The 288,358-nt window shown below is 40.2% G+C and overlaps 10 protein-coding genes and 2 long non-coding RNA genes across 15 annotated transcripts; 5 read left to right on the top strand and 7 right to left on the bottom strand.

Moving 5' to 3' along the window:
- Positions 1–1,040: 1,040 nt before the first annotated feature.
- Positions 1,041–21,611, bottom strand: SHISAL2A (shisa like 2A). Its single transcript, XM_082483709.1, has 4 exons — positions 21,409–21,611; positions 12,903–13,042; positions 6,465–6,544; positions 1,041–1,556 (listed from the first exon to the last, which is right to left on the bottom strand). The coding sequence occupies exons 1-3, from the start codon at positions 21,588–21,590 to the stop codon at positions 6,513–6,515; spliced, it is 354 nt and encodes a 117-aa protein (XP_082339835.1). The 5' UTR covers positions 21,591–21,611; the 3' UTR covers positions 1,041–1,556; positions 6,465–6,512.
- A 20,083-nt stretch (positions 21,612–41,694) lies between these two features.
- On the bottom strand, positions 41,695–53,185 carry GPX7 (glutathione peroxidase 7; the record flags this gene model as incomplete). Its single annotated transcript, XM_082484183.1, has 3 exons — positions 41,695–42,709; positions 44,590–44,851; positions 52,979–53,185. 3 exons carry the CDS (start codon positions 53,183–53,185, stop codon positions 42,546–42,548), a joined length of 633 nt encoding a protein of 210 aa, XP_082340309.1. The 3' UTR covers positions 41,695–42,545.
- Positions 53,186–65,723: 12,538 nt separating this feature from the next.
- On the top strand, positions 65,724–105,385 carry TUT4 (terminal uridylyl transferase 4; the record flags this gene model as incomplete). The annotated part of the gene is made up of 29 exons (XM_082483354.1): positions 65,724–66,285; positions 68,005–68,168; positions 71,689–71,805; positions 73,937–74,114; positions 77,254–77,342; positions 78,540–78,591; positions 79,381–79,450; positions 80,430–80,556; positions 81,600–81,719; positions 82,103–82,324; positions 82,467–82,641; positions 84,523–85,265; positions 85,796–85,946; positions 86,536–86,622; positions 88,017–88,120; positions 88,495–88,552; positions 88,647–88,750; positions 89,387–89,476; positions 91,126–91,239; positions 92,364–92,441; positions 92,828–93,005; positions 93,370–93,417; positions 93,508–93,590; positions 94,931–95,046; positions 96,712–96,872; positions 97,793–97,890; positions 100,495–101,020; positions 103,649–103,822; positions 104,857–105,385. 29 exons carry the CDS (start codon positions 65,724–65,726, stop codon positions 104,946–104,948), a joined length of 4,881 nt encoding a protein of 1,626 aa, XP_082339480.1. The 3' UTR covers positions 104,949–105,385.
- Positions 105,386–109,238: 3,853 nt separating this feature from the next.
- PRPF38A (pre-mRNA processing factor 38A) lies at positions 109,239–113,632 on the bottom strand. Its single transcript, XM_082483350.1, has 10 exons — positions 113,464–113,632; positions 113,198–113,357; positions 112,544–112,665; positions 111,952–112,037; positions 111,638–111,748; positions 110,964–111,076; positions 110,397–110,423; positions 110,219–110,316; positions 109,843–109,891; positions 109,239–109,586 (listed from the first exon to the last, which is right to left on the bottom strand). The coding sequence occupies exons 1-10, from the start codon at positions 113,591–113,593 to the stop codon at positions 109,544–109,546; spliced, it is 939 nt and encodes a 312-aa protein (XP_082339476.1). The 5' UTR covers positions 113,594–113,632; the 3' UTR covers positions 109,239–109,543.
- Positions 113,633–113,740: 108 nt separating this feature from the next.
- ORC1 (origin recognition complex subunit 1) lies at positions 113,741–134,917 on the top strand. Its single transcript, XM_082483797.1, has 17 exons — positions 113,741–113,903; positions 114,663–114,767; positions 115,185–115,312; positions 116,682–116,851; positions 117,267–117,642; positions 118,291–118,588; positions 120,360–120,473; positions 120,838–121,039; positions 122,132–122,238; positions 123,057–123,158; positions 123,647–123,818; positions 127,419–127,526; positions 128,295–128,444; positions 129,691–129,810; positions 131,343–131,509; positions 132,683–132,770; positions 134,132–134,917. Exons 2-17 carry the CDS (start codon positions 114,679–114,681, stop codon positions 134,324–134,326), a joined length of 2,586 nt encoding a protein of 861 aa, XP_082339923.1. The 5' UTR covers positions 113,741–113,903; positions 114,663–114,678; the 3' UTR covers positions 134,327–134,917.
- An 806-nt stretch (positions 134,918–135,723) lies between these two features.
- Positions 135,724–171,981, top strand: CC2D1B (coiled-coil and C2 domain containing 1B; the record flags this gene model as incomplete). Its single annotated transcript, XM_082484182.1, has 24 exons — positions 135,724–135,789; positions 138,765–138,906; positions 143,326–143,441; positions 144,233–144,352; positions 145,465–145,602; positions 147,604–147,877; positions 148,287–148,411; positions 148,551–148,626; positions 149,764–149,874; positions 150,199–150,329; positions 150,615–150,687; positions 152,885–152,997; positions 153,804–153,996; positions 156,263–156,435; positions 157,100–157,225; positions 157,764–157,822; positions 158,087–158,203; positions 158,696–158,769; positions 159,413–159,471; positions 161,314–161,365; positions 162,647–162,746; positions 166,537–166,627; positions 167,368–167,498; positions 169,250–171,981. 23 exons carry the CDS (start codon positions 135,724–135,726, stop codon positions 167,485–167,487), a joined length of 2,649 nt encoding a protein of 882 aa, XP_082340308.1. The 3' UTR covers positions 167,488–167,498; positions 169,250–171,981.
- Positions 171,982–172,643: 662 nt separating this feature from the next.
- ZFYVE9 (zinc finger FYVE-type containing 9) lies at positions 172,644–212,397 on the bottom strand (the record flags this gene model as incomplete). Its single annotated transcript, XM_082483419.1, has 17 exons — positions 172,644–172,892; positions 173,728–173,904; positions 174,930–175,035; positions 176,184–176,346; positions 177,713–177,793; positions 179,258–179,408; positions 182,095–182,199; positions 182,934–183,016; positions 185,441–185,665; positions 194,710–194,865; positions 196,116–196,238; positions 197,972–198,095; positions 198,855–199,024; positions 199,343–199,519; positions 204,324–204,423; positions 209,466–211,546; positions 212,328–212,397. The coding sequence occupies 17 exons, from the start codon at positions 212,395–212,397 to the stop codon at positions 172,731–172,733; spliced, it is 4,254 nt and encodes a 1,417-aa protein (XP_082339545.1). The 3' UTR covers positions 172,644–172,730.
- Positions 212,398–212,404: 7 nt separating this feature from the next.
- Positions 212,405–235,841, bottom strand: LOC309672019. Its single transcript, XR_014269208.1, has 3 exons — positions 235,722–235,841; positions 219,379–219,483; positions 212,405–212,432 (listed from the first exon to the last, which is right to left on the bottom strand). It is a non-coding gene; the product is annotated as an uncharacterized lncRNA (long non-coding RNA).
- A 14,102-nt stretch (positions 235,842–249,943) lies between these two features.
- LOC309672251 lies at positions 249,944–254,743 on the bottom strand. Of its 2 annotated transcripts, XR_014269225.1 has the most exons (4): positions 254,672–254,743; positions 254,222–254,344; positions 253,363–253,519; positions 249,944–250,209 (listed from the first exon to the last, which is right to left on the bottom strand). It is a non-coding gene; the product is annotated as an uncharacterized lncRNA (long non-coding RNA). The 2 variants fall into 2 exon arrangements; XR_014269226.1 differs by lacking the exon at positions 254,672–254,743 and having other exon boundaries at positions 254,269–254,280.
- A 32-nt stretch (positions 254,744–254,775) lies between these two features.
- On the bottom strand, positions 254,776–266,717 carry BTF3L4 (basic transcription factor 3 like 4). 2 transcript variants are annotated; one of them, XR_014269202.1, is made up of 7 exons: positions 266,621–266,717; positions 265,303–265,366; positions 264,265–264,378; positions 261,051–261,252; positions 259,253–259,312; positions 258,198–258,341; positions 254,776–254,851 (listed from the first exon to the last, which is right to left on the bottom strand). XR_014269202.1 is itself a non-coding variant. In XM_082483219.1 (6 exons), exons 2-6 carry the CDS (start codon positions 265,354–265,356, stop codon positions 258,295–258,297), a joined length of 477 nt encoding a protein of 158 aa, XP_082339345.1. In that variant the 5' UTR covers positions 265,357–265,366; positions 266,621–266,717; the 3' UTR covers positions 255,879–258,294. The 2 variants fall into 2 exon arrangements, 1 of the variants encoding a protein (XP_082339345.1); XM_082483219.1 differs by lacking the exon at positions 254,776–254,851 and having other exon boundaries at positions 255,879–258,341.
- Positions 266,718–267,204: 487 nt separating this feature from the next.
- TXNDC12 (thioredoxin domain containing 12) lies at positions 267,205–279,421 on the top strand. Of its 2 annotated transcripts, XM_082483217.1 has the most exons (8): positions 267,205–267,512; positions 269,452–269,512; positions 275,812–275,864; positions 276,537–276,610; positions 277,175–277,244; positions 277,334–277,417; positions 277,864–277,902; positions 279,020–279,421. In XM_082483217.1, the coding sequence occupies exons 1-8, from the start codon at positions 267,422–267,424 to the stop codon at positions 279,340–279,342; spliced, it is 795 nt and encodes a 264-aa protein (XP_082339343.1). In that variant the 5' UTR covers positions 267,205–267,421; the 3' UTR covers positions 279,343–279,421. The 2 variants fall into 2 exon arrangements, with proteins under 2 accessions (XP_082339343.1, XP_082339344.1); XM_082483218.1 differs by lacking the exon at positions 279,020–279,421 and having other exon boundaries at positions 277,864–278,684.
- KTI12 (KTI12 chromatin associated homolog) lies at positions 271,357–273,272 on the top strand. The gene has a single exon (XM_082483530.1). The coding sequence runs from the start codon at positions 271,374–271,376 to the stop codon at positions 272,094–272,096; it is 723 nt and encodes a 240-aa protein (XP_082339656.1). The 5' UTR covers positions 271,357–271,373; the 3' UTR covers positions 272,097–273,272.
- Positions 279,422–288,358: the final 8,937 nt, after the last annotated feature.

Here is a 288,358-nt window from a genome sequence, read left to right as displayed (position 1 = left end):
CTCAAAGGAAGTCAGATGGCAAAAATAAATCTTCCCTTTTGCTCTTTGATAGTTCCAGACAAGAAAGATATGAGGCTGGAAGATCAGGTTTATGTTCTAATGTTATGAAAATATTTTCTTCATGCAACCAATGTAGTTTTAATTTTCTAGAAGTCCATAGTAGCAAATGCCAGTTTAGTGAGATAGTATATGCAAAATTATAGAAAGAACATATACCACATTCTCTATTTCTTTCAGATGCACTGCTGTGTTATTTCACAGAAGTAATGTGACTTAAGAGTAGCTTAGACTGGAAACAACTGAGGGGTTTTGATGCATAACACCAGATAGCTGTGAAGAAGTTTAAATTTCAAGCACTACCACACAGAAAGATGTCACTCCCAAACAGCAGACGAGGATCTGGTCTTAAAAAGTTGAAGTATAACCAGAGTCAAAGCTGACATGGTAGGTAAAGGTTTCAGGCTTCATCTGCAAATGGAAAATAGAAATCTGTCTACTGCCTTTACATAAACAGCATGGTTAAATACTTTAGAATATCTTTTGATCACTGATCTTAAAGAACCCTCACAAGATGAAAAGAAATCATTATCATTAATGTTCACGATTTGGAGCCTGAAAGCTTGAAAGACATGAAAGCTCAAATATGACAGTTAAGACTATGTTGGTTGTTCCTAAGTCTTCTGGAGAAATAAAATGTGCGATTAGAGCTCTTTGGTTACCTGAAGGATGTTCAGCACTTCACAAATTAGTGCTCCAACCTGGAACGCTACCGGAAAATTTTTAAAAGTTTGCTTCAAAATAAATATTCAAGCATATTTTGATGTAGAATCCGCAAAACATTTGTGGATGTTTATTTCAATTCATTTCAGTGTTTACTGTTTTCTATGAAAACAGCTATTGAAATGAAAACTTCCCTACAAAAATTCACTTCTTACTAACTTCACTTTTTTGTTGGAAAAGTCTCCCATCAAATTAATTTTAAGATCTGTGAGAATCTTCTGAGGAAACAAAGGTGGGGGGAAATGATAAATTAAGAAAAATACAACACAAACAAATGCCAGATTTTATTGAGGTACTGTGTTCACATATGTTTGTGCACTGAACAATCACATTTGGCTAAAGGCAACCATATTCATGACATGAAGACACCACATTAAGATGGCACACAGCGAAAGCTTAAAATAAAGCTTGGTCTAACATGGTGTGCCAAATTCTGCTCTGCTTGACAACTGTGTTATCTCACTGGAATTGCACAGGGTAAAGACAACAATTTGCATGAAAATGACTAGAAGCGGTAGCTGGTATGTGGAACTCAAAATACACTACTTCTCAGTACAGTAACCATACACAAATACATAACCCTGGCACAGCTTCAGGTTGGCCTCTGGTTATCAACAGTGGTTGTAATAGCCAGGAAACACCTCTGGAAGAGTGAGTCTGGTTCTCGGGGCTCACAGTCACAGTTCATCCTCGTGGCTCAGGAAATCTCATGAAGCCACTTGGCTTTGTCAACAGCTTGTTTCAATGAGGGCCTTGTGAAGGATGCAGCTCTGTATCTGCAAAATACCAATCACAGTTAAGAAACAGACTGAAAAGGGGAAGGTTTTTTTTTTTCCTCTGTTGCGCAGCAGAGTTGATAAAGAGATCCTACAAACAAATCCAGAACAAACCATACAGCTCAATCCATTTCACTGGGATTACCTCCTTCCAAGCATCACATTATATTCCTAATCTTTATCATGTGAAGAATCACAACTCTGAAGGGCATCACTACATCTATGAAACACTAAATGCCTCCTCTGGGGATGTATGTGGATGGGTAGATCTGCTGTTGCTCCTCTGCTGTGCAAATGAGGATTTCAAGGCACAATGGTGCTAAAACAAAAAAAAAAGGTTTAGCAGATAAAGACAGTCTTTAATCTAACATTTCTATGCAATGCCTCTTGGAAAATGCACCACTAATATCTACATTATGCATTTCATTTTTTTAATGATAGACATGCTCACAATGTGTGCCTTTAATCCTGATGGATACAAAAAATATATTACAAACTACACTCGAAGCATTTCTATACAAAGAAATCACTCTACTGCTCATTAAAACAGGATTGCTTCTTAGGTGAAGCACAACAGCTGTTGGTACAGATGAGTTTAGAAGCAGATGTTTGTCTGAATATGCAAAAAAGCAATGGACATGCACTGAAATCTGGCCAGAAAATCTCAGCTAATTCAGCTACTGACAGAAGTCCTGAAGTGTGAAATCTTGGATTTCAAGGCAGATGGCAACTAGCAGCAAAGAGCATCCTAACCAGCAAAGAACATCGCTTCAGTACTCATTCATTGAGAGGAATGACGCTTATCTGAGTTCTCAGTGACACTTCTTGTAGATTCTAGATTTTTTCTGCTTAAGGCTCTGAGGATGATTATATACTCCTGACCAACTTAAATCAAAGCATACAGGGCATACATATAAACTTAGATTTGTACCATCCCCCAGTATTGACATCTGGTTGAGAGCAGGCTCAATATGAGTCAGCAGTGTGCCCGGGCAGACAAGAGAGTGAACTGCTTCCTGGGGTGCATTAAATACAGCATAACCAGCTGGTCAAAAGAGATGATTATCCCGCTGTATTTAGCGTTGGTGTGGCCTCACCTTGAGTACTGTGTGCAGTTGGGCCCCACAATTTAAGAAGGATATTAAGGTACTTGAATGTGTCCAGAGGGCAACAAAGCTGATGAAAGGGCTGAAAGGAATGTCCTATGAGGAGTGGCTAAGGACTTTGGGCTTAGCTAGTTTGGAGAAAAGGAGGCTGAGGAGCAACCTCATTGCTCTCTACAGCTTTCTCAGGAGGGGAGAGGGAGGTGCTGATCTTTTTTCCCTATCATCATCCCATCATCATGATAGGATTCACAGGAATGGTTCAAAGCTGTGCCAAGGGAGGTTCAGACTGGACACAAGGAAGCATTTCTTTACCAAAAGGGTGGTCAAACACTGGAACATGCTTTCTAGAGAGGTGGTCAATGCCCCAAGCCTGGCAGTGTTTAAGAGGCATTTGGACAATGCCCTTAATAATTTGCTTTAACTTGTGGTCAGCCCATAATTGGTGAGGTAGTTGGACTAAATGCTTGTTGTAGGTCCCTTCCAACTGAAATAGTCTGTTCTATTTTACCTCCACATACAGCGTTTCTGATTAAATACCAGATCAGAAGGGAGGTCAGATGTTCCTATTATGGCCATCACTTTTTCTCCAGACTTGGGGCAGACCCACATAGAGTCTGACACAGCACCCAAGACTGTCTCTACTCAGAGCAGCTTGACAGACTTTTCTTCCCAGACTTGGACACAGTCTACCAAAAGCCAGGGGCTGCTGGTGTGGCCTAAGGGATGCCTGGGACTAAGACACAGCCCCCCAACACACTAAGGCTGTAGAGATCCTTCATCAATCTCACTTTTGACAAGTGTGAGTCTAGCCTATTCAGGATGCCCTTTGAAGAAAGTCCCACAAGGTGCCTCGTTGGCTGGTCCAGTACTACTTCTACCCTTACAGTTTGGAAGATTTTCTATTATTAAATCTGGATGTACTTCAATGTGAAATTCAGCACAATACTTAACCTGCCTGCTACAGACATGGAAAATAATCACTGTCCTCTATTCCACATAACTGAACATTGTCACTCATCTTTTCTTTTCTAGACTTAAGCCAGCTTAAGCCTGTCCTGCTGTTCCAAAAATCTTCAAAATTTTCTCAGTTTTCTCTCCTCAGCAGTATACCAAAGAGCATTACTGTAACAGAGGTACTGCCAGTGCTAACTGGAGCAAATTATTACCTTACATCCTATATACAGTTCCCCTCTTTAGTATGTCAGACTAAAAGAAGAGCCCAGAACATCAATACTCTGTTTACAGCATACTGTAAATCCCCAGATATTTTTTTCCCCACATCACTTAGTTATCATCCCTTAGTTATCCTCCCTTAGCTATAATTGAGGATTTGATTTCTTGCTTTTAAGTACAGTATTCGCTTTCTGAAAGGTAGTTTTATCCCCCAGAGTTTTGCAAGACTTCCCAGGGTGGTGTCATCCATAAATTTTATATATATGGCCTTTAGTCCTTCAGACAAGCTCTTACTACTCAACTGGGACAGAGTACTGCGACATCCTTCCCTCCAAAAATGTGTTTAAGAACGAGACACATAAACTTCTCTTTGACTGCATTTTCATAAAGACCTGTAAGTCATAGCCACTTGTTCCTACTTATCTGACATGCAAAATTACCTTCACAAAGATATAAATTAGACTTGTCATGATTTGTCTTCATGAAATCTGTGTCAAATTTTTCTTTTGCGTAACTCGATTGTTTAATAATTTGCTATCTTATCACTACAAGTTAGAAGTGATGCTTCTAGCCTCTTAGGTCTTCCCCTTTCCCTTTTTAAAGCAAAGAGCTGTGTTTGCCATTTTGCTGGAAAAGAGCATGCAAACAAGCTTGAATGGTATGCTCAACTACATCAGTTCCAATGGTGTAGAACCATAGAATCATAGTAGGGTGTCCTGTTCCTAATTAAAACCCAGTGAATTTGGCAGAGGAAGTATGCACGCTAAATCAAATCTAATTGCTACATGTAGCTTTCTCACAGCAGTGAGAGGTTTACAGCCGCTGATGGACACTCTGGCTTATCACTGCACTGTGAAGTGTCTCCCCATAACAGGTGAGGGCATGAAATCCGCAACAAGCAGAAAAGCAGAGGACAAAAAACAATTAGAGACCTGGAATTTCTACCAACACTTAACCAGATTATCTGTTGAAGTTCAGAAAAGATCCCTGCCTCCCTCCCTTTCCATTTCCACAGAAAGCTCCCAGCTGCTCTGTTCTGCATCTGGAAGCAAAAGGGCTCGCAGGCTAAGGGCATAGTTTTCCTGGGTTTAGCCCAAGAAGAGGTCTCAAGTATTTTGACTCTTCATTATAATGCCAGCCTCACTGTACCAAGAAAAAATTGGATAATTCTTCCACAAAAAAAGCTTTTCAATTTTTTGGTCTTTATGTAATGCATGCATTCAAATCCTACAAAGAAGTCCTTTGTAGCTGGCCTTTCAATTCTCTCCCTCTGTTTCTCTTCCTGTAAGCAATAGTGGTTAGCAGGCTACACTTCAGGGCACTCCATAAACATGAGTCTCTGTAACATGGTGGAAAGCAGGCAAACTGAAGCACAAGGAAATGAGAGACTCATGGCCAGAAAGCAATGCCATATTCACAGACCTGAACTGAGGTCTCATCTCAGTACTTAACGCCTGCCACAGATATTTTTGGATTTTCTCACTACAGACGGCTTTCTGACTGCAGGATCCTTTTTAGTCTTCCCATGGCATTTCTCTCCCACAAGCCATTTCATTCGCAACAGAAAAAAAAAAAAAAAAAGTGTGGAGGTGGTTAAGAGTTTCAGAATGAGTTTTTTTACACTTAAGTATTTTCATGAGGACAAGCAGCCCAAACCAGTCTGTTACGCTGATAATAAAAAGTGCTGAAAAAAACACACTTGCACTTATGATGCACAGTGTGGCTTTTTAAGTGTACAAGAGAAAATGCATGAAGCAGGGAACTCAGACACATTTACTTTCCTGCTTTTCTAAGAACAACTGCTAAGAAAACAGGCCCACTTTTTTTTTTCCTGTGACAGACATTGCCAATCTATGGCTATTCTCACATACTGTGGCTGTTTAGCCATGAGCTTTCACCCCCTACAGAAAGTAAAATGCATGTTTCATGCCATCTGAAGTCTTTTGCATTATTCATAAATTCCTCTTAAGTCTGAAGTACATACAAAATGTACGCCAGTACAGATGAATTTGTCTGTGCCATAGGCAGTTTGACCCTTAAACAAGATTTCAGCATAAAAATCAAGTCAGCATATAAAACTTCACTTTTTGCAAGATAATTCTCTTCAGTTCTCTATCAGACTCGACTCACCATTTGTAGGCAGCATCCCCAAGAAGCAGAATATGACTAAACTATCCACCAGATACTTCACTGCCCTTTGTCACACAGGAGCCTTTCTGGCAGTTCATTGCTAAAGAATTTCTTTTGAATGCTAAGTTACAACGGCTGCCTCCTTAGTAAGCTCTGGTGCATCCTGGACAGCATCAGGGCAAGGACAAAGACAGCATAAGGGGAATGTGACCTTCTCTGGCACAAAATCATGAAGGAGTACTCATGTACAAGTAAATCAAGAAGAGATTTCTCTGTGGAAGGACTCTGTTCAAGTCTCTGCAGATGCTTCCTGGCGCAAGGACAGCATCAGAGCAATATAGAAGCAAACCAAACAGACAGTTCGCTAGTGCTTTTCAGAAAGCTTTCACATAAAGAATCATGGCATTTTGAAATGCTTATCATATCTGCATCACCGCATATAAAACAGAGCAGAGGATATATAAATACAAGAGAGTATGATGAAGTGTTCTCACTGTACCTATTTTCATTACAGCATTGGTAGAATCCATCCAGTGCCTCTGTTTTTTTAACATATCGAACTCCCTCTAGTCTCACTGTCTGTAAAACAAAAGCATTTTTAGTAAAACTAACAGCATTATTCTTCCTTTAGTTGCAAGTAGTAATACATGGATGCGCCCAATGCACTAGAAAAAACACAGTTCCTGGAATCTTCCTCTACAATCTTTAGAGGATGGGATAGACCACAGCCATTCCACTTTCCATTCCAGTTAATTTGTGTTAAAAAAGAATAAACATCAAGATGAAAAGCAGTTTAAGGTAGCAGCACTGTGATATAAGTATGACTTATAGCAGGAAATCAGAGTGTCCTAAAAGGAACGGCAGAAAAAATCCCATATTCAAGAAAACACATCAGAAATCTCAAACTATCACCCCTCTCCAAACATGATCAGTCACTATTTCCTTCACTGCACCTTTCATCCAGTGATCCCAAAGCACTGCATGGGGGGACGCTCACAATACTTCTTTGCATGAAAGAAGCGTCACCCTTGTTTTACAGAAAGATTGAAGGGATGACAGGAACAAATAAAGCAATTTTTAGTTAGGCATTTCACCAGTTGCCCAGAAAATCTTCAGTTCTGGCATCTCCCATGTTTTGACTGTTTGGTCATATAGTAGTTTTTGAATATTGTCTTTTTCAGAACACAACTTCATATGTTAAAATAAATAAGAGTTCATTAAAATTCCACCAGGTAACTGATACAGACACCTGCTTGGAGCAGAAGAGCTGGAATCTTTAGATTCAGTGCAGACAACTTGAGTTTGCCCAACTGATCAGAATAACCAAAGCAAAAGCAGTCTGCAGTGAGTCACTGTCAGGAAGGGAGAATAGAGATACTCTGTCTGTCATTTTCACTGATACCTGCTGACATCAGAGAAAGCAAAGCTCCATAAGCAAAGACTTTTCTGACCATACTTTGAACTTCATTTCATTTCATTCTTACCTTATATTCATGCTTTCATTCCCTTCCTGCTTTCCTTACTCTGTCTCCAGTCATAATTTTCTGCTACTATGCTTCCCATGCTAGTCCCCGTCTCCATGAACAACCACCTCAGTTCACACTTTGGGTCCCTCCTATCTCTTTTCTCTGCCCTAAATCTCTGGCTGTTCCAACGCTGTGCATGCTTCCCATCTGCAAGGCTCCCTCTTCATATATCTCCCCAAGCACCTCACCTCTGCTCTCCAGCCCACCCACAGCCACTGTTCTACTCCCTGGCCCTCTCAGGAGTTTCCCCATCCCCACCGGCATCGTGCCCTCCCTGGTCTGCTGCTCTCAACCCCATTAGCCCTGTCCCTCTTCCACATGCTCCCAAGGCACACCCAGATCCTATTGTTCTGTTGTGGTTTCTCCTTTATCTACCGGCTCTAAAATGTCTCCCTGCTCCCTTTCTCACCTAAGTCTCCTTATGGAGCTCATCAGTCTTCCTGAGTTTCCCTCTATTTCTCATTAGCCTCTGGCCAACACTGCCTTTGACCCCATTTTCCACTTTCCCACTACTTGGGCCCACACAGACAACAAAGAGAAAAGAAAAGATAAGCATAAGGGCACTTCTGTTCAAGGAAGTGTGTGGGGAAGGAATTTAAAAAGGCTCCCCGTATCCAATCAGGATGAAAAGTTGAGAATTCTAATATTTTCATTTACAAAAACTGAAACAAAGGAAATTGGGCAAACGATTTTTTAAGTGTCTTGAAAGTTGCATTTTATTGTTTGAATTGAAAAACCTGCAGTTTGGTTTCAAAATATCAAAATGAGATTTGATAGTTTGACATTTCAAAATATCTGTACAATAATATTCAAGCCAAGATCTTAGTTGAAACCAACCAGTGACTTACTTCAGCTGTGATCAAAAAAAACAAACCCCAAAAGTAAAAAAAAAATCATTATCAGTTATAGAGGAAGGCACCCTGTTTTTGAAGCCTGTCTAGATTTCATATCTAAAGCAGCTTACAGCACCTACAGTTAACTTTGCAGTAAAAAAAAAAACCCAAACACTTATCTTAACGAGTTGCAAAAAACTCACTGCTATAAGAAAGTCTGGGAAATTTAAAAGCGAAGGAGTCCAATTTAAACATTTCCAAATTTAATCCTTCCTAGTGATGTAACTTTGAGCTAATACTACCCCTTCCACTATATCTGAATTCCCAGCTCCAAAATAGGAAATTTCTTCATTTTCTAAAGAAAAAAAAATATGGCGTGTTTTGGTCTTTTTTAATAATTAAGCCCATTTGGCTGATCTTTCCCATATACAAATACCTGAGGCAGATGGCTGGCAACGAGAAAAGTAGCCTAACCTGGGAAAATTGAAGGCTAGCTGCAGAAAGACCACACAGTGGAAATTATTGATAAACCTAGAAAGCAAAGCAATCAATGCATACTCCAACAACCAAGTGCAGTGTCTCTGAATTCAGACAGCAGCTATCTGGTTTTAGAACCAATAGTCAGAGAACTCTGCGGAGGTAAGGAGAAGAAAGTGTAAGTTTGCTGCTTTTTCATCAAAATAGCTGAATATTTTGTATATTTGAATAGTGTCCCACGAGGAATCTTTAATTAAGGAGAGAAAGGGGCAGGAAGGTCATCTGGCTATTCTTCAAGCTGAGTTTTTCCTTATTATAAAATGAAACCATAAACTTTTGCATACTACGATGTCACTGCTTTGTAAGAACAAAGAATTAATCTCTTCTAATAAAGAACATTTTTCCCAGCAATTATGAGTAATTTACAAGGCCACAAGTACTCCAACCTTTTGTACAGAGAAGTTTTAATGGTTAGGCAGAGAACAAAGCATATGACCAAATTCCCTTTTATCTTGAGAAAATCTGTAACATTTGCATTCTTGGGGCTTGGATTTCTTTGGGGCCTTTGTTTACCAAGAAAAAACACTTTCATAGTTCTCCAGCCTTCAAATGGGAGAAATAGAAACACCTACAATGAGTTGAGTGAAAAATCCTTTCTCTCAGAAAGAGCTTACTGAGCAACATGTTAAAACATGTTAAACATGTTAAAAAGCAAGTTCACTATGCTAAGAAAAATTATGCTACAATAAGTTGAATATTCACCTTGGTCTCAAAAAGGATGGCTCAGTTCTCTGCACCACAGAACTCCTGTGTCAAGCTAGTCTTAGAGCCATGTTTTTAGAGGTATCATAAGCAAAAGGACAAAGGTCTTCTGGTTAGTCACGTCCTTTCAAAATTCCACTGGACATTAATGTCTAGACTGACACACAAAGCGTTAAAAATATAACACTTCCCTGCAGTTCTGTCTCCTTGTAAGATGGGGCTAATAGCACCTCCCTACTTCAGAAAGGCAGCTGTGAGGATACATAGAGGAAAAACTGTGAAGCACTTTGATGCTTCAGTAAGGCAGACCATTAACCCACACGCCAAATCCTAGGTGAACCTTGCATTCTGAGGCACAGCACAAACAATAAGAAAGCAATGTAGAGCTGAGATGTTGACTGTAAAAGCAGAAGATTTCACTGAAAGAGGTAAATAAAGCACGTTGCTGCTTTTTATTGAGAAATACTAGATCTGATAAGAAACTAGATGCTAAGCCCCTTGAGATATGGGATCTTCTCATTTGCCTGTACACACTGTCTTGCATATAAAGAATCTGCCCTGCACTCTACAATATGATACTACCAAATAGGAATTAGTAACAACAGTTTACATCAGTATCATTCCATTAACATTTAAGTAGCTACTCCTGGTCTACACCACTGACTGAACTAATTTTTCCTAAAATTCGGTTCTCAGATTACAATGTTAATTTTTGCTAGGGCTAACAACAGGCTTCAGTAACTCAGGAACCCCATATGTAATATCTGTATTGATGCTATTGCAGACCATTTGTTCAAGACTAAATATAGGCAAATTCCAGCTGATCCACCTTTTGCAGAATCAGAAACTTTAACAAAGGCTACACATCCAGTTATTTGTTAGATTTATGATTGATCTTGCAATTATTTCTGTAAACATTCAACAGTTCCACTTCTATATTTAGGAGATCTTGTATGAGCTCACAGAACAATGACCAACTTTGACTATTACATGAGGTAGGAAAGGCATACAATAATCAATTGTATGCTTAATGAAACATAAAACTCCAACTGAGCTGATATACCATGGGTGAAACTGAATATAATAAAAAAATATTGATTTCATAAATGAGTGCTCTCTGAATGCTCCAGAGGTACAGACATCGTACAACACCTAATGTGTGACACAGCCTTCACCTAAAGGCAAGATTAGGCTGGTTCAGAAAAAGCAGGGCTGAACTGAGTTCACAGTAAAAACTCAGTCCTCTGGCCCAAAATATTTTGAAGCTTCTAAAAACCATTTTAAGTTTTTAAATTCATTTTTATTGCCTATACATGATTATGCTCAAATCTCAGAAGAACTGAAAGAGGAGGAGAGGCTGCTTTTATTGTTCCTCAGGCCTGAAAGCAGCTAACCAGCCATCTCATAAGATACTCGGACCTTGCATGACTTCCATGAGAAAGAAACCCCAGTATGATGAAGATAAGCACTCAGGCTTGTCAATGAAATCCTTCAACATTTTCAAAGATCTCTCAACCTTGGCAAAGTAACTGGCTTTCAATTTCTGGCAGTCCACCTCATCAACAGCTAAAGCTATCAGAATTTAGATGTGAAATAATTGTCATTCAGAGCAGCCTAAAAAGCAGAATAATAAAAGCGAAAGACACAGGATGAGAGCAAAATCAGAACAGTGTAATGCAGTCTGAATAAAGCTCAAAACAACACAGGAGATGGTTAGGAAAAAGCAAAGATCTCTCAGCTTCCTGGAGTCCTAACACCTGGAATCATGAGGCAGGATGCCTATGTGAACACTGGGTCATCAGTTGGGAACAGCATCTTGGGATACTGTTCACCCCATGATAGGAAGAAAGGAAGGATCTCTAATACCAAAGCAAGATGTGGTTTTGCAGCAGGGTTTGAGTCTGTAGAGAAAGACGGAAACACTCAGCAGCAGCAGTGCAATAGCACCTGCCTCCGTCCCAGCTCCCCATATGCCTAACAGGTCTGGCACAAAATACAAAGCATGAGAAAAACCAGCACTGCTGTCCTGGCAATGGATTAAGAGCTGATGCCATTGCAGGGAAACCTGAGGGAAGAAGTTAAACAGCAACAGGTTCAAAAGCATAATGCCAGTTTATAATTAGAACACAACCATCCTGTAAAAGATCAGTAGGCATTTTGTTAATCCCACCCAAGAGACTATTTAGGCTGATCTAGGTAGCAGGTCTTATTTCTTCTCTCTCCAGGACAGGTGTGAAGTTTTCAATTTGCAGATTAGTAGCAATTTGCTGAATGTGTGACTTTCACTTTGGCAGCTTGCTGTAGCTCCAAAGGGAGGGTTTGCACTTCCTGACAGCCCTATAAACAACTTTTAGACCAAAGTTTGCACTGTCTGGAGAATAAAACAAGACACAGGAAGTTTGGTATGAAGTGGCCCATGTTAGCTAGACACTCAGAAGAGGGCTTACTGCTGTATAACAGGCTGTAATTACAATAACTCAGGGTCATTTATTGCCATGCAGGTATAGAAGCATTTTAAAAACAATTAAAAAAAAAAAAAAGAAAAGAATTTGAGGTGAGGGGACTTTTTCCCCAAGAATTATTCCCCCTTTTCAACTTGTTTAACTTCCAAGGCCTAAATAAGAACAACGTTCTCTTTACTGGCTGAACCACTGAAGCCATATTTAAACATTTAGGAAGTCCAAGACAAAGGGTGAAACTTATCACACCCCATCCCACTATCAAAACTTGCAGTCAGATTTCACAAGTGCGAAATGGAGCAGCAGCCGCAGGTTTTTCCATGCCAACGTGCTAGCGCTGGCTACACGCACTGCTCCTGCAGGCATCCGCCAACGCAGTTTAGGCACAAAGGTATAGACTACTGGGACTGATGCAAAGAGTTTTAAATTTCAAAGACTGGATCTTATGTTAGGAAGAAAGAAAAAAAAGAATGATCTCTCCCTGTCACAAGAAAATAGACTTAAAATCTCTTTTGAGATTCTTATTCCTAGAATGAAATCACTACCATATGTTTATGTACTCTTGACAGGAAATCCGGAGCAACTAACTGATTAAGCCTCTTCCTGATAAAGGGACTTGTTTGTTTCACCCTTAGTCAGTATTGAGAAGTTTTACACTCTTCCTACTACTAAAATACACTGAGCTTGTGTTAATTTTTTTTTCATTTGATTTTGGTACAGATTTCATTCAGAAAGTAAAACAGTAGTATAGCTTGACTACATCTTGAGGGCCCCCTCAGAAAGCAAATACACACTGTTGGATTCCTCCACGTCCATTTAAAGACAGAATAAGGCTTTTCCTCTGCAGGAGATAATGTATGTCAATAACAACTGGTCTTACCTGCCATCTGTAAGCTTAAACCAGTGTCTAGTTTGCTGCGTGGCTTCGTGCTGATAAACAAATAACAGAGAACACACACAGTGATGATAAAAGCAAAGAGGACCACTGCTGCTATCGACAGGCCCACGAGTGCTCCAACACTAAGAAGAGAGAAAAACAAAGAAATTCAGTATACAAACAGCCTGGAATACCCATTAAAGCAATGGTCAGGATGCTGTCTGGAGGTTACCTGTACTCAGGTGGGGGAGTGATAGTATATTTTTACTGTAAACAAAAGTTCAGAGCTCAAATACTTCAAGTCGCATAAACTGGAATTATTTCATTACCCTCATCAGGGTCAATGTCATCACACAGCAGTTGAACATCTGGCCCTCAGTGACATTTCATGTTACCTATGCGTACTACTCCTGAGTCTGATTTAAACTGTGTTTGTGACAATCAAAAATAACTTCATGCAGTAACTGGCATCAGTGAGATCAAAAAACTTCTCCAATGCATATTCCCAGATAAGCATAATATCACATAAATATCACATGCACACACAAAGAGGGATTCCAGCAGTCCAGGCAGCCCATGCAAACTCATTTTTCCTCAAATAACACCACTATTAGAGCTATATTTTTCAGTCTGAAAGAAAGTACATGTTTGTCAGACTTCTCAACAAGGATGACATGCCCATAAAAAATGGATAAAAAACAGGCAAGCCATGTTACTCAATTCTGTTAGCAGCTCTGTAGAGCAGGGCGGAATACTGTGATCACTGTTGTGCCTTTGTGTTGATGCAGTAAATCTCCAATCAAGATTGGAGAAGTTTTTCCATGATCTTTGCCAAGGCAAAAGGAAAACTACATATTAACTCATTTACACACAGTATCAAAGGCATCAAAGCCTTTGTACAGCAGTACATGTAGATTTTATCAAGATAATACTTCTGCAGACAGAAGCTACTTTATACTGCTTCCATAGACAATCCGTGAGACAGTATGTGTATATACAGTTTCCTTATTTCCATCCTTCTTTTCAAGTCTTTTCCTAATAAATAATTCTCATGATGAAATAGCGAGCCAATTGCAATACCATCTAGATATCATTTGCTATCCTCTCCTGGGCCGTTTGATGCCCTCAGCATTCCAGTCCACTGTTCAACAGCCCAAGCCAAAGAAACTGACTTCTGGTGAAATTAAACAGTGATCTCTTAGTAACAGATGAAGAGAGTCCAAGAATCAAGAATCTTTATATTACTACTCTGGTGCATTTACAATTTTGACAGGTGTAGGAAGGACAGATGAGAGATGAATGTCTTAAATTCTACAAACTCCATCCTCTAGTGATAAAAATGCCTTTATATATCACCGCTATCAGTGAAAAGTCACTTCTACTGTGGCCTTGCAGGGAGATGAGAAGAATTGTGCCTCAGGATGTTTTTAAGAATTTTACATTCAAGCTACTGCAAAACTTCTCTACAAGCTCCCAGTAGACCCGTAACACCAGTAGACAGATATGTCCATAGCAGAAACTCTTAAGATCAGCAGGATGAGAACAGCATATATCAGTATGACTTTAAGATGCAGTTCTCATTAGTTACTAGTCAGATCCATTAATGAAGTTTGCACACTCCACACACACAAGTAAAATCATTCATTATCAGCAAAATTATTTGTTCTGGAAAGAACAGCTTTGCCCCGATGAGTATTTTTCATGGTATTTATCATCCGCATGAACTAGAGTGTCCTTATATGTTTGCGTATATATGCACATATTAAGCAAATTTTTCCTTGTCATTTTTTGGCTCAAACAAAACTTACAGGCCAATGATATTCTGCTTAATATGGAATTTGAATATGTCCCTACAGTCGGAGGTCTCACCTGGGTTCTAGCCTCATTTTTGCTTTTTAACTTGGAACACCTTGACCCAAATGGACAAAACAGAAGAAATGCGCTACAGGAAGCTGAGGTGAACAGCCATGAAACTAAGAATGATCTCCACAGCTGAATCTATTTGAGGAAGTAATACAAACCCAAAGGCTCTTCAGAAACAGGTATTTGTGCTTTTTTGTCATGTCAGTATTAGCCCTATCTTAAGATTGCTTTTAAATAACAGTCTGCAGTGCCAGACAAAAGAGGTTGCTCACCATTATCCAAACATTAAGCAGTCAGCTGTCCTAAAGCTGAATAGATCAAATACATATTAATGATTATATTTTTTTCTGTTCGGGCATCTATTACTTCTCAGTTGTAGCTCTCCTCCATGCAGTTGTAGATGACATTAACAATACAGTTGTGTATTGTACAACACAATGCATCTTCAGTATCACTACTTAACTTGTATAAGATGCTTTGTGAGTTACAAATGGCAAAGGTAAGAAAAGCAGTTCCTAGGGAACTCTCCAGTATTTCCTACAACAGGTCAAAGACATATAGGTTATATGCCACTAAAAATGTTTGTCATGCTCCAGCAGCAACATGAAAAGATCTCACCCAAAACATGGAGATCAGCATCAGAAAACCAAATAGACACCCTGGACTCCACAATCAATCAGAAATTAAGATTCAGTTTGTACATACTCTTTTTAAACATAGTGTTTCAATACCAGATTGTTCTCAATGTGCTGAAGCCATCAACCGTCTTAGAATGTATTATAATTTCTTTAAGGTTAATTTTGAGTTAAAGTTCAGAGGTAGAGGGTTGTTTCTTAATTTATGGAATTAATTCAGAAGAATTTAGTATGCCTTCCACAGCTCTGAACTCTGAAGTGTCTTAACCAGAGCACAATCTTTTCTTTCTTTTTTTTTATAGTGAAAACAGTTATCAGAAACAAAACACCAAAATAACTATGACCATTGATCATTTTAACGATCACCCTCCTCTGAAAATAAAGACAGCCCTTCAGCATGTCCCCTAGATTCTACAGCAATTACTGTGGTGCTGCATATCCACCTAAAAAAGCCCTTTCAAAAAACATTTTGCCATGTTCCTAGCTTTACCTTAAACACTAGGTGTTTAAAGTCCGCATGGTAACAGTCTACAGGCCTCACGGTGTGTCTTCAAGATCAGTCTTCTGACAGCAGAGAAATTAAACAAGAAAAGTAAAAAGTCACTCTTGCCCACTGCTATGGCCTTATTAGTAAGTCAAAACCTCAGCATTAACCACCCACTCCCAAAACAATGATCTAACGTAAAAAAGGCAATGAAGGCCTAGGGGTAATCCTGACAGCATTTACACAATTTTTTGATCGTAAGCAACACTAAGTTTGATAGAAGATCATAGAATGGTTTGGGTTGGAAGGGACCTTAAAGATCGTTGAGTTCCAACCCCCCTGCCGTGGGCAGGGACACCTCCCACTAGACCAGGTTGCTCAGAGACCCATCCAACCCGCCCTTGAATGCCTCCAGGGATGGGGCATTCACAACTTCTCCGGGTGACTTGTTCCAGTGCCTCACCACCCTCAGAGTGAAGGAACACCACTGACCAAACAAAACTCTCCCAAGTTACTTTCTACATACGATAAAGGTACAGCTATACCACACATTTCACTGACGCTCCTACTGCTATTACACCAAGTGCCACACACACACTTGCAGCACTGCCACATGTCTCTGTGCAGCCAAAGGCTTTACTGAGCAGCAGACTGCCCAGGGCTCCCCATGCTGCTGTCCAGAGAGCTGCTTAGTGGGTCATCGGCATTTCTGTCAGAGGATGCTCAGCACCACGCACCTGCAGTTATTTTTAGACCATAAAATTAGTCCGCTCACACCAAAAACAGCTAGGAAAAATTTAAATATTGGTTAAGCAGATGCAGTATGTCCACTGATAAATTAAAAGGAAGCTCATGAGTCATTTGGATCGGAGTGAATCAAATGTTCCTAATGCCATTGCTGCAGTGATATGTGGTACGTAGGATTTGCAAAGCAAACAGATAAATATTCCCGGAAGACTGGAAGAATGAGCATACAGGAACAAAAGACTTGCTATTTTGGAAAGCCAAAACAGACTCCTGAAGATCCATACAGCTAAGCAAAGCTTAGCTACAGCATTAGGTCACCATGGTTCTATGGGTATTAATTAATAAAGCATTTTGAATAAAATCTATACTTTACCTGCCCGAGTTTTAATCAGATACATATTACATGAAACTTAAAAGGTACAGATTTGGAATGGACACAGTAATTCTATTTGATATTGAAAGAAGCTATTCAACTGGCAAAATAAAATCTAATTGAACAGAGACAAAAATAATTCTAAGATATTCTGAAACAAAAAGGTGCTGACTGAACCTGACTGCATCACAATTCAGTACAAATACTACACGCTCAGCATTTCTCCCCTTCCACTCAGTTTTGGAGGTAAAGTAGATGTCACGATGACTGCATATACATGCACAGCACATGACTCTGAAGGGTGAGCTATTCAGTGTTTTGCTCACTAGTGTATTATAGCATCTTGTTTTGTGGTTTCAAAAACTGCATAACCTTCTGATGAACACTCCTGCCTTTTACTGATGTTCCCTTCCTTGTTCCATGGGCTCCTGGACTGCTATGAGATAGAAAAAAAACCACATCCTTCACTCTTCTTTGTTGAGGTCACGTTTTCAAGAAATGTGAAAAAAGAGCTTAGGCTGCTCTAACAAAAAAAAAAAAAAAAAGATACTATACTATTTGATTTTAAGTACCAGCAAAAAAAGAAAAGATAAGTGAGAAATTAATAATGTTAATTACAGATAATAAATTCCAGGGAAAGTATGAAATGTGTCAGTTGCTCAAAGGTCCATTATTTATGATTGTCCAGCAGCTCCTAGTACAGCAGGTGGTAGGATGCACCTGTCTAATACTGCCATTTTTGCAGTAGTGGGAAGGGGAAAAATGGTTCCATTTTGCTAAAGGATAGTGCAGTGTATAGTGCTAAACATAGTACAGGCAGTAGTGATTTGGCAGAAAAAGAACAGCATAGGCCTGCAAGTGACTATTGCTTCAGGCTGCTGTTTTGTCCATGAAATGCTTCTGTAAGAGCTGGCTGCCAAGTGGTCTGGCAACACGTCTCCTACAGTAGGAAAAACACAAGAGAAATATGCAGTGGCTTCCTGAAATTCTACCTGGTGTGCCACCAAACAGAAGTAAACCCTGAGATACCACCAACCACTTGGTGGTGCATTCAGTAACTGCTTTCAAATTAATTGGGGGCGGAGTCAAGAAAACGAAGATTTAGGATGAGAATCTTAAAGCTCTGGAGTAAAGCAAAACCTGCAACGATTTCCCCATCAGAGCTTCCAACTCCTTTCACTTCCTCAGTATGTGCAATCTCCTGATTTACCTTGGCTGGTTTGGCTAACTCTTGAATAGTTTTATGTCTTAAGAGTTTCAAGTCTTAAAAGTGTCCTCAAAAGCTGTAAGAAGCATTTGAAGGATTGTTTTAACATATGGTTGTTATATACTGATATAAGTAACACTCTGAGACAAACGAGACAGTAATCACCAAAACGTTCCAAGAGACAAAAAATGTTATTTTTATTTTTTCTTTAAACTCCTAATGGAACTATCATGTGCAAATATATACAGTTTTCAAAGTGTTGCAATACCTTAGGGTTTCCAGTGTGTCAGTAACTAAAAATTGTGATCTGATTTGTTACTGGAAAACACTTTTGAAAACAGAAATTTCAATTCTAATCACTCAGTAACTTTGCTTAGATACCTAAGTTGTATTTATTCATCTCTTCTCTACAATGGATATAGACAGTTATGGCAGAAGTTAAGCACAAGCAAAACCCCACCAACTGCAATTTCCTCAGATCCATTCAGTTACTTAGGGCCATCATAGAGGGGCAAAAGAAAAGAAAAGAAAAAATCATGACGTTTCAAAGTTTTGGCACAGGTTTCTGATGCAGCTGGAGGCTAAGCAGTCACATTTCTCAAACACTAGAAAATCTTTGTAAAGGAAGATCCTTCAGAGAGGTGCTTCATCAAGGTGCTTTCTGAAAAGCGCAAGCTTTAACAGTCTTCATCACAACATCTCATGCAGATGCAAGAGCAAAACTTTATCTTAATCTTTCAGGAATTTGGCCATCTTCAGAAGGCTTCCTGTGACTGAAACAGTCAAAGACTATGCAAAAAAGATCATATAACATTAAAACAGTATGGGTATTCGATGAGAAAAGTGTAAAAAAGAACACTTGGGGGTGTCTTCTCATATCACAGAAGCTGAGTAATTCTGTACCAGTCACAGCTGTGGATGGCTAGGAGATTCCCAGATTCAAGCCACTATTTGTGCCAGACAAATTAGATTTTAAATAATTATACACTAAATATTAGACAAGATATATTAAATGAGAGTAAGCCCACAGCACTGGATAGCATACACCCAAGAGCTCTGAAGGAATTCATATATGAAACTGCAAAACTGCTGGCCAAGGCGTGCAAACTGTCATTACACAAGGCCAATCTGAAGAGGACTGGCAGCCTGGGAGTTTAACTCCAACCCAAAACAGGGCTCTAGAGGGAAACCCAGGAACTACAGACTAGTAAATCTGACCTCCACCCCTGGCAAGACAGAAATGTCTGTAGAAAAAGGAATAATATTGCTAAGCCAAGAGATAAACACAATGTCAGGGTGCTGAGTGCGTCTGGGTTGCATCTGACCCTGGCTATTATTGCTGAGCCACAATGCCCAGGCTTGCCCCACTCACCTTACCTGGATACGAGGGACAAGTCCTTTGATGGTGAAGCCACTACCCCGATCCACCTCGCTACCATGGTCTGCCCTCAGGAAACTGCTGGCACTTGCTGCTTCCTGACATAAAATCTTTCATTAAAGAGTCAGCATTACTGTGAGGGGAAAATAGTGCCTTGTTAACCTGCTGGAGTCTATGAAGTGTCAATAAGCAGATGGATAAAGCAACGCAGTGGACAGAGTTAGATTTTTCAAAAAGCATTTGACAAAGCCCCGTGCTGAAGGTGGGACTAAGAAGACTGAACTGACACAGGATTAGGGAAAAGGTTCTGTTACAGATTCAAGGCTGCTTAAAAGAATAAGGAGCAAAGCACAGGGCTAAGCAGTCCCTTTTCAGTACAAGGAAAAGTTGCAGAGATCATTGCTGAGGCTGATTTTATTCAGCGTCTTCACCTATGACCTGGAGAAGAATGAAATGAGTTTCTGATGATCCTAAGCCTCTATGAGTAATCAAATGCTATGCAGGCAAGGAATGCTAGAAGACTTGCGGAAAACTAAGTAAGCAGGCAAAAGCGATGTAGAAGAGCTTCAGTGTACATAATGCAATGTATAAATAAAGAAAAGCAAGCCTACATGACAATGAACCTCAGAACTGGCAGTTCTGAACTCAACGAAAGTTTTAGAGTCATCAGTGACAGCTCACTGAAATCAGAGAGTCAACGTGCAGTGCCAGCCAAAGACATCAACAAAACATTAGCCGCCATCAGGAAAGTTTTTGAGAGAAAGACTGAAGGCAGCATTTTGCCAGTGTAAAACCTTGCCATACCCACATCTTGAGCATGCAGCTCCAGATTATGCACCTCTAAGAGCAACACTGTGGAGTGAAAAACAGTGTGGATGAGAGGCAACTAAAATGATCAGTGGGACATAGCATCTGCTACAATGATAACCCAGAAGGACTGAGGCTGTTCCGTTTGGAGAGGTGAAAGCCGAGAGCTGATGCAACCACTTACCAAATTTTAAACACTCTGCATAAACTGAACGTGCAATTGTTGTTCGCCAAACGTCACAATATTAATACTAGAAGGCACTCCAGAAAACTAGTAGGAAACAGTATAAAGCAGATAAAAGGATGTATCTTCAAACAGCAGGTAGTGACTGCTGCCACCGGGTCTGCAGCAGCAAAGAACAGGAGCAAGTCCAGAAAGGGATTCGACAAAATCAGGGATAACAAGTCCAGAAAAAAGACAGCGAAAGCACCATGCAGAAGCATACGAACACCCTGACCCAGCCAGCACGGATGCCGAAGGGACCGAGGGGCACCGGGCGCAGACAGCGGCCGGGCTGGCTGTGCGCAGACGGAGCCAGAGGGACCCCGGCGCTGACCCAGGAGAGCACAACCCTCATTATCCACCATCTTCCTAGTGGAAAGTTATGCTTGATCTGACTACACGGAAAAGTTCAAATCGTCGGGAACTTTACGCATGCAGCATCTTACACCCTCAGGCCCCCAAACCGCCGTTCCCCTCACGCCAAACGGAGGGAGGGACACTCTGGATGCTCTGCACACCGGCACCGAGCGCTTCCCAGTGCTTCCTCGCAAAGCCCACGAGTTATTTCTTTCAGAAACCACCCTGGCACAAGCAGAAGTCTCTCTGGGCAGCAGATGCAGCTCTCCCGCTACTCTCGGCGGGACAAAGACAGCCCGAAAGCGCCCGGTTTACGAGTACCTCAGAAACACAAACCCGCCGGCAAGCTGTGGCCAAGGCGGGTCTCCCTCCCCCCCGCCCGGAGCCTCCCCGCCGCCCGCCATGCGGGACCGGGTGGCACCGCCGTGCCCCTACCTGAGCCACCACATGTAGCTGTGCTCGTAGGGGAAGAAGCTGTGGGGGTCATCGCAGCAGTACTTGACGTCCTGGAAGCCGCAGCAGTACACAGCGCGGGCGTCGCCGCCCGTCCGCGGGCAGCTGAACCCGCTCACCAGCACCTTGTCGGCGTTGAGGTAGCTGCTGCACTCGGCGCTCATGGTGTGGCGGCCGCCCGCCGGGCTGCCCGGCGCCTCGGCTCCGGCGGTAACCCGGCGGGAGGTGGGCCGGCGAGCGGGCGGAGCTCGGGGCGGACGAGGGGGCTGCGCTGGCGGCGGTGAGTGGGGCAGGCGGCGGGCGAGGCTAGCTGCGGGCGGGAACCACCGTGTCCCCTCACCCCCGGGGTCGCCGCCAGGCGGGGAGCGGCGGGAGACGCCCGCGCCCTGAGGTGGGGGAGAGAGCGGAGCGCCTCCCGCTCTTCGCGTGGGGGAAGAGGAGGGCCATGGGGGGCTGACCGCCCCCGGGGTTGCTCACCTCTAAAGGCAGCACCCCAGCGTGTCTCGCTGGGGCTCGGTTTTCCCCTCAGTGGTCGGTCCCGCGTCGAGGAGAGACTTCGGGGGTCTTTCCTCACCCATCGGCCTCGGTGGGGCCTCAGCAAAGCCAAAGCGAGGAGGTAATTGAGAGGGACTACACCTCAGCTGGGCTCTGGACCCCTTGGTTTTATGAGGGGTAAAAACTCCACATAATATGCAGTGTTTCCGAGAGGCCAGTCTCCTACTCTTTTCAGAGGGCATTTCCTTTTAGTATTTTAGATCACTTTATTTTAAAACAAGTGGGGCCCAGGCATTCTGCTGTCTGTATGAAAGAACCTCTCCTGAGGGAAAGGTGTGTAGATCACACCTCAAGATATCATCAACGCACATTGTGTGCACCTCTGCATGTGATTTGGAAAGAAAGATAATAAAAAACCTGCAGGAGAGCAATAGGTAGATGCTACCCCATCCAAAAACCTGGTCCTCTGTCAGTCTCCTCTCGAGATTACAAGAGAGCGTGGATCAAGTGCTTTGCCACACAAGTGACCTCCTCATGGAAAAGTTCAGGTTTTAGAGAGAAAGGGAAGTTGTGCAATAGCAATAGAGGTTGACTTGAATTAGTAAGACCACATTAATTCAACTAACACTTTACATTTTAATTTCAGGTCTTGCCTTGAAATGAACTCCAGGCAAGTGGGAGTTTCATGTCTTGTAGGTAACCGTCAGGTAACAGCAAGAGCCAGGAGCGATGGCAGTTTAGGAAGGGGCAGTGTCCTGCTCACTGACCAGGGCGCAGTCCTACAGGATCAGCACACAGCCAGGCTGGTGACAGTGACAGGCGCCATCTGCAGTCCCAGGCAAGTTAAGATACTGAGTCAAGTCCAGGGTCCATCCAGGCGACAGGATGGGAGGCAAGTTACCTACAGAATAGGTCTAAAGTTCATCCAGGAGGACCAGCAAGCAAGCAATCTAAGCCAGAAGGAGACAGGAATGAGCACAAGCATACCTCTAGTATAGCTTAGGGAAGGTCAGACTGCCCTGACATGAGCTTAAATGTGGCTCCTGGACCAATGAGCAGAGGGTGTGGGTGTGGTGAGGACCCAGGTGATGCTGGTCAGGGCCTGTTAGTGGTCACCTACAGCCCTGACACTGATATCTTCCAGTACTACGTATAGCCCCCCTACATTAGGGTGTTTGACTGTACTTGCTAAAAAGTATAAATATTCTTCAGTTGCTTGGCTGATTTTATTTTGTGAAATCAACCCTGACTTAGCACCAACTGAAATGAATGCAGACATTCAGTCAGAGCCTGTCTGCTGAATTACAGATTTGCCTTCTGTATATTTAGAGGTATATGTGAATATCCAGGGAAGATTCAAATTATTGAACTGTTAGGTGCCTTAAGCTTGAGCAGTTTGAGAATTTTACTTCAGGGATCTCAAAACCAGGCTCAATACTTGATGTGATGCTACACAAAGTGGGAGGATGAATGACTGATGTGGCTGGAGCAAAAAACAGAAAAGGGGAGACCAGGAAGAATCAGTGGATATTGACCATTAACAAAGCAAAAGGCCAGATTACTATGAGATTTTATGAAAGTTGTAGTTTTATCACCTGTGTTGTTCACATGAAATCAGATTTAATCAGTTCAATTGTTTTATGATAAAAATGAGGATTAACTTATTCAGAATATACACAGGAAAATGGTTACCAAAAACTAGAAGGCAGCCTTTTTAGCTCAGTTATGTCAATGGTGTCACTATGTGTTAGGATTTAATCATGACTCCTGTGATACTTGAGGTCTTTTTTAGAGACCAATCTCCTGGTCATTTGATTCAGAGCAAGTTTCATTTTAATGCAGTAGCTTAGTCTTTCAAAGACATGAGGACTGTGTTTCTGTGATTGAGGAAGGAGTCTCTAGTGAGGGAAAGATGGGTGAATCTCAGCTCAAAAGTCATCAGTTGGTTGGCCAAATAGAGTGTATGCATCAGTCAGCTAATCAACATGTGACATGGTTGAAACCCAGCAGTGTATTCAAAGTCTATTACTGAAGAATTGACAGACCCACAGAAAGCATAGCTGTATAGACCTTGCTCTCTAAGTTAGGTTTAAGCAGAAGACATGCAAGAAAAAAATCAACAGCAAAACAAACCAAATACAGTGATAAATATCATGGTTTTGGAGACTGATTCAAGACTTTGTGAGGTTGTCAATATGGTGTTTAAAAGGGAGACCTCCTGTAAGTCCTACAACTAGCCAGGAAGGAGGAACTTCTAATTTTAGTCTAATAGGCATTTGTTTTTTTTTCAAATGTCTTTATGCACCTGTTATGTTGCTAATAACTGTTTTCTTCCCAAACCTGAATTCCCATCCTTGTTTTTCTTTCTTACTCTCTCTATACCCCTAGGGTTTTTTTTTCCCCATCTTATCCTTTCTCTGTCTGTTTCCATTGAGGTTCTGTTCATACCGGGATTCAACAATCATGGCAAAAAGACATTTGTCAGAGAATTGACTCCAGGAGTGGTTCAATTCACCTTTTCAACTGAGTATTCCCAAATTAAGTGTTCCAGAGATGTTTGGGAATATAGAATAATCTTAGTTATTTTTGTATTTCATATTGGTTTTTTTACCTTTGCAGATTTTTCTCTTATTATTCAGAATTCAGAACAATTTTCTACTCAGAAATGTTACTACACAGATTTGGAACAAAGAAAATTATTTGTCACAGTTTTATACTCAGTCTTACACAATCTTCCACTCTTACTTTCTGAGTATAAGGCAGATCAGAGTTGGAGTTGGGATGAGGGTAGATTCTTTCTCCAAACCTAGTGAATTTTGCCTTCAAAGAAGGCTGAAATGTTATGAAGTGGTAGAATCTTCTTTTTATCAATCAGAAAACTCATTTATATCATGCAATTAATTTGTACTTGCCATGATTCTTGAGTGATAATAATTAGCACACTCAGTTGTTCCAATTATTTGGAATGGTTTATATGAAACATTAGAAATGAACTTTATCTACCCAAGTGACTGAATTAACTATGTAATTGCTGGAGGATTGAAATTAAAAAAACAAAACGAAACATTCTCTTTTGATGAGACATTCAGGAACAGGACTTGAAGTGGGAGTGGAAGGCTCTTCACTGACCAGTGCATCATGTGCATAGTCTTTTATGTCAGAAGAAAACCATGACATCTTGTTTTCCCATTCCAATTACAAATCACAGACCTCTTCTTCCAGTGAGAGCTAGTGGTTTGGACCTCATAAAATATGTTGCCCTCTCTTTCTCTACTGTTGCCAATACCAATTTGAGTTACTACACAGATGCCTGCAACAGTTCTCTCTGATGAGTGAGGAGTGAGTTTCAACCTAAGAATGAGGTCATTCAGCTTTTAGAAAAAAAAACACAGTTCAAAGACCTTTACAGTCTAAATAATAGACAAATTATCTAGGTAACTCAGGAGCAGCTTTTAGAACTGTATCCAAATCAGGATACTTCTATTCTCTGACTGCTGAACTATCATCCTTGTGAATATGAGTTTCTTCTGCATGAAGCTCTAGCTCTACCAAGTCTGGTAAAACCTGCCAACTTCCTCAGATGCTGGCAACCCAGACTCTTCTGCAAAATTTTAACTGACTTAGTGGTACTCACTGGCTTCCAAGAGATTGTTTTGGTTGTACTTAAATCCCTTTTCAAAATACTTGGTGCCATGGAATTGCATATTTGCCTTTCTATTTCTTATAACTGTTTTCAAGCCTTCCCAGTGAAGTCATAAATGGAAATATACATATGCAATATGCATATAATATACATATTGCATATTATTATATGTATTAATTAGGACATTAACAATTCTTGTAATCATTAAAAATAATTGTAATCTTCATCAAAACTACAATTAATTGAAAAGCATTCAGTCTCTTATTTAATTATATTGACTCCACAATATACTGGCTAGCAGAACTGGGCTTGTTTAATTTTCCAGCAACTAAAAAGAGTTCCTCTGACTGAATACAACTGAGAGCAAAGGGCCCTTGAGGATGAAGCTAAACCTTCTGATTTAGACATTCGGTTTGAAGACAACTCAAAGTGAATTGTACCTCTGCACCTACCGCTACTTAAGAGGTGAGAACTAACATTTGTATTAACAGTTGTGGGACACATTTCTACCAGCCAAGCTTCTAAGAAACATAAAATTGATTATGAGGTACCATTAGAGCTGTCTTGATCAGCATCAACCCTGAGACCTACATGGAATGTTTTTCCTTGAGAGCACTCAAGAACACTTGAGAGCACAATAGGCAAACACTTGTGTAAATTACCTTCAAAAGTAATCTGGTGGCAAATTTTGCAATTAAACAAAAATTTTCATGCCAAGATGGTGTAGCTAGCCCTGATTAGGAGTAACAGCTCAAACTGACATCTGGGTTAGTACAGTCAACATGTTTTATCATACACAAGTAGTACGCACTTCAGGAAGACAGATGACAGCATAAGGTTTGAAACTGAAAGGGGAACAGAAATTTAAGGGGTGCATACTTGCAGTACAGTGTCACTCAGAGGACTAAAAATGAAGGACTGATGCTAGGAATATTATAAAGAGGAGTATCTGCTTTGGCAGTGTGTTATTTGACTCATGTATTACTGAAGGACTGAAATCTGTCAAGAGGTTATGATACATTTTGGGTTCTGCTCTCAATTCACCTGGTGTACAGCTGTAAGCAAATTGCTTTCCCAGCGAGTGCTTCAGTTTAACTGTAAATTTGTGGTAATGATGGAGTTGTCTGACACTTCTTTGCAAAAGTGTTCTTACTTTGAGATCCTCTCTGTGAAAGCGAACTCGTGTATAAAGTATTGTTATGATTTTTTCATGTCACCCTAGAGCCAACCAATTTTTCATCATTTGAACTATCTTTCATACATATTATTCTTTAATTTAATTCCCCCAGTCAATATATAGTATAGATTTTGCCTTTATACTGTCTCTGCTTTAGAGACCTAAATAACGAAAGAGAAAGTAATTTTGAGCATCAGGAAGTAAGAAGTTTCAGTCAAAATTTAAAGTAAGAGGGAGAATCAGTGAAACAGAGTGAAGTAAGAAGATTTATTTTAAGTGTAGACACTTGTAATTTTGAGGTGAGGATGGAGCTGTGATAAGTAGTTTGTATTTGTATGTGTCATGGCCTCAGTATCTACAGCTTTTTACTTGCTGTTATTGGTAAATATTTCAGAATAATGACTCACTTAAGCAAATTTTACACTTTTACACTTACTCCTCTATCTAGAAATAGAATAATAAGATGAATAATATAGTTTCCAACAATGAATCTAGCCAAATAGTCTTGACTGCAGTTTGTCTTTGTGGAGTAGTTTTAATTTCTTTTTCCTTTTCAGAGGGCAAAATTCTTTTTACTCAGCTGAGTTGTAGGCACAGAAATGGCATGCTCCTTACTTATCAAAAAATTGTAATTTCACTGGCTCAGTCATTTACCTTTGCTTTTCTTTACCCTGCTTGTAAAATATGATTTTTTGTCATTTTAGAGATACAATTATATGTTGTAATGCAATTTCTACTTGAATGGGAGGATACAAATTTTAAAGGATTCTAGTAAGTATGTAGTTTCTGCATGGAGGGGATGATTACAGAGATAATTCTGAAATGGAGTTACCCAATTGCAAGGAAGTTAGAAATGATGGGCCTGTTATTTCAGGCCATTTAAGCAAGATATTCATCAGAGATGGCACTTGTAAAACATATAAGTTGTTCGATCTTTTCAGCATCGAATTGTTACTTTCTATCAGAGTTTGAATTTACCCTGTCTGAAACTGAAGATTAAAGAAAAAGACCTTAAAAAAAGATAGATATCAGTGAACAAATATTACCATAAAACATCTTCCCACCATTTTCACTGTAAACTTGAACTGAAGCGTATTAATTTTCTTCATTTGGTTCAATGTCTTACACCAATAATTTTTATTTAGTCCTATTAAGAGTATTTTTTTTAAATCAAGTACGGATTTGTTATACAATTATATAAATATTTTTTACATATTTTTGTGCACCTTGGCTCAAAGTCCTTTCTCTCACATCATAGAGAACTTTCATTCTAGTTTATAATTCAAAGAGGTTCAGATATTAATAGCAGCAGTAACTCTTCCCTCTTTAACCCTCCCACACAACTGTCTTTATATTTTGGGTGTAGGGAGAAGTATGTTAAAGTTCTGCAGCAACAGAGAGGCTTTTTACAGGAGCCTGTTTATAATCCCTTCTTATTTTACCAAGCTTTTTTGTTGGGACTGAAGTTTTCTATCCTGTGTTTCTGTCTCCTGCTAACTGGCTTTTTTTAAGTGTCATTCAGGGGTATGTTGTGTGGCTAGGAGTCATGGGAGGGAGACTGAGACTGAGACTGAATGAGAAGTCCAAAAAGAGAAACAGGGACACCGGTTGAAGGGCTGATGGAAGGGAGCTGAGAACAAAGATGTGGAATGGAGGTCTGAAGGCTGCAGTGGAGGACTAACAGATTACCCAATAAGACAGGAATTGAGTGAAAGATGTTAAGGCCCAGTTTGGGATCGGGAACAGGAACTGGGATGAGAAACGTAAGGATCAGGGGCTGGGATTTGGTAAAGATAACAGGGCTAGGATGAAGAGATAGGAGTAGGAAAGAGTGAGCAGAGGCTGACTGAAATGACAAGGCAAAGAGGACCAGGCTTTGGAGTAACAGGAAGAAGTCTGTGCTCACCAGAGCACATTTATTCATTTACTTATGAAGCTTAGAAAAGAACCCAAGTTTCCTGCTTGTCCCCCTTCCTTTTCTGTCAGCAAATATGTTTAAATCCTGTGGAAAAACGTGCACTTCACTTAGTTCTCTTTCACACGTATGATTAACAGTGACTGTTATTTATTTCATGAATCCATGTGGCAAAGTTCTGTATGATAGTTCGAAATATTTCATATGACTCATGTGGTTGCCAATGTGAAATTCTGCTCTTGTTTTCTCTATTTGTTTTCAAACATAAGAAATTACATATACAAAATTACATTAAAAGAATATTAGGTTACTCAGAATTTAGAAATGCCAGACTTACAGGTAATAATATGATCACATGCTGGTTTTTAAGACATTCCATCTCATTTGGCAACGGAGTTCTTAAGGATTTTATTTTCTTACTCTTTTCTAATGCATGGTCAAAAGTTTATCTACTACATGTTAACCATACGTACTGTTAATACAGAATTATTTCAGCTGTGTTTTTTTGGTAATAGTTATGACAGCTTCACAGATACTATTTCATTTTTCCAGTGCCCTGTGAGATGGGGAGATGGGATATTTATCTATTTTGCAGTTACAATATTTTGTTACATTCATGTCTCTCATGTCTGACTACAGAGGCACAGGTGTCTGTTGCACGTCTCAATAGTTTTTCTTCTGGTAGGAGAGTTGAGGAGACATACTTATTATTTGTAAAATGCATGAGATCTTTGTGAAGAAAATTATAGAAAAGTTCAAAGTGTTGCTTCTAGTTACTACAACAACATTTTATTAACATGCAAAAACACTATTACTAACCCTGGAAAGGGGACTGTCTCTCTCCTGGCTGACAGCTGGAGTGCATTTTTCCCCTGCGTTTAAAAATGCATTTTAAAAATATTCTCATTTAAAAAAAAAAAGTCAAGATACTGCAAAATTCCATAAGCGATCAGAATCATAATAGAAGTGCCAGTCCAACCTTATTATTGATGGCAGTGCTCTAAATTTGATAGGGAAGAAGTGACATAGTGTATTTCTTCTTGGTTCATGTATTACATGTATTTACAGGAAAATGGGAATTTGGACTTTTCACTACTGATGTTGTTCTGTTAACCACAAACAGTGACATGCCTTTCTTAACAATTGTTTTCTTGACAGAGCTTCAGTTTTCTTTTTTAGCTGCAGAAGCTAATTTTTATTCCTCTCTTCTGGTGCTGAAGCTGACTTTGTTTTCCACCTTTGGAACACTACTTGATTTGGGGATGCTGTAAAGAGGATCGGTTTCCATAGCCCTTCTGCCTTTGGCTGAAGTTAGAAACCCTTATTCAGTTTCAAATCCCTTTTCACTTCAGCATCAGAGACAAGAAGCAGTTGTCCAACATAAACTGATAATCCAAAGGAAAGATAAAAAGTATATTCTTATTATGAACACCTAATATAACCTATGATTTAATCAGATGGTTCATAACATTAAATAAATATAGGCTACTAATAATAACTAGTGCTTAAATGGTTTTGTATGTTTTCAAGATGCTACAGGTCTTTCAACTCAATTACGTTTACACAATAGTTACTGAATTCCAACTGAGGCATGTGATTGTTATCTGTTAATCTTATGTGTCCCTCATGATCAGAGCACTTGATTACCACAGTCTGTAATGGATGGAATTAGTGAGAGAGTAGACCTTTTGAAATTGGACCAGGTGAGCTATTGGTCAGGTCTCCACCTCGTCAGTCCTGCTTTGGTGTAATGGACACCAGTTACATCTCAGACAAATGATTCATTTGATCTGTGTTAGTCTTAGTCAGTACTCAGATGTTCTCTTAGAAATTGGATGAAGCAAGAAGATCTATTATATCTGTTCATTGTAACCATCTTCTAGATACTACTGTCCACTTGAAACAGTTGACAGAACAGCCTGAGCGTGCTTCAGCACTCAGTACACAGCTTGCCCTCTTAATTCAAATAGCTGAAGGAGGCTTTTTAAAATGTCAGGTGGGTTTATGTTGGTTTGGATGAGGAAAGCTCACATGCCTTTTCTCTGGGGAAGAAAAGAAATAAGCTGTAACAACTTCTTAAGCTGCTCCACTTTGATTCATATTTGCTGCCTGATCACACTTAATCACTAAAGCAAAATATTGGTGACACAGAATGAGCACTAAGTAAATATTTGAGCTTCATAGATGATGTATTCAGTCACACCAGATGCTTCCAAACTGAATTGGTTTCAGTATCTCACTGGTTGTCTGGGAACCACTTCCCATTTTGGTTCTCTTGGGAGTGCTTGTATATAGACATCAAAGATGTCATGTGCCAAAAGCTTAAAACTCATTTTCTCCAAGTCTTGGCTGAGGTCTGTTGGAAGGATAATTGGAAGGAACCATTCATACTATCCTGCTCTGAAGGCACATCAAACTTCAGTTTTCAAGAATTTTAGGTTGGTGTGTCCTTGTCAGATTTTTCAAGGCACTGATTAAAATGAGCATCCACAGTCCAGACAACACCACTTACCAAGAAGTATTGTGTGCGTGAGAAGCCAGTCTTGATTTCTGTCTTGACATCTGTCAGATGTCCTCTGGGGATCTAGGGGCTCCCTGGAATCTTTGGCTGTCTGATGTCTTCTGCTTGTTACCTTCAAGTGGTGTCCTTGTTTTGAACGTTTGACCATCAATTTTATTTTGGGGGGGGGGGGGTGTTGGTGGTGTTTTGGGGTTATTTTTTGCAGGGGAATTTCTCTAGTTGCTCCTGAGTGAAGTACTTCTGTCTACTTTTCTCCACCTCTTGTGTAGAAAAAAGATCTCCAATGTCTTCCTTCACACAGTCCTTTTATTTTGTATCTTGTGCTCCCTTATTTCATTCCTGATTGTCTACTTCATATACCTCAGCTATGGCAGATGTGTGGCTCAAGAACAGACAAGAAATTGCTTTTTCAACAGAACACTTCTTAATCAAATTTTATCACCTATCTGTTTGTCATCCATTTTGGTCAGCACCTGGAAGAAGTTGATGAGCAAGTGCCAAATTCCAACATACACTTCTGCCTTTAGTTGCCCATATTCTTTCCTGGCCAGCCTGAGATATCAAAGGGACAGGGAACTTCCATATTCCATGAGGTCTTGTCTGCTTTCCTGGAATTAAAAAAAAAAAATCAGCAATACATACTGCCAGTTTTTTTGCAGGAAGTGCTTTTTAACTTGAGGAAAAAAGACACTTAAACACTTCTGTTTCAGATGAAGTGAGAAGGTGAATAGTTTGGGAAAGGTCCAAAGCCTGAAAAGGAATGTAGGGCATGTCTTTGTAACTCTTTTATTGGAGTTAGGCATCACAGAAGGTGTGTTATCCATTAGCGAGGAGTAAGATACAGTTTAGCGTGTCCACTAATATGATAACAGATGTAGTTTTTCTTCCAGCCAAAACTAAGCCAATACACCTCTAATGAAGCCTATGACATTCATCATTTTTCCATACCTGGAATTTACACCAGGGATTTTGACAGGAATTGTTTCTGTATTGCTACTGAAGTGGAATGTATCAGTGCAGCTCACTGTCACAGACATGATGAACATCTCAACAGAAGTAGTCAAAGTAGAATCAAGATGAATTATCCTTATTTACAGTAGCATTGCTGTTTGTCTTATGGAAGGGAATTGTAATTACTTCATTTGTCTGTTGCCTTTTATTTGTCACTTTAACTGCTGTCAAATCAATCAGCTTTTACATGACATAACTTGCTTTCTCTTGTTTGGTTAACTAAAGGTGATAGATATATCTGTACAAACTTGGAAGCAGAAAATTAAGTTCTGTTCTTTGTTTTTCATTCACGTGTTACATGCTTTTGGGAAAATGATGTCACCCACGTGCTTAGTTGCTTCATCTATAAGATCAATATAAAGCCCTTTTACTTGATGTTGCGAGGTTTTTATGAGTCTCAGTAACAGAATAGAGCCATTATCATCCTTGACTAAAAATGTTGCGCTTCACTATTCCTTATTAATACTATAGTTCCTCTCTCAGTAACAAACATACTTGTTGTTTTTCATCTCCCTAAAAATACTCCTCTGTTTTGAACCTCATTACAATTCAATACGGAATAAATTTATAGTAAGGCACATACCATTTCTCAAAAAAAATTGAAAAAACTGTGTGCTAAAATTAAAAAGGACAACTGTTTGGGTTGGGGTTTTTTGTGTTTTATTTGCCATAACTGGGGATGGATTTGAAGGTTAACAAAAAGATCTGCTGAGAAATTGCTTTTCTATTAGCATAAGTAAGAATCCATCCTACTGGACTAAGACTCAAGTCTTAATTGTTCACGGAATAACTGTCCAAGTAGTGTAAATTTGTGAAGGCAAGGCAGCCAAGGCCTGGTTGGTGTTAAACAATAATTACTTAATCTGAATTGTAAAGGATAAAGGATCCTCAGGTGAGGACAAGACTGCAAGACTTGTCTTGAGCTGCAAATTCTGGACTGAGTCATAAAATCCAGAGCCTATGTGCAGTTGTTTATAGCCAATTAAGTTACATAGTCAGTGGAAAATGGTTACAAAGAAGGCTGACATCACCATATCACTTTTGATCATGGATGTTTGCCAGCAGTCCATGTTGATTTGCTTCATATTATCAAGTTCTCTAAAGCAGTACACAGATGTTTAGTTATTGGGAAATGCTTCCATCATGCATATATACAGTTTTGTAAACATGTATATAAACAAAGCCTCTTTGCTTCAGAGCCAGTGCAATAACTGTTAGCTGTGAGTGCACGTATATGAATGTGATGAAATCATGCAGTTTGAGTGATTCTGCGTGCTTCTTTTTACTTTTTACTTTAAATCAGCATGTGTACCAAAGTAAAGAAAGATAAGAATAAAAGAGGGTGGAATTTCAATTTTGTTTTTATTTGCTTCACTGGTTGCTATTTTACAATTGAATTGCATTTTAAATTTCATATTCAAAAGCTCAGACTGAGACACAAACACTGATCTCTCTATTCCAAAGGAAATTTGCATTTTTATCTCATCATAGGTCTAAAATTCAGAATTCTGATGACACTAGACATTTTTATATCAGAAGTTCCCACTCTAAATTCTAATCTAATTTCTGCTTCAGAATAATGCCTATAGGAAATCTCTAATGTTTTTATATTATTGCAGTTTGCTCTCATAAGGTCTGAGAACTTCTTGTTTAAAAAAAGGAAAAAAAAGGACACGCAAGAGTTGTGGTTGTATAAACAATTAAAACCAGAATCTGATATAAGGCCAAATATGAATGGTAATCCTCCCAACCTTTAAGGCTTTCCACATTATCTCTTGGGTGTAGAAATTTTGAAAGCCTAACTATACTACAAAAGTAGCCCTTATCTCTGGAAATTCTCCAGGGTTCGGGGCAGAATGTGAATGAGATCATATCAGCAGTATGGAAATAAATGCTTTGAAGTGCTAAAGAACTTTGTGGGCTTTCTTTCAAAATAATGCAGTGTCATTTTATTGCTTGTATTTAAGTCTTGCACCAATTATCATAATAACTTTAAAACTAGTCATCTTCCACATGAGAATGTAAAAGGAAGAGAAATAACAAGTGTACTCGTTCACTGCTGCAAGCCTATGCTAAAAGCAAACCTGGCCTGACAGTTAAAAGAGTGCTGAGCATTCATTACTTTTCTGGAAATAATGGATGTTTTACTGCTGCCAGTCTGTTCCTTTTAGAAAATAAGGCATTCAGCTCATAAATAAAGAGCTGAAATTTATTTAGAATAGTGGTAACAAAGTCAGTCCTCCACCATGAAGTCAGTGTTTGATGAGTCACCATCTAGTCCCAGAGATGTCATCCTACTATTCACATCAGGTAATTAATGCAAACAGGAAAGGGGACCAGAAAGTGTAATACTAATTATAAGCGTTTGTGTATATGTTGAGGGTTTTTAAACTTATTTTGAAAACTATTAAAGTATACAAAATAAGATTGCTAACCAAACTATATTGATAGTGAGGTGCTAGAAGCACAACTATCTGTTTTTTCAAACGTATTCTATTTCATTATTCCCCAGTTGCTGTGGCCCCAGATGATTTTGTTTCCTGAGAACAGCTGATTTACTGCATTTCTGCCACTCAAGCTGATAGAGAGCTGCAAGAAAGTGAGTTTATAACTGGCTGTTAGTGATGTAATACACAAAAAAGGCCAAATCTTTATAGATGCTAGGCACTCAGCCCTTCCAACACATCTATGTAGCTATTGCTAGTATGCAGCTTTGTTTGTTTCTTGGTTTATGACTTCTGTTCATATTATGTTGTATATTTTGACTACCAACCTCCATGTAGGATGCTATTTCAGAACTCATTAATTAAGTCACAAATATTTTGCATAGTATTATTGACTCTATTAAATGAGAGGAAAATGAGATTATAGACTGATTAATTCACATGCTTAGTATCAGAAAAGAAACGTTTACAATGCAAGAAGCAAAATCCAACATTGATAGTACCTGGTCTGGACATCACATGATGCAGAAATCTGCAGCAGCTTTTTCACATGCAGTGCTTTAGTGCATACATAATGCTTTGAGAAGGAAGAAGAAAATTATGTGTGTCTGACAAAGCATCAAGTCTCCAACAAGGAGCTCAGAGTATAGCTTATTTGGAAGGACCAGGTGCATTTCAACCTAGTAGATATTATTTTAAACAAGGATTTTTCAGGGGGATTTTCAATAAATATTGAAGTGCTTAGAAATGACATTTTGAAGGATATGAAATTAAGAGAGACGAGTATTTACTGTAAGATTGGAATGCACAGTAAACTCAGGTCATTTATGTTTGTTGATGTCATCAGTAGCAGTTATGGAGCTCATGTATCTGGTACAGAACTTAAGGAAGAGCATATCTTAGGACAGACTCATGAGAAATTTTTTTACTTTGATCCTGGCCAACTGAATTTCAGCTACATCAGTGGAATGTTTTTTTTAGCGGAATCAGAGACGGAGGTGGAAGCATGGCCAGAGCATTCTTTGAGAGCCAAGTCAGAATGACTCCACCAAGTAAGAGTAGTCCATTGTGCTAAAATCTAATTACCGCTACTTCTGGAACCAAACTAGAATAATCCTCTTCCATCCTGTATGAAGACAGGATTCTCCCTTCAAAACATTGCCAACAGATGCATTTCAAACATCTCTTTATCCTCTGTTGTCCTACTGTTCATAGAGAAATGGAGAAAATCAACACTGATTATGAACTAAACCAGAAGAAAGAGAAACTAGAAATGGCTTCAAATTACTACACCTTCCATAGGACCTCTTTTCCTCCTTTCATCAATTGTATTTTTACCTACTAACAGATGTTTTAAGAGTACATTTTAATAGGTATGGTGATACTTTGTAGAGTGAGGCTTTCAACTTATGATAGAAAGAGACATCAAGAAAAGAATTGAAAGAAATGGCTGGAGGTGAAAGGGTAGAAAAGCAATGAACTTTTAAAATTGACAGTTAGAATTGAGAGAGAACTAAATCATACCAGATTAGGTAGTCACAGGGCAGAGAAATTTCCTGATAGATGTCATCACAAATGGTACACCCACTTGCCATGCTTGCAGTGATACAGCTTTTTATTAGTAATTAATAACAAAAGAATGCCTCTGCTCTGTAATCTTCCTCTGGCATTGAAATCATTTACCCTGAACTTCCCATCTGCACAAGCAATGATACTTTTTCATTACATACAACTTCACACCTAAAACTTCGGAAAAGTTTATCACTAATCAGTTGGCTGTGTATTAGTGTTCTCTTAACTCCTTAAATCTTAAAAAACAAATCTGTATTATGTGTTTTTTTTCTATTTCAGTTATTAAAATTATATTGATTACATGTTTATTGCATGGATTATTCACTTTACATTAATTTTTATGTCAGTTCTATGAAATATTTTGGTTTTCTGAAACTGTTTCAATGAACTCTTGGTTACCAGTTTCTTAATCTTGTGCTTGATAAACACATTTACTGTGCATGCAGTTAACAACTAGAAGTGGTGTCTGCAATTCCTGATATTCAGTAAGACTAAATGATTCATATAATTCAGAGAATTGATCTTGTAGTTTTACTCCCTGATATATTCCTTTGAGTTCAGTATAGCTATGTGCAAAAGCCTCTGAAGTTAGCAAGACTTTTGAAAAAAAACATTTTGTTATTAGGAATTGTCAAATTTTTAACCAAACTGTTCTGTAAGCTGAAACTTGTAGAAAAATATGTTTTGACAAAATTCACAGTATCAATTTTTAAGTTTTAAAATCACCAAAGCTTTCTATATTGTCACTTAGAGTCTATTTCTTGGTTTGAGATTATTTTCACTTTTAATATTTTATTGATATTTTTAAAGTTTTAAAATTTGAATATCAACTTTAAAATATTTCTCATCAATTGTATCCAAACAAAATGTTTCAGCTTAACCAAACTTAAAATATTTATACTTTGGCTGGATTTGGAAGAGGAGACTTCAAATGTAAAATGCTTATATGACAGAAAAACATTTCCCTATCTATCTCTAGTGGTTAGTGGTCTCTGCAGAGGACAGTAAAGTACCAGTAATAAAATAACTCATATTTTGAATATAGTAGTAGTGACAAATCAGAATAAGTGGTGTGACTCTAATTAAGGGTTAGAGAAGCTGATTTGTAATTTAAACTGGAAATTAAGCAAGCTCTTTAATTACAAGGACAGTTTTACTATTTTGCCCCTTTTTTAAAGGATGGCTGATCAATCTGTGGGTTATGGACATTTGCCTCTGCAGCTGTCCTTTATTTATCATTATCAGATTTATTTGCTTGCTAAATGGTTTATATATATAATATAATGGTTTATCATATAATTCAGAGGAAGACAATTATGGTGAAACAGCAATGCCTTTAGGGAAAGGGGGATGAAAAGACAGAGGACTATTTATATAACACAGTAATAGCTTTCTTACTGTGTCCTTCACTTAAGGAAACTAAAACTACAGCTCCCTGAAGTTAGAATCTCTGTAATTTCTGTCTAATGGGGAAGTGTTCCACAGAACTGCATTTGTAGATCAGGTGTTACAGAAGTTTGTTCTTCAAGAAATTGTAAATCAATCATTTTTATTGTTCTAGAATACTATTATTTCCTTTTACTATCATTGCTCCATCGGTTAGTGCTTAGGAAAGAATCTGTCCCTGACTCTGGATGCTGTTATTTCTGTTTGAGTGAGGGAAAAGAATCTACATAAGCAGAATTGTCTCAAAAACCTCCATGTCTGTGCTTACTTTCCAGAATAGAAGTCTGTTTACATAAAATGCAATGATCCTTCAACTGTTCTCATTTTCTGGAATTAGTTTAGGAGATCTTGTTGAGCAGGTCTTGTGCAATGCTTTGAGATAAGACAGCATGCCTTATCTCTTAGGCCTGTAGATTGACAGCTCGGATCAGGTTTTCTAGGCTAAGAATGGAAAGTTACTCAAGGGGCTGAGTTCAGCTCCTGTGTAGAGACAGCGGGAAAAGGTCAGCCATTATCACTAGACAGGCCGCCACTGTTGCCTATGTCTAACTGCTACAGAGTTGGCATAAAAGATGTAGCTGAGTTTTGAGGTTTCTCATCCTATATTGTGGGCATCACTATGTTTGTGAGCTCACTAGGTGAGTTGGCTGTGTAGCATTAGATGAGAGTCACCTCTGTGATGGTGTTCAGGTACAGCTCAGTTATTTCCTTCTGCCCTGTGTACGTCTCTGCTATGGAACTTTAATATGGTTCAGAATTAGTTCTCAAATCTCTTGCTGCTTTCAGTATCTTATCCATCAAAGGGTTTGTAAACTCCTTTGTGTTTTGTCACTGATGTTTTTACTCCACGATCTGTTAATCATGTCACAGGGAATACCTGAATTCTCTGCTTACTCGACTCTCTGAATGAATCAGAGGTAAGCTTGTTAAATGTCATTGGCTCTCTGAGTAGCTGCAGTATAAATTTACATCTGTATAGGACGTATTTCGTTGATCCAATAATTGAAGGTAGCATAAATTTTTTTTTGCTTAATCAAAGGGATGTCCAGTCATCTGAAAGTACTGACTATGGTCAGCTATTTATTGAACCAGATGCTGATGTGTTTGAAACAATAAACTGGGTACCATGCAGCAGAGAGAAATTGTGTCTGGTTCACTGCTGAGGTTTCAGACCAGAATCACGATAGAAAATTAAGTGAAATGTCCCTAGCATATAACTAAAATTCCAGAGGTGACTGTCAGGATAACTAGGCTAGTTGGTTTTGTTCTCATTACAATGCAAAAAAAAAGGGGGGTTAAACCCCTCTCTATTGCTCCATTCAATTGCTCTATTTCAATGTAGCATATTCCGTTTCAAAACAGAGCATTGGATATATGTAGGTCTGACTTTACATTCTTTATGAGACAAAATTTTGAAAGATTAAAAGTGTCCTGTCTAATTTTAAACTTATAATTAGGCTTTAAAATTATTTCTTTTTCCTCTGGCATTCCACAGGGGGCACATGTGTCTAGGAGCTTAGTTTAGCGTTTAAATCAACATGCCAAGAGTTTATACCTTCAAAGTTGCAAACTGTAAGAGATCAACTCTTAGATGATTATCATTCTCCATGCATAAATGTGCTCATTTGTTAATGCACACTAAAATTTTCTCTGCAAATTAGACAAGCTGCAAAGAAAATAGTCTCATGCTATATATTCAGACCTGTTTTACAGTTTTCAGGACTTGCTGTAGGGAAGATCTCTGTCAGATTAAAACATTGATGGAACTCATGAGCCAGAAAAGTAATTTCTGATCTCTGCATGCCCTCTATATAGCCTCAACAGACAAATTCAACCCAGTGCAATTTGCTTTGCAATTTTCTGAGCAGGAAATCATGAAGTACTTATAGCATGACTAGATATGAATTAATTTACAACCAAGAATGTTTACTTTTACTCTGTAACTTTGATTAAAAGACCAAAGTATTTGTTCTACAAACTGATTCCAATGGAAAAAAGATGGAATATATGCCACATGCTTAACTTAATCATGAAAATATTTCTTAACTTCAGAGAGAATGGTTATGTGTTTAAAATCATGTGCCTGTTCAAATTTGTTGTTGTTTCAAAGCTTGCATATGTAATACTTACCTTAGTTCCCTTTAAATTGCCAAACTGGTAAGAACACCAGCTCTAACAGTCATCGCTATTAAGTTATTCATAGCACTCAGGCATCTGCTCAGACTTCAGACTGCAGAACTTCTTAGCTCATACTAAAATAATAACACTAGCAATTACAGCTTCATTGTTCTTTGACAGAAATCCTTTGAAAATCTTGTCAGCAAGAACTCTTTTTATTTCAACAAAAACACATTGTACACGTCCTTTGCGCTTAACCCTGGGTTGCTTTAAGAAGAATCTAGTCTCATCCAATTGCAGCATTATTGACGTGTGAAAGCTTTTCTGTGCTTTGTAATGCCTTTAAAAGCAGCACAAACAATATTTGTCCATATAGTATGAACCCTTTCCAACCGATCATTGCCATTATATCTCTTTAGACCTCTAGAATTTGTGTAATAGAGAATGCAAGGTCATATCTATGTAAATCCAGAGTTCTGTTTGAAGTTGGACACCCAAACTTGACATAGAGAGGATTTAAAACATTCTTCAAAGCATGATCTGGGCTCATCCAGGCTTCAGTTATAAAATACAAACATACTTTCTAAGGAGAAAATTTTAAGACCTGCAGCACATGCTAACAGCATGCTGGGGCGTTGTATTAGTATCAATGGGCAGAGAAAAGAGAAACCATCTATGGAGTAATAAAGGACCTCCTTTTCTAGTAGTTGAATTCTCTGTCCTAGCACAGTATCAGCTGGCCCTGATTTTCCATTCTTTATAAAATTGTCTTAGAGTGATTCACATAAGAATAGAATAAATGACTGAATGGAATGTAGAGTTCACTTTTCTCACCATCAGAGGAGGAAGATACAGGCATATTCACTGCCACGAGCACCCATTTACCGCACCCTTAAGTTACACTCCAAGTGACAAGCAGCTGGTATGTCTTGGAACGTACTCATTAGTATCATTATGACCTGAACGTTTCCATGCCCTGTTTGTCCCAAAGATTCTTTGGCTGCAAACTGTCTTTTCATATCCTTCTCATTTCTCCCTTTTTACTTGATATCTCTTTTTGCTTTTGTACTTCTGTTACTTCTTCCTTTTATTCTCTCTTCCACCACCCACCCCACCCCACACTTTTTTTTTTTACAAAAAACTGGAAAACCTTGCTCTCAGCTTCTTTCAGGCAAATTGAGTTTATTCTGAGCAGTACAATCTCTGCCCTTCAGAGTCTTTCTGCAAATCCTAAAGTACCTCTAGCTCTTACTTCCAGAGACCACTCCATAGAATGAGTCCAAGACTTCAAGAGACAGCAGCTGTTCAAGCATGGGAACTGTAATGTACTCTAGGATCAACCCTTTTATTTCCAATAGTTCTTCGGTACTCTTCTTTCCCCTCTTGTTCTGCAAGCCACTGCATGCCATACTCGCCTTTGATTTCAACTGCAGCATGTTTGGACACTGAAGAGCTATAATGGCAGTGATGAGTTGGAAAAAGTTCTTACTGTGGTCAGGTCAATTACAACTTATTTGTACACTTGGGTGCTGACAACTATATGGACAAAAATAGTTTGTACTGCTTTAAAAAGCATTACAAGGCAAAAAAAAAAGCTTTGACTCGTCAATAATACTGCAATTGGACAAGACTAGATTCTTCTTAAAGCTTCCTGGGGTTAAGAGCAGGGGACCTGTACATTGTGTTTTTGTTGAGATAAAAAGAGTTCTTGCTGACAAGATTTTCAAAGGGTTTCTGTCAAAGAACAATTAGGCTGTAATTGTTTGTGGTGTTATTTTAGTATGAGCTAAGAAGTTCTGAAGTCTGAACAGATGTCTGAGTGCTACATTTTAAAAAGGTGCCATTAAACATTTGTAACATTAATGTGGTATTAAACAACGTAACATTATGCAAAAATTAAACATTTGAAAAATTATTTCCATGGAAAAATGTTAATTCTTTAATGTTTGTCTGTATATGCAGCAAAATCAGATGGTGTTATAAATTGAAAAATAAATTTAACATCAATTGTATAAGGCAAGAATAATTCTTCTAAGGCAAAATGGTAATAGAAGAAAGAAATAGCCATTTCATATAGGCTGTGGTCCTACAGATGTTCAAATGATTATTAACTATCATAGGATAATCTTTACTGGGTGAAACAATGCGGAAATTCTTCTCATAGCTTTTGGAGAATTTTTACAGAGACTTTGTCTTCACATTTCTTTAATTTAAGTTTTATAGATGTCTTTTCCCCATGCCCTTCTTAACTGACTTTCTAGGCAGATGAAATCAAATCTATTTGGCCTTGGTAACTAGAAAGATATACATCTATCTAAGTCTGCCCGCTTTGAAGGTATCTGTTTTGGCCCTCTTCCTAGCACATACCTTAACTAAATCATGCACTTTTTATTTTTTCATTCAGTTCGCGATCAAAATATAACAGAATTGTAGATGTCAGTGAGATCCAAATCTGGAAATTCTTGTTATCGTGATCCTACTTGCTAGAGGTACATGAACTGATTTTCTATAATTTGAATAATAATTTGAATTGGGAAAGAAACAATTGCTGATGACTTCTTCTTTCCCAGAAAGGTCAAATTGAATTCAGCTGGAGAAAAAATTTAAATTACTTTTACCACCCTAACTTGCTGTTTTCTACATTCTTAGGATGATGAATTTAGATTCCTCTGGTCATGATTTCCCTTCCTGATATACTCTGCTTTGGAATGTGAAAAGACAAAGTTCAGCCCTAATTCTCAATAAAGATGTAATCAGAATGCTGGGATTTTTGAAAGTCATAATTCATCTTTCTTCTTCAGGATGATTTTCCTTACAAGTTCTGTAACATAAGGTCTTATTTCTTCAACAGAGACAGTAGAGTCCCAGGCCTTTACTACTTTCCCATTGGGGTCTACCAGGTATTTCCAGAAGTTCCAGGTTGGTTCTTCTCCTGTAGAATCTACAGCCAAAAAAAAAGTGGAAACTTAGAATAGAAAACCACGTTAGCCAGTTCCTAACATTTGTTCATGTCAATTTGATGATTACTGTCTCAGAGGAAGAAGGAATGTAAAATTAAGGGGGAGTTCAGACTGAATAATTATATGAATTTTCTGACAGACAAGGAGCTTTAACTAGACTGTAGCCCCCTGGAGACTAATGGAAACAGTCAAGCTTCAGACAGACAGACAGGAGAAAGCACTATAATCAGTGTTAAAGTGTGTGCATGCATGTGTGTGCGTGTCTGTGCTATATAGATAAATCTGTAACACTTGAACATTGATAGGAAAATGGAATTTGGCCTAACAATATAGCTGTACCAGGACTGATTATTTGCTTGCTTATCTAGAATTTTTCCTCCAAAAGCACCCAGTGTCATGTGTTTCAGGTTTCAAGAAATGCTACATGAAGAAATAACAAAGTTGTTCCAAGAGGTTTCCTCCTCATCCTCATCTACTACAGTTTCTCCCGCCATGACCACATACTCATTTTATGAGTCACATTCTTGTCCTTTACTATTCTGCTACACGACTAACAACATTTTCAGGATTTTCAATCAGACCAGGAGCTTCATCCCACTAATAGCACAAGTACAGACGCTACAGAAAATCAGCATCTTTTTCCGTTGATTATATGTTGGGCAAAATCTTATACAGAATCAAAAGATATTTCCAAGTATCATCAAGACACAGCCAGACCTACACTGTTTACTATCTTGTCATTATGCTGCATAAAAATACTGCCTCCAGCAGCCTCCCTTTGCATGTGGACCAACAGAGAAACAGAAGTTTTGCAAGTTTCATGTGACACGTCTGCAGTAAAGACCCCACTGGGCAAAACAGAAATTGAATGATGGGAAGAGGATTAAAGGGAAGTTTGGCGAGCAGAAGGATCCATTACAGACACCTGGAAGGAGGTGTGCTTGGGGTAGTAAAAAATAATACTACCAACAATCCTTTAAATTCAGTGGTATGTGGGAGAACACTGTGGTGCTGGAGAGAAGCAGCAGCGATATGGTCCTTGCAGAATGTAGCTCAGGTGATACCATGTGATACTGGGCTTTATTATATGTCATTGCTGGAAGACATTTCCTTCACATTGGATAAAGACTGACATTTTAGTTTAGCATTTAAATAGAGTTTAGGGCATTTGTTCAGTGCAAGAAAGGTAGCGCTTTGATAGAGAATATCCCACTTTACAGTGTATTTTGTCAGCTTTCTGCTAAGAACCAGCAAAACCTCTTCAGGTCTCAGTGCTAGCTACACTGAAGATTAGAACTGGAGGAAATGTACAGTGTGGTTATCCCAATGCTTGGCAAGGAATGAGGAAGGGAGTATTCAAGGTCATCTCTTAGTGCCTGGTTTCACTTTTTGATTGTTGAAGTAAATTATGTAGACGCTTTGCTTCCACTTATCCTACAGCTCTTGAGATGAATCTTATAAATCCAACCTGCAGCAGTCATGTCACAGGAGAAGCACTTATGGGACTCTAAAGTGGAAGAAGGAAGATCAGGTGTTGCATGCATACAGGAGAATATTTCAAGACCTGTATTCCATGTAGAAGTTTATTAGACTGGCTTTTATGAGGCATTTATTATCGTAGTCTCTTCATCCCTGGAGATCTTTTTAGAAGGTTAGACAAAGGTGTCAGGGGTGACATGGAGAGAAGTACTGCCTTGTGGAGGAGGACAGACTGCATGACTTCTGACCTCTTTGAGCCTGACAATTCTGAACCATGATTCTGTGAACACAGTCATAGACATCTTTCTTCTGTTGGATGGTATTTTGTGTCAGAGGAACTCTACACTGGGGAAACAACTCTCCAACGTTCCAGATTACTCACCAATTAAGTACTTGAAGGCAGGAATTGCACCGGCTCCGCTGACTGCAATTTTGCTGAACATAGGAAAGGAGGCACCATAAGTCTTTCGCGCAAAACTCTCGATTTCTTTGTTAGTGTCTGGTTCTTGCTGCCCAAACTGATTGCACGGGAATGCCAGCACATTGAAATGATAAGGGCCAAGATCTCTCTGTAACTGTTGTAAGGCCTTGTAGTGGCTATCTGTATACCCACACTCACTTGCAACGTTGACAACTAGCGACACCTGAAGAACAAGAGAGATTAAAAAATGTGCTGCACATGTCAGTTTTCCAACAGGTAGAGAGGGATGCAGATTATTTGCAAAAAAATGAGACTGTCTAGAGAACTGTGACTGAACACTTATGCGTGAAACTAACATTTTCTGTTCACAATAGGAAGATTTAGTATTTCTTTTATGTATTCCCATTTGGGAACCACAAAGATAATCAGTAGTCTGGAAAAAAGAAGACTGAGGGGGGATCTTATCAATACTTATAAATACTTAAAGGGAGGGTGTCAGGGGGATGGGAACAATATTTTTTCAGTGGTGCTCAGTGATAGAACAAGAGGGAACTGGCACAAACTTGAACATAGGAAGTTTCATCTTAACATGAGGAGGAACTTCTTTACTTTGAGGGTGGCAGAGCACTGGTGCAGGCTGCCCAGAGGGGTTGTGGGGTTTCCCACTCTGGAGACATTCAAAACCCGCTTGGACACCATCCTGTGCAACCTGCTGTGGGTGACCCTGTTCTGGCAGGGGGGTTGGACTAGATGATCTCCAGAGGTCCCTTCCAACCCTGACCATTCTGTGATTCTGTGATTCTGTAATAAACTGCTAAACTATCTTAAATCTCAGTTTACAGAGATAGTTTCTAAGCATATTTAAGAAATATCCATCCAGCTAAGGTATACCAAGGTGCTTGAAAGAAACTTGCAAATTAATTATTTTTGGTAATCCATTTATCTGTAGTGAGACATCTGTTCTGCAGCATCTGCCCTGTACCGAATTTAGTACTCATGTAGAAATTGCTGATCCATTTATCATTGCTAGTGATTCTTGACCTGGAAGTTAACAGAAGCAATTACAGGATTTTGGGTTGGTCTATGCAGTATGGACTGTAAAATTTCCCACCATGTCTAGAGTAAGTCTGCTTAGTTGTGACAAAATGACAACAGATTTTGCATAAAGGTTTACTGCCTCAATTAAAGATTCCAAGAAGTGAAGACTGTGCCCACTATCCGTTAACGAGTTATTCCTGTACCTGGTCATCTTTGCTATTGTGCGCATTGTGTCATGCGGACATTACCACCTGGTATGTACCTGCCTGCGCAGATCCAGCAGAAAGGAAGATGCCAAACATAGATGAGCACTACAGGAAGATAGAGGCACGTGTAAGCAGAATACATGATGGAACAGATTCTACCAAGAATTGGTGGGGGAAATTAAGTGACCTAACCCTGAGCTGACACATAGTACACAGCTTCTCAAGGCCATGAAGAACTTTCCATTGTTTTTTGAGATATTTTATCCTTAAATAACCTCCAGAATGTGTTTTTAGAGTCACAGTTTTTATTATTATTAGAAATTTTGTAAGTGTGAATTGCCATTCATTCCACATAAATTGAGTCCATTCTAATGCTTTCTTGAGAGTGGATTAAAGCTGAATGTAATGGATTTTTAGATACAATATGATTTTATTAATAAAAATAGCATTATGCACTTTACAGTAATGATTCTTTTACATATAACTACATTCTATTCCTTTTTTCAGAACAATCTGTAAGAGTCACAAGGCAATATAAATATTATAATACTAAAAATGTTTCTACTCACCTAGATTAAAATCAGGCATAGTACAGAAAATACATGATTCGGGAACCAAAATTCTACCTGGTTTACTCTGAATCTAGTGGGTTTCTATGGATTATACATCAGCCCAGAAGCTGGTCCTTCATTCTCAAATTGCAGAAAAGATTTTAATTCAATCAAAGTAGCCAACACACTCCCCAGTGCTACTACAACAACAGTAGCTGTTTACATTGGATCATTCTACAAGAGTTTGGAAGTTTCAGAGAAGCTGGCGTGTTGGTTGCATTATGTCAGTGTGAGACAGCAGTGTTGAATAGCCCAGTCAGGCAAGAGGAAAGCCTGAAGCTTGAACACATTAACTGACCTGATCAAATTACACAGCAAGTAGCTGCAAGGCAAGAAAAAGAGAGTAAAAAATCCTGACTCCAGATCTCAGACTCTTCTGTCTGTGGCCACTGGCTTTGCTCAATTTAAACTTTGGATTCTTATGTTACTATTGTTCCAAATTCCTATGTGTATGTTTCTATACAAAATATAAAAGTATATGAGAAATATGAATACAGTGCATCAAATAAATTATAATATATGAAAAATAAAATACTATGTGCGTATAGTGTTTTTAAGGCCAGAAAACAAACTGACATATAAAAGCCCGTAATCTGGGTAAGGTATGGAATCATAAGATGAAATCCCTAGAAGGGGTAGGAATGAGTAAAGAAAAAGCTAAGGTGATGTTGGTGTTTATAATTTCTTACATTAAATGTTAACACTTACTTTGTGTATTTTGTATCTTGTATAGGTATATGGCTATATTTAAAGTGGTTTCAGAGAAGCACTGTTTCCCCTGGAAGACAGGTAATCTTATAAAGCAGAAATTGATGTAATCTTTGTGGTGTAGTGTGTCAACAGAATACAATGTAAGCAATCCCTGTACAGTTGCATATGAAATATGATCTGGAGCCATCTAGCTAACTTCCAAAGCATCACATTCGTTCAGACTACATTTACATGCTCTACCTGAAATTTTAAATTCAGTCTCTTAAAACATCCAAAGATATGGCGTATATTTGTATTTTTCTTTTTCAGAGAAGAGGTAATAATTTTACGATGCATTCCTTTTGCAGGCTGTAAGCATTTAAAATAGAACTTACACATTGGACATAAAAAAAAACTATTGACAGTTCTGTTCTTTTAAAATTATCTGTATTTACCAAGCATAGTGACAACTGTAGTTTAGTATGATTGAAGTAAAGATAAATTGTAACACTAAGAGTTGAAGTCACATGTAGTGCTTTCATATAAAATTTTAGAGGGTTTTTCAAATATAGTTTAAGTCTCAGCATTCTCACAATGCAGAAGTATTCATACACCTTACGGTATTCATATCTATTGGTACTTTTCCCAAATACACTGGTAATGTAAGAATTTATCATTGGAGATTTGGGGGAAATAAGGTTGTGTAAGTATTATGTTCATATTGTAATAGATATGAAGGATGACTTGCCAATGAAAACAATCAAGCTTTTATAACTTTTACTTGATTTTGAAGTTAGGAGGGCTTGAAAGAGTTCACTCAAAAAGAAACAACTTTAATTTACAGCTGTTTAAAAATAGTGATTACTCAGCATGGTGGTGAAAGGCATGAGAGCTCAATGCTGCCAATGGTGCAAACTTCCAAATGTTCTCCCACAAAATAAGAGGAAACTACACACAGCATTTCTTAGAATGGCAGACATATTATGCTTCTCTTTTTTTCTTTAATAAATGCATTCTATTACTGAACTCCGTAATGTAATAGTGCAAACCTCCTGAAAGTATAACTAACACATAATAAAAAACTGTCAGGATTTATTAGTATTTCATAAGGAATGTTTAAAATGATTGTTTAAAAATCTTTTACCAAATTGTCTTTTAAGTGTCTGATAGCACAACTTATTAAATTAAAAGCTGACCTGCGGCCAGCAGGTCGAGGGGGCAGATTCTGTCCCTCTACTGTGCTCTGGTGAGACCCCACCTGGAGTACTGTGTCCAGCTCTGGAGCCCTCAGCACAGGAAAGACATGGACCTGTTGGAGTGGATCCACAGGACGGCCACAAAAATGATCAGAGGGCTGGAGCACCTCTCCTATGAGGACAGGCTGAGAGAGTTGGGGTTGTTCAGCCTGGAGAAGAGAAGGCTCTGGGGAGACCTTATTGTAGTTTTTCTGTACTTAAAGGTGGCCTACAGGAAAGATGGGGACAAACTTTTTAGCAGGGCTTGTTGTGATAGGACAAGGGGTGACGGTTTTAAACTAAAAGAGGATAGATTTAAACTAGATATAAGGAAGAAATGTTTTACAATGACTGTGGTGAAACACAGGCACAGGTTGCCCAGAGAGGTGGTAGATGCCCCACTCCTGGAAACATTCAAAGTCAGGTTGGATGGGGCTCTGAGCAATCTGATCTAGTTGAAGATGTCCCTGCTCACGGCAGGGGAGGGTGGACTAGGTGACTTTTAAAGGTCCCTTCCAACCCAAACTATTCTATGATTCTAGGAGTCTATGAAATGTGGTGATTTTTTTTCTTTATTTTATTTTTAATAAATAAGTCACTCTTTTTGTTGTCATGAAGAGGCTGTACTTTGACTTCTTATAAATACTAATTATTTAAATTAAGTTCAATATGCCTCTTGACTGACTTTAGACTCTAAGAGTGCAAGTCAAGTACACCACCTAGTGTGCAGTGCAAACAATTCATCCTGGACCTTACAAAAATTATTTAATTTAAGATGAATTCTGTATTAGCTGTTGTCTGTCCTCTTAGTACTATCCTTTCCTTCCCTTTGCTTAGAAAACCCATGCATTCTAGTAATGAACTCATTTATTTAACATTGCAAAAATATTTATTGGTTTACTTAATGTTTACACCAGTGTACCTCCTTGAGGAAAAGATCCCTGGAGAGATTTAGTAATCTGCTATCAGCTTCAAGTAACCCTTGGTGGATCTGTTAGCAGAGACAGTAGATTCTTAGGTTTTTAGATCAGGAGATTCTTAACTGGCTCCATCTGACTGATGGAAGAACCAGCCTCAAGTGCCAGATTACAGCAATTCAGAGAGCCGTTACCTTCATGGAAAAAAATAGCAATACTTTGTACAGGAATTAAGTAGCTATACCCTGTATTTATACATATTCAGTAATACTACATTCTTGGATTGCAGAGAGCTGTGATGCAAAGTGCCTAGCATTACTTTCAATAGTAAAATAATACTTTGCATTGTTATACCGACTAATGCATTTACATTATTATAGTAACTTTGGTTCAAGATTTTCAAAGCGCTGCACTAAAACTGCTTAATTACACCTCAGCACACTGCACTTAGCTGTGTGGTAGGCAGGCAGGTAGGTAATATTAAATCTACATAGGTATAAACACAGAAGGGAACGGTTGATGCTTGGGAATTTGGACTCCCAAATAGATACTATTTTTGGTAAGAATACTGCCTCTTACAGCATATCTGACAGAGATCATAAAACAAAATGTAAGCTTTCCTGAATTAGATAGGTAGATAGATTAGATAGAAAACTAATCTCATTTGGATCCTGTTGATTCTTTTCCAGCCACACATCACTGCCCTTCATTCTTAACGGGTCAACATCAGGCAGCCTGGAAGAAAGGTAGGAGGAGAGCCTTCATGTGCAACACAGTAGAACAGACAGCCTTTTGATCCGTTTCACTTGTGGTACTCTTTCTTTTGAGTCATAATAGTCTTCCCTTTCTCTGCTTTCAGGTAGATGTAATATCATACCTGATTTTGTAGCATGTATGCCAAATTTTTTGCATTCCGGCAATAGAATTTCTTATGCCCCCATAAAAAGGGAGTACTCCCTCACATATTTTTGATATTTTTATTAAAGTGGCGGGTAGTTTCTGTTTGTGCACATTTATTTCAGAGAAAAAAAAAATCTGTTCCTTAATTTTTTTCATTGTTGTTATTTCAGAATTGTTAGTACACTTCTTATTTGCTATAAAACAGACAGTACTTGTGATTTGTATCAAGATGCACTTGAATGGAAAATGAAAGAATATCAATCGGTTGTACTTTTTTCTTACTAAGAAAAATTATCTCAATGATCTCAATACACAATAGCTTATATTAATAACAGATATTGAAGAAAGATTCTGCAAATCATGAATTGCACTGATTGTTTCTACTTAGCATGGCTCTTGCATTTTTAGAATTAGCAGACTTTTTTTACATACTCTGTAAGCTTTTGGATTTTTTCAATTCCGATTTAGTTTCTGGACTACAAATTAAGTAGTTATTTAACTAAATTAATTGAGTGACTGAATCAAAGCAAATGTTTTCTCTACATCTGCCAGAAAGCTTAAGGCTGTAAAAGCTGGTTTAGCAATTAGCAGACTATTGTTCCAGGGGCTAACTAGTGACTCACTTTCTTTAAAACACCAGCAGCACATACGTAGTTCTTACACATTATTTGCTTTAATAGCTTTAAAATATTATGATAAACCTACATCTTAACATTACTTATCTAATTTAAGATTTAAACAGGTTTATTTTAAGAAGTAAATGGGAGTTTTAATTAACCTTTGTCTACCTTGATATAGAGTTCTGACAACATAAAGACAGAAAGGGATGTTTTACTGCTATAATTCTCTTTAAAATTGTGCACGTGCATTCTCGAACAGCAGCTAGCCTGAACATTAATAGGGTCTCTGAATGCAAATCTTTTTGTTCCATGCAGAAGCTGGTCATCACTTTTTTGGAATAAACTATTCCAAATGGCCTACCAGAGACCAAGGAGTACCATTCACCGATGGTGTTACCTTTTCCAAGGTATGTCTCTAGAGCTCTCCGTTATGAGACCAGTCATGCCTCGAGGATGGCCCAGTATCATAGCACCCCTGGAGATTCACACACACACCCCTAACCTTGTGTGGTCAGGAGATACCGGGGCAGGCCCTGCAGCTTGTTCGGGAGGGGATGAACACCCTCAGCTCTCTGCAGGGTGGCTGTAAGGAATTCCTCTGAGTTCTCCCTTTACTCCTTTCCATGTGGGTTCTGGCCTTGAGGTAGAGAAGCTACAAGTGGTATTTGCTTATTCAGACAGATTTGCAGATGACCTGCAGACAAAGCACGCCCCAGTAACAGGATTTATTGACAGAGCCTTTGGAAGGAACTCCTAAAATAAGAGCAAATATTGCTTAATATTAAATAGGTTCTGTGCTTTTTCCAGTGCATTGGACCGATTCTGCTCTATCTGAATTGTGAACGGGGAGGGGAGGAGGACTTTGACCAGGTAAGAGTCAGACCTCTTATTTGGTCCAAATCCACCAGTGTCCCTTTTCTGATGAGCTCAGGAAAATGTGCATCTTCTCCTGTGGGCCTGCTCTGTCTTCCTGCCAATGTTTGAGTGACCTGCTTCTGCAGACCAGTGACCTCAGACACCTCAGGGAAGTACCTGAGGAGAGGGAAAAGGAAGGTGGAAACACAAAGCTGGAGACTAAGGGTGAAAGCAAGACGTGGTGCCTGCCTTTCTGGGCAGCGGCCAAGCTGTTGGGCTGCCTGGCTGTACCACAGAAGATGGGTCACTCGAGTGCTAAGGGCTATGGTTGTGAGCTTCATGTTGATTTTAGCTTCTGTAATTTGTGAGTGCGACGGTGAGAGCTTATAGTATTATGCACCCCATCTGCTAACTTCCCTTTTCACTCTTCCACAGGCACTATCTTTCCTAGATGGTCAAACTACTGAAAAAAAAAAAAAATCAGGTTACATGCAAGAATATTGTTCTTAAAATGGGAAGGAAAGCTCTTCATATAATATGTAAAAGAAATTTAAAGGACATCATAAAATTATATTTGTGTTTACATGCTCTTCTTCATATTGCTCAGCCACACTAAAAAGTGACGAGGTGAGTAGCATGATGTTGCTACAATTTCACTATACACTGATATTAAAAAAATTACTTTATCATGTCTCTTGCCTTTTTACTGATGATAGTGAAAACTGTTAAATCCATTAGGTGCTGATTAAATCTCATCTTTTTTTTTTAAAAGCAGATCACTAAAATGGAACGGGATTTAGGCAAAAAATAATTCACTAAAAGTCATGCAGTTAAAAGGCAGAAATAAGCTCCAAAAGTAAGTTATACAAAGGTGCAAACTTCCTGAGCTTCAAATTGAACAGCTGCAACCTGGTGCAGCTCGTCCTGCTGAATGAAAGGCAGGCAGGGAACAGGCAGGGAAGAAACGGGCATCCCCTGCCTGCCACGTCTGCAGGCAGCAGCCCGCAGCAGGAGAAGAGGCGACGTGCACACAGTTTCCCACGCAGACTGCAAACGCTTTATTGAAGAGAGCGGAGCCCCGCGGAGGAGCGCTATCGCAGGCAGCATGCAGGCGAGGCTCCAGACCAGTGCCAGAGGAGTCGGAACCCCACATGCATCTGCATGCGGCCACCGAGTTAATGTACAACCGCCTCTCCGCCCCACTCGGGCTCCGCAGACATGCACGGACCGGCCGGTTAGCGAGCCAGGGCGAGCGCCGCCCGTCCCGCGCGGACTTACCGAGCCCCTGTACTTCTCCAGAGAGACTAGTTTGCCCCTGATGTTTACAACTTTGAAAGTGTAAAAATCAGGCTCTTTCTGCTGCGTAGCGGAAAAGGCTAAGAGCAGGAGCGCTGTAATTGCAAGGAGCATGGCTAGAGGGATGAGGAGAACTTTGGGGAAGGAAGAGGAAGGCTGATGCTCCACACTGCCCTCAGGATCCAGCATGCTGCACGGCCGCGCCGCACAGGCACTTGCCACGATAGGAAAGCGCTGCCGCAAAGAAAAGACTGCTGCAAACGCAGCTTTTGCAACAGTCTGCCTACTGCAGAGGGCCGGGAGCTGTGGCCGTACCAGACCTCAGGAGGATGTATTTCTGGAGGACTCAGATACTCCAAAACTGAGTGTTTCGTGGCGGTAGTGGTGTATTAAGGAAGGCCATTTATGGGTACAAGACAGATGAAAGTGCCAGTTTGCTCTAGAATGGTAATACTGTGTGTGTCTGTGGGGTACCAGTCAGATTTAGAGATCTGGTTTAACCATGTCCTAGGAAAATAAGGGATAGAGTTATTGTGATTTTTGATGGGTTTGCCAGTGCCTTTTTTTCGTATGCTAACTACCGCATCGAGTAACTACATTGTAATGTCAAAGGAGACCAGTGGCTTGGTTGCTAGTGGTTACTGATGTAAGTGCTCCGAACAAGACTCACAGCATACAGTCAGCAAAAACAGAATTACAAACATACCATCCGCCATATCATGTGAAACGGAGCACCATTAGCCAGGCCTTCCAGAAATTCTTCTTGCCTGGTTGGCGAGAAGTGAGTGAGCAGACCACTGGTCTTGACAGTGTGATCTGGGAGAAACCACATTACCAAAGGGTTTTTAAGCAAGAAAGAGGCATTAAGCATCAGGAACTGAATTTGGTACCAAAGCTTTCAGATACCCAGAGCCAAACCACTGCTTCACTCCACTGATGCCATTCCTGGATTGTCTGCAAGAAAAAATAGCCTTTTGCACTATTTGCTGCTATGCCTGCTGGAAGAAAAGGATTTGGATATATAAAGTAACAACAATAGAAAGCATTTGATGCTCATTGATTTCTTCTTGGACTGAAAAACTGGTCCTCCATGCCTACGATTCTGATAATTCTTGGCAAAGAAAAGCAAAATGTAGTGATTTACAGAAAACAATTAAGTAGCACATCCAAGACATATTGGAAATCTATCCTTTGAAGAGCAAATTACATTTTGTAATCTCACTTAGCGATTTTTTTTTAACTGAGTTTTGGTAGATCTTTGACATCTTGATTAAATTTGGTTTGGTAATTCAAGCATAAGTGGCATTACTGTAAGTAAAGAAACCATGTATCACTAGCTGAAAGAATTTAGGTTTTAAACATTTCAGATTTTTCATTGGTTTATGTATTTCAGCTTAAGTAGACATCCAGCATCAAGAAATAATGCAATATGCAAGAAAAATATATAGATGGAAAATCTTCTACCGTGCTGTCTATGGGGAAGATACACTGTGCTAAGTATCTGAAGTTCTCATCTTCACAGGTAAGTGCTGTCTTTCTATGTACTTTCCTGGCTGTAGCATTGACCAAGAAGCTTTCCTTTAGATGACAGTCAAGTATGATTTCCTCCTTTTATAAATAAATTATCTAAGAAGTTTTAGAGTTTCTTCAGACACAGCTGGAGACAGAATTGGGCTTTAATATAGCATACACATTTAAATAAATTTTTAAAACTTACTGAATCCTAAAAATAATTTTTTAAAATTCATTCCAACAATGAAAATAATTCAACATAAGCATAATGTTATAGTAGTTTGGGCATGGGATGAAAATGAGGCATCATACTGGAACATGAGACAAGCAAGGTTTTGCTCTGGAAATGGACTTTCTAAACTACAGCTTTAAGATTATTGTCTCTGATTTCTAAATAAAATTTAGCGGCTTTCAAAATTATATTTTCTCCTACGCACTGAGCCCAGAATCTGAAAGTTTTTGACCACTGGCACTGAATTGGGAATTCTTTAAATAATGGCCAGCTGGCAGTAGAATTCAGCTTCCTCTTTTACTGCTGTGTTTCTATATTGCTCCCTGCAATAAAACATTCTTTAACATCGACAAAGAAGGGAGAATTGTTCCTGAATACACACAGAGACTGTGTCAAAGACTGTTGGCTTTATAATGATTCGAGTTTTCAGAGTCAAACTGCACAAACATTTCATATTAAAATCTATCCAATTATTTGAACTAAATGTGATATATTCTAATAAATTTTAGCCTGCAGGAAAAATGCCAGTCAGGTTTGCAAACTGGTATGTGTTTGCTTGCTAGCATGTCTAAATGTTGATCTAGGAGGACTGTATCCAGTAGCAAGTATAATTTAGTTACTTTTGCAATTTTCTCTTTGGCCTACTAAACCTAATAAAAATCTTTGTCCAATAGGACTGGACTGAAACCACCACCCCGCTCACCTCAGCTGTCCCCAAACAGCATTGCAGCACTGCAGTTTCTGTCACTGCTGACCTGGACTGGACTGGCCCGCGTTCCTAAAGGTGACAGCTCTGCACTACACCTCATTAGCAACACCCTGAGCTACCCAATCCTCATTTCACAAAATGTGAACTTCAAAGGGAACCACAAAAGAGCAGATTAGCTCTAAGGATTGCACTGACTTTGCAATACATTCAGAAGTACATCTTGACAGTATTTATAGAATCCAATAATACAGATTTCGCAACTTTTGTTTACCTACATGGACTTTCTGAGGTAGTGTTTCCAGCACCTCTATTCACATTATTTTTAATACTTTCCTTCGAACCCCTTTTGTAGTTCAATATTGATCTTTTATGTGCCTTGTTTTTCTGGAAAGGCCTTCCTAGCCTGGGCTGGGAAGTGCCAACAACATGACATTTCACTGCCAAGAAGGGGTAGTGCTGTACTGGATCACAGAGAGATTTGCCTTACGCAAGCACTTGCCAATTTCTTTAGGTCACCCTCCAGCACTGCCAAGAGCCAGCCGGGCTGGCTCTTCTCCCCCGAGACCTGCAAAACAGCCAGCAGACACGCTGGCCAAGATGCTGTCTCTAGCTGCAGCCGGGGCCGGCTTCACAGCCAAGGTCAGGGAGCCAGGAGCCATTTCCCCCCAGCGTCCCTGTTTACCGTGGGCTGCTTTGTGTGGAGCACACCCACCCTTCTCCACCAAACGGAGCAGAGGAAAGCCGGGGGGAAAGCCCTGAGAAAAGGGGAAGTCCTGAGGAAGGGGGGGAGGCCCCGAGGAAGGAGGAAAAGCCCCGAGGAAGGGGTGGGGGGGAGCCCTGAGGGCTGAACAAGGCCCAAGCTGCAGCATGGGGCAGACCCTCCAGACGGGCCCTAACCCTGCTCCACAGGGCCCGGGGCCTAGCGTGCAGTGGGGAGAGGCCCGGCACGAAAAGGGGGGGGGTGGTGGTGGAAAAACCTGGGGTGGCTGGGGGGAAAAACGGAGGTGCTTACTCCCACATCCCCGTTTCCTGCTGTGGCCCTGAGGGAGGGAGGCCCTGAAGGCCGGGGGAGATGGGGGGGCGGCCCCCCGCCAGCGGAGGGGCCGTTGTAAGGCGCAGGGGGAGCTCCCCCGGCGCCCGGGTCCCACCTGGGCCGGGCCGGGCCAGGCATCGCCCGCCACCGCCGCCCCTCGCCCGCCCTCGAGGCTCTCCCTCCCTCCCTCCTTCCCTCCCGCCCTCGCCCCACAATGCATCGCGCGGCGCGGCTGACATGGCGGCCGGGCCGGACTGAGCCGCTGGCGTTGGGGCCTCCAGCAGCTGGAGCCGGGCATGGCGGGGGCGCAGCCCCGGCACCCCTAGCGCCGCAGCCAGGTACTGGGCTCCAGAGGCCCGGGGGGGCCCCGCCCGGCTTCGTGTGCCTCCCCCGAGGGGTGGGGGTGGCTGGGCGCGCTCTGCCCTCTCCCTCTGAGCGGGGCGGGGGGAGGCGGGCTCGGGGGGGGGTGAGGTGGGCTGTCTGCGCCGGCGCCCCCCGCCTCGGCCCGCGGCGCCCCAGCTCCGCCCTGCCCTCGGCCCTGCTGCCCGCGCCCCGCCTCGGCGGCCCATCGCGGCCTCCCGACCCCGCGCCCGGGCAGGGTGGCGGCGCCGGGGCTGCCCCGCATCCCCGGCCGCGGGCGCCGGTCGTGGCCCGAGGGGGGCTGGGTTGGCGGGGGAGCGGCCCCAAGGTCAGCGGGGAACCGGGGCCGGCCTCACGGCTGCATCCAGACGGGCGGGCGGAGGGCAGTGCCCGGCTGCGCGCCCGCCGGGATCTGCCAGGCAGGAGCTGCGTGCGTGCAGCTCGTTGTTCTCGTGTCCTGTGGAATTAAATATTGGGGGGGGGGCGGGGAGAGACCATTGCAATTGGTGAGACGCCCCCTCCCCCCCCCCCGGGGAAGTGCGCCCCTCTCCTGGGCCGTCCTCAGGAGCTGTGCCCCACTCCCCTGTTTCTTGCCAAAGCAGGAGGTTCTCCTTTCTGTGGGTTACGGTGTGCCTGAAATGACACAGAGGCATCCCTTCGCCTATGTGTTTGTGCTCTTTTGTTGGCTTACCTTGTATACAAATACAGCTGAACGGCTTTCCTGCTTTTGCAATATGTTGCAATTTGCCAGTTGGCTGAATGTGTCATATTACCTGAGGCCTTATTGCTTTTAAGGTTGTTTCTGGGTATATCAAAGGAGGACGAGCTGGTAACACACAGAGAAGCAATATAATCAGGTTTAGGCTAAGGTGGGGATTAGTACATTAAAATAATAGTTGTATCTAAGTATGGATCTAATATTTTTTTTTATATTCATGCCACCTCCACGTCACTTGGCTTCCTGAGCACTGTGTCCTGGATTCCAGAGTCATTGCATTTGCTTGAAAATAGAGGATACGCGTTGTTTCTGGTTTTGCTTGACTTGTGCTCCCAGTTTCAGTAGGTGCTGTTTGGATAGTCTGATCCCAGATAGTTACGACATAATTATTTCCGTGACGAGAAAATTAAACGAGTCATGGAAGTATGACTTAATTACAGTATCTGGCAGAAGATGCTATGCTGGGAGTGAGAAGTCTCCTTTACAAACAACAGTTTTGCAGTGAGATTTTTTTAAATAATTTTGCTACTTAACTTTAGTGAAAGTACTTTAATAAAATTAATTTTGGGATGAAATTACCGTTTGCCGGAACATATGTGTTGAGATATGTTCCCAGAAGATACAAACGGAGGGATCAGAAAGTTCCTTCTGTGTACTGTTCTTGCAGAGAAGACAGCTGGGACTTTTCTCTTATACCTCAACTAGCAGAGGAAAAGAAACTGCCGTATGCCATGGGACACCTGCACGGTGCGGGGCATTTACTTTGTTCCTCCTCTGAAGGGAATTGCTGCTACGGGGAGAAAGAGAAAGGGGAGCAGGATTTCCCTGTGTCCTACTTGAAAGCAAGATATCCCCGGGGAGCTCCTCTTAAATGTCTTGCGGATCAGCTTGTCAGAGTAATGGTTTTGGATTGTGTATTCATACTGATACCATAAGGCAGTTCAAAATTTTGCCCAGCTAAGAGTGTATCCTATTTGCTAGTCATAATGCTTGCTTTTGAAATTTTACAAAGCGTTTTGATTAAATGTTCCTGTCTTAATGAAATAATGTAACACTGGTACTGACTTGTACTGAGAACTTGTAGAAAGGAGGATCCTACAATTTGCTTAGTGGATTAATTTGCAGAATAAAAGCAAGCCAGGGGAATTCAACATTTCTGATGCTTTTGGCACATTAAGACTATATTGTATATTGTTTGATAAATTGTTTAATTGCACACAAATGATAGATTGGTAACTCTTTTAACTTAGAAGTACTAAAAACTTATTACCGAGATTCAGTAACAAGACATATGAATCTAATTTTTACTTTTTTTTTTTTTATCAGAGATGCATATATATGTACTTATACTGTATCCTTCGTCTATAATTTTGGTTCTAATGTTTGAGCAAATCTTTGGAAAAAAACACCGTTGTTCCAGATGTTCTTAAATTTTATCTTTTATTTCTGTTGATGTATGAAATAATATTTTCAGGAAGAAGTAACTTTTAGATTTTAGTTTGTGGTGTCAGCAAAGCTTGACTCGGGAGTCTGAAATCAGTTTTGTGTTACAAACTTGTGACTCAGTTTGTGTGCCAACTACATGGATGTATTCTTGACAACTTCTCTAAAGGAGTAGTTTTCAGCATATATCTTTTAGTATTGAAAGTGCTGGATCCTGGTAAAGCAGACATAAGGATACTGGTAGAAGATCCGTTTGCTTTAGCTGTAGTTAGTGAACTAGTTTGCGACTGGTATGAAGTAGTTCAAAGGCTGTCCCTGCCTCAAGGATTAGAGTTTTGGTGAAGGGATCACTATTGCTTAAATGCAAGATCCAGATAAACTTCTGTGTCACAAATACATACTGCTGTATTTTTATTTAGCATAAGTGCCAAGTATAAATGGAAGTTTAAGAATAAGATGACTAAATTGAGTGTAAATGCATAGCTGCCATTTAAGCTAGTTTCATTATCAGTTCAGGCCTCTGGAAGCTAGTTTAGCCTCTGAAAGGCTTTAAACCTGTGCAGTGCTGTACTGTGTTTTTCCAGCCTCTTCACCTGTATTGGCGTACAAATGTTGTGCGGGTTCATTTTTAAAGTTAGAGCTACCTTGGATCAGTTTCCTGATCTGGTTACAGCCTGTATCATACAGCATACAGCAACATTGGAAGCAGGTGGTACCCCCTCTTCTGGCTTCAGTTGACTGAAATGTTTAAAGGACTATTACAGTAAAACACAGGATCAGAACCAAAACATACTAATGCATTAGAAATCTTTATATGAAATACGGGAAGCCATTGTAACTTAGTTACACAGCTGGTGTGACTGGGAGAAGGTGGCTTTCCTGAGTTTGGAATGGGAGTCATCAGCAGTAGTAGGTTCAGAAAGTGGTAGGTCTTGGCGCTTGGTGACGTGCCTCTTTCTTACCTTCTCAGTGAGTCATACCACGTTGTAGAAGACAGCGGGTGTCAATGCAAAGAGAGAATAATCTGTAACAAGCACATCTTATGTGGATCTCCAGCGTATGCTGCTCATTTCATAATTTAATTGTAAGATATTTGCACTTATGTATGTTACTAAGTTTTGTATTAAGCAAAGCCTTTCCTGTTACTTCACATGCTCAGCGGTACTTTTGTAATTCAGATGTAATCCTGTTACAGTTACATATTTATATACTTGTTTATCTAATGATCACTCCCTTAGAAGTTTTCAATCCTCCACATTGTAAATACAGCATCAGAGCTTCCTACTAAGTTACGTATCTTCACAAAGCCCAGAGTGCTAGTTTTGTTGCATCTATGTTTTGTGTGTTAAATTTTGTGTGCACCACACTGGCTTTCTTCTAGATAGATTTTGGTAGTATTATACTTACTAGTCTAAATTCTATAGCCTGTAGAAACAGGAAGATCTGAAACACTGCATAACACTTATGTCTGTTACTAAGAATACCGATGGGTTTATTGCTGGTGGAGCTTGAGGCGCTTTAGCGGCCAGTAATCTCTGGTAGTTTTAAGTAGTTTGGAAAAACATCAAGAATTGATAATAGCTTGTACTAAGTTATGTCTAGTTCATCATAAAACAAATAGAAATGTGTAATTTTTTTTTAAGCTATTGGCATAGAACATGGGAGAAGCTTGAACGATTTGTAGAAGTTTTCAGGCACAAAAATGGGCCTAAGGCTGTAAACAGTCCAGAAAAGAGGGACACCCCACCAGTGCTTTAGGGCTGTCTCTAGACATTACCTGTGCTGCAATCTGAGCAGAGTGCAGAAGACAACCTTTCCTTCTGTTCCTGTCTGTGGCTGTAACCTTTGTTTGCTGAATTTTCTTTTATTTTTGATGAGGAAGTTCAGCTGGGCTATATTGGTAATCAGCGGGGGGGGAATGAGGTTAATCACCCCACTTACTGTTGGAAGGCTGGCTGGGGAGATTTGAGCTTAAGGGACAGTCATAATGGGACAGATAAAAAGCAGGTCTCAGATAAAATACAAGTCTCTCTATCTCGAAGGAGGGAATGCTTTGTAGAAACAGGCTGATAACAATTATGTTTGTAGTACTTTCGCTGTTTATATTTAATCTAGTACTCCCTGGGGAAGCGAAACTTACGAGACCGTTCTCTTTCCCTTTAGTTGTTCTTCTACACTTGTCCTTACTTTTGGGCATTTCAGCCAGTTGGGACCAAATTTTAGAACAAATTTGAAGTAATGACAAAAGATCATTGAGTTTCTGTATGTTTTCTGGAAAAATCATGCCTCCGTAGAGGGCTGAGGGGAAAGGAGGAGGAAGTTACGTTTCTTCTTAGGGAGTAGCTCAGAACCAGTCAGCATGTGTGTTCCTTCAGTGACATGTCTCCTCTGCTTGCCCAATGGGCTGCAATCGAGAGTGTGACAGAGGAACACAAAATGAATGTATAGGAAACCAGGTTTATTCAGTTCTGCTGTTGATGAAATGATTAAAAAAGAAATGCTTTTCAAAAGAGCAACTCAGAATGCAAGAGCTCACAGTTTATCTTGGCCTTCGGCTTGGAGGAGGCCCTGTTATGGCAAAGTCTGACCCAAAATGCATGCTTTTGAAGGAATTACATAGAGTTGAATAACTGGTGACCTGGTGGAGGAAGGAGTGGAAGGGCAAGTGGATAGAAATATCTTCTTGAAAGTGTTGTGGTTTTTTTCCTGTTTGGAAGTAAGCGTTACTGTGAATTTTTTAATTCAAATGCAGGATTCTCTAATGCTAGTCTGAGAGAAGGAGGAAACAAAAGAAACTGGCAGAAAAGAAAGTGAAACAATCGTGTTCCTTCATTCCGTGAGCCTAAAATTAGAATTCTACAGTAGTGAAACTGAAGTTGATTTTGAACATTTTTAATTTGATTGTTGTAGATATGTATAGGCTTAATAATTTTCTAGAGTTTGAGGTCAGATGGTATCTTGTCTGTCCTCAAGCTGTTGTATTGCAGCCAGATTATTTTTCTACAAAGTGCCAGAACTTGAGCTAGATTTCAGAGAGCAGGGGAAACCAAGTCCCCTGTAACAACAGGGTATTGAAACAATGAAATAGGCTGCAATTATTTAAACAGGTGAATCATACCCCAGTTTGCAGATGCAGGTGAAAAACTCTGTTTTTGTTGCCAGCCTGCCTGGAAGAAAATTCTTCTTTGATGCCAGGTCTGGCAATTTGGTATGAGCCTGAGCTTGTGAATAAGACATGCCATCCAGGTTTCTAGAAAGGTGCCACCTCAGCACTGATTCACTCCACTCTTGTGTTTTGTTTCAGACCCTGTTCTTTTCGGAGGCGCTCCTTTCCCTCCTCCCATTCCCCTCCCTGCCTTCTCTTGCATGTAGATAGTCAACATCTGACAGAGGAGGAAGGATCTTCTTGAGACTGTCTCCAGTTTAGTAGTGGTCTCTTTTTTTTTTTTTCTTTTTTTTTTTTTTTTTTTTACATGTTAAGTTTCATTGGTTGGTTTACTTTGCAGTTCTTTGTGAGATGGCTAGCTTGGTTACTATTGAGTATTGTACAGCAGTTTAGGTTATTTTTTGTTTGCTAAATCATTTCAGTATTAAAGAGCAAAAGAAAGAAAAAAGAAAAAAAAATCCCAAAGTACAACAACATTATTACTGCACTTGCATTTCAGATTCTGAATTTCATTGTGGAGCTCTTAGCTTTTTTTGTGCAAAATATTCTTGTCTTAGGAAATTTCATGACCTGCCTTTATTCATATTTCTCAGGAATAAATAATATATCTGTGCTTGAATATATCTGTGGTTTTTAACCTTAACTACTTGCATTTGATTACCCTCACTATCTTAATATGTAACATTATCACAGTACTCAATTTATTAGCTGGGTTATAAAGATAGTTTTTATTAGCAGTTTCCTTAGTTGTTTTTTCCCCATCTCATTTGTACATTTGATTAGAGCTTATATATTCTCTTTGAATATATAACTGTGTATTTTATTGAACGGATAAGATAAAATAATTTCAGCCTACAGTAAAATTTTTGTGGATTTTCTTAAAAACCTTTCTGCAAAATATGAATCTAACAATTTGACAGTTAGAAAAAGCAGAGCAAAATGAAGCCTCACTTTTCCTCCAATGCGGGAGTTTCATGGTAGCTTTAAGCTGGAAGTGGTGCCAAGAGAAGTTGTCCCCACCCTACTAGTTGTTTTTTATTACTAGCTCCTGTTCCTCCTCCTCCCTTGTGCCAGCTTTATGTTAAACTGGATTGGTTTTCCGGTTTTGTTCACCGGAGAACTGCACAAGGGAGGGAGCAGCCCGAGGAGTGGGAGTAAGTACCCAGCGTTGGAGAGAGGGTGTGATTGCCCTCTGTCAGAGTTGGTGCTGACTTACACTGCTTTTCAGTGAACGTGGAAGTGTGGCCTCGGTGTGCCACAGAGTTGTGGCAGAGTGTGTCCAGAGTTGAAGAAGGGTGGTGTGGATGTCAGGAACGAACCAGAAATGAAAGTGGAACTGATGTGTGCTGGTGTTTGGGTTTTTTGTTGTTGGTTTTTTTTGTTGTTGTTGTTGGTTGGGTTGTTTTTTGTTGTTGTGTTGATTTTTGTTTGTTTGTTTGTTTTGTTCCCCTCCTCCTCTCCCCCATCAGGTTGAGCATCTAAAACATAAGGAATAGTTTAGAACTTGAAAAATCCTACTCTCCTTTCTCTTCTGGTTACATAAAAAAAGCCTTCTCAGTAGAGTACAGTTTAAAGATAGCGCCATCCTGTACATAGCAATGACATCTCACCAGTCTGTAGAGCAGTGCTTTATACCGGTGGTCAGACACTAGAACAATTTAGCGAACTTGTGGGGACCCCGGGCTCTCCTTACCACACTGAAGCTTGCGCAACACTCGTGCAGGTGGGCAGGAGTTCCTGCTGCCGAGCTAATAAGAATTGATATGGAAAAGACAGTGGCTACAATCCAAAGGCAAATACTATTTAATCTTTTTGATTTTTGATCTTTGACTTTTGGTCTAGAAATAAGAGCCAGGTGTAATCAGTGTTTAAGAGAAAATAGTTGTAATATTAACTAAATATATTTGTGAGATAAAATACTTAGCTGTTGGAATCAATTTATTAATACAGGTTTTTTTTTCTTTTATATTTTACTGAAGACCAATGCTGACATTAACTTAATGAAAGTTCTTGTGGGTTTTGTTTGGTTTGGTTGTTTTAATTTTTGAAAGACAATATGTATTTTCAATGATGTCAATAGAGGCTTAATATAACCATTAAGTATTAATACATTAAGTATGTGCTTTGTGTCTTGAAGTGTTTTCTGATTTGTGTCTCTTTGAAGTAAGAGAGAGATAGTAACTACATTATATAGCCTGGAAAAAAAACACAACTGTCCTTTATACTGATAATATTAAGATTTTTTTTTTTAACCAGACATTTTAATCTGATCCTTCCTTCTGTTTCTTATTATTTAAGTACGAAGTACATTGTGATACTTCTAATAGTTGTAATTCATTGACTTTTCTATTATTCCTTTTCTTCACTGAATAATAAGCTACTTATTTTGATCGGTTCTCTAAAACCCAGAAATTCCCATGGATTATGCTTTTACCTGCCAAATATGTAGGTAGACGGGAAAGAAAGAAACTGTTATCCAAACTCTTGTATCTTGCTGTAGTTTTATAAAATTTATTTTCTTCTATGTCTAATACTTCATTTGCATAATTTTTAATTGCTATCTCAAGGTTATTTAAAAAAAATAATCCAAGGTCTTGTTACAGATTCCGCCTTCATTTTCTATTTTAGTAAGAGTAACTTCTTACAAACAGACCCGCTTATTCATGCTTAGCTCCCATTGGAAAAATAATCTTTGAGTTGTCTCCAACCTAAAGCTCAGATGATTTACCACCTAGAGGACTCAGGTTTAGATAAGTAAAGTTAATCTGCAGCTGAACAAAATGTTTACTATTTGTGGGTTTTTTTGGCTAAGCAAAATCTTATTTAAGTGATGGCACTTAACTTATGAGAATTGTATGTGTCAGAAATATGCTTAAGTATCTATGGATACAGGTGATAGGTGAGGTTTATTATTAATGCGTTGAGCTATATCTCTAAATACCTTTTTTTTTAAAATCAGTTAATAAAATGGAGCTTACTTGCTGGTAACTGAATTAGTTTTCTCTAGTGGCTAATTTGAGTGGTATGCTTATTGAGTGGTATTTTTTAGATGTGTTAAATTTTTTCTTTTTTTATTTTTTTTCCAGTGTAGTTGCAGACATCTTGGTTCTTGTTTTTTCAGAATGCCAAAAATAGGAAGGGAAGAAAAAGCAAGCTGTTGGCAGGTTTATCACTGAGTGTTTTTTACCATGTTCTCCCATTTTTCATCTCTTCATATCTCCTCCTCTTTTAAATAGAAGTCAAGATGATAAAAGTTTTCATGAGTTATACTTTAATACAGAATGTATTATGAAAACTCAGTTATGCCTGTGGGGAGAACATCCTTCCTATAATAATTTGTAGTTACACTTTTCTTTAGAGAGGTTTATTTTAATGCGTTATCTACATAGAGCATTGATATTTTTCCTTCAGTATAAAAATGTCTATCATTATTTCTTCAGTAGACAATCAGCTACGATCCTTGCCTGCACAGTGGATTTAAAATCAACTGCAAATTGCTGAGGAATTGCACTTCAAGTGGTCTCAAGAGACAGGAGAAGCAGGTCTTCACTATAATGGAAGAGGCCAAGAGCTCAAAGAATGGAAATCATGACCCAAGGAAGTCTGTCCGTCTTGTCTGTGAGGAAGGCAAAGCAGTCAAAGTTACAAATAATCAAAATTATAAACATAATAGAAATGACAAATCTGTGAAGGATGTTGGGAGAAGTTCTCCAAGTGGGAATAGCAGCAAAAAAAGTAAACAAAATGATGTTTCTTCTGAAAAACAAGGAGAAAATAAATCATGCAAAGTAAATAGTTGTATTCCTGGAACTAAAGATATGGGGTCAAATGTTCAGGATCGAAGTCATGGAAAAGCAAAAAAATTTTCTAATTTATCAGCAGCGGCGGAAAACCTGAAACAGGCAAAAACTCAGCCAGTGGGAGAAAACTTTCCAGGCTCCCATGTTTCAGGGAATGGGGTCAGTACGGAAATCTTAACAGCTACACAGAAAGGGAAACTGGTGTTGGAAAATGCACTGGGAGTTCATACTTTGAAGACTAGTGTTGATCAGACTGGTGATCCTGGTAGGACTGCTTCAGATCAAAGAAAAATGGAACATAAGTCTGATGACTTCAGTGAGTATTATTCAACACTACTTTATTCATTTTTGTTCTGGTAAAACTGTTAATAATCTGAAATGGGTTTTGAAATGTTCCTGTTTGCATATTTTTTTCACATATAGTAAGTTGCTGATTGCATTTAGAGAGAACGTACTATTAATACAAGCATATTACTTAGAGAATAAGAGACTATGATAATAGCTGTCTTTTTTTCTCATGCCTAAGACCTAAACATCTTTGCAAGATACTTAGTGTGCGTGGGTTTCAGGCAATTTTGTGAATATAGTGTCTTGGAAGGGAAGAACCCTTCGTAATAACATTGCCGCTTATGGAAATGCCAGCTATTACTGCTTTTCAGAAAGATCAGAGGAAAAATCTGCAAGAAAAGTTGTTTTTTTTTATAGGTAGGGGGAAAACATTTACCTTTTTTTCTGTGATTGTCATGCTCTTTTTGTTACTAAAAACGTTTAAAGTATGTTTTGGCAGATGGCTTTTCACTTTAGGGAGCTCTGGAATACATACCATCCATCAGTGGTTACCCTTATGAGTGTTCAATTCTTATACGTATTTTTCAATTTCAGGATTAAATATATGGATCAGGCTTTGTCTCACTTCAGGCTAACTCCTTAGTTCAGGATTTGTGACACTTTCTCAAAATGCAGTTGTTTCTAATAAAAATGCTATCTTAAGACAGCATGCCAGTGCAGACCTTCTATTTGAAGTATTTCCCACTGTTACAACAGCTACAGCAGTTGCTTGTATGGAAATACTAGGAAAATATTAAAGTACATATTTTCTAACTTATCTTAACAAAATTTAACAGGAAAAACAATTTGAAATGGCAGCATCCTGTGATCAGTCAGCTCTTTGTAGACCACCATCATGTACTGTAGGGACCATCTGTCACTGAGAAACCAGGACTTGAAAACTTGCTCCGTTTTGATTCCTAGCTAATCTGGGGGCACAGATCTCATTTGAAAGGAAAGAAAAAAAGAAAGAAACCAACAGAAATAACCCTCACTTTTGCTGATGTAAAGACTAGTGGAATAATTTAAGATGTAGATGATGTTTGTACAAATTAGTGACTATGAACAATTCATAGGCATCTGGAGGAACTGGCCTTTTGGAATTGACCTACATGTTAGTGAGTAGCAGCGTTCCAGAGCTCCGTGGTAGCTAGTCGTGGGCGGCAAGGTGTTGCAGTGTGTTCAGATGCAGCTCCAGCAGCCTTCTAAATCAAGGGCTTGAAATGCCTGGTGCCTGGCTCTATAACATCGTTTGGGTGAATGTCTTTAAGGCAGTTCTATGACTATTTCCTTAACAAAAGGTACTGTGTGAAAAATTTTAAGCCTAATATTTCTTATTTCTGTTATAGTAGAGCATCAGGATCTCACGGACTCTGTTCTGCATAACAAAAACACCCCTTTCTTGCCTTGAATAACTTAACAGAGACTGAAGTTAAGACTGAAACACAAAATTAATTTACCTTTTTTTTCCCCTCTTCTTAGTAACACTCTTAGTAGCAGACTAGTCTCTGAAGTCTCTCCAAAATACTGGTTAACGTACTGAAAAGATTCTAACATCTAAGGTGATTTTGGCCAGCCTTTGGACAAAAAACTGGAGCGTAGCTCTAACTTGTGTCCGGCTCCTTAGTGAGATGCTCTTAACTGCTCTATACTTTTACTTTTCCTCTCCTTGAGTTACTCTGAAGAAAATAACTATTTCTTTCTCTAGGTAAAATAAAGAACTCTGAATCAACTAAAGAACATGCTTTGGAAGCTGATTATTTAGAAAACACTGCTGTTATTGATGAATCTAATCTGACAGCTGAACAGCAACTAGGATTGAAACAAGCTGAAGAACGTCTGGAAAGAGATTATATCTCCCGACTTGAAAAAGTAGGTTGATCAGATAAAAAAGAAAATGGGTGTCTTCTTTCATTATCTTTACCATATTTCTGGTTGGGTGGTATTTCTCCTAGAGCCTGCTGCCTCTGTTTCTTTCTTCTTTATAATGAAATACTAGAGTGATGTAAGATATTATTCCTAGTAGTTGACTAGTTGTCCATCATGGCAGATGAGGTGGATTGAAAACTTAGTGTTCCTTTTGTGGCACATGTAGCCTTTGTAGAACAGTATTTTTTAATTCTACACACCTAAGGGTTTACAGGTCCATTACTTACCTAAGATTTTCTAGAAAGTCTGGTTACCTGGAAACTCAGAATACAGGATCAAAAGGAACCTCGCGCTATCTTCAATATATTAGCCTTCCACCAGTCTGAGTCACCTATGTTGAAGATGATTCCTTAAAAATGTTCTTCTAAACTGTTCTTAATATTACCTCCAGTGAAACAAATTTCAAAGCCAGTATAGGTAACCCAGAAGCTATTCTTAATGTCTAATGTAAGTGTCTCTTGCAACATTTTAATCCCTCATATGTTGTCCTAGGAAAATAAACATAAGTTTATTACTTTTTTTTCAGCAACTTTCTACACGTTTGAATATCATTACCATTCCTGAAGCCTTATCTTTCTTAGATTCAGTCTTTGTTCTTCAGCATTAGGGGGTTTTTAGTCACTGGTTCATTCTTGTTGCTTTTATGTAGGCATCCACCATGTAACTGGTATCCAAAATTGGACATGCAATTTCAGCAGAGGTCTTACGTATAAAGAGGAAAGCTGGCTTCATCTGTCTGAAATACAGCATTTGTGTTTAGGATATCTGCTTTTTTAGCAGCAGTAGGATGTTGCCTTGTAGTTTGACCAGCAGTGTTGCCCATATTCTTTTCTTAAGAAATACCCGATCAGATGTTCCCAGCCCTGTATTTTTTGCAGTTGATAATACCTAAGGAGGAATGATACTTTGCTTTGATATTACTTGATTGCAGCTTATTTATTCCATTTCTCTAATTTTTGTCACTGAATTTTTGTCATTTTACGTCTTCTGTAACCTCTCCCAACTTGGTATCTTTCGTATTTGTAGTCAGCATTGCATTTCTATTGCATTTCCTAAATCTTCAATGAAAATATGAATGTTTTTGACTCCAGAAGGACCCCTGTTGAAAAATACTCAGCACATGCTTTTAAACTGGTTAGTCTAGGTATGTGTGCTCTGAGGACAGTTTTCTGAGCAGTTTTGCTCCCATCTTAGTTCTTTATTTAGATAGTATTTGTGGTCTCCTTTTGAGACTGATACTGTGACAAGTGACAAAAACTTAAAGATGCAACATCTGCTGTTGCTTCTTCAAGCCCTATGATTTTGTCTTTAAAAAAGGAACCTTAAAATCATTTTAGTGCAATTTGCTTAGAGCAGATCAGTTTGTTACCTATGACCTGGTTTTATGTGCTTATTAATATCTTAATTTGTTACAACATTTTTCTGGGTGTTAATTCTGACTGGTCTCTAATTCCTTGGCTCATCCTCTTTAGCCTTTTAAAGATATTCTTAAGTTTCTCTTTCCTAGTGATCTAGAACCTTCCCATTCTCTGTGAGTTTTTTAAAATACAACCGGCTCTGAGATGGATTAGCTCCCTGAATATCCAAGTACAAATTTCATGAGGCCTGGCTTGTTTGGATGCATCTGTCTTACTCAAGTAGTAGTCTGTAGCTTTTGTTGGTCTTGCTATTTTGAGTTCTTGCAACTTTCGTTGGTGTTAACTATAACTAGATGATTAAAAAAGACTTTACAATAAAGGCAAAATAAAAGGCAGTACATGATTCAAGCTTTCTGGCAACATCTGTTGACATAATACTGCAGATCAGTATTGTAAAGCAATACCCAATTTTTAAAAATATTATCATTGCTGCTATTCATTCAGTTTTAGACGAGTGGTAAAATATTTTTGATCTACATCTATCATCAGGTATCAAATACTTGAATCTTCCAAGCTAGCCATGTGTAACTGTCTGTAAGTTGTTTACCGTAAGTGTGTTTAATTTCATCTTACTAGGTATCTGTCTCACAGGAAATAAGGATGAAGAGTATGACTAATAAAAGCATAATAACCATGTTATTTTAAAGTTATATTTACCCTACAGTTGGAGGGTATCACACTTTTTTTTTTTTTCCAAAAGCAAAAGGTAAGACTCAGTAAGTGGAAAAACTCGCCCAAATTTAGCAGTGGTTTAGGTTTCCATATAGTAAGTCAAATTTGTTTAACTGATCTATAGTCCACCTTAGTGTCTTAAAATGGTGTTGTCTGTTCATTCATTGTTATGTCACTGTTTAAACATCTGGTGTTTTCAGTATACCTTTCGGTTTTAGTAAATATAGATGTATTAGAATTAGGATGAAAATGTTAAGTAGGTTTTTTTCTCTCCCAGTTATAACTGATAGTAGTTATTGAAAAAATGCTGACAAGTCTGGAGGAAAACTAAGCCTTTTTGTTGGGGTCCTTTTGTCTTTGCAGTGAGCATATATATCAAAAGGTTTCCAATCTCTATAGCTGTGTTTTGTTAGAGCAAAAAAATACAACTTCAGGATAAGACAGATTAAAATGGAGTATTTGCAAACAACCCCGCATCTTTGCAGAGGTGGTCCTTTCTGCCTTTTAGTCTAGTAGTTCTTGGTGGTTTCCTGGTTGAATAAACTCCACAGTATCGTCTCTCGGACCCTAGGAAAATAGTGATTTCCATCCCCCATCATCTCCTGAGGATTGGCTGCTTCTTTCAGACTCTCAGGGGTCTCCCAGGTGGCAGCTCTCCATTTGTGTACTCCATCTCCCAATTTTGTACATCTCTCTCTACAAAAAGGTGCTTGTTACGCATACTTCTCCAATTCTGGGCATCCCAAATTATTCATGAAAATGGAATAATTTTACCCGTTGTCAGGGGATCCCACCTTATTCGGCATACAGTCAGTCATTAGTAAGTCAGAAACCAGCTATCTTCCTCCTTGTTGGCCAGCCGCACCCTTTTTAATAGAACAAAAAATGCGGTACTTGCACAGTACACTGTGAATATGCTAGCCAAACAACAACACCATCTGTCATAACGTGTATAGTAGATAATATGATGAATACTTCCCATTTTCTCATCAGAGAAAGGAGGATAGATGCTGAGATTTAATAAATCCATAGTTATTAAAAGCTTGAGCTGACAAAGGAATGGCTTACTGGCCTTTAGGTCAGCCTTAAGAGGCATAAACTCTTCAGTCTTAATCTTGCCTCACTAAAATTTACTGAGAAGTGTAATATTAAAGTCATCTCACTTCCTTTCTTCGCTTTCCCTACTTTTCATATGGGTAGAAATCCATTTCGACTGTGTTTTTTTTTTTGAAGATTACTTAATGTTTGCAAAGCACCTTGACAATTACAAGTGTTACATAATTGCTAAATACAAGTTATTATCCAAAGAATTGAGTTTTTTAGACACTATTGGCAGAAACATTTTCTTTTAATCTATGGCCATTTTTCCTCAGCGCTCCCCGGAATACACCAACTGTCAGTATCTATGCAAGCTCTGCTTAGTTCACATTGAAAATATCCAGGGAGCTCACAAGCATATTAAAGAAAAACGTCATAAGAAAAATATAATGGTAAGTTAACAAATACAATTTTGACTGATTTTTTTTTTTCCTTTTTTATTTTTTTTAAGATTTTTTTTGTTATGTGGTATGTTTTCTTTCACCATCTTCATTTAGGTGAAAGTTTGTGTGCTGAGCAGAGATCCACAAATTTCTGTTGCTCATTTTCTGCTTGAGAGGAAGGGCTTGATGATCTGTCCAGGCAGAGAGGAAAGAATGTTTTGCTTTTGAATTAGTGTCTCTGAGTAGTGGGCAGTTCATCATACTTTTAGTAACAGAATGGAAGGTAACTTAGGTGAGAAACATATTTAGTTTTTCTGTTTCTTCCAAAAAGAATATCGTTGGTAGCAGGGACGGGAAGTGGAGTTGGGGATATTGTTTTTTTTCTATTTTTTCTCTTTTGTCTGACTTTTGAAGTTTTTATCTACATCCTTTCTGCGATGGCTGAATGGAGTGGATAGCATGTCTAGACTGAAAAAAGAGAGTTAAAGTAGAGAGTAATTCAGTTCCTGAGTCATTCATCATCTCCCTGGGTTTATGTATGTGTTTAATATGAAAAAAAAAGTTTTAAGGCTTTCAAAGAGATAAACCATTTCCTTATCAGATACCGTGGTGTTACTGTTTGCTTTAATTTAAAGGACTGTTACAAGCATGAAATCCAATAAAAGGTGCACAGATTTTTCTTGTGAACCCTTTTTGTAAATGCTGATGAAGAGTTACAAATTCCCCAGTATGTAGGGTTTTGTGATTCAGATGGTTAAAATTACTCCTCCTACAACCATTCCCCAAAACTCCGTCGATTACTTACTCCTGTTTCCATGTATTTCTTACCATACTTCTGTTTGTAATTAATGCTTTAATTCTATCATATATGCAAGCCATCTCCTGGAAAACTCTGAATGTTCTAAATCCATTACATCTCAGAAAGTAACATTTTTGTATTATGTTCAGTTATTATTTGTAAAGGATTCTGGTTCTCTTGCTGTCTGCTAAATTGCATCATGGAACAAAAATATAATAAAACGGCAACAAACCAGCCCCATGTTTGATAGGCAAAGGCTTTTGTACCGTGCTTTTCATCTGGGCATGGAGATAAGAATTGAGGAGTGAGGTTTCTTTACCACTGAGTCAAAATGCTGGAGGGCAGGGAGTGGTTTCAGTTTTTAACACTTGTCTTCAAATAGCTTTATGTTGTGTGCCACGTTACAGTGATAAGAGGTATGTAACTGTCTAAACGTTACTTCATAAATATACCTACTTACAGCTCTGTGAGATACATGACTATCAAATTAGCAGCAGCTGTGGCTTCCCCTCAAGAAAAACCTTTTAGCAGTGACATCAAAACACCCCACTGCCCTTGAAAATGCATATACTTTTTCTTATGCTAAATATCTTCAAATAAGAATGGAAGAGCTGAGAGATGCAGCCTAGAACTAACCAAACATTTTTATACGGGACTCTGTTTTCTTAGTGTATAATTATTTTCTGGTTATTTATTTCTGTTGTCAGTCACATATTACATTTAGTTGATGTCACTTGTGAAACAAGTGATCGTTGTACTTACTCCCAAATGACTTGATGCATCTAATATATTTCTTGCTGTTGGATTAAATTGATTATAATTTGATGCACTAAAAATAGCATTTTCTGGCACCAGCTGTTTAGGCAGCAGTGGGACTCAACTTCCCAAAACTTCTTGGAGCAAGGAATACTTTTTTCTGCCTCTCATATCTTTCGTTCAAGTACAATCCACTCTAAAAAATGTGTGACTCTCAGCTCAGTTACTTTTATTATGTAGGGACAATTACAGCTTTTCATTCCCTTGGATGAATTCTGTTTCAGAACTGTCAGAAAATGTGGTTCAGGAATGTAAGACAGCAGATTTCCTCCCCAGTTGCCAGCTGTGAAACAACGTGTTCTCTTTTAAACACTGAGCCCCTACTGTCATTTCTGTGGACCACACTAGTACATTTGCCAGTTAGACCGGACAGAGTTCCTACCTTTGAAAGTGGTTGGTCAGGAAACCATGTAAATAGAGGAACACAAACAGTAAACAATACGTTCTGATATCATGCAATAGTATGAGATAACCTTTTTCTCTTAAGATATTAGTTTTTACTTTTATCATCCAACAATTATTCAGGAAAAACAAGAAGAAAATGAGCTGCGTGCCCTTCCACCCCCCTCTTCTGCACAGTTGGCTGCTCTGAGTTTTACACTCATTGAGGCAGCAAATGAACAAGGCATATCAGATGATGACTTCAGAATTCGTCAAGAAATTGTAAACGAGATGGAGAAAATTATTCAACAGCCCTTACCAGGTATTCATAGTAATTCTCCATTTTCTTTAGGTGAAAATTTTTCGTTTTTGCAAAGATTTTGATACCTTTACTAATGGTGAATTAATGCATTTGGGGTTACATTATATTATACAAAATTAATACGTACAGGCATTTTAATACAGACTAGCAGTTGATTTAAAAGAAACTAACAAACCTACAAAAAGAGGAAAATATGATTGTGCTTATTTTTGCTTCTTTCTGGTATGTGTTTATTGAAGCTCTTGGTCCTCTTTAAAGTGATGATTTATGATGAAGATTGGAAATTTCCAGGGCATGAAATATTTCCTTCCTTGTCGTGTTTAAAGCCTCAGCCACTGAGGATCTCCCTCAGGGTCTAGTCCTACAAACCCATTCCACCTATACCTTACCTAGCATTACTGAGTATCTGGGGCTGTTACAGTAGAGATTTTCTTTTTTTCTTCCAACTACACTTAATTAAACTAATATAAATATAGCAGGAGGGAAAATGAGAAGGAGTTTGAAATGTATTTTTTTTCCTACCGGTCCTTCAGTTGTTTATAACATCTTCCAGGGCAGATAAAAGTTGCATGAGGCAATGTTTTTAAAGCATAGTTTTGGGGGGGGGGGAATTAGACCTCAGCTATGAGTGATTTTCGTAAGAATATGAGACATTTTCAGTACTTAATTGTGATCTGAAATGTCTGCAGGTACTAATCAGTAACTGTTCATTAAAACAAGTCATTAAAATCAACAACTGTTATTGTTTAACAGGTATTTCTTCTCATTTGTATTATGGTTAATGGGTCCCAAAGTGGGGAGAGGTGTACTTGGAGAGCAACTATAACTTCCCAAAGTCTCTTGAATTGTCTTAAACAGGTCTAAACATTTAATTTACTAAACCACGTATAAATATCATACCTTATCTGCCACCTTCTTGATTGAATGCTTTATGTTGATTAAAAATAAGAATAATTAAAAAAAAGGTCTGAGTAAGTTAAATGATTAGTCCTGGGTTTTTTTGCTTCAGTGGGTCAATAAAGTTCAGTGCATTAATAAAGTTTGTAAAAATTGTCTGGATAAGTTGAATGGTAGTCTTCACCCTCCTCCCTCTTCAGAAGTACAGTATGGTACTTCAATAGGACATGTTAAACGTTCACATCCAATTTATATTACTGTTGGAAAATATATAAGATAATCTTTAGCATTTGCTTCTTTGCATTGATTTCCCATCATCTCCTATAGTTAGTATACTGGGAATTTGAAAGCTGATTTTTGGAGCTATGGTAATGTTGATATGTTAACCATGGTTTGTTTTTCAGTGAATCTGAACAGAACAAAGTAGTATTGACAAAAAATGAGTTTTTCATCTTTTTATTTCATCTGTATTCAAACTGGGTTGATATTCTGTACTGCCCTTTTATTTTAGAAATACCTTCTTTTTTCTCTTTGCTCTATAAAAATACAGTAATAAGAAAGATTTTTTTTTTTTTTTGTTTGCTGCAGGATGATCAGCTTCAGTTTTAGGAGCTATATTAAATATATGCTTAAACATAAGGTGCTGAATAGAACAGGGGCTTGTAGGGGGGAGGTTTGCTAATCTGTTTGCTCTATAATATTGCCATATGTCTCCTAGTGCAAACTTCTGTTCTGACATGCTATTGAGTTTTCCACTGATAGTATATTAGCATAAGACAAAGCAAAGGAAATTACTACTTTTACATAAAGATTCATGAAAATTACTATGTTAGTGTTACTTGGCTGGCTGACTTGTTTGGACTGATGAGCTGATGTGGAGGTGTTGTAGTAGTGGAGGGGGAGCCTGTAGTAGTAAATGACAATTTGTTATTCCCCTTTTCAAAGCCTGCTATGTTTCAGTGAATGTGTTTTCCTAAGTTGTAAATTAGGAAAAAATTAATTCATGCACAGTGTAGAAAACATGGGATGTTCTGGCATGATTTTTTCTTGAGCTGTGAGCTTGAGAATTCCTAGTACTATGGAAAGCCATTGGAAGTAACTACTACTACTACTACTACTACTATTATGATTATGATTATTATTATTATTTACCATACAGAAATTCATTTTGAGAGGGCTAGTTTCTAAGTAGTGAAAAATAGAGAAAGGTTTGTTTGGAGCTGTGTATGCGTAAGACTTATTTTCTCTTGTAAGAATTATTTTGTTGTCATTCTGTTTGAGAGAGTTTGGTCAGAACACAAATAGAAGTACTATGAAAAATACGAGAAAAGCCCTCTTCACTGTGAGGCTGATTGAACACTGGCACAGGTTGCCTAGAGAGGTTGTGGAATCTCCATTCTTGAAGATTTTCCAGACTCAGCTAGACACAGTTCTGGGCAACCTGCTGTAGGTGACCCTGCTTGAGCAGGGTGTTGGATTTGGAAGGAACTGGGAATAGTCTCAGTTTTCGGCTGACATAAATATGTCAGAGCCCTATTATATATTACAAAAAAGTTTTCATCTACAAAAATTGTATCATGAAGTGGGTTAAATTACTGTTTAGGGAGTGGAATGACATTTCTCATGTTATTGCTGAATAGTTACTTTCTAATTAGTTTAGATCTGTTGTACATCTTTGCAGGTAAGCAACTGTATTAACTATGAAAATACTTACTAAATAGGTAATATACTTTGTGTCTCATTATATTGAAGTTAAGTATTAAATGCATGTTTCGTAGTGCTTAGGAACTTGCTAATGTAATTAACAGATTGTAGCACATAAATTTTTGTGACAAAAGTGTATGAGGCAACACAGAATTTTATAATTGGCTAACTGCAATGAAATCAAGCTGTTTAACAAAAGATGTTAATTAAAACCCTGCACTGAGATGGTGACAGTTATTAATATTCTATATTTAATTTTATATTAAGAACAAACAAAACTAATGCTGCATTGCAAAAATACTTTAAAACACCTTGAAAAAGTTTGACTATTTGGTAATTACACTTTTGAATTATCTGTTTTCTTATGATGCTGTGTTATGGAAGTGAGTAGTCTTCACAGGAGTGAGAAAGTTGTTCTATATTCATTAATCTGGGGGTACCATTTGGGAGGTACAGCATCTAAAGCAAGGTATGTGTTGTCCATTGAAGAATAATTTATTTACTAGCTGTTAAATAATTACACTTCTCTCTCTTCCAGACTGTTCACTGAGGATGTATGGCTCCTGTTTAACTAGATTTGCTTTTAAGACCAGCGATGTTAACATTGATATAAAATTCCCCCCTAAGGTGCGTAGATATCTTGTGTTAACTAAGAATGTTTTTTAAATCAAGTCCATCAACGTTTATTTCTACTGCATTGCCTTTGTCTTCAATTGGTGCATATGGTGTTAGAATAGTACAAAGCGTATAATCTTTGATGTTGTGTCAGATGTACTATGAATCAAGTGGATAAAGTTTTCATTGCTTATTAGATAATTTTAATTCTGTTTATTTGGACAATCTTATGCTAGCCTTTTTTTATTATTATTGTTTGAGTAAGCATTGCAGCAATATGAAAATAGTGGGGTCTGGATAAGTGTGCTTTTATGTGTTTGTGATTCAGACAGTAAAATCTTGTAGGTCTTTGTTTCTCCCCCCCAAAGGTGGGGCTAAAAGCAACAATTTTCCTTTTATGTTTTAGTCACTTGCAAGTAGATGTCACATTCCAGTTTACTGTGGTACAAAATTCCTGCAGAGCAGTATAATTTACCTTTAAAGGTTGAAGTTGTTGGTTCATGTTTAGTATGTGGTACTAGCAGCATGTTCTTGTTAGAGGCACAACTGCTGAACTTGCTCTTTTTTGGACTGTATGTGTTCCAGTGGAATTCAGGGTACCTGTTTTGGGTACATACTTACACATAACATTTTGAAACAATACTGCAGTTAGGAAGCAAAACTGAGCTATTTCTCAAACAATTGCATGTGGAGTGTACCATGTCACTTTTTCACAAAGGCTCAAAGGTGGTGCTAATTTTTAGCTTTTCTTTGAACTATTTACACCTTATCTTTGAAACACCACTTAAATTGATTTCTGGGGAGAAAAGGAAACACATGTAAAAATTATAATCTTTAAAAACCCTTGGGAAAGTACTGACATGAAATCCACATCAGTAAAGAATTTATAGTGGCATATGTTGGCGTTTAAATTGTTGAATATATGGCAAGTATTTTGTTTTAACTTTATGGAGTATGTTAATATGGAACTAGAACAGAAGTATTAACTAAACAAGCTGTAGGCTAAAAGAAAGCTGGCTAATAAGTTTGCTAGTACCTGTTTTCATGGTGCGGACAGGTAACAGTTAACTTTTTCATTAAAACTGACGATTTCACTTTTATGAAAGAACATAGTTTTACTAGTTGTGCAACCTAAGTAGTTTTAAACAAACTGTAAAATAAAATAGGTTAGTCTGAATAACGTAACCTGCTCTAATTCTGTCGTTTTAGATGAGTCAACCAGATGTTCTGATACAGGTGCTTGAAATCTTGAAGAACAGTGGTGAGTTTTAGTTGCATCTCATCTCTATTTAATTAACATTCCAACAGCTATTCAATTGTTTTTGTGCTTAGTTTTTCTGTAAACTTACAAAAAATGGATTAGTTTTCAACTGAAGTATCTGATCTGGTTTTATGCATGTGATTTTTATGAATACCAGTGCTTGTGTAATTGAGAGGTGAGAACCTGCAGCAGGAGAATGGCAGCCCAGGTAGTCCAGTTCAGATCACCAGAATTTATGGTAATAGTGTTAGATACCAGGTCAAAAAGTATTTAACTCTGTAGGAGAAATTCTGAGCAGCAAACCCAGCAGCCACTTTTCCACTTGCATATGAACATCAGTGAGAACTATTACAAGACTAGCTTCCTTGATCTTTCAGGCAGCTAACCCTGTAACCCACACATTGTGAACCAAGTGATGCAAGTAGCGTTGCATTTTTGATCCTTTGGGAAATTTTGATAGGTCAGCTCCATAAGTGGTTCTCAGACTACGCTGATAGTTTGTCAGAGATTCAACCTTGTGTCTTTTAAGTGTTGTAAGACAAAAAGTTTCTAGAAGAAATGTCAGCCCAGTTTCCTGACAGGGATTTTGCCTTTTTTTTTTCCCGCTGGCTGTGTGATACTGGTGGTGAGCAGCAAAAGGAGCCAGAAAATATTGCTTAGTGGTTAGCTACGTAGCACTTAATTTGAATTGTTCTGTAAAAGCGTGGTATAAATGTAATGGTTTTAAAGACACAATTGGGAAAACTGTAAAAGGTGTTCATATGTAATGTTTTTTTCCTCCTTGCTTAGCTGTCTACTCAGATGTGGAGTCAGATTTCCATGCCAAAGTTCCTGTTGTCTTTTGCAAAGATATTAAAAGGTACGTCATTAAAAAGCATTTTTTAATGAGATACCGATTTCTACTATGCTTGTTCATAACAGCTGCTTGCCTGCACTCCTGACAAGAAGTATTACTGTAACATTTATCTAACATTCATGTTAAATGGGAATTGCTTATACACGAAAATACAATCTAGAAAGAAAGCTTAGCTTTGTTTTTGTGCTTCATAGAGCTCATTAGTTGTAGGAGTCTGAAAATAACAGTTCTACTTTTAGTTAAATAGGGGAAAAGTGGAATGGTTTTCAGTTGATTTAAAAATTTCTGCCAGCAGTTTAATCCAAGGCTTTAAAAACATTTTATAAGATACACATTAGCAGTTAGGACACATCATCTGACAGTTTGGGTAAATTCCTAAGAAGCAGCAATCTCCAAAATGAAACAGGCTTGTTGTGTGATGCCCACACTGCTTTGACTGGCTACAGGTATGCAATTGAAACTCCGGGGAAGTAAATGCAGCAAGGGTGGGCATATCTTTTCCTGTATTTGTAGGTTATGCAAATACAAGTACTAAGATAATAGAAATAATTATTCTGAGAAGCAAATGGAAAATTTTAGAGAAGCTGTTTTGTGGACTTACCAGCTCTAATATGCAGCAGGCCTGGGGGGGGTATTTATTTGTTTGTTTATTTGGTATGTGGAAGATGTACATGGTGTTTGAGTTGTGTAAGGTTGCACAATTAAGTAATGGCAGAACTTAGAGCAAATTCTTAATGCTGATTTATATTTTTAGCTGCAATGAACTTCTGTAAGTTCTAGATCCAACTGATGAGTTAATAGTAAAGAAAATGTGATTATATTCTGTAGCCTTTGTTTAAAAAGTTCCAGTTCCTACATAGGGAGACACTGATGCATGTTTTTATTATGGTGGATGTGATGCCCCACCTCCCCCCTGCCCCAAGCCTCATCTGTGTACACAATGCGATAACTCTTTTTATCTGTTTTACATTTGTAATTACAGTGGTTTGACATGTAAAGTAAGTGCTAGAAATGATGTGGCTTGCCTTACAACTGACCTGCTGGCTGCACTTGGTAAACTGGAGCCTGTCCTTATTCCCTTGGTTTTGGCTTTCCGCTACTGGGCTAGAGTAAGTTTATAAATATTGAGGATAATTAAATATGTTTACTTCCTCTTTTTAAGTACTGCATACAATATAATGTGTAATACACCATGGATATGTTTGTTGAAAAGAACTTCGTGCCACTAGTTCACTTCTTACCTGAAGAGACCAGAATGAGACTGAAGATTTTGGTGTGAAACTGTAGATACATATGAAGCTTCCACTGTTTTGTTAGTAAGCTGTAATGGTAGTTCCTTAAAAATAGTTAATTGATCCTTGAAAACCAGCTCAATAGAGCAATTGGGTCTTGCTAACTTTCTGCTATTGAGGTCACATTGGAAAAAGTTAACTTGCTCAAAAAAGGGTCTGTCGTCATACCCTGCTGTACTTCTTACCTATGTCAATGGTGATCACAGGAACCAAGTTAGAGTGTTCACAAGCAGCGTTTAACTGGCTCTTAATTCAGTCCTGAAATTGCTGCCAGCCCATACTTGAATTACAATGTCTTGGCTTTATTGAAAAATAAGTTGCATGGTATTATTATTGTTGCTTGATTTAGCAAAGTGTTTTTTCAAAAATTCCTGTTTTACGACATATAAGTAGCAGCAGTAGAAACTACAAAGAACTGTTCAAACTCTAATATGTTTATTACATTTCTCTTGAGTTCCCATAGAAGACACCAGTATCAGATGACAGCCAGGTACATAGAATCCCCATCTCCATACGGGAGCTATCACACAATAACAAAAATCTGATAGTTGACTGAAATTCTAGATGGGAACAGAAATTCCAGATAGGAACATAAATGTGTCCCACAATCACAAAATGTGATGAAATTGAAGAGAATAACATATAATAAAATAGTATAACTTAAGGCACTGTGCGAATTACTATAATTTGCATTTTGTCTTTATGTGGCATGGCATGACAAATGCAGTTCCTGAGATAAAGGATTTTCTGTTTCGCTCTAGTGTATGTATCACATTTCTTTAATATTTGTCCTTTTGTAGTAGATTTTAAATTAAAATGCTGATGTTACATCAGAAAAGTAATGATTTATTCTGTTACAGCTCTGTCACATTGATTGTCAGGCTGAAGGTGGGATTCCTTCATATTCCTTTGCCTTAATGGTGATATTTTTTCTTCAACAAAGAAAACCACGTATTTTACCATCCTATTTGGGCAATTGGGTAAGTGCTTTGGTAATACAGTAGCCTTATTGTTAAATTGTTGACGTTATTTCTGTGTTCTGCAAGGTCATAAAACATGCAGAATTTGATTACCTCAGAAATTTGTAAATAAAACGCATTGGTACTTAATGCTCGCATAGTTGATGCCTGATGATTCTGATGATTTTAAAAAAGGCAGCTGCTATAGTCTGTGCAATTGTGTCATGCTGTATTTTGGAGAAACGGCAAATATTTTCTTCTTTAATTCTCTGAATTTATTTCTCTGACATCAGTTATTCTTGAGGGGGATAAATATCACAATTTTCAGTGTTACCTTTGGTGAAAACTTTTGGTTGTATGTATTATATACAATTTTGTTTCAGAGCTATTTTAATTGTTGTTAGATTGAAGGCTTTGATTCAAAGAGGCCAGATGACCACCAGCTGAAAGGTATAGAAGAAGAGGACTTTGTACGGTGGGAGTACAAACCACCAACAAATGGTGCAGCAAAAAACTCGGCTGGAACAGAAAGTAAAACTAAAGTTGAACAACAAAAAGGTGGTGGTAAAAAGGTAACGAGCTCAGAAGTGGACAACCAAAGTAATGCGAAGGAGAAACACGGCAATGTAAGTCATGCCTTTATTTCATTGAAAACCATATTCTCTCTCTTATCCCTATTTTTTCTCTTTAAATATTAATATTGGATGGAACTAGGAAAAAAATTTCCATTTCTTATTGCAGTTGAGCATTCTTGTCCATGTGTTTCAGTCTCTCTTAGCATTCAAAACCCCTCACCAAGTTTCACTGGGGCAACTGTGGTTAGAACTGTTGAAGTTTTACACACTGGAATTTGCTTTGGAGGAATACGTCATCAGCATACGGGTACAAGAACTCTTAACCAGAGAGAATAAAAACTGGCCTAAAAGGCGAATAGCCATTGAAGGTAGGATAATACCCTTTTCTAATTCTGTAGTCATCCTGCATTATTAGCTTTATTTACTTCATGCAGGTCTGTCACAAGAAGTCTGGACAATAAATTAAATCAATAATTGGAAGAGAAAGTAATATTTTTTTCATATTTTGTCAGCTATTTAGTCTGTTTAATGAAAAAAAAATTTGTTTAGTATTACTTTTTGCAACTCTGGTCCTTGAAGTACAAAGTGTAAATTTGTCTCAATCTCTTACCATTCTGTTCTTATCTCTGTTTCATTCTTTCTATAAGCTATTATTTATTCCTTTTTAATAATACTTTATTATGAATTTTCAGCATCTCTAGTTACATTTCCAAAACCCACAATATATTTTGAGTGTTACCAGCTATCACTTTGTTTCGTCTGACTCTAATGCAGACTGAGCAGAGAGGTTAGCTCTGATCAGAGTGAACGGGAGCAAACCCATCAAAGTAACCCACACACACAAGACACAAATGCACACCCAGCACCCTCTCTTGTCCCTTTCCCTGTTGGTAACATTTCCATACTGCAAAACTGAATGTCATGTCATATGTATGTTGGGGAGAGAAAGAAAAAAAAAATATTTTGTTTATTACTTCTTTATGACTCAAAGACAACTTTATTTCCCTTCCTCAGAAAAATATGTAAGCAGTACTTAACAGGGAAAGTCACAGAGCAATGCATACATTCTGAATTGGCCTTAAGAATAGAGAAATTGTGTATTTGAGGAAGGTTAGAGAAACCATTTAAGGTTATATTTCTATAAAAGCAATTTTGGGCACTTCCTAGAGCTGTTGATGAAGTAGCTTTTCTTTAAGATGCATGAGGTGGTGGAGAGGACAAGCAGAAACAGGTTAAAGAGAATCATAAAGACAGAGAATGAGTTACTAAAGGTACATTGAAGGACAAGTCAGGTACAAGAAGAGCAAGAAGAAAAAGTCAAAAGAAAAACAAGCTTTGAATTGTTGAGGCATATGTTGAGTAGTGGGTCTTGAGATCACTCCTGTGGCTTTAATTTCCTCTCCCGTTCTTTTCTGCAATCACTTTTAGCTAGGGTTTTAAAACTAAGCAGTGTTTATTCAACATGTGGGAAACTAAAACCTGTAAGATGAAAGGGCAAATTATTGAGGAAGAAACAGGAAATAATTTCAAGAAACAGATTGCATTCTGGTTCTGACACCTGCTATTGTTGGTCTTTTTGTGTTGTTTTTGTTTGTTTGTTTTATGGTTTTTTGTTTTTCACTTTTGCTTTTGTTCTTTTTTTTAATGTTAAGTTTATAACTGAAATTATGAAGTAACAGAATCTCAGTTTGATACTATCTTCCCAGGCAAACTTATAGCAACTATGCAAGTGCTCTTTTTACTTGGAAAACATGTTTGATCTAGAAATCGCTAGGAAGGACTAAGAATGAAACCTGGTGAGATTGGTTCATATAATCCTTATAACCTTAATGTTACTCTTAGAGAAATTAATTTCTTAAGGGAAATGCAGATCCTTCATTGAAGGAAGAAAGTTCAGGCAGACCTGCATTTATTTTGCCTTTGTATGTTTATTTTTGTTTCTAGTTTAGAAATTGATCATAATATAATGGTACACTATACCTGTGGTTTTCTTTTTAAATAACACTATTTAGAATGGTTTATGATAGCCAACCATTCATGGCCCACATGTGTGTTGTGTTTTGTATGGAAGAAGTCCAAAAAACCTTGTGGCCCCTATGTTCTCTAAGTATATCCAAATGCAATTCTGGATTATAGTATAAGAATCTCTTTTTAACTGCTGTATCCTAATGTAGGTATTTCAGCTGCTTTAATGAAATGTAGAAATTAAAGATTACTCATGAAATTGTTTTGGTTTTTTTTCTTCCTAGATCCTTTTGCACTAAAGAGGAATGTTGCACGAAGTCTAAATAGCCAGATGGTATTTGAGTACATCCTGGAGCGATTTAGGACAGCGTATAAATATTTTGCATGTCCACAAAGTAAAGATGGGATTAAATCCAAGCCAGATACCAAGAAAAAAGAAAAAGGGAAAATGAATAATAAGAAATCCACGAGATCTGAAGAGCCTGTAGCCAACTGTTGCCTTCCACAGGGGGAAAAAGTTGTAGATAAACACAACATAGGAAGTGGATGTAACATACCAGAGAATGAACTTGAATGTAATGAAGTGGTAGAAGCAGTAGCCAAAAGATCTACTTCCAAGAACATAGACTCTTTGCTACTTTCAACCTTGGACTCTAGTTATGATGAAGACAAAGAAGAAGCTTTATCCCTTATTTCTAACGAATGCTGTGAATTAAAGCAAAAATCACTCAAAGAGAGGGATGACTTAGAAATTTCAGTTTGTATAACTGAAGGTGAGCTAAGCCGCCATTGTAACTGCTGTGAACATCAGCCCTATGACACAAATTCTAGTAATGAATTTTCTGATGCTGAAAGTAGACAGAGTTTGGTAACAGAGTCTTCTCAGAAGAATAAGTGCACTGGCACACCAGCTACCTCGCCCAACTGCAAAGCAATGGTGGAAGCTCATGATCTCAAAGATGAAGGCAGACTCTCTACAGAAGAAATGCATTATGTGTTTGATAAGTTTATTTTGACTTCAGGAAAGGTAAGCTATGTATTTAAGCAGTGCTGGTCATGTTGTCAGTGGGCTATTACTTTTAAATCACTAAAACTAAGGGTGGATGGATGACAGGATTCCCCCAGGGATTGTTTCAGTCTCTGTTATGAATGGTAGCTCTCATCCTTTTAGAGTACCTGTTACTCAGGGCGGGAAAACACCGAACCTGTGTGCCATCTGGACTAGATGGTCTGTTGCCCCCATCTTATGCAAAGCTTTCTGATTTCCACAAAAAAAAATAATCCTGGGTTTTGTTTTTTGGTTATTTTGGGCTTTCCCCGTGGTTCTCTCCTACTGTCTTGTGGAATTTCCAGATGCTTTTATGCACTGTGAGAACTAAATGCAGCCTGTTGAGAGGTGTTCTTATGTTCTTTGTAGAGACTCCATTGCAGTTCACATGATAAATGTTCTTGGTTGCATGACTTACATGGAAATGTTAGGTTTGTTGAACTATCTTAAAAGTAAAATTGCATTTGTGCACTTTTTCTCTTTTTTTTTTTTTTTTTTTTTCCTAAAAGCCACCAACTATAGTATGCAGCATCTGCAAACGGGATGGACATTCCAAAAATGACTGCCCAGAGGATTTCAAGAAAATTGATCTAAAACCACTACCACCAATGACAGACAGGTTTCGGGAAATACTTGATATAGTGTGTAAAAGATGTTTTGGTAAGTTGGAAAAGTGTTTGTACTCCACCGTAAACTGATCTGTAATCTGGAAAAAATGACTGTAGGGTTCAATGACTTATTCCAGTAAATTCAGTGGGAAGAAGCTCTTTCAGGTACCCTAAGCTACAAATTGATCAATATTTTTATTTTCGCATAATTCATATTTGTGATATCAAATTCTTATAACAGATTTGAGAAACAAATACTGCACAGGAATTTTTGCTCATTTGTAAAAAGTTACTAGTATTCCCAGAATTTGAGCTCTGGGCAAAACTAGTTTGTGTGTTTGTCAAATTCTATGGGTTCTTTTGGAAAAAGCCCCTTTTGGGTGCTGTGGTGGGATAACCGTGGCTGGATGCCAGGTACCCACCAAGACGCTCTGTGTTAGAATAATTTCTGAAAAATCAGATGTCTGAAATAAAATCTTAACAACTATAAGAATATCGTAAAAAAGAAAAAACACATATTCAAGGAAAGTAAATGTAACAACAACCAGAAAAAACGTATCCAATACTTTTAATTAGCTGAAAAAGATTTTTAAGGTAGTTGAATGTCACATCTGACTGTGTTTTAACTTGTTTTTATTTAGATGAATTATCCCCTCCTTTATCTGAGCAACAAAACAGAGAACAAATTCTGGCAAGTTTGGAAAGATTTATTCGAAAAGAGTATAATGGTATGTAACAGTAGGTCGTGCTTCTTGATAATGCTTTCTTCATTCATGTTGTCCCAAGCATGAAGATGTAATTTGTCTCATTATTGCTCAAGAGTGGCATCTCTTTTCCCTCTGTACGTAAACCTATCGTACAGACTTCTAACTAAACATTCCTCAATGCTATTCCATGTAAATGTCCCTGGAGTGGAGGAAGAGCTGCTAGAGTAATAAGGCAGATACAGGACTATTGCAGTCAGGACAAAAAGAAAGTTTGAATGGGCCATGGCCAGTTGGGTTCAGCGTTATCTGGGCCATGGGCCAGGTACTTATGTTGCCTAGTCACCAGTGTTTAAGTATCTTGGAAATCTTAATGACTTTGTTATCTTCACATCACTTTTATAAAATAGGCAAAAGTATCTTACTACAGTGGTGGAAGTTAAGGCACAGAGATGAAAAGTCATTTTTTGGAGGTGGTGTAAAATAGTGCTAGAGCCAGGTACCAAACCCAGGTCTCCTGAATTGCAGTCCATTGCTTTACACAGAAGGCCATCCGTTCTGCTGTAGCTGGCCTGTGGTCAAGGAACTGTGAATTGCACTTCCATCCACCGGCTGTGCCCTCCACTTACTGGCAGCAGCTGAGGACTGAGATCTGTTACAGAATCTTGAAAGACTTAAGATTGCCGATTCTGTTAAAAGTTAGGAAAGAGCTGGGAATAGGTGTTATATATATTTCCCTAGTGTTGATTTCAGTTGAACAGCTGATTTCTTTTTCCAATTAGGAAGAAATTGCTTCCTCTCAGTTACGTAATTTCACTTTTCTTTACAAGAATGAAAATACATTGTAATATTTTGTTTCAAACAAATATGTAAACAAAACCACTGGGAAAGAATGTTCCTTAAAGTATATTTGTCTTCTTGAAGAGTATGTTATGGTTACAGAAACTTACTGATTGACAAAATTTACCTAGTAACAAGAAAAATATGCAACCAAGTTAAAGTATAAGTGGAACCAGAAATATTGCTTGGACTGCATTGAGAGTAGCTCTCTCTTATCTGTGGGGTAAAGCTGCACTGGTGACTGGGTTTGCACATTATTTTGATTTATTTAAAACGGGAAAGTGCAGCCACATACCACAAAACATTGCTCCACATTTAGAGATGCCATTTAATGGTTATTGTAACTCTGTAACATTCCTCACTCCTAAAAATTCTGCGGGCTTTATTCTGCCTTAATTTCTATGATTAATTTTTAAAGTATTGTGCTTCCTCCTTTATCAAAGGTGAGGTCTTAGAAGTGACATCGTGAGGTCTCTCTTAATTTATTATTTATGGGCATCTACATATCTCAGTTAAGCAGTATTCCATAGCAAGCACTTACCATTCAATTCTAAAAGAAGTTACCTTTTTTTGATCAGACAAAGCCAGACTTTGCTTGTTTGGCTCTTCAAAGAATGGGTTTGGATTTCGGGACAGTGATCTGGATATCTGCATGACGTTGGAAGGCCATGAAAATGCAGAGGTAAGAGTTTTGAAAAGGAGAAAACTTACTATTTTAAATTCAAGGATTCTTTAAAGTTGTTTTTAGTTCAGTTAATATTTCTGTACACTGAAAAGGTGGGATTTTGCTAGTAGCGCATTGGCTTGTTGCACTCTGCACAACTGAAGCAAGGTATAGCCTATTTTAATGCTCTATAGACACATGTTTAGTGTACTGTAGATGTCCACATAGAGAATACAAGTCATTGGTTTACATAAATTCATGTGTTGGCTTATTGCTTACTTCTTTTTGTACATAGAGTTTTCCTCTATGAAATACATGTTCGATAGTAAATGTGCTAGTTGGGATAGGATCTGTGTTTTAACATCTGAAGCTGTGATATTTGTTTTTCCTAGAAATTAAACTGTAAAGAAATAATAGAAGGTTTGGCAAAAGTTCTTAAGAAGCATCCAGGTAGGTGTTTTAAAGTACTATTTGTTTTGTATTTACATTTATTATATATGTAGTTAATGGAAATGTTTTATGTACTAAAGTGTTGCTTCTCCAGGTTTGAGAAACATCTTGCCTATAACAACAGCCAAAGTGCCTATAGTAAAATTTGAACACAGACGAAGTGGCTTAGAAGGAGATATCAGTTTATACAATACACTGGTAAGCACCTCTTTGGTTTTGTGTTCAAAGAAAGCTTTTTAATTCATTGTAACTCACTCAAATAATCATTTGAGGGAATAATTTTGAAACCAGAATCAAAATGCTTTTGTGGGTTTGTGGTTTTTTTATTTCCTACATTGTTTAAATTCAGTGGCCCACACCCTCAGCCCAAGCCAAGTAGTTGTATAACCTGATGGCAGAGCAACGTCACGGCACACAAAGCATTTTGTGAATGTTCCTGAAGAGCTCTTAGTGCCACGTTCACCATGGCCTGTCTGCCATCGTGAATAGAACATCTCATTCCAGTTTACATCTAGCACACTGAAATTGCATGATTTCTTATGTAATGGGCTCACATTCACCTCTGAAGAAAATGCAGTTTCTGGAGTTTTTCCAATGTGAATCGTCTTACAAACTTACTTCTTTGCTAATGTTTTCCAAGGTTCTTGTTGTTATTGCATTAGTAGTGTCCTGATTACACCTTTCCGTTATGTTTGTTCAGGAAATATTGCATGAATTTTATGGAATATTGTTGTGATTTTTTTGCCCTCCAATTGTATTATACATTGCTTGTTGCTTGAACTGCAGATAAATTACATTGAAACACCTGTTTGATTTTTTTTCTTCTCTCCCCAGGCGCAGCATAACACAAGAATGCTGGCCACATATGCAGCTATTGATCCTAGAGTGCAATATCTGGGCTATACAATGAAAGTTTTTGCAAAGGTAATATAAAAAGGAGCTACTTATTTCTATAATACAGAGTTTTCTCATACAACCACTGAGTTTGCCTTTTGCTAGTACCAACTGGAAAGGACACAGTAGAATGTTATTAATAAGAAGTGCACTTTCTTAAGCTGACTATGCTCCATCTGATTGTGTATGTCAGAATCAAATTCTTTCGTCTTGGTATCTTCTGCAATCTATTGAAAGATACCTGTCTAGAGGAAGCTGACAAAAGGAAAATTTCAATTTCAAATCAGCTACAATGCAAAAAAAAAAAAAAAAAAAAACAAACAAAAAAACAAACAAACAAACCCAGGAAAAATGGTAATGTTAAGATGTAGGGGCATGTGGCTTTGCATGGGCTTCCCAAGTTTCCATATCTAGGACCAGCCCGGAGGTTACTGCAGCTTTCTTCTGGCTGATCTGCCTTGTTTTACTTCTGTAGAAGTAAAGACTACTTACTTTCCATACTTAAGAGTATGGAAATATCAAATACCAAATTTCCTGCATCTCTTTTTCTTACGATATTCTAACAAAGTGTTATATTCTACATCTTTTGATAATTGAAACATGGTGTGTGTCTTTATGCAAGCTGCACTATTAAATACACTTCCCAAACACATCCAAAGAAAGCTTATTGAAGCAGGAGCAAATAAAAAATGGGTTATAGAGAGTGTATCATGCTACCAGATGTTTATGTAATGAAGTGCATCAAGATGAATAAAATAACTTTGTTCCAGAGTGGAATGGACTTATTCATTATACTGTCGGCCAGACTAGTAATGATTTTTTTTTTGTGTGTGGCCACAGTAGTGCAGAATATTGGCATATCTCTTCTGTGTCTAGATTAAAAATGCCTTGTGTTGACAATAATTAATCTTACGTTAATTTACTGCAAAGACCAAGTTTCCAAATAGGCAGACATGCGCTCTTGAATGTATATGTATGGAGTTGGCTTCATAGCTATACAAATACTCTGTGTTCAAGCAAAATGCTTCCTCCTCTGTTTGCATTGGCAGAAAAACCAGAAACAGCTGTCAGTGCTGCTGCTAATGTCAAAGTAATTTGTGAATCCCTGTTTTTTCCAGACCTAGGAGGTTAAAAATGTGTTGTTTATTATGACACAAGCTTGAAGCAAAGGGTATGTGTATGTATGCTAGCAAAATGGCAGGTATTGTCAAAGTTACCAATACAACATGGGAATACTTGTCTATTAAAAAGTATAAAAAAAAAAAAAAGGTAACCAAAACAATAAGGAATCATAGAAACAGCTCTAGTAACATGAGTTTAGGAAAATTAACTTCTACAGTATTGAAACCTGGACATCAGATGTGGAAGTTTGTTGGGATTTCTGTTTTGGGAGTTTTGATTTGTTTTTTTCAATTTGGCACATTATAAACTAAAGAAAAAATATTTTGGCTATAGAAAGTTTTTCTGGTTTTATGTTAGTCAAATTATGGTGTGGGTTTGCCAGATGGCACTTGATTCTAAGGACATTTGTTTTTCAGGCTTCATGGACTGATTTTTAGTTATGAGATGAATGTATTTTCTGTTACTGGTGGGGTTTCTGTTTGGTCTCTGACATAGCTGTTCATCATAAACGAAAAATGGAAATTAATTATAATGTGTAAAATGTGGATTTTTTTCAGCGCTGCGACATTGGTGATGCATCCCGTGGCAGTCTGTCTTCGTATGCCTATATTCTTATGGTTTTGTACTTTCTACAACAGAGAAATCCACCAGTTATTCCAGTTCTTCAGGAGGTAGGTTTTCAGAAAAAGAAGCTATGAAAATAGATGTACTGGTTTTTTCAAGCCAAGTATGAGATGTTTGGGCTTTTAGGATCAGGGGAATGAATGAAATGTGGGGCCCTTCTGCATTAACAGGTTCCTAACTCCTGCTTGGATTTAGTGGGAAAATCTTGCCAAAAAAATTTCAATAAAATCGGGAATCTTTTGGATGTAAGTTCTGCTGTTACATTTACTTCGCAGTTTTGGTCTTATGATGGTATTTAATGCTGAACAGGGTAGGAAAAAAAAATGGGCAGGTGGTATGGAGAGAAGGGAATTGTAATTAGGAGACTGTGCCTGATGCTCTTGAGATGTGAGTCCAGCTCTTCCATCAATTATTGTCAGAAGCAATATTTATTGCTCAACACCTTATCTGTAAGAGAGAAAGTTTATTTTATGAAATGATAGGGGGGGGGTGGGGGTGCAAAAAGATAACTAATGCTTTGGTGCAACTTAAAAGATACTCATTTATGTGTGCCAGGACACTTTATTAAGAAAATAACGTTCTGTGCCTCCATTGCATGGGTGTGGAGAATATAATTAGTCAGCTATCTACCTCTTCCTGGATACACTCTGGAATTCCCAAGCACTTCTGAAAATTATCCTTTTCTGCCTTTTTTATTTTCTATGTGCAAGAGGAAAATTGGCTTAAGCACTGCAGTTGAGACTCAGACTTTCTTGCTGATACTTTACTAGTGGTTGGGGGTTGTTATTTTATTGCTACCCTGAGAGCGCATTTAAATAACAGTGGAATTTCCCCTTGGCTTTGCTAAAGTCAAAATGTAATAGGAGTCATATAAAGTCTCCTTAGCGATTTTGTGGGCAAGAGGGATGTTGGAATCTTGATGAGGTAATTCAGTCATGTTTTCTTAGTCGCAAAGAACAAGTAAAAATAAAAGATCCAAATAATTCGAGAGGCACAGCAATAATGTAGAAGAACTTTCAAACATTTTACCAATGGGAAATTCTGCCTATATAAGAAGTAATTGTTAAAATAAAAAGATTTATATTTTTGTGCTATTTCTTACCAGCAAAACTTCCAAGTCGTTTATGGTAACTTTGAGTTATGGTAACTGCGTCCCTCTCTATTTCGGCAGATATTTGATGGAAAACAGATTCCACAAAGAATGGTGGATGGATGGAATGCCTTTTTCTTTGATGACATGGAAGAATTGGTAATACTCTAATTCCAGAAGAGTCACTAAAACCTAAAGCTTGTTTTCTATGGGAAAGTAATATATTTCTAACAGCGTAACATATAAAAGAGTAGTTAAACTTCCATATCTGTATGATTATAACTCCCAAAATGAGTCGTGTTTTGCTGAAAAGAGTCTGCTTTTTCTTGGTTTGTTTTAAATCATTTCTAAGTAACATAAATCTGGAAAAATACTTTTTACTCTTAATAAACAGTCCAGGATTGAGGTAGTGTTTAGTGTAGTTATTTAACCTTACTTTAACAGTGAAACTGTTCATGGTAGGCAAACTCATAATTAGAGAGGCAGTTCAGGAGAAGTACTTCAGTAACTGTACCTGCATAAATTGTGTCTTCAATTGCATGCAGAAGAAGCGTCTGCCTTCTCTTGGAAAGAACACTGAATCACTTGGAGAACTCTGGCTAGGGTTGCTGCGATTCTACACTGAAGAATTTGACTTCAAGGAATATGTGATCAGCATCCGGCAGAAGAAGCTGTTAACTACTTTTGAGAAACAGTGGACATCCAAATGTATTGCCATCGAAGGTACTTATCTGCTGAATTTTTGTTCCATTAATGAGGGACCAATGAACACTGTTGCTTGAGGATCTGTTCCCCTTGTTGTGCAGGATCTTTACATGAGGAAACTACCATCAATGTTTAATAAAAGCATTGTTTGCAAGTCCTATGGCTTACAAAATGAGATTAGACTCCTAACTTCTAGTATGTATCAGTAAATTGCTCTTAGTTTATTATGGTTAGTCACATATTTTTAAAACACTCAGCATTGCTTTGCTATCTTCTACTCTGTGAGTGCATTTAAAATGGAACACTGTGTTAAAATAAAAAATTTTGTTGCCACATATTTTTTCCAACTCTGATTTTTTTTTTTTCCACTTTCTTTACACAGATCCTTTTGACTTGAATCATAATCTCGGTGCTGGAGTCTCCAGGAAAAGTAAGCTATTAATGTCTACTAATGATTAATGTTCACTAAAGTGTTGTGCCTTTTCTGTTGTTTTCCAATAACTTTGTCTTTCTCCAATAGTGACCAATTTCATAATGAAGGCATTTATCAATGGGAGAAAATTATTTGGTACCCCATTCTACCCAACTGTTGGAAGAGAAGCTGTAAGTTTTCAGTTTTTCGTATGTTTTTTACATTTCTTCATCCACTGAATTGATGCATCCAGAGCAAATCTCTTACATGTAGTTATCTATTTGGTATGCACAATATGTGTAATTATACATCATCTGCATAAAATGTACAGCTTAATATTGGGTTCCTGATTTTTTTCTGAGTTTGTATTAAACGTTCTTTGATGCAGTGGCTGTGTTCTGTTTGGTGCTGTACCTAATAAAATAGGACCTATTTTTATTGGGACTTTTGAGTACTATTCTGACACAAATAATAATGAATTAACAGTGTGAATATAGTTATCTATAACTGGCAAATATGTGAGCCTATGTAATAAATATTATTGCTAATTAGTTTGGGTTTATTTAATTGTTTTCATACATGTTCAACGCAATGCTATAGTGCTTCTGGAAAGCGCGTATACTGGGTGTTTGTATAGTGTTCGTTTGTGTTCTGCCTCATGTCAGATTTTCACTGAACACTTTACATGAGGATAAAAGACCGGACAGAAAGCAGCCTTAGCATGCAAATGAACTGTCTCTTATGTGAAGGAAATAATGCCAGTAGTATTACATAGCATTTTACTTCTCCAGAGTGCCTACCAAAGATGGAGTTCTCCATCTTCTTCCTTAAGGCAATGCCCTGTGTTGCAGCTTAGTGGTACAGAGAGGAAACTGTAGCAAAAGGGTTCAGTAAATAGCTAAGTAAGACTTTGTTCCTGAGTTGGGGTTAGGACATTTCTATTTGTACCTCTGTTGCGGTCTTTCAGGCAAGATAAGTACTTTGACAATGTCTGTGTTGCTCAGAGGCTGTGAACTGTGGCCTTTGCACTGACACGCATCAGAACTGCAGCTGTCCTTAGCAAATTCCAGGAGAGGGGAGGCATATAGTTCAGTGTGCAGATGCTCCATCTGTTTCCCACCTGAGCTTTTTTCTGTTTAGGAGGATATAATTGTGTCATTTGGGAAGGGACGTAGGCTGCTTTGGAAAGCATACAAGCAGTGACTCAGATACCAAAATAGATCATATGCAAAAAATTGCCCTCTGAAGAGCCTTTGGGGAAGTGGAAGTAGGCAGTAGGCTGGAGCCTGGATAAGCTGTTCTGTAAATTCAGCCTCTGGCCCTAAGGCTAAATACCCCTTTTTTTAGCCCAAACTGCTCAGCATCTCTGAAAATGCTGCCATTATCTAGGGGAAGAAAAGGACTAGGTACAATCTAAGAAGTAGTAAAATTTAGGGAGTAATAGGAGATGAAAGCCGTCTATTTTGCTTTCATTTCTCAGCCTTTTAAGTGAATGGTTTATATATTGTATCTTTCTGATGTGTTTTGATAGGAATACTTTTTTGACTCAAAAGTGCTGACAGATGGGGAGTTGGCACCCAATGACAGATGTTGTCGTGTCTGTGGAAAAATTGGTCACTACATGAAGGACTGTCCAAAGCGGAGGAGGTAAGTAACATACAAAGCTAACATAAAACCTTTGAGATTAAATCAGCAGATATTTGGATGTTTTAAATTTTAATGGAAATGAAGAATATGCTGAATTGCAGGGAAAATAAAAGCTTCATATCTGATCTTCAGCTTCCTATCCTGTTTTTGCTTTCCTTAAGACTATTTCAGGTCATCTCTTTAAATCTTAGAGTGTTTATGCAAGCACACACAGAGTAAAATCAACAGTCTGTAATATGTTAACACTTCTGCTTCATGATCTATCTGTAGTTACAGCTTACCTTAAAATTTAGATCACTAAATTATCTTTTTATAGCGTAAACATTCAGTGGAGACCATATTACCTGACTGCACCATTTGTAATTTATTAAAATGGATTTCCTGTAGTGATCATGCTCAGAAGACAGTGTTGAATTTGAATTGTTCTGTAGATCTGATAACATACCTCTGCAAGACAGGTAAAAGTTCATTTATTAAAATCTAGGAGTAGTTAAAATGTACATAGTTAAGGTACAATTCTGTAACATCGTACTACTGCCAGTCACATAGGGATCTTGCATTTGTACATTAATTATGCTTAGGAGTTTTTAATTCAATACTCTTGCAAAAGGAGTCCCTAGTACACGTGGGTCAATGTCTCCAAAGAGTTTAGCAGGAATTGACAGAGAATGTGCACTCGTCACATTTTTATGTCTTTGGATTTTTAGTGGCCCATTCAGTGTAGGTTATCTGACTCCTCCTAAAACCTGTTGAAGCCCTTAGAATGCAGATTAAAGTCTGGGCTTTTTCATTTACTCCTTATGTTCAGACGTGTGCTCCATGATTTTTCAAAAGATTCTTGGCCTATTCCTGGTACAAAGTCATTATTTACAGCCTTTTGTTCAGGCAGCAGAGTTCAAGATACGTGAAACTGGACTGTGACCCAAAGGTTGCAGGTTGACTGTTTCTTTCGGCCACTCCCTTACCACACTCCTCACAAGTACTAGCACACTGAACTGCATCACCTCTTTCTGCCTCAGGAAAAGAAGTTGTGATCTGCGTCTCACACAAACTGCTACTAGAGCACAGCCACACAGAATCTCTCAAATTGTATATACAGCTCACAAAATAGGATTAATATTTAACAATCCTACAGATATGTGGAAAAAGACCATTATTTCTTGTCTTGGTTCCTGATCATTAGTTCTTCTGTTTGTTGTATTAGTGCTGAGTGAAGGAGCTGCAGTGCTTTCTTTCACATGCTGTCTAAGCTCAGGATTTCTCTTAGACAGAAATATGCCATCTCCATTCAGGGGGAGGTTATATCTACAAGATACAGCTAACTCATTTTGCGTATATACTGACTCAGTGGGATTGTTGCATAGAACTACTCCCAAACTAACTGGCAGGCTAAGCCTGCTTAACTGCAGGTGTAGTTCTGTGCTAATACAGTCAGATAGCTTCTGGGGAGCTTCTAAGTTCGTTAAGTTTACACAAACAGGTTGTTAACCAGTTTGATTCTGGAAGTGTTTTTCTGGGGTTCCTAAGATACTTATATTCTGGTACAGCTGTCGGTCATGTAAACTGTTTCTTTTGAACATACCAATATAACAACTCTACAGAGATTATTTTTTTGTGGTTTTGTGATATTTTTTTGTGATATTGCTAATAAAAATTATTATTCAGGTTGAAGAAAAAGGAGAATGAGAAAGATGATGAAAAAGAAGTTAAAGAAGATGATAGAGAGACAAGAGAGAAAAGATGTTTCATCTGTGGGGATGTGGGTCATGTTAGAAGAGATTGTCCTGAATTCAAACAAACCCGTCAGAGAAATAATAGTGTGCCAGGTAAGTTAGTTTATGTGTTGTTAGTTTAAATTGGAAGTTCTGAGATCTCTTCTCTCTAGGTTATTATACGGACCTGGTAATTATCTTTAAAAATTTCTGCAACTAATGATTTCAGTCGTTGCAAATATGGCTTTTAGTCTAAGTGTTGCTTTTGTTCAAGGGGAGTAATGCCTCCTGAAGTACAGTCTTTGCATGGGTGGTAAAAATATACTCAGCTGTAAGCATAGTGTATTTTAGGGTATTGCATTGTTTGTCTTCCACTCACAATGGGTGCGTTCAGGAGTAGTAATAATAGTAATAATTGAATGCATTTCCTCTTCCAAATGTTTCTCAAATGTTAGCTAACCCTCCATCATCTGTGAGAGGTAAGTAAATGCATTTTCAGCAAAAATCAGTGGTCTTGAAGTAACACTTCCAAAAGCATACAGGTGCATTAGGAAGCTAGATCCAGCTTTCAAATGACTGTTGGTAATAAGAGACAAGTCTAATTGCAAATCCATTCAAATTAGAGAAAAAAAGTAGAGCAAAGTAGATCAGATTAACTTCAGAGAGAACCTTGCTGCTTTTCTGTATTTTGATATCCCTTAATATTTTTCTTTTTCTTTCTTTGCCCAAAAGTTTCTGCTGTTGCTATTGCTGTTATGGAACCCTGTATAAAGTAGCACTCCTGCCTGATAGCTTTGTTCATGCTAGAATTTGTATTACTCAGAATTAGATTTTGGGTTTAGCTACTATAGCTATTAATTTTGGCTGTTGCCAGTAGAGGGAAAGCTTTGCACTTAAAGGAGAGGAGAAGTTAAAGTGATTTACCTACTCACTGTCAGTTACTCAGAGTTAAGGTATCACTGACTCCCATTCTTTTCATTATTCTGTCATCTGTAACCTTGTGGTTTTTATTAACATTTTTCTTCCTTGATTAGGCACCCAGTTGGTCCGAAGCATGGTAAATTCACAGCTAGTGGCTGTGAGCCAGCAGCAAGTGGAACGACCCTTGCGCACTAGACAGTCATCAGAATGTGTAAGTTGCAATTAGCTATAGTATTGAAGTAAGTAAGCTGTAGCAAGACAGTGATCTTGGGCCATGCTAGGAACAGGTTTTCACAGTTTCTTCTCAACAGATTGTGGACTTTATAATGACAACATTGCATGCTGCCAGTTAGTGAAACTTTGATTTATAATGTAGTGTCTCTTGGAGAGCATTTATGGTCTTTCAATACAGAAACTACGTAGTCAGATTTCTTTTGAGATAGCTTGCAGTTCTGAAAGGCTGGCTTCACTGTCTTTGGGATTTAAGCTAGGATGCCTTTTGAAGTCTCATGCTTAGTTATTCTGGCAATGTTCTGGAGTTACTAACGGAAGTAAAGCATAGCTCATTGTTAACATGCTGCAGACTTAGGTTTGTGACTGTCATGATTCTCTGTGGTTTAAGAGAACTGTCTTAAGGGACTGTCATGAACAGGCAGAGAACACATGTGAGTCATACTTCAATTCAGATGTGATACACAGGGGAAAAGTCTGCCAGAGCACACTAGAAGCACAGAGCAATGAGGAAATTTTTGGTAGTTTTCTCTTGGAATTTGTTCAATTCTCTCTAGAACTAGATAAAATATTTTTAACCTGCTTCTAAGTGGAGATGGATAGCAGAGTGAGTGTATTTGAGCAAATACAGCTGTTGGCATTTAATGTTTTTGGACTACGGAATACCACAGAAATTAATTAATTTTAAGATGTTAAGCTGAGAAACATGTGCCTGCTAATGAAGCTGGCAAGTAAGCAAAGATAGTAATCAGGACTGCTGATCACTAGTGCTCTTTGTTCGGTTTACTACTTTGGGTATAAAGTATTTCCTAACTGATCAGCAAGCATTTATTGGAATGCTCCAGTAACAGAGACTTTATGACATTTTTACTATAATAATATGCTGTTAAGGAGCGACTGATACAGCCGTAATCTAAGTGAAGGGCTGAACTGCCACTATGCTGTCACATGCCACAGGAGTATCTTTTTAGGAGGCTTGTATTTCTGCTTGGGGAAGTTGAAGCTGGACATGTGGGTGCGCACAGAGTCTGGCACATCGTGGCACGTGCACAGTCTTGTGTCGTCTGGATGTCATGGACTCTGTGTGTGTGTTGCATTGTTGTCATTTGGCCAGGATTTCTTGGTCAATATGTGCTGTCCAGGGATTGTGTGAGGAGAATGGGAAGGGGGAAAGCTAGTGGAGCAAGAGGGAGAGAAAAGGGAAAGCAGGGGTGTGGAAGCAGACCAAGAGGCTGGAGCTTAAGATTTCTTCTCTCCTGCAGCTGGTATGTCCATTGTGTGCTTGTGGTGGTTTAATGTTTGCAGGAAGGCTGTAGTCAGTGCACGTGCTCTATTTTTATAAGATTTAAACTGTTAAAATAGTTGTTGTCTTTCAAATCCCAGGTTTTACCATCTCTTCCTGGTTTGATAGAAAGGCATAGGAGGTACTCATACAGGAGCAGTTGGAATAGCAGCAGGGAGCGATCCCAGCATCTGGGCTTCAGCTTTTGCCTAGGCAAAGACACACAGCATGCTGCTATAGGGAAGGCTGTGAAAGGCTGGCATGGCAGAGTCCTGCAGACCTCTGGTTATTGAAGACAAGTGACTGCCAATTTAAACAGACAGGCGAGCAGTCATGGCTAGTGACAAGCTGCAGAGACCTTTAACTTCAGATGTTTGACAGCAGCTGAGTGGCTTGGGGCTTAGCTGTCTGCTATAGACTATGGAGGGAGACAGGCAACTCCAGGGGGAGATGGAGATCTGAGATTCAGGTAATCATCTCTGGTTTAGGTATCTGTCATTTGAATTTCTCTTTGGCTGCATCTATCTTATGCCATTGTCTCAGTGTTTAAAAGCAGATTAGGTTAATCCAGACATTGTTAACAAATTTTGTCAGATAAACTGTGGAACTCTTCTAGCCACCCAAGTACTTGGAGTGCTTCTCTGCTTAGTTGCAATACCAAACAGATAAAATAGGCTCGTGCATTTTTTTGTTGCTGGTGAAAGGGAAAGCTTTGTATGAGCTCTGCAAAGGCTGCAATAATTGCTATTTCTGTGCCTTCAGTCATGGCCTTACATCAGGATATGGAGGTTGAAACTGGGTTTTTGGGTTTCAATGTCTTGTTTAACAGATTGAATAAAATCAAAGAAATATTAGGAGCTTACTTTGGAATTACTTTAAAAAGTGTCTGTAGTAATAAGAACCACTCTATTCAGAAGTAAGGTAATTAGTTCAGAAGTAAGGTAATTAGTTAATGAGATTCTGGGCTGTAAATAAGTAGGGTGGGGAAGACGGATTAAAAATCAGAAACAGATGTCTGAGGTGTCTAATGAAGAGCTTGGGGCTAATGTTTGCTCAGAGTCGTGTTTCTGATGGTGGAGACATGCCACATTAACAGGGCAAATTATCTGATGGTGAAAATCAGTGTCAGTTGAACTGCACTTATTTAAACCAGGAGGAACTTGGGCACAGTATTTGGGGTGTTGCTGGGGAGTGCTTTGCCTTTTTTATGAATGGTCTAATGCAGTGGGTGCTTATTAAAGAAAAACACCATTAAATAGCTAGCGAACTAATCAGAAATACATACTTTCTTTTCCCCTCCAGTCTGATTCGCATCAGTCATCTTACTCTCCACAACCTCAACAATTTACACAGAATTCCTCTCAGCCAGCCTCCATTAACCAGACTCAGCCACAACCAATATCCCAGTCTAAGCACGTTCCGCAACCACAGCAGGGTGCACAGCCACCCCATCAGGTCCAGCTGCCTTTGTTTAACTTTCCCCAATCTCCCCCAGGTCAGTATTCCACCTTGCATAACCTGGGACTACTTCAGATGCACCATCACCACCAAATTCAGCTTCCCAACACTTCTTGGCCTATTCATGGGCCCGTTATTCACTCTGCACCGGGTAACCCTCCTCATTCTACAAATGTTCCATTTTCTATGAGATCTGGCAGCAGCAGCACCACAAATAACCAGAGCAGTGTAAGCTTGAATGATCCCAGTATCATCTTTGCACAGCCTGCTGCCAGGCCCATGGGAATCCCCAGCACTTCTCATGAGGGACACTGGCACAATCCCGTGACTCCAAACTCACTGGTGAACAATGGCACTGTGGGGAATTCAGGTAACTCTTCTCTGTTGTATCAAACCTCTCGCACTTTGTGTACCAATGTTAAGTGTTACAGAAACAGCTAACTCTCTCAACTTGTTTTATATTAAAAATGCAATGCTTAAGAAACTAAGTCATCACCTTCACTGTCTTAATGTTTACATAGGAAAAAAAATTAGGCAAGTTGGATTGTTGTAACATTCAAGCATTGGTCCTGTCTGCCATTATTGGCTGTGCAACACATGAGAAATCATGCATTCAACTGAGAAATATTCTAATAATTGTTTGAGTCTAAAGCACATTGCTGTGAATATGCTTACAAATATGGTTTCCATTTATGTTCTTATATAGTTCGTTAGATGAATGCTGAGACTGCAACTACAAGCTTAGAGACTGGAAGAATATGGTTGTGCAAGTTGAATATTGCCTCCTTGCATTGAGTGCAATGTGACATGATCGCATGCATTCTTTTTTCCTGTAGTTTATCCTGCCACATTTAGCTTCCTTAATCTCAATGTCACTTCCTGAAAATACTTCATACAGATTTTCCTTGCAAGAAGTGGGCAACAGCCTGCTGCCTCATGCCTGTACATTTGTATGTTTGAGGCTGAGAAAAACAGTATAGTAATTAAAGTCCATACAGTTTTCTGTGCAACATAAAATGTGGCAGCCCCTAAATTTTAACTGTGATCTTTTAAATTATGATAATGGTCTTTTGATTTATTCTGAGTGTGTAACTCAGAAGAAATGAGTAATTATATTTTTATTATTATATTTATAAATTTATATTTAATTTACTAATTAAGTAAAAAAAAATCTATCTATCAGACAATATACTGATGCAGTTGTTCATCATGAGATGGAAATTTTGAATCTCCTGTACAGCCATTCTCTGCACTAGTAAGGTGATTGACAGCAGCAGTAGATTTTCAGCTGAGCCAACAGTGTTGGATGAGGTATAACTTTCAGATATTTGTTGAGATGCTGGAGATGCGTGTTTCTCTATTCAGAGCTTTGTGGGGAATATATTTTAGAGGATACAGAAACGGCTACCAGTGTGCTTTCTGTGCCTTCAGTGTGCTTTGTCCCCGCCTCTCCATTTCTGATCTTAGTTCGCTGTCCAGGGTCATCTGTGCCCTCCTCCATGTCCACATCTGCTCTGACTTTTTCCTTAAGCAGCTCCTTCCAATCCAAGTCATGTTACCCAGGTAGCTGCCTTGTTTCAGACAAGCCCCCCAAATCCAAGTTTCTGCTCCATTCTCCTTTAACGAGACCTGTTTCTCATCATGAGAAGTCACTCAGTCTCTGTCTTCAGTCGTTTTCCTTTTGCTCTATCTCAGTTTATTTGCTTCCACTCTCATCGTGCCTGCACAGGAGGCTTCCCAGTTTTCTTGTGCTGTCAATCACAGTATTTTTTTTTCCTTTCCCTTAACTTCCATCTATTTCCAATCTCATCACAGTCCTTTTCCTAATTCCTAGTCCTGGTATTTTTCCTCTTTGTGTATTAATCAGTTTTGTTTCCTTTTTGGCTTTGATGCCATTAAGGTGGGGTCACTGGGTAGGTGCGCGGTAGAGATGAGCTGTCTGCTCTCTGTTTGAAGCCTGCTTTCTTACTTGCTTGGGACAATTTGGGAATGGTAAGTTCGTGGAAACTTTGTCTTGGCTCACATAACTTGGAGTTGGAAGGAGCGACTCTTACTTTCTTTTCTGTAGACAATTGATCAGAAGTAGGATCATTAGAAGTTTCAGACGGCCAGCTTTTTTTCATGCTTACTCCAGAGCCATGGTTCGTGTTTTATTGTATAAAAGTTACTGTTCTTTTTAAACACGTAGCTTACTTGTATTTAATGAAAGTCTGTCTGCAAGTTTTTCTTTATTATGAGAATGATACATTGAGAATAATAGTTACTAAAATTTATTTATTTATTTTTATATGTACATTGTTTGAGTTTTTAAACTAGCAGGCATTGACATGTCTTACAAAATGGGGAGCTACAAACAAAAAGAGCAGAAATAGTAATATAGTGTTTGGCATCAAATGTTGTGTGTCCTGCCTCCTTGGATGCTTGATTTCTCATCCTTAATGCTGCAGTAATACTGGATTTGTAAATGGAACAGCTTTCAATTTATGTACTTATTTCAAAAGTTTTAATTTTTCTGTCTGAAAACCAATTTTAAGTCGGTCTGATGATCTATGTATCAGGTTTCTTAAGCATACAGCTATTAGTGGAATTCCAGTGTACATCTTCTGGGAATTATTTCTTGCCGCAGGGTAACAGCTTTCGTGTCACAGCTATGTCAGTGATAGTGAATATCTGTGTGGGATCGGGTATTAGTAACATTGTTCAGACCTTGTCTTTTTCATCGTGAGAATAACATAGGAATAGTGAAATTGTAGGTCTTGATTTTAATATTGATTCATCTTCTGTCTTCTCCCCAGTAAATTCTATTATAGTGAATAATGAAGTAATTTAGGTGGTAATTTTTATTGATGTATATTTAAAAAAAAATAAAAGAGTAGCACATGAGACTAATCGCGTTAAGTCCCCTGCAAACTGTTATTTAAGATGTAAATTGTATTTGTGACTTACTGTTTAATTATTTCAACTTGCAATGTGCTTTTCCCTTTCAATTGAAAAATAGATCAGGGTTTCCAAGGACAGTTTGGTAAAATGAACCCTCCTTCTGTCCCTTGGGACCATGGGACCCCTACCCATTTTCCTCTCCTCCGAGGAGCGTGGCCTTACAATATGCCTCAGAACTACATGCAGCAGGGAAATGCCAGCTATCCACCGAACAAACCTTTCTACCCTCAAGGTACTAGAACTAGTATATGAATCAACAGCTCATGCAACATGTCTCTTTACTGTCTCAAAGGCTTTAAAAGCCAAGGAATCATGTTTCACTTGCTAGGCTCCCTGGAACCATAATGAATCCAAGAGTCAAATCAACGCTTCAGCTTCCTGTATGGATGGATGAAAATATTTGTGGGAGGGAAGGGGTTAAATCAGATTCTAAAATCTGAGCCGATTTTCAGTCTGTTGCACTTCTAGCTTCTCTCCTTCACTGCTGCAGTCTCACTGTAGAGCCACCTCTGCTTCAATAGAGATTTAGATGATTTGCCCATGAGTGTGTTAAGAATTTGAAGACATTTTTGTCCCAATGTATTTTACTTGGCTTCTGTACCTTGCCTTGTGGAATGACTTTACATACAAAAAAACTTGGAAGACCATAGAATAATTCAGGTTGGAATGGGCCTCTGGAGGTTATCTAGTCCAACCCGTCTGCAGTCAAAGCAGTGCTAACTTCAAAGTTTGATTCGGTTCTGTTATTTAGGGTGCTTTGAAGGACTGACTTGCTCTCAGCTCTTTCTCACGCTAGTGAATGGTAAAGGTGTTCAGCATCTGGCAGGATTGGGAAAGGCTGTAGGAAAGAGACCTTTGGCTCCACTAAGAGAGAAACTATGCCCAAGTTTTACTTGGAGGCTTTGCAATTACCGTGTTGCTGGGTCACCTAGTATAAAATGAGAGATACTGGCACCAAATCCTGTTTTCAAAATCTAATGGATTGGCTGTAGCGAGGTTTCCAAGTGAGACCCATATTTTAAAATGCTGAAATTATTTTTGTTAAATAACTAAAGTAATGCAACAAAACGATGTTTCTGAGGGAATTTTGGAGATGGGATTATAGTAATACTGCATTGTCCTATTAAATGGGTTAGTCGTACAGGTAGCTTTTGTGTCAGTCTAGTAAATGCCTTTATTTCTACGTAAGGTTAATACATTGAATATAGCCAAGCACTGTTAAATATATTTGATTTGCTGAAGTAATTGTAATCCATTTTCTTTTAGCTGGTCCACTGATGCAGAGTAACCAGCGGTTCTCGCTTCTGTCTCAAGGACACCCACACTTGAATCTGAATTACATTCAACAGAAAAAGTGAAATTTAATGGGATTGTCGGTGGGTGGGGGGAGGGGAGGAAAAAAATTCAGGTTCTGATTTAAAATCTTAATGCAACATGTTTAGATACAAGATTATTTAAGACTGTTTTTAAACTGTATCATTTGTACATAGATATGAACTATAGTTTTTACTAGTATCACAAAGCTGAGTGATACAAATTTCATCTATTTTATTACCCTATTTTTAAGGGGAATTGTGTTTTGTTTTATCTTGATAAAACTGTAAAGAGAGAGAATTTTTAAAATTAAGTTCTTTATTTTCTATTAGCTGTATTCATACTTTGGTTGCTTCAGACTTTATATATATTGTTCTAAAAAAAATAAAATTAGAAGGGGATTTCATGTGTTTAAAAATTTGTCACTTCTATTCTTTACAGAACTATGTAGTGCCAAAAAACTTTTTAAAAGAAAAATAAAACTTCAAAAAAAGGACATAAGAATTTTTATTCCTCCCTATTTGTATGCATGCTTGCATTTAGCTGTAATTAGGAAACCAGAATAATAAAAATGGCTGTAATTTAGCTATCTTAAAGAAGAGATGAAAGATGAGCAGCTGTAACGAGGCATACAATCAGTATGCCTGTCTTCCCCATGCTGGTGTCATTGCAGGTGCTGCTTGCAGCCAGTGTGTCTTTCTTGTAAAATACTTGATTTGAGGGATGAGTACACCTGCTTTTCTGTTCATAAACTTTGCAAAATAATATGAAAATACTCTAGAAAAATCAAGCTGTACTGTGAAGTAATTTCAACGAGCACCTTCCCTAAATTCACTTGGCATGCTACTTTCTGTGTCGTCAACACTTATCAGGCAAGACGTGAAAATATTTAAGCCGTAGATGCAGTGTTCAGGAGACAGAACTGTCAGTCCCTGTTCCTGAAGCAAGACTATGAATAAAGGGATGGTATACAAGGGGTTTAACACAACATAAATTAATACATAATTAAATGTACTAAGCTGAGAACTGTAACTTGTTCTTAATTTGAAAAAACAGGACTGGCTGAATGCTGTCCGATACAAACATCAGAAGAAGCGTTTCATTAGATATGCTTAAGGATGATGCATAGAATCGTAGAATGGTTTGGGTTGGAAGGGACCTTGAAGATCATCGACTTCCAGCCTTCCTGCCATAGGCAGGGACACCTCCCACGAGACTAAGTTGCTCAAAGCCCCATCCAGCCTGGCCCTGAACACCTTTCAGGGATGGGGCATCCACAACTTCTCTGGGCAGCTTGGACCAGTGTCTCACCACCCTCAGAGTGAAAAATTTCTTCCTAATATCTAATCTAACTCTCCCCTCTTTCAGTTTAAAACTGTTACTCCTCGTCCTATCACTACACTCCTTGATAAAGAGTCCCTCCTCACCTTTCCTGTAGGCCTCCTTTAGGTACTGGAAGGCCTCTATAAAGTCTCCCCAGAGCCTTCTCTTCTCCAGGCTGAACAACCCCAACTCTCTCAGTGTGTCTTCATAGGAGAGGTGCTCCAGCCTTCTGATCATCTTTGTGGCCTCCTCTGGACTTGCTCCAATAGGTCCATGTTGTTCTTATGTTGGGGGCTCCAGAGCTGGATGCAGTACTCCAGGTGGGATCTCGCAAGAGCGGAGTCAAGGGGTCGAATCACCTCCCTCAACCTGCTGGCCACACTTCCCTTGCCCAGGATGCAGATGGCTTTCTGGGCTGTGAGCATGCACGTTGCCAGCTCATGTTGAGCTTCTCATCAACCAACACCCCCAAGTCCTCTTCCTCAGGGCTGCTCTCAATCTGTTCTCCACCCAGCCCCTATTTGTGTGTGGGATTGCCCAGACCCACGTGCAGGACCTTGCCCTTGGCCTTGTTGAACTTCATGAGGTTTGCACAGGCCCACCTCTGCAGCCTGTCCAGGTTGCTCTGGATCACATCCCTTCCCTCCAGCATATCAACCACACCACACAGCTTGATGTCATCGGCAAATTTGCTGAAGGTGCACTCAATCCCGCTGTCCATGTCATTGACAAAGATGTTAAACAGCATTGGTCCTAGTACCAACCCCTGAGGAACGCCACTTGGACATTGAGCCGTTGACTGCAACTCTTTGAGTGCAACCATCCAGCCAATTCCTTATCCATTAAGTGGTCCGTCCATTGAATCTGTGTCTCTCCGATTTAGAGACAAGGCTGTTGTACAGAGCAGTGTCAAATGCTTTGCGCAAGCCCAGGTAGATGACTGTGCCACGACTTCTCAAATATGATGGATAGTGGCCTAGCAACTTCATCTGCCAGTTCCCTCAGGACCCACAGATATATCTCATCAGGTCCAATGGATTTGTGCACCTTCAGGTTCCTTGGATGGTTTTTGAAAACCTCAGCCTTGTCCATGTCCTGCATGGCCAGGTCTCCCATTTCCTTGTGGAGATGGCCCACATTTTCCCTAGTCTTCCTTTTGTCACCAAGGTACCTATAGAAGATTTTTCTTGTTGTCCTCGACATCCCTGGTCAGATTTAACTTCATCTGGGCTTTAGCTTTCCTAACCTGATCCCTGGCTGCTCAGAGAATTTCTGTGTATTCCTCTCCTCATTGGCACCTCGCCTCATTGGCTACTCTATCACTTGGAGAAGGAAGTTACCATCAACGCATTCCAGGAACCTCCCAGATTGCTTAGGCCCTTCTGCATTGTCCCTCCGATGGTTAGCAGGGTGGTTGAAATTCCCCCTGAGGACCAGGGCTTGTGAACATGAGGATGTTCCTATCTGTCTATAGAGGGCCTCATCCACCCAGTCTTCCTGTTCCTGTGGCCTGTAGCAGACCTGGACTGTAATGTCACAGAATCACGGAGTTTCAGAGTTGGAAGGGACCTCTAGAGATCATCTAGTCCAACTCCCCTGCTAAAGCAGAATTGCCTAGAGCACATTACTCAGGACTGCATCCAGGCGGGTCTTGAAAATCTCCAGAGAAGGGGACTCCACAACCTCCCTGGGCAGCCTGTGCCAGTGCTCTGTCACCCTCACCGTAAAGAAGTTTTTCCGTGTGTTTGAACAGAACTTCCTATGTTCTAACTTGTGCCCATTACCCCTCATCCTGTCACTGGGAACCACTGAAAAGAGCCTGGCTCCATCCTTCTTCAGCCCACCCTTTAGATAGTTGTAAGCATTAATAAGGTCTTCCCTTAGCCTTCTCTTCTCCAGGCTAGAGAATCCCAGCTCTTTCAGCCTTTCCTCATAAAGGAGATGCTCCAATCCCTTAATCATCTTAGTTGCTCTTAGCTGGACTCTCTCCAGCAATTCCCTGTCCCTCTTGAACTGGGGAGCCCAAAACTGGACACAGTATTCCAGTTGTGGCCTCACCAGTGCAGAGTAGAGGAGGAGAATGACCTCCCTCGACCTACTGGCCACACTCTTCCCTATGCAGCCCAGGATTCCATTGGCCTTTTTGGCAACAAGGGCACATTGCTAGGCCATGGATAATTTACTGTCTACCATGACCCCCAGATCCTTCTCCTCAGAACTACTTCCCAGCAGGTCCACCCCTAACCTATACTGGTGCCTAGCATTCTTCCTCCCGAGGTGCAGGACCTTGCACTTGCTTTTGTTGAACCTCATTAGGTTCTTCTCTGCCCAGCTCTCCAGCCTGTCCAGGTCACGCTGGATGGCAGCACGGCCCTCTGGGGTGTCAGCCACCCCACCCAGTTTGGTATCATCAGCAAACTTGCTGAGGATATACTCTGTCCCCTCATCCAGGTCATTAATGAATATATTGAACAAAATTGGACTGAGGACCCCTGGGGGACACCACTGGTTACAGGCCTCCAACTAGACTCTGTGCCGCTGATCACAACCCTCTGAGTTCTGTCCCGCAGCCAACTCTCAATCCACCTCGCTGTCACCTCATCTAGCCCATAACGTCCTCATTAGGAAGCTGAGGAAGTATGGGAGACGGTGTCAAAAGCCTTGCTAAAGTCAAGATAGATGACATCTACGACTCTCCCCTCACTGCAGGGACTCACCTGTCCCTGCCCTCCCTTCTTACAGAAGAAGCAGTAGCTGTGGTTTTAAGTTAGCTCTTGCTTCTAGTAAACATACTGGATTAGGACAGTCTTACTTCCTTTCCTGTACTGGAGGTTTGAAAGGGTTTAGGCTGGTAGCTCCTTAGTGTTTGTAACTCAAACATATTCTCACTTTGGCAACTGAACGCAGTGGCTGTTTGTAAAAACAACGCCCTGATTTAAGAGTGAAGCCAGCTTCAACTAGAAGTCTAAACAAAGTATTATAAAAGAAACAGCAAGGAGCCTTTAAAGACAAAACCTCCCTTTTTCTTTTAATTGGTCTTCATGAGTGTTTACAGGCCTTGAGAAAAACAATTTAAAAACAATCCTCAAATTCCATCACGAGGATGAATACCCAACTACATAAAAAGTATCCTTAGCTTTCTTTTAATTAAAAAAAAACAAAAAAAAAAAAAACAAACAAGACTTGTACAAGAGGAGAAGGATTAAAGATATGGACTGCTAAAGCAGCCAGTACGTATCCAGCTGTCCTGTAAAGCAAATAGGACAGTATTAGACTGCAGGTCAAGGTCCTTAAACTGTGCGCTGGATTTAGTTTGTTATTCATTTCCTCGCCGACTCTTCTTATGACTTTTCTTAGATCTGAAGCAGGAAAAAAAAAAGCCATAAGACACAGTACTAGTAATTGTTTTGGAAGACCAAGGTGTTTCATAGCAGTAAGTGGCGTTTTCTATGGTCAAATATGGACAGTGTGACTTGACTACAACACTGTGGGAAATACTGTATGAAATATTTGATCTCCAACATTGTAAGAAGGCCTTCAATCCCCAAGATTAAATGACAAATAAGAGCTCCTGCAGCAGTACAGACATCCTTAAGAAACAGGCCAAGCCTTTACCTTTCAGGTGATTTGGAATGACTTCTGTGTCTGTGACTACGATGATGCCCTATGAGATAAAAAGGTAACAGTTACTTCCATAGACCCTGGAATTCTTTTTTGGTTTGCTAATGCAATCTGGTTCTAATGACCAAGCGTCCTAGATAATGCTAGAACAACCCTAGCCTTAATTAGGCACTCAAATTAACCTCCTGGTAAATATCTGAAAAATGTACTCAAGACAAAGGAGTTCTTCAGCTGTGCTTTCATATGTTTCATGAGTTTTATGAGCCAGATTAGGCACCTATGCTACCTTCTCGAGACACAGATTTTTCTTGCAGTGGATGTTCTGCTGATAAAAGACTTCTCAGAGTTAATCTGTAAATGACAAAAATACCTGGAGATTTAGATCTTGATCTGTGGCGCCTCTCCCTGGATCTGCTCCGGTGTCGTCTTGGGCTCTTGCTACGATGCCTCTCCCGGCGTGGTGACGGACTGAGAGAAAGGAAGCTTTTAAAGATAGTCATACTCAGAATGCACACATTTTAACATTAAATAATAGAATAAAAGACTACCTTCTTCTCTTTGGAGAGCGGCTTCGCCTATAATTGGGGGAGAAAAGAAAAAGTTGCTAAAAATCATTAGCAGTACCAGCTGTTTAATTTCACATATTCTCTGGCAACAGCACCAGGACTTCCCTTGCACTACCCCGTGTCCCTGGTTAGCGTGTGTTTGTCCTGCTGCACAAGAGGCAGTACACACTTCTGACAGGCCCATACAGTGAACAAACAGGGTCAGTGATGAGTTTTTCCTGGCTTATTATCAGTAATAACACTTAACGGGATTTTCTCTGCAGTCTCTGGCTTAAATGAAAACAAAGCACTTGGTTCTCCTTAATATCATCACTGTATCGTCAAATTAAGCTGAAGTTGGCCAGCAAGTTCAAGAGTTACTGAAGGACTAGAGAAACAGGCAGATGGGTTGACTGTGGCTGTGCACTGCAACTCCTTACTTTACAAAACGGCTAATGGAATTGGGAGGTGTAAGAGATTCTGACTGAGTTGTCATCTTTGCTTCTATGCCTCGCTCCAGCCATCTGCAGTACAACAGGTAAAAATATTGCTCAAGAAGAGCGGTGTCACCTTCTTGGAGACCTGCTTCGGCTCCGCCTGTATCGCACAGCTGGAGATCTGCGAGGTTTATCAAGGTCTCTGTAGCCTCTTCTGCGGTGGTCAGGAGAAGGTGCTCGCTCCAGCTGGAAACAATGGTGGGGGGGAAAGGTTCTGTAAGTCTTATTTCATCAAGGGTTTTATCTACTAGTAAAAATTGCTGAACAATTAATATAAATGACACAAGTCATGTGATCAAGCTTCCCAACCTCAAGTATTTCATATTCAGAAATGAGTGGTACTGCCTAAGCTTGCCATTTAGAAATTAAAAGGGCCACCTGTCATACCGTTGGTTCTTAAGTACAGCAGAATTGACTATGATGGTTGTCAAAACTTTCATCATCACCTTTAGTTCTCACCCATATATACGTATATAAATGTATTTCAGATAAATTGTTTTAAGCAACACAGAACAGATCCAGATTTGTGAATTTCAGGAGACAGGAAAGCTTGACAGACTCACAGCACTTGAGAACTGCTTCAGGGTCTAAAAAGTTCTCACAAGCAGCTTATATGAAAATACGTTAAGGGAGGAGATAAGAGTTGCAAGCAGCCTCCTGGTTGCAAATATTTCTCACAGGCCATAAAGTGTTCTGCAGTGGTTCAGCACTGGCTTTAATTATCCCTTTGCAAAATATTTCACCAACCTTTTCATCTTCCTCCTCCTCCTCCTCACTAGATTCTACATCATCCATGTCTTCTTCCAAAGCACTAACCCGAGGCTCGAGTTGCTCAGCTTCTTCCAGAACATAACGTTTCTAGGAGAAATTATAACTTCATTTTACATAACCCAAGTAAGAATGAACACCTAAGTGTTCATGCACCTAAGTGTTCATTCTTCACACAGCCATCTCGTGTGCCAGAAGGGCCTGTATCACAGCTTTATGTAACAAGCCAGAAGCTGATACAACTACTGAATCTGATGCAGTTAAGAATTCAACAACCATCTACTTTTCCAAACCTGTAATCGAGGCAGAATGATGTCGCATACACGTTCCTCATGGAGTAGTTCATCAATAAATTCATCCACATGCATCAGTTCAAATTCTGGGGGGAAGAAAACAGCGAAGAGAGAAGATTAACACTAGTGGCGAGAGCAATGATGAAATACTTCAGAAAATTTATGTCAAGCGGGCTGGACAAACAACAGTTCTAAATCATTCTCAAAGATGAGGAAAATCATTAGTCCTACCTTGCAAAAAGAGGAAATTACTGCACAGCTAGGATTAGTAGATTCACAGTGCTTAAACCAGCACTCAACCAGTGTTTCTTTGGCATTTGTGGAACTGTGTTTCAGTACCCAACAGAAAACACAAGCACTTGGGGAAAGCAAAATAAGGAAGGCAGTTTTCATTTGTGCAAGTCAGCAAGACCAACAACCCATTATCCAAAGGATGAACTAATAAAAGTAAGGTTTCAAAAAGATAGTTATGCCACATTTTTAAGCTTGTATTACTAAATATAATATTTACTTTTATCTAGCTTTATAAGTTCTTTTAACAAAAGGTCATCTATGAGGTGCTAAGAAACCACAACTATGCAAGAGTGCTTACCCCCATTTCTGTTCTGACTTTTTATTTTTCGATAGTCATTGTACAGTGGTTCAAGATACTTGTAGCAGTCAATGGCAGTGCCTGTCAATCTCATGTACAATGCACCAAGCATTCGGACATACCTGAAAAGAAAACTGTTTCATGTATCTGAGCTTTTTGCATAGCTAGCAGTTTAGATAAAAGAGGTGTTTCCCCCATAAGTTTCTGACAAAAATCAGTACACTAAAATAACTAGAATACATGACCGTTTAAGTTTTCTCCTTCAGGTACTCAAGTGTATGTGTATATATACATATATAAAAATATATATACTCAAGTATATGTATGTAATCTGTGTATGGGTGCATTATCACTCAAAGACAAAAGAAATACTGAAGAAAAAGGACATTAATGTGGTTCCCTTAATGCACCCTGTTCTAAATACTTCAGGCAGAGGTGTATTACCACAGAGAGGACACGCTACAAAGGCAGACCGTTCCCAAAGCCCAGGTGACAAGGAGAGCTGTCTTTTGAAAGCAAGGGGAAGGAGCAAGGAGCGTCCATCAGGGCCCACTAAAAGCTAAACCCTGCACTGAGCTTTCCCCGGCTGTTTTGGATGGTTTCATTCAGTACTACAACCAAAAAGAGGGAAAAAAAATCAAGCTACCAACTTACTTGAAGTCCTCGTTTTTTATGAACTCCACGATGATGTCCTTTTCGGGCTGGATCTGCAGCATCTTCAGCGTCAAGCACAAGAAGGGCGTCGGCTTTATGTTCCCGCCATAGACGCCCCCCACGTACCTCAGCTCCATGGCCTTGTCCACCACCAGCTCGGCTAGGAGAGGGAGGGGACAGGCAAGGCCATCAGCGCCGGTTCCTGGCCGAGCCCCCCGCCGAGCCCCCTCCCGCCCCAGCCCCAGCCCCAGCCCGCCCCCCCATACCTGTCAGGCCGAAGCACTCCTCCTTCCAGTACTTGGACTCGTAGATGCGGGTGCGGATGATCTTTTCCACCAGGTACTGCGGGTTGGTGCCATGAATACTGTGCGCGTCTTTCACCGTCCGGTTCGCCATGGCCGACCGCTAAACAGCTCCCCCCAGCTCCGCGGCGGGACGCCCTGCTCCCCTTCCGTGAGAGGCGGCAGCGACTTCCGCTTCCGGGGCGCTGCTGCTGCCGGCCGCCATCTTATCTTCGGGCCGTAACATCCCTTTCCGGCCACGGCTTCGGGGCGCCAGGCGCAAACATGGCTCCGGGTTCTGCGGAGCCTCTTTGCGCGCGCGGCCAAGGGGGTGGGGCTGCGGGCGGGCTTTGGCGCGAAATTCTACGCTAGTGCTGGCCAGAGCTCGCGCTGCCGCCGCGCGCGGGGGTCGCTGAGGCGTTGCGGTGAGTGGGCCGAGGCCCTGCGGCCCATGAGGGGGCCCGGGGAGGGGATTAGCGGAGCCGGGAGGGCGGTGGAGGGCCTCGGTGTCTCTCTGCGGGTCCGAGCCGGCGGCTGGGGAGCGGGCAGCGGGATGGGGAACGGGCTCCCTGAGGCAGACCCCTGCCCCAGCTCGTCTAAACCGACGGGCCGGGGTGGGGGTGGCACTGGGGTGGGCGTTTCGCTGAGCTCTGCGGCCTCTTTCCAGAGGGAAAGTTATTATTGAAGAAAAGAAAACCAAAAATCTAAATGTAAGAATTGAGCGTAAGCGAAACTTCATCCGCCTGGTCGCTGTGAGGTCTGGACCCAAACCAGACACAGGCTCAAAGCGGCTGGTGGTGTGGGTCGGCCATCGCGGCGGGCAGGAGCCGGGGGGACTTGGTAATGAACAAATAGCTGATAACCTCCTCTGTGAATAAGCGACGTAGCCAGTAATGAGCGATTCGCATGTTCGTCAGGTGTGTTAGTCAAGCACTGGACGTGAAAAAAAGGAATTGAAGAACAATCCGCTTACTAAACACCTTCCCTCTTTCCCTCTCCCTCAGGAGAGGCGTCCGGAAGCGTTGGGAAGGAAGGTAGGCTTCTCTGAATCAACCGATGCATGCCACGTTCTTGTACACACTGGAAGAACTGATGGCTTTTCTATGTATCTGGCCATCTCTAAGTCTTTCCCTGCTTTCATTTTTAAATAATAATTAAAAAAATTGTTTGTTTGCTTGTTTCAGCCTTTCCCTGGGAATCATGAACACCCGGCAGCAAAGCAAAATTACCTACTCCTGGTATGGGAAGCCCATGAGCTCAGACAGAAAACTGAGGACTTTACAATACAAGTAAATAATGTTTATTGCCAGTACAAGTAAATAACGTTATTTTGCTCAGGGAAACTTAATTAATTAAGGTTTATGTACCTTTCTGATATCGTTTACGTTAATGTGGCAGGCAGTGAGAATATGAGTAAGGTTTTGAGCATTGTGTTGTGACACTGTATGTGTATAACAAAAATGTTGCAAAGCTCTTGAGTTATAAATTGCGTAATGTCTAAACAAAAACATTTAATTAAATCTATGAATAAGTGTTAACCGTCTATTTGAAATATATATGAAAGCTTTCAATCAGGAAACTCAATTGTAGGCTTTGCAAGAGGGAGCATAACTAGTTGTAAGATTGACAGGCCATCAGCTTTAATGGTATGCGAATTATAAAGAATGTGAAATTCTGCTAATCTGCATGCGTGCATCACTTTCTAGGGGAATCATTATTAAATCAGAAAGAAGCAGAACAGAAACCTGTATACAACTTGGCGAGTTTATTTTAGTAGAAGGGGAGAATGCAGATCAACCTTTTGTGGCACAACTCCTGGATTTATATGAAGATGGTAAGAGAAACAAAACTTTACTTCCTATCTGAGAAATTTTAAAATGTTTTAAAGGTACCTATTTCATGGGTGTGTATTTAGCCCATAACCCCATATCACTGGCCTAATTTATTAAGTAAATTGGGCTTTGGTAATCACTGCATCTATATTCACGTGCTCCCCAGATATTTGGGGCTGATGGCTCATTTAAAATAGATTTGATAGATAAACAGAGAGCTTAAAGACATTAAATTTTTACAACTTGTTTGCTTAGTTGTCTAACTTAAAAGAAATGGTCCTTGAGGAAGATGGTGTGAGCTCATGCTTTATTTAGAGACTGGAGAATCCAAATGGAGAAGAGCACTGCGGCCCTGGAACTTGAATCTTAGTAACCATCAGGGAATTTAGCAATAAGGCACAAGACTGAATAAATGGGGCTTGTTAATTCTGTCCCTTGTAGAACTCCATGTTTACAAATAAAGGTAGATATTGAAAGATAAATCATGGAAGGTGAGTGGTACAAGTACTGTGTCTGAGTCTGAATTAGACACTACTCATTAGCTGTGTCTGATTTCTTTGAACAGCTGTTGTTTGTTTTGGGCCATAATGATAATGTTTGAGTTGTTTTAAATATTTACTTTTCAAAAACATAAATAGTATCACTCCAGCTTATTTATTTACTAATGCAGTTTTATTGTAATGTAACTGAATATTCTTTTCATGCTGGAATAAAACCTGTGAAACTTCCTTGAAAACAAGATTTTTCTTTTGTTGCATATTTTTGACAAATTTGTTAAAGGTATGTATCTTTGTTTTTCATTCAAAGATGAACACCTTAAAATGTAGAGAGGAACTTAATGTTTCATTGTAATACATTTCAAATGTTTCTTTTAACTCTCCACACTGAATCTGTTCACAGTGTTTATTGAGACTTTCTTATAGGCACTTCAACATCAGGATTCTCTGGTTTGTTAGGCAGTTGTGTTTCTGGTTTACCTCTAAAATAACATTGAAATTACAAATAAAGTTCTGAAATTTCTCACTTCTCCTTTTGTCACTGCTTTTGGTTAGTGGGGTCCGATTAGAACACATTTATGCAAATAAGGAACCTCTTCATTTGTGATAGTGAACTGGTGGATCAGCTGGTCTGCAAGCATTTTGTGACTGAGACCCTATGCAGGTGTTTTCTTAGTCCTTAAAAGTTTCAACAGACATTGCAATTACCATTTTCTAAGTAAATTAAAATCTCTTATCAGATGCTTTCTTACTTGTATCCAGGGGGAATTTCTATTCTTGATGGCATTTCAGCTAAAATCATTGAGATCTGGTAATAACTGTCTGTAATACAATAAAATTCTTAGTGTTCGCTGACTTTTTTTCATTGTTACAGGTGCTCAGGAGAAACATGCAGTTGTGCAGTGGTTCTGTCATATTACAGAGATACCTCAGAATAAGCAGAAACTGCTTAAAAGGAAGGTTTCTCCCCAAGAGGTTTTTTTTGATCAAGTTTCCTGCTATGACACTGATATAGCTGTGGAGACCATTATTAAAAGCACCATGGTATGTACTGCAGCCCCCTACACATAGAGGGAAGAAAGAAACAATTTGAAAAGCATAGTAGAACAGTGAAGCTACTTTATTCCCTCCCAAACCAAATGTGTGATGTATATTTGTTAATGCAGTTAACGTAGGATCGGATAGTTGAAAACTGTTGACATTCTGTCTTTCCTCCATCTCAAAATGACTTTGGTTGTTGGCAGCCAGCTCATTTAGAGGTTTGTGCGGAAGTAATGTGAATGGGGGTCCTGTAGTGCAATAAACTTATGCTAGTGTAAATGTAGGTTGAAGGTGTGGCCCTATATGATGAAGGGTTGCATGACTTCCAATAATAAGATCTGTGAATAGGAAATAGTTGAATGTTAAGTTAACAGTAAATGTTAAGGTATGTGTGTTTTGGTATTTTCTGTTTATACAGGTAATACCACTACATCTGGGGGAGGAACTACCTATTTCATTAAACAAGGAACAGACTTTCTATGTAAAACAATCTTGGGATGGGAAATGCTTTAAGGCTTTGTCCCCTGACACATTTGCCAAGCTGAAAGAAGCCAGTAAGAAAGGAGGTTGCATCCCAAACTCTTTGAACTCATTTATTCCTTCGGACATCATTTCCCCCCTGAAGAAAGAGACAGACAGAGTTGTTCGGAGTGCCACAAAACCAAAAAACGTTGAGTTGGAAATAGAATCAAAACATTCTGCTTCCAAGTCCTCCCTTGCTAAGGAGAGAAATTCACGAAGAGTGGCTAATGGTATCAAAACTCCAACAGCAAGAAAGAAATTACAGTTAAACAGTATGTATACAGCAATACTCTGTCCATTCGGTAGTTTTGAATGTAATATGTTTTGTGCCTCTTCATTTTGGGTAGTTCAAACAATGGTAATATTCAACATCAGTGTTTTTAGATACCTTATTCAGGCTTTGGGGTTAGCCCAAGCCTTTTGGGTGCATCAGTTGTTTGTCTTATGTCTGTTATCACAAGCAACTGTACTGCTTCTATCCAATTGATGTTCCAAATGTTATCTTACTTAACTGGTAAATCTAAGTTAAAGTGCTTGTGGGCTAAAATGCTACCAATCAGCCTAACTTGACCTCAGAACATCTCACTTTAATCTTCCAACAGTGCACTAGAATGTTTATGTTGGCCTGGTTGAATAAGCACATTTGATACTAGGTAGCACGACATATTTTCAAACTGGAGCCTGAGCAAAGTTGTAAGTGATGGAGGTAAACTGAAAAAAACAGTTTGTATTCTATTTAGTCATCTTTTTAGAGGAAATGTGTACCTTCTGTATGTATACAGTTCCTTGTTCTGGAGGGTAATGCCATCATCTTTCGTTTAAATGATGCCACTGAGCCAGTCATACCATGTCTTCTGAAAGTTAACCAAACCAGCCATATTAAAAACTTGACAAAAGTTCATTTTGCTCTTGATTCCTAGGTCCCTCGAGATCTTCTAAAGGCAGGATCCCGGGATGTGAAGTTTTGGAACTTTTGGATGATGACTGTGATGCCATAGCACCGTTAGAACCATCAGCTACTAAAAGAAAAGTGAAATTCACTGGCATTTTAGGCTCACCACCAAAAATGCCTTGCCCCAATAATAAATCAAAGTCAGTATTTGACACTGCAGAGCACTGGCAGAGGTTCAGTGATACAATACAATTATCCCCCTATAGTAAGGTCAAAGAATCCAGTGAGAAAACCAAGAATCTTAATACGAAAGATGACACTATATCGTAAGTGATAGCCTTTTTACGATTATTTTTGTATGGGATGTCTATTTGTATGTAGTTCTTTCAAAGCACGCTTATGCACACTTATGCATAAGTGCACACTTATGAAAGACTTTTAGAGAGAAAAGCGGGTGAAGTCTCTGTGTGTAGTGTTGCCTGTTGAGATAACTGTGAGAAGGAGGGGATAGCCTAAACAGTGAAGCTCTAGAAAGCGTGGTATTTGGAGGTGGATGAATGACTGGGGAGATCGTAAGAGGAGTTGGCTTTAAAGACGAACACAAGCAGTTCATGGTTACAAGAACAGAGGGAAGAGGTTGGAAATGAGAGGGAATGGTAGGATGATATGAAGGGGAATTGAAGCTATATTTATTGTTATGGTTTTTACTCATCAGCATGGATAAAAAAATCTTTCCCTGCAGTCATTGTATGTATGTCATACAGGCTCAAATGTGCCCTACTTGTGACAGCTATTGAGATACGCTGAACTATAGAAAGTGATGTGATTGGCATCATGAGAATTCTCATGATAACTGTATGTATACTTTCATGCTAATTTTTATGTAGAAAAGAAATCAAAACTCAAAAAGCATAATTGTTTAAATATATCTTCACTCAGCCTTTAAAAATGGCATTACGCTGGGGCAGGAGGAGAATGGATCAGATTTTTTTTGTATAAAATATTGCAAGAAGCCAAAACCCAGTCATGTTCCTCCTTTCAAAGAGTAAAGACGTGGGTGCAACACTTGGTGGATCTGCACCCCATTTTTGTCACTATATAGCAAAAAAAAAAAACATTTACTTTTAGTTGATAAAGTAATGGCATTTCAGTGGTATTTATAGATCTAAAAAAGTTTCTGAAATCTGTCTACAAATAATTAAAGCAATTCATCTCATTGTGTCCTTTGAACTAATAGGAGAGTTGTATTAACAGTAAAGTGTTCAGTGGTAGGGATGAAGTGCCCAAGAAGACAACCAAGGAATCTATTCCAAAGAAAAATCTATTCCAAAGGGCAGATCAGAGATATGCTCAAAGAAAATTATATTTGTTTTTTTTTTTTCTCTGAAAAGAAACAAAAACACCCTGAAAAACAACAACAGAAACCCACAACCAAACAAAAAAACACTACTGTTTTGAGCCCCTTCAGTTTGGCAGTGTTGTATTTGCAAAATAATTTGGCTGCTAATTGAACTCTATCAGCATTTATTCAGTGTTCTTCACAAATGTATGTCTGACTGGAAAAGTGAGAGAAAGCTGTTAATGTGCAGGAGCTGTCAGTCAGTGTGAAGTAAATTGCCTTTGCCAGCTGAGGGTGCATCAGGAAGCAAAGTGGGATAATGTAGATAGCGCCCAAGTTAGAGATATCTGTTTGGAGCTACTGCTAGTGCAGTTGCTATCGTCACAGCAACATAGGTCAGCTGGCGACTCTGACTTGTATTGACTCAGGGCCTCTCTTTAGACTTAGCAGCTTTCCTCAACTGGTTTATATTTATAGAAATACTTATACTTTGCTATAAAAATCTTTACAGTACAGACCATGAATGAACTATAGTAAATATTTGGAGGGGGGGGTTGTTTTGTTTTGTTTTTGGCAAAGATGTATTGAAGAGAGGGGAAATAGGCTATGTAGCACAATCTGTAAATAACTGTAAACAAGAATTCATGCTGGATTGACAGCTGTAACAATTGAGCCTGAAGTTTGAAAGGCCTTTTCTCCCTCTTTGCAAGTGTGATGCAAAGAGGAAATACAAATAGCTTTGTGTTCTTTCTTTACAGTTTAATTGGACATCAGGAACTGGGTAGCCTTAAGGAACAGAGCCTTATATTGACCCCTCGTTCTCGTAGAATATGCACACAGAAAACAAGTGCTCGCATTAGAGAGCAAGTCAGGTAAACTTTTGCATCTGTGATATCTTATTCAGATTGCTGTTGATAGCTTGATGCCTTGAGAGTTTGTTTAGTTTAATAATGAAATGCAAATAGTTCTAGAAGCACAGCTTAACTTCATTGTGAGTGAAGACTGTCTTATGTTCAGAAACATAAAGCCAACTCATGGTGCTCTTCAGACAACTGACTTCTTTTAAACCAGTCTATTAAATAGCCATGGAAAATGAACAGATCAAGTGGAAAATATGTTGTCTTGCTGATTATGATTAACTACAGAAAAAGCTGAAAATGTACAAATGATACTTTGTAGTGTGTAGAGTTGTATGTTGGGGTTTTTTTTAACTGATGTCATTTCTATTTCTCATAGCATATTAAATACACTAGAGTTGAACCAGGAAGAGGATTTTGTGTCTAGCTCAGACAGCTCTTACTCTTCAAGTAGTGAGGAAGAGGAGAATGATGAGTTCTGTACACCAGAAAAGAAAACTAAATCAAGCAGAATATTCAACACCCCAAAATCTTCAAGGAAGTCTTCAGTTCACACTCCTGCTAAGACCCTGAAGAAAACGGTAAGGTTCCTTTTAAAAGAGCTGGTTTTATTATTTCTAAGCCAATTATTTGAATGCTTGATGATTGCGTACCAAAATTAAGTATCTGAACCTCTTAACGTTTAATGAAACGTTGTCTTGATTCACATGGTCTTTGGTGTGAGTAGGTTATGCAAATGTATATGACACTTGCACATTGTGAACATTGTGACCACGTTGATCAGAAAACTCTGGCCTGAACAGGGAGAATCTTTGATTGGGCTGGAGCTGAACAGTCAGGTGAATCTGTTTATGGCCACCATTTTTACTTTTCTTGTAAGCTGTGCACTGAGACATTTTAGTTCTATTTCTGTACAGTCTGCATTGGGTGTAGTCTATATACGTAGCAGAAAGCTGTAAGACCAACTTTGTGCTTGGCAGTAGAGCTGTCTGGATTCTTGAAGGCTTACCAATGTGCGAATGGTTACCAACACAAAAGGGATGTTCTACAGCATTCATGGCTACACCAAAGAGAGTGTGGCCAGCAGTTTCTTATAGTGTCCTGGCTGCTGATGGAGAAGAGATACCATGCTGTGTGAATCTTAGGCCTGACTCATTAAGGCTGTTTTCAGCACCATAGCCAGTCATTGATATACTGTCAATAGCCAATTTTTACTCTGTGTTTATGAAATGTCTAACACGGAAATCCTAGTGTAAATAGAACTTGTAAGCACAAGGCAGAATAATTAAGATACCATATGGCTTCTTTGTTTGGACAATGAAATTCAGATAGATCAATTTTAGTTGCTTGCTGTTTCTTAAGAACTGGATCCCTTTGTAACACAGCACTTTGGAAAGGCATAAAACAATTTAAAAAGTCTTCAGACAGTTAAAAGATGGATTTGTCTTTTGTCACCACCCCCCTTCAGTTTTTCTTCCTTTAAGAAGAAAAGGCCATGAGGCTTGTTTGGTAAATCCCTTTTGTAAAGACTTCTCTTTTCGTCTTGTACTTTGGCATCCCTGGATAGTCTTTGTACATAAGTAATGTTTGGGAAACTTGTTTGAATGATCAGTTTCCCAATAGAAATTGCTGTATGTAGAAAAGCTGTTTGAGGCTATAATTTTTCGTTACAGCCTTTACCAGGAACACCCAAGACGCCCCGGAATGCAACTCCTGAAATTCCCAGGCGCCACCATGCAGCACAGAAACCAGCCAGTATACTAGAAGAAGCCAGATTAAGGTAATGTGTGCTCCAGGGAGGAAATGAATCTTTTTTGCGTCAGGTATGCATAGCAGTAGGCTATGCTAAAATAAGGAAATGTCATCTTTACCATATTGAATAAATTTTGTAAAAATGCATGGTGTTTCAATACCAGAAGAGCATTTCTGAATTTGCAGTACAATACTAGATTTACAAATACTAGTGGTATTTACAATACTACTTTTAGAATTTCAAATTATTATAACCAGTCCATGTTAAGTTCTTCAGAATTAGGTATCTGTCTTTATTCTATGCAACACTAGAAAAACAAAGATCCTGTCTTATTAGCTTTAGATTGTAAAGGTACAATATCTGTATCTTCTTAGTGTGTGAAAAAGTTTTACAGGTATAATTGTAGATCTTCACAGTGGGGAAAAAAAAAAAGCATTCAGGACTGAATGTATTTTTCTAACTGAGTTTTAGTTTTTTCAGTTTCCTATAAGCAGTCTGTCCTGTTTTATCCTATTTCTGTGCTGACTTAAAAATTTTTTGTGAATTAGAACAGCTAGATCTTTTTATTGCTGCATATTTGTGCTGTTTGTTTGTGAAGATGAGTGTTCAGCCCTGTTAAAATCACATATAGAGAGACTAGGCTATTTCTTTTGGGACACCTGACATTGGTGTTCAGACTTCAAGTATGAAAGAGAGAGTTGAAAAACTACACACAAATGTGAAAGGTGGAGTGTCTGGCTATTTGTTTTCCTCAGTAGACCCTTCAGGTGGAACTGCAAAAATGCTAACCTTGGACCTCCTATTTAAATTTTCTTTTTCTTTCTCTTTTCTTTTATAATTAAAAGGCTGCATGTTTCTGCAATCCCAGAATCTCTGCCCTGTCGTGAAGAAGAATTCCAGGATATCTATAACTTTGTGGAAAGCAAACTTATTGATGGTACAGGAGGGTGAGTTTGGCGAGACTGTAACCAAGATCACATCTACCTATGGCATAACAGCAGTCAGACAATCAACACTACTGTTATTTAAGAAGTTATCATCATTTGGCTGAACTAAAGTTCCTAGTTGATTTTTTCCTGGTATTTTTCTTAAGAAGGGTTGTGCGTAGAAATAATGTGGGCTCTGTTATCATACAGATTCAAACTAAATATCAAAATATAACTAGTCAATTTCTGATATGTGGGAAACTTTTTTTTTTAAATAGGTAAATTACATTTATTAAGTATTTTAGGTTGCTAATTGTTTCAGTAATAATAAAAATCCTCATGGTCCTCCAATGTGTTAGGTGTCCCAGTAACTGAAATATAGCGAATCACCTGAAGTCATGGAGGAGGAGTATTCAAGGCTGGTCTCAGAGCCCAGGAATTCCAGCTTGTTAATCCTAAAAGTATTATCATTTTACTCAGGCTGCTGAAATGGTGTTCTCCTTTTGTAGGTGCATGTACATTTCTGGAGTGCCTGGAACAGGTAAAACTGCAACTGTTCATGAAGTAATTCGCTGTCTTCAGCAAGCTGCAGAAAATGATGACCTACCATCATTCCAGTTTGTAGAGATCAATGGCATGAAGCTGACTGACCCTCACCAAGCTTATGTGCAGATACTAGAGGTAAGTAAAGCCTCTTCAATGGCTCTCTGGTTTGAAATCATAGAATGTTTTAGAGTTGGAAAGGACCTTGAAGATCATAGAATTGTCTGAGTTGGAAGAGACCCTTGGGGTCATCGAGTCCAACCATCTACCGTACTCTACAAAGTTCTCCCCTATACCATATCCCCCAACACCACATCTAAACATCTCTTAAACACATCCAGGGATGGTGACTCAACCATCTCCCTGGGCAGTCTATTCCAATGCCCAACCAATGTCTATTCCAATGCCTGATCATCAAGTTCCAACCGCCCTGCCATAGGCAGGGACACCTCCCACTAGACCAGGTTGCCCAAGGCCATGTCCAGCCTGGCCTTGAACACCTCCAGGGATGGGACCTCAACAACCTCTCTGGGCAACCTGTTCCAGTGCCTTACCACCCTTAAAGGGAAAAACTTCCTAATGTTTAATCGGAACTTGCCCTCTTCTAGTTTAAAGCCATTCCCCCTCGTCCTATCACTACATGCCCTAGTAAAAAGTCCTTCCCCAGCAATCCTGTAGGCCCCCTTTAGGTACTGGAAAACCGCAATAAGATCTCCCTGGAGCCTTTTTTTCAGGCTGAACAGCCCCAACCCTTTCAGCCTCTCCTCATAGGAGAGGTGCTCCAGCCCTCGGATCATCCTTGTGGCTCTCCTCTGGCCATGCTCCAGCAGGTCCATGTCCTTATGTTGGGGATTCCAGAGCTGGATGCAGTACTCCAGGTGGGGTCTCATGAGAGTGGAGTAGAGGGGCAGAATCACCTCCTTTGACCTGCTGGGCACACTTCTTCTGATGCAGCCCAGGATACGGTTGGCCTTCTGGGCTGCGATCACACATTGCTGGCTCATGTTGAGCTTCTCATCAGTCAGCACCCCCAGGTCCTTCTCAGGGCTGCTCTCCAGCCATTCCCCGCTGAGCCTTTATTTGTGCTTGGCATTGCCCCGACCCAGATGTAAGACCTTGCACTTGGCCTTGTTGAACTGCATGAGGTTGGCTTGGGCCCACCTCTTCAGCCTGTCCAGGTCCCTCTGGATGGCATCCCTCCCCTTCAGCGTGTCTGTCTCACCAAACAGAAATAAGAGATCTTATGATTTACCATCAGATCCTCTGTGTGTTACAGTATTCAAGGCTCTTAACAGATCCATACTTCCTAGTAGTCCCTCCGAGAGACTGTATGTGTTTATCTTAGAGTGGGTTTAAAAAATAATGAACTTAAGGCTGTGGCCAACTTCTTGAACTGTTTGGCTTTCAGCTGCATAAAGGCAGTGGCTGGTAAATAGCCTGATATATTACATCTGCTCAGGTTTAACAGAAATATAAACCAGATTCTTTTTATGTTTTTCCCTTCTATAACTTTTTCTGCACATGTATGCTTAAAAAGTTACTGAGATGACAACTCTGGAAGTAAGTGTAGCAGTAGAATAATTACTAAGGGGGTCTTAATGGTTAATTGGTCTGTCATGGTAGCAATGGAGCTGAAGAGGGACCATCACTGTTGACAGTACTGTATTACTGTATTTCAAATTTCCATGACAAACTAGTCTGCAGTGTCTCATCAGGGACTAATGACTGTGCTTGCATTTATATGGGTGTGAATTAACCTTCTGAGAATTGGATTAAGATCAGCCGATAGGTAGGTGTTAGTAATTGCTCAAGACCTTTGTCAGTCTAGGCTAACTTTAAGCCAGTGATGTGGAAATGAAATGGTGGTTTTGTGAAGCATCTGTTCCATTTTCTTAAAAATTTCTGCTCCTTTATTTAAGTTTGACATCTTCTATCTGAGCAGGATTATTGTTCTAATATCCCAATCCACATAGCTGGGAGTTACATTTACATATTTGCATCCTTTCCTCAAACCAGCAATGACACTGTCTTGCTGAGGGATTTGTTGTAACCGGGTCTCTGTGGTTTTTGTAGCATAGTGAAAGGCTTCATGACAATTACCTTATTTCGTGGTGATATTAATGTATTGTAACACTCTTTGTTCCTATCCCATTCAGCATAAAATTTTAAAATTAATAAAGAACAGGCCTTTCAAAGTAAAATTTGTTGCCCCCCCAGGGGCCCTGAACGCTTTAAGCTAGCCCAGCTAAATATCCTTCAGGAGATCATGTAGTCAAATGAACCAGTTATTTCTCTGATTCCTTCTGCCTCAGCTGTTATCTGGGTACATTAGTTAAGGCGGCTGCTGCTTTTCTGATTGCTGCATCTCTTGCTGTGGGTCAATCTCAAGTTCCAGTTTGCTGATGTTTCTTTGCATGACTAAAGCAAATTCTGGAGTGTTCACTACTGCAGTTATGTCACTGTCATAGGAAAGTTTATAAAGAAGGGAACAGTGACAGGAAGGCCTGGACGGATGAAAGACGTAAGGGTAAATATCTGGGTACAGCAAGTGTGCCAATTCCATGATAACAAACTCTGTGGTATATTTTATGCCCAGTTCCAAACCTGTAGAATCAGGATCCTCTGGGATCTAACTGATTTGTATGACTGATTCAGACTGTTCTGACTGAACTGGAAACAAGCATAGATTATACATTATTATTGACAGGACAAGGGGTAATGGGCACAAGTTAGAACATAGGAAGTTCCGTTCAAATACACGGAAACACTTCTTTACGGTGAGGGTGACAGAGCACTGGCACAGGCTGCCCAGGGAGGTTGTGGAGTCCCCTTCTCTGGAGATTTTCAAGACCCGCCTGGATGCAGTCCTGAGTAATGTGCTCTGGGCAATCCTGCTTTAGCAGGGGAGTTGGACTAGATGATCTCTAGAGGTCCCTTCCAACTCTGAAAACTCCGTGATTCCGTGATTATTGTCGTGCTCCAGCTTGTTTAATAATTATGAAATCTCAGGTCAGTTTTTAAGGGATTCTGGAGAACAAATATGATTTTCAAATGCAGTCTCCATTTTACTTTACGGCTTGACTCTGAACTATGTTGAACAATTAATTCAGCATATATAGTGTAATTTTGAAATGTCATGCTTTACTTTCTGTATATATTTGGACCTGCAAGGGAACAGGTAACATACAGTCAGCTCATCTGTTTTGTCACGCAGATTATTGCCATAGCAGTTCTTGTTGAAGGTATTTTTTTCGCTTAGAGTTGAATAAATTACTTAGTTCTAGATCCTGCAGCTGATGCATTAATATTTTAATGGGAATCCCAAGATTACTGAAGTCAGGCTATTCTTGTCAACTGACGCATGTTTTCAATAGGTGTTTTGCATTCAGGGACACCCTTGAGGTATGCTAGGTTTAGAGTCCTCCTGAGACTGGGTTCAGGATTTCTTAATGAATCTATATTTAAGACAAATTGCAGGGAATTCTAATGGCCTTTCTTTTTAGCTATGTATTCTTGTGTTTCTGTTCTTCTTTATGGACAGTTTCTGGTAGGCCTGAGTGTCTTATGAGCTACTTTTTTCTTTTTATTTTTCTTAACTCCTTCCCCATGGGGGGAAAAAAAAAATCCAGATGTTTGGTGTTAACCATTAGAGAAAAGTTAAGACCAAACAGGAGTTAAACTTTCTGTTTCCAGGGTTTTGGTGTGATTAACCTGCAACATTGTTTATTCCTTGTCCAGTTACTGACAGGTCAGAAGGTGACAGCAACCCATGCAGCAGTACTGTTGGCAAAACTGTTCAATACACCAGGACCAAAGAGGAAGACCACAGTGCTGATAGTGGATGAGGTCAGACAAAGAATCCTTTGTTCTCTTTCCTTGAAGTATCATAAGAAATGAGGTTTTGGAGGATGGAAAAAGACATGCTTAGGCTATATCATATGTGATCTAGTAGGAATGAACTTAGGAGAGAAGACACACAAATAGTTTCTCTTAGCCTTCCCAGGAAGCTGAATTTAAATGGGCAAGTATCACGTTGCCATATTGTTCTCTGCCTTGGATTTCACATTGGTTTTATGTTTTATTTTGGTCCAAGTCATGGTATGAGTTGTTCTGTCAACTCGTAAATACCATAGAATTCAACTATATTTTATCTGGAAGCTGCTACTTTTCCAGTGAGGAAACTCACAGTGAAATAAGTCATATCCAGTTTTGAAACTCCTTGAATGTGCTATGTTCAGTAATAAAGAAACGCACACTTTTTTTTTCTTTTTTTGCTGTAAGGTAATTCATGTTCTCACATGGAAGGTCTTTTAGTCTTATTAGATACAATATTAATGTCACAGTAGTGTTTAAAAAAACTCCAGCTGTTTAATCACTGTACTGCGATTAATACTGTTCAAGCAGTAGGACTGTGCTTTTCCAAAAGAGATTAGAGCCCCAATTCAGAAAATGGGGTCCTATCAGTGGATGGATAAAGGAAATGCAACAGAGACAGCTTGTTCAGAATTACATAAGAAGTCTTTCGTGGTAGAGCTAGGTCTCAAATCCCTGTCAGGTATTGTAAATACAAGACCATTATTTTTCAGTCTAGTTCTTCTCTTTCTATTTCTGCAGCTTGATCTTCTGTGGACCCGGAAGCAGAATGTGATGTACAATTTATTTGACTGGCCAACTCAAAAGCACTCCAAGTTAATCATCTTGGCCATTGCTAACACCATGGACTTGCCAGAGAGAATAATGATGAACAGAGTAGCTAGCAGGCTGGTATGTCCTAGCAGTTTTGTTGCTATGCTATAAAATGAGAACGGATTAAATACTGTATGCAATCAAAAGTAACCCAAGAGAAAGGTAGGGCTGGTTGCATCAGAGGTTAAATGATGCTTTTATAATTCCATCTCCAGGGGGCTGATAATGAACACATAAATCTTAGCAAAGTAAGTTAAGGAGCCAGCTTGCTAATCAGATGTTATGCAGTGTAAGTACACTATGTTCTTGTAAGAATGAATTAAGAATGCTGATGTCTTTTTAAACATATTAAGATCTGGATAATCAAATGCAATGCTTCATGGTTAAGCTGCTTACTCCAGAGTTCAGAAGAATTCTCTTTTGGTTGCTCTTTCTCTTTCCCCTTTCATTCCAGGCACCTAGTTACTTCTCTCTGTTTGCCATCAGCTGGTAGATTTTCTTTGGAAAGCTTTGGATACCTGTGGACAGGAAGTTGGATGCACTCTATAACTCTACACCTATGTTGAATACATTTTCTTTAGTCATCTCTTCATCATTGCACTGAAAAGTGATTTGCAAAAACAGTGCTCTGTGCCTCCATCCTTCTGCGACTCAAAATAGTCCCACTGTGTGTGAATTGCTTTTCTCCACCCACTAACCCTGCCGATCAGCTGACTTTGTGTAGTCACAAGAGAGAAGAATTTTGCATAAGAAACACAAACCTCAGGCCTCCTGTAGAATATGAAAGGCAGTGCACCATCTGTAACATAGGTTGTCCTCATTTGAAAGCAGTTTTTATTAGCTTGAGCCAGAAGAGGATTTTTAATTCTTGTCTGATTGTTAACATCAAGTCCATAGTATGACTGCTGTATGCATGTATACAGATATGCTAAAGGAGAGATGAATATTTTTTCATAGCTTCTGCTGTTACTGTATTAAAAAATAGTGTAAACAGTTGTAATCAAGTTGTATTAGGTGGCTCCAATTTGTTTACAAGCTTTGTAAGAGAAATTTGAATTCTAATAGCAGCAGTGCTTGCTCCTCAGGCCTTTTAGTGGGGAGGTCCAAACAGTGGTCCTCACTTAGTCACAGTTTTGTGGATTTGCACATTTATTTCACAATTATGGAGTGGAAGAGTTGATTAAAGCATACTACTTGGAGGGGAAGGATGCGAAAGAGAGCTTGCTCCTACCAGAGAAGCTAAAGCTAACTCTACAGGCTATGCTTGAGCAGTTGAGAGTTTGTGCTACAAACACTTCTCACTGTACTGTATTATTTACTATAGGGCCTCACCAGAATGTCCTTTCAGCCCTACACCTACAAACAGTTACAGCAAATTATTTCATCGAGACTAAACAGCACGAAGGCATTTGAAGAGGATGCAATTCAGCTAGTTTCCAGAAAGGTAAGCACAGTACAGATGTACATCCTCTGTGTTGCACCAGGCAAAGGGTGGGAGGGGCAGCGAGGGAGAATTTTGTAACGGTAGTCAGAATTGGTTCTGTGGTTACGTGTTCTGCATTGGAGACAAAGCGGGGTGCAAGTAGCAGATTATACGTTATGCTCTCTGTAAGGTATACAGGGTATTTTCACAGGAAACTTTGCTAAAGCAGTGTCCTTGCTTTTCCCACCTACTTTGAGAAGGCAGCAGTGTATTCCAAGAGCTGGAGTCATGACAACGAGAGTCGTGATAATGCATAATGATAACATGTCAGCTTTCTCCAGGGTTTGGCATAATGTGAGTCATTGGATGATCTTGAAAAAAGTTAGTATGCCAGTGGCAGTGGAAATAACCATATTAGTTTTCTTTCTCAAGATGTTTAAAGCCTTGGCATAATAGATAGTATCTGTTCTGTTACCAGTCTTAATAACCAGTTGTACAAAAAAAATCAATAATGCATTAGGGATCAGTAGCTTCCCAAATTAAGATGTATTCATTGTTTAATGCCTTATTTTAGCAATTATACATTAAAATAATGTTTTAAAATTATGTTAGAACATCTGTCAACCAGTATACACTTAAACTTTTTCTGCTAAGCATCACTGCAGGATTAAAAAAGAGTACTCATGTCAGAAGTAAATATAAGCATTTGTGTTGTTATGAAGGAACCACCTTTTTGTAAGAATAGTGACGATTTTGTAGACTGCATAATCTGCAGTGCTTTTCTAGTATGATTTTTCGTCAGAACATCTAGAAAAGTAACTTGCAATTAGATTTTTCTAAAGGGTTTCTCATTCTTGTCTCCAGCTGGGCTCTAGGGCTTTCATATGTTATCAGCACCTACTGGGAAAACTAGGCCAGTACTATAATAAAGCTATGAACACTCCTGAGATAAAATTGTTAACCACGAGTGGGGTTTTAAGAAGTATTTAGTTTCAGAAATTTCAGAGACCTAAAAATTTTCAGGCACTTGTAAATGTAAATTCACTGTCCCAGATGTTTCTTTGAGACCTACTAAAAATATTGGTGTACTCTTAAAATCAATATGCTATTCAGTATGGAAGAACTGAGGAGTTTTTTGCTTCCTCTTTTTTTTTTTTTTTCCTTCCCCTCTTCCTTTCCAAATGAACATGGATTGTGGTAGGTTCTATATTGATAAAATTTCTGAAAAATTTTGGTGTTGAATTGAACTGCTCACATTGAATTTCCTGGATTTTTTTTTTTTTAATTTCAGATTTCTGTGGTTATAGAAAAAAATTTAGTCTTGAATTTGTGATGACAAGATTGGGTGGGGGTGTGGGAGGGTTGCTGGCTTTGGTCAGCAAGATTATTTAAAATCTGGGATTCTAGTAATGTAGTTCACAGCAGCAGTGCTCACCTGTTTTGCGGTGGGGTTGATGTTTTTTGTTTGTTTGGTTTTTTTCTATTGATTCTTGCTAAACTCTTTTTTCAACTTGTAGAAAATACTGCTACAAACCTGTCATGCTTACTTTCAGGTCGCAGCACTGTCTGGGGATGCAAGGCGTTGCCTTGATATCTGCAGAAGGGCCACTGAGATCTGTGAGTTTGCTAGTCAAAAGAGAACCCCTGAAATAGTCAGGATGGCCCATGTGACAGAAGCCATAGAAGAAATGTTTTCATCACCATATATAAATGCAATAAGGTAAAAACACTTCTCAGAGGAATTTCTTTGCTTCTGTGTCTTTTTTGAAAAAATAGCCCAGTGAAAGCATTCAGTCTGTCCTCACCACCCTTTGGGACTGTAGGCGGTGCATCGTGCTTTGTTGAAGAATGGTACAAAACAAACGTTGCAGCACAGCTAGGAGAGAGAGTGGTACAAAATAGGAATTAAAGACAGGGGAAACCAAGGCATAGAAATCACTCATACAAGTTTATACAGTGTGTTTCCATGTTAGTGTGTTAGCTCAGATCAGGAAGGGGCTTTTGAAATTTCAAGATTGTCCCTGCTTAGTGTACACTGATTTCTCTGAACAGCAGTCTCTGAGTACATATATTTGAGCTCCTTCCAGTTGGAACTAAATCAAAAAGATACACTCAGGAACCCACAACTATGAATGCTGCTGGTCATTCAGCATCCTGGACCAGACTTTGAGCTAGACTGAAGCAAAACCCACTCAGACATGCATAGTGTAGGCATCAGGTCCTCAAGAGTCAACTGTTCCCCTCTACGTATCCACTTGTATTATGCCACTAATTTTACTGGCTTAAATGCAGCCACAGATGTCTGAGCAGAATGCAGAACTTTCCCATTTCAACTCGTTTCTTTAACGTAAATAGATTGTTAGGATTTCCAAAAAGTTTCCTGAGGGAATACATGTGAGGAATTCTGTTACCCTTCAGTGGTCTGCACAAGCTGTAACTGGTAAAGTGCTTTACCAGTTTCTGGTCAAAAGGAAAAGGATGTTTCATCAAATAGTGGGGAGAGTAAGGGGTGCAAATACGATATTTTGCTGGGTATGTAAGTAATGCTTTTACTGTGCTACTTGGGCCTGAAAACCTCAATGTTAATTTGTTAGTTCATAAATGTAAGTTGACCATGACACACTGCAGAACATGTATGATGCACGGAATGAAAAGTTGTGTTCAGATACATTGAAAGAGATGTGTGGTGAAGTGAAATGCGGTGTATTGTGGTGCCAGAGTTGCAGGATGTAATACAATGGCTCATTGACGTAAACTGCCCCTCTCAGGTAGAAAAATACCCTGCATTTAAATAGGAGGTTACCAAGCAATTTCCATTCCAAACTTCTTCCTGATGTTTCATAAGTTATAAACTTCACAGATTAATTTTTATCTGTTTTGTTTTGACACTCAGGAATTCCTCATTGCATGAACAAATCTTTTTGAAAGCAATTTTAGCAGAGTTTCGCAGGGCGGGAGTTGAGGAGGCGACAGTTCAACAGGTATGTTCATGTTTCAGAGTTTGGGTTTTTTTTCTTAAAAAAGAGGGGTGCAGTGTCAAAAATATCAGGCAAAAGTGTATATATTTCAATAATTGGGGATTTTATTCTTAAAATGTGATGGAAGACAATATGATGGCAAGGTAAACTGGGGCATGGCTGTCCAGGTCAGGTGTAAATCCTAATTGAATGCTACCACCTCTTTTTCAATGGCACTAAATACTTACAACTGGAAACACCTGCTGTTGTATTAATGTTACCAGTCATCTGGACCACAAAGTGATAGTATGGTTTTTTGGCCTGCATCTGAGAGCATCGCATCCCTCCACATAACGTGCTTTATAACAGGAAAAATGAAAGAGAACGTGAAAATATCAGGCAGCATCGTTCAAGGAGGAAAACTGAAAGTTGATTCCAACTTCTGTATCGCTGTCTTTCTCAACAGAGGCGGACATATCACTAGTAACTTCAGTTTTTTAGTAGACCCGAAAAATACTTTGCACCAGCAGAGCTGTGAAGACTCTGCAGAGTCCATTTCATGATTCGCAGTATGGAAGCTAAATGTTAATTCTTATAAAAATATTTAGGACTATATATATAAAATAACCGGCTAGTTTTGGCTGGTTCTACAGGTTTGTAAGTAAGCATTTTAACTGCATTTTCTATTACTGGCTCCTGAACATCTGCATCTGTTGATTGCACAGATACACTTGACAATTGGTTCTTCAACTTCAAACAATATATTGTTAGACTGATCTGTTACATTTTCCCCTTAGTCTTTCTCAGACACCAAAAGGGTTTTCTTCTGCTTTTTCTAAATAGCAAAGGAGAAGACCCCAACTGATTCTTGTTACACATTTACTAGTCTGCATGATCTGTGACAAGTGGATTCTCCTTTACCATGCCTTTTTAAGCTGGGATCTTTCATGTTTGTAGTCAGTGTGACTTGTGTTTACTGGTCACTGGGCCTGAATAGCTCTTCTGAGTGAATTGATATGTAATTAATTGTATGTCAGCTCTTAATCTGCTGGATCAGCTCCAGTCCACATAGTCCAGGGGAGAAGAGGTGTAGTAACAGATAAAATGATCTAGTTAAAAAATTGCAGACAAAGTACATTCTAATTGTTTTACTTTCTGGCTATATAAAAAAGGAAGCTATAGCTTGGAATTGCTACTTCCTTGACAAAGTCCTAACAGCTTGTGCTAAAACAGCAGCACATGGGCGTTCGTGAAGGGACTGGAGCTGAGCTTTTCCTCCCCTCCAGAGCTGTGGAGGGAAGGAAGCTTCTCTCTCTCACCCTGCCCTACTTGAGATTGCAGCAAGGCGGCAAACATGACCTGTGTTCTTTTCTCTGCTTTAATAGGTCTATCATCAACACGTAGCGTTGTGTAGGATCGAAGGCATGCAGAGTCCTACGGTATCAGAAATTATGGCAGTTTGTTCCAGACTTGGCGCCTGCAGGCTCTTGCTGGTGGAATCCAGTCATAAGTATCTTCACATGCGGGTGCGACTCAATATCAGCCAGGACGATGTCATGTATGCGCTCAAGGATGAATAAGGCAATAGAGATTTTATTTTTTTTTTTAATATGTATAAATTATTTTCTATTTTAATTTTTTAAATTGTTGATAAAATGGAAATAGTGGAATGTATTTTTCTAAATACTTTGCCTAAATATTTGATGTATTAAAGCACTTTTTTTTTTTAATAATAAAGAATTTGCTTTAAAGCATTTTAAATACTTGAAATCAACCTATTTGCTTTTAAAATATTTTTATGTGCTGGTAACTAGTCCCCTTTCAGCTGAGATGTATGAACTTGAAATTGCTCACTTGCATCTATGGAAAGGAGCTTTTTTTGTTGAGACTGGCAGTGTCTGTGGTGTTGCCGGTTATATAGTGTTTCCTCATTGACTTTTGCGGAGTATAAAAGACATTGTTAAAATGTGCTTTAACTTTCATTAGTGATATAATGAAAAGGAACTTTCACTTTGCAATCAAGGCTGAATATCTGAATTGAAGAGAAAGTAAAAATACCAGAAGAAAGTTGTCTTTTTTATTTTTTTTATTGATTGTCGCAGGTAATGCTAGTCTGTTGAAATCCGCTGTTGTAATAGCGCTGGTGACTGAAGCGCGTTAGTCATTTGGAGCTGGATAGTTTGAAAACACTTTTTTTCAAATCGTGTTGTGGTTTAAATTGTTCTCGCCGCGTGACACGCGGCGGTCCCGCCCTCCCGCCCGGGCCCTGCTGGCCCCGCCCCCGAGCCCCGGCCCCGCCCCTCAGCGCAGGCGCGCTGCTTCCGCGGAGCCGCGGCCGAAGCGTCGCTGGGCCGGCCCTGCGCCGCTTCACCGGGCGCCTCTGAGGCGGGCGGCGGGAGGCCGAGGTGAGCCGGGGCCTGGCTGGGCTGTCGCGGTGCCGCTGGCGGCCTCTCAGCGGGAGGCGGCGGTTAGTTACAGGGCGCTCAGCCTATTGCCTCCGCCGGCTCCTCCCTGCGCCGGGGCGGGGAGGGCTCCACGGGGGTACGGGGTGGGCCGGGTCTGCCCCGCCCTCAGGCGGTGCTGGGTCCGGTGGGAGGGGGGGTTCCGCCATCGTGCCCGCTGGTGCGAGCGGCTGTGCCCGGGAAGGGCTGTGGGAGAGGGGGGAGCGGCGGCTGTGAGTGGCTTGAGGCGGAGGGCGGGGTGCGGCAGGGCTGGGCTCCCGGCGAAGGGCGGCGGTGGGGAGGGCGGCACTGACGGGCCTGGGCCCGGGGGAGTGTGTTACACGGTGTGTGCCCCCCGCCTTTCCCTCATGGTGGGCCCCGGTGCCGGTAAAAGCTGTAGGTCTGCGCACAGCCTGCTCTGCGCTGCCTGCCTTCGTCCAGCTTGCAGTGCGTTGAGACAGGCGAGGATACTGATACTCGATTTCATGTGCTCTCAGTACCTTAGCGACACAACCCTCTGAAATTCATGAACCAGCATGCTTGGCAGAAGACCTAAAAAAAGCCCTCAGGCAAAGGGCCAGGGAGCTGCAGCTGCAAAGCAGGTAAGGAAGGCAAAGGGCCAGGGAGATGTGGTTGCAAAGCAGGTAGGGAAACCTCCTACTCCTCCTGTTCTTCAGACTAGTCTTATTCAGACCTCTTGCTGCTGTTTTCCTGCTACGGTCTCCCATACATTAATAAGATACAGCAAGTCCATGAAAAAAATTAAATTGTGTGGCGCTTGTTTTCCGCTTCTATCCTTTAGTGCATTCTTCGTAAAGTAAATACTTGATATGCAGCAGTGGAGGTCTTGCAGGGAAGCCACAATGTTGTAATGCTGTAATCTTTGCGTGAGACCTCATGACTCATGTTTACAGTAGTTTCTTACCCCGGCCATATCGATATTTAATAATAACTTCAATAACTATATAGAGTTTTTTCTTACGCCACTAAGAAAACAGAAGTAAGAAGACCAGAACATCAGATAACACATTCAGGGCCACATATGGGAGAACATTAAGGTGCTACACCAGAGACAGTTAATTTTTAATTTCCCTGCGTATAGTCTTTTTTTTCTTGCAACAGAGAGACTGCTCAGCCTATATCTCCTTAGATAAAAGTGAGTTTACATGTGTCCATGCGGTGAGGTTTTTTCGTCCTCTTTACCTTTGGATGTAGCTTCAGAAGCCTTGAGGACAGAAACATGATTTAGTCATGGTTGGCAGGTGTAGGAAGTCAGGCAACAATGTCAAAACTAGAAATACAGCCAAGGCAGAATCCTGGGTAGAATAGTGGAAGAAAACCTGTACAGGTAGAGGTAAAGAATATGTTAGAACCGGAATGGAACTTTAGAAACCTTTGAAGGTAGAATAGAGGCAAATAACGTACAGAGGAGGAGTAACTGATAAAATATAGGGAAATATGAAAAGGATATTAGAATAGAGAAAATAGCTAAACCGCTCTCTTTTGGTGATTTCTTAGGAACGTATATTCTCGTACTGGAGGCAGAATCAGTTAGTTGGAGATCCGTAATGTCGCCTTTGCTCTAATATGAAAGTTTGCATTTGTTAATTGGAGAGGTAGTATGTAATTTAGTTCATTTGAACAAGGGAGAAGGTAAAGGTAAAAATATCTTTCCCTGTCCCAAAAAAGAACCCAAAATCTAAAAAGATAAAGAGCAAATAAATTTTACAAATTTCTAATTCAATACAGTTAGTTATTCAGCCTGTCTTACAGCATGGAGGATTGTTTCTTGAAACAGGTACGCTAATGGCTTGTTCACTTGCAAATTAACTCAATTTAAACTCTTCTTGTGCCATGCAGTGTATCAACTGCAAGGCTTTTATAACCTTTTTTTTTCTGTTTTATTAAACATTTGTTTAATACTATTAATTTCATTGGAAATGTGCCTTGCTGAAGAGATTGACAGACTTGGAGCTAGAACTGCTGGATTCTGTTCTTGACTTCATTCATTACTACACTTGCTTCACACTCTACACTTGCAGCGAGGCAATAGACAGATGATGTGTGCCCTGATCCATTTTGCACGTTGATAAAAGGTGTACACATGTTCCGTAGGACTGAACGTTTAGATCACCGTTATAAATATTTCCTAATTAAATCTTGTCCTCACCTTTTTTCTGTTCTGTCAAAGGCTGCAAATGTATTAGTTTTGTTTTACAGAAGGGAGATGGATGGCAGAAGGTGGCTAACTGATCTGCCCAGTGCTTTACAGAATGTCAAGGGCAGGGTCAGTGCTAGTAAACAAATAGCTGCAGGTTTTGAATACTGTTCCTGGTCCTTGGAGTCAGTGTTTCTCAGCTATGTTTCACATTCTCCTTTGGAGTTATAAGAGGTTTGAAAGAGGGCAGTAGCCACCAGCGCATCAGTTCCTACAGAGTTAAAAAAAGTTGTTATTACTGATTCACAGTAGTTGATAAACCGACAGGCAGCTTCAGCTTCTGGCAGCACTTCAGATCCTCCAGGGCAGGAGGAGATTGTTAACCCTTGTGATAATGACAACCGATTTTTATTCTTTTGCTTGAGAGAAGCTGAGCTGCTGCCTACTCAGCCATGTGAAGACCAATATGTCAACAGGGGCTTGTGCTTTGAAAAAGTCTGAGGAAAGCTACTCCACCTACATCACGGGATGAATCTAATTCAGTTAATTCATGTTTATAAAAAGCTTAGCATACTTTGAATGTTATTTCTGGGGCAGTTAGTATCTTAACCAGTGATACAAAAATCATGATAAAATGGCAAAGAATATCTTTTAGATTAAGACCTCGGAGATTTCTTTGATACTTATGTCCTTTGGCGTGTTTTACAATAATTGAGTGATAACCCCCACTACTTCGTCAAATTCTAATTTCTGGTATTAATAATACTACCTGCGATGCTGTTGCTTAGCTGATGATCTGTTCCTGACAGTTGTTTGTTTCCTCCAGAGTAGTGTAGATATTGCTGGGTTTGTAAGGGCTATGTTTCTGTGTGTGTATGCGCTTTCCATGTGTTTATGGTTTACAAACTGAGGTAATGAGAAGTACAGAACAGTTCTGTGTATGTAGATATAGCTTCTTTCAAGAGATAAGGGTGAAATCTCTGCAGCGTATGCATGTCAGACACATGTTGTGTGGATGTGATGGAATATTTTTGAGCTTAGCTGTTGCCAGAGCTGCCCTGAACTTCCATGATGCTCTCTGCTTCATGAGGCTCAGATAACAGACATAATTTTATTTTACTTTGTTACGTCAGACTAATAGATAGGCCTGATTTCAAGAAATGGTTGATTGTAGAGAGTTTTAGAGGAAATATTTGTGACTTACTAAGATTTATGTACCTCACGTCAGTTACGGGCGCCTGGTATGCATTGTTTTGGTAATAGAAGTGGTATGATAGTGGGCTTTAAAAAATAACAGAATCCAGAATGCATGAAAACATTTAAATAATCTGTGCAGTGTGATGTCTTTGAGTGTCATCTCTGTTCTAACTGCAGTATTTCATTTTTTAATTTTTTTTTTTTATTTTCCCTTGGCTCCAGCTGGGGCTGTTTGTAGATTTCAACCCTGAAGAGATGCTGCTGGCTGCAGAGGAAGGTGGGGATGATGGGGATCTAGAAGCAGAACTTGCTGCTATCACAGGAGCAAAGGTGAAAGAAGGGAAACCAAAACCAAAAGGGAAAAGTAAGTTAAAAGTATCGGGATTTTATTTATTGATAACCTGAATAATTTATTAAAGATACCTATTTACAAATCACTGATGTATCTAAAATGTTTGTTCATCAATGATAGAAGCTGAAATTGCAACTACTCTTTCCTTTACTTTGAAAGGTTTAAGTTGTTACTCCACAAAAAGGGTAAGATTTTTGCGGGGTCTGTGCTCCTGTGGACATAGGGAAAAGAGATTTGACAGCTAGCCAATTTAGTGACTAAATTAAGACATGCTTGTTTAGCTCTTGAAGTCATAAAAAGCTGTAGTAGGTGCTAGATGAATTAAAAATTGAAATTGTATTTCTTGTGGAGAGTGGGTTGTTTGTTGTTTTGTTGTTCTTCTGTTTTTGTTTAAAGACTGAATTTACTGAATGACCATTATGTTTTTAGTTACTTGGAGTCTGTAACCAAAATTGAATACTCTCTTAAGGAAAACCTGGAACTGATGGAATTACTTGGAGAATCCTGTAGCTTGTGTTATGCAGGAGGTTAGAGTGTCTCTTGGAATGGATCATTACTATTCTTAATATTTTAAGCATCTTTGCAGTCTGGTGGTGTTAGCATGCAGCTATGCAGTGTTTTACAGGATTGCTGTAATCTACAATAAATCAAGGCTGCTGCTGAGAGGGTGAGTCTCTAGTGAGCATGCTCTACCTCTAAGCTGGTAAACATACTTATGGAGTTGCAGGGTGAGCTGGTTCAGGAAACTGATCTATAAAAATAAACTTCCATTGTTGTGCTAGGTTTTCAGCTGAATCAGTTCATCTGGTTTGCTACCTGCCTATTTGAACGCTGCTGTGGCTGCAAGGGAGGGGTGGCAGCAAGTGGCTGAGATGGGACAAGGAGAATGGTACCCTTGGTACAGGTGTGTGAGCAGATGCTGGAAGGAAGGGTTAGTGCAACTACAGCCTTAATTGCAGCTCTGCAGTAATTTGCCTGTAATATTTGAAGGGACTTCACACAGAGCAGCAGGGAAATGAAGAACTTTAAAATATTTAGAAAAAGTGACTGTCTGAACACTGTAATTGATGAGAGACACAGAAGATGTTTGTATCTAAAACTAAATTCTAAATAATTTCCACTCTCCAGATTTCAAGATTGCAGTACTCTTAAAGCTAATAAGCATAGTTGTTCTAATAAGCATAATAGCAGAACTTCTGCCACTGGACATAGGTTACTCATGGTTAAAACATGCAGGATAGTGTTTTGAGGATGAATCTGTGTGTCAGGAGCTCTTGAATTGTTGTCAGCTTTTCAAGTGCTGACTTCCTTCTCCCCCTGATCATGTCACTTAATGTGTTTTTTCAGTCTCTTTATTCATAGGAGGGAAATTAAACTTCAGACCATGCAAAATTAACGTTTAGTATGCCTTCTACAAGGTATGTGTTATCATTCATAAAACTGTTTTCTAAAATCATTTACAGCTATTCTGTTTTCCTGGTAGAATTGGGAGTATATAGATTAGGAGCTTGTGGAAGATGAACAGCTGGACAGCTGTCACTGAGGACTCATGAGACCTGGTACACTGTAGTGACGGGGACGTGGTACGTGATGCGGACAGGGTGCAGGCTGGCACCTGGAAAGGAGGAGGGTGTGGTAAGGACAGGGGAGAAACAGATCCTGTCTGGAAAGGGATAGAAAAAAGGGACCCAGTATAGTACGTACTGCCGCTTGGTTCTTGGCTGAGCACAAGGTGCAATTATTTACTCCTGGGTTTACATTATAGAGCTCTGACTCTTAGGAGGGAGGGGAATAATGATCTCTCCCTCTAACTCGAAGATGCAGGCAGCAAAAGTGGTAGTGTTGCAACATCTTAACTACAGACATCTCTGCTATCTGTGACTGATAAATGTCAGTTGGTCAGCCACTCAGATATTTGAAATTGCAATTGGTCAACTTGCCATACTGGATTAGAGCTGAACCAACCATCCGAGGAGGCTCGGTTGGCTTTTTTGCCTCTAGTGGGGCTTTGTGTAAGAAACACTCACACCCTTGAAGTACACCTGGTTCCCTTTGGATAAGGCCTAGTATCCTAGTTGCAGAGTTTTGCTAAGGGTCAGATATATGAGCAACATGTTTGATACAGGTACTGAAGCACTGATGTGATAAATTAGATTATTTGAACAGAAACAGCTTTGTACCTGGGTTAATTTTCAGCTGATCCAGCAAATGCAGGGGAAGGATGGGATGCATTTTAGATCCATTTAAATTGACTGTAAAAGTCTGTCCCGAAGATCTATATTTTATGCAACATTTACTGACACTGGTGAGTCACAGTCATATGTCTGTATAGGAAAGCATTGAAGGCATTTAGGTGGACAGCTGGGATTTATGTGCAAATAGCTCCACCTTTGAGAGCGTGTGGAGGAAGTTGATAGTTAAGGGAAACGTGGTTGGCACAGCAGGAAGTAGAGTTGAGAACTCGGGAAGGGGGCGTTAAGTAGAGTTTTCAGGGTAAAGACCAGAAGCTTGAAGAGAAATTGCAAGACAAAATAGCCAAGAAAGATTTGGAAAAGGCAAAATCTTATGGGCATGAGACAGCAATGCAGAAAATGCAGAAGTGTTGTTAGAGAGGCAGAAGAAACAGCACTTTTTATGATTTGCTTAGCGGATCTCTCTGCCAGTGTTCTGCTGCTGCTCTTGGGATCAGGACAAGTATGATGCCTTGATTTGGAGTATTCTATTTGTGTATGCCAAGTGTGACTTTGCAGTAGTGTTTGATGTATAAAACAAGTAACTTCTCAAGGTGGAAAGATTTTCTTGTCTTCCTTTCTTGCTGTCTTCAAACACATGATAGTTTGCTGTGCCTCCTTTCTTGTCATGTTAACAACCAGGAGTTTGGCTCACAACTTGTGCTGTTCGGTATGTCTCTAGAATTGATGTTAATGTGCATCATCAGTTTCAAAGGATAAATATATACCCGGTTTAACAAGAGAGATGGAGAGAAAGAGACGTTCTTGTGCTTAAGACTAGATTGAGAAAATGGATCAGCTGTTGGAGTCTCAAGTGTAACGCAGACCCTATACAAAACTCCAATTATTTAGTTGTCACTTTATTGGGAGCTCTTTGAGCTCAGCACTGTTTATGGTAACTTCCTTGAACTCTGTTATGATATGTGACTGTATATGCTGTTGTAATACACACAGAACTTATTTTTTTGGCTTTGAAAGGAAATGTGAACAGAAGTTTTACCAGCAGGTGTGCTGGGATGTTTAATGCAAGTGTTTACATCTCATGCATTTAACTGTTGGGCTAACTTGGTCATATCAATACATGCAGATCTTTGGGAACTACAGTACTTTTAACTCAAATTAGTTCAACATGAGGGAGAGAGGAAAAGGGATAGAACTGTGAAAAAAAGAGAGATGGATGTTTGTGCACCACTTCTGTTCCATATGGAATTAGAATTTATTCTGTCAGTCAGGGGCTACACCTGGAGTGAATTACATTTTGTTAGGGGAAACTGACATGAGATAAAGGATACAGAACAGAAAGGCCTGACAAAGGTTCGGAGTCCAGGCCTGTTAATGTGGACAATCACGTCATAAATATCCAGCATCAGCTTAAAAAACTAGTTCAGATGTTTATTCCTACTGGGGACAGAGGCTGCTCCAGTAATTCTTTCATGGATGGAAACTTGTAATCAGATTTATTCATCAACATTTTATATTCATTTGCTCTTGTGCCACCATGGATTTTCAGCTTAACTGAGGAGCACGGTTTTGACATAATATCCAGTAATAGTAGCATTCTCCAGATTTTCTTTGGAAAACTGAAGTCTTCCATAATGACAAAGTTTCTGTTACCAGTTATTTTTGTAAATAATATCACAGAATAATATCATTCTTATCTGTAGCTTAAATCAGCCTAGGAGCTTGAGGTGACTTCTAGTAAATTTTCCCTGAAGCAGTTGTTTCATCCTGTCCTATTTGTCTTTCTTACACAGTTTTAAATGTCATTACTGTGCAAACCAACCACAGTATCTTTCTCTTTCGTGGCCATGCTTTCTGAGCACTGTTGTGTCCCACCATACCTGCTCGTCTGTCATGGTGCTTATAGTTTTGCTGTTCAGGCTCCTCATATTAGTAAACAGACATTTCTCCCTGAGATCTAATTTCTGAGCTAGGTTATTGGATACAGTCATGTTCCTTGTCTTATTGCCTGCCTTGACTGTCACTCTCAGAAACGCTAGTATTCCTTTTTTCCTGGATGTTCAATTCCCCAGTCTTTGACTTTTATCTATGAATATTCTCTCATTTGCCTATGATACTATCCAATGAAGAGGATGCAAGAGGAGACATCACAGCTGGTAGCAACTCCTTTAGAATTTGTATCCAGTGACTGCATAACTTTTACTTAGGGTTTATGACTCCTTGTGGTTTCTTTTTACAGCACCTCTGCCCATGGATCACATTGAAAAGATGGCTGCAGAGTGTATGAAGGACCTCAATGAAGAGGAGGAGGAAGAAGCAGATGATGAAGACTTGGAGAAAGATACAGACCTGTTGGTATGCATAACTTTGTTAGCAAAAAGTTTTTGTATGTCTTTGTTGTTTGGTTTTTTTTTAAAACAGAACTGCATCTAGCAAAAACGTCTGTTAACTTTGTGGTGAGAAGCGAAAATGTTGCAAAAGCATTCAATAGATATAAGGCTTTGCAGAATCCAACCCCCTGCACACCACAGTAAGAGAATTTCTGAACTAACATTCATATGTGTGAGGCTCTTAGAGAAGTGGGGAGAACAGTGGGAATCCCATTCCATGTCAGCTGGTGAAATATAGCCAGGGACATTCTCCTTAAAGTGATGTCTGTCACCCTTTTGCTACTGCTTTGAGTAGTGCTTGGCCTGAGAGACTATCTCCCAAGAAATTCTTTGTTATTTCAGTGAGTGATCTAGTTAGCAGAGTTTAGGGAAGGTGTGTTAAGCAGTGTTATTGACTCCCATTGTTAATAGATGCCTTTTGGAAATTTCAAATTTGGGTTTGAATGATCTTTGTAAAAGTACATCTGTGAACTTCCCCAGCTTCAGATCTCTAACTAGAAACTTTTGTGGTGATCCTGGAGCTGCAGTGTGGCTTTTGAGCGGTATCTGGCTTCCTGTTGTGAATACAAGTGGAACCAGTTTCATTTAAAAATGGAATAAAAAACAAGATATCAGAATACAAGATGTTTAGACTTCCTGTTCAGATTCAAAGTCCACGCAAAAGTTTTGGAGCTTGAGACTTGATTTTGTTTTGCCTTTTGAGGAAATAAAAATTTATGAGGGAAAGCCTTTTGTTGGCTTTTTCTTTTACTTTAGGCAGAATTGCAAGAAGTTCTGGGGGTGGAAGGTGAGACAGGAAGCTGTGAGGATGAAACAACAGCAATGGAGCCATCCACAGCTGAACCAGAAGATGAGCAACCTGAACTGCAACAACAGGTAGGAAAGAGCTTCATGTTCCTGACGGTTTTGCTGAATCACTGTTGTCATGCAGCTTATACGAGGGTCACATACAAGGATCTAGAGAGGTCATCTTGTCCTCCATGGAAGCAAGAACTACAGTATTGCTGTCTTTTCTGTGGAAGTCAATTCCGTATTGATATAGGTGAATTTTTTTTCCTTTGTTCAGAGGATAAGTTTTAATGTTAGCACAGAATTGAGGAGGTACAGTTGGAATCAAGCATGTCTTGTCCCTCATTATACATATGAGCATGCAGACTGCAGTTCAGGCTTCCAGAGTTTGTATGTTCCCCCTCAGGGTATTGAGTGGTGTGCTGAAATTGTGAGACTTGTTATAACTCAGCATCTTTGACATCTTTGTGGTATTTTTCTCAGTAGCATTAGCTTTCTCAGCTTAATTTGTCAATCCTCATGCGGTCAAATGCTTTATTCGGTTACTGCCATGTTTCTGTTGTGTGCTACAGATTCCAGTGCCCTTGTGCATTTGGCCCATTAATAGATGGGTCTGAGAGCGTTTCTGTAGAGATAATGGCAATAATTGCATCAGTAGCCATCTGAAAGGTCTTGCAGCTGTGGAGCGTTTGTAAGTAGCTACTCATAACTTTCTTTCGGCTGCTCTTGTTGTTGAACTAGTTCCAGGCTGTAGGAGGAAGAAAAAGAGCTCTTGTAGTAAAACCAGGTTAAAGAAGCCCAGAAGGGAGTAAACTAGCATGTTTTAAAAATAAGAAAAGAAAAAGTCAAGATTTGTGCCAAAATACCTCTTCACACCCTCTGTTGTGTGGTGTTTGAGAGACTGTACTGTTCTCTTCACCTACTCTCTAACCACATGGCTCCAATTACCCTGTGACTGTGAGTTTACTAAATGTCTCCACCCATTCTTCTCTATTACGCCTTTGAGAGAAAGTCCAGAGGTGGATCCAGGGACTGTTAGCGTAGTACAACTGCTCCTCTGTTTCAGAGACTGTTCCGCCCTTGCGCTCTTGATTAACGGGAGTGTGTGTGAAGAGGAGTATTTGTCTTTCAGTGCTGTGGGAGAACTCATATAGTTGGATAAATAAATTTTCTTAATTTGTTTTATTATTTTTTCTGAGACCACCTCACTTCCTGCTGTTACCAGTGAGCTGCAACAGACAATAGAGAAGAGAATTTCTGACTATAGGGCAGCAATTTCTAATGCAAAGGAGTCAGGTGAGAGTGCCAAAATACGCCGATACGAAAGAGGCCTTAAGGTAAGTTGGGCTCATCAGGTATGTGCAGGAGGGGGAGGCAAAGTCAGTTCTCCGAAGTGTAGTTCAGTGTCTTTCCAGATGTGTGAATTTGTTGAAAGGGGAGAGAAGTCCCAATATGCTGCCTTGAGTTACTTTAAAAACACTTCTTTTTACTTACTACCAGTCTGATGTAGCAAATACTCACATAAAGTATAACTTCAAATGCCTTTTGTGCATCAGCTTTGTTTGTGTCGGATGTGGCTAGTGGTAGCTGGAGGCAGGTTTTGTGGGAAACGCTGATGTTAAACCTACCTGTCTAGATCTGAATTTGACCTGTGATGACTGTTCAGTGCTACCTTAAAGCAAATTTTAGGAGCTTTCCTAGCACATATACCTGCCGGTTCATCACTGATGCTTTCCTTCAGATACTAACCTTCCGCTCAGGTCTGTGAGACAAAGGAAGGAGATGCCTTTCCCTGAGTGTGTTGGTTATGCTTGAAAATAAACAGAACAGGATTTTTCATTAAGGCAATTAAAAATTGCAGCAAGGTTTCTTCAGCTTTGCATTTTTTCAGCCAGGTGGCGTGCTTGTAGTTAGTTGGTAGCACTTGGTGATTACTGCCTTGCAGAGTGCCTTTATTTCCCCGTTTCCTTTCATCTGGCCTCCTGCATCACCCCAGGCAGCAGGCAGCTCTGTCTTTTTGAGTGAAGCTTTATAGCTCAGCACTGTCCATTGAGAGAAGAATGTCGTGTCTCACGAGCTACCAGATGTCTTAAGGTACAGAGGGAACAACTGAGGCCAAACCCAAGGGAGGAAATGCACAAGAAAGGAGATGTCTGCATGGGTCCACTGCCTGCTAGCTCTGAAAGGAATGTACATGAAACCACCTGACCTTTCAGGGAGTGAGAGGGATAGGGAAACCAGCTTATTTCATCCAATAACGAAGCTTAGCGGTGCTGTTTGCTACTTCCTCTATTTTTCAAGGTAGGGAGTTTCCCTGTGCCTAAGCAGTGTAGCTGAGGATAATAGACTAGATCTCACTTCATAGCTCACGGATCCTTAATTAGCAAAATGACGTGCCAACAAATGGTGTACGGTTATCTCTTGTACATAGTTCTTGGAACTGAACTTTAATCTCAGCGTTAATCCCACACACGGAGAATAGAGCGCTGTGTGTGGGTTGCTGTGCTGATCTGAACCCCAATCTCACACGTAGTCAATCCAAAGTATCTCTACCACTGTCTCTTAATAGGTCAAACAATGTCATGGCTAACCAAAAATAGTAATTATTCTGGTGTGATGAGATTTTGTTGTTGTTGTCTTTCTGTACTTCCATTTCAGTTTCTGTGGCAGAAGAAAGAAGTAAAACTTTTGTTTTGGCTTAAAGTGCATAATGGTCTTTTGTCTGAACCTGAAATTAAAAATAAATAAATTAATACTGAGGAAAGTAATATTTGTGGTGAAGGAACAGTTTTAAAAAAATGAGCAGCAGCTAACTGATGTAACAGATGGTGAGAGCTTCTTGCCATAGGTCACCAGCTGAAGCTCCATTTCCTTTGTCAGTATTTAATGGCTTTTCTCATTTCATTAAATAGGTATGCAGACTCCTTCCTTCCCTGAATCTATGTAGGCAGTGACATTTCAAAGTAGTATATTTTATTTTGTTTTAAAGACATAAAATGTATCTACAGTTGGTATAAATGACTTCCTTGGTGTCACGTTTTGTGACAAAGCTGAGTGGACCACATCAGCTATCCAGTAATTCCAGGTGTTGAGGTACTTGCAGTTAGGTATTTTGGGTAGCAAGTCTTTTGCATTGTGTTGCTCTGATAATCGGGCACATTTCTCTAACGCTGAAGTTGGCCTTGCTGAAAAACAGTGAGCTAAAGGGCAGCAATCTGTAGTGGTGTGCATAATAGATTCCATCACAAATAAGGGAATGAATTTGTGTTTTAATGATTTTATGCTAGTAATATGTTTGATGAAAATGCCTATTGACTTTGCTGTTCTATCTCTGCCAGACACTGGAAACCATGCTGGCTGCAGTGAAGAAAGGCAAAAAAATCAATGAGGAAGAAATGCCACCTCCTGTTGCAACAGGAAAGAGTTCTTCTCACTTACCTCAAGCCACGGGAGTGGAGCTAGAGAATTCGAGAGATTCAGTCGGTGTCATACCAGACAATAAAGCTGAGTCTGCTGCAGATGATGAGCAGAAGACCTCTCACGAGGCACAGCAGCATCTGGAATCAGAGTCTCTACAGGGTCATGCTGCTTCTAGTCCTGCTGTGGAAACAGGTACCATGATTTGAGAGGATAAGCAGTTGCAACACTATTTTAATGTTACATCTTTCTTGATATTTGTATCGTGTAGCAAAGCACTGCTTATGTTGGAACTTGCCTGCTGAATGTTTCAGATAGTTGTCAGTGGGATGCTGAATTTCTGGCAGTAAAATCAGTTATTGTTACAGAGCTCTTATATGCACTGTATCAGTGTCTGTCACTTTTCCTGTGCCTCGATTTCTCCTTCTTTTTTTTTTTTTTTAACTTGGGAAAAGTGGGATTGTTATGTCTGGCAGGACTTCTGGACTTCTGTAAGATGGTTGTGTGACTGAAAGCAAAAGAAGACTAATGCAGGTTTGACTAGGTGGTCATAGTGAGGGATGCACGACTCTGTGTAAGTCTCAACGTTGTTTCATTCTCACAGATCTCCAGAACAGCAGCATACGAGCAATACTACTTATGAGGCAGAAGGAGTATAAATTAGCAGCTCTAAAAGCCAAGCAGCAAGGGGACCTGGAGAAAGCAAAGGAATACATGAAGGCAGGCAAGGTATGCACACCAAAAATCCTGAATGCTAAACATACCCTATGCTGTACCCTCATGCTTTGAGTGTCAAATATTCATTGTGGCAGCTAGCAAGTCTTGGACATACTAGAATAAATATTCTGCTCTGTTTTTTCTGTGTTAGAAATTTAATGTGGTCTTGGAAGCTTTGGATAGTGGGCAGCCGATAGACCTCCAGAATATGCCTCCATCTCCTCGGGGTAAGTCTCGTCTTACAAAAACCATTTTAGAAGTCCCTCTATGCTGTAATGGGATTATTCTGAATTTGATTGCAAAGAAGAATTGAAGATCACTTAGATCTGAGGCTTACTGCATATTCAAATTCAAGACCAATGAAGAAAAATGAGGTATCATTATTTATATTGAAGTTACTCTCTGTGAATTACACAGGTTCAAGTAGGTATCAATGTCTAATAGTCCTATTTTTATAACTTTAGATAATAGCAGCCAGTAGTTGAAGTGGAAGGGAAAGAAGGGTAACAGCACATTCTTAAAGTTTACTGTAGTACTTGATGGTGTTATGTGTTTCAACTGAAGCTAATAATGTTTCATATTAAGAACAGAGTGCAGTGCATTAAAGACTAAATCTTAAAGCAAGTTACCAATATTAAAAATACTTTGATCAATGTAAGAGAGATTTTTTAAAAATAAATCTAGTATCACCACCACCAATTAATATTTGGTCTCTGCAATTCCATGTTTTAAACAACTTAGTTTAGTAGATTATTCTGAGACTAAATGACAGATTCTTTTATTTCAATAAGTCATGAGATTTATGACTCCTCAAGTTATAAACTGATCACCAAATGGCACTAGAGAGAAACTTCACCCATATTATAATCTTGCCGTAAGAAGTGCAAGATTTTTGCAGTGGATATTTTTGTAGTTTTCTGAAATAACCACTGCTATACAATGCGAGACTTGGGTGTCTGAATAGATGGTATTACTTGCTTCCCTTTTTCAGTACATCTTTTGTTACTAGGATATTTTAGTCATTTAGCAATCTTGTTCACTCTTTCCATCTGCCAAGATACTAAGTTACATTTCAGGGAGAGAATTCTTAGAATACTTGAACTGGTTCTACTGTGGTTTTTTTTTTCCTCTTTTCCCTCAAGCAGCACTAACCTAAATTAAATCAGCATTTGATATTTTCTATTATAAAGCATTTTCTCTGAATAATGGGAACCTTAGATTTATCTAGCCATGCAGATGTTGTTTTGAAGCCAAAAAGCTTTCAGGAAGATGATGTGATCAAATAGATGGTTTTCTAAGTACCATGGGTTGCCTTGCTGTTTATGGAACACACTTTGAAACTTCCTGCTTTCCTTGCTTTGCAGATCTTGAAAGCCTAGGAAACATACAAGATGCATTCAAGCAAAAGCTACCAGCTCCAGTGGGAAGTTCCCAGGATCTTACAACACTTGAACCTTACACCCAAGAAGCTTCAGGTAGGACTTTTGGGTTTCTGTAGCAAGCCATAAAAATAGCAGGGCTGCCAGGCACTTTAAGATCTGCCCTATCCCACTGAACTGCAGCAGGACTGAGTAAACTTAGCTAGTGTTCCTGAATATTGTTTGCTGCTGATCCCATCTGTACTTTTGTTCTGGATCCATAATGGAAGTAGAATTTAGTAAACTTAGAAGAGTTGTATTCATAGTAAGACTTTGCAATGATGATTTTGTCTCTGATGAAGTTAAGGAAGGGGAGGAAGAAGGCAGCTTATGTTTTGAGATCTGAATCATGTGGCGCTTCATTGTCTGTCTGTCTTCAAGGTTCCCTGCAGCAGCCGAAAACAGTTCTGGAAGCATTGCAGCAAAGGCTTGAAAAGTACAAGTCAGCAGCAGCACAGGCTAAAGCAAGTGGGGATGATCGGAAAAGCAGAATGCATGAGAGGATAGCCAAGGTAAAGTGAAAGTGCAGCAAGTTGCTTGCATCAAGCAAAGCCATTTGAATTAGTTCTCTTGCTGAAGGCTTCTTCAAGGCTGAAATAATTTTTGTATTGTCCTTCTGTTTGAAGAGAGTTCCAGCACAGTAGCTGTAAAACATTTGGAGGAAGGAGAAATAGAGACAATGCACGTATTATAGCAAAATACTGTGTATTCTGCAATATTTATGATGGTTAAATACAGTTGATTACTAATCTATAGTCAACTTGATTTTGTGTCTTACTGAGTGCCTTTGATTACAGCAATACCAGGATGCCATAAGAGCCCATAAAGCAGGGAGGAAAGTGAATTTTTCTGAGCTACCTGTTCCCCCAGGTAAGTGTGAATATAAAATGTCCTAATATCATTTTTTTTATGTCTACTGGGCCCTGAAGGAGGTGTGCAGATATTGCCTCCTCATCCTGTGGAACAGCTCCTCCTCTTTCTCAGTGAGTAGGCTGGCCTTCTGTTTAATGGTATTGTGAAACTGCTTTTAGTATGCTCCCAAATTTTCACACTGGTGAATATTCCTGACTACTGACTGCCTGTTTGACAGCACTGGAACTTGAAACTGGCCCTATTTGAAAAGTTAAACAGCTTAACCATGGGCAAGCGCTGAAAATGTCACCTGTCTGCCCTCTGTGACAGCCCTCCTAGAGGAAAGAGTAAACTTGGGATATATTGGCTTCTTAGTTTACTGGAAGGAGATTTTTGAAATGGAAAAAAATTGTGATGTTTCCCATTCTGTTTATTCCCAGCAGGAACCTCAGAACTCTATATTTAATTTAAGCATCTTCTTGCAACACCTTACAACTCAGATCAGTATTGCAGCTCTCATGGCTACTAAAAGTAGTCTACAGAGATGAAGCAAATTATGCCCATAGTCACACTGAGACAGTGACAGAGGCAGAAACTGAACCTGCTTCATGAGACACTCTGTGTCCTTTTTTGTCTTATTCAGAATGTATAGTGCTGTGTTTGTAAAAGTTTTGGCAAGGTCATCTACACATGCTCCACCTCTGGTTTGTATGATACTGCTTCTTCCCTAGGAAGCATCATTCCTTCTCTCTTGTGCCTGATGTGTTCTTCTGAAAGGATACAATTAGCACTGCTAAGTGGTGTCTAGATTTTTTTTAGTTTAAAAAAAAGCCAAACCAACCCTAGAAAAGGGACATGGACCTTGTGGCTTTTTTGTCCCTGTCAAATGTGGCAATGGCAAGCAGTGTAGTAGTAGTAGTAAAGTAGGCAGTGCCAGCTCTGTCAGGTCACATACTGCTGTGAGGCTGTCCCTGAAAAGCAGTTTAGCATCCCTTGTTCTAGAACATGATCCATTTCTTGGTAAATACCAGTTTCTGTAAGAGTGAGGTACTCCATATTTACACCTCCGAAAATGTGGATGACTCCTCAGTTTCCTTACACGTTAGCTGCATGTTTTTCAGCTGTTATTTAGAGGCCATATGATTTGCATTGAAGACAACCTTTAGGCTGTCACTGGAACCAGCAATGAGATTATAATGGACTGGCAGCACATTTCATTGCATCTGGATGATGATAAGTACGAGCCTTGTCCTCCTTGGAGACAAAAATGCTGCTGAGTAATGGATCAAATGTCACACGATGGCAGCAGCATAGGATTCTGTGTTCTGCCTGCTTGTGTACCTCAAACTTGTTCTGTCCCTGTAGCAGCCATCTCTAGGTTTAGAAGCAGTTTAGTTATTATGTCTTGGCACTTTTAATGAGACTGGCAACAAAAATACTTGCTATGTGTAATGAGATAAATCTTATTAACAGACATTTTATAGTAGTGGCTCTGGCTCTCTGTTGTTTGAAGCTGACGCTGAACTTGTAGTGTGGAAGTGAGAGTTTATCTTCCATCATCAAGCCTTCCTCCCATTCTTAAAAGGGTAATAAAATGATGAAAAGGATTGTTCTTCATATACTTGATATTAAACTACTGTGATTCTGCCTTGCTTTACAACCTCTGCATTGCAGTAGATTTTCAGCAGAGGCTGATGTTACAGTGTGTTACCCAGATGTCAGTGATGTATTGTTTATTACTCTGTGGGGTAGCACTGATTTTCTGCTGGGCTGTGTACCCACTAAGGTGAGGTAGCAGTGAGAGGGGAAGAAAGAGCCAGCAACTTTTTGTACAATCTGCTGTCCTTTTGTGCAAAAGAGCGACTAAATTCTTTGCTGGTTCTGGGGGCATCTCTGTTACCAAAGTTTTGAGGTTCTGAGGTTCCTTGGCTGGCTGCCAGTTGCTCAACATAGAAAATTATGCTCTGTTATTGGGTCATTTTAGCATCATCCCTTTAAGCCTGTATTATCTGTAAGAGATCTGATCTTAAGCCCACCACTCAGACTTTATCTAGCAAGGCTTTGTGGCTTTGGCCTCAGTCTAGTTACGCTGAATTCTGAAATATATTAGATAATGGATGCTTGGATAGAAATAGCTTTACAGAAAAGAAGAAATATGGAAGACAGAACACAAGTTTTATGCAACTCTTTACTTCTGTATTCCTTTCCTCCTCAGGATTTCCCCCTCTTCCTGGTGTTGCAGCAACGGATGGTGACAGCACAGTAGCTGCTGTTCTGGAAAGTGCCAGCAAGCTGGCAAACATGGAGGAAAATGATGAAGAGGAGGAGGTTAGTTTTTCTTAGTAGGATGTGTAAAAGTTAAAATGCTGTCTCTTGTGGTATGCAGAGATGAGACCATCAGATTTCCAGTCAAGCAAAGGTACTGAGATGAAATATGCTTCCCAGAAGTCTGAAGAGTACAGGATCCTCAGTAGTAATTTCAGTTTGCATTATAGTGTAGGGGAGAGAGAGATGAGATGTTATGACAGTCAGTACCTACAGAGTCTGCAAGTCCAGAGTTTGTCTCTTTCGTAACTGTCTTGTATGTGGGTTTTATTTTCAAAGCAAACACTTCAGATCCTGGCCACCCCTTTACATTGTTCTGAAGTACTTAAATCTGTACTTTGATCCTCCATCTCAGTAGCTCCTATGTTTGTGCTTTCCCAGTATGTTCAGCACTTACTGCCTTTTGTCAGGCAACACCAGCCTTTAGACTTTGGTTTAATTTCTTTCTCTCTCTGGATTTGGTTGCTGATTGATTGTGCTTTCAGCTGGAGTAGCTTTTAATGGACAGAATTCCTGGATGATGGTTTTTCTGCACGCACCTGCTTGTTTTGAAATCACTGCCTTGTTGAACATTCCTTTTGTCCCTTCAATAGCAGAAGTTTGCTTGCATAGGTCAACTACCTACTGGCACAGCATGGCTCATAAACCCCCAGAAGTTAAAATTTGCTGTCCGGAATGTTTTGTTCCCCTCAAAAGTGATACCAGCAGGCTGATATAGTGATAACCATGGCTGTTGATGCTTGAGATGCTGTCCTCAACTCTGGAATAGATTTTATGCATTCAACGTGAAATTCTTTTTGTTATGCTAGAATGAACCTCTGACACAGGCCCCGGTTGCCAAGAAGCCTGCTCAGCTGCCTGGAAAGCCGACTCAAGTTGTTAAGCCAATTACAGTGCCATCTGCTGTAGCTGAGGAGGAGAGCTCTCCTGAGCATGTGAAACGAGCTACATCACCCTCAACCCTGGACAAGGCAGAGTCAATGGATCATCTCCCTCCAGCTGGTAAGGTGAAGGGATCATCATTCCCACTGATCCATGTGCAAGTCATTTGCACTAGTTTAGTTTAATACCTTGGTAAATACTTATTTTCATAATATTTTAGATATGAGCCTGTGAATGTGTGGCATAGATTTCCTCTGACAGGAGACTCAATATATTGTCTGCTGGAGGGTGGATCCAGACCAGCCATGCAGCTTTATTTCACAGAGGCAGCATGTGTAATTATAAGGGTGATTGGGTTTTTAATTAATTTTGATGTAACGAGTGTATCGATTCATAATGTTTAACTCTGCTCACAGTTGAACTCTACATATACTCCCATTAAAGTGGATGGCTTGCCAGTGTGATTTATTCATTGATGTAGTGCAACTTCCTACATCAAACAGTGGCTTCTGCCTACTGCTTCATCCAAGGATCTCAAACTGGCATACAGGCAGTAGTTCATCAATCTCTAGTCCTGCTGTTGCTAAGGTCACTGAACAGTTGTCTGTACAAGATTAATTGTACAGATAGTAAGGAAGAGCCACCACCTCACGGTGTGATTTGGGCACACACCAGCAGTGTTGAGGCTCTCACTGATTCTGTTGTCACGCCTTGACTATAATCCTGTCGTTCTTCCATTCTGCCCCCAGGGCAAAGCAGAGCTGCCTAGTTGGCTGATGTGAGTTCTTTTGCAGAGTGCAAAGGCGTTTCACAGTGCCACTGTGATTAGCTCGTAACTCTTCTCTCTAGAAAATTCCATTACTTATTTTATAAAGACCACTAAAACATAGTAGTTGGCCATTTTGGCTTTGAAAAATCTATGAACCCTCAGGAGATTGGGTTTTTTGCAATTTTAGCTGACATAATAATCTCTTAAGTGAATTGCCCTAGACTTATGCTGTGAAGGAATTGATAATACCTGGTCTCTGGTGTTACAGTAATCTCTTCTGGGTACTTCAAGTATTTTAAAATAAGACCATTAGGTGCAACAAGAACCTGGACAGGTTCTTGATTTTCACAACAAAATGTCAGTACTTCACTGTTGTAAGGCTATATTTCACTGGCCAAAGTGCATTCTGTGATCGATCCAAGTATAACCTTCTTCCGCCCAGAATATGAAGTGCACCTTACAGCTGCCTGTAGCTGATAAATCAACTGTAAAAAACCTGTCTTTTTTCTTGTTGGAGAGCACAAGGCATAGGGAGGTGTGGGAGTGCAGAAGGGCAGCTGCACTTAAGGCCTATGCCAGGAAAGTCAAGGAGCCAAGATCAGTTGGATTAATGGCTTTGCTCAGTCAGAGCAAAATTCTCCACAGATCTGCTTTGAAAATACCTGTGCTCTGTGTCTCAGCCTCACGGAGCATGCTGTGGGTTTTGTCTCAGTGGAATCTGGGCTAGTTACCTTGTCTAATTAGTTTGGTTTTGGCTGATTGGGCAAATTGCTTACAGCAGCAGGACAGCGGGCTCTCTTGTGAGCATGGGAATAAGTTGATTGTCATCTGACAGCAGTGAATATCGTATGAGAGTCATCGGTATACTTGTTTGCTGAGACAGGCACCTCTTGCAAGTGTTGTTTAGCTTGTGTAATCACGAGTAGAGTGCAGTGGTGAATGCAATATGAGTATCTTTGGAAATGGCTGTAATCAGCTCACGCTGTACCATTTCCTAAGTGAGGTATAGGAAGAGGGAGGATGCGCTGACCTGTTACAATGTAAAGCAATCTTTTCTTCTTTGTGTGGTTGTCCTTACTGTTTTGGGAAGGAAAGAGGAGACCCAGGAATTAATAAACTAAGATGGCAAGGAATTATAAATAAGCAGAGGTGGGTATGTCTCAACGTGCCTGCACACATTGGTTCATTTGGGGGGAGGTTTGACAGATCAGGGGAGAGGAAAGAAATGAGTACAGAAGATGCTTGTAATATCCGCTGTCTTCTAGAAGTTAAGATGTCATGCTGAAACTTTGAATTCAGCTTCCACTTTGGACCAATCAGCTGTACTGGAGTCTGTCTCCTGCCTGCAAATAAGGGGCTGTAATTACTATTGTGACACTTGTGAAGTGCTGTGAGTTTTTTTGATGAAGGATGCCATGATAGAAGGAATTTTGTTTCTTTTTCTGATACTTGAAATTGAAACTGGCCATGAAACAATTAAGTGCGGTAAGGAAATGTCCTTATTTGATATCTGTATGTATACTGACCTTTTTCTGCTTATAAAGTGAACACAATAAGCCTGTTTCAGGGGCATGGCAGTGTCAGATGAGTGAGCGTTTTTATACAACTGTTTTTCAGCTAGGGAACAGCTGGAATTTCTGCAGAACAGAAAGAAGCAATACATGAAGGCAGCCGTCAAAGCAAAGAAGGAAAATAACCTTGAACAGGCTAAGATGTATCTCAGAACAGCTAAGAGCTTTGACCTAAAGATTGAGCAAGCAAAATGTGGCAAACCTGTTGATATTTCCAAGGTTAGTAGGACTGTTAGTATTCTGCTTTGTTTTGTATTCTTGGACATCTAAGTGCTTACTTCAAACAGTGAATGATTTGGTAGTTACTTCTTGACACAAATTAAGTTAGTTTGCTCAAGTGACAAATCCGGATGCTAAGCCCTGAAATTCCCCTGTAATTTTGTTTTAGTTTTTGTCTCATTTTGTTTCCTCTGTTGCTCCTCAAATGTGCCAGATTTTGAGAAAATTTCGTCTCCATGAACCGTTTGCTCCTTGATTTACAATGACACAGCTAAACCACGCAGCTTGGAAGTGTTTCCTGGGCTTAGGGTGTGAGTACATCTCGTAGCTGGGTCCTAACTCCATTCTGGGATGAGGATCATGTGCATGGGATACAGCGATGCCCTGGTTTCTCTTGGTATTTGGGTAGATGGGGAAACCAAACTGCACTGTAATAGCTCTCCTGACCTGAATAATCAGGGAACTAGGCCTGTGAGACGTTTTGCAGGATTTTATAATTTAATCAGTTGTCAGGCAGTGGTGTAAGTAGTGATTGGGTTGGAATTGCCTTGAGAAGGAAAACAACCCATCTCCTTTCACTGACCTTTCCATACATTCTGACTGCTTTTTGTCTACTTCATTTTTTCCTATAAGGGCTCTGAAATGTGGTGGTCTTGTGTTGCAGCTGCCATCACCCCCTACAGATGATGAGGGTGATTTTATCTTCATACACCATGAAGATGTCCGACTGTCTCAGAAAGCTGATGAAGTATATGCACAGCTCATAAAATTGCTGAAGGACCAACATGAGGTGACTGGTTTATCTTTCTTAGAAATGGTCTGGGTTTGTTTTTTTTTTTTAACATTTCTCTGGGTTTTATTAATATTGTAATGCCATCATTGTTTCTGTGGGGTCTTTTGTTTGTTTTTTTTTTAAATGCTCTTGATTTTGTGTGTCCTAAAGTGGAAAATTTTCAGAGTTGGATTCTCTACTTAGTTGAAGTCAAAGGGTGTGCTTGGAGGCTTGGGACTATCAAATTATCACTATTAAATACGAGCACTCAAGTTTGAAAATAGTACCCGAATGATTAAGACTAGCTCTTGGGTGAACCTTATATATAGAAATTAAGTGATTAAAAGTAATAGGGCAGAACAGCTCAAACAAATGCTGTACTTGGCTTTGGGCTTAAAGGACTCGGGGGGGTAGATGTTTTTGGGTGACTTGGGAAAACTATTGGCTTTTCTTAAATTAGGTTGCCATCAACCTCAAAACTCTCTGCCAGTCATGAATCTGTGTGTGAGGATCACTGAGTGCATCTGTATTTGTTTGGTTTTGTTTCTGTTGACAGAGGTGTTTGCAGTATTCCAAGCAATTCATGCATCTGGGAAATGTAGCAGAAACGGCTCGGTAAGACCCACTGCCCACTTTTAATCATCCCACAATGTGGTCATTTCAGGCTTGAGTCTGCCTGACCCCCCTAAAGATGGTAGGGGGGTTGGGTTGGTGAGCTTCTCATTATGCGAAAGTATCAGTAACTGTGAGGCCTGCATCTCCAGGTTCTCTCAAACCTCTGGTCTGAGACTTATTCTGTGGCCTGTATCTGACAGAATGCTCTGTTTGATGTTCCAGTATGTGTGTAGCTTTTCCATTGTTTGTTTGCCTTTTCTATAGGTTTGAGAAACTGGCGCAAGGTTGTAAAAAGGACATGGACATCCTACAGCTTGCACGAGCACAAGGAATGGATCCTCCAAGCCATCACTTTGAGGAAAGAACCTTTAAAATGATAAGGTGTGGAAAACCAAAGGGATTTCTCAGGCAGGCTGGAATGAGTTTTCTGGTTTCTAGCTCTTGTTTAGGGAATTGTGGGCTTCAGCAAACTCAGGTGGCACCTAGGGTTAGGCTCAGCATTTCTGAAAGGACACTCTCAACAACTTAAATACAAAGAAGTTGTTCTCTAACTTCTGGGTTCTTTTGTTTTCAAAAGATCTTCAGCTTCATCTCATATTCTGCTACTTCAGCCACTCTTCCTTCCTCTGTGTTTCTTTTTCAGTCCTGTTGCCTTTGGGCTTTGTTTGTGGCCCTTTTCACTATACCTCAGAGATGTTTTTATCTCGGTTTGTGCTTTCCTTGCTCTTTGGTAATTTATGAACACATAATCTATGTGGGAGCGCACTATTGAAAAAGGTCTGGCAAATACCAGTGGCATCCTGGTCCGGCAGTGGATCAGGTGGTGGTGGGCTATTGGGATGAATACAATTTTTCATCTTTATTTTTTCACAGGATATTTTCTGAGCTCAACAGCACAGAAATGCACCTTCTTATTGTCAGGGGGATAAACCTACCAGCTCCACCAGGTAGGTACTCAAAAGGGCATATGGGTTTTTTCCTCCAACTAGGTAAGGAAAGTAGTGGGGAATGAGATTTTTCTACCTTGAAGACCACTTCAGGAGTCAAGATCTTTGTAGCCAGCAGTCATTAAAACAAAATAACCCGATTTCAGGCTCAAGCCCCAAAACAACTTTTAATCAGTATTTAAAAAAACAAACAAACCAAACAGAAGACTAAAGAGAATTTGGGTTCCATCTGGACAGAGGGAAGAACTTGAAATTGTCCTGAGTTTGCTCATAACTGGGTAATAGTTTAAGTTTCATATTTATCTCCTATTTTGTGATGAGTACCTGCCACCTTAATGTGTATTGACCCTTCAGTAGACAGGAGTTGCTCCTGCCAATGTTACTGCTTTTAGTCCCTTGTTTCTGGGAGCTTATAAACCATTTGTGCTAAACTATCTCAGGACTAACAGCAGCAGTAAGAAAAGTAGATGTTTGCCTTTGGATGCCAGCTTTCTATGGATTTTGGTTTGATGGATGGGTTTTTCAGTTGTCAAATGACAGGTCATGAGTCCTACAGAAAATCAGTTAGGTGCTCGTGAAAATCCTGCTCAGCATTACAGATGCAATGAAAATAAGTGTATTGGCTGCTTGTTGTCTCATTCAGGTGTATCACCAAGAGATTTAGATGCATTTGTGAAGTTTGAATTTCAGTACCCGAGTGCGGTGAGTGCGTGTCCTGGCTCTTTTGTTCCTCAGTCTGTGACCTTTGCCACTGTATTAGCCTGGGAGGGCTTCAAGGGGGAAGCATAGGTTTTCTTCTAGAAAGGGAAAACACTTCTAGGCATACTGCCTGAATTTATTTTTAAAACAAAGGTTTTCTGAGAACTGCTGAATCTGTTTCCTGCCAATTTGTGCTTTGCTGCACCTTTCTCTTGCTCTTCTCCACAATGTGGTACCTGCTTCAGGCTTGCATGTTCTCTGCCTGCATGACCACCACCTTACTGCTAAACAGCATTCATGGTGCTAAGCCGTGCCCACCTTTATCCCCTTGAAGATGCTAATCAGAGTGTTTCCAGTGTTTGCAAAATTTATAGAAGTTCATTTCTTTCAGGGGTGCAAATGCACTGGTAACTTCAGCCAAACACAAGAGCACACAAACGTGTCACTGAGGGAGAGGGACTACCTCAGATGTGATCTCCCTCCAAGTCCCATTCCTTTAAGAAAAGAAGCTTTTAAAGGCATTGCTTTTGGACATATCTTATAATTATAGAAGTGGATTGAAAAGGTTAATTTTTTTCATCAGATAAATACATGTGATTGCTGGTGATTTAATTTAGCAAATACATATGTGCCTATCTGGAGAAAGGCCTTAGGCCATACAAGTTTGTTGACGTTACTAATTCATATTTATGTGCAAGTATGTATGTGCATAGATATGTGTATGTATATAAAAAATATGTATACATCTATATATATATATATTGCTTCTTTCCTTAAAACTCCCCAGTGGCATCCTGTTCCCCTCATCTTTAAAAGCAGTCTCTGGTCTGAAAAATACTGAAACCATTGAGCTAGAAGAGCTTCTAAGGAGGGCTGTGGAGTCCTACTCTCAGTAAGCTGGGGCTTCTGCTGCTTTCTCTGTAGGGCAGAAACAATCTTTGCTCTTACAGGACTAATACTTAGCCTTGTGAGAGTGTGAGAGCCTAGATTTTTACCTCCTAATAAATTTTGCAGCAATCCTAGTAAAATAAATTCAGTTACCTGTGGGAAATTGGTGATGGTCAGATCAGGTTTGTCTTTAGGTTTGAGTTACATGAGGCCTTAATGGAGGAGTCCCCACCCTTAGGGTGGCTGAAGGCAGAATTGGTCGGTGTGAATCATTTTCTGGGGAATAAGTAAGAATCAGCATTGTTGTTTTTAATCTATTTTTCTGTGTTTTAAAAAAAAGCCAGATCTCCACTGCTGAGCCAACAGTCAAATACACCACCTTTCTCCTTCATAGCTGAAATCAGTTTTGCAAAGTAGCTGCAATAATTAGGTCACATTGTCCTTGTTCAGTCCCCAGAGATTTAGTTTGTATTCCGCTTTAGGTTAAAAGTTAATTCATTTTGGTGGCAGATTGATTGTCAGGCAAAATAATAGTAGGGCAATTCCCTGAATGATTTGTGATGAATTCCTTGTGTAGCTTATTATTCCAACTAATGCAGAAGGAACAGAATTACTGTGTCGTGGAACGTGCACAGTTTATCATGTAGTTTAACAGCCACAGTCAGTAACTTTATGATGATTGGATTGAATTGAGTGTGACCATGTAGCTTATCTTTGGCTCTTATATTTAATGTAATGTTTTGGCTTATTCTTTATCTAGTATTATACTTGTTACCACAATGAAATCAAAATATTTCAGTCTTGAATGTACCGTGACTCCTCTTACCGTTCAGATGACCCCCTAAACCTCATGTTTCTTGTATAGGTATAAAAAAGAGCTGGTAATAAAAATGGTTACGACTTTGTATTTTGAAACAATATCTGATGGTTTTATGTAATGTGTGTCTCTTTTAATAGGAGCAACCTCAAAAGAGTAAAACACCTGTAATTAACAATAACAATTCTCCAGGTTAGTACTTTTTCTGGGACAGAGGGGAAAACACTGCACCTTAGGAATCACTGGAGAGTACGTGCTAGTCTCATGCTGTGAATCCGGCCGGAGGGCCTCACACTACCTTTTTTCCCCTTTCTTATGAAAGGGCTTCTTGGAGGGTGAAGTCCAGCTGTGTTGGCAGTTTCTTCAGCCTCATCCCAATATTGGTGATAGTTATTGTGTTATGAATTAGTGAAGTTATCGAGTTACCCGTCATGCTCCAGCTGTTGCTGTCATCCCTGCTGGGAGATGGGCCACATAAATAGATTTGCTTTATTAAATAAGTTAAATTAGTAATATTAATATCTTCACGGATCAGATCTTTTTCAGTCAGATTTTGTCCTGTGAGATTGCCAAATCTGTCATGATTTTTGCTAATCGGCTAACATTTCTAAACCTGACAAAGCATCATTGCAGTAACAGATTTTTTTTAAGACAATGTATCTTGAAACCAACTAAAATACTTTATTTGTACCTTTAGAAAAATACCGCTTTGTACCTAGCCATTGAATACCGGTATTAGAGTAATGCATTTTAGAATTAATCGTCTTGCACTCTGAGTTTGATTTACTGCTATTTTATTTTTTTTTCAATTCTTGCAGTAAGCAGCCATCTGGTATCAAAACAACTCTGAATTCAGTATCCAAATTACTAGTTGTCAATTTATCTCAAAAGAGATACGTATCTATCTATTTTTGAGTTTATGTATATTTTCTGTTAGGAGTACAAGTCCTGAAGCTCCAATACTGAGAGCTGCATTCCAGGTCTTCCAATAACTTGATCTGCACTTGTTGAGCAGCCACTTAGCTTTGATGTTTTGCGTTCCCAGGCTGACAAGCAGAGATGAGTGTTCCTGGGTAGCACAACAGAGAAGTCTCTGAGCATTAGTTGTACAGTGTTGTGAGACTTTCTGATACAAAGGTATCCTGTGGCACACTTCTTGTCATGCTCATTAATGAAACTGGTGTTTGGGGTCTCCAGTAACTTGCTGTCACCTTGTCATGATGACTTGGTTTTTCCGCAGTTTGGTTTCTGTCCCTCTAAAGTGGGGATGGCAGATGAGCTGTTGCACAGGGACACTTAACTTGTTAATGACTGAAAAAACCTCCTGAGAAGGAGGTTCGTACAGATGTGAAGTGTCTTTCACAAATGGGCCAAACTGAGATAAAGAGAGGTCTGAGGACGTGCATGTAATAGAGCACTGCACATAGTTTAACTTTCACAGCTTTCTTTCATTTTTCTGTATCTTAACTGTAGAATATAACCAGTTGTTTAAGTTGAACATCAACAGAAATCACAGAGGTTTCCGACGAGCAATTCGCTCCAAAGGAATTAAATTTGAAGTCTTTCATAAAGGGTAAGTCCACAGTTTACTTCCCCCTCATTGCTTCTCTAGTAACACTTGAAAAGAGTGTTGTAGCTGAAATTTATGAAGCCCAATCTTTAAGCAAGTAATAAAGAGTTGTCTAGTTCTCGTGTCCGAGAACTCCTTTCAAAATGTGCCTGAGCTCTGTATCTTCCCTATGGGGGTGAAAAAAAGGCAGAAGCTCAGTGAAGTTAACGCACTGATCCTCAACTGATCTGCCAGTTATGAGTCAAGAGGAATTGATGAGAATGAGAAGGTAATGATTCAGCTTCAAATTGTTTTGATTCTTATCCAATTTGATTTTAGTCATCAAGACTAGAAGACTTAAATGTTATATGGGATGACTTTGTAGAATAATGAAGTACAAGTGGCAGCAAAACATTAACAGCAGTAAAGCAGATGATGGCAGAACTACTGTTACGGTTTTGTACTTATCTTCCTTCTGAGGATCTTACAATATTTACTGAACACTGCTAGCAAACCGTTAGACTGTCTTGAGAGAGACAGACTCCTCTCATCTCAGATATCCAGATGATGAGATGGATGTTAACAATTGGTAACGATCAGGGAAATCATCCTGCTCATAGGCTCATTACTGAGTTATTCAAAATCAGAGTGGCCTATATTCACTAATCCCTGAGTTGGTTGTGATCTGTGACTTGGGTGGGGTGTTAGATAACCTGGTTTTGTCTCAGTGGCTCTTTGTGCTGTTCTTTCTTTCTGTTACTGGGACATGCAGAAATGATCCACAGGTTCTCCAAGATGGTTTTCCAGTTGTAGATGTTTTAATTTATGAGCTAAAGTCCTTTTGTTTTTACTCCAGATCTTCCATTTGCATCTCAATTGAAGCCAAAGCTGATTTTCTTACTCTTTCTCTGTCAATCCTGACTGCTCCACTGCTCTGTTGTTCAAGATTTCATCATTAGAGCTTCTGCCTCTTTTGCATAAAACTGTTAAGTGTTTACATTTGTTTAAAATGTTTTTCCCTATCTTTTGCATACAGTTGTGCACATGGGGCATACCCTGTTCTCTTACCAGCTGGAATTGTGCTTGTTTTTAAGGTCTGAGCTCAGGCTTAAGTTGTTCCATTGGGAAACACTCTACAGTGATTCATGAGTTGTATGCCAGCTCCAGATTGTCCTTTGAAGCCTTTTTGAAGACTAGCAAAAAATCTGTCTTTTCTGGTTCTGAGATATTTTGTTGTTGTTGTTCTTAGAACAGAAATCTTAACAAGTTAAATATATGCTTGTTTCCGGATTGGGGTGGAGGGGTTGCAGTTCCCCTGGACAAATAGCAACAGGGAAGGAGAAGAAGAAATGCCCACTGATCACATTCCCCCAGCCGTCTTCTCAGGAGAAGGGAGAGGATGAAGCGATCCAGGCTCTTTTCTAAAGGCTTCTGCTCCCCGTCTGTCTTCAAGACGATAAATGAATAATACTTTCAGAAATGCTTGTTAAGATGTTGTAGTTCTGGGGTCTCTGATAGCTCTTTGACCATCTCCCAAGAATTATTTTCTCTCAGTGAGCAAAGGAGACTTGTTTCAGGTCATATATATTAAACTTCTATTTAAAAAACTCTTTCAAGTAAAAACCCAGCAATGTATTTTTCTAAAGGAAAAGTCTCTCCTTAAACCTCTCCTAAAAGCTTCTGAAGATAAAAGGAGATTTCCCCAGAGCTGTTTCTGAAGCCATGGCCTAGAGCAAATTCACGTTCTTCACTGCAAACCCTCTAGAACTGCTCAGGGATGAACCAGTCTTTATTGTTCCTTGAATTATAAAGTGGAAAAATGCTTTAAAAAATTCAGCTAGAAGAATTGCTGATTCTCTTTTTAAGTTTTTGAACAAAGTGGCCAACATACTGCAGTACAATTATGTAATCCTTCATTTTAAGGTGCTTGTGAAGTAAAAGAAGTATTCTAGCATGTAAGCTAATAAATTCTGAACTTTTCTAAATGATTTTGTGAGTCTGCTCTAGTCTCATCGATGGAGAATACAGTCTCACCTTTGGAAGGCTTTCTGTCACCAACATTCATAGGCATCATGTTTGGAGGCAGTGCTATCGACCCTTGTGGTACTCGTGCCATTGTTTTTCTTTACCACAGCAATTTGTGTTGAGATGGCCAAATTGACAAATAAGAGGCAATCTGAACAACTGAGCCGGAGTCTTTCAAGTCCTTGAGCAGCAGGTTTTTGGAAGAGATGTACTTCCTAACAGTGACTCGCTGCATGTTCCAGCGCACTCAGAGTAGTAGTGGTCTTGTGCTCTTTATCCCGTCTAGAGGTGTCTGAGCTCCCTTCTGTGAGCTCGCTGCAGCCTGGGCTGATGGCACCAGACCATTGTCCTCCTAATCTACCCAGACGTAGGTGCTACATGAGCCATAGCATCCCCGATACAATTTCTGAACAAGCAAGGCAGAAAGTGAGGTTAAAGTCTGGTTCATTATACTGCAGTTGGTATGAGCTATTTGGAGAATATATGAACGAAGCAATCATTGAGGCAGTGGATGTGAGGAAACAACCTTCCTCCTTTTCCAGTCAGAGATTTTCGACAATCAGGTTCACAGATGTTCACTTGGAAATTATAGGTGCTGATGGCAGCGTCAGGTCTGTGTATACTGGTTACTGTTGCCACAGATGATGTGATCATAGAATAACCTTCAGAGTTTTCATTGCATCTTTGCATCTTGCTTGGCAATATCATAATATCTCTTAGTGATAGTAGGAAGAAGGGTGGATGTTTTGGGGTTGGGGTTTTTTTGTATGTTTGTTGGTTTGCTGCTTGCTTGTTTTTTTCCTAACTAGAATGGCATAAAAAAGGAAGCTTCTGAATTCTTGGCAGATTTCCTGTTCAAAACATGGTAGGCATGACTGGATGGCTTTCCTACCTCCAGAATCTAGATTTCAGTTATCAAACCTTTTTGGGACTGATTCAGGGAATTGCTTGGATACAGGCAAAGAAATCCAGTGCTTTGAGCTGAACACTTCTGTGGAATTAGTGTGTTTTAGTCTTAGCTGTTGCCTTTTGGAGGAGTTTGTCTGGCTGAGGATTGCACCACCTGTCTCTGTTAAGGTAAACATGGATCTCGTGCTGATAAAACTATTAACAGAAGTGACTGTAGCGGAAAAAAGTTGATTATTTTCCATACAGGATAAAAATGCTCTATGTTTAATTTCAGCAGACTAGAAATTCTAAAATTATAGTTCTTGACTGTTAAAACTACCAGGATGAAGGTGAATCAAAACAATAGCTGAAATGAAATGTTCTTACTTGTTGAAAATGAGTGTTTTGATTTATCAAAATGAAACAGAATGATTCATGTGATTATTATTTTTTTTCCTAATAAGTAGTTTGCCAAAACCAGCATGTGCCTGTGAAATGTTTGTTTTGATGAGAGATGCAACTTCTTGGGAAGTTTTTCAGCCTGTTTTAAACAGTCTGTTGCAGGAGATTGCTGTCTGTCCCATCTGTTAGGCCATTCTCCCCTGTCACCCTGTGTAGGGATGAAAGAAAGCTGCTGTCATTCCAAGTGCTGGTTTAGTTTGATTGTTTTTTTTCACTACGGTCCTCATCTTTTACAAGAGAATAATTAAAAAAAGAGTACTTCCGTATCTTGTCCTTGTCGTCTCCCTTGCAGTCTGCTTGGTAGGGGTCTAGTAGAATGTCTTGACTAGCCCTCCTGGGTATGGTGATGGGGCAAATAGCGATGACCTCTTAGCTTGCCTCCTCTTGAATGTTCTGAAGAACCTTACCCATTCAACTAAGGAAGGTTTCTTTGAAACAGGTCCTTTTTCAGAAGTGACAAGCAGGTGGGGACAGCACACTTGAAGCTGGAAAAGCTGGAATCAGAATGTGAAGTTAGAGAGATCATCGAGGTATGTTTTCTGGGTGAGGTGTGTTCTTCTAGTAAGTAGTATTTGAATGCAAAGGGAAAATGAATATTTGCAATGCATAAATGTATCTGCACAGAGGTGACAGTTTTGTATTGGATGAGTTCGTTAAACAATGGGCTGTTCTTTGTTTTACCGTCTCTTGAAGCTTGTCTTAGATGTGACCATTCTGGTTCTGGGAACTTCTTGGGGACTCTTCTGCAAATTTTCTGTATCAAGATAGTTTTCTTTGTCAGAAGCAGAAATTCAGGTGATTCCTAAAAATGTTTGTGTTGGTAGCTAACAGATAAAAGGGTTAAGTGAAGACTGCCGGAGTAGATAGAGCTGCCGTAAGATCCAGTAGATCACTAAGGGAACCTTAAAAAAATATAAAATATAATCCCTTGGGCTGTGTCACAGCCATGCTCAGGGCGCTGCTGCCCTTAGTGTCCTCTGAGCTGCCTGTGGAGTCCAGTTGTACTTCAGGGCTTGGTGCGCAGCAGGCAGAGGTAGCGCAGCCGGTGATACAGCTGCCCTGCACCGGCTGTGTGGGCAACCTGCTCTGCTGAATTATGCATCCGGGGAAGCACGTGGCTGCGAAGCCTCCCGGCGTTGCAGCCTCCTGCAGGTGATCTCTGTCATCTTTTAGTCATGGGGAAATAAAGTCAGTGGTTGCCTGAGGCACTATGGTTTGACATTGTCATTTGTATGTGCACTAACTGCTCTTCTTTTTGTGGTTCTTCCAGATTTTTGATGGCAGAAAGCCCACTGGAGGGAAACTGGAGGTGAAAGTGAGACTCAGGGAGCCCCTCAGTGGTCAAGATCTTCAAACAATTACAGAAAATTGGCTGGTCCTTGAACATTAGTTCTATCTGAGGTATGAATACTGTGCCTAAAGATGGTCTGGCCAGAACTTGACGGGGTTACAGATAAACTCCACTTCGATAATGTCTTTTGTTGACATTGACCTAATTACATAGCTCTGGCTTTGATACCATTCATCTTTATATTTGTAGCGGTGAGCTGACATAATTTCAGAAATGAGGTTACAGCATCTCTGATTAGTTTGTATATCGAAGATGCCGTTGCACAATCACTTGAAACACAGAGAGAGCTTCTAGCAACATCTTTATTTGGAATTATATTTAGAAAATAAGATTGATAAATCCTTTCTAGGAGGGAGGGTGCTTTCTGTCCATCTGTATTGTTAGGAAAAAACCTTTCAGAGTTAGCAAGGATCCTTCTCTCACCAGAAGCTAGAGGAGGACATTTGTTTGTCCCATGAAAGTCTGCTTGACTTCATCTGAAAAGGAAACTATTGGAGATGGGCTTTATTCAGGATGCTTGAGACTTATGGGCAGGGAGAAACTGTATGGTTGAATACAGGCTGCCTGGAGAACCGTGCCTGGTGCCCACTGTGCTCATCTCGAGTACAGAAGAGGAGCTGTCTGCTGCCAAAGTGGTTGTATATTAGAAGGATGAAAAAAGAGGTAGGCTTCCTCCTCTTGGCAGCCCCTACAGAAACTCCTTGGTTTTGGAGCTCGTCTTCCTTTCTCATACTCTGCTTTTTAGGTATCACAAATTCTCTCTTCTTAACAAAAAAACAACCAACCAAACAAACAAAAAAACAGCAAATAAATACCAAAAATTCTGGTGTCTTTTTTTAAAATTATTTTCTACATAAAGTTACTAAAAGATAACTGCCACAAGCCCATCTGCCTGTGGAATCTAATTCAGCCTACTTTTATGCATGTGCCTGACGTTTGAAAGAATTTCAGATTAGTTGGACACAGTCACTGATATCCTGAAGCTTCGGTCTTCGTTCCTCCCACAGCTTATGTCCATAAAACCACGGAGAGGACACCGACTCGCTACAGACAGTCAGTTCTCCCTCTGGTGCGCGTGCAAATTGCCTGCAGTTGGGGGGGGTTACTGACAGGGCCACGACTGACCGCGTTGTCCCTTCTAAGCAGGTGTTTATGGTCCTGTGACAGCATGTAGAGCTTTCCTCTTGGACCATGACCGTGCTCTACAAGCATGGAACAAGCCTCACCTTTCCTCATGGAAAACAGAGGATGTATAAATACAAAGTTTCTTATAAGTAATCCCTTTACATTTGCTTGAGCTCCTGAAGTCTCTGTGCTCCCTGTTCCTTAGCATATTGTTTTGCTTTGCATTTATAAATGGCAGTTAAGCTTCAGAGCTTCACAGCGCCATCACCTGTTGGCCACACCTTTGCTTTCAAATTGTGTTAGATTTTACAGACTGAGAGGTCTCTTTTCAATATGAGTCTGAATTTGTAGCACCGAAGGGACTGTTTGTCTAGCAATTTCTTCCTCCCAGCCCAGGAGGAAGCTGCCCCTGAGCTCCACGGTCGGGCTGCGAGGGACACGTTTGGCCATATCTGAAGTAACAACTTGGCCTTGTGCCGTGGCTGGACACCTAAGCACCAGACACCTAAGCATTTTCAATCACTACAGCTTATTAATTTTGCTCCATTGATTTTTCTAGTTGACCATCCAGAAAATCCATGTCAGCATTTTACATGTAACATGACCTTGAATTGTGAACATCTGTTCAGTACTGCATCAAGTAATTTTGTTGGGTTTTGGTTTTTTTTTTCCACAGATCTGTTGGCATGTTAAAAGATGTTGGATGAACGTATGTAGAAAGATGCTGCTACCTGCAAGCACCAAAGATGTTAAACGAATGCACTACTGAACCTGCTGTCTATTTTGATAACAGCCATAGTGCTTATTAATAACTTTAAGGCAAATGTAAGGCTCTGGAAATTTGCTGCTGCAGGGGATTGTTACTACACAAAATAGACAGAATTGCCTTAATGTGGGACTACTAATGTAGCACCAGGATGAATGTTACACTAACTATGCATAGTGGTGTGTGAAAAGTTTAGCCCCTTAAAAATTGCCCGAGGCAGTGCAAAAACTTTTTTCAGTCAAGTCACAGGTAAGACCTTTAACTGGAATTAATTTTTTCAAGTGTACGAGCAGCCGGCGTGGTACAGTCAACAGTCTGCTACTGCTTTTCTGTTCTCTCTTATCAAGGCCTGTTTGGGGTTGGGGTTTTTTTTTGTCATTTCCTAAAATAGAGGAGCGAGAACTTGGGCAGCAATCTAGCGGCTCCGCGTCCCTCCTCTGCGCATGCCATTGCAACGTGAAGTTCAGTGGGATGTTGCCTTTCAGAAGAAAAGAATGCAAGACGTGTTAGCAGCAGGTGTTCACACATCTACATTTTTGTTCTGGCTACCAGTTGTCTGCCATGCTTGCTGCACTGCCTGCTCAGTGCAGCCCGGGTACTGTGCCTTCATCCTTTTTCTTTTTAATTTAAAAAAGGAGGGGAAAAAAAAAGTATGCTAGACTCTGCTGCTTCCCAAATGTTCCTTGTATTTTTACAAAAATAGGCTTCTACAGTTCTTCCAGGTGATGGGAAAAATAGCCACCCTTTGTTATGTAGAAAACTGGATTATGACTATTTTCAGGAATGCTTTTGATCAGCAGCATACAAAAAGTGGTACCAAATATATTTGTGTTTTTAAATGTCCGCGAGCTGACGGAAACGACTGATCTCAAAGGAGAGGATGTGCCTGCGCTGGGGAGGCGGCGGAGCGCTCCCGCGGCAGCTGTTGCGGTAGGGCGAGTTTGTAGGCAGAGTCCGACAAGTAAGGCAGCGCTGCCTCTGTCTTCCTGAGCAGATGAAGACAATACAGTGTTTAGTTTTTAATTTCAATAAATTTAATATACAAAACTACATGTTGAAAATAAAAATATAATATGCAGTTTTTTGCAGTGTTAACTAACTGAATTTTAAAAGTACAATTTTTTTCTAAAACAAGTACTCATTTCTTAACAACATGGTAATTAAGGTCATTTAAAAGGCTATGGTTGAAGCGAACATGTCAGTCACCAGTTGATAGTGTTTTGCACAAACATAACCCAAACCTAAAAGACTTTGGGGGCAAAGGAAGAGAAGATAAAGATTTTTCACCTCTTTTTACTGCATTATTAAGCATAACAATGCAACTAAGGTAACTGGAAAGCCGCTGCTGTGGCAAAGCTGGAGTGCAGGCTCTAGAAGGAAGATTATTACTTAGTTTATGGAACTCTCTTCCAGGGACTGAATCTTGCCGACACCACGTAGTGCTGCGCTGTGTCCCAAAGTGTGCAAAAACAGCGTGCAGAGGGGAGCGGGAGAGCAACCTTAGTCCTGCTCCGCCGCACAAACACATGGGAAGGCTAGTGAGTGTGTAAATGCTTAAGGGTCGTCCATCATGAAACATTAAGTAAGCCGCATTGAGCCAGCCACCTTTTCCCAAAGGCCAGAGGGAAGGTTTCACTTTGATGTAACACTTTCTAGTGTAGCCGTGTGCCACCTCATGCTGGCTGGCTTTTGCTTCTGGAGCTGGACCCCATTCTCTGGCCTCCCTTCTCCAAGTGCTGGGTGGTGACAGCCGAAATTTGCAATATTGGAGTTGTCAGACTTTGCTTTTTTTTAAAAAAAGCAGTAGCCATTTATTCACAAATGCACTCTGTACACATGCTGTGCTGTCTTTACATAAAATACATTACTACGCATACAGTTACCTTTTCCTTTGCTCAGCTAATGCTGTATATTTGTTTAAAAAATAGAGCATCACTCTCACGGTAGCCTTGCACTTCCCTTCCTATTTGAAAAGCCGCCTGTGTTACTCACATGCAGCAAAACCAAAATAATCCCCACTGCATCCACCAGAACTGACTGTGAGGAGGGATGATGCAAGGTGTGAGGTACTGCATTCACCATAAATTAGCCCCTCTCTTCCCAAATTAATTTTCTGTATAGACGGGAGAAGAAACCTTTGCCCCTTCCCCTTCCCCTTCCTGGGAGGGGCTCAAACAGCTGCTCTGCATGGCTACGGCTCAACAAACCGACCCCTTCTCCTCCCTTCAGCTCTTTCTAATGCTTTTAGCAGCTTTCTGTGGAGACAGTAAGAATGTAGAACCACATTTCCTCTGGCTGACTCTCAATTCTGGCTTCACAATGTTGCGGCAGATGTGAGCGGCTGCTTTCCTTACTAAAGCCCTCTCAGGTGAGACCAAGAGCACTGTGCCAAGTGCAAGTGTTCAGAGCTGACCAGAAAGCCTTTTTCAGCAGAACATGCAAAAACAGCCACTCTATACTTGTATCACAGGTAAGCTTTTACATGGTGCTGCTAATATGAAGTGCAAGCTGTCTTGCATTACACGACACTAGCGTTACACTACAGCATACAGCGAGGAGGAGACTTAAAGCTGCCCTGGGTGTTACTTTTCTTTAAAAAGCAGGACCTACTGGGGAAGAGGAATGAGAGATAACTGCACTTTCGGGCTAATATTTCCTCTGCTTCATACAGATTTGTAAACAAAGTACAGAATAGCAGAGTTGTTCTAGGAGACTATAGAAATCTGCCGAGGTGATGGGTTTTTATAGTAAATAGAGGAAAAAAGTAAACTAGCCTATCACACACACAAAACTGCAGTTTACATAACACCGCTTTCAGAGAGATGCCTGCCCTTCTGCTTATTTGGACGCGCGTACAAATGTAGTTATGGCTAAGTAATCTTTCCGTATCTCTCGAGGGCTACTCCAAGCACATTTCAACCAATAATCTGGTCAAAATAATGTAAACGTTACATTTTAGTGTCTACAGAATAACCACAAACGGCATTATGATGAGGTCAGAATGGAGGTCTTGATTGTTGTTTCTTACATGTCCATCTACAAACAGTACAAGATTGGAGTTTCACTTTTTATTTACTCCCCAGTGATCTTTGCACCCGTCTGAGCATTTAGAGTACATGACTGCAAGTCTTTAAACATGAGCATTTTTCTAAACAGTAACAGAAGTGTATTAGCTGCAAGGATAGCATAGCCATGTTGTAGAGAAGCTGCCCTGATCCTCTGTTTGTTGACAATGCATAGAAGATTTAGAATTATGGAACAACTGTCCCCCCCTCCTCCCCCTCCCCCCTCCCCCATAGTGTTAACAAAAGCTTAATTTTCCAGTTTTAAAGTGCAAATGATTCAGATACAACTGCTGCTGGAACAGGTCTGAACAGAAAATGAAGTCCTCTTATGAGATGTTTTCCAGAATATAAAAGATGAGCTCCATTATGACTGGCCCCTCACTCAACTGACACGCCCCTCCATGAATCACTGGAACTAAGGCACTGTCCAGGTCATTCATGTATTGAGAGGGCAGTGGCTGTCCATTACTCCCAGCTTGATAACCGACCTAAAAGATACAAAGTAAGAGTGGGTTTTACGGAGAGCAGGACACAAGGCTGCGACTCAGCAGGCAGTAAGGGAAGGGCTGTGCGTCAGGGTGAGCTGTGTGAGGGGCTGTGGCCTCTGCCCGGGGAAGTCGGGCCCTTCAACGGGATGAAGCGGGCGCTAAAGCGGCTTTTCCACTTGTTTTTGTTCTCTATGTTCCCAGTGGCTGCCTAGACAAAAGTGGCTTCTTTTTTTCTACTGCTTTGTCAAAGCAGATCATTCAGATCAGCAGGAACCGCATCCTGCATTATCAGATTAAGTCATGGAGTATTTTAAGGCTGGTTGGTGCTAAGAACGCATCCGCTGCAGGGCACGGCCAGCTGTCTTGCCAGGAGACCCTCAGCTCTGCTCATAGCTTTTGCTATAGAGCACTCTGGAGGGGACCTTCCTTCTGTTGCTCTGCCACATACGCAATGTGATCTTTTAGGAACAGCCGTGCTTGTGAACGATGTTGTATGCTCACCCACAAATACATTGAATATGCTCCTGCCTTTAACTTAAGGTAAAAAGGCCAATTGAGCGTCTCCTCTGAGCACGTGGTGGGGCTGTTCACAGGTTTCCGACTACAGAGCAGGTGCTCGTGGCATCTGGGGGTCAAGCCTGGTGTTAATTCAGGCTAGGCACCAGCTTTCCAAATTTAACAGATGGCCCAAAACACCAAACAGTCAGCACCACTCGATTAGCATCTGATATCGGCACCTCTTTAACCAAGAGAATGGCTGAAGTGCTGTATTTCCTTTCTGGGGAACAACCAAGGGAGCAACCCCCCAGTTAAACCAGAATTGTTCAAGACTTACCTGATCTGAGTCTAGCGTAACACGCAGCCCTAGCTTAGTCATTCCATCTTCTTTCAACAATTTAAGATGGGGACAGAGAGCTAAACAGAACGCCTTCGCCACGTTTTCAGTCAACCTGCTGTGATCGGCTGGGTCACTCAGACCATTATGTTGCTCATCATTTTCCAGGAAAAATACCTGAAGGAATGAGTTAACACAAGATATAACATGTGGCTGTTCTAGAAAATGACGTTACTGAGATGCCATTTAAACTTTTTAGAAATGAAGACTTAAAGAACAGCTGCTCAGGGAAGACCAGCGAAAGACTCCAAAGACAAGCCACCTTAGGGGGTAAAAAAATAAAAAAAAACTTCAAAAGAAAGATTTTAATATTTTTGTTCTCAAAAAGCTTTCAGTTCTGGTCAAGCGCCTCATTATGGAAATTCACTATGTATTGTACATAGTTTTTAATAAAAACCTGCTCTTAAACAGATGTCAATTTCAGGAAATTCACATTCCCATCCTGAAGATATGTTCTACTGTCATCACTGAACTTGTCTCTGTTGAGCCCAACTGACCTGGGAAAAAAACACTAAGATGGAGAGCTGCAGAGTGAGTAACTTGGTTTCTCCTGGGCAGGTTAAGTGAAACACTTCAAGAAATCTTCCAATACTGGCATTTGGTGCTGGCAGAGTCACAGCTGACATCAGCCATGAAAGCAGTTCCTTAACGGAGCAGCTACTGCACGTGATTTATACCACAGCACCTTCATTTTAAATTGCAGCATTTTAGAGAAGGTGCCTTGAAATAGCATTTTTTAAAAAGAATTATTAACATCTGTGTCCGTTTAAAAAGGTAGTTTTTAACAAATGCAGATGAAACCAACCGTTACGTTGGGTAACACAGCGAGCAAGTGTTTTTCAGGTTCCCTCCATCCTATGTTCAAGAACCACATGGGAGAGGAGGCGGCCAGTGCAGAGCGGGCTGCAGAGGCGGACTGCGACAGAGCCTGAGCTGCGCAGCAGCGATAGGATACTTTATTCTGCGCAATCCCGCACTGTATCTTCCCTTGCAGGTAGGAAATGTAACACGGGTTTGTTCTGAAGAATTTGCTGCTTTACTTTTGGTGAGCAGGGAGAGCAGGTCAAAAGAAGAGCAGGCTGCGGTTGCAGTCCCAAAATGCCAGGTGCTGGTTTACACGCAGCTCGACGTGACTGACTTACCTCTGTCCACCGAATGACCTTTCCGTTTGCCTTGTACTCTGAGCCATGAAATATCTTCACGCTTGTTATAGACTCCATTGATTTGCCATCAATAGGGCTTACAACACTGTAAAAGGGAGGGAAAAGGGTAAGTTACGCCTTAGCGGAAGCCACGAGCTGGACAGAGACCACTGCAAAAGAGAACTACTGGGGATCAAAGAGCAGCTCCTCTGCTGCAGCCGACTCCTCCAGCTGCCTCACTGCAGGCTTTTTCATAACCGAGTGTTCTGCAATTTGAGCTGCTACTACACAGCAACGTACCACATCAGCTTAGTGGGGCATAGACCAAAATTAGCCTCAGAAGAGAACCCAAAGGCTTCTCTCAGGGTTTCCAAACCAGTGATCTTGAATGCAACTGCTAATTGTGATGGTGGTGCTGGGCCTGGAGCTTCACAGTGAGCAGTCTTTCTGGAATGGGCTCCTTCGGGGCTGTGCAGGAGGGAAGAGCCAAGAAGCAGTGCGCTCCCTGCTGTCTCCTGCAGCTCCTACCTCTGACGCCCACCCTGATCAATATGCACAAACCAGGTGCAGGAAGGACCTTCCTGAAGGTTTTCAACAAAGCTTCACCCCAGAGCTGAGCTCTCATAAGGTGCTAATGCAGCAATGACCGTTCCATACAGATTTTAGTCACTTGTAACCTCAGTGTAGGCCAGCAACACCTGAAACGCTACTTAGTCCAGAATTTAAGTACAGAACCTAAGACTGACCTGGAGAGCCTGAAACTACAGGAATATCCTTCTTTCTAGATGCCAAATCCTTAAACATTGTGCCCATCACAACAGCACTTTAGTGCCATAAATACTTCAGCTGCCGTATACACCTTTCTTTTGGCTTAACTATCAAGAGTCCAAATATACTGTTGATGTTCAGCAATTTTATTTCCAGCACTACTTAATGCAAACTAAGCACCAGGAGAGCAAAGTGGCCACGATATGCAGGGTTCAGCACTGAGCGTTGGAGACAGATTAGTGGTTTCCAATAACTGGATATTAGCAATGGCAAAAAATCCATAGCATTGACAACTTTCTAAATTGATGCCCCAAAGCTCTGGTATCTCAATTCCATTTTCATTACATTTAATCACATCTTATCACTCAAAACAGAGGCAGAGACTTGTAATTCCTATTGATTTGAAGACTCATGCACCTTATAAGATCAATTAAAATTTTTAACAAATACAGTCAAGCAATGTCAAGCAATTGCTCCTCTACTTACCCCTTACTAAAGTTTTTATCATCTTCTACCCACTGGATATGAACGTGTTCCTGAGGGTCTTCAGCATCTACTTTGCCACAAGTGATGGTGAAGTCTTTCATCTCTCTCAATGCCTGCCGCAAAGAGTCCATGTTCTCCGCAGTTATCTGGACCATGACTCCATCTAGGGAACCAAGAAATCCTCATAAACCAAGATAAGCCACACTGAACAGAGCCTATATAAAAAAAGAAACGGGCTTCCTTCCTCTTTTTGCAACAGAAAGGTTAAACATCTATTTTAAGAGTCATAGGCAGCAATGCTACATAAAACCGTTTCTGAACTCTCAGATTCCTAAAACGCAGCACTGATGAGCGCTGACTAGGGAAAACACAAGGACAGTGTGAAGTCCCTCTAGCAGATAAAGTCAGCTATAGAAACGGCCGCATTAGTTTGCCTCAAAACTTGGCATCTGCTCTAGGGAACCCTCAGAAACCCCGTGTGACCCCCCTCCATTCAGCTATCACCTCTGTTGGCACTGGAAGCAGCACTCCAGCAGTGACAGAGCTTTTGGGAAGTCAATGCTTGCCTGACAGTGGCAAAAGATACAGAATTTGGATTGGATCAGTCTAAATTACTGCCGAAATAACTTAGGAATGATACCGTTCCCCAACGTACAGACTCCTTGCCTGAATCCACCTATACATGTCTTGCACTAAACCACAAATTTAGGCACAGAAAATGGTATAATGGCCTCCATACACTGACTTACAGTCAGATGACCACTTTTCAGCCCTGAGTGCCCACTCCCCCGTGGACTGCACACTCATACAGCTGCAAGCTCTCAAGCTGGCGCACCTTAAGAGTTCCTGCTCGTCAGCGGAGCTGTGCTAACTGACTGCACGCATGGGCTTCTTGCATACCTCACTCGCAAACCGTAAGGAGCACACTTAAAACACTACTGTCTGCACTGTCACATCTGCGGTGAGGTTAGACTACAGAGTTCTGTAGCTCAGCTAACAAGCAATAACGGCTTTCAATCCAGTGTACACAGTCGGCATTTATTTCTGTGATATGACAACTGGTAAAAGAAGAACAAAGCAAATCAGAGAGGTGCCAGCTCAATAGTGGTGACATGGCATATTCTTATCTGCCCACGCACAAGCATATAAACAATGCACATTCATAATCTTGCATAAAGCAGAGCTATTTGGGACCAGAGTAAGTTTAGCAGGGCTTCCTCTCCTGGTCAGTGGACTATGCATTTGATACTACTTAGGCTCACACAACCCAAACCAGTCAACTGATCACAGGCTCACAAGCCCGGTGTTTCATATCTTACCCTCATTTTCTTGTGTCCCTGCTCTACAGCATCTGGACAAGTTCCTCCTCATTAAAGAAAACAGGATTTTTTTGGCTAAAAAGTAGGATAAAGCTGAAGCAGCAGCATGATTCAAATGCCCAAGGCATAACAGCAGAGCCTTGATAACTACAGGGCTGAGCCGTGTGAAGAGGGAAGCGGTGTGTTTTAAGCAAGCAGTTCAGTTCTTACCTTCTACTATACTGGATTTGGCAAGGTAGCCTGAAGAGGATTTTAAAGCTCCACTGAACACAAAGAAGCTGGCACCAGTCACTGCAACAACAACAGGAGTGATTTAGTGAGACTTTCGTCAAACAATGCCTTACACAAGAATCAGGTATCACAGCTCTATCATCCAGAAAGGTGAATAATCTAAATCAGGACAAATGGTGCTTAGAATTATTGTGACTAACGTAGATCACAGGCTTGGATATGGAAGGGCAAATCACCCAGTTATCTTCTAAACTGGACAACAGTTTTTGTCAACCTCTAATAAATGCTCTTATTTCATCACTCTCCCCATACACACCTCTAAGTTTCAGGACTATTAATTTAGGGTAACCAAGTACATAAATAACTTCTAAATGTTCCCACACAGCTGGCAAAGATTGTGAGCGAGCTGTTTATGCATCACACTGTAACACCAACCCACTGGCAAGGCCACAGTTTAAAGCCATCTGATTTAAAGTAAAATTCTCTTAACTGATCGCTAAGCATCATGAAATTCCTGCTGGAAATCCCTCTTCTTGTCCCATATGTAAAATGAACAGAAGTCAGATAAGACCATCAGGCCTGAGTGACACTCCATGCCAGTATACTCACTGGAGTGACGGGGAATACTTGCAAAACATAAAAGTTGGCCTCTGTCTTGCTGGTTGTCATGTGGAGATAGTATAAATGTCTTTGCCAGAAATTTGCCCCAAAACCACAACATTTAAATTCTCAGCACGCTGCTGCTGCAGCCTTTCGGCCCACTCTAACAAAAATAAAGCCTGGAAATTAGATGGTCTAATTGAGGTGAACACGAGGAGTTTCTTGAAGATTCATTATTAAAATGCTGCCGTTGTTGGTTATTCCTATTTACCTTTCTCTCACACTAAATGTCATCTTCTTCCTTTCACATAGTATAGGTCAAGCACAGGCAAGACAGCCTCACCTGTAGTCTCCAATAATGCCAAAGACAGCTCTCATTATTAATGCAGAGACGTTGCCTAAGCCAATTACAGCGCCGTGACCTCTGGAGCACCGCAAGTCCTGAGCTGTATTGTGCAAGCAGTATTACCATATTTACAAGGCAGCAAGCTGTTACGTGCTTTATTTTACGTCTGCTTGATCTATGAAGTTGCTAGAACACCTCTCAGACAAATTCAGGACAGCATCATTGAGCCAGAGAAGCATGATGTAGACTGTACGCAGGATGCAAACTGCACAGCGTGCCTCCTGACATCTAAGATCGTGGATTCTCCAAGGGGAATAAAACACCGAGGGGGTAAAGGGCAGATAGAGCAACATGTTACTATTCCTTGTGTTGCATGTCTAACTCACAAAGCTGCCCATTCAGTAACGCCAGCAGCCTGAATTATTTTCTCTGAATGTTTAAGAGAAACTCAGTGAAATGCAGACAAATCCAGTTCTGACCGATTCACAAAGCCCCGTGCTGGAACGGTAACACAAATGGCAAAGAAGTCACGCAGAGCGCCGGGAGGGAACGGCCTCCTCGTGAACCCCCGTTCTCACCCTTCCTCGGCTGATTATGGATGCTGATGGCCTGCGTCTGGTAATTCCCGTCATCATTCTGAACACACACCAGATGCGAGTCTGCTTTCTCATTGAAGCACGCTCCCCCTGCTAGAACATGCTCGTTGGATTTGTTCATGGCTTTCATCATCTGCAAACAAAAAGGTTTACCATTTCTACCCTGTTCATCAAGCACTACCATAAATGGGTGATTCTTGGAACAGTTTAATCAGACAGAGCAAGCTTCTCAACAGGGCTCATATTCTCATGTTGGATTTTAGCACTCAGAACCATAAACTGCTTTGGAAAAGAGGGTTCAGGTCTTACACCATCTAGATGCTTTAAAAGTGCTACCTTTTATGTAATTAAGATAAACGGTAAAAGGGATAGCTGAGCTATATAGGTTGCAAAAGCTATTCTCTCTAGCCGTTTTAAAAAAATAAATTCACAGGAAAAAAAAAAAACAGTAGAAAAACATAGGGAGGAAATATCTGGCGTGTTTACACAACTACAGTTGCTTATGACATAAATCATAAATGCTGCCCCAGCAGTTCAGTGCTAGACTGGCACTCAGACTTGTGGCATTTAATCCTGGTTCGGCCATGACCAAAAAAGCTTTAGTGTCTCTGTGCTTCACCTGCATGAACTGCTGAAACTGGGATCAACGTTCCCAATTTGACGACTTTTAAACAAGATCTGAATCACAGATATCCAGAAATAATTTTAATTCTCTGCAAAGGAGATCTCCAAAAAGTTTTGCTGATTATCATCTAAGAAAAACCTAGTTACATGCCTTGACAAAATACTCCTGTAAATTACACAGCTTCTTTCCTTTTCTCCTCTCTTCCTCTTCACGGGGGCTCAGACTATGAGATTTTTGATCCAAAAGAAAACTGAGGGAGTCATCTATCTCTGGAATTCATTTCAAAACCAAAAATTATATGTTTGCTTAAAAGACAAAAAAAAAAAGAGGCAAATTAAATTACCCCCCCCCCCAAGAAAACCCTGATGAGAAGGAAAATGCTGAATTATTTGACATCTCTTAACAGCACTCATACTCCCATCCTCTGCTTCCTGTAGCTGATAAGCACGCACGCTACACACAACACATTTGTCTCTCTCAGTCTAACATAAAACCTTAATTATAGTGTCAGGAACATTAGCTGATGCTCACTATTGACAAATGTGCACAGGTGTAATGTTTGGGGAGGAAACTTAATTAAGATTTTGCATCAGACAACAGTGTATTTCATTATCTAGTTTATCATGTCATGCTCCAGAAACAAGATTTTAGCTCAACAGCAGCCATCTTTACGGAGAGCAGGAGCTCCAATCAGCATTGCAAGAAACCACTGGACATGGCAACTGTACTTTGTAACAAGGCAACTGATTAAAAAATGACAGTCACCTCTTCTGAAGGACTAAACAGGCAACTAAGTATCACTCGAAGTTGTAGAAAATGTAAATAGTTTTGAAGATAAAAGTACGTATTTAATAGCAAAACTATGTATTAATGTTTAATTTGTTAATTACAGTCTGAATTCTCCACATTTAATCCATGCATGAGATTTAAAATAATTTTTTCACTTTCTGGATAGCTTGAGTGACACTGTTTTCTAATTAAATACCACTTTACATGGGAAAAGGGAAAGGTTTTGTGATTTAATTCATCTTAATTCAAACTAAACTCAGATGAAAAATTTCTAGTAATTCAACCTTGCAACTGGATTGCAAGCAATAATGTTAAATAAGTAACACTTCCTTCATTTAAAAAGCCGAATCCTTACTTCACACCGGAAAGAGAACCCAGTCCTGATGCAGAGATTTTGCTGAGCTGCATAACACAGGAATTTCCTCACGGTCCAGCTTAGTGCAGAACTGAAGCTCACACACTTGCAACCGCCAGGCACAGCTAACACCAGACTACATCTTGTGTGCCAATCCGTATTTAATTCATGCAAAGTTTACTGCCCTTTTCCATTTTCTCACAACTGCATCAAGAATTAATATACCTTTTAACAGATCCTTTATCTTCTTGCTTCATCAGTTTCAGCTTTTTCAAACTGCACATAAGAACACTTTTTCCTTTTTTCCAATTTATTTCTTTATTCTGTTATTTTACTCAAATGCTTCTTGCAGGGAAATTCTCTCTTGAGAAAAAGCTGTATTCTGCTCTGATATTACAAGAACTTCTACAAATACCGTTTTGCCCAGGAGCTTTGCTCTCACCCCAAATGCTGATTGGTTTCAAAATACCAATACCCATTCTATTCAGACAGACCACAAAATCAATCACCTTCTCCATTGCTCTTTCATTATTGTTCAAATATCCTGTCACTAAGCTTCCTCAACAGTACTAAATCCTAGAGACACTGATTTTTTTCACATCAGAAATCAAGTATAAAATTTAGATGTCGAAATTTTACATAAAATAAACAGCAACCAAGAAAATACTAATAAATGCTTTGAATACGCACAAACACATAGATGAGAAAAGCTAGTGCACTTTTTCTTTCTAGTTCAGCTCAAGCGTGAAGTTTGCCAACTTATTTCTTCAAATCAAACCAGTATTTTCTATTACTTACTATTACACTTTATAGGTAAACAGTTAAAAAAACGAAGAAAAAGAGTTTAAGAGTTTAATTAACACTAAATTGAATTGCATACTTCCTGTGGCACCACGCTCACTCACCCTCAAAACATGTGTGCATCATGCATTTATCAATTGCTTTTGAGGCAGTTTTTCCTAGTGGTGGTGAATAAAATAAAATTCCTTTTGATCCCAGGTCCTCCAACCACAAAGAAACAAAGAAAAACATATTTCTTATAAGCATTACCTCATTGTATCTGTTGCTGGGAATTTTGATGCTGGTTTTTCTGACTTCCATATCAACCACTAAACCTTGGACCACCGGCAGTGTGTACTGGTAATTTCTGAAGTCCTGGTAATTAAAACAAGTTTTTAAAAGTTAGTCATGATGATCAACATTAACGCCGTAGGTTATCCTAGTGACTCCTAGTTAGCCCATTAAAATAATTGTAATCAGTGACTGAAAGGCAGGGAGGAATGGAGACATCACAGCTTGTAACCTACATAATTGCAGTACACAAATGAAAAAAAAATCATCATGACTGTTCGCCATTTCACTGATTTTCTTACATCAAAATTAATATTCTCCAGCCTTGAATGTCATCACTGTATGTAAGAAAATTTGCTCTCTGTGTTCTGTTACATTACTGGATAGAGTTATTAGTGTTTCTAGCAGTGAAATTAAGTCATACATCAAAGAGAATTTTCTATATTGCAAACATTAGCAAAGTAGGAAGAGCTAATAACTTCGCTTCAGTTGAAGCTCTGTATAATCAGAGAGCTGTGACTGCACACTGTGATGACCTAGCACTTCTGAGGAAGGAATCGGAGCAACTACTGTGCTTATTTCCGGATCCAAACATTCTCAGGTGGCCAGGTTTTGGACGTTGATTTGGATACCTTTTTATAATTCACCATGTTGTCGAAAGCTAACATCCAATAACAGTAACAGCAGGTAAATTCACCCAAATGCCCACTCTTGTAATCTTCTAAGCATGCCAGCTACTATGTGCAACAGGAGTACAGTTCTCCCCACATTGAGCCATTCACACCGATGGAACGTGCAAACTCAGTCTCGGCACTTACTGCGAGAAGGTTCATAATCGTGTGTCCAGTCTCTCCAAACAAAGGCTTACGAAATCTGACACTAAAAAGTGGGCATGGATAAACTAGGATAAAATAAAACAGAAAAGATCAGATTCAAATTTGCATACTGAGATTCTGCAAAACCAGACTCAAATACAATCTCCTCAGTTGAATATGGGAAACAGCAGCAAAAGAAGAGATTGGAAAGAAGACCAGAGTTCAAAAAGCAAAGGGGAGGAAGGGTTTAACATTATAAAGCACCTTACACGTGTGTCATGGCTCCTTGCCCACCGCACTAGAAACAATAAGAATAATTATGTGGAATGCTTACAAGTGCCACACTGTGAGCGTGAAACCTAGAGATCGGGACACTGATTGCAAAGATGACCTTTCTAAATGCTTTTCTCAGGCTACTTCTTGGAAACAGCTTCTCCCTTTTTTATGACCACCCTGCTGCTCTCCACTATAGCACCATAAGCCTTTAGCTTCTGTGGCTGTTGTGTGACATTCATGCGGTAATACTGAGATTATTTCATTTTCTGTTTTCATAATTTCACATTAATGTGGCAAATTCTCTACAGCAGTATGTCAAAAGCAATTAAAATTACATTCACAGTATGTCAGCAATGCAAAATACCTGCATTCCTTAGCTGACTTAGGCATACTTGCAAAATATCTATGACGCAATTCAAAATGTAATGTATGGATCTGGCTACATTACCTTGTGTTGCAGCAGATGCCATAACAGTGCTTGAAACATGACTCATGCAGTAATATGTAATGCCAAGGTTTTCTAAACACAATGTTTGAAGGAAGGTTCCTAAACTATCCTCAGGCAAACACTCAGCCTGATTTCACAAAATGCTGCACATCTTCGCAGTTCCCCATGTAGTCAGAAGGGGCTGCAAAACATGCAGCACGTTTGAATAACATCATCAGGATTTCCTGATAGAAATAAGCTCCAGCTTCTGCGCACTGATGATCTGGAAAGCTTCTCAGCTCCTACATGTGCACCATACAGCTGACCAACTCATGCATAGTGTCCTGAGGCACCAAAAAGTGCTGAATTTCCCACGTCTGCAAGCCTGGACTCATATTGCTGCTCAGATGCACTGAATTCCCTGTGCTTGAGATGCATGGTTGATATGCAGATGTTTTCTGGACAGCTAGCAACCTGGAGTGCCTCCTGCATCTGATCTGCTGTGTATTCAGCAGCACTGGACAAATGGCCAAAATCTGACAATTCCACCAGAAAAGAGGATGTACCCAAGGAAACCTGGGACACAAATGCAGCCCCTTCCGAGAGGGGACTGAGGAAGTGATCTGCAGTCAACTCTGTCACAGCACAAGTGAATGTGCCTGAATCCAAACGACAGCTATAGAAGTAATTCAAACCCCAGCTTCCCAGCATATTCAGAGCAGGTACTTCTGTCTGTGAATATCAAAACATTTGTTTCTGTGCTCAAAAACAGATGTCACATCCAAAATATGAGCATCTTTGTTTGTTTTTCTAAATGTTCACAGAAATAAATACACTACTTAAAAACCTCATGCATACACACAAAAACTTAAATACCTTTAACACTAATGTTTCTTCGGACAACTTTAACCTAGAATCCTTATCCTCAGAAAGCAAATTTTGAAGATTTTCTTTTTCCTCTCTAGTAGCGTATGTATTTTATAAAAAAATACCCAATGTTCCCTAAGCATCACAAGTTAAATTTACATATCTCTATAAAGTGTATTCTAAAACTTACTTTGTTAAAAAGTTTTGAAAAAGAACTAACAACAGACCATTTTCATAGTAATTCAGATTTACGAGATGTGACAGTTAAAAAAGCAGATGAGCAAGACAGCAAATTTTTGGCCCATCATGGTGGACAGACTTCCAATAACCTCTTGGCTCCCGTGATGGCAAATGCTTTTTGAAAACCATTTTATTCTAACTCTATGCTAATTTCATGCTAACTGCTAAGATTTTGTTCAGCTGAAACACTCTCTCCAGCCTATTTGTTAATAGTTTCAACAGAATTTTTGCAATAAACTGCAACATCAGTTGCCCCTGCACACATATTGCTATTCTCTGGAAAATGAGCATGGTTTTAAAAACCTAAAAGCAAATGCTCTTTCATTTCAACACAGAAAAACCTTAACGTCTCAAAGGCTCTCCCCTGTCCTAAGTACACCAGCTAAATAAGGCTTGTTCTGCACATAACCATTTCAGGTTACTAAGTGAACTACAAACAGCTGTTCGGAACTAGATTTGTCTCGACAAAAATCTCCCTGATCAACCAGTACAGCTGTAAAAGGCTGTAGGTCATATCACAACCTCAGTACTGCCGTGCTGTTAGTTGGATGCAATGTGGGTATGAAACACAATTTTTACTTGCCTGTTTAAGCTTGTGTGGCTTTGACAGGTAACAATTTAGGGCTGGGTGTGTGTGCTCTAAACCCCAATATATTCTCCTGCAGAAATAATTGCAGCTAAAAGAATGTATGTTACTTACGTCTGTATTCAGCTCCAAGTCTCAACATCAGCCGAATGGGGAACACTTTAGCCCAGGGAGTCTCCCATTTCTGAATGAGGATGCCAAACAAGTACGGTGGGGTTGGGAGCACCAGGTCTTGCAGAGACTGATACGTAGCTGCAACGTACAAGAACCCTCCATGTTCTTTGCTTCCAAGGAAGCTCTGGCTGAAAAAGGAGTGTCCCAGGTTGCCCACAACGTTACCTATGAACAAAAATGCTCATTACTTCACTAGATTGAGAGCTATATCAAGAATTTAAAGAGTTTTTCAGAAGGGAAAAAAAATCCATATTAAAACCACTTTGCTTCCTGAAGCTCTAATATCTATTTATCACACCAGAAACAATGATTCATGGCACACAGGGGCTCAGGTTACCTCCTGTGCAGAAGCGCATAATCTGTTACGGAATAATTGTTGCAGACTAAAGCCACCAAAGCCATGATATCTCAGGCTGATCCACCTTTGGTGATACACGTACTCAGTGACTATCACTGGTATGAAGTCAGTTCTGTAGGAACACACGCACATACCTTCCTTTCTGCACCTGACTGAGCCATGCCCCTAAGTGTTACCAGGACAGCACGTGCAACCACAGACCTACTGCCTTTCCTGGGGCAGCAGGGAGGGAGACTAACCCAAACCATTTCTGTGATCTGCCTCTTTCGTGGAGATCTGCTTGTTTCAGGTAGTAGAGGCAGTGTAATGGAGGAGATGATGCATCCCAGGGATAGCTGGGGAAGAGTATGGGCAGCTCAGCCCAGTATTGCTGCTAAGGAAGTGGTACCTGCAACCCCCTCAGCACTACAGAAGCACCCAAAGAAAGCCTGTTTCCGGGGTCCTCCAGATACTCAAGGCGTTTCCACTGCATAAGCTGCTGTTGACTGAACTAAACTTTTAGACCCAGCTGCGACTAAAGAGAGATGTGCACCCGGTCAATCGATTAATGCCCACTGGTTGTCTTTCCATTTAGGCAAACCACTGGGGTGCCTGCTCAGACACATATTGAAGATCTGGGTCATTTTAAGAATTACACAAAAGAGTGTTTATTTAATTAGTATACTTAATGTAAAACGCAACTGAGAGAGACACAGGGGAGAAACATCACTAATTTTTACTCACATTTTTATTCTTTGATGCTCTTAATTTCCAAAAATGTTTACACTGGAATGGCTGAATGAATCTGAATGTTGATTAGATTATTATAACATCCAACGCAGCATTTAACATTGAAGCAAAGAACCATGGTGTGATTCCTTTTATCAAATGACAACAACAGCATGCAAATAATGTACAGAACAGCTGATCACAATTCTCCATAGGAAGATGTGAATATTAATAGTGTTGATTTGCTCTCAAAGAAAAACAGAAGTAATTTCAGAGAGCACGCTGTGGTTGATCACACCACTCCTGAGGAATCGCATGGGTTTGAGGCACTCATGCAGGCCTCCTAGGCTCCTGCAATAAACCCAGACTTTCTCACCTGCAGACAGAGAGACTGCTAAGTAGGAGTTTCTGCTCTTTTTCCGCCACCTTATAACAGAGTGTTTGTATTTGAACTCAAGGCAGCGATGTGCATGTCCCCAACATGCGCATCAACTGGACAGTAACTGGAGGGTTTCTCCCTTTTACACACAAGAGACACACACAGACACACAAACACCAGGTTTTAAGTAAGCAAAAACATAAGTCACAGAAGTGCAACTTTGACCTCCTCAGTTATACAAGTATGATCTTCAGGTTAAACTTCCTCTATTTTTACACTGCAAACCAGCCTAAAAATCATACACAAGCATTTACAAATGCAAGAAAAATAAATACAGTAGATACAGTTTTGGCCAGCAAAGGAAAGGCTAACCAATGAGTCCCTTCATGTCTGTCCTTTACAATTAAGCCCTATGAAAGTCCCAAGTCATAGCAACCCTCCATGAAGCCAGCACAGGCATGAGAATAATACAGCTATTCCTGCCCTCACTCTGGAGGTGTGGCCACGCTACTCTGCATTCCTCCAGACCTCCGTGGCACAATCACCACCAAGTATTGCTTCCTTCGCATGACCGTAGGACCTCCAGCTTTAAACATAGCTACTGGCAGGTCTGTAAACAAAAGGCTCCTTTTGTACTCTGACTAATAAGTAAGTTCAGGGGTTTCCTTACTATTCAAATTTGTGGGCACCTTAGTGGAATTTTATTTTTTTCTGTGCTCATAAGGTGCTGCACAAACTAAGTTCAAGTTCTTTGTTAAAATGAGACAGGCTTCAGCAGCCCAGGCACCCCATGACAGGGTGTGGGTCATTCGTAGTTTGCCACTATCCTGTGAAGCTGATTTGTAATTTTACAGATAAACACAAGCCAGAGCTGACATCATCAACTTGGATCAAATTCCATAACTCTTACAGTGGCTACAATTTCTGTAATGCTCACCTGAGCATACTTGATGAAAAGTAGCTACTTGTCAAACTGAAGGACTAACATGATTAATAGATTCACATCAAATTTTGTCAGCTGCTGAAAATCATTGATCCTGCCCATATGCAAACGCATTTCTCTGTCAGCCTGTGCTGTGACACTATTGCCTGCTCAGTGAAAACACTGCTAATGCACCAACTCAGGCATCTTGCAAGTGAGTGCAAACCAATGCATTGATTCGTGTTCAAGAAAAAGATTTTCTCTTATCTAAAATAGCTTTCTATCTCAACTCCACTTGCTTGCTTTTGCAATTCCCACCTACCCTCAGTAATCTCCTTTTCTTCATTTATACTTCCTTCTTCCCTTCCCATCTGTTCTTACCCAAATAGAAGCTACAAGCCTGATAGTAAAATTACTTGGGGAGCTTCTCGGTTCCAACAACATGACCACAATAATCCTTTCCAACCTTAAAATGTATGAAGTGTATGAACTGCTAAACTGAATTGAATTCTGCGCCCTTTTCTGAAGCATTTTCTGTGTGAAAGAGGCTAGGCGAAGTGAAGCTGTACAATACCGTATAGTTCTGAGATGTGTGGTACTGCCCACTGGGATGAGAAAGCAATCAGACGTTTCCACTTGTGACTGATGCCAAGTGCTGCAGCAGAAGGGAATGACTACTTATTTTTTCCGTTTCAGGAGATGGAGATCCAAGGCTCACACGCTTGGGATGCCTTAACAAGAATTTTTTCAGCCAACAGAAACATGAAAAAAACCCTCAGAGTGGAATGTGCAACTCAGCTGTTCAGCACTTTGCTACCATAAGCCACGGCGTTATAAATTACTCCTTTTGACACAAGCAGCTCGCACAGTGAAAGCTCCGATCGGTTACTGCTATGAAGAGAACAAACTATTGGGATTAGGTAGTTGTGCTGCAATTCACTATTATAAGAGCATGCAAGAGCCTGCTATGTGGACAGCATGTGTCCACATAGAATCAAGCAAGTGTTTTCCTACACACCTCTCTAGTGCCCTTTTCAACCCGCAAACCCAAGTCAAAAAGCTTCTTTGGACTTTGGGCTTGTCCCACAAATATTTCTGTACTAGCCAGGGGTTGTCAGCCTTTCCTGCCATGTCTCTGAAGGTGGTTCCAAGTGGTTTCAAGTCAAGACCCCACTGATAAGTCGCTATGACCAACATGGTCAAACCCAAACCACTGCACCATTACATATTTTAAGCATAGAACTGTGTTTCAGAGGCTTGTAGAGAAGGTGTAGCTGTCAGAAAAACCTCCGAAAAAGCTAACCTTCTCAAAGGCATGTAATTCAATTTACAAAGTATCACAATTTCCTTTCTAAAGAGGTAATCTCAGAGTGAACAGCAAGGTGCCTTTATTTATACTAAGTTCCAGCACCTGACATCAGACAATTGATATTATTTAGGAAGTGCCTTAAGTGCACATGATGCTTGTAAAGCAGGTCTGCAGGAGTCAGTACTTATTCTCTTCTCAATTATGCTGGGTTACCCTTGACTTTTTAATCCCAAGCAGCTCTATAAAGGCCTTTAAAACAAACATGCTTTTATCCACTGATGTGACTTTCTCCTCTGTCATGATCCATGCTGGTCTGAATTCTTCATTTAGGTATCTTCCTCTGATGAAAAACGTACTTTGCATATCAGTTTGGCAATCCCTTCTGGACTCAAATAAAATAGTTTATACTAGGAAAGGTAAAGAAAAAAAAAAGATTTCTGCATTTGTTTATTGTCCTCAATAATGTGGTGAAGCCACTTAGGTGCTTTTCCCAAAAACACTGAGGTTAAATTCCTAATGTATGCTTCATATTTTGGTTAATCCCAGGTCAAAAAGCTACTATTAGCATCTAGTCTTAGGAAAGGCATATATATGTGGCTTGAGGAAGTTAGCTGCATCTGGCCGGCCTCATTCCATTGTCATCAGTAACAACCAAGAATTGCCAAGTACCAACACTATGCCAGCATCCTGAAAACCCAAGCATCCCAGTTGAGTAAGAGATGCAAAGCAATATTCACCTAAGAACATTCTTGCCAGATGGATTTTCTTAAAGAGAAAATGAGCACATGCTCTTTGGAAATGCAATACAAACCCAGTCACTACCACACCAAGAGCCACAAAGAGCCACAGAAGAGACAAGATAGTGAATGTAACTTGATGGCACATCTGTGGCAGATGCCAACATTGAGAAAAAACATGAGAAACTCAATATTCAAAGTTCTGACCACACTCAGCATCTTTCTATTGAAATACATCAGCAAGTAATTTGGAAAGAACTTACTCATATTGGCAAGGGACATAATGCTTCACTTACTATCACTGTGAGTAGCAGTTACCAGCATGAAAAACTTCCTCAGACTAGTCTGTAGCAGTCTTCCAATCACTCTCACACTTTATATGATGTTTGATTTTTGTACCTATCTTTCCACATGACAGTTGCAGGGGTGTATTATTCACTCAGTTCACCTGTTTTCTGTTCAGAACATCTACATGCGCTTCTTTACAGATCTACTCCATATAAGCTACCTCCTTATTTAATTGAAACCAGGCTGGGTAAAAAATACACAAAACTGACTGCGATAGATCCACCCTCACCCAGAATATCCCCCAAACCAGAGCAATCACAAAGCCATTTCAAGCAGTTGTCAGATTTGCATTTTCACTTCAAAAGTAACAGTAGCATTTATTGTATTCCCCGAAACAGTTGATGCACTAGGGCATATCTGGCAGCTCTATATTAACACATCCAACTGCTTCAAAGTACCCATTCAGACGGACAGAAGTTCTCATTTTTCCATTCACTAGACCTCCTGCTAGGCTTATAGCCAACAGACAAGGATAATCATGGGATTACTACCACAACAGTACAACTACTACAACCACAACAGAAATCATTAGCTTTCAATTTCCAAACAAGAAAAGCAACACAGCAGGGAGCTTGTTGACAGAAGGGCCATAGGAAAAATAAAGCAATCAAAACTGAACAGCAATTAATACTTGCCTTAATTTACAACTTCATAATTTATTATAACTCACATACATACAACCTATAGTGAAAAATGCCATTTTTCCTTCAAAATCTCTCCATTGTTTTACAGTTATAAAGTCCTAACACCAGACTGTAAGCTTGAGGTTGAGGACTTCCCATAAGAAAACTAAAGTTCGGGGCGGTGCTGCATCTTATCCATGCTGAAACCGGAGAGGAATCTGAAGGACAAACTGCAAAGTTTTGAGTGTACAGACTACCCGCTCCTGCCTGGGCTCTGCTGCCGCTATGTGCACATGCTAGACCCATACTCTGCAAACAGCTGAGAGCGATAACTAGGTCAGAGGACACGACTCGGCCTCAAGAAACAGGTTATCCTCCGAGGAAAGCAGAAACATTTGGGAAGAGGCACAAGTACGTACAAGTTTGTGCAGACTTGAATGCAAAATACAAACTTGAGCAAGAAGCACTAGTAAATAAATGTGACTCGTGAAAAAATAAATCGCTATAGATATGGGCTTTAATTAAATAACCAAAAGGAGAATCGTGTATTTTTCAGCTGAAAACAGAAACAACAAGAAACCCCAAATTATTCCAAAACAAAATCAACATCACGAGAAGTAATTCTTGTTTCCATTCCAATAAAAAATACTATATGTGTTTTTTTTTATTTTATGACTGTTTTTAAGAAAACATTTACTAAAGGAGATAAATAAAACACATCCACAGAATTTATTTCAGTTTCCTGACGGCAAAATAAATTTAAACCGATACACTATATAATGAAAAATGAAACTGTGAGGCAGGGTTTTAAATAGTCTCTAACTTCTAATGGGAATTCTCGTTTACTCTAAATGTCTATCATCTAATCGTCAGGAGAGGTGCAGTACTTCTGAAATGAACAACTTTGGAATTGTGGCTCCATCTACAACAGCCTGCAAACTGCTAACCACTTCCCGGGGATTACAAGCACCAAAGTGAAACCCCTACAGCATCACATCCCGTCTCTCTGGCTGAACGGTGTTTAAAACAGCCAGAGCTGCAAACATGCTAATGTATACTTCTCCCTCCCAAACACGCATGACTTGGAAAGAAAAAAGGATGAATATTGAGAGAGTGCATTACAAAATGCTATGGGAATTTATCAAGGTGCTATGTTCTGCAAAAACTTCCGTGCAGTTTGGTATTACATAGCAATTCAAGGTGTCCATCTACTTCTACTACATGTCTGAAATACAACAGAGAGCAAATCCTACCAAAAAAGTATTACACAGTGGAATTCTTAAACAATGAAATTTGGTTTCTGATTAAGAATTGTACAATAGTAGGCCGCTCTTTCCACCAGTGCTATTGTAAGATATCAAATTACTATCACTAGAGCACTAAAAAAAGAATTCCAAATATATTATGTAGGAGTTATAAATTATGTATTTCTGTAGTGTAATTATACAGAACTTCATTGCAATATACACACCAAGCTGGATTTATATCTGCAATTTATATATACACACACACATACACACACGCACGCAATTTTTCATATCTGTCTCCCTCTGAATAACATAATAATTAGAAGATAAAGCATTGCAAATGAAGTGAGGTTTGGCAAGGTATTTGTTTCCAGTGTACCCAAGATCCATTACAATATGTGATAATAGCCCATTCTGAACCTGGCAACCTCTCTCGACAAGCTGACCTTTGTTGTATGAAGACATGTTAGGAAAAAAAGATCTTTTTCACTATTTTAATAAAGTGTTGGATTCAGTCATAGAATCATAGAATAGTTATGGCTGGAAAAGACCTTTAAAATCATCAAGTCCAACTGTTATCTAACTCTACCAGGCCCACTTCTAAACCATGTCCCTGAGCATCATATCTAGACGACTTTTAAATACATCCAAGGATGGCGATTCAACCACTTCCCTGGGCAGCCTGTTCCAGTCTCTGATAACCCTTTCAGTGTAGAATTTTTTCCTAATGTCTAACCTAAACCTCCCCTGGCACAACTTGACGCCATTTCCTCTTGTCCCATCGGTTGTAACTTGTGAGAAGAGACCAACACCCACCTGTAGTTGTAGAGAGCAATAAGGTCTCCCCTCAGCCTCCTTTTCTTCAGACTATACAACCCCAAATCCCTCAGCCACTCCTCATAAGACTTATTCTCAAGAACCTTCACCAGCTTCGTTGCCCTTCTGTAGACCCTCTCCAGCACCTCAATGTCCTTCTTATACTGCAGCGCCCAAAATTGAACACAGTACTCAAGGTGCAGCCTCACCAGCGCTGAGTACAGTGGGACAATCACTTCTCTAGTCCCACTGGCCACACTATTCCTGACACAGGCCAGGATGCCGTTGGCCTTCTTGGCCACCTGGGCACACTGCTGGCTCATGTTCAGCCAGCTGTCAGTCAACACCCCCAGGTCTTTTTCTGCCAGGCAGCTTCTCAGCCACTCTTCCCCAAGCCTGTACCGTTGTATGGGGTTGTTGTGGCCCAAGTGCAGGACTCGGCACTTGGCCTTGTTGAAGCTCATACTATTGGCCTCAGCCTGTCCAGGTCCCTCTGAAGACCCTTCCTACCCTCAAGCAGATCAACACTCCTACCTAACTTGGTGTCATCTGCAAACTTACTGAGGCTGCTCTCAGTCTCCACGTCAAGATCATTAATAAAGATATTAAACAGGAGCGGCCCCAACACTGAGCCCTGTCAAACACCACTTGTGTCCAGCTGCCAACTGGATTTAACTCCATTCACCACCACTCTCTGGGCCGAGCTGTCCAGCCAGTGTTTGATCCAGCAGAGTACATGCCTGTCACTCCAAAGGCATTGCAAATGATATGCAGAACCCTTCATAAATGTATTTTCAGTATATAACCTTAATGTGATCCAATTTCACCTCTGGAAAACGAGCTTTATTTTCTAATCAGTGGAACCAAATACTTGCACTTTTCCTTACACAATAATTTTTGAGTTCTAAGGTCCAAAACCAGCTAAAAGTGGAAACCCATTTACTTATCAATGTAAAATGTGTAAAAGTTTACATAATAAAATCTTGCAATTGAGATACTAAAATTGAAAATTCAGGGATAATTTCTGCAATGCCCCACAATTCATTCCAGGCACATATATACATAAATATCTGTATTACTTTATAATATAAATAGTATCTTCTTAATGTGGCAATTGACACACACACTGTGGGAATCGAATTTCTAAACTACCTGGTTTGTGGATATTTAACATACTATCCACAAGAATTTTGTTTCTATGTCTTTGAAAAAGCTACCCCGACTTCAAGCTGGAAAAAATAATTCATTATTAAAAGCAATGTCATTAGCGCACCCATGAGTCCCGCTGAATACCCTACTACACTTCCTGCTAAATGAAGTACAGTACTAATTTCAGATACGTTAGCCATATGCAAATTCTTACCCCAGCACCTAGCAGAAGCAGCCAGAGCAGACAGTCAACAATGGCTGCTGAACACAAAGTTGTCACAGGCAGAGTCCTCCCACTCTGTTGCTCTAATAGTCTATGCATGATCTTTATAGCCCAAACTTCTTTGTTCTGCTGGCAACCAGAGGAAGGCTGGGAGATCTCTGGAGTAGCTCCCCAGGTCACCAGCACCTTATTAATACTTCTATTTGGTGAGTTGAGTACAACACTGGATACTAACAACCAATAACAACCCAGCCCTCTATCAGCTTTGATACTTATTCTCTTTTTATATTCATTTATATAAGAATAGCCATTTGCTAAATGACAAAAATGTGAGTATGTGACCCAGTACCATCATCTCTCCAACCCACTTTTAACAGAGAGCATTCCTACCTGCTAAGGCATCCCGGTAAAGTTGCACGAAATGGTTAAAGATGTCCTTAGGCAAACATTTCTCATCAGGCAAACACTGCAAGAGAATGACTATCTCTGACTGCCCCACTGCATGCATGCCTTTTGTAGTGAAACACCAGCACTTCCTATTCACATCTGCAGAGAGGAAAACATGTCAGAATAGAAGATCAGAATGTCATAAAATATGCCTGAATTTCACTACAGGAAGATAGCTCTTTCAAGAATCAGTTTTAGAGTACGTTTGGTTGTGATACCTGTCACACAGACAAATTAGGTTCTAAATCTGTTACCTTGCAAGCAAGCACATCCAAACCAAAAGCAGCTCAACAATTCCCAGTTTACAGCTAAGGAAGACTCAGAGCGTTACAGCTCCCTGTCAGATCATGAGATTACCACCACAGAGCAGACTTTTAGCAGTTTCTGTATCCAAATTAAAGGACAGGATTTAAATGGGAATGAAGAAACCTGGGAAAAGGCCAGGCTGTTGGCTGTGCGTATCATGATCCTGACAGCTAAACCAGTTTCAGACAGTGAAATCTGTCTCTTAAGATGGATAGCTGGATGTCAGGTGTTTTCATGAGACGTCACTGTGTTGTTCTGCTTCCATGAATGTTAGCAATGACACATGCTCTAAGCTTCACAATTGATTTGTTGAGAATACTAAGTTACTGAATTAAAATCTTTCATCTAATATGTATATATATGTGCATAGTAATCACATTTTTATATATATGTAAAAAATTGTACTGCTATTTAACCAGATGCTGAAAGGTTTATAAACACCACCTTAATTTATTGTTACGAACTTTTCGCAGAACCAAAACATTTTACTGCAAAATTGTCCTTCTCAATTTCTCAAACAATGTTTTATCCAGCAGAGATGAACTGAGGTACTAACATGAGAAGCCACCTGTATGCCTCCCCATTCATTCCTGGCTCCCTCAGCACATGTACGCCCACACGCACACAGTATAGAAAAGGACAGAAGTGATGCACAGCGGAACGGAACCTGCGTATTACTGTTAGATCCTATCTGCTTTTTCCAGAATGGGATGACAGGGAAATGAGGTAAGCAACCAAAGAGAGAACAAGTGACAAAATACTTTGCCCTACCAAGTCAGACAGGAGACACTGATCTCCAAACCTGAGACTGGAGGCTCTACCAGTCTAGTTCATATTTTCTACACAAAATTATCTGTATTGATGTCTAAAGCACTGGAAAGAGCCTTTTATAATTTAACTTAATATGGGTAAGCACAAGGTTTTCAATCCATGCACATTTTCAGAGACTATCCTACCAAATAATAATGCTGCTATTCCTACTACTAACATATATAACATTTCCCCTCTCATACCCCAAGCCTCCTTTAATAATAAAAACTTACAATTTACTATTTTTACCATGGACAGCAAATTAGCATTTAAAACAAATACAAGAGGGTCAGGGCCTCCATCCTCCAGCTGCTGCATGACAGAGATCTGAGAAGGTCTCTCTTCCACAGCATAGTCTATGAAAGAAACAAGTAAACACAAAGTGAAGTCCTCAACTTACTGGTACAGTACTCTACATTATAATCAGATAACCCAGATTCTGATGCTTTTAGCTTTTTTGATCTTTAAAAAAAAAAAAAAAAACAACTTAAGTATTGCTGGTTTGATTGATTGTTTCCTAGGGTGGTATTTTCAAACTTCAATAGCATTTACGTGCATAACTCCTGCACATCCTTTAAAAAAGTGCAGCTTGTTTTAGAAATTAACAATTTTTGGCATCAACTGGAGGAGAAAATGGAAATCAAATTGAGAAATATGTTGCAGTGTCAACTGAAATCCCAAATGACAAAGAAGTTAACAATTGTTATTTGTAACACAGTAAAGGACAAGAGCATCAGTCCTGGACTACTAACACCAATACATGGTCTATCCCTATGTCACATAACTTACACTTTCTGTGCACTAGCTACTTGGAAGATAACAAATGGGGGAACATTATATAAAACATTTTTTTTATAAATCATAGAAGGTCCAAATCCAGTGTAAAATGGGTCCCAATATGAAACTTCAAAGATGTCTGTAGTGTCGCTCTATGATTAGACCCAGATGACTAGCAAATTAAAATTTTTCATCCATGTGATTATAATGTACTCTGCATTTAAGCTTTAACAAAAAATAGTTACACTGATGAAAACAGATTTTGAAAGAATTGTATTGCCTGTCCAGCTAAATTTATCCAGAAAGAAAGGTAATTTTGCTTTCTAATATGAAAAATATTTTTGGAATAATTTAAAATAAAATTAGAATATCAGAAGTAAAATGCTGCAAAGAAAATCCAGTATGTGACAGCATATGAAAGAAAATCAACTTAGCATAGAAAATACGATTTATTTGAGGTTATCTATATAAAAGCTGAAAAGTATACTGTAGTTTCACTCCTCTTTTGTGGAGGAGACTGAATAATCAGGCACCCACATGAACAGCTAACACAGGATGGAACAGATTTGTTTTGAAATTAAATGCTGCTCACATTTTGGTTTTGACACTATCCTGCAATAGAAGGTTACTTCCAGCTTAACATTAGAAATGCACTCTATCAGCAAAACATTTAACAGGAATAAAAAATCAAAGATGAAAAAATAAGTTAATCAGGAATGTATTAAAGGATGTCATGAATTAGACTGTGGAAAGCAATTGTCAGATAAACGAATACATAATTTTTTTTTAACCTTTTAAAAATTAGTTTTTATTTTTTATGAATTCTCCTCCATTTGGATGAACTGGGAGGGGACACCACAATTACTAAAAGCTTCACTTTGGGCCAAGATGTGCAATAGTGCTGTTGAATGCAGCGCTTGCGGATGCCTCACAGAGCGGATGTTCCAAGAGAATTTCAGAGAAAGGAAGCATGAATATTCATAAGGCTAATTAAAATGTATCTCTGTGTGAAACATTCCCCACAGTCCGATTAGCAAAGAAATTAGCACATATTTCTGGACTGAAGTTAATTTTCTTTTGGCTTTGTGTTTTACTTCTTATAGTAATTTCATTGCAAGATTGGGTTCTTTCGGGATGCTAATAAGAATCCATGGTGCAAAAGAGCGTCACAACATTTAGCCATGAGTTCTTACTGTGAATTTCTTCAAATACCAGCATATTGCCAGCATCTTATTTTTAAAATTAACACAGTAACTATTAGGTTAATTGCAAATGGTAAGCATAAAAGCTAGCTGCCAAATTATACCCTCACCTCCTTTTACTCCAGTGGAGATGAGAATTGGAGGAAGACCATCTTCAGGAATTAGATTCATTGCACTGCCAACAGGACTGCCAACCTGAGTTATATTTCCCGAGAATATAGAAGCGTTATCAGTCTACAAGAAGCAAACAACAAAAAAGGACAACATTACACAAGTAATAAAAATGTAAGAACTGGATGACTAGATTACTAGACGTAGGTTGGAGTCTGTGTCTGCTGGAGAACCAGAAGCACCAAGTAATTTGGCTCTTCAACAATAGATAATCATGGGATGACTCCTGTATGTGAACTATTACTAAAAAGTCTGCTTAGACAGAGATGGCACCTCCCTTCTCTAGCACCACACATACCCATTTTCTTACAAAATCTAAATGTACCTATGCCCTTCTGAACTTTTTGCAAAGTCTCAAATCCACTTATATGGGGTGTGGTGGATTTAACATTGTTAGATTATATCTGCACTTTCCTGCATACATCATTTCATGAGAAGTCTCAAACAAAATATTCTTCTGCTTTATGCTACAACAATCTTATTATTTCAAACTCCTTACTGACCATGACTCAGCTTTTTTAAAACGTGTGTTACACAAATATCCTTCATACACAGGCTGTACAGCCAAACGCTAGCACACAGACTTCAAACATTGCTTAGTGCTCTGCCCCATAATAGTTCATTTCAGTTCAAAATATATGGTTGTTTCGGCACTCTGCAAATATTAAAATACGTGAGGACACTTGCTACACAACATACTAAGACAAGCCCCAACAGATTTCCTAGATCAGTCTTACTGCAATCACCATAGAAGCTAATATACTATTCATGACCAAAGCAAGCATGGTATTTTGAGCAGTGAATAGCGTAACACTGCCGTACTTCTGCTGATGAAGTGTTGTTGGTCACGGGCTTTGATGGATCATGCGACACTGCTAAGGTTCCTGTGGAAGTCGTCCCAGCCACTGTCAGTTTTGTTGCATCGGCAACTTCTCCATTGGGTAATATCCCATCAGCAAACCAAACACGCCTTTGTTCTCTAGGTTGAGCCACTGGAGAGAACATAAAAAAATAGGATTTCAGATCTCACAGCAACATTAGCTGGAAAATTTTAGTACAGAAGAGCAAAACGGAAAAAAAAAAAAAATAGAAATGTGGACTGGAGGGGACTTAAGACATCATTCCCTATGGCAGCATCATGTATAAACACATCCACTGAGAATAGTTTACTCGTCCTTAAAAACCTGATGTCCCCACTGAGGCAGGAATATCACAACTGGCATTAGCTAGAGTATTCGGAATGGATGAAGTGCAGATATTCTTTTCAAATTCTCGCTACAGGTTAAATTGAAAGAAAAAAGTAGTCTTACCTTCTGCTCCAGGATGCTTTAAAACTCCCACAGGTACCATGACAGTGGGAGGCGGAGAGCTCAGGGCGCCCGAGGCCTGAGCCTGCTGCAAAGGAGGGATAGTAGAACAGTATTCAGCGGGATTGTTAGGGTTAGGACTCTGGCTTGAGGCACTCATCATGTTCTCCCAGGCTTGAGCTAAAGCAAACAAAGAACAAGAAACATGAGCACAGAGGAAGGTATCTAACAGTCCAAAAACTGTGTTAGGTTCTCAGCTACAGTAGGTATGCACCCTTCCACTTTCCAAAGACCATGTCTCTTACTTTATTTAAAAGCCCAGGAGACTATAATTAAGCAAGAAAATGCATAGCGGGAGGAGAAAAAGCAATGGTCCTGTGCAATAAAAATATCAGTTCGTACAGACATATTTTCTGAAAATTGTAACAATACACTTTGACCTGAATGATGCTTAGTTCCTCATGCTTCATTTTGTTTCCTCTTCAAAGGTTTAACTGAAAACACTCAATTCTTATATATATATTTATCACACTGTGTGAGCAGATGGACATTCTTATTACAAACATTGTATAACCTACAGGACACTTGAGCAGATTTATGTTTTGTATATGAGAAAAAGCACCTTGCATTTCTTTATATCCAGGGCAGATCAGTACAGATCAACAACTTATACTCTTAACTACAAAAAAAGCCCTTATGCTGTTAATTCTGAAGGCATGACTTGAGCCTTAATTCAATTGCCCATACAATAACACATAAAACTTCTTTGTCAACAACATCCATCACAGGGAAATGTCTCCTCTAGCTAGTGTAAAAGTCTGTATCTCCACAGTACCACTTCTTTTTCATCTACAAGAAAGGCTTGTAGCTACGCAAAATACCAGAAAATTCATGTGTGCTTGCACCTTCAACCATATTAGTACGTTACAAATAAATGCGTTCCTCTAGTCAGGCATAAATATCACGCCACCTAAGCTTTCAGAGCAGCTATAAAGCCTGAATAAATCATGTGCATATTTGGGTTTCTTTGGCTATGAATTGTCAGAAGACCAAGGTGAAAATAAGACCAAAAAAACTCAAACAGAACACAACAGAACACAAACCTCTCCTGCTTCCTCCCATCAACCTGCAAAACCAATAGAGTGAAATGCCTGCCAATGGAAAAGGTATTAACATTGCCATTTGAGAAGATTAATTAAAATGAAGTATCTTTAACAGCAATCTGTATTCTTTTAGAAATAAGTGTGTTAAAAACGCACAAACAAAAGTTACATCTCTAGGATCCCTTTATTAGAGAAGTCATAACATCATAAAAGAACATTTTTAAACCTTTCTCTAAATCAAGCAAAGTTACAAGTCAGCGTATCTACCAATTGAAAATACAGTAAAAATAGCATTTGAAACTTTATTAAACACATAGCCTGACCATGGAAAAGTGCCAGAAAACATACAGCCCTCCCCACACACCCCAGTGAAACACAAACCAGACACCGAGCAACCAAATGAAATAACTACTTTTAAAGTGCAATTCCTTCCCCTGGTTCCAAGACCGTGCAAAGATTAATGCTTAACCTGCTGCACTGCGTGGAAAAAAACCCAAACCTGTACTGACAAAGAAACTGCAAGGATCAGGAAGGATCAGATATGATCAGGCTACAGGTTAACTAACCAGTAACCAAAAGCATCATCACAAAGCACTGCAGCAGGGATAAAAACAGAGGCGCAGCCTGGGGCAAGTACACCCAAGTATGCAGGCAGCACTCTCCCTATAATAAGCCAAGTGGTGGTGTCACTGTTTGCTGCCATTAATGTGCATCCGTCCTGGCAACAGGACAGAAAGGCTTTTAAAAGGAAATCATTATAATATGATCAATTTTATTATGCCTTTTTACAAGAACACTTCTGGTTTCAACTGAAATATTTTCAGATTCTTCCCTTCCCCCAGATGAAAGCAAATCCTACTCATGAACAAAAGGAACCACCTATTTTTTGCCAGGTGTATGTGTAATCCCTTGTTTTTGTACACCTTGAAATATGCTAATTTCTCCATCTCAAAATGACCCCTTCAACGTTATCATCAGGACTTGGATTTAATTTCTAGATATTACAACCTACAATTTCCTGTCACCTTATACATTTGGCCTACAGTAAAGAATTATTAATAATTAAAACCTCTCACTGCAAACTGATTAATCTTTAATCTTTGTGAAACAGAAAAAATTTATTCCAGTTTAATAACAGAAACTGTCTACTAATTTTGGACGGTCATTTCAAGACTAGGAACTCTGTTACTTTCAACCGAACCTGCATAACACTGAACTTCTTTGGAGAAAAAAATAAAGCTGTGAGCTTCTAAGTTTAGTTAGATGATAAACAAATTAACAGATCTTTCTGAAAACAGCAGCCCAAGTAATCTACTATACAGTAATATGTAAAGATACCATCAAAATTACCTTGTCTGAACACTGACATAAACCAGAATTTTCCTAGTTCTTGGTTAAAACTACAGCAGCAATCTTTTATCAGAGTCTCCAAAGTTTAACTAAACATTTGCAGCAATGGAGGTTCCATAACTGTTCAATAATTATCAGGATAGTTAGTTATCCTATATAACATTTAAAAGTTTGTATTTAGAACCTGAATTTGTCTGACTTCTCATTCTACCTTCTACCATTCTACATGTCAGACCTCCTTCTACAATTGAAGTAACTTCTGTCATCAAGTTTCAGTTATTCAGATATATATTTACACCCCAAGATCAAGTCATGTATTCACCTTTTCATTAATAAACCAAAGACCCAGTGCTCGGAATTTCACAAGATGAGACAGATTTTCTCATCATTTAAGTACTCACATGGATTCTCTCTCAACCTAATTAATTTTCCTACTTTCTCAATTCAAGACAAAAACCGAACATCAAGTCTTTCAGCAACAGCTGTCTCAGCGTCATGGAAATAAGTCCACTGAACAGCATAATGACCCAAAGGTAACTGCCAGCTCAGGAAGTTCTTGAAATTTTCATAATCCTCAAGATACAGTGGGAAGAATACTCCATGTTTGCCCATATTTATACCACATATCTAAAGTGTTAATATTATAAAGGACAAAATAAAAAAACAGGTTCCGTGGCCCTTTGGTCAAAACCCACACAGTCTTTCCTTACACCAAGCAGAGGTAATATAACTTCTCGTTTGTTCTACTTGTTAACTTCATAACTCTTGTGACTTCTTTCATATATCCCATGGTCACATCAGGCTTTTAACCACAGCACCATCCTGGATTTGACAGACTCTCCAGTAATGTGCCCAAAGCAATAATCCAAACTCAGTTATAGAATCATAGAATGGTTTAGGTTGGAAGAGACCTTGAAATATTGAATTCCAACCCCCTCGCCATGGGCAGGGACACCTCCCACTAGACCAGGTTGCTCAAAGCCCCATCCAGCCTGGCCTTACATACCTCCAGGGATGGACCCTCCATAACTTCTCTGGGCAACCTCTTCCAGTGCCTTACCACCCTCAAAGTGAAAAATTTCTTCCTACTATCTAATCTAAATGTGCCTTCCTCCAGTTTGAAGCCATCCCTCCTTGTCCTATCGCTACATGCCCTAGTAAAAAGTCCTTCCCCAGCTCTCCTGTAGGCCCCTTTTAGGTACTGGAAGGCCGCAATAAGATCTCCCTGGAGCCTTCTCTCCTCCAGGCTGAACAACCTCAACCCTCTCAGCCAGTTGTCCACATCTGTGGATAGGTTTTCAGATAAGACCTCCTACTCTAGCACCAAGGAGTTAAGGAGGAAGAAGAGTCAGATTAATTCCCAATTTCCCATAGCGCATTATCTAGAAGAGGCACAACTGCATTACTCTTCTCTTTGGCAATCCATACAAAAGTGTAACAGGTTATCCACTCAGACATCAAAGGACAGAAAGTAGGCTCCTGAATTAAAAACAAACCAACCAACCAACCAAAACAACGACAACAACAACAACAAAAAAAACAACAAAAATGACAGTTTCTACAATCCTGGTACAGCACTCACAAATGAAAGCTTCCAAACTCATCACAACCCTACCAGTTTTTGCCTTCTGTTAATCATGCACCTGGGGAGGAATAACCCCATGCACCAGTACAGGTTAGGGGCTGACCTGCTGGAAAGCAGCTCTGTGGAAAGGGACCTGGGAGTCCTGGTGGACATCAGGATGACCATAAGCCAGCAATGTGCCCTGGTGGCCAGGAAAGCCAATGGCATCCTGCAGTCCATCAAGAAGAGTGTGGCCAGCAGGTCGAGGGAGGTTATCCTCCCCCTCTACTCTGCCCTGGTGAGGCCACACTTGCAGTACTGTGTCCAGTTCTGGGCTCTCCAGTTCCAGAAGGACAGGGAACTGCTGGAGAGGGTCCAGCAAAGGGCTACAAAGCTGATTAGGGGATTGGAGCATCTTTCTTACGAAGAAAGGCTAAGGGACTTGGGTTTTTTAGTCTGGAGAAGACTGAGGGGGTATCTTATCAATGCTTATAAATACTTAAAGGGAGGGTGCCAGGGGGATGGGAACAGTCTTTTTTCAGTGGTGCCCAGTGACATGACAAGGCACAAACTTGAGCATAACATCTTAACATGAGGAGGAACTTCATTACTTTGAGGGTGGCAGAGCACTGGAAGAGGCTGCTCAGGGAGGTGGTGGAGTCTCCCACTCTGGAGACATTCAAAACCCACCTGGACGGGTAGGTGACCCTGCTCTGGCAGTGGGGTTAAACTGGATGATCTCCAGAGGTCCCTTCCAACCCCTATCATTCTGTGATATTTACTTTAGGAATTGCCATGCTCCACAGGAATTCCACACTGATCTCGCAGAGACCTTTGCTGTTGTAGCATACTTACCTATACAAACAAAGTATTTTGAGGTTTGTTTGTTGGTTTTTTTTAAATACCACCACTGCAACTCAACACAAAGCCAGTGAAGCACTACATCTCAGATTCTCTTTCCACTTACCATTCATCAGTACTGAATGGCAGATTACACAGACTCTAGCTTCCTTTCGATCCATGTACAGCAACTTGCACTTCAGGCTACAACATGCCGCACAAAAAACCTGGAACCAAAGGGGAAAAAACTTAAGTGTTGTTCAAAAATATGTGATGAACCGATGAATTCAGACAAGAGAATATTTGTAAAGCTCTAGACATGCAAAATAAGGAGGTAAATTACCAGTATTTTCCCATTAAAGCCACAGTGACTAATACCTGCCCAGGGTGCCTTTCCTACTAATCCTGATGAAGCAGTATTATATGGAACACATAAATGCATGTTGTACTGATACTGCACAGTGGTGTTTCTAAAATATGTCTGGCATAAATGACAATGGGTTAGTAAATTCCTACCACTTTACAAACCCTCACAGAATTAACAATTTAGGAATTAATTTCAGTTTTAGAAAAAGCATGAGTACTGTCTAGAATTAACTATGTTTAAATGCACAAGTTTTCTCTACATAAGAGATTGCTGTGGCACAGACTAATTCAAACAACTCATTTTTATTTGCAGCAGAGCAAATAATCTGTATTAGCAACTCTAGCTTTTTAATATTTTCACATATAACAAGCTATTCTTCAGTTGGGACTAAAGTGAATGTATCAAAATATTTTAAGTGTTTGACATATAAAATGACATCTAAAAAAGCTGACTGACATAGGTACTGCAAGAAAATCTTGCTCCATTTATATATTTTTTTAAAAAACAGCTCATATTTACATGATTACAAACACTACAGCATCACAACACTAGAGAGAAATTAAGAACTGCATTTTACGCACACTGGCTGCTAAGGGGGGATCCAGTGCAAAATCCCCAGGAGAACAACCTGCTGCGGAGATGCAGTTGCATTGCTAGCACTTCTCACCTGAACCAGCTCTAACAATTCCCCAGTCCTGGGCAGGAAACAGTGATGAGGCTTCCTCCAGACAAGCAAAACCATAAAACATGAGCCTGGCTTGTGCACCAAAACAAACACTTGCATGCAGATATGATCCTACAATAACAATTGCAATCTCAAAATCCTGCAGAACAGACAAATCAGGGTGCCCTAATGATTTCTTATTTCTTTTAAAGAATATTTTCTTTGTTTAAAAAAAACAGCATTTCTTCAGCGTTATTATTCAGGTGACATGAAGATACTGACGAATACCCATTTCATGCAGAAAGGTAATGTCACACTCAGGAGATCTAGAAACAGCAGCAGCTGCCTAACAAATGAGTTCAGATATCAAGAGAGAATTTAAAATTTTAATTATAGGTGGATATTATAGCTACAATTCACTATGCGTTACTGTGTTCTGTAATGCTTTCTTAATCAAAAAAATTATTCCATCATCACTTCAACAGCAGTATTTCTGTAATATAGACAAGAAACCAAATAGGATTCTCATATATATCTATATGCAAACCTAACTAAATTTCAACCAAGTTAAAGATCACACCAAATTACGACCACTTTGCAGCCTTTTAGTGGCAAGTGTTTAAAATAAGCACATATAAAATAAGCTCTGTGATCACCATGAGAGCTGAAAATCGAATGTGAAGAAAGAGCTCACCTTGTCTCATTTCAAGCAGTTTTAATGTTTCCTAATTATGTCAAATTAAACATGTCAGAAACAAAATATAAGTGTGTAGACACTGGCATTTTCATGCAAAAATTAAATCAACCCTTCCACATATGTAAAAACTTTTTTAAAAAAACCAAACAAACAAAAAAAAAAACAAAAAAAAAAACAAACCCAAATATACTTTAGAAATCTGATTTCTACATTTACACCTTAACCCAATTTACAAACATTCTAGGGAATATTAATAACATATTTTAGAGACATTTGACATCATTTCAGTTCTCTGGGAGAAACTTCCAGTCAGAAGTTCAGTATTGAACACTGAAAAGTCAGTATCTTCAATCACAAATGAAGGACCATCACAAATTAATATCTAATTTAGGACCCTTTATCTAACAACACATCATGCATTCAGCAAAGCTCCCAAGTGCAACGATCTAAATATTAAAAGAGAAAATAAACACAATGACAGAATATCCACCCCTCCTCTCTCAGGCTGCATCAGGCTTCTAACAGTAGTAATGCAGAGGAAGAACACAGGCTAGCGCAACTGACAATTCAGTCTTGTTATTAACAATCACCAAGTAATTATCTCAGTATTTCATGTTATAAAAAATAACATAGCAGTGTCAAAGCAAGTTTTTATGTTACTAGGCTTTTCGGGTTCACTGGGAGTTGTTAAAGCACTAGTTGCTAGGGGTTTTTTTTTTGTATTTTAGTGGAAAAATATAGTTTTGGTTGTCAGTAAAAAGATGACATACAAATATTCTGTTTCTCCTATCAAGGATGATTGTTTCATCTGACAGTAGAGAATAAATACATACATAATGTAAAATTTATGAATGTGTTCAGACACATTTTTCAGGTTCTTAGTTTTAATTCAAAATTTACTGGAAGTAAAACCTCCCCTGAGGTTCATATCTTCCATTAATTTTGCAATTATTATCCTGAAATTAAAAACTGAGACAGACTTCCCAGGTGCCACTCAACTATTTTTAAATGCAATTTTCATTCCCAAATGAAACACATTCACCCCTACTACAATGTTTTGCCATGCTGCTAATAAAACTTAAAAAAACCCTGTTGTGCTAAAGCTTGTGTTCAAAAATATCTAGTCCTGTGACTCCTAGAAACAACTAACTGCAAGAGCTGAAGACACAGTCTCCCCTGTTCTTTAAGTGAGATTCAAACATTTAATAGAAACAGTGGAAGCGTCACTCTGATTCAGCACCATAGGCACATGGTGAACATGACTTGCTTTGGGAATGGTTATCTTAATCAGAAAGCACAAGCAGACAGCTGAGAATAGCTATGTCTCAAGCAACTACAGCTAGATTCATTAAAGCTTGCCTGTTAAAGACTTTGGTCTCTTTTCTCCCAGAATCATTACAGGAATTAACTGTTGTAAAGCAATTTGCAGTAAGTGCTAAGTATTATTTGACCTATACTGATTCTTAGCATTTATTAATAAGTGCCTTTTTGTTAGAGAAAAAAACATATGAAGGCATGAAATACCAGAATTTTCTGCCACATCTGTCAACTGCACATGTGCAAATTTGGTCCAGATAAAATTTAGCTAACAAAGGCTTCTAGAAACAAGTCGTTCTGAGGATCATTGTAAGAACACTGGGAGAATATTAAATACTAATATGTGATGTATTTTTCACATCTGAGAAACAAGTTTGTCTACAGAGCAGAGGGACCTTTTATTTTATCCGTTCCCCACATATCATCCAAAACAATGCTGGTTGTTCTTCTCAAGGCTTGTCTTCAGGAGTTTAAAAAAACAAAAGAAAAAAACCCACACTACATTTCTTGGCCTTGCTCTATCTGTGCATGTTTTATCCATTTTGTTTACAGATATTTTCATTTTTTCATTTGTGCAATTCAGGGCTTCAGTCATTACAGGGAAGTAATTAAATCCAAGCAATGAATGTGTTTAAAATACAAAAATAAAAATAAAACATTACTATATATTAAAATTGTAGTCACATTTGTTAAACTCATAAAGAACAAAAGAATTACCTGAATAACTGACAGTGTAAGTTAATATATCAAAGCTAAAATGATGGACATTCCTTTAAGTTATATGCCTTACAGATTCTCCTTAACTGCAGTGAGAAAAAGATTAAGCCCTTTGATATTAATCAAAAAGTACACAAAAGGTAGTCATGTACCTCATATGATGCTTATTGATCTGTGGTTATTAGCTCCACATCAGGACTTCCACTGCAACCAACCTGCAAGAGGATGGGCAGAAGCAAGCAACTGGAAGTCCTGGACCAGTGTACGATGAATGTCTGCTTATCTTTTAAAAGTGTCTTGGGAAAGATTTTTCAGCATGTCTCAAAATCAAATTTGAATAAAATCTACTTATCAGTGCAGTGAAGAGATTGAGTGCTATGCATTTAGGTTACCAAAGGGACACAATGGGACACATTTCTCCTAGGCTGCTTCCAGAAACAGGTGGCATAAGGATTTGAGCTTTCCAGATATATTTGCTTCTTTTAGGTCCTTTGCTAAGTCATTCTGCTTCCCTGCACTCTTACGGTAGCAAAAGATACCACCCATAGCAGTCAGGAGGTCTTTCAAGCAACTTCAGAAACCTTTGCACAGAGCCTAAATGAACCAAAGTTGCTTTTACTCTAGTTATCAGTGGGCTTTAGTATTTCTTTCCATCTTAAAAATATTCACGAATATCTACTTGACAAGAGTGTTAGTTTACCACTTTTGAATCATCATATTTTTTCCTAAGTTCCTACCTCCCATGTGCCACTGACTTTTATTTCAGTAACAAGATATTTGGAAATACTTTATAAGCTAATCATTTACCATAAACTTGCCACATAAGAATTTGTGTTGACCTACCATATATAAAACGTTAAAAAAAAAAAAGTCAACGATAAAATATTTCTTACACAACACAAAATGACACAAAAAATATGTTTTAGTTGTCTTCATTACAAAATTTCTCACCATGTGTACATATATCAGGTTACAGACAATTTACTATATTTTTTCCCAGGAGCAAATGTATATTCTTCAAAATAATGTATGCAATATGAGAAAAGTTAGTAAAGAAGACTTAAAAGAACAGAGTTGATCAGTCATCTAAACCAGCAGGAACACCAGTAATTCAACAGCACACTTCCAATTCCCATCAATATGTTTCCATATCTTTAACAGGATTATTGATGCAGTAATTTCTGCAAACTACTTTCCCACGCTTAGCCATTTTATAGCAGTTCTACGTGAATCCAATGATGCTGATTGTTGCAACCAACTAATACACTGCTCATACAGACTAATAATTCTTTCAGTTATAAATAACAATTAGTTATTCTCTATGACAACCCTAAACAGATTTCAGCTTAGAAACTCCTTTTTTTCTTTCACAAATAAAACAGGTCTTTTTAGGAAGAGATGTCACAGGTTAATTATAGCCAGTGGCTTAGGAAGTCCTCTGATTTGATTTTAAGCACTATCAGGGAAAAAAGGGTGCTTTGAGCTTATTCACAGAATACAAACTTACCTTCCCACAAGCTCTGCAATGATGCCTTCTTTTGGTGAATGTAAATCTGGCCTCGCATTTCATACAGTTTGGTGCTTGAGAATCTGGAACCCAGACTGGAGCCACCTCACCCAAAGTCGTAAAAGGCTTTCTGGCTGGAGCTCCAAACTGACCAGCTCTGAGATCATTATCTGGACTATCTGGGGCTACTGCAAGGCACGGACTACTAGAGACTCCAGATTCATACTCTTCCAAATGTTCCCCATTAGTATCAGTAACAGAAGCATTTAAAGATGTTCCACCAGGAAACACATCTGCTGTATCCCCTAATTGTGTCTTACCAAAGACGTTTTTGTTTTTACTATTACCTCCACAATTTGGGGGAACAAGATCATTTTGTAAGTGGTCTGATAATGGCTTCGGAATCTGCAGTTTAAGATTTGTAGGTTGTTTAGGTCTTGCACCACCAAAAGGAACACTGATAGACTGCAGATTAGTCACCGGTTTTGGTGAAGTTTGCCCTTGCATGGATGAAACCTGACTACAAAGATTACGTAAATAATTTTTCTTTATGTGGTCACCAGTGCTGTTTAAAATAAGACCGCTCCCTTCTGTGGTCTCATTTCCTCTCTGTTCATAAATGTTAGCGTAACATTCTGACTTGCTCTCCTCTATCTCCTTTTCCTCTGTTACTGAGTCTTCCTTGGAAGGTAAAGTCTTTGGAACATGAGCAACAACTGGGTTCTGCATTCCATAGGAATCACAACCATTAGACAGAGAGCTTTCTGCTGATGTAGCCATCACATCAGAGAGACTGGGCCCTTCGAGCTCACCTATACCATTCCCTTTTAAGTCTATGCCTGCCTCCATCGTCCCGTCTCCACCTTCTTTACTATTACTGCATGCCTCATCAGGCTGTTTCATCTGCAAAAGTCTTTCATTTTCTCCCAGAGTTTGCGTATTATTCATCTCATTCAACTTTGTCAGTTTCCAATTAGCCATCTCCTGAGATTCAGGGTAACACTCTGCCACGCCGAGCAATTCCGTTGTGCCAAGATTTTTATCACATTCAATGACGTTGCTTTCAATGGCACTAGCATCCTCAGGGGCAAAGTGTTCTGCAACAAGTTCCTTGCAATTGCCACTTCCAGCCACATTAGGTCGACAGGCTTCAGTGAGCCCAGATAGCCTAGACTGTAACTGTTGCGTTGGTTCCTGTTCCATGATTAAGCTTCCATTACTTGAACCAGAAGAAGAGTTTTTAGCTTCTAGATCCGTTCTCTGAGGAATGGCTTTACTAGTAAAATTTTCAACTGATACACAATTTTCTTGCATTTTAACGGTACCATCAACTGGTGTCTGCAAGAGAGTCACTGCATTAATCCCTGTAGTTGTAGCTTCTGAAAACAGTGAATCCTTACTCATATTAAAATCATCCTTTAATCGAGAGGAGGGGCATGCAACGGTCAGGCTTTCAGATGAAGCATTAATCAAATGACTTACAGAGTCATCTTCAGTGCACAGCCGATTTACTTGCTTTTCTGTATCTGTATCTTTTTCCACGGATCCATTTACAGTAACACTAAACTGCTCACTCTGTCGGTTTTCATTATCCAGTGTAATGCTAATAGTGTTCATTAGGGACTGACTGTTGTAATTTTTACAATCCAGCAAATCGCCACTTTGTAGTGTTCTTCTGTCGCAGTTATGCATGACTGCCACCACTAGTACATTTTTCTCCTCTGGCAAGCAAGCTATATTTCCACATTTCTTTTCTCCTGTTTCCACAGTGTTACACTGATCATCCCGATTACTATTTCTTTTAATCAATTGATCTTCTGCTGCTGCCTGATCGTCAATCCACATGACTGGGGTCTCTGGGCTTATGCTAAAATCCTTTCCATTAGCACAGTGATCCCCCTCTCCTGTTGGTGTAGTCACTGAATGAGACAAGGAGAAAGACTTTAATCTCTGTTGACATTCATTAGGAGTTGTAGCTTCATTCACATTGGCCACGGTAGGGTTAAATGACAGACGACGAGAAGGCGGATCTAGAATCTGATTCCACTTTGCACCCAATAGTGCAGGTGAAACAGCGGCATCTGAAAAAGTGTTTAAATAAGAGAACTTACTGTCCTATTAATGCTACAGGTTCTCTTAACTTTGTTGCATTTGAATACCCCAAATATAAATGTAGAGATGTTCAAATACAGGTACAACAGTAAAACACATCGGCCATAACTAACATCCTTGGTCAACCATTAGTAGTGCAATTGCATAACGTTTCTGGAACTTTAGAAGTTTAGAGCTACATCAATTACTACCAGGTTGAATTTGCACAAGCAACTTTAAACTATTGATTAATATTCTTTAGACAGTTAGAAATGCCTAGAAAGGTTCCCACTCCCATAAAATGTTCAACTTCCTTGACAGCACAGAAGTAGCAATTAGACTAAGAAAAAATATAACTTTCAGTATATGATTTATGAGACCCAATAAAACGTTTCTATGCTCGAGTTTCCCAAAACTGCAAAAGAAGCTTAAAATAAGTTTTGCCTAATTTGTTTAAAATAAATGATTAAAATATTGCCACTGAGATTAAGCTTCAGAAAACCTTTCTTTAAATAGTCATTTTCTATTACTCTTTTTCTATTAAATGAGTAAGAAATTTTAAAAACATAAACTAGATGAATGGAAACAGAAGAGAATACTACTAACAAATACTGAAGACACACCATGCAAAATAGACATATGTTTTTTGCAAGTTCTGAGATTAATTTGCAGCTCAAAACCAAAAGGTTATCACAGGTCTCTCCCTTTTCAATAGTGTTCTCTGTAGAATATATCTAATGAGCATCTACGATCTTGTTCAAAATTACTCACCTTCGTTTTGCTCAAATTCATCTAAAACCTTATCGAGGTTATATGCCTCTGCTTGGAAATAGTTCTCCATTTGTCAGGGAAAGACCACCAGATTCTTGTCTGAACCTGCCAGAGAACACATTACAATCAGATATTTAACCATCAGTCAGCAGTGTTCTACTACATATTGCCCTGATTTAAGGGAAAAGTAGTCCTCTGTAAATCAAATTTTACGTACATTACATGCATAAATCAAAAGTATTTTTCAGGAATAAAAATTATTTGTGTGCTTAAACTTGCTTAATTCAGATTAACAACCTCCCCAAACTTGCGTTGGATTTTATTACCTCCCATCTCCCAAGTTTATAAGTATGTTTTTTAAAATGTTAAAATTAAAGCAAACCCCAGATTTTTTATAAGATCATAGTATTTGCAAACACTTGCAAAATAATGTTTTGAAAAATCCCACCACACACAAATAAAAAAATAAATGTGTTGATGTGAACCAGGTGTCTGCAGCAACAACATTTGAAGAACACAGGTTCATTTTTACATGCTGGCTGTCACAGCAACAGAAAATATCCTCATCAGATGAATTAAAGAATACTAAGCAAACTGAGTTTGCAAATCCATGTCAGTTCAAAGAAGAATATATTTCACACCACAGAACTGATAAAACAATATGCACATCTGTCCCTATGCTTAATTCAATGCATTTTCCATTTAGTGTGGCAAATCTTTTTGAGAGGCCAAAATAAAAGGAAACTTTTTTCAGGATTTGGGAGAAAGTTATATACAGGTAGCACATCAAATTGAATTCCGCAATTCAGAAATTCCTGGACTGCTTAGAAACTTCTCTTTAGGGCAATGTAACAAAAACGAAAGTTATATAGTTCTTTCTCATGCAGTGTTTGCTTAGGGTCTGTAAAATGCTTCCTATACAGGAAACAATTTTTCTTGTATCTCAAGCCTTTCTTTTCATTACCTATCAGTGCAATTTTCAATATTATTTAGATGACATATTTTTTCCACCACAATAAACAGGGAGAGAGGGAAGAGGAAGAATTTTCATCAGTAGTTACCAAAGCACTGCCACTGTAACAGATGAGCAAAGATATGTTTAACGAACAACATCAAACCCAGTCACGTGCTTTTGCCCTCACAGCTCATTATCGATGCCTCTTTCAGCATTTGAAGGCATTGCCTGAATTTCTAACATTTAAGAAAAACACTGACCTCCACCTGAGCATTTAAACACAACTGTCATCAAAGCCAGCAATAGCCTTTAAGATATTTCAAAACCCAAATGATGGTGGCAGTGCAATGCCGTCATTAATGTGTCTAACCATCAGAATCACCATAATGGTAAGAGCAAAACTGCTCCAACACCAGTCAGAAAATAACAGTCTAGAGAACCAGAAAGCCAACTAACAATCTGAAGATCGGGCTTTCAGTTCTGTGCTACCACTGATTAGCTCATGTGGCTTTGAACAAGTAGCTTAAACTCTCCGTGCTTCTGATTTTTTAACGTATACCAGGCTAGCGGTATTCTGTGTCACTCCTCATTTCCCAGAGATGCTTCAAAGATTCATACTTGTAAACGTTGTTAAAGGACTTAATGGGTGTTACTTGAATTGTGCTAGCTCTTAAAATGCCTGCTTCAATAATCCTTGTTTCCCTGAAAGGCAGGCACTGGTTATGTAGCAAAATGCACAGAAGTAGTCTCATCAAAAGATGATACTCTCAGGCTAGAAAGGAAGATGACAAGGTAGCAACAAAAAACCCCCAACACCAAGTAATTAAATAACTTTCTACGTATTCTTTCACATAATAAATAACATTTTCACCCCAACAGTAGGAATATGGTCTTCTTGCTACCAAAGGCTTGTAGCAACAAGACACCCCGATTCATTTTTTAAAAACATTCACCACCAGCAAAGACATTTTCACTAAGAAATATATGCCATAACCTATATACCACAAGGAGAGACCTTGATTTGATCTGTTCTCTGAACATCATCCAGAACAGCCTTAATTCTCTTCAGAGTCAGCTTTCGGTGTTGTGAAATAAGGAAATGGAGGGGGAGAGGGTGAGAACCTTGTTTTGCAGTAAGAAACAGTGTTAGACCTGACAGCTAGACTCCAGCTCAATTAAAAACCTGCTCTTTTACACTAGAGGTACAACAGACACAAGAAACACTTCAGAAGAAGTTCCGAATTTAACACTATACTTTAACATTAGCTCTATAGTATCTGGATTTGAGGAAAACATCAACCAGTTTAATTTCAATTACTACAACATTAAATAGAGGTCCGTGTTTATTGTGGGCAACAGCTACAATTAGGTTATTGGTACAAAAAGATCATGCATTAAAATATCACAAAATGCAGACTTCAAGTTTTTAAGGTTGACCTCAACTTTGACACATGGTGTTTTTAAAAGATGATCATGTTACAACATAAGTACATTGCTATTTAATAGTCAGATTAAATTATGTTTTAAAGATATATACAAAAAGCCAATTTTAAAGAAAATTACTGTAACAGCAACTTAGAAACTGCAATAAGCATCACCCCAAAAAAAGACCATTTTGCAAAGAAATTCAGAGATAAACTAGACTTGTCATGTTACAAACTTCCAGATTTGTCCTCTGTTCTGGGATTCTAGATTAACTCCTTCTGCAAGGAAAATAGATGATTGGCCATAGTATTTAGTGTACACAGATGCAAAGATTATAACAAAACAGTGGAGAAGCTGGCAACTTTGATCAAAGATTGCATTTCAGAAGTCTCAACATTCTCTACCCAAAGCCAGGTTCTGACTTCTAACTGTGACAGTGTACTCTCTGATCCCTTAGTTACCTACTGTAAGGTCTTTCTGAGTTACTCAATCTGTCCACCAAGTCATTGTATTAAAAATATTTCATACCATTTTAACTGAAACAATTACATTTACCACACACATTTCAATTAAACCAAAATAATTTTAAGAAGCAGATGCTTCTCCTTAGACATACAAATACTAAATTCATCCAAACTACATCCAAACTGCGAGAGTTTGGAGGTTCTCTTGCACCTCTCTCTCCACCTCATTTCAACTCCTTAACAGGAAGCATCTTTACTAGCTCAGTAAATATCAAATATTGAATAGTTAATTAGAATCTGTCCCTATCAATATTTCACTTGAATTTTTTTTCCATTCTGAGTACTAAACATCAACCAAAATTAACTCACTATAGTAAGACTGTTTTGTTCGAAATACCATATAATTTCACATCCATTTATAATGTATTTAATTTACATTATAATTATAACGTTCCAGCCTAGCAAACAATTGATGAAAACGTGAATAATTATTCCTAGGCAAAATCCTACTACTGAGGTCAACGATGCAGAGTATTTGTCAGTGAAGCACTGCAAGACTGAAAAGTGTCGTACAAAATTTTTGTGTTCAAGAGTTAAACTGTGACACTGTCTGAAGCTACCACACGCAGATTTCCATGCAACGTTCATAGTGACAAGGGGCATCCAGTCAAGGCATTCGCTAGGACAAACTCTGCAATATGGGTGGCCCCAAAGAAATAGGCTACATACAAGCATTGATTTTTTTGTTGTTTTGTTTATTTGAGAGAAGATAATGATTACTGACAAGCAAGTTGATGGGGAAGGAATGTTATGCTGATTATATAGTGGCTGAAAACATGTTTTTAAGTAACTCTGCATGACTGCACTTTGATGCTGTGTAACTTTCAAACATTTAGAAAAATTCAGTCCTGACTATTGATACTATTGATACAACTTCAAAACCCAACTGAAAGCCTGATAAAATTACTTCAGAACTAACTCAAATTTATGCACATTGGAGTAAGTAGAATATAAGCCTATATTTGCCCCTAACATTTCCTAAATTTAGTCCTATATTAGCTGGTTTTTCATTGTCATACAAATCGGGAACAAGATATGCCTAACCAAGGAAAGCATTGTTAGAAGTTCATAATAAATATAATAATTTGTATTGACTTTAGTAAGGGCTTGACTTTTAAATTTTATATTAAGTGTGATTTTATAACATTAGAAAAATACAAATAGTCAGACTTAGGAGACGACATGTTTAACAATAACAAGTGCATTTAAAGAAGACTTAGAATTTTTTTCCCACTCCCTTACAATCCCAATGTGGTTGATACTTCATAGCATCTCTGTGAAATTATTATTTTATTAACATCTGTATTATCTAATATTAAAGATATAATATTTGTGAGTTTAAATTTGGTCCAATGACAGAGCAATTTTTTCTATATTTTTAAAAATTCTAAGTAGAGAGAACTATGTGTAAATGAATATATGTAACCATATGAATTGTGAAGCTCAAATACCGGTGCATAAACCCGTAATGAGCCAAAAGCCAGACTGACGGATGCTCATAGTCCAAACTGAAGAGAGAACAAACCAATTTTATACCATCATTGTTATTTCACTTAGTGGTATACCAGGATATATGAAGAATCTTTTATTTTTAAACTCACAGTCACTAAAGGGACAGCCACTCTAAATGAGATCTCATTGTCTATGCAACTAGGTATTTTTCAGAAAAAGTCAGCTGCAAATCTTCAGGTCTAACATCATCCCCAAGCTTTTCCAGAAGTTTGTGCCCAAGGGCAAAACACACTGCCAAACGCACAAAAGTCCTTCCTGCCCTCTTCCTGACTGAAAAGGAGGACAAGTACTCATGTTCCTAACAGATACCCACAATGCTTCTTGACCAACACATTGTCAGCAACTCATATTTTTGCCAGTTTAAGATCTAATACTTCAACTCTGCATAGCCAGCAACTAAAGATCAACACAGAAAACAGAAAATTCTCTAACACAGTATGCTACAATAATTGAGTAGCTGTTTTCCCTGTGGTTTAGAATTTAATTTTATTTTTAATATTTTTATGAAATATCCAACATAAATAAAAAGAAACATATTCCTTTACAGGTCCTTGGAAACTTTGATTGTAATTCACCACTATACCACTGTAAAAGTTCGGAGCAGTTTTAGAATTATTCTAGTCCCAAACTTCCTCCTAGTATAAACGTTGTAATGACATTTTTAAAGGATCCTTGATAGTTGCGAAACTCTTAGTATTGCTCAACTATTCCAAGCCATGACATGGAGAGAAGCTGACAAGCAAACACACAACTCAAACTCTGGAAAAATGAGAATAAAACCATGAGCATATCAGGAAGAAATTTCAATGGCAATTTTAGCTATATGCTGCCAAAAAGGAAACACTTCCTAAGTTAGTATATATTGGGATGAACAATATGAAGAAGAGGATATTGTGCCAGTGCAAGGAAAAGGAGACATATATCACCAATCCAGTGAAGTGTAAGGTGTTTTTTTCAAAAATACAGTCCTCCATGCAAAGATTTGGCAGAAAAGACTAATTATAGCCAAAATCCACATTAATTAGCTTTTTTTTTTTTTAATTCTTTATTAAAAAAAAAAAAGAATAAAATGGCTATCATCCACTGGTACAGTAAGTCCAGAACCCAAGATCACTTGTTATCCATTGCAGAGTCATCTCCTGTCTTTCACGGCAAAAAGCTAATGAAAACATGCAGCCTGTCAATCAGATTATTTTCAAGCTCCTCTTGGATCACAGATCATGCGTAATTCAGAAACTCTGTGGTTTACTTATCAATTTCTTCATATGACAGCATGAACTTATCACCATCTTCATCTCTAAAACTTAAGAACTTACGTTTTATCAAGCTTACATGCTCTAGTCTCCCCTAATGTCTAAATATAAGGAGGCATGTACCAGACCATCTGTCATATGTAACCAGAATTACTATCCTAGTCATCATAGCATTTAGACATAAGACAAACTTTAATTGATTAGTGCGGAGGGAATGAGACAGAAGTAAAGGACAGAAAAACCTTCCTTAAAATTAGATGGTATAGGCTTAACCTTGGAAACTGCCTCTCAAGACAGCTCAGATATCCCACATGCCAGCTTCTTCTTGGGAAATGATCTGTATACAGCGATAGGCCTTATGTTTTACCTGCAAAGCAGCAAGACTCTCAAATTTTTTTTGTCTCTACAATAAGGAATTATGTAGCCCTTGATCTTCTGCACTGCACATCCTGAATTACCCTCAAGATGTTTCCACCATTAGAACTGACAGCCTTAGGTCTTTCAAATTTTCTGGACTCTAACAGTGAGTGACCAGCACACAATCACATTAAAACTCTATAACAAAAAATGCACCAAAAGGAAATAAAACCATCATACAACTATTGGCCCCATAGCAAAGGCTTAAAAATCAGAGTATGCAAAGAACCAGAATAAGGTCTCAGGACTTTCTATCATGCTGTCCTGTGTAGACTACTCTTTCAATATGAAACTGTGAACATACACATTTCAGTAAACTCTTACTAAACAAAATACTCAAGCAGTTTATTATATTCCTCAGCAGAAATATATATGAAAGACTCCTAAGATGAAAGTCACAAGGGGCATGATCAAATTGAAATCAAACATTGCTCATTCATCCTAATAAAAACCATTTTCCCATAGCTTGACAACCTGGAGTTACATATCAACTGGACAAATTAATCTATTAGATCTAGTTCTCCTGAGGACTTCCTTTAACCCCAAGAAACAATGGTCAAGTCCACATATTGTTCCAGCTCTCTTTACTGTTCTTTGTATTATTTGCCCCTGGGAGGAAGAAGTCAAGCACCTTTGCTGTAATGAACAGCTAGTTCAGAGTTCAGCAATAGCTGTATTTTTAACTGATGAGATCTGCCTACAGCACAGACTGAGGAAGAAAGAGTGTGCCCAATTCTCCCCCAAACAAAGTAAGACACATCTTTTCTCTAAAACAAGGCAATTACTCTCAATAAAAACCAAAACAACAAAATGCTAAAAATACTCCAGCGTCTTCTATATAAGCTATATATCCATATATTGAGGTGGAGTATATAAATATATACCCATAGGCATACATAAAAATACATGCATTTCAAGTACATACCCCTGAATCATTATATTCTAAAGCAGAACTTGCCTCTTACCTTTTTCTCTTATACATATGTTAAGAAACGAATGACCCTGTGCCTACTCATGATGACTGCAGCACAACCAGCCAGTTCTGCTGAATCAGTGTGTTCTACTTGATCCTGGAAAGAAAATATAAACATGTATTTTATGATTGGTAATTCTGCCACAAACCATGTTTTTTCAACGGATGACTGCAGCGAGCACAGGCATATTTGGCAAATGCTGCAAGCCTTCAAATGATTTGGATTACATTTGCAGCTTTAAATTCAGGGACCTATGCACTATGCCATTCATTTACTCCAATATTCTGGTGAAAAAAGCTGTTAATAAAAAATACATTGCTACCTACCCATGATTATTCTTCATATAACTGTAAACCCACAGAGTGAGACAGCAACTCAAGTGTCCTTGTATTGCTGATGACCTTGACTGTAACGCTTAATTTATAAAACTAGCCTCTGAAGTTAATTATATTACACTACAATAGGCCTTCCAAAAATAGAGAGCTAGTAGCTTTGATACTCAACAAAAAATTCATGGCCCTCTGAATTCCATAAACTATATTCATGAGCTTCCCACGGATTTTGTTACAGCTAAACAACTGGGTTTGTCTTCAAATTATTCCCCCTACAATCTTAGGGTCCCTTCATTTCCTAAAGGCTTCTTTTCTCAAAAACCACAATAGCATCAACCTTTAACAGCAGGGAGGACCAAAGCAAAAAAAAAAAAAAAAGTGTCTTCAGAAGAAACTGTCTTGTTCTCCTAACTACAGCATTTCTACAGGTCAGGTGCTCATTTTCACAGGCTGCATCCTAACAGTCAACACAGCTCAAAAATCCAACACAGCCACGAGCAAAGAGACGAGACCAGTTTATGACAAACAGTGAAACAAGAACAAGGAGTTAGATAAGTTATACTCATGTTTTAAGGTTTGCTGGTGCTGGTATTTGACCCGTTAGGTAGTTGAAATATTTATTAGTGCCCTGATGAAGCAGCAGCATATGTTAGAAAAATATCTTAAAATTCCGGCAAAATGAACAGAGATAAAAAGAAAAATAATCAGTTCTCCATGCATGGAAGTGATATTCAGTGTTATACTACAATTTTCCCAGGGTTGTTTATTATTCCTTTCAGAAATAAGCTACAGTAATAATTCCAGGAAACTAATGAACTGAATAGTAGCACTCTTAGTAGTACTGTTTCCAAACTCAGAATAAAATCCCACAGGTTTGTATGCCAACAGAACCATTCCTGTATGCAAGTAAAATTTCTGATGCCATGTATATTTCTGCCTCTATAAACTAAGATGAATTTTGGATATTTGGGAAATGGTAGAAATGAGTATATTACAAAGTTCTTCAGATAGGCTTCATAAGCATGCAAAAATGGAGGTGAGGGAAAATTTAATTGCACTGAAAGACTTCAGAATGATAAGCTTTTTCGAGGGATATGAAATACCTATGGAAGCAGGGCAAGGTTATCTGTACCACCACCATGTCCCCTCCTGGCCTGTAGGTGGAGGAAAATGATTGAGGTTTCATGACTCCTTTGAAAAGATGGATCAATTAACGACAATTCTGTTTGTGATTTATGACAAGGCCTGTCAACGGCATCATGAACATCAAACACATTTCACATGAACCAGTCGGTCATACATTAACCACAAACTTCAGTCTTCACCAATCAAAACCAGGTCAGACCTAGCAACCTACAGCTAAAACCTGCTGTGCTGTTACCAGTGCTCTAAGCCAACAAGCCTTATAGGCAAGCGATATTCAACACAACAGTACAGCTTTGTTATTCATTGTTTTTATTCCGATCCGCCTTCCTTGTTCCATTCTTCCCAGGTAATAACTTTTTTGTCTGTAACCATTCAACTCAGAAGAACACAGATCCAATCAATTGCTACCAGTCTCCAAAGAAAGCTTTGAAGAGATATTACCTGGAAGTCCTAGAGCTTTTTGTTTATGGTTCAACATTTACCCTCGGCAGCCATTTCCCCTTACAAAGATCAATGCAAAAATCAAAGCATGCTTACAGATATGAATTTAATATATTTGAACAAAAAGCAATTGTAAAAAAGTAAATTATAAGGTTTGGATTTCCTGAAAAAATGAACAATTTGATAACAGAGCCAAATTCTTTCTCCAATACAAAGTTAGTGTTAGAGAATTATATCAAAATAAAAATCAAGGACAAAAAGAATAACTACAAAGGAGAGTCAGGAATATTCACAAGAATGTATAACCTAGTGATTATTAGGTTTTTCACAAATTATACACAGTGCTAAAAAAGGGTTCCATCACACTTGAAAAAAAATACATACATTTCCACCTAAAAATTATGTGCCTTCTGAGACCTAAGATCACTATAAATTAAGAAGTCCCAGTGTCTCTGCCGTTCCGGTTTGCTTACTTTGAGCATTTCACAGTTTCTTATCTCCTCTGCCGATGGTTGGCTGAACTCTTCTGGCTCCTGCCCTACAGTGGTATCACTCAGGTGCTGCTTTGGTTATACCCTACATGTATGATTTCCCTCAGGAGCTCCAAGAGGGTGACTGCCAATTACTGCAAAAGCAAAACAGAAATTGAAGAGAAATTTGACAAGCACAGACGTGCCCAGAATAAAGAGAGGATGAAGAATAGAAGAAAAGAGCTCTAAAAATACAAAATTAGAAATATCTTCCACAAAAAAGAATGTAAAAAATATTTACAACATCAAATGGAAGTAATCTGAACTAGCACAAATTGGAATAGCTTATAATAAATGGCAAGAGACTGAAAAAGAAGCAATTTTGATACTATGTTAAAAAAATGCAGAAAAAGCTCAAAGCATGAAGAGATGCTAAAAAATGCTTCCATCTGCTGGCAAGAATCCAACTCTTAACTACACTACAGATCCTCTATAATGTGCTACCAGTGAGAAGATGTCTTTGAGTAGGCAGGAATACATTTGCAGCCATTTTAAGGCACTTTATTATTGCTAGATTAGTTGAACTAGGCATTATCTTAAACGCAAACCCAGATTTCAACGCTGGTATCTTAACTTCCTAGCTTGTCTACACCCAGGAACTATCAGATGGGACATTCAGAGAGACCACATACAGCGGACGTATTCAGGTCCCAACTTTGCAAGAATAAAAACTACAGCAAGAAATACTATAGCAGGGGGTTACATCAATAGGAAAACAGTGTACTTAAACAAGAGGGGAAACAGGTAGCAAGTTTCAGGACACACATCAGTTATACAATATGAATTATTTTATCTGATCAGTTAATCTGGAAGCTAAATCTTCACAAGTGGAAAAGGTGGAGTTTCTTCACTCAAGTGATGAAATGCTTGGAATAACGGCCATTTACCATGCGCTCAACAATTTGTCACTTCATAACAGTTCCTTCTTGGCCTCTCTCAGATGAAGCAGCAACTTTGAGTCAAGTTTCACATGAACATGTGTTCATATTAAGGAATTAACGTGCATAGAAAGACTAAATACTATGCAGGAACGCACCCCCCTCAAAAGCATTCCTCCCGACCTGTCTCAGGATACACTGTCCCAACAGCACCTGGAGTCTATATGGACAGTGTATGTCCATACTAACTGAATGAAAGCAAGCTTCATTTTCCATTGCTGCTACCTTTCCTGAACACTACCTTGACTCTCAAACAGCTATTCATTCTGTACAAAGACAAAGTACAGTGCTCTTTCTACCTAGTGTTTGCCAAATAAAAGAAAGGGCGGGTGTTCTAAAATATCTGTAACACAGAAGTAGCAATATCTGTGTCACACACATGAAAATGCCTGCAACGGCAAGGACTTTGGATTAGGGCCCAAATTAAACATTTCAACATGAATTGTTCTATTAATAAATTAAACGAGCAGCCACGCAATGCATCAGAAAAAAATAAAGAAAATAATTGCTTATACAACTCTAAAATAACAACAGCATTTTTCAAGAATACCTTTTCTAAGAAACAGTTTGGGATTAGAAAATCCCATTAAAGCTCCCCATAAATCCATTTAATAAGAAATACTAAAATCAGCAGCAAAAGATGAAATGTAACAAATACAAACAAGACACAGTTGCTGCTAATCCTTTTCCTGCACCAAATAGGCTCAAGATGACCAAATATCCTTTGGTTTTATTTCCCATAATTTGCTGATGCTCCTACTACTTGCTATAAATTAACCAAAGAATGGACTGGTGCATGGCAGGCTATTTCTGTGTAATACAACACTTTATACCAGGTCGCTACCCATGACCCTGACAAAAGATAAACTATTTCAATGTTGAGTTGGTTTGTCTTTTTTCCCAATCAACTCCACAAATAGAGATGGACAACGCCTAAAGCAGAATACAGTCACTCTAATTATTTCACTAATATTTGCATCTTTTCCCTTGACTTTTCCCCATGTCATTTTTAAAGCTATTATTTTCACTTTCGTCTCCAGCCAAATTTCCATAAGGAGACATTCATGCATGCCAGGGCAGCAGTAAGGCAGTCAAAAGAGCAGCAACTTCAAAGAAGCGTTATAGAAAGTATCACACTCAAAAGTAATAGGGAGACAAGAAAAATTATAGCAGCGTTATCAACCTTTGTCCTCCAGTAAATAAGAGAAAGCAGCTCAACTAAAAAGGACACCTGCTTTATAACACTTTACAGTAGAAAATAAATTCCATTTCCTACCCTTTTTACTATTTCAAGGAGAATGAAATTGATTTATTTGTTTGCCTTGCCAAAAAGCCCGTACTTCCTCAGCAGGCTGCAGAGGCAGGGCCCTCAGCACCTGGAGACAGGAACCACGCATCTTTCTTGCATAACTACTTTTGACTGCCTTGAAAAAGTATTCATCCCCGGCTCTTCGGAAGAACAAATGGATAGATTTACACTGCAGTGCTGCCTTCAATGCAAGTTTTTCCAGAGGAATACAGTAGGAAAAAAAAGGAGAAAATCCTTTCCTGAGCTTACTCATACACTCACAGAGCTCATTTCAGAATTTAGTGGTTTATAAATCTAATGTTTTATAACGCTTTGTTTCATACAACTCACAAGTTCAAAACATTGTAAACCACCAAAAAATTAATGCACAGTGCATTAAACATAAATTTGATACAAAATCATGTTTCTTAATTTGTGCATGGGTTCCACGTGATGTGATCAATGCAATAATGTGGGTTTTTTTAAAAAATCAACACATTTAACACACTGAAGTTGTTATTTAACTTTATTCAAATACGAACTAAAGTAAAACATACAGAATAAATATGTTTGTGAGATGACTTTTTATGTTTCTGTATTTGAGAAACCGGGGTTTGAGTGTTAGAAGTTAATGTTTAACAGATTCAAAGAATAAAATTATTATAAAGTCACACACTATGTATGTCAGAGTGGATTAATCCTATATTCTAATACTTTATGAGTCTTCCTTCTTTCTAATGTAGGGTAGAAACAAGAATGAATCCCAAATACACTGATCAGTGTTTCAGGTGTTTCTTAGATTTGGGCAATATGGGAAAAACTTACTAAGGTCCCCTAGAATCGCTAATTAAGTGCCTCCAACTGCCAAGGAACTGTCCTTTTTATAAAACCCATGAGGGGCCAATACTTGCAGGTGCCGTGAGCAAAATCCATATCTGATGATAAAAGCCAGAACTGCCACACAACCAGAATGGGATGGATGAAAAGGACAACAGGCAAAGAGGGAGACGACTTTGCCACCATTTACCAGCCCATCAATTCTGAGTTGTACCCACTGGGGAGAGATGCTGCTAGAAGCGACACAATTTATGCACTCAGCTGCTCTTTAGAGAAAGGACAATCTGTACAGAAAAAAAGTCTGAAAGTCTACAGTCACTTTCTACTGAAGAGCAGTCAATCAGCTACTAAAGCTACCTTTATCAACACACTTGGATACACTCTCTTTCCAACACTTCTGTAGCCATTTTTACTCATTTGATAGCTATGTAACAACACATTTTTAAGAAATATCATAATTATAGACAGCAAACAGTTACTATTTCTCAAATCCTATGTTATGTAGAGCTGGATGACTGTGCATCCCTGAAAATAAATTCTGATGTCTATGAATTTTTATTTCATACTCTCTTCAACCTGAAATTATCACAAAGGAAGTTGACTTTTAATTCCCATTTTGTGTTGGCCTATCTATTCATGTCACACCAAGATCAAACATATATACACACACACACAATATTAACACATTACAAAACATTGTTGTCTTGACAAATGTGGCAAAGTTCACTCCCACTTTTGTGATCATGATCTAACTACATCGCTGATGCTCACAGTGCATTATGTCTCAAGTCATCTGTAACTAGTAACTCACTCAATACAACTCAATACATCCATGGCAACAGTGTGTACTGAAACTGCTATTTCTGAGTATGATTCTCATTTATACTAAGGTCCATTAATGTGCTTTTAACAGTGCTGAAGGGACTAAGAGCTAACCAACAGAAATAACAAGTAACTCGAATTCAGATTTGCCTTAAAGCCTTTTTTGTCATTGCTTCAGTGGTGCAATATACCAATTAGGACATTTACTTAAAAATTATGTAAGACTCAGAAAAGTTCTAGTTATAAAACCAAGTCCCCATAATTCTGTATCATTGTTGGCAGTCACAGGAAATAAAGGCTTAACAGATTAAAAAAAAATAATAAAAAAATAAATTTGAAAGCATTCATTATTAATAAGTCAAAATATAGTTTTCAGAAATCTTACAGAGCTCTAGGAACACCAAATCCCCCTAAACTCAGACGCAATGTTTCTCAGATAGTGCAAAACTGAGACACCTCTGCCACTTCTTTTGTCCACTGATATGGTGGTTGATTCTGCTCAGCTATGAATCCCTACCTCTTTTCTTTACCTCTCCTTCTCAGACTGTAGCATATTCTTGTGTTCCATTTTCTTCACTTAGTCTTATTTACCCCTCTCAAACACGTTCCTTCCTCACTCACTTCTTCCTGTGTCCGTTTTCTTTATCCCTACCCATGCCTCCTTCCTTCTCTGACAAAAAAATGAGAAACCCCATATGTTTCAACATCACTGTTCAGATCCACTGGTATAAAACAGTTGTAAATTACCTTATTAACCACACAATATTATTCCTCACTTCTAAGAATGACGGGAACAAATCCAGTAACAGTGGTGATGCATCCATTTTGCAAACATAAATGACAGTCTTTAGACAAAATAGCTCTCAAAAAAGAAAAAAAATTATGTGTCCAAAATAACAGTCAAAACATAAGACATTGTTGTAACTACCAACCTGCCTTCTACCTATCCGCATCATTATTTACTGATGTCATGGCTCCTTCATGAATTAATTTAAACCCTCAGCCTTTTAGACTGTAAAACACAATTTTTGACACATACACACACTAGGTATCCAACATCTAGGATCAGCACAGCTACCTGCTTCCCTCAAGCATCTATGTATTTGAAACCTGTAGTTAAGACAAGTTTTATTAACTACATAGGAGCTACTATTTGCAGATTTCCTCAAAGTAGAAGTTACAACTGGATCTACAAGCCATCTGTACAGAAATGAAGCTTAATGGCAAAAAAAAAAAAAAAAAAAAAAGATAAAATATAGCCACAAAGGGCGTTATAGGAAAAGAATGAGGGAACAAAACCACTAAATAGACATGCATCTATTGCCCATGAGTCTCAAGAAACAACTTCTAATTCTTGCCATAATAAAACCCATGTTCATTCTACAGGAGTATAAAAAAAAAAAAATATATATATGCGCAAATTCCAGTGATAGGTTAAAATGCCTTTTACAGGTGAATAGTTAACAAAACCTAAGGTAAATACACTAGAGAGGCTATTATGCCAGTACGCTAATATAATTACTTAAAAGCACAAAAGTACATAGGTAGATTGACACTTAAAGTTAAGTAATGACCTTTTAAGGTTACACTTATAAAAGAATCAAGAAAAAACTGTAAAATACATGAAGGCTACTGGGGTTTTATTCAGCCTTCATCATTTATACAGAAACAGAGTATGAAATCCCTACAATCAATGCAATTTGATGTTTCAGTTAAGAGGCTGTTTCAATATACATACTATTTAAAGCAATCTGTTAATAATATAACCTAAGAAGTGTGCTTTGCACATACTTTCAAGTTCACCAAATAAGAGATCATTAGAATAGTCATTTTGAATTAACCAAGGTAGCACTCACATTAACTTTGTAACATGACAACCAATATGCTCTGCTAAACTACCAAACTGGCCAGCAAACAGAAACAGTAGCTATGTACTGAAGTGTAAACCCCAAAAAGCATGTAGATCAGATACCTGTGCCTTTCTCTATAAAGCACAAGTCTCAGAAGCAAGCTATAGCATGTATTTCTACCGTACTGCAGAAGAACATGCAATTTCAAAGAGTGCTAGATAAATGAAAAAAATAAAAATTAATAGGCAGAGGGAACTTTCCTCTTACGTGCTCTCAATTCATATTAAATGTTCATTTATCTGCATTACAGTGCAGATAGGGAATAAAAAATTACATTGACATGATTGGTTTGCTGGCTATATTTTAACTGTGTAATTTTTGTGTCTCCTCCATCCTACAAAGAAAACTCAGTATTCACAGTCTCAATAACGCAAATAAGGAGAGGTCTTATGTATCAGTAAGCATTCAGTTACTATCACTTTTCAAGTACTGTATCTTTAACCTGATCTCCTACATAAATGAAGGTTATGGAACCATGTTGTTCACTTACTATTTTTTATGTTCATCTTTTCCAAAAAAATACACATTCATGAAAATTAGTATCTGCACAGTAAAAACAAATCCAAATGACTGTCCTCCAAGGGAAAAGCAAGCTGCTATATGTATTTTTGGCTGCAACCTGCTGGGCAATCAATACCCACACAGCTCTGGGAAAAAATGAATTATGGCGTTATGTGAGAAAGCTGGGGTTATTGCAGACAGGGAAGAAAAGGAAGACATACTAAGGTGCAAAAAGGATTTAAATCAAAAGGATTTAAACCTACAGAAAAACAAGCTTCTTTCATTCCACTGATGGTAGAACAATATACTTACAAATAGTGTATCTCAAAGGACCTTACAAATAGTGTATCTCAAAATACCATCAGATTCAGTTTACACTATAAAACACATTCAACACATCTTCTAATTCAAAACAAAACATAGTTCTCTCCATCTCCAGCTCTTGTAAGAATTTCCCTGCTACTTACAAAAATCTTTCACAAATTCTAAAGAATTATGGGCAGAAAATAAGCCCTGGCCATCAGAAAGGAATCTGGAATTAGATTCCCACTGTTTCAGCTAGAGTGATGGGAGCTCCTTTATCACTGGGCCAGCACACTGCACTGACTCAACCCAAGAACCACTAAGCTCTTTTGAGCATCGGCTTAATCAAGCCCAGCTCTCTGTCCTCAGTCTTGCATGACGTCAGGGAACATGCTCCCTAGATCTGTGATGTCCTAAAAATACAGGTAAGCATTATCCCTATTCAAGAGGTAGTGGAACTGACACACACACAGAGATCCAAGACACATGCTCTTCCCTTTCATATCATCCTTATTTAAGAAATCACCAGCATCAGACATCCACCCCTCTTCTGTGATAGCTCGCAGAGGCCCACTTGCCTTTCCTTCTCTACATCACAAGCAGAAAAAGCAAATGTGCTACCTCTTCAGTCACTGCACTTCCCAATCTGGTGTAGAAACAAAATTAATTTGGTTTTGTTTAAATTGATATGCAAAGCTCAGAGCTGCAGAACTTGAAGAGGGAATACAAATTTAATTTTGCCAGGCGTCTTCGGCAGATGACTGGGGCAGGGATTACCTAAGTCATCCCCACAGAGATCATCAAAGTCTACCTCAGATACTGGATGTGTGGCACACCCGAGATCAGAATGAGGTCTGACACAACATAGACCAGAGGAATCTAGATCACCAGCAACCAGGCCCCATATCCTACTGGTAATGATACCGTTCTTGAACCTTCCTCTTAAAATCCAACAACTCAAAAAAATGACAGAGAAAAAAAAATAATCAAAGCTGTTGAAGAAGAAAAGGAAACAGATGAGAGAACAGTTTCACTGTCCAGGTTAAAAGAAATGCAGGAAAGAAAAGTATAGTAAATAATAACTAAGAAATAAAAAACTCACAGATCTGAAAATGTCTGCAATTTTTGTCTTGTAATATATCCAAACTTCCAATAATCTGACTGGCCAACCAATCAAGCAATACATTTTATGCATAGTCACATGATTTGCCAATTCTTCTTGAATTTATAACAACTATATACACTATAAATTCATAGTTTCAAATGGTTTGGCCTTTATTGTAGTGATCCTAAATCAATCATCTAGATGACACTTGGAATGCAAACAGGTAAGTCACATGTACGCTGAGTTCAAAGCAGAGTTTTGACACTACAAAACTGAATCTGGAAATAGAAAAGCTCCTCTAATAGTCAGTGTCATTCACAGATAAAGAAGCTATTATGTGATATAGAAAGCTCTTTGATCTGCTTCTTACACTGAACATTACCAACTCCTTTTAAGTTCATCGTGCTACTTTTTAGAAAAATGTACCAGTGTATGTTCCTCCATTGATAATCTTCTATGAATTTTCTAATATATTTCACCCATATTACTTTCCCAAATAAAATTTTAAACTTAGACTGAAATATAAATGTTGTACTCAGAGCACGTGTATAAAAATTGATTTATATTATTTATTGAAAAAGGCTTCAGGATATCATAAAATAAACAAAAACTTTCATACTACATTAATTTTAAAAATTGCAAGAATCCAGAAGTAACGCTGATAGGTATTACTAGGGCAGCTACGGCACTTCTGTAATTGATAGAGCACACATGAATCACTGACATAACTGTGGCCTAATTTCAAATTATCACCTGATAGGAAACAACCTTTGGATCCTTTGTTCATTGGGAAGAGGGAAGTATAGGTTCCTGCCACCTACCACTTAACTAACAAAAAAAAAGAGCACTGAACTTAAGCCATATACTAAACATTTTGCCTTTTTATTCAGGTCCACAACCGCCCTTTGGCAAAACTGAAGTAGAAGTCATCAATAAGTAAGACCCCCAATGAAACATAACATGTAAGTATAGCCCTAATTTGGTAGATAGCATGTCTTCTAACTCTTAACTGGACAAGGAATTTTCGCAATGCAAGCAAAGGGTCAAAACATTTCCAGCATCTCTGATCATGCCTAATTCCTCTGTCACTAATGAAGAATAGCTGGGGAACAGTCCTAAAATAGTTATCCAACTGTAATGTACAACACAACAGTATTTTCATACATAGATAATAGCAGAAAAAAAACAGTTCCAGCTTTGTCTACATTAGGCTTTAGTGCTTTTTTTTTTAACTACTGCAAATGTCAGTTCAGGTTGAGCCAGGCCAAAAAACAGAAAGACACCAGCAAAGACACATTACTGCATTATTTTATATACAAAGCCATACCCTAAACCAAGGTTCAGCATCACTATCTAAAGTATCAGTTGATGCCTCAAGCCTCCGCTAGAAAGCTTTCCACCTTTGTTACTGTGTTGGAACCAAACCAGTAACAGAGATCCAACAAAACAATTTTAAGAAAAATTATTAACTGGCAATACCATTTCCTATTGAGAAGTCCTACTCAACTTCACCATGCAATCAATCTCTTAAAAAAATTCATCAAGCCTCCTGTTGAAATTGAAAGGAGGGGGGGAAAGTACAGAAAACAGAAGCAAAATGTATACTAGTAGCACGCAGTACAATTCTTCATAGAAAAACCTAGATGATCCTAGCAGAGCACAGCAGAATGCTTCAGTGTATTCCCTTAACAACTGATACTACGGTGACCCCACTGACTCATAAGGTAGATTTGTAGCTTTGGTTGGCATCAAAATATCAAAGATATAAATAATATTAACACATACAGCAAACAAGTCAAAAATATTTATATATTTTATGTACACCATAGAGACAGAATATAGAGGGTACAGCCATTAGCATTATCTGCAAATAATTCCATATGAAGGTTCATAATTGCTACTCTAGAACATAAAGACAAACAAAAAGCCAAAGCTAGTGGAAATTCAGCGCTGAAGTCCATGTTTTCATTTGCCCAACATATAGTGGATGCTGGGAACAAAATATGTGAAAAGTTTAATATATGCACACCAAAACTTCAAAACATAACATATGGTCAGACTGCCGTATATTGACATTTGTTAATTATCAAATTTTACATGGAAGCAAAACAACACTAAAGTTTCTTTAAGCTCTGTCCTCACTGGACTTCATAACTAAGACAACTATAGCCTTAGTTTATACTTAGACTGAAGATATCACGCAAGGTATTCAGAGAGCACTCTAGCTCCACATTTTTTAAAACACTGAAGATCTACAGGTTGTGACTCCACACCTGGTTTTCACATCATTTATCACTTTTCTTCTTTCTTTCTTTTCTTTTTTTTTTTTTCTTTTTTTTTTTTTCCTGTAACAGAACTATGCCTGTGTCAAATTCAACTGACCAGACTTGCTTCTTTAAGTCAACTCCCATTTGAGCAGATCTGGATGAAAGAAGACGGAAGGAACAAGTTACCCAGTGTCGTCACCCATAAGTTCCTGGCCACGCACTGTTTGTCTTCAACCTATGTTTTTAAAATAATTAGATTTCTCTAGTAATGAACTTTAAAATAGTTTAAGTGACCCATTATGGATTTCCTCTGCAATTCACCTTCAGCCTATTTGATGCCGATGCACTAGTTGAAGGGCTGTTATTTCTGGAAAACAAGTATTACACATTTCTACTTATCCCTTTTAGCAATACATCAGTAATGTAATTACTGTTGTAATATTCCAGTAATAAACAAAATTGAAAGATTCAGTGAAAGAATACACATAAACTCGCCTTAAAAGTATTTTTCCTATTCCACCTGTCTGCTATGGCTGTCTGAACAGTAGCATTCCTAAATATCCCAAACTTAGCACGTGTATGATGCAAAAAGGGACAAAACATCATAAAGCACACTCAGGAAACAAATACCTGTCAAAGACAAAAGCAGTGAGGGCAGCATTCCATTAATCCCAATTAAAAGGACCTGGGATCTGCAATGTCTTGTAATTTTCTCTAGAAACTAACATTTAAAGGAATGACATAGTTTAATACCCTAGGAATGGCACTCACACTCATTCCTTTCCACAAACACTAGCTGAGAATTACACTCAGTAATATTTAACAGGGCACCTTAAAATTTACAAATGTTCAATGTCTAAAAAGAATCTTAACAGCTAAATTAAAAAGAAGAAATTGTGTTACGCTTTAGTTTCAATTAAGTGAAACCCAGCCAACCAAACAATAAGTAGGAAAATAATTTATTTGTCTGTAAAAATAGAATCATGTATATCTATAAAATAAATAATAATTATTTATATATAAAACATACATTTTTATGTATTAGGATAATGGTCTTTTTCTTTTATCACATTGATTTTTCAAAGTGTGATATTTAGCCTGTTTTGCTCTAGTCACTAGTGAAATAAATTTCTATGAATATGTGTCCTGAATTCTAATTTAAGTAGAAACTACTATGTCAATGAAGGATCCTTGATATATCTTTTAAAACTTCCCATTCATTTACATTAGTTGATATAATTTACCCAGTGTTGCCAATTGTAGCCAACACTTAAAGCCAACACAGAAGTAAAAGCTGTTTCTATCACCTAAAACTCAATACTTTAACTTACTTTCAGCCATTTGCTCTTGACTGTATATTTCTTATCAATAGAAGAAGCTTTGTAAGCTTCTAGTATCATTGTACAGACACATTTCTCAATGCTTCACAAAAACAACAGGAGGGAAAAAGCTGAGCATGTTAGTTCACATTTCTGTTCATTTCAAAGTTCAAGTCTCATGAAGAATCACAAATAGACCTCTAAAACAGGCCACCTTTCAATTTCTTTAGAGACTTTAATCTCAATCACATTAAAAAAATAAACAGTAGCCTTTATATAAAACTTTCAAAGTAGCCTTTGAATAAACTGGTGTCTTCCAACAATGTTCTGGAAAAGATCGCTGATTCATCAGCACGCAGACTAACCATGCACTGAAACTATTACCCCTCATCTGATTTTCTGTCAAGAAACTCACTTTTATTTGGAAGATTCTCAGCTTAGTGCATCAAAAAGATTTTTTTTCTGATCAAGAGAACATGAATACAGAACTTCTTCCCAGAATATATATCTTTTTGGCCAACTCTTATTTAAAAGCACAGCTTCACTCTAATCCTTTTGCAAAATAATTTCCAGGTAATTTTTTAGAGACAGCCTGTAAACCAGAAAACTACCAAGCTATTTTTCTGCTGAAGTTGGCACAGCTAGTGGACAGGCAGCAACAGACATTAAAAGCTTATCATTCTTAGGCCACAAGTTTTAATACTGCATCTTTGCTCAGTCTCTACCTTTGTTCCCTGAGACAATCACAGTCAGACTACGCCAAACTAAAACAACTGTATTTCATCTCAGTCTTAGCCCCAGGCCTCAGATCCTGAAATGTGCATTTGAAAGTATTTAATCCCCAGCCTAATAACTGACTCAAAGCTAACACACAAAAATAACACCCAATATCAGGACTCAGCAATGCAGGTTTGGGGTGTTTTTCTTCCTTTTTCACACACTAAAGAAGGCACCATAAAGCAACGGACAATTAGAGAATCAATTACAATCTGTGAGAACATGGTCACTTGCTAGGTGTAGATCAGGACTTGAATTAGAGGGAGGCTTGCTTGAGATTTTAGGCCCCTTTTCAGCTTCCATTTCAGATTCCCCAAACCTCTGAAGAGATTTTTAATTTTGTCTCTCTTGGGTCAAGCAGACTGTTCTTCTCATTTTGTATCACATGCCATAACTTCATAAAAAGAAGTGCACTACTAGGCTGAGGCAGTAACAAAGGATTTTGATGTTGTTTCAACCACTGAAGGAGTACCTAAAATCTGGATTTGTTCCATGCAATCAAAAATAATTTGCTAATAAAAGTTAATTACAATGTTTTAAGACACTGCCTAGTCAGTAAAATGCTGTCTAAAGAAAATAAAAGCTTTTATTCAAGAAGAGCGTCTTTTTTTATTATTATTATTTTATTTGTTTATACAGGGGCCCTTCCAGTTTTGGATTCAGCCTGGACTAAAATATTGAGGGCAGTGTTATTCAGAAATTCTAATCTAATACAATCATCCTTAATAAAAAGATTGCCGGAATTTGAGATTCCATGTTCAGTCAACTTCTAATATCTGAACTGAATGAAAGTATGTGTAAAACTTAAACACTCTGAAAAACCTCTGTCACAAAATAATCAGGAGTTTCTTGTCTATAAATAAACAAGATAGTTAACATGAAAACATAAAGTCTATCAACTCCCATCTGCTACTTGTGTCTCAGTCTGGTTAACAAGATAAAAACAGTTCTTCAGCCACCCTCCATCATATGCACCTATTTAACCGTAACATTTATGAGCAAGTAACTAACCCACCTCTGCAAAAAGCCTGACATGCCAAGAGTGCCAGTTATTCTTAGAGTGAGACATGACCACAGTTTCACGTAATTAGAGATGTTATAAAACGCATCCCGCCCGCTCGCCCCATCCCCCTCCGCCACTACCACCATTGCGGGAGTGACTTGTTACACATCGCGATGAGCAAGTAACATTCCCTGCCCGGGGAGAGAGCGGAGATCAGGCCATAAAAAGGGCACGGGATGCAAACAGGGATCCTCCCCTCCCCGGGCCGGCAGCCGAGGCTGCCCGCTGCCTCCCGCCCGCACGGCGCGGCCCGGGGGCGCCGGTCGGCCCGGGGAACAGCCGCGCCTTGCCCCGCACCGGCACCGGCGGGCACACGGGGGGTCTCGGGGCGGGGCGGGGGGGGGGGAAGCCCCGATGGAGGACGGCAAGAGCTCTTTCCTCTTCTCCAGGGGATCGCCGGCGAGGGGGTCACGCGCTCCCGGCACCCGCGGACGGAGGGGAATGGCGGGGAGGGGGCTCGGACGACCGGCGTCGCCGCCGGTGAGGGCTCAAGGGGCGATCGCTGCCTTCCCCCTCGGCGGCGAGGCGCCTCTCCCCTTGGCGGCGTGCGGGGGACAAGGGCGGCGGGGTGAGGGGACACCCGGAGCCCCCAGGCGCTGGGCCGGGGCGGTGGCGGTGACACGGGGTCTTCGCTGAGGCGTCGGAGTCCTCCCCGCCCGCCCGCGGGGCCTCGCTCCGGGCGGCAGGGGCCTGGGGAGCGGGGTACCCCGGCCTCCCGGGCCTGGGGGCGGAGGGTTGGGGCGCCTCTCACTCACCTCGGGAGGCAACAGGCGCCGCCGGGTCTGCATGGCGAGGGGGATCCCCCGGGGCCGCGCTCCGCCGCCGCTCGCTGCCGGGCGGGCCCCGCAGACCCCGCGAGCGCTGGAGAGGCCGGCGCCCGCCCTCACCGCCTGCCAGCCGGGCTCGCTCGCTGGCTCCGCGGCCAAGGCCGCCGCAGCTATCGGCAGCCAGCGCCCCCTGGCCGGCCCCAGAGGCAGCGCACGGCACTGCGGCACCGCCGGGGAGGCAGTGCGGAGCCTGCCGCACCCCCGCCCCGCGGCGCGGGGGGCCGGGCAGGCCGCGCCGCCACCTCCGGCCCGGCCGCCTACCGCCGGGCGTCACGGGCGGGGAGCGGGAGGAGTCACCCGCAGCAGGGGGACGCACCGCACCGCACCGCCGCGGAGGGAGCCCGCCCGCTCCCCCCCCGCCTCCTTCCCCCCGCGGGGTCCCGCCAAGCCTGCGGACCACCACCGAACCCTCCCGCTTGCCGCCCGCACACAGGCGGAGGGCGGCACCGGCCGGGGGGCACCGCAAGCCGGCGGCAGGCAGCACGACGGAGGGGCCCACGCCGCGGGGAGGTACCCACCGCTGCCCGGGCACGGCGCCCTCGGCCGAGGGACGTGCCCCGCAGCCGGCTGCAGCGGCGCCTACACGCTGTAGGCAAAAGGATGCGCGGCTGGGAGCCGTTCGTGTTTTATTTCGCCATTTCATATTGAGTACCTTCATAATCAGAGGGGGACCTGTGGGACACCCGCGCCCACACGGGCACCCTGAGGGGTGCACGGGCGCGCAGGCACGGAGCCACCCGCCAAAAGACACATTAACTCTTCAGCAAAGCAGTATTCCAGAAGAAAAAAAAGAAAAAGGGGGGGGGGCAAGGAAAGAAGGAGGCTTGCTCCTCACAGAACTGCGGCACACTGACAGGTTATGCCAAACCATAACTATGCGCCCGGAGTCTCACCGATTCTCCAAGAGGAGGCGGCCAGGGCGGCGCCCATGCAGGGAGCGGGCCGCCTTTCCCCGCTTGGCCGCCGGCACTCGGGAACTCGAGGAAATGTCATTTCCCCGCGTGTGATTTGCGGCGGTGATGCGGATCCCCCGGGGCGAGCGGGTGGGGAAGGGGGCGGCCAGCAGGGCGGGGGGCAGCGCCCCTCACCGGCGCCTCACGCCCCTCTAACGCCTCGCCCTTCCCGCGCGAACGCTCCTCGCCTCACCCCTCGCCTCAGGAACCGCCCGCCTCAGGAACCGCCCACCTCAGGGTGCGCCTCGCCCCGGCTCCCCCTCAGGAACGGCCGCCTCAGGAACGGCCCGGCTCCCCCTCAGGAACGACTCGCCCCGCGCCGGGGGAAGGGGTAAGAGCCGCCGTCCCCTCACCTTCGGACAGCGCTCCGGCCTCCTCCCGGCTACTGCTGAGCACCATGTCACCCCCAGGAGTGAGGGAAGGGCGAGTGTGGTGGCTGCTAGTGCAGTCGCACCGCCATTCCCACTTCTCAGGTCTTCGTGCTTGCAGGCTGTCACTTTCCAGCCGGTTAGCCTTCTCCATTAAGTTCCTACATATGGCCGTGAATATGGTGCAATGATCCCCAGTGATAAAATCTAGGCCTTCTTGCTCAAAGAGCACCAGCCCCATCCCACTTGAAATGAAAGGGAAGCACTTAATGTTTATTCATTGATTCTGCTAGAACTATGTGCTTTTCAAGCAGAAAATACAAGATACTCCCAATCAACTGAATCATCAATCCATGGGCAAAGAGCTGAGGAGATAAAAAATGCTAATCAATCATAGATGGTAGTAGCATGTTAATGGAAGTGGAGTTTATTTTCTCCAACAAAGCGTTCTCAGTTAACCCCAATGTGCTACCTCTTTAGCAATTAGTGGTGTCATGCTTGTAAAGCACAGATGAGGAGTTCAGATCAGTCCAATACACAATCACTATCCTCAGAACAATTCTCTTGGAACACCTCAGACTGCTAAATAGATGATATGCCTGACAAACAAAAAGGAAATAAATTAAAGGGTGAGCAATGTAACACTTTGTACCCCCTGGCCAAATGCATGCGAGCACACAGGTTTGCCATCTACGTGTGTCTCACAGAGGCATATCACTACCATAATTTTGTTCTACTTTAATCCCTCTGGATACAGCCATTCATTGAAATGTTTTCTCGCCAAACACTGAGAGTTTTTACCTGAGGGATATCATAATTGCCTGTTTTGCAAGAAGGCCATCTCATGAAAGCATGGAAAAAAAAAAAAAGGGGGGGGGGTTAGGAGCATTGGGAAACATCTGTATGAGTTAAGGTGATGGGACATGGTCTCATGGTCTGTGCCTTCTCAAGTATCTGTATGTATCTTGGATGCCACATGACTTGTTCCCAATTAAGATGTGTCTAGAGGAGCAGAAACTCAACAAAACTCAGGTTGCTGCTCCAGGCAGTTGTGGTGCCAGACACTTGACCTTAAAGCAGGGAGATTGTCCGTCCTGTGTTCTCAATGTGCTCCCACTTCTAGAGGCCAAACAGGAAACATTTGGGTATGGGTAGTGAGAAACACTGTATACAAACCAAATCAATAATTTTGATCCCAACCCCCAGGAAGGCTCTAAGACATGGACCATGACCTTCTACTTGGCACATTCAGTGCAAGTATCAGAGCTACAAATTCTCCAAAAAGTATCTTCAGCTCTTCACATACATCAGCCTCATGTCAGTGAGCCTCTACAGCATCGTTGTGAGAAATCATGCCTAACAGTATCCCACATGACAGCATGCACATTTGGTATTAAGTTTACCACCTCTTTTCCCAAGCCTTTTACCATCTTTGCCCAGATCTTTATGAGAAGGTACCAAGGAAGAGGCATGAAGGAGAGCATATAGAAGAGGAGATCCCAATTTGCAAAAGGCAGGCAACTGGAAAGGGGGTGAGAAGACCACAGTTAGAAAGGTGAGGGGAAGCTATGGGATGCCCTACTTGAAGGGGGCAGCAGAGAGTTACAGGATCAATACAAAGATGTGCGTCTGTAAAAACATATGTACACTGGGAACAAGGATTTATGTGCAATTGATACAGGATTCAAAATGATGCAAGAGTAATCTATGAACAGCAGAATTAAGGAAAAATAAGGAGGATTTTTTTAACTACTTGGCAAAACTTGCAGAAACTTGGGGGAAAAGGAAGCTTAGTAATGTCTTCAGTCTGTTACAAGATGGGAATAATGGAATGGTTGTATGAACGTAGGAAAGGCAGAAGAGCTTGATAACTATTTCTGGTCTGTATTTGGGGAAGAGCCAGATGATATACAAATATCATATGATGATGATAAAATGCATTCCATTACAACAGGCACTGAGGAGGATGTTAAACAGAAGCTAATAAAGTTGGGCATCAGCAGGTCTAGGTAACTTGCATCCAAAATTTTTAAAAGCACTGGCACAGAGTATCTTTAGACCATTAATGTTGATTTTCAATAAATCTTGGAACACTGTTAAAGTTCCAGAGGACTGGATGAAATATTGTGCCAATATTTTAAAAGGGTAAACAGGGTGACCAGGGTAATTACGACCTGCCAGCCCGACAAGAATTCTGGGTAATATAATGGGACATTATCTACATTACTTGATTAAAAAAGAATTAAAGGATCGAAACAAAATAAATGCAAATTAATGTGGAAAATAAATCTTGCCAAAATAATTTGATTTTTTAATGGCATTATGAGTTTGGTTGATCAAGGTAAGTAGGTCTGCAAAGTATTTGTTTTAGTAACTTGCAGCATGTTAATTAAGAAGCCAGAATGATACAGACTTATCACAGCACATGTTAGGTTCTTCGAACTCTGGCTAACTGACAGTTACAAAGTGGGGAAATAAGAAATCATCATCAAAGAATGTGTTTCTGGGTCCTACAGCAATTAATTCTACACTATATTGTATTGATATTAATGGCTCTAAGGAAAGCATCACTTATAAAGTTTGCAAGTGCTGTAAGCAATAGGGAGTGATAAATAACAAGTCATGATGTAAAATATCTGAGACAGCTTGATAACAAGTAATATGCACTTCTGTACAGCCAAATGTATAAACACGCACCAAAGAATAGAGACCGTGATTACAGGATGAGAGAATTTGTGCTCTAACAGGTTAATGCTCAAAAATCTTGAGAGTCATCACATAGAATTAGAAGAAAATGAGCAGGTAGTGTGGTGCTGTGGCCAACAGGCTAATGCAATCCTTGGTTTTATAAACAAGAATACAGAAAGATGTCTTTATTTTTATCTGGTACTAGTCCAACTGCTCCTGAAGTCTGATATCCAAATTCCTTAATTCCTTAATTCCTTAATAGAAGCTGAAAAAGAAATGGCTTGGAGAAGACCAATAAGAACAATTTAGACTGAAAGTGAAATGTTCAATCTATTTCAGTGTCAAAAAAGAAGGTGAAGGAGGTGACTCGATCACAGGTTTTAAGTACTTCCAAAATTCAGTGACTGGATGCTAAAGGCAGGCGTATCCAGCTTCCTGGTGAGGTCTTCTTCCAGTTAAGGTAATTAGTCACTGAGACATTTTTGGGAGGAACAAGTTAGAATTCCCAGCACTGGAATGTCAGAATCAAACTCAGGTGCTTTTAAAAACCATATTTTAACACAAGCAGGAGTTCAGTCCTGTAAGTCTGTTAGCCATGAGATACAACTACATGATCACAGCTGTGGATTCTGGTTACTAGTTATGCAAAAGTCAGTTTCCTTGGGCAATAAAGTAACAACCTGTCATCCCTTTCAGCATCATCTGACACAGATCATGTGTTCTTGAGCACATGATGGGAGCAGCCGTGTGGATGGTAGTGTTTACATGAGTTGAAGGGATGGGTGGACTTGTTCACAGAAGGCAAATCCTTTGAAGCATATTGCATACAAAGATAACATTTCTCACTCAAGAATTCTGAGACGTAAATTACTGGAAGCTGGGAGGTTACTCCTGACAAGTGTGACTCTATGATTATCCTGCTACTAAACTCGTTCTCTGGCATCTGCCTCTGGCCACTGTCACAGGCAGGATACTGATCTTTCCCATGCCAAGCAGTCTCTCAGGTCCATAACAAAGCTGACGCACCCCTGGTCTCTGAACAGTGGGGTGGGAGTTCTGGTGGGAGGAGAGAATAGCTGCTTGATGATAAGTGGGCATAGGTACAGGAGAGGACAAGAACAAGGGGAGAGAAGAACAAGAACACTAGATATTAGAAGATCAAAGACAGACTCGCGTAGAGGATCGTACATGACGCTCTGAACCTCTCCAGAATCTGGCATTCAGGAGCCTGCTGCTCTAATCTGGTAGTGTCATACAATTAGGAAACTTCACAGCAAAATGTTCATTACTCTCCTAATGTAGTTCCTGATACAAATACTGTGTTCTACTGATACGCAAGATCTTGAGTAGAAAAGGCCTGCGCTGTGAACCTCAGCATCCAAACATCTTGGGTGACTGAAGCTTTTATTCATAGTTCCATGGACTAAAATGCTGGTGTTTTCCATACGGTAGCTAGTAACTACTTGCATACCACACTCTGACAGAAACGATGCTCTAAATGTTAATTACTACTACCACAGCTAATAGAGTGCCAGTTGCTGTTGTAAAAAAACAACTCTGTGATTACACCCTTAGAAAGATATCAAGAGACCTGTGATGAAGGTTACAATGCTGTGATTTTGCCCTCCAGTGGCTGAAAGACCAGTCCAGCTCCTGTGGCATCTGTCTTGAATACATCTTTATTACCTCATCAGCCTTGAATCTTTGATTTTTCTAAATTTCATGTAGGCTTCATCCATTATACTCAAGTACTACCTGCACCAGAACAATTTGAATCAATAAAAATGCTTGGCTAAACATCCTCAGAATCCTATCTTAAGTTTAACTCGGTATTTAGTGAGTCATACAATAAGACCACTAATACATGGGCACTTAGTTAATCTATGATGCACTTTCCACCAGATATGACTTAATCTCTAGAAAAGAAAAAGAGCTGCTAGGTCACCGTCTCGATACACGGGTCAATTTAGAGTCATTCCATGCTGAATACCTATTCTTATTTTGTTCAGTTTAAATTTTAAACATGCCATGTATTCTTAGGAATAAAAAAGATGGCATTTTAATCCTTTCCAACAGTACACTCACATAGATTATGCATTTAAAAGAGAACATAAGTGCTTTACTGTCTATGCTGGCTACATCTTGAAACATCCATCACTTTTCTCTCCGCATTCCAGACACTGGCCCAGAGGCTCTAAAAGATCTGTGTCTGTATCTGTGCTGAACCTCTATGTAAGCTTGAGCAAAAGCTTTGGACTTTAATTACATCTTGATTTTTTTCTTTTTCTCTCCCTCTGGCACCCATTTTAGCTTATTAGCCCGAGCTTCATAAGGAAACAACACTTATTCAATTAAATTGTTTTTCTTTCTCTTCCCCTCCCTCCTTCCCATATCTTTAGGATCTCTTGGCCAATTTCTGCCACAGCTGAAAAAGTGGTAAGTCTCAAAGGAAATTAAGTTCTTACAAGTTTTGTGGCAACCCACGGCCAGACACAGAGAGGGTGAGCCAAAGCAAGTCCAACTCAGCTGCTACATATTCAGTGTGGCAGCAGCCAGTTTGTTAACCAGTGTGTGCTCTGGCTGCTCAGGCAGTATGCATGCACAGTCGTGTGACTCCCAGCATAAGCTATTTCAGCCCAGGAGCGTTGCAGGGAATGTGGAGGAAGCTGAGGTCATTGTGATAGGGGGGTCATCATGGACATGGCAGGACTAGAGTTATTGCAAGGAAGAGATCAGAGGGTGAAGACATAAATCCCTGTACAAACAAGGGCTATTTTTCCAATACTCACAGGACAACTTTTCAAAGGTTGTTATTTGGACTTGGTATTTGAGACTGAGATGTGACACTTAGGTAACATGAAAGCATCTACTAAGCAAGAAGTCAAATTACAGGATTTAGTATCCCTGTTAACAGGAAAATAATAAACATTTAGATCATTTCATTCTTATTGTTTATTTTGCAATTCATCTGTATTTGGAAGCCCTGGAAATACTTAAGTACCTTTCTGATTACATTCCTTGTCTGGCCAGAAGCTCAAAATGCCTTTAGTGAATACCCATGGGGTTTGAGTATTTGTGAGGGCGTTCCAGATGAACATGTCTGTGCTCAGTAACAAAAATCCGCCAGGATTTGGAATCGGGAGAAATAGGTTCTTGTTCAACTCTTTAGCTGATTTGCTGAGTGATGTTTAACCCATTTGATCCTCTCTCCTTGTGTGTACAGTAGAAGTAGTTATATTTAAAGCATGAGTAAGTATTGCATGAGATCTTATGAAGGTCTGTGAAACCACTTTTGAGAGTCTCCTATGAAAAGTGTTATTATGGTGATTACATGAGAAATTATCATTTGGAAGATATGAAATCATCACCTAAATATGCGCTTTCTGGTTCACTGAAACAAAGGACCTTTGAAAGTCAAAAATGAGTAAGAGTTTGATAAATCAGCTCCTTCTACAGAACTTCATCTTCCTAAAATGCTGAGAAATACGCATTTTCCATTTGAAGATCTGAAAGTACTTTACAATTAGTCAAAACCTGTTAGTCTCCCTGTGAGGATTAAGAACCTGCTCCATATCACTCAAAAAATGTGTTTAAGAGTTTGGACTAGAATCGTAGAACTCCTACTTTTACATCCTATCCTATATATCACTTAGCTGTGATATTATTTAATTTCCTCAATCATATAAAACCTTCCATCTTTCAAAGATGACAGTACTCCAGGAATAATGTTGGAGCTGTGAGAGAGGATGGTGGAAGAGAGGAGAATTGAGATTCTCACTGTTTGGATAAAAGTTATAATTCATGCCTGTTTGGTTTAAAAAATCTGCCTTAAGTATGATACATTGATGAGGATGGAGGGACCAGCATATCTCAAAGCTTCTAGAAAGAATTTTCTGAGTTGTTGATAGCCCTTTCTAAAATGCCATATGCACTTTTCCATACATGCCACCAACACATCTATACTTCATGGCCAATGGGAAGAACAATGGTGAAGAACAGGTGACTTTTAAACTGAGATTCTCCAAATCTAGACCGGACGTGGGCCTACAAGAGAGCTTACAAGCTCATAAAGTAGGTCTACGTAAATAACAGTCTCGGGCATTTGTGTGGGCTTCAGTGAACGTACTCAGTGCTCAATGCACTCACTCGTAGAGGCAAGACTTACTCAATATGCTGGCTGAGAACAAACCGCATCAGACACTTCAGAAAGGAATTCCACCAGCAAACAGTAGCACAGAGGATGTTTTGTGAAGGATTTTTGCATGACTGTTTTTGTGAACAGAAACCCACTCCCTCGAATGTCAACACTTCAGATGCAAAGAAAATCTTAAGAACAAAACGATTTTAGAGAAATCAAAACACTACAATTCAAACTTGACTTGATTTTAATTATATATGGTACAAAATAAAACTATTTCAAACTGACAAATCATATCAATATCAGTATTATTAAATAACTCATTATTAAGAATATTGAAATTATATCTTTTGATGTGAGTCTTTTCTTTTGTTGCTTCCAACGTAACTATATTCTATGACCAAAAAAGCTGTCAGATTTTTTTACAGATTCAGTATACAAGTTAAATAAATCAGTTCATTGTTGTACTTATCTAATATAAATGGACACCCAGTTTATACAGAAAAAAATCTAATCCTTCTAAAATCCTATTTTAATCTGTGATGTCTTGCAACTGTGAGTTCCATGCACTAATTGTGGTACTTTAAAAGTATTTTCTTTCATCAAATGTAAATGCTCTACTGCACAATTTAAATGAATACCCTTTTGTTGTTCTCATATACAATCAATTTTACTTTCTCTATATGATCCTCTATTCTGTTTATTTTCAATATGTTCCTTCTGATTCATCTTTATACTGCAAAAATTATGACATTTGCAATTTCTCTTTAAATCACAAGTTTCTCTGCATCTTTACATGGTGTCATTTTTCAGCTTCTAGATCCTCAGTTATTTCCTTATGGGCAGGCTGAGGGCTATGGTCAGAGCTGAGAGGGCCGTGTCATCGGGTTAGAGAAGCACTGTCGTAGCTTTGGTATTACTGTCCTCTCTTTTGGGGGATAACAGTTATACAATAACAAGCAGAGCTCTCCATATGTAAACTAGACCAGCTGAAAAATCAGTGTTTCTTCTTGGATGGTCAAACCTAAAAGTTAACTTTCTGGAACAGCCCTAAACAGCTTTAACTCACTTTTGTCAAAAACATTTAACATTCCACAAATTCACCTTAAATATAAGAAAAAATTCTCTACTGTGAGGGTGGCCAAACACTGTCACAGGTTGCCCATAGAGGTTGTGGAGGCTCTACCCTCATAGTGGGCTATTCAAAAGCCTACTGGACATGGTCATGGGAAACCTGCTCTAGCTGACCCTGCTTGAGAGCAGAGGGATACAGACCTCCAGAGATTCCTTCTCACTGCCACCATTCTGTGATTATGTGAAAGGGACCTAAATATAAATCTGAGACCGAGGTGGGAGCACAGACAAAGTAAACAGACTAAGGTCAGAAACTGCTACTTTTGACTTCTTGTATAGCATATGCTGTAAGAACAGCACCAAACAGTGATGCATCCAATCTCCAGGTACCTTACAGACATTAGGGTGGAGCACTGGGGCCCTAAGAGGGAGTGCTACAATATAATTTTTTTCTCAATACCTTCCTCCCTCACCAGTTCTCCAGATCTGCAGGTCTGTGAACTGGAGGGAGGAGACAGAAGGATGCCAGTCTCTGTAGCAGAAGGGAAGACACAGAGGGAAGGAGCCCACTGAGCCCTGAGGCATAGGAAGGCAGAGGATAAGGCACAGCAGGAGCAATGAGAGCACACATCTTGCACAAAGCTCATCACTTCTGGTTGAGGTAGGAAATATGTTTCAGAAAAAGTCTTCAGTTCAAGTGTAGAGTTGTCAACATGTCCATGAACATGCCATTACATATTTCCAATATGGCTGGTTTTGTTGTTTGAGGGTGGGGTTTTTTTGAGGGTGTAAATAAACAGAAGTATAAACCCTTATCTAGAATACATTTTTTCTTTCAATGTTTGTGTGAAGGATTTGATCTAATATATACATATGAATTTATCCTTTAAGTCTTTCTGAATTCAAAGGAAGAGCTGGGTTTTCTTTAGAAGGGAAAAAAACTGAAACTTACTTCAAAGGAAGTGGTAGATCTAGTTGGCTTATTGTTATCTTAAGCATTTCCCTTCTTTGTTGTGCTGGAGATAAATTAATAGCTGCTATGCATGGACATACATGACTCTCAAGCTCTGGTTCATGATTTTTTGTAATTAAATTATTCAATGCACGATAGAGTCAAACTCCAGCAAAAGAGATTTTATTCTTGAAGGAATCCAGCAGGTGACACTTTTGCAACACTGTCTTGGGTGCATGCTGTTGGCATGCTGATGATCTGTTCCACCCTACTTCTCCTTAATGACAGTGGGTGCGGTGGGCATCAAAACCACCATCTTTTGTGCATACAAGTTTTTTTAAGCTAAGCCTTTTAAAGAAGAAAGATTCACACATCCATGCTGCAGATGCAGGCACATCTTCCTTTCCCCTTAAACAATTCAGGAATGCATTGCTGAAGTTCAATCACACTTGAAAGAGGCAGCTGGTGACTGCTATAGGAGAAAGTCACAAATGACTGCCACTACTGACAGCACAGCAGAGGGAAGGCAGCCACTGTAGTAGCTTTTAGCAGCAGGTGGCTTGTCAGTCAGCCACACATAGGTCTAAACTTCTTTGTATGGTTATTTCTCCCCTGTCAAAACTGCCACAGGAAATACAGTACCCATATCTCAGGGGAAAGGTGTGATATAGGGCAGGTAGAGAAGGAGATGGTTAAAAAACACAGGCTCCTCCTGCTTTCGTTAGTTCTTTGAGCAGTGAAACCGTTCACACACACACAGATTTGTTTAAGTACACCCGAAAGTATTCAAGGCATTAACGAAAATCCAAAGCATCTTGTTCATTTCAATTGCTTCTCCACCCACATTCTTCATTGAATTAAAGGATATCCTACACGCGCTTTTGTTTCACTTATTCCCCAAAGATCATTTCATCACACACCAAGCAAGGATCTTCAGCATATTCATAGTAACGTCTCAGTCATGGCATTCAGCATTATGATGTTCCTGGCACGAGGGATGTTATTAAGGGATTGAAGAGATGAATAGACAGCAGATTTCCCCAGGGCAGCACGTCAGAGAATGGACATCAAAAGAACCTGGCTCAAAATGCAGTGGGCATTACCGGCTGCTGGCAAATCCTACTCATTTCTGAACAGTAACACTGTCAGGCTGTGTTAGGGACATGTCCATCCTGGAATACCTCTGTAAAATGGTGTTTGCTTACCCAGCAAAAGCGCTTCCATTTCAATACCCAACCCTCTAGTTGAAGACAGCATAATCTTCATTAATCAAAAATATTTTGGGCCAAATATATCTACACTCTTACTCAAATCATTAGCAATATCCCAGAGCAAACACGGCACAGGCTGTGTAGCCATCAAAATTACCTTTGTTTTCTCCAGTAATTTTTCACTTACCCAACTGGATTGCCCTAAATCCCCTGCAGATCTCTGAATGTGTTAATACGTCTTACAGGACGTGTAGGTTGTCACATATTACACGTCATCTTCACAGACCCCAACAGGATGACAGGCCACAGCCTGTGACAGGAAATTTTTTAAATTTCTATTTCCTCTTTCACCAAGAACTAGTTGGAATTTATTTTCTTAAAGCTATGTTGAACCACAAGCAACAATTCTTGAGTAGGCATTGAGGAAGAAGCACATATACTGACCTGATGTCACCACCTGAATTATTATGCTGGGATATAAAAATAGTTTGAAAAGCAGCGTGGCCAAAATTACCATATCATTTAATTACAACCTACTTTCATGACAGGCCATCAGTTAATTAAGAGTGTCAAAATGCTGAATTGCCTCCAACTTCTACATGCTTTGCAAATGACACGGAAGTCATCTTTTTGAATAGCAACAGCTTAACTGAAAATGTAAAACCCATAGTGAAACGCTTTGAAAAATGCAGCAGTCAGCTGAACTGACATGAAATTCCCCACACCATAAATTCACTGGGGAAGACAGTTATAACCCATTTAATTTACTCTCGAAAGTTCATATTCACATGACTCTTTTTTTGTGTGTTTAAAACTATTTTTCTGAAATTGGTATTTTAAGAGTTATTAAAAAGGAGCCTTAAGTGACTGTGGTCTGTGCAGCTATGTACATGGCCTGGCTCCAGCACTGGCACATTCCCTCTGGACTGCTACAATACAGACAAATGTAAAGCAGGAAAAGGCTTAGAGAAAGGTTGGTTTTTTTTCTTCAGAAGTAAATCACCTTCACTGATTCTCAAATAACACATATGACACTATAGAAAATCTCTGTAGATGGAATGATGTTTGAATAAACTTGGAAAATGATGGAATTGTTTAGCCATTTGTTATATCTGGCAGCAAATACCTTATTCTCTTTATAGGACAGTATTTTTAAATAGGTGACTCTGTATAAGTTATATAAGATAACAGTTTAATATAAATTGTGGCAAAGCAAAAGAATACAATGGAATACAGACTGAACAGAAAACTCATGCCTGAACCAACAATTAAAGAATAAGAACAGTGCCCAAATGCAGAGTTAAGCTGAACATCTTGAACCCGAAATGAAAACCGTGCAGTCCCTCTCCCTCATTCTCTCTTTGGTAATCAGGTGGTCCTTTTGTTGGACAGTCAGAAAGAGAAGGTTTTTGGGTTTGTTTTTTTCCCCAAGGAAAATGAGTGCTCAACACCGAAAAAAAAAGAAACTGATGTGCAAACATCTCCCCCTATAGTTTGCAAAAAGCCGAGCACCTTAATAATAATGAAAATCCTGTCTCTTGGCTGAATAATGGAACCAAGCCGCAACTTTATGTGGTACAGCTACATGGAAATGCATAGCCGGGGGACAGTGCTTGAATGAAAAAGGATAAGGCTACAGAAAACAACCTGAGAATTCAGCAGAATTGTGGCAGGCTCATAGCTTCATGACTGTGGCAGTGTCCAGGTCATTAACAAATTAGGGGTTGGGGAAGAAGAGACTGAATTTCAAGATAATTTAGGTTTGGGACTAAGTGAAGTTTGTTAGGCCTGTAAAATAGGCAAAGAACTTCAAATACTAGTAAGAAAGGAATAAGCTTTCTAAGCTGAGTTCAAAATGCTTTTTATTAATACTTTGATCAAGAAAATATTTGAGCTTGGTAAAAGTGCCATTTAGTATAACAGGCCATGAAAATGAAAGCTGACCAGTAAAATAGAATTATTTACTCCGCCAGGATGAGATATATCTCCAAGCAATTTTCACAAAATGGTGATTATTCAACAATTTTATGTTGATTTCAAAGGGAGTATGTGTTGGATGGATCTTGTTAGTAGCATCCTCTCATGCTAGGGCACTATTGCTGTTTCTGTAAGGAAGAAGCCCCGAGCCCTGTAGATGCATTTTACTGCCATTTACAATTACTGAAAACCAGTTGCCATTAATTTGACTACACCTTAAATGATAAGCTGTACAGGGAACGGGACATCTCTTACTCTGTTTTTATAAGAAACAGTATAACAAGGAGTTAGTATCCAGCAAGGCCCATTACACAGTGTGATGCTGCAAAATTAATTGCAGACTGTGTTCTCCTCTGAGCACTACCTTCAGCATTTAGCAGACAATCCAAGTATTAGCCTGACAATGGCTGGAATGGCATTGCCTACACCCATTTCCACTAATGGTAGAAAATATCCTATCAGTGGCAGCTGCACTGGATGAGCAAATGCTTCAGATATCAGCCTGTGGTAACCTCCCTATTTGTGAAAACATACCTAAAATTCCCATTTGCCAGGTGTGGTATTGAACATGAACTGGATGACTCTGGAATTGCACAGGCATCAAAATATAGACACTAAAATCACAGAAAGAGTGAAAGAAGCAGTAATATCACAGTTATGTAAAGATCTCCTTGCTGAATACAAGTCACTAATTATTCCAGGCAGGTTGTACCCTCTTGCTCATCAGTTCATTTCTCTTTCACTAGTATGTATGAGGAAAAGCAAAAGCCAGACACATGCTCATCTTGATCATGTAATTTATTAAGTCAGCAGCGATTGCAAACAGGGAATCATTCCGTCTTACCATCACAGACAAACCCCACTACTGAATCCCATGAAAGCACACATGTGTAGAGAGAACAGGGTGATAAGTACACACACTCCTTCCACTTGTCCTATGAACTTGATGGCTCTGCTTGAACCTTCCTGTTCTCCTAGCAATGTTTTGACTTCCCAGCAGTGTGGCAACTTCCTGCTCAAGCAAAAGCACATTTCTTCACTAGGTGTAATTAAGCCTATAAAAAAAAAAAAAGACCCAGGCTTATTTATGCCTTGCCAAATCACATGATTGAGATTTTGTGGAGTGCTGTGAGTCAGAGCACTTGGGAAGCCCTGACCAGCTACTTCCTCAACATCTCAATGAGACATGTCTGTAAGTTGTTCAGGTTTGTAACTCAGAAGTCAGTCAGCTGAATGTTTCAAGTGTGCTAAAAAAGGTGGGTACCACCTTTCAAACTGCCAGAACCCTTGCAAAACAATTTTGACTACGATACAGGATTAAGCACAATGTTAGCCAACAGAGTATAGCACAGTAAATAATAGTCCATACAGCGGGGAGCTGTTTTCTTGGGCGGGGGGAGAAAAAAAGCTCTTTAGCATCTTTGATATCTGTCCTTTATCTTGCATTTACCAAACCAGAGACATGTTCTGAGTATAAAAGCTGCAAATATTTTTGCTTTAACAGGATTACTTAACTATGGTAGGAACAACTGTTAAAGCTTGTTTTTATTGTACATGTAGACAATGCACGTAATACCTCCCACAGCAATTTTTCATGGGACTGCTTATGAGGGTAAGGCTAATTGAGGACAAGTATTTAATCACCTCTCTCTTACCTTGGCTTATCTAAGAGTTAACATAGAAGGGCAAAAATTGAACCGAGGCACAACTCATACAAATTTTAAAACAAATTAATGTCTCATCTGAGAAACTAATAAAAAGAGTTTCTCACCATGTTTAGTCAATGCAAGTGAAGTCTCATTCTGAATTGCTACCAGTTCATTTGGTCTTTTCTGGCAAATACCAGCCATCCCAAACCATAATGAACCCGAGAGTCCAACCAGTTTGAAAGTATTAGTGTACTGCAATGTCAGGCAGCCCACACTCAACAGCTGTTTCTCAGACAATACTCAAACAAAACTATAGAGAAAGGAAGATGACAAAACTAGCACTCACAAAGGAAGATGCACTTGGTATACATTCCTGATGACAGTGCTGTGAGCCATTGAGGAAATGGGTGTATAAAACCTCTAAACTTTTTATTACATCTTACTGCAATCTCATGGAGTGCTTGTGCAGATTAAAACCATAAAAAGTGTATGAATTTTTCATGGAGAAGTTTCCATCAGTTAAGATGCTAATGATGTGTCTCTGCTTGTTCCCAAAGAACAAGCAATCTTGTTCAAAGAAGTCACCAAGTTCTCAGTGACCCAGACTGCACTATAAAAATCCTCTATAATTTAACAGAATCATCAGGATAGAACACACATACCACTAGAAACAATAGCTAGATTATCCCTTCACATTTGACTATAGCCTTTAAAAGAAAAAGAGTGGATGGAACATTTTTATGGAAAACCCATTTCAAGGTTCTCAGGAGAACTGAGCTGGAAAAATCACCATGTAATGGGATAAACTATTACAATTTCAGGGCTGGAAGCAGCCAACATGATTTCTCAGTGCATGCTGCCAATGAAAGCAACTCTGCAATTCAAAGGGCAGTAGAAGAGATAGAGGTAATAATATCCCTGTGTTCAAAAGTTAATAATTTACAACATCACAGAAATCATGTGGCTGAGAGAAAGGTAATGTAGAAAAGACTAGAAAATGTAACACATCCCTTAGTTTTCAGAAAAGCGGTATCACTTTTGTGTCAAAATAGAAATCTCAGCAAAATACCCAAATATTCAGCAGCAGATTATGAGAAAACCTTATGTCTTTCAGTCAAGCTGAGGAGGCAGGCTGTGGGAGACTTCAGACAGACAGGGGAAGAAGTTCTCATTCAAAGTACAAATTATTTTAGGCCCTATTTGCTTTCGTTCAGAAACATGCACAAATGAAAGCTATCACTAATTATAACTGCCAATCACACAGAGCAGATCAGAGTCTTCAGCAATAGACCAAGTGTTTCAAAATGAGGAGAAGGAACTTTAGTTGCATCATTACTCCCTGGAGACTGTAAAAATGCTGCAAGCTAGTTACAGCTATTTTCAATTGGACACCGTGTGTCAGAAACCACTTGAAAATAGGTCTTGTCACAAAAATGGCAATTCCTTATTAAAGATCTCAGTAAATAACTTAAAAAGTGATTTTCAGTGAAGAAGAACCTGCAGCATGAATCAAAACTTCAACGGATTGCCCTTAAAAAAAAAAAAAAAGAAATCACTGTTCATCTAAAGAGACATGCAAAACGGGCTCAAGGGGAAGGCTGTGTTCGGGTGCCATGCAGCTGCAGAGCAGTAGGATCACTGGGTCAGAGGGTGGCTGTGGTAACAGCACACTGGGGTCACATGCTGCATCTTATCAGCCCACAGTGCAGGCAATGCCTGTGCATCACAAGGCATAGCGAAGTGTACCGAACCTCTATTTCACAATTAAAAGTTTAAAGACAAACAGCAAGTTATGGTATCTTAACAGATTGATCGCCCAAGGCATCAATATGACAAATCCTTCCCTTCTTCCCAAACTCAATATGACCCCGGCAGCAGCACTGCAAGTTCCCCTACACTGGCTTGCCAAGACAAGCCTCAGAAGCAGAGCAAGCAGTAGCAGGGTTCAGTCTGCAGGGATGGTTTGCATGATGGTCATCTCTACCAAGCCTGCCCAGAAGTACTGCACACAAATGCTCTCCTTTTGAAGGGAGGTTACCATTTATTTGACAGAAATTTAAAGCTAGCTAGCAGGTGGTAAAGCAAAGACAACCAACACAGGCCCCGAAGCTGCAGCTTCCTCTGAAGCCACCCCTTTATGTAGAATGAACTGTGGGGCCTGCAGGTTCAAACACTGCTACCATGACTCAGGATGCAGTTTCACAAGCTGGCTAAGCCAACCAAAGCAAGCTGTCAGGAAGAGGAATGGTCAAGCTTTTAGCATGTGTCAGTACTACTACGCACAACTGCATGGTCAGACTTCACAGTAAAGCAAGCTGAAAACCATCTGAAAACTAACTTGGAAAAAAAAAAAAAAAAAGAGAGAGTCATCTGCAACCAGTTGACCTCAGACATCAGCTACTACTGCTGGTGCTTTGCAAAGCAAAGGAAGAGGAAGACTTTCTCCCTTGGTGGCAGGGAAGCCTGAGATTGGTGAAAGCTTTTTAGGGAACTCCAGTCTTTTGTACAAAGGTCCGGTATCTCACTGACAATCTGTTGAAATTTTAAGTCTTCACTTACCTACATCTGGCAACAATTTGCATTGCTTGGAAACTTCCAGCTTCACACATGGCCTCAAAATCAGATCTGATGTTCTCAAAATGTAGTTTGCACCACGTTTCCCAGTGTCTGTAGAAAGCTGGCTCTTCTTTGTCAGTTAAGTTGCATTAGAGAGAATCTAAAAATACATTGAATACTTTCTAATATTACTTTTTGACATAAGCAGTTACTATAGCTGCCACAAGGATGTTGCAAGAAAGGGCAAGAGGTCACATAACTCCTTTTATTCAGCTGGGATATATGCACAGAAAGGTCAAAAGGCCTTGGAATATAATTTTTTGTTTAAATGTTTGCCTTAGCATTAATACTTTATTAAAAATATCAGAAACAACTTCAAGAATTTAAATGAGCAGATACTCTCCTTGTACTCTGAGGAAGCAATTAATTTAGCATAGTTACAAAATCCATCTGCAATGCAAAGTTCAGGGAAATGCCACCTAATATTTGAGAATCTGACAGGTACCAAGTTGCCAAGAAAAAATTGCATCTGAGCAATTTGTTGTTTAGTGAGAGGGTGTTTAATGGTGCTGACAGCCCACTAAACTGTATGCCTTTATCATGTGGAAGTAAAGTAGCTTTTTATACCATTTGCACAGATGTAGCTCTTTTCTCTCAAGAAGCATCCAGGTTTTGTGTTCATTAATTTACATACTACATACTTACAGCAGGTAGAGCAGTACTCCTGAAATAAACGCAAACCAAGGCCTTTGAAGATGTACAAGTTTTTCTTGCGAAAAACACAGTGCCAGAGTCTGAAATGAAAGCCCAGTTCCCAATAATCCTGCTCTAGATATAAACCCAAGCTTCTACCCAAACATACCAAGACCGATTTTAGCATAAGTCTCTTCATTTGCTCTGCTTGACTACCTGAATCCTTGATTGACACTGCAGCCCCCATGTTTCTGAATAAATCCGTGAAGTTCTTCAGTGTCTGCACAGTGGTCTTTGGAGAAAAAAAAAAAAAAGGGGGCGGGGGAAAGGGAGGGGATGAAAAATTAAAAATTACTTGATGGGAAGGCAAACAGTTGAACGTGAATAACCATTCCCTGAACTTCTGCTGTCACTTCCATAAAGTTGTTCTGGCTAATGTTGTGATGTGCTTCTGTTCTGCATCACTTAATTTGCCCAAGCACAAAACACAGATCATTTAATTAGTGTACTCTTGATCTCCAGAACAATCTGTCCGTTCACTTTGCTGAACAAACCAGCACTGTCTTAAAACAATAAGACAACTAATCTTAAGGGCCAGTGGAAGAATTCACTCACCCACCTTCACCTATGGGGCAGTTTGCTCGGCCCCTCCGTACATCCCTACTGTCTGGAGCAGTGCAGTCTGATTCCAGGGAAACTCAGGAGAATCCTTCCTGGGACATTCCTCAGTAGAGGCATGAATTCATCTCTTACATATAGCACAGATTTACTGTGGTGTTAAAACTTCCTTGGTTCCTTCCTGTTAACAGCAATACATTGGTCAATCAATACACTGCTCGGTAATTAAATAATCTGTAAGACCCCCAGTACTCATTTTGTACACACCAAATCCAGAACATTATTTGTGAAGATCCTGGCAGGAGGGTGTTCATCGCAACCCCTAGCTCCCACAGAAGTTGACAAATACTAGTGAATTATCAACATATTTCAGTAGAACTTCAGTAGCAGTTCTAAATTTATCCTTATTCTTGTGCACTCATAGTATTCCTTCATAATGAAGATAAAAGAAAAAACTCACCCAAACCTTATTTCCCTTCCCCCCCCAGGTCCATATTGTATTCTTTTAATGTCAACTCCTTCCACCCTACCAACACTCTTAGCTGCAAACTTAGTTACCAAGTGCTGCATGAGAAATCCCTTACCAGTACTCAGTACCAAGTCTCCAGCATCACCGACTGTATTGTAATCTCTGCCACCTGTTATGTGTCAGCATTTGTTTTTTTTTTTCATAGAGCAAATGCACCACAACTGCAAGTTTTTACAGACTTGCTCTCCTGGGAGAAGCCATCCAGTTCCAGGTTTCCTGTCCATAAACTTGTGAACTACACAAATCTACTAGCAGTCAGGGCAGGAAGACTAGCATTTGCAGTCTTACACATTTCCCAAGTTCTTGATTCTTTCGGTCTTCACTGATTCAGCTTCGATTCTCTCACACGCAATCCAAGAGATGTTTCAACCTATGTTCTGCTCTATTTTCCTATTTTCAAATCATTGTCAAGATCTTTAACATGCAGTACCTTAGTACATCAACAGTGTTTAAGTAGTGAGCAAGTAAGCTCAAGGGCTTCAGAAGAAGTTATCATGCTTCAAGCCAAGCAGAGAACATTTTAATGTTCACCTGTTCATCTTCATGCAGGGAGTTTTTATTGTAGCAACACTCCCCAAAACTACTCTTAGTAACCCTGCATTTCCATCAGCATGTACAAACACTGAGTTATACCATGAACGAATATGAAGAAAAATAGCTTTTCCCACAACAGCCTTGATGGGTTACTTTTAATTAAAATCAGTTTAATGATGGATAAGCTCTAGTATTTCCAGCAGCAAATCATAAGTGGTTGACTGTTTTCAGATACAGTGAAAAAAGTGAAGATATAACTACATAAGCTAGCATATTTAGTTTACTAGTTGTCAAACATAGGAAAAAGTGAGGTTTTAACATGTAAATTGTCATGACCAAGAGCAAAAATTGAGTATTTTGTAGGAATCAGAAGTTCAGCTATATAAACTTATGGAATCATTGTTTCCAATGCTTACTCTTAATCTCTCACAAAATTACTTTTGACATGCTTCCTACATCAGAAACCAACGAGCATGAATTTTCAGCATCTGATTAGTATTTGGGGGAGGGGATGCCCCATACATAAACTCAGTACAGTTGCTATTTTGAAACACTCTTCACTCATTCCCCTTAAGCAAATGGAAGAACACTGCAAATACCTGTTTCCTAGTATCCTTCATTTGCTCTTTGAGCTTGCAGAGGCAGCAAGAGGCAATTCAGTGTGCCTGTGCACATCAATCAAGACATCTCTTCCTCATAAACAGAACACATCTGCAGCTGATTTATGATTAGCCATACAACAAACCAAAGTTTCATTCAACACCACAGGGAGAATAGGAGAGTGGGTATACGGGAGTGTGAAATCCTGAAGCTCTAACAGGATCCTCCCTAGTCCTGCATATATCTTCCCCTGTCACTGTCAGTGAGGATTTGTGCTGTTTGAAACAGCTGCTGCACCCACCTGTCGTTCCTCAGCTAGTGCTGGTAGGTGGAGGAGACAACACACAAGAGGGAGCATTTCCTCTTTTGTACTGTTATTTTATTTTGTAGTAAGATCCATGTAGCATATAAAATATATCAGGAAAAACTGAACAAAGCCTATAAAATAAATGGAGGAGTTCAGATGACAAACCACTACAGCTCTGCTTTTGTGGTTTTATGTCACCAGAACTCGTGTACTATTTACCTTGTACTTTTACAGTTCTCTAGCGTATGAACCTACATAAAAAGCTGATATGTTCCAATTAAGCCATAGTTAAGTAAGATGTAGAGGAAAAAGGCTTTCTTAAGCCACAGCTGCCCTTGACACAGGTTACAATGATGTCTAAGTATACCGTAATGCACATTACATCAAGAACCTTGAAAGAGCCTCTGAGAAAACAGGTTCACATTAAGCATTTTAAAGAAAGGTCATAAATACTGCACTGTACCAACAGTACCTCCCAATGTCCTCCTTATGCCTGAGGAGCATTTGTGGTTTTTAAGAAGCTACTACATAGATGACACCAAACCTAGAGGTAGGTTATAGGCAAAGGTAAGTTACAGGCAAAAAAAAAAAAAAAAAAATATCCCTTTAGAGCTAGTCATTGCACAAACCGCCCAGCAGGAGGCAAGGCAAAATGACAACAACTCTTTCTTCCCACCTTAAAACATTGCTCACACGATGCATTTTGTTTCTAGTGCCCTAAGAATGACAGTGGATCATCAGCTGCTAGTAAATGCAGTCATGCCAAGAGAACAGCTTGAAGTTACTCAAGCAAATATCTGTTACTGTGCAAAACTGGTGCACTGGACTGTTACCAACAAGACCAAGTTCAGGAAGTGATGGTAGAGCACCATCACATTGTTTTCCTTTTGACATGGGAAATACACTACATAATCAACAGGAGAACACGCTGCTAAGCCTACATGGAAGGAGTCAAACATCAGCTTGTCTCAAAAGCTCAGAGAGACAAGAAAAAAGAAAAAGTTGAGAAAGGTTAAAAAAAAAGCACACTTCTCTGAGACCATGTTTTCTTTTTTAGAAAGTTACTGTACCAAACAAGCTGGTAAAACAGCTCATCTTCGATATCACCTGGGATCAAAGTAAAGTTGGTAACAAATATGTGTTCACTTCAACAGGGATGAGAAACATCTGCATGTACAACAGTTAACAGCAAATTAAACCCAAGTTTTAATGGTGTAATGCCTTCAGGTCATGAAACATGGACAAAATTTTAATCTTAACTACCTTCTCTGCGCCATTTGGTGATAATCAAAAGTAACAATGCAGAAGATTCATTTTATTTCTACTTCCAAAGGAAAAGGGGAAAAGGCTAAATAAGTGTTCTCCGATTTGTTCTCCACTATATGTACACCCACACACATACACACACCGCACTTGCACACACCCCTCAAACTGCACTGACATTTCTTTTTGACCAAAAGAGTAGATCCTGGGAGTAAGTGCAAAATGCAAAATCAACTGACAGAAAATGCTGAACAAACAGCATCATAAAAATACAAAATATTTATATTACTGAACTATTAACAGATGATGTTCTCTGTTTCTTTAAAACTTTGGAACCACATAGCTGATTTCTTAAATCTAGTCCATGCCAGCTTCCAGAACTATTAATGATTTAGTTAGCTTCATTCTTTGATGCTTCATCAAAGTTTTCTACGAGATCTGAAAGAGATGAAGATATTTAATACAGTAACGCCCAGTAACATTGCCTTTGTAAGTTTAATGAAAACACATATATTGTAGGAAAGGTTAAGTTATTCTTAACTAGACTCACATATACCCTTTATTATGGGCAGATTTCAAAGGGCTTTTGAAAATAGGGTTTGTTTGAACATACACAAAGAACTAAAAATGCAGGAACACTCAGAAGAGTGGACATTCCAATATGAGATGATCAAGATCTGATTTTCAGAGGTGCCCTACTAGCTGCAGTTGAGTCTTGAGCCATCAGCATTCTTTAAAGAATGCCTGAAGTTAGGCACCCGTGAACTGTTGTGCTCCAGGAAACAGAAGATTTTGGACTGCACTGAATTTTTATGCAAGGTCAAAGAAAAAACAGTGCCAGAGCATTAGGAATTGAACTTCTGGGTCCACTAGTCTGTTGATTTAGCTAAAACACCATTCTGATGGATATAGAAGAGTCTGGTGATTGACAGACAGTTATCAATTGACAAATTAAGAACTTACAATATTTACTGAGAAACTTTCAGACACTGACATAACCTTTGTTTCTTCTGCTACAGAAATAAAAATCCCCACCCTAGACTCTGATTTGAAGACAACCTGATGATTATGTCAGTCATGTCATTTTGCAGCCCTAAAACCCTATTTGGGCTGTTCAATCTCCCTGAAAAAGTATTTTAACCTATTTTCACTTAAGAATTAAGCAATTTGCACAAGGTAAACCTGTTTTCAAAAGCTGGAATCCAAAGTCATCAATGTTTTAATGCTGCCTAGTATACAAAGCCTCCCTCAGTAAGCAAGAAGTATAACCACATCAAGAGCTAAATATTTAAATGCATTAATTGAAAGATTTATACATTAAATGGATATATAAGTGTGCATGTGCCTACCTGGGACATCATCATCTTCCTCATCAATATCTTCAGATTTTGGTGCTTTACTATCCAACACTATAAAAAGAAATTTGGTGCCGAGTTCTCATTATACAGGATTAAAGACAACCACACAACAAAATAAAACCTGTAACATACAGGTGAAAAAAGAAAGCACTTCCCCAACCCCCAATAATGGTGACAAACACACAAGTGACTGGGTATCAACAGTCAGTCATCAGCATGACCAAAAGGTCTACTTGTAAACATTCTTATACCAAAGTGTTAGCACAGCCATTTTCAAATGCTTAGGGGTGTTAAGGCAGAGCTAGCAAAAAAATCAAACGATACAGAAAAACCCCAGTGTTGACCAAATCTTCTAACTGAAGTCATTTGTTTCAATGCAACGATAACATGGTACCGATCAGGGACCAACATGTCATGTGATTCAATTGCCAAGGGGCCCCAACTGCAGGAAAAAGTATTTCTATATCAAGGGTCCTGCATCGAACATAGTCTTCTGTAAGTCATGGAAGTCGGAAAACGCTACAAGTAATCTAGAGACATGTAAGAAATTAAAAATAGAAGAAAGCATTTCTTCTCATTGGTCTGACTTCCTGTACTATCTAAAGAAAGCACAGTAAGTATCTGTTGGTACCAAGGTTCTATCGAAGAAATATGCTTATGATGATGCGTCTAAATTTTGAAAGGTATTTTACATGTTAGTAAAGAATTAAGAAAAATAAACCCTTTACATTCAATTAAACTCCGCACATAAAATAAATTAAGAAGTCCAATTAGTCTTTTTAATGACCATAAGTCTAAACTGTGTAAATATGAAAGCCAAAATTTTTTGAATGTCCAACTTCAGAGCTTGATATTAAGACCGAGTTTTTAGCAATATTCAACATGAAACATGAACTCTGATATGACTACTTGTAATGAAAAGTGTACCTGTTCTACAGTCTAAGAAAGCTTTTACAAACTCATAGCAAAGTCAACAGACTGATTACTTGCATGCTTTAAAGTACTCTCATGTTCCAATTTCATAACACACCACATTGTAAGAATAAATTTCCATCTATTCTTAAATTACAAACTCACTTAGGGACAGGAGTTGAGACCTCTACAAAACACACTACAGTGCTTCCCCAAGGAGGATGTTATTCTAAAAGGGATTGTTCCCAGACTCCATTTCTTAACTGTAAGATTACAGTAATAGTTATACCGCATATGCACACAGCATGCTCCCATGGTTTTAAAATTAGTAGAAAATAAAGAATCACATTAAAAACTTTGATTATGTTTTTTTGTTACTTTGAAGCAAATATTTGATTGAGTTCACTTTTCAAAGTCTTGGTTTAATTCCAAAGGAACTTATAGAGTAGAAGTTAAGGAACATGTTTCTTCCTCTACATCCACAATAGAAATATGTTTAGTATGAACAAAGAAAACAGAATCAATTCCCCCACAAAAAGAACCTGTTGAGTTTTTCCAAGTAAAAACATGAACTTGCTTTCTTAAGTATTCTGTCATACACAGCTGTACACCTGGAATCACAGCATGCCTGATTATCAGTTTTGGTTTGGTTTTGGTTTTGTTTTTAAATCAGGGTCTGCCTATATAGAATATTGACTCAACAAGTTAAAAAAAAAGTTCCCCCCCCCCATATTTCCACAGCAGTGGCAAATAAATAAAAGCACATATGCTTTTGATCACTTTTTAAGTCGCACACGCTACTGTTAAATTTGGGTTAAAACTTTCAATACTTCATGTGTTCTTTAAATCAGCAATGAAATATTCCAAGAAGACCTACCTTGTCTTGGGAACTGTTCAGCTAACTTCCTGAGACTTGTTAAGCTGTCAGCACCAAGCTGGCTTAAGATGCCTGGAAGCATTTCTGTGATCGGTTTAGCCTCTGCATGACCAGTAATTGCAAAAGTGTTAGCAGAGAGGGAAGCTTGAACCTTGGGGTTGTTGAAGTGAATAACTGTTCCATCATCTTTTATCATGTTCACCTGTTTAGATATATTAATAACATTTACCAAAATGTTGCAGCATCTTGTTGAACAAGCATGATAAATTATTAATTCAAATCTAGATTTAATATTAAGATATAAAAAAATTTACAGAGCTAGCACTCCTCTAGAGAAAAATATAACCATGATAAAAGCACCTGGAATTAACAACACCTAAACGGGAAGTTAAGTATGAGTTAATGGTGAAATATGGGTTCATACATACTATATGAAAAAGTTGAATTCAAGACCCATGGTTCCTTCATACAATACACTTATGTAAATACTAAGTAATAATCCTTGCATATTTATATGTTATCATACAGTTTGTGCATGTTTTTAACAAAGACAAAAAACATACATAGGTTATTAGACTGAAAAGTATAAACAAGTTAATATCAGGAATGTCTAAGAAAAAAGACCCCAAACAAAACTTTCAGCCCCGCGGTAACTCTTTACAAACTAGTAAAGCTCTAACAGAAAAGCCTTGCCACATCAGTTTAAGACATCGCCATTCACAGCTACCTGTGTCACCTATCAGGAAAACATTATTGTATCTGTGAATCTTGTGCCTTTGCCAATTCTGCAATCTGGCCTACTTGCTGAAGCTGCCCAAGACAAGGATGCTTCTTATGCATACACACGTAGAACTGGAGGTTTACGTACCAACTGCACTGGAACAGGCTTCTACGCCTTCCCAATAATTCCATGATGACTTTTTTAAGACTAAGGACATCAAACAGTGATCCTGCTCTCTTCCTCCCTGGTCTTCTGAATCACCAAGAATTAAGTTTTACAGCCAGTACCAGCAGCCTGCTTTCCTCCTACTGTCAAAGTTTATACTGGCATATATGTATGGGTTTATGTTACATTTTTTAACTCAAAGGGAGACAGAATGGAAAGTTAAAAAGGTTTTTCTTCTGGACACAGCTAAACTATGGTTATGTGGAAAATAATTTTGTCTGAAAAAAAGGAGAGAGTTCCACCCATCCAACCAAACAGTAGTAGTAAAATAAACTCATGTCAAAACTCATAAGCATTGTTTTTAGTAGAAGTTACAGGGAGAAAACAGAAATTTGGAAACTAGAGAAGAGATCTAAAAATATAAAACCATGCAAGTTATCAATCTTCACACAGCAGCAGAGTTCAAAACATGTTCTGAACAGGAAAACCAGGTGCAGTGCTTTCCTGCAAAGCTAAAGGATGCCCTGTCTTTTGCACATGGGGAAATAGTAAAGGCTTCAAGCACAGTCATCCTCCTACTTAAAAGCCTCTTTTAAAAAAAGCCACACAGATGAGTTACTAATGGTTGACTTAAGATTACTAGCCTCCCCAAACTCATCTATCTATACAAAGTTTACCAAGCTCAACTTGTGTCCACCTGAATACAACATACTGCAATTATGTACCTATCAAGGTAGGAACACATTGCATTATCTACCTTCACATCAAGACATTTACAATCCTTAATAACTGTGTCTGAATAAAGACCTTATGCTCTGTAAGGAAAAAAAAAGCCAAACCCAACAAAACAGAGCAAGAACTGTGTCTGTCTTTGGATTTGTATAGCTCAGCATATGCACATCAAGCTTAAGTAAACAGACAAATTGAGTTGTTTCTGTAGCACAGACACGAAAACTGCCAGGCAAACCAGGCTTCTACAATGAATCTGTATTTGCCTTTGGAAGAGAAGTATGTGCTAAGTGACCTCTGGAAGCATCTTGCAATCCTGCTTAAATTAATTAATCACAGATTAAATATTATGCTTCTTTAAGAGTACTACAGTAATATTGAGTTCACAATGAAAGAACACCTCCTCCTCCCACATGAGCACCACTCTACAGTGACATGGAAATGTCAGTGTTTCAGGTCATATTTTACACGTGTAAAAAAAAAAAAACAAAACCAAAACCACCTTTATATTCCTACTTACATTTAACACAGAAGCTGGTTCTGTAAAGTCTTTGCTGTGTTGTAAGAAATGCCATCTCCTGTGACTACCTGTCCTGGTTTCAGCTGAGATAGGGTTAATTTTCTTTCTAGTGCTTTTCAGATTTGGTATGAAAGGTATGTCAGTAACTAACATTGTTTTAATTGTTGCTAAGTGATGTTTATACTAGTCAAAAACTTTTTTCAGCTTCCCATAGAAGCTGAGAGGGACAGAACAATGGAATGGACAATGGAGTATTCCATACCACAGATGTCACGCTCAGTATATAAATGGGGGATGGCCAGAGGGTGAGGGGTAGAAACCCGTGATCACTGCTGAAGTCAGGCTAAGCAACCAATTCACTGGGCAGTGAGAGTAACCTGTGTCTTGTGTAGTCTTTTACCATCTTATCATTGTTATTTTCCTTTTCCATTATTGTTCTATTAAACTGTCTTTATCTTAACCCACAAGGTTGGGTTCCCCCCCCCCCCCTTTCCCCTCTACCCTTCTCGGGGGTGGGAAGTGGGGGTAAGCGAGAGTCTGCATGCATTAGTTGCTGACTGAGGTTAAACTACAACACTACCACCACAAATTCTGGTCATTTTCATGCATTTAAAGGACCTAACTTTGATAATACAGACTTGTAAGTTTGTACTCCAACTATTTATAGTTTTTTTCCTTTATATTCTGCACCAGACAACCCTTGCTTTAGATGTGCCTGCACCTTAAATGTGGATTTACTGTTCTTCTCTTTAAAGTAGGTAATCAAGTTCAGGAAGTCAAGAATCAAGAGAAGTTTCATTTTGCAATGCATGCAAGACACATACATGACAGCTTACTAGCTTCTACAATCACTATCTGGCCAGCAGAACCTTCTCCCTTCTTTCTCTAGGTATGCATGCATTAACGTAAATGACAACAATTAATCAAATAACTTTACCTATCAGTAACCAGACCTGTAATTTTTTTGAGGGAAAGAGAAAGCTGTCATTAAAAAAAAAAAAAAAAAACAACACCCACACAACAACCACCAAAACACCAGAATAAGTTTCAAACAGAAAACACTTATTTTATCACTATACCTCTTCGATGCCAGCAATGTTATTTACTGCCAGTTTTTTGAGAGAACTCTGAAGTTTTTTGTCATCAGCTGTAGCGGTTCTGTGCACCACCTTCTTCTTTCTGCGAGCTGTTCCCTGGAAAAAAGCCAAGACGCAGTCAGCAATTCTCAAAATCTCACACCACTTACATTTTGAAAGTCGCATCACACCCTGAGCAACCTATCTGTAAGCTGTAAGAAAACTCTGTATCAAAAATGTTTGTTTTTTCTTTCGCACTTCACCTACAACTTTAACTGTCAGTCACACTTTTAAGGTTTTTCTTAAGTGTAGAAGACCAAAAAGACACCAAACAGCAGCAGTATTCTTCCCTTCCCACAAGCTACATTATAAAAATACTATTTACTATTAAGCAATATATAGTTCCCCCAAGAACTTTATTTTTTCCAAGATGAAGCATGAATACAGTGATTTAAAAAAGTCACACTTTTGTAACCAAGAAATTAACATTTTTAAACTGTTCCATAGACAGCAGTTTTGGAATTCCTACTCAGCAAGTTTTTGTACAACCCCGCCCATGGTTATGAGTTGAACACCCACAGTGAACAAACTAAATGCTTTTTTGGGCTATATTAGCTACCTGCTGGCTCAGAGAAAAGAAACAGCTCAGCGCAGAGTCAGATAAGTCCTGGAGCTGGCACAAAGGAAAGAACTCCCCAACAGGGAGAAGAGAAAGACAGAACTGGAACAATCAACAGGTGAGCTTAGCTTGAGCTTTCACAGGTCACAACAAGTCACTGAATTAAAAAGAAAGCTTACACCCTGTGGAAACTACTCATCCAGCAGTTGGGAACTGAAATAAAATTGCATTTCAGGTACCAGATCACACAAAAAAACCCCAAAGCATATTTTTCAGGCCTCAAACATACATACTTTTTTTCTCCCTCCCATGAACTAAAGCCTATGTTTTGAAAAAAAAAAAAAAAAAAAAATAAATTCAGAGGCGTTTCTCCTTCAACCTCTAAATTACAGGAAACAGTGCCTCTCTGATGGTTTTCTTACCTTTCCTCCTATTCGGACCTGCGCTTGAAGCTTGGCCAGTTTTTCTTGGTTCATATTGCTGCGTCTAAATAAGAAGGAGATACAAATACAAGTTAACTATCAGAATATTAAGAAAATTTTTTCCACCATCCATTTTAAAAGTACTTTTAAAGTTGCAGTGGGTTTTTAAACTTACAGGAAATTTGCCAAGACAGTACAAACAAATACACATAAAGAAAAAGCTTTAAAGCCCCACCACCCAAATAATATGAACTCCTCCAGCAGACACCCGTTTAGCTGAAGCATCTGTATCATGATGAGGCAAATCGACAGGACATTTGATTTCGCATCAGTCTGAGATACTAACTGTGAGTTTCCAAGTATGCCAGTTTACTGTTGGAACCATTTGACTAAACTACTGACACAGAACAGACCCAAATCAGCACGTACAGCACGAGGGCTTCTAGGAAAACACTTCTATCTTTAAGAGAGCCCAGGGACAGTTTCATCAGCACGCTACTTTGAATACTATTTCCAAATAATGGATCTCCGATACTTTTAACTAATAAGCCAGCTCCGAACTCAGTAAAGTTCATATCTTGACAGATCTCTTCTACGACCCTCTGGCAGCTATTCATCCAATTCAATGACTGGGAAGTTAGTCAAGTGGCTGCTCCAACGGATCAGGTGGGACCTTTAAAGGTTAGAAGACCTGAAAATCTGTAATGGGTGGAATAACACCTCAAGCCTTCCAACAAGAAGGCATTTCGCTGCTCTGCCCTAAGAAATCATCAGTGTCCGTCCGAATGAAGGGGAAACCCCCTCTGCATTTGTAGTGGTACTGGGAAAGCGACGGGGAGGGGGAGACGGGGCTCCCCGCGGGCGAGCGGGGACCCAGCGCAGCCCCAGCGCGGCCGGGAGGATCACTACACAGACGGGGACTGCGCCGGGGCGGTGGCAGAGGGGCCTCGGACCGGCAGGGAGGCTCGCTGGCTACCCCCGAGGCACGGGGAGCGGGAGGGGATCGAGGCCCCGACCCCCGGGAGCCAGAGCAACACCGCCTGCCCGGGGCACCGCAGTCCTAGGGGAAAGCCGCGGGCCACCCAAGGAGCCACGGCAGATCCCACCACACCGCGTCCTGGCGCATGGCCTCGCTCCCCCGTCCTCCCCTCGGAGAACGGCCGCCGGCCGCGGCCCCGCCACGGCCCAGCGAGACGAATGGGGACGAAGCGGCGCCCAGCTACGGCGGCGCGGCGCCCCGACTCACCCCAGGAGGCGGCAGGGGAATAGGGGGTGGGCCGTATCGGCGAAGCAGTGCCGGCGGGCGCGAAGGTCTCACCTGAGCCCGGCGGATCCCCCGCAGCCCAACACGCGGTGAGAACAAGATGGCGGCCAAGGAAGGAAAGAGAGGCGCACAGAGAAAGGAAGCTTCGCGCCACGTGACGGAGCCAGCCCGCCCGCGGATTGGCCGCGCCACGGAATGACATTTGCATAGCGGCGGGGGTGGGGGCGCGGGGAGGCGTGCGTGCGGCGCGCGGCGCCTCCTGGGAGTTGTAGTCTCCGGGGACGGGAAGGGACCGGCGGAGGACAACCCTGACCCGGGAGGCGGCGGCTCCGAACGTGTCCCCGGGCTCGGCCCCTTTTGGCGAACCCTCCTTCATTCGCGAGTGGGTTTTACCTTCCCAACCAGCAACTCTCGAGATTAGCGGGACAAAAGGGTTTATTTGGGAGAAGATCATAAATCCGGAACCCACCCCTTTCTGCCGGATCGCCTCGATTTTGTTCAGGGGAGTAACCAGGGTCTGGGGACCCGCCGTGACTGAGGTACTCCTGCCCCAGAGGCCTCGGCTACCTGCGCGGAGCAGAGCCGCTCTGACCGAGAAGCGGCTGCGCCCTCCCTCAGAGGGCGGTGGGTAGAACCCCCCCCACAGCGGCCCCTTCCCTCCCCCGGCACCTCCGAGCCCAGAGGTGAGAGCGGCGCACCGCCCACATCCGCCTCACATCACTTCCTGGGCTTTAAAAAAGGGGGAAAAAAAAAAACTGAGGGGAAAAAAAAAAAATTAACTACCTAAGCTGGTCCGGTCCCGTCTCGGAGGTTTAGGGGCTGTACCCGGGGTGCCGCTACTGCCGCGCCGACACCATGAAGGCTCAGCCCGCGGCCGCCTCCATCTTCTGCCTGTGCCTGGTGCTGGCGGCCCCCGCAGCCTCCGCCGCGGAAGGGCTCGGAAAGGGTCAGGCAAACGTTTTCTTCGGGCTTTCCTCTCCGCTTTGGCCGTTGCGGGGACTGGGCGCGCCGGCGCCCGGCCGGTTCCCGGGGAGGGGGGCGGGGGGAAGGCCGGGCCGGCCTGGCGCTGCCGCCGCGGCTTAGAGGGAGAGCGCTGCCTTTTGACTTTTAAAGATGAGGGGGGGTCTTTAAGCCATCTTTGCCGTCCCGGTTCTGTTCAGCTAAACCCTGAGGCGTTTCCTTTTCGAGGGGTCCCGCTTTTACCTGGCGAAGGCCTTGGGGGGGAGGGTGGGGGGCAGCCCCTCAGTGCCCCCCCGCCCCGTCAGCCCTGCTCAGCCTCTGCCGGGACGGACGGACGGACGGACGGCTCTGCCCTCCCGCCCTCGGCTTCCTTTCTCTTTCCTGACCGCTCCTCTGGCTCTCCGGGGCCTCCTTGTGTAATTGCTGTGTGTAATAGCCCGGTTCAGTCGGGGTGCGCCGGGGCCCTGAGCTTCCCCCCAGGTGGTGGCTTTGGCCTGTCTTAGGGGTAAGTCTCCTCTTCAGGGCTGGGGGTAACGCAGTTTGATCAATGACGGCAAAGCTTTGTGGTGTGGATCCCAGTCATTCCCCTTTTCGTTGTACAGTTAATTCCTCGGGTGACTTTCATTCAAAAGAAACACTCCGCGACGTGTTGTGTAATGCTTTTAAAAACATGCTGAAGCTCTCCACAAAGTGAATTTTCATTTAAAAAAAAAAGAAGAGCTTTCAAAAAGTGTTTCCTAGCTAGAACAATAGAAGGTTTTCCCTGTTTAAACATGTTGGCCTTTGAATGAAATAGCTGACGTGTCTATATTGTGAGTAAACATGACTTCTGCTAACCCAACCGTTTTTTGCTCTGCTATGTTCATCTGGTACAAACGTAGCCTTGTGTCTGAAGCTGCTTCTGCAGCTGACATGTGTGTGATTGAACACGGACATGGCATCCCCACCTTACTGCCAGCACAACTAAATATTTGATGTGTTGCGTCATATATGTTCACAGTTGATCATATCAGGAAAGAAGATAAGGTAATAAAAATATGGTGCCAACAGTTTAGACCTCCCAGATGCTGAACTAAGGAACCACAAGGTTTTACTGACCCTGTTCTTGGCTTTCTCCAAATTTTTTGCCATAGTTGTCTGCTGGAGACAGTGTCCACTTTCCCCTGTGTTAGCACTGGGCAGCCTGTGGCTCCTGACCCCTGTGTAGCTCCCAAAATTTGCCCACCTCAGCACCCTGGGCACTGGGGGTTGCTGACTAATCCAAACCCTTAGCGTTGGGAAAGGGCAAGCCGAGGCTGATGTTTGGTCATCCAGCAGAGCCCTGCATTACTGGAGCGATGGGACCTGAGGAGGTCTTCCAAGGGAGTTCCCCTATGAACCATTTCCAGATCTCCTTTGTCTCAGCTCTCCATGGCTTTCAGCCATGTGAGGTAGTGCTGTGCCAGCTACAGGGTCAAAAAAAACAGGCAGTCCTTGCTTTGCAATTATTAAACGTATACTCGCTCACTCTTATCTCAACTGACATAAGACTTGTTATCTGGGTATGGGATAAAGTATTTCCCGCGTCGTTCAGTCATTGTAACATTCCAAAATGTGTGTAATGGCGTTCTTTCTTACTCTTCGATGATATTATAATCAGCAGTAATACTTGGCATAATAGTTTTAGAGCAATTAATGATCATATGTTGGCCTAGGAATTTTTAAGTTTCGCTTTAGTTCACATTCAGTGGGATTTAGGAAGCCAAATGCTGACATGTTTACTTTGTCACTAATCAGTGACAAAGGACTTTCCAGGACTGGGATTACAGTTGGCTTTAAAAAAAGAATATAAAATGAGTTGAAAATATTCTTAAGGGTTGGACTGTTTTCCTCTGTTAGTTGACATGTTAAATTATGCAGCATTTCTAAACCCTTCTCTCTGGCAGGTTTTGGAGATCATATTCATTGGAGAACACTAGAAGATGGGAAGAAAGAGGCAGCAGCCAGGTATGTTAGCTGGTTTTAAATACAGAAAAGTGTCTTTAAAAATATTCACAAAGGTTCTGTATCAATCCTAAATTTAACCGCAGAAAATAGTGATTATTAACAAACATGAAGGTGGTTTAGGAGACTGTTCAGATCCCTATAGCTTATTGGAGAGAAAATACAGAGTTTTGTTACTTTGCTGAGGCACCACTTAGGTTTAATCACTGCAGTCTAATTAAATGATTGAAGTCCTAGCATGTCTTTGAAATGTGAAGAAAATAACTGAGTATTTATCATAGTAAAGAAAAATATGGTTCTTAAACCTACAAACACATTTAAGTAGTACTTCAATCAATGCCTTAGAACTCAGCAGTTCTAATAGCTTCGGTAAAATTCCATGTGCCTGTATAAATGAGCAGTGTGAGATGAGTTATTTTGTTACCATCTGCAGAAAAAGTCTGAAAGTTTCAAACTGTAGTGAACTGATAAGTTGTTTTAATGAAGCTTTTCTGGGTTAAGCTTAAACTCTAAAAAGAACACTGTCTCTATGAAAAGGTAAAAAAATGATATTTTGACACATTTTTTTCTCAGAATTTCTTCTGTTTCTTATTATACTGTGAGAAGGAATATCACATGCTTATAAATTCCACTTGTACTTTTGAATTTATAACTTAGAACTGACAATGCTGACATGAGCGGGAATTCATTATGCCTTCCAGTTTTGCTGTTTTATTGAATTCTGCTCTCAAACTGATCCATCTGGCGAGCTCTACACTCTAGCATAGGCACCAAATTAACCTAGATGGTACAATTCAGAAGTCTTACAAGTTTTTGTAACTGGATATTTTAGCATTGATTTGATTTACCTGTGCAAGAAAATAGACAGTTTCAGTATTCCCAGGAATAATTGTGGCATTACTTTGCAGCAAAGCAGAGGAAGCTTTTAAAATGAGACAGAGGAGGGAGGGTGAGCTCTCAGGTTTAGGCAGGATGAGCATTTCTGCTCAGAAACAGCCCCTGAGCAAGGTATGGCTGTAATGCACCCTGTTTCCTTTCATAGAATCATGGAATGATTTGGGTTGGAAGGGACCTTGAAGATCATCTGGTTCCAATCCCCCTGCCATGGGCAGGGCCACCTCCCACCAGCCCAGGTTGCCCAAGGCCCCATCCAGCCTGGCCTTCAACACCTGCAGGGATGGGGCAGCCACAGCTTCTCTGGGCAACCTGGGCCAGGGGCTCACCACCCTCAGAGTAAAGAGTTTCTTCCTAATATCCAATCTAAATCTACTCTCTTCCAGTTTGACCTGCTCACTGGTCTGAGTTCAGCAGCATTTGAGTGCTAGTGAATTGAAGGTTTGGGAGAAACCAAACCAACCAACCAAAAAAAAAGAAAAAGATAAAAAGATAAGCAAACCTAAAAAGCAGATTTTTGTTGTAAGTCTGACCTTGGGTGAGGAGATGAAAAGTTACACGAAATGATCTGTTGTGCAGCAAGTGAGATGGATCAGCGCCAGTGGTGTAGGAAGTTCCAAGACTTTAAATCGATTTCAAGTCTGTACATCAAATCTGGATGTGTCGGAAATGCCGGAGACGCTTGGTTTTGGGTTCCCGGTGGGCGAGGGCAGAGATCCCGCGTTCCTACAGTTACTGGGGTCAGGGTCTCGGCAGCAACCGTAGGGCGGTCGCCCTTTTCGGTAGACGCCCCGCAGGACGGTGTCCCTGTGCCGCTGTACCGAGGGTCCCCTCACCCGCGGGGCCTCTTACCATGGCGGCTCTGGTTGCCCGGGCAACCACGGTGGGGTGGGGGGGGGGTGACCCGAGCGGAAGTAGTTGCCGTCGCCATCCGGGTCAGCATGGCGGCGGGGCGCGCGCGGCGGGGAGGATGCCGCTGGTGGTGCTGTGCGGGCGGCCGGGCAGCGGGATGAGCCGGCGGGCCGCCGAGCTGCGGGAGGCCCTGGAGGGGCCGGAGCGGCAGGTCCACGTCGTGGCCGAGGCGGAGGGCGGGCGGGCTGCGCTTCGGGCCGAGGTGGAGCGGCGGCTGAGCCGGCGGGACGTGGTGATCGTGGACGCGGGTAACGAGGTGCGGAGCATCCGCTACGAGCTGTACTGCGCGGCGCGGCAGGCCGGCACGGCCCGCTGCCTCCTGCACTGCGCCGGCGGCCCGGGCCGCCCCGACGAGCCGTCCTTCGAGGCCCCCGACCCGAACAACCGCTGGGACCGGCCGCTTTTCACGGTGCACGGGGAGGAGCCGCTGCCGCTGGCCGCCATCCGCGCCGCCCTCTTCGAGAGCGCCCCGCCGCCGCCGCACCGCGCCACCCGCACCCAGCCCCTGCAGTCCAGCGGCTTCCTCCACCACCTCGACCGCGTCACCCAGGAGGTGGTGGCCGCCGTCATGGCCGCCCAGAGGAACGGGGCGCAGCCCGGGGAGGTGGTCCGCGTCCCCGGCGTCGCCGAAGGGCTGGTGCTGAACCGGCCCGTGAGCATGGCCGAGCTGAGCCGTCTGCGGAGGCAGTTTATCAGCTACACCAAGATGCAGCCCAGTGACGAAAACTTGCCCCAGTTGGCCAGCATGTTCCTGCAGTACCTGAGCCGCAGCATCCAGTGAATCCTGTCACCTGTGCCGCGTACAGCAGTGGCCGTGGTCTGCTTCCAAAGTACTTACAACTGTAAGAACATGCCTTCCAGCTACAGACCCCGCAGAGCTTGGGTCCCACCTATTGCATATCAGATCATGGAATATCTCAAGTTGGAAGGGACGCATAAGGGTCATCAAGTCCAACTCATGTAGCAACAGCAGCTCTGGGAAGATGGATGCCATGTCCCTGCAGTGCCTGAGAAAGCTGTATGGCTAAGAGGATCTGTAGGGATGCTACTCCCCCACCCCCGCATTCTCCCCACTTGCATCTTTCAAAAAGGAGAGCTACTGTTGCATCCCCAAGCAAGTGAAGTCTCCTATGGAGGCCTAAACCCCAGTAATTAATTAGTGTCTCACCATGAAAGCCCAAAAGGTGGTGACCATAGGGAAGACTTTTCCCCTCTGCATTGGCATGTGTATGTCTTGAATAGGAAGATTGTTTTTCCAAGGCTGTCTCCAGCTAATGTCAAACTGCAGAGGAGACTTCGGGTCCAGAACTGGAACAGGCTGTATTTTAAGAATGCGACCGTTTCAAAAAATCCTACTGAACCCAAGAGATACATTTGCAAACTCTGCGCAACAGAACAGTGTCGGCTTAGCAAACTCAAATCTCTCTGTTTCAGGTTTAACAATAAAATGTGTGCCTTAAATGGAGTAAAGTCTTAATTTATCTGCAGGACTCTTTTATTGAAAGAACTTGCTATGTCTTTCCTCTGCAAGGCCATCACTAAATGCCTTTAAAAACAATTAATTGTTTAAGAATGAGCGCTCTCATAGGAAAAGTGAGCTAAAATGACAGTGTCTGTTCTGGGTGAAACTGCCATAAGTCTGTACCAGCTGTGATGGGTAACTTAGCTTCAACTAGTTTCAGTCTTTGCTATAACATATATAGCTTAGATAAACTTTTCACTTTCTAGGGGATGCTTTAGCCCTCTTTTTAATAAATTGTGGCTTTTGTTTTTAATTGTATGTGTAGTGCTACCTGTGAGGAAATGGTAAAGTGGGGCAGGAAGGGTTACTTCAATTACAGTGTCTGTTTATCTGACATACTCGCTGCTAGGTAGACCTATGCATTGCAGAACTGAGAAATTACTACAACAATGTTTTGATGTGAATAAGTTTATTTTCCCAGTCAAAGTAAAGAGAATAAAGCTGAGAAAATACATTCGGTATCTCTAAAATTTCTGTGAGTTCTCACTGGCTAAGTTGGCATTTCAGGACTGTGAGCACTTCTATTTAAAATCTGCTTTGAAAATCTCTCTTAACTTTAGGAGAAAAAGGTGTTTTGCAGTATGGATTACCAGATGATTGAGCTCTTCTGACATGAAGTGCTCATGCTTGCTGATAAGAACAATGTGTATTTTCCAGACCTAAATCAGCCTCTCCTCGAGGAAGAGGACACCCTCTCATCATCAGGGAGGGGACGCTGATGCAATACAAGCTTTACTAGGGAAATGTGTATTCTTGATTTTTACTGCAAACAGAGTCCTATGTAAAGATGATAACATATTGGTTACTTATCACAGTATCACAGTATGCTAGGGATTGGAAGGGACCTCAAAAGATCATCTAGTCCAATCCCCCTGTCGGAGCAGGAACACCTAGATGAGGTTGCACAGGAAGGCGTCCAGGCGAGTTTTGAATGTCTCCAGAGAAGGAGAATCCACAACCTCCCTGGGCAGCCTGTTCCAGTGCTCTGTCACCCTCACTGAGAAGAAGTTTCTTCTCAAATTTAAGTGGAACCTCTTGTGTTCCAGCTTGTATCCATTACCCCTTGTCCTATCACTGGTCGCTACTGAGAAGAGCCTGGCTCCATCCTCATGACATTCCCCCTTTATATATTTATAAACGCTAATAAGATCACCCCTCAGTCTCCTCTTCTCCAAACTAAAGAGACCCAGCTCCCTCAGTCTTTCCTCATAAGGGAGATGCTCCACTCCCTTAATCATCTTAGTTGCCCTACGCTGGACTCTCTCCAGCAGCTCTCTGTCCTTCTTGAACTGAGGGGCCCAGAACTGGACACAATATTCCAGATGCGGTCTCACCAGGGCAGAGTAGAGGGGAAGGAGGACCTCTCTCGATCTGCTAACCACCCCCCTTCTAATACAGCCCAGGATGCCATTGGCCTTCTTGGCCACAAGGGCACAGTGCTGGCTCATGGTCATCCTGCTGTCCACCAGGACCCCCAGGTCCCTTTCCTCTACACTGCTCTCTAACAGGTAGCTCCCCATCCTATACTGGAACCTGGGGTTGTTTCTGCCCAGATGTAGGACCCTACACTTTCCCTTGTATTTCATGAAGTTATTCCCTGCCCAAATCTCCAGCCTGTCCAAGTCTCTCTGGATGGCAGCACAGCCCTCTGGCGTGTCAGCCACTCCTCCTAGCTTAGTGTCATCAGCAAACTTGCTGATAGTACACTCAATTCCCTCATCTAAATCATTAATGAATATATTGAATAATATGGGCCCCAGTACCGACCCTTGAGGCACTCCACTGGTTACCGGCCTCCAACTGGACTCTGCCCCATTGACTACGACTCTCTGGCTTCTCTCCTTCAGCCAGTTCGCAGTCCACCTAATTATCCGGTCATCCAGTCCACACTTCCTCAGTTTAGCCATGAGGATGCTGTGGGAGACCGTGTCAAATGCTTTACTGAAGTCAAGGTAGAATTGCCATACTTATAAATGGCAGAATTCTGTTTGAACTACTCTAAATGTTAATTGCTTCCTCTTCACCCTTTCCTGGTTCTGAAGGCCATAACTGAATGCTGCTAAGTAGAGATTTCTTTTCATATCTATCTACAGCTAAAGAAAAACTTCTGCTTCAGTTCTGCTACTAATCGATTTAGTTGCCATCACGTGCAAAGGTCTTTGTAATTTCTCTGTGAGAAATTCACTTAATTTTTACCTTCTCAAATGTTAACAGAGTTTACAATAATGGAAAGTTTAAGCTTTGCTTTGCTTGCCATATCCTGAAAGAAGTATCCATTTAGTATGTTCTTTTTTGATTCCTTCTTTTCCTTCACCCAGTTTTAGGCAGTTCTTACAGTTCTGGAAGCTATATCATTATTACCAACTTCCCTTGGATACTCTTCCATAGCTTAAGGGGTGTATTGGTAAGAGAAAAGGGATGAGATACCCAGTTCTTGTTCTTAGTCTTTCTTAGTTTATTGCCCTACTCAGCTTTCACCAGTTCAACTGTTGGATGGTTGAACAATGAAAGTCTTAGTAAGGACTTCTGCATGCAGAAGGTGTGGAGGTAAGTGTTGTACTACCTGGATGTGCTCAATAGAAACAAAAGTCACCTGTAATTGTATCACTTTTCTTGTTAGAAAGGTAAAATTAATGCAAAATAGCAAGGAGCAGCACAGTGGTGGATTAATTGAATCACCAGCATGACCAGTTGTGTATCTGAGCAAATGTAAACTAATAAAAGCAAACCTTCCAAAGAGAAAGTCTCCTCCTCTACAAGAGCAGTAATTGGCTGACAGTTATAATAAATTATTACTATACATGTTTTAAGATTGGGAAAACTTTGCAAGACAACCTTAAAACACGGCAGAATCTCTTTACATGTCTTCCTTTCCATTACATCTAGCCTTTGTGGAAGTCTTGACTGTTAAAATGTACATGTAACAGAATGTGGTTTCTGTTTTTTTGTTTTTGTTTTTGTTTTTGTTTTTTAGTGGTTTGCCTCTTATGGTTATCATCCACAAGTCTTGGTGTGGAGCTTGCAAAGGTAAGTGTATTTAATACTAGAGCTCACTGAAATTTCTAATTTTTAACTTTTGTATACAAATCATTTAACCATGAGAAACATGAACTTCACATTCGAACTAACAGTATTTGTATCACACCTGCTAGCACTGCCAAAAGCCAGCCACGTCTAAATGCCAGCAAACGTAACAGCTGTGATGCTGCACTTCTGTAGTGGCTACAGTTTCTCCTGCATTTGGCTATACAAGATGGAACAGAATGAATGATCTTAAAGAATTAAGTGTAAATTGCCTTACTTTCAGCTGGTGGTTCTTTTTAAGGTGAAGCTTTGTCTCAGTCTCACAAGCAAACAAGCTGGGCATAATGGCTAATTTTAAGGGATGAGCTAGTTGAGTGAGAACTGGTGGTGTACACCAAGCTTTTTGCTTCTGTTCCATTGGTTCAAATATGACCATGTGTGTCTGTTGGCCAGGCTTCATCACAGGGCTGCTCAGCAAGGATTGCTTCAGCTAGCGGCTGTTCTGAGCCTGAACAGGTTGATACATATATTCCATTTACTCACTGCTTATTGGAAAGTATCAGCTCTCCAGAGGGAGGAATGAAGTCGAGATTTTGATGCTGACCTGAAAACCTGAAGTCTTTTCCACTGTTTTTACGCATCTCTTTTTTTTTTTTCTCTCCTTCCCCCCACTAGCTTTAAAGCCAAAGTTTGCTGAATCCAAGGAAATCTCTGAACTCGCCCATAATTTTGTTATGGTCAACCTTGAGGTAGGCTGCCCTCTGATTTGTATCCATGTTACTGCCTCATAATTAAGCATTTGGAATCCTGCTTAACTGGTTGCATCCTGTTCTGTGTACATCCTAAATAGTGCACTCCTGAATAGGTATTCAGGATTGATTGATATAGCTGATTGTTTTAAAAATATTTTTCTTCAGTCTGGTTATTTGGTTATTGTAATTGTGTTTATAAACCTGCCTGTCTGCCATTGTCTCTTTAACAATTTGTACCTTGTGTCATTCCATTGCCACAATAAAGGAATTTATATTCATTCTTTCATGACATATCAATCATTCTTACACCAAAGTGGAGCATTTAATTCAAATTGACAGAACAGAAAAAAAAAATTCTTTTCACAAATGATACTTGTTTACATAAATATAACTTTATTTCCTTTGAGAGGGGAAGATACTGCAGTTATCTAGAGTGTTCAAAATGTAAATTGCTCAGGATAAATGGAGTCTGACGGCAACAGCTTGTTTCTTTAAAATGAGTGCTGTGTTTTGTTGCATACCTTGCTAATATGTTCCCTCTCTTCTGTCTTGCTTTGGTAGGATGATGAAGAGCCAAAGGATGAAGCCTTTAGTCCTGATGGAGGTTACATTCCCAGAATCCTTTTCATGGGTAGGGCATCCACAGCTGTTGTGTCCTCTCACAGGACTGTGTTCTTATTGTTACCACCTAAATTTGCTCTTTGATTTCTTGTTTCATAGACCCTAGTGGAAAAGTCCACCCAGAAATCATAAATGAGAAAGGAAACCCCAGCTACAAGTATTTCTATACCAATGCTGATCAAGGTATGTGCAGTGTTTGAAATGTTTTTTTAGTGAGGTGAAACTCTGGGTGAGTCCTGAGTAAAGGACACATCTTCACTTTTGAGTGGAGAAAAATGATGGTATTTTACAGCGTAACTGGGAGCTGTTAGATACAACGTGAGTGAGTGGCTCTGTTATGCCTTGAGGAACTGTGTTCAGAATCATGATTCACCTTAATACCTACTATAATGTCTATAGGACCTAAACTGCATCTCCAATTGTGGCATGAAAAATTATGCAGTTCGCATGATCCAGCTACAAACAGTTGGGAAAAGGGCACAAGACTGGTTGTTTTGGTTTTTTTTTTTCCCACAGGTTAATTTGTAGATCTACATTCCGTGTTATTTTTAAAACACTTTAATTACCAGGACACCTTGATGTTTTCATCTTGAGATTAATAGTTGCTGTCTCTCTGTTTAATCTTTCAGTTGTCCAAGGGATGAAGGAGGCCCAGGAGAAGCTAACAGGTGATGCTTTCAAACAAAAACACCTGGGAGATGAACTATAATGAATACACTGAATGATGCTTTTCCATCACTTCAAAACTCTAAAAGGAAATGATTAAACAGACTAAGAATGTAGATGCACTGGAGGGACATAATTCTCCTGTCAACAATGTTAGGTTAAACCCTGTTTGGAGTTCACACACATGCATCAATTACAGTGTTATCTCCTCCTCTGCCTGGCAGTTTGTGCTGTAATGGTTATTTGCAACTAGGTAATGTGCAAGTACATCAATTTGTGTGTTTGAGCAACCACTAATATTTGGTGTTAAAAGGGAGGTGTGTAGGGCAAAATGTTCATTTGAGGACAAACAGGGTGATTGGAATAACTAGAAGTAGATGATATTTTGATGCTTAATCAGGGTTGGATCCCTCTTTTCTCACTGGTATTGTCATCCCATTGTTTTTACTGGGGATTCCTATGAATGGGGCATGTTCCCGGGCCAGGTGTTTTCTAGACATCTCAAACCATGAATTCTGCCACTAAGCCAAGTAGAATAAATTTCATGAATGTCCAAGTAGCATGTGAAATTATTAGCTCTGCAAACATAATTTTGTGTAAAACTGTGTGTGATTCATCTTTATATGCCTTTGGGCAGAAATTTAACTTTGTCCTTGTGCACTCACCTTTTAATTGTTCTATGAAGTGAGGGTGGGTTATGTTGAAGCTTTACGGGGGTTCCCCTTTTATTCTTTGAATGTTTTTTGGCGAATGCCTTGCCATCACATTGTACTGTATTTTTGTACCAGGGTGAAAAATTAAACCTTTTTAAACATAAGCACGCAGACAGTGTTTTGTGGTGAAGGGCATAGCTTTCCATTGTTAAGGATAGGGGAATATATTTTTGTTTATGTTCCAGTGGCTATTAATATTGAATGTCACAGCCGAAGGTTTCTTCTTTGTATAATGAAAAGACAACAGTTGTTTTTCCATGCAATTACAATTCAGTCATTCTTATACTACCTATACTGTTGAGGGCAGGGTAATACCTAGTGTTTATCTACTGGAACTGAAAAGAAAAATAGAGGGGGAAAAAAAATCACCTCTCTTGACCTGCTGGTAATGCTTTTCCTAATGCAGCCCGGGATGATGTTGGCCGCCTTTGCCACAAGGGTGCATTGCTGGCTCATGGTCAACTTGTTCCCCACCTGGACTCCCACATCCTCTGCAAGCTGCTGTCAGCCCCAGCCTGTACTTGTGCGCAGGTTATTCCTCCCCAGGTGAAGGACTTTGGATTTCCCTTTGTTGAATTTCCTGACAACCCTCTCTGCCCATTTCTTGAGCCTGTTGAGGTCCTTCTGATGAATGGCAGCACAACCATCTGGTTGTCAACTACTCTCCTCAATTTTTTTGCCATCTGTCAGTTTGCTGAGGGTAGACTATCTGTTCATCCAGGTTATTAATGAAGGTGTTAAAGTATCAACCCCAGGGGTACTCCACTAGTGACTCCCCGTTCAGCCCAGCGGTTCTGTTCAGTTTTATGTCCACCTCACTTTCCATTTATTCAGGTTGTACTTGATCAGTTTGTCTATGAGGACACTATGGGAGATGGTGTTGAAAGCCTTATTAAAGCCAAAACAATGGCTACTGCTCTCCCCTCATCCACCGAACTAGTCATCTAAAGGAAAAAACCCTGTCCAAAATGCACTTACCATAACATCCCGTAACCAACACTGAGATAATTTTCTACAGATAATTTTTGAAGAGCTATTTAAGAACATTAGTTGGGGAAAATTGTTGCATACAATAAACCCATCTTGTCTACTGAGTCCGTTTTTACTGTTCAGTAGTGTAATGAATTTTACTTTCACAACTAGTCTGCCTTTAAGGGATTTTAGGCACCAAAACTCAATTGGGCACTAACAGACAAGGACTCAGTGGAAATAATGGGATTATTGCACATTACAATTACCCTCCTCAGCTACTAAAAGTTATTCTACAGGTTTTATCCTCTGCTTCTCTTGCAAATTGTCTAATAAATTAAGCATTAGATTGAACTCAGTAATTATTCAAGTTGTATCAGCCTTCAAAGTAAATAATTATATGTAAGTCCTGAAAAAGGATTTGTGTTTTGCAAAATTGTCTTTTTTTCCCCACCTGTCTTGGTTGACCTAATAAAAAATAGGTCCTATCTGATGCTACTTATTTCATTTACAGCTTTAGATTGACATGACTGTAAAAAATCATTGGTACTTTTTTTTTACTTACCACCAGGGGGAGGACTCTGCTCGTTCATTTGGGATATGATTCAACAAATAATAATTAAAAAAACCAACCTCTGATGCAAAATAGCAGGTGCACCTCTGTGATTTTCCAGGCACACTTTCATGGCAGCTCTGCCCTTGTCTTATCTCTGCAGGGAAATTATGGCCTGTGAGCTGTACGTCATTTGTCCCAAAGCCTTGCTTTGCAAAATGCTCTGATGTCAGAAGCGCGTGGCCTCAAAGTCATTTTTTAAAAGTTCTCCATCTAGAGAGATCTCCCTTCCGTGACAGATGTGGGAAGTGTGCTTCATCCTTTACATTTAAGACCACCCTGATTCAAAATTACTCTCCTTCACCTCTTCTCTGATGTATCTCCTCTCCTTCAGCACTTTCCGCCTTCCAGACTTGCTACTTCCGAAGGAAAAATACCCCATAATCCTTTTTCCTTTGTTATGTGGCTGCCTCCTTTCTCTCTAATCCTTTCTACCCTCTCTATGTTCAGACTTCATGAGTTGGTACAGCTTCCCCAGCCTCCCTTCTACTTGCTCTTTTCTAGACCGTGCTCTTGTCCTCTGTAGCACGATGGAGCTGGGCACTCGCTCGCCTGCTTGGCCTTTACCTGGGGTCTCGGTAGAATAGGATGTACGTGCTGCCACAGCTTGATCGCTAGGGGCAGCTAGGTAACAAGTGTAAAAGCTGTTTCGCATCTCTGGATTGCAGCAAAAACTTACTTTTGATCTGTGACTTAAATAGTTTTCTCTTTCTACTTGCTAGTTTTAGACACGGGCATTTTAGTTGCAGATTCTTTACACCCTTCTGCTTTTTAATCCAGATCAGGTGATACTGCCGGTTGGCATTTTCTGCGGTGCGGAGGGACACATCTTGAACCTTCCATCCAACAACTGCTTTATGTATGTTGTGTAACTTTATGCACGCAAGCAACTCCACAGGGTTTAGACGAGCTGCTCACAGGTCAGGGTTTGTTGTAGTTGTGTTTAAAGTTAATTATACACCGTAGCAGCTCAACAGCACACAGTAACCAAGGCCTCAGATTAGTTTGCCCCTATCAGCTTTGTTTTGTGTGCATGCCCATCTGCATATGGCTTGCAATAAACTTGCATACTTACGTAACTTCTTCAGATACATCCCAGAAATCCCCTTGGATTCGCAGCTTCTGCTCCTTTTATGGCGATAACCAAACCCAAAGACACTTCAAAATGCTTAGTACAGACCCACGGAACTGCCAGGCCAAATCAATCTCATGTAAACAAACATGCTGTCAGCTCCCATTCTCCCAGAAACAACCCACAGAGGGGAAAAAAACCCAAGTTAATTAAAGAGTGACTGGATTGCAGCTAGCCATCTGGCTGCCTGGGAGCAGAGGTTGCTCTGTGCACCTGGGGCTGAACAGGCTTTAAGGAAGTGTTAGCTAGAGATTCGCAAAACCTTTCCTTTGCCATGCTTAGCAGCAGGGAGCAAAAATGCAACATCCACGAGTGCCAGCACGGCCAGAGTTTCCCGTCCATCATCCTGGCATGCTGAGTTTAGGAGTCATCTACTTCAAATGCACTTTTGTCCCCATGGCTGCTTGTCTGCCATCATATCTAGCCTGTATCAAATGGTTAATGAGCTTCATTCATTGTCCTCGCTTACAGCTTGTGTAATGAGTAGCTCTGAAGTGCGATATTATTAAACCCGTATGAATGCAAGGTCATATATCCTTGGAGGTGATGAAACTTTTCTTAACTTTTGCCAAGAGGAGAGGCATTTGCATTTGCTTTTGCATTATGCTGTGATATTTATTTGCAGCTGACCCAGTTTGCCCAACCAGGAGAACAACCCCAGGGCTATTCCGTGACAACCGTGGCTGTACGTGGATCAAAACTTGAGACCTGAGGATGGACATTCAGAGAGCAATAAAGGCAGAATTACACTGACCAGAACTCTATCCAGACAGCAGGATAAAAAGGGGAACTTCACTGCAAGTTCACACTCATCTCAAAGAAAGCAAAGCCCAAGGATGAAGTTTATCTAAAAGGTTGCGTCCCACTTCCAGACAGCTGTGTAAGTCATCCTTGGGGCTAACTGGACAGGGGAGCTTGCTGCCTGGAGGGAACCAGAAAACAATCATGAAGGTCTGTCAAAATCATAGAATCATAGAATGGTTTGGGTTGGAAGGGACCTTGAAGATCATCTAGTTCCAACCCCTATGCCATGGACAGGGATACTTCCCACTAGATTAGGTTGGTCCAGCCTGACCTTGAACATTTGACCTATCCAGCCTGACCTTGAACATTTCTAGGGATGGGGCCTCCACAACTTCTCTGGGCAACCTGTTCCAGTGCCTCACCACCCTCATCGTGAAAAATTTCTTCCTAAAGTTTATTCTAAATCTACCTTCTTCCAGTATGAAGCCATTCCCCCTTGTCCTATCACTACATGGCCTTGTAGAAAGTCCCTCTCCAGCTTTCTTGTAGGTCCCCTTCAGATACTGGAAGGCCACAATAAGGTCTCCCTGGAGCCTTCTCTTCTCCAGGCTGAACAACCCCAACCCTCTCAGCCTGTCTTCATAGGAGAGGTGCTCCAACCCTCTGATTGTCTTCGTGGCCCTCCTCTGGACCCACTCCAACAAATCCATGTCCTTCTTATGTTGAGGGCTCCAGAGCTGGACACAATATTCCAGGTGGGGTCTTACCAGAGCGGAGCAGAGGGGCAGAATCGCCTGCCTGGTGGTGAAAGTAATGGTAAAAGTCACTGTCTCAAAACTATTAGGCATATTAACTCATTCCCCCTTTCTTCCTCTAAGAAACAAGTGCTGATTTGTTAAGCAGTTTAGTCAAATAAACTCAGTTTGCTTTTCCTTTCAAAGTTTGTCTAGCGTAAGGAGTGGCTGCATACAGTTCCCAGGCCTGCCATTGTCCAGGGAGCACCACTCCTAGGAGAGATGGTGATTTAGTTTTGCGGTGCCAGCCCGGTGCCACCACGTCAGCATGCCCCAAGGAGGAGGAATCTCCACTGACAGCTGCCAGCCAGCTCCTGTGGCCTGTCACGGGCAGTGGGGACAGGGTCCAAGACTTGTGCGATCCTCTCCAGGCTGTGACAAATGTCACGGCGCAATTTTGCAATGGCTAAATATGGGGTGGGTTCCTTTGAATAGGGACCAAAAAAGAAGAGACCCCAAACTTCTCCCTTCACAACTACGCTGCAAGCAGGGACTGGCTGACCTGTGCTTACAGTGTTCCAGGTTCTGACTCAGAACAGCGGGAGAGGCTGTTACACACCACCCCGCGCTGGCACTCATCCCAGGACGGGGCAGAGCGGCCCGTCAAGCGAGGTGCGGGCAGCAGGCAGGGTACAGCCCGGGCATGGGATCACCGAGTGGGTGGGTGCTGTAAAAACAATCGTGCATTTCTGAGCTGTTCCCGTGTTCTGTTTTCCTCCGACCTACTCCGATGTCTCCTTTTCCATTTCCCATGTCCCTGCCATGACGTGGGGGGTGAAGGGGAGAAAACTTCCTAGAGTTTCTCCCCTCAAAAGGATGTGATCCCATTGCTGCCGCTCCAAGACAGCACAAGGGAGTGGAGGTCCCACAGGAGGTGCAGGAGGAGTCGGGGCAGAGCTGCAGGGGCAGGACAGGCTGGGCTGAATCTGGCTAAGGCTGTAGGTAACAGGTTGCCGGTTAGAGGTCGTTTGTTGGTATATACTCATTTTTGGACCATTTTGCACGTGCACAGCATAGCGTAGGTAGACGTGCTGCAGAAATATTAATTATAAGAACTGCAGATGTTCTCCCCACTTTCTGAGTGTGGTTCAGGACACAGCGTAACATGCTGTGCATAAAAGAAGCTCCACTGGCAGCACAGTCAAATTTGAATGTCACTTTATTGTGCTATTTCTAATATTCTGAGCAGTTTTCAAATTCGATTTGTAAGGATTTTGGTGCATTAGCCCTGTTAAAGAGAGTGAAATTCGCACATCTTGGGGACACAGCATGGGGCATATATGCTGTTTATTCCACACTGAAATGAAGAAGTGCCTGGGTGAGTGCTACCTATCCAAATAAGGAGGATTTTGTTTTCTTCTTGCAGTTGGCATGTTTTCACCTAGCTTCCCCGGACAACAGCTGGTTATGAGCTGAAAGCGCTGATCTGTGTGCAAACTGTGCTTCTTTGGGATACAATTTTGTCTATGTGTGACCAGTGCTTATCAAGAGCTTAGACAATGGGTCTTTTAGTCTCAGGGCCATTAGTATTATTACCGCTTACAGCATCGCATGTAGCAGGCTATCATCCTTGATTTATGTGCTTCGGTGCCGTTTTTGCTGTAGTAATAAGCAAAGCAATAAATAAAATACTTTTTTTTTTTTTTAGAAAATAGGGAACTGAAAAGATTAAAATTGTTTTCTTAGGTCAGTTGCACTGTGTGAGGATGCAGTAACTTGAATTAGAAACGTTGGGAGAGTAGCAGAGTATGTATATTGTGCTTGATAAATGTGCTTGCATGACTGCTGTGAGAGAGTCAGACAGATCCACATGTCAGAAAAGAAGATAAAGCATAACATCTGCTCTCCCCTTCCACCTCTCTGGGCTTGTGGGAGTTCTCTCCTGTTCCCTCATTTGCCCATCTATAACTCTAAAATAATACAGACCTCCCCCCTCACTCAAAGTTGTGTAAGCAACTGATGACTGTACAACATTAAATCCTGGAAGGGAAGCGCAATAGGAGAGCTAACAATATTCACTCCATATATTATAGAAACGTGGCTAAACAAAATGATAGACAGAAAGAATCACTACAAATCCCCGTCTCCCAATTACCTGGGTGCACCCCTTCTCTTGGTTAGCCCTGACTAAGAAAGGGCTTTTATAAGGCTCCAGTACAGCTGGATATAAACACTGGCATTTCAGGGATGTCATGAAATCTGCAAATGCCTTTCTTTGGAAGTTAGGCTGAACAGTGGCTCTGGGCTTGTTATGGGGTCTTAAATCAGGCAATCCCTAAGCAGATGCCCAAGTGAGCCTCAGTCGTAAGGTGCCCTTTGCACCAAAGGTGTAGGTATCCGCCCATGGCCACTTGCCTTCCATGTTGGTGCTTTATAGGGCTGTTGGCTTGCAGTGCTTTTCTAGGTTGAGCATCAGTCAGCAGGCAGAGGGAAAAGCATTATCATCGTCACCTCAGACACCGTGTTGGGTGGAGTGGAAGTCAAGTTTTGGAAAAGGCAGCGATCACGTTTCCCAGAGCAAGGAGAGGATTGCAAGGAGCTAAAAAGACTTTTGTAGGTGTCAAGACCGTTAGGCTGTCTTTCAAATAACTGTTGTAATGAGTCTGGGATTTTGTTACACTGGATTATTTCACGTTGCCTACACAAAGCTGAGACCTTGCTTAAGGCTTAAATCAGGGCTTGGCTTATATAACAATAATTCTAGTTGGGGTCTCGATCGCAAATGGACATTGCCATTCTAGATGAGGGTAGAAAATCACTCCAATCCTGAGTAGAATTGTCCCCTGGGTCACCTAGCAGACAGCTCTGGCTTGAATAAAATGGAGAATCTGTATGGCATCTCTGATCTGCATCTCTGACACTTCGAGTGAGTTCCTCGAAGCTTCTCTACAACTCTCCTGTGGTTGGTCCTAAAATGCAGACCTTGGCTATACACTCGATATATAGCACTGCCACGTTTTTTGGATTTCTGCATTCTCACAGTACTGTTAACTAGTCAGCTACCCTGGGGAAAATGTAGCAATAAAAGCAATTTACAGTCTTTAAAGTGGCTGATCTGTTGCAAAGCTAAAGCTTGTCCGAGGGCTGGGTGACTTACAAGCCAGTCCAAAGGTGGTTACTGAAGACTACCAAATGTGCAAAAAGCTTTTACAAGTAGACAAAGCGATGTCTGTCCTGTCTGGGCAGTATCCAAGCTGAGTCAGTGCTGCACATCAAACACAACGGCACACCATGATGAGACAGGGCAGGAAGGGAACAGTGCTCTGAGGGACGTGGTTCTGCACCCCCCAATTTTAGAGCCCTGAGTTCAGAGGTGGTCCCTGGAAGCTGCTTAGCTAGTCAGTGAGGGAAGTTCGGAACCCTGAAGCTCCAGTTTCTTTAGCTGGCTCCTGTGCTGGCCTCTCCTTGCAAGGAGACACTCTCACCTAGGGCTGATCAAGAACTTTGTCTTTGGGCTTAGGATCTTTTTGCTTAAATCCTGGCAGTGGGAACACACATGGCCATCTTTGCTGGCTGTTTGGGAAGCACCTCATTAGTTATGTCAGAGAGATGTTTTAAATACCCACGGTTTTGTTCACTTTCTCTAGGGGATCACCTCTGAAGGTGGATTTGGTTTCCCAGTGAGGGACAGGCCGCAATTAGGTCTCTGATCTTGTCCTTGGGATCTGTTTGTAGGATTTTAAAGCCAAGAGGGTCTGCTGCAACCTCTCCATCAGACATTCTTCAGACTAGCAACTTAGAGAGATCGCAGCCGCTGCCTCATTTTTTGTCTTCTCACCAGCAGACATGTAGTTCCTGATGCCACAGCCACCATCACTAGGCTTCAGAGTTAACAGTTCCACGGAAGTGAATTCCAGACCGTGTAGAGAGTGCGACAAGAATGGCAAGTTCGGGTGTCGCACCTGGGGCGGCGTTCCCTGCTGCCGGGGCTCCAGGGACGCCTGAGGGGACTCACTTACCCGGGGGGGGGCGTGGCGGCAGCGAGGGCGAGCGCCTGGACGGGGCCCCCGGAGGGCCTGGCCCCCACTGTCGGCTACGGCCCGACACAGCCGGACGCTCCCTCATCCCCCGCCGGGTCTCCCGCGCTCCAGCCCCGCCGATCCCAACCGGCCACCGCACCCCCCCTCCCCTTCCCCCGGCCCCGCCGCGGCTCCGCCTCCGGGGCCGCCCCAGGTGCCGGCGGGGGGGCGGCTCCCGCCACGCGAGCAGCGGTCGCGGGACCGGCACACAGCTCGGCTCGGCTCTGTCGCTCCTTCGCCTCAGGTAAGAGCCGCGGCCCCGGGGGGGAGGAGAAAGAGGAACGGCGGCGGGTGTCCCGCCGCGGCGGTGCGCGCCGTCGGGGCGCAGCCTTCCCCGTGGAAAGTAACGGTGAGGGGGGGGGACGGGCGGCCGGCGGGGCGTCGCCCCCGCCTCAGGCTCCCGCTGCGGGGCGGGAACGGCGCCGCGCCTCTCGTCGCCTCACCTCAGCGTCCCCCCAAAAAACTCTTCCCGCCTTCTCCTCGGTGCCCAGCGTCCGGGTCGTCCCCGGGCTCCGCGGGACGGCGGGCGCAGCGGGGCGGGAGGACAGTGCCGGTGGCAGGCGGTGTCCCGGCCCCCGAGGAGCCCCCGCGGGGCGGGCGTGGGCCGCGGTGGGCGCCCTGAGGTGCGGTGTGAGAGGCAGAGCCTCGGGAGCGACGGGGAGGAGGACGTAACAGCAGTTACGGCTCTAAAATAAATATTTATCGGCAATAGGAGGTGATAGAATACTGCTTTATCTGTAAAATACCCTGTGCTGGGCGGGGGGGCTGCATACAGGGGCCTGTTTTCCAGCTGGTGTGTAACCTTTGTCAGTTCCTGTCACCCCCGGGCGGTTGTTTTCAGCCGGGGAGACGGAGCGCTCGGAGAGAAAAAAACTGTACGGCAGTCGAACAAACTGCCGAGAAACGGGGGATTTCGCTTTTGTTGTCGCGGCTCTCTGAAGGGCAGAGACCTGCGGCTGCTGCCGGACCGCACGGCTTCTCCGCCCGGCCTTGGCCGCAGAACGCCCACCCGCAGGTTTGCTGTACAGGTGGAAGAACGGACTCGCCGGCGGCGTGTACATCCGTGCCGCCCTATAGCAGTAGGCAGGGAACCCGTTCCAGGAAGCTGAACAGATCAATCATTCTAATTTAATTCACGACAAGTATAAACTTTCCAATTTCTCCAGTTTATGCTGTACAAAATACACGTGGTCTTTTTTGCCATATGTTCCGAGACTAGGCTTTTTTCCCCCTCCCTGGTGTTTTCTCTGTGCGTGCCAGCAGCAAGGCAGTGTTGTCTGATGCGCACGGGAACGCTGTGCTCTGGGATCGCGGGCACTATCGCTAGCACCGGCACAAGCGTTTCCACCTTTTTTGCTTCCCAAGGTTCTGTCTCCACGATGTCCCTTCCTTCTTGCGGCACGAGCAGTGGTGTGTTTGTGCAGTGCATCAGGTTGATCTGACCTAAATTAAGACTAACCTGACCAAAAAAAAA

The sequence above is a fragment of the Vanellus vanellus genome (assembly GCF_965231255.1).
Source record: "Vanellus vanellus genome assembly, chromosome: 5".
NCBI classification, from domain to species: Eukaryota; Metazoa; Chordata; class Aves; order Charadriiformes; family Charadriidae; genus Vanellus; species Vanellus vanellus.
This window is presented reverse-complemented; position numbering and strand designations above follow the sequence as displayed.

Bases quoted from the DNA above. Each gene is read 5' to 3' on its own strand.
- PRPF38A (XM_082483350.1), bottom strand. From the start codon at position 113,593: ATGGCGAACCGGACGGTGAAAGACGCGCACAGTATTCATGGCACCAAC. The intron at 113,358-113,463 runs GTATGGGGGGGC...TCCCTCTCCTAG, and splicing joins GGAGTGCTTCGGCCTGACAG to CCGAGCTGGTGGTGGACAAG. The intron at 109,892-110,218 runs GTATTTTTGTCA...TTTATCTCATAG, and splicing joins ATCAAGATCTAAATCTCCAG to GGCATCATCGTAGTCACAGA.
- BTF3L4 (XM_082483219.1), bottom strand. From the start codon at position 265,356: ATGAACCAAGAAAAACTGGCCAAGCTTCAAGCGCAGGTCCGAATAGGA. The intron at 264,379-265,302 runs GTAAGAAAACCA...GCTTTTTTCCAG, and splicing joins AGGTCCGAATAGGAGGAAAG to GGAACAGCTCGCAGAAAGAA. The intron at 261,253-264,264 runs GTATAGTGATAA...ATATCTAAACAG, and splicing joins ACATTGCTGGCATCGAAGAG to GTGAACATGATAAAAGATGA.
- SHISAL2A (XM_082483709.1), bottom strand. From the start codon at position 21,590: ATGAGCGCCGAGTGCAGCAGCTACCTCAACGCCGACAAGGTGCTGGTG. The intron at 13,043-21,408 runs GTAGGGGCACGG...CTCTCTTCTTAG, and splicing joins AGCTACATGTGGTGGCTCAG to TGTTGGAGCACTCGTGGGCC. The intron at 6,545-12,902 runs GTAAGACCAGTT...TTTGTTTTACAG, and splicing joins TTTAAGCTTACAGATGGCAG to ACAGTGAGACTAGAGGGAGT.
- ORC1 (XM_082483797.1), top strand. From the start codon at position 114,679: ATGAACACCCGGCAGCAAAGCAAAATTACCTACTCCTGGTATGGGAAG. The intron at 114,768-115,184 runs GTAAATAATGTT...ATCACTTTCTAG, and splicing joins CTGAGGACTTTACAATACAA to GGGAATCATTATTAAATCAG. The intron at 122,239-123,056 runs GTAATGTGTGCT...TATAATTAAAAG, and splicing joins CTAGAAGAAGCCAGATTAAG to GCTGCATGTTTCTGCAATCC.
- KTI12 (XM_082483530.1), top strand. From the start codon at position 271,374: ATGCCGCTGGTGGTGCTGTGCGGGCGGCCGGGCAGCGGGATGAGCCGG.
- TXNDC12 (XM_082483217.1), top strand. From the start codon at position 267,422: ATGAAGGCTCAGCCCGCGGCCGCCTCCATCTTCTGCCTGTGCCTGGTG. The intron at 275,865-276,536 runs GTAAGTGTATTT...TCCCCCCACTAG, and splicing joins TTGGTGTGGAGCTTGCAAAG to CTTTAAAGCCAAAGTTTGCT. The intron at 277,418-277,863 runs GTATGTGCAGTG...TTAATCTTTCAG, and splicing joins CTATACCAATGCTGATCAAG to TTGTCCAAGGGATGAAGGAG.